Source organism: Onychostruthus taczanowskii, unplaced genomic scaffold, assembly GCF_017590055.1.
Source record: "Onychostruthus taczanowskii isolate IOZ18803 unplaced genomic scaffold, ASM1759005v1 scaffold52, whole genome shotgun sequence".
Taxonomy (NCBI): Eukaryota; Metazoa; Chordata; class Aves; order Passeriformes; family Passeridae; genus Onychostruthus; species Onychostruthus taczanowskii.
This window is the reverse complement of record NW_024502791.1, coordinates 1,409,336-1,672,794: the sequence shown is the minus strand read 5'-3', so window position 1 is coordinate 1,672,794 and position 263,459 is coordinate 1,409,336. Positions and strand designations below refer to the sequence as shown.

At 37.9% G+C, this 263,459-nt stretch overlaps 3 protein-coding genes across 4 annotated transcripts; 2 read left to right on the top strand and 1 right to left on the bottom strand.

The window, feature by feature from the left end:
• Positions 1-10,597: 10,597 nt before the first annotated feature.
• Positions 10,598-30,341, top strand: SNAPC3 (small nuclear RNA activating complex polypeptide 3). The gene is made up of 9 exons (XM_041416561.1): positions 10,598-10,817; positions 16,990-17,067; positions 18,284-18,368; positions 20,315-20,419; positions 20,920-21,069; positions 24,511-24,593; positions 25,822-25,986; positions 27,009-27,116; positions 28,938-30,341. Exons 1-9 carry the CDS (start codon positions 10,612-10,614, stop codon positions 29,083-29,085), a joined length of 1,128 nt encoding a protein of 375 aa, XP_041272495.1. The 5' UTR covers positions 10,598-10,611; the 3' UTR covers positions 29,086-30,341.
• Positions 30,342-35,382: 5,041 nt separating this feature from the next.
• PSIP1 (PC4 and SFRS1 interacting protein 1) lies at positions 35,383-69,629 on the bottom strand. 2 transcript variants are annotated; one of them, XM_041416554.1, is made up of 17 exons: positions 69,327-69,629; positions 68,646-68,832; positions 67,622-67,698; positions 63,990-64,128; positions 58,208-58,324; positions 54,607-54,714; positions 53,731-53,793; positions 52,744-52,843; positions 50,983-51,058; positions 49,894-50,119; positions 49,162-49,280; positions 46,914-46,969; positions 45,703-45,773; positions 42,031-42,132; positions 41,127-41,346; positions 38,191-38,302; positions 35,383-36,150 (listed from the first exon to the last, which is right to left on the bottom strand). In XM_041416554.1, the coding sequence occupies exons 2-17, from the start codon at positions 68,715-68,717 to the stop codon at positions 36,087-36,089; spliced, it is 1,722 nt and encodes a 573-aa protein (XP_041272488.1). In that variant the 5' UTR covers positions 68,718-68,832; positions 69,327-69,629; the 3' UTR covers positions 35,383-36,086. The 2 variants fall into 2 exon arrangements, with proteins under 2 accessions (XP_041272488.1, XP_041272489.1); XM_041416555.1 differs by having other exon boundaries at positions 69,301-69,330.
• Positions 69,630-72,348: 2,719 nt separating this feature from the next.
• CCDC171 (coiled-coil domain containing 171) lies at positions 72,349-217,621 on the top strand. Its single transcript, XM_041416474.1, is given in 26 exon segments — positions 72,349-72,495; positions 75,437-75,609; positions 79,502-79,634; positions 81,113-81,287; positions 83,819-83,916; positions 88,872-89,018; positions 100,293-100,385; positions 101,693-101,853; positions 108,705-108,843; positions 117,128-117,230; positions 123,129-123,232; positions 126,027-126,116; positions 127,940-128,140; positions 130,049-130,216; positions 132,137-132,325; positions 142,171-142,675; positions 143,446-143,562; positions 148,506-148,732; positions 149,426-149,605; positions 151,254-151,430; positions 167,872-168,017; positions 170,648-170,702; positions 182,707-182,838; positions 202,796-202,918; positions 202,920-202,947; positions 217,491-217,621. Coding segments are annotated over 25 exon segments (3,669 nt in total). The 5' UTR covers positions 72,349-72,495; positions 75,437-75,562.
• Positions 217,622-263,459: the final 45,838 nt, after the last annotated feature.

The window sequence follows — 263,459 nt, the reverse complement described above, 5'->3', positions numbered from 1 at the left end:
CATGTGAAAAACTGCCATGCAGTTCCTATTTTAGAAAGTCTAAATCTAGAACACATTTACAATTGGTGAATAATCACTAATAATTATCATCACTGGCATTCAATAGATTTGTTTAGAGGAATAGCTTCCAGTTTCTGATTGCAATGTACCTCCCTGAATTATGCCTGCACAATGAAAAATGTGTGTGATTATTGCCAGTCATGCCACCAACAGCTGGACTTTATTTAGTAGATTGAAAATTATTTTGCTGGCAAAGGAGTGGGAAGCCTGTGTTGAAGAAGGTTACCGTGTATTCAGAAGATATCAAGGTTTGCTTTTGCACTGTTCTAGAGAGGAAAATTAATTTGCTTGGCAGCATGAACAGTCTATCTGCCTCACACAGCTGATATTTTTAATAATGAAGTGGGATGTAGCTTGCATGTCGTACCATAAGGAGAAGTGAGACAATCTTTCTAGTAACTTGAACCACAGCAAGATATGAAGAGGATTATTGGCATGAAGGATTTAACACAGAATTCTAGAGAAAGTCACTGATGAAACAAAACACATTGCAAGCAGGACAAAATCACAGAATGCTTCAAAACTCACTTTTATGCTTGTGGTTTAACCCCAGCTGGCAACTGAGCACCACATAGCCTCTTGCTTATTCCCCCACCAGAGGATTGGGAGGAGAATCAGAATGGTAAATGCTGGAAAACTCATGGGTTGTGACAAAAACAGTTTAATAGGTAAAGCAAAAGCTGCACATGCAAATAAAGCAAAACAAGAAATTAATCACCATTTCCCATGTTCAGTTATCCTCAGGAAAGCAGGGCTCTGTTGTGCATATTGGTTACCTGGGATAACACCACCTCTGCAAATGTCCTCGCACTTCCTCATTCTACCCCTCTGTTTATATATTGAGCATGATAGCAGCTGGGGTCAGCTGTCCTGGCTGTGTCCTCCCAATTTCCCAGGCATTCCCAGTCTTCTCACTAGCCAAGGAGTATGAAAAGGGGAAAAAGCCTTGGCTGTCAGTATTAACAAAAACATCTCAACACTGTTTCTGGCACAAATCCAAAACATGGCTCCATACTAGCCACTGTGAAGAAAATTAACTCTTCTCCTGCCCAAATCAGCACATTCTTTCACCTCACTCAGTGAGGCTTTTTTTTAAAAACCAACCAACCAAAACAAAACAACAACAACAACAACAACAACAGAACAATCAGCATGGAAAAACACGTTTTCAGTTAGATGCAATGACATCAAAACTTACAGGAATGTAGAACCATTTGGAATCACCATCCATAGCTGAGATTTTTCTGCCTGTGATTGTCTGTATACTAAAATATTGAAAAGACTCACTTACAGGGCAGTTGTTAATAATCAGGATCAGAACTAATAAACTCTCAGCAGAACATGCTATGATGAGGATTTGTATTCTCCTTGCCCCATCACTCTTTGCAGCAGCCACCTTCAACCAAAAGGTTTTCACAAAAACATCACAATTTTAGGAATTACTTTTTGTTCCAAAGGAAGAGCCAGTATACTGTAGAATGTTATTTGGCTATTGCTAGCATTACAATCTATGTTAGCCCTGACTTTTCAGAAGACAAGTGATTTTTTCCCAAGGCTGCTATTTTGTACACTGTTTATTAGTGAGATAGAAAGCTGTTTTCTTGTGGACAGCACTGCTTATTGGTAACTTGTCTCTATTTAAGAGTTCTGGATGCTATATAGAATGGAACACTCTATCACATCTATTCAGCTACTAGAGACAAATCAGATTTGCTGGTTTGGATATAAGGATTAATTATACCTTAATATACCTTAATAGATGTAAGGGACCAAGACCATGAGTAGTGCAGCACAAGAAACAGCTTAAGAGGTTTGAAACACCTTTCTCTGGATGTCCCTTCAGGACACAAGGCAATATATCTTTGTACAGGCAAAATGGCTTGCCTTTTTGTTGATAGAGCTAGGAAGCCTCTCACTGACTTAACTGGAGAGCCTGGCAGCTTCAGTGGAGTTTACTAAGCAAAACTATAACTATACACAAAAGATGCTCTTACCTGAACCTACTTCAAGCAGAATTCTTCCTGTCAGCTTTGTTATCTAAACAATGGTATGTTACTTTAACTCTCCCCATCAGAATGCCTCAATGGTTGAAGCACAAGAAAAAAACCACAGTATTGATCCACTATAAAACAACTTCACCATAAGAACACATAAGGCACAAAGCAAGAAACAAAAGTGGTCCCCTGCAAAGCAAACTGAAAAATTTACACACAATTTATGCAGATGCACATACTTGTGACAAAAACACCGTACAGAATGTACTCTGTTCACTGAGTCTTGGCAGGGGGAGAACAAATGTACATGCACAGACTCTGGCACTCATCCTGGCAAAACTGAATATTCATTACTACTATTCTCAAGAAACAGCAACAGCCAATTTTCAACAAGGAGGTATCATCATTTGATGTAATAGAAAGCCCTTTAAATTGCACAAAAATTGTTGCTAGGCATAATCTATGGAGATGGTATAATGGAGAAGATGGGGACAAGACCCTCAGGTGCCATCAAGAACAATCATCATCACACTTGAATAGGGCTGGAATATGGAGGAACTCTTCAGTAGGACATGACTGCTGGCACTGTGGGCAGAGCACTGTGTCACAGCCGTCTCCTCAATAAACGTGCACTGTAGTCCTGTCCTCTTTTCTCTATTTGTTCTGTGTACAGGACAAAATGGGGTCCTTGTGCATGACTAAGGCTCTTGGGGGAGAAAAAGGTAATTATGAAAAAAAAAAAAAGAAAAAGAAATAATAGTTTGTTCTCTAATCAGATGAAGAAAATATTTTAAAGACCATCAGAAAGTTCTATACTTAGATTTGAAAGTCAGAAAAACAGTAACTATAATATAGTCTATAGACTACATCCATCTCTTTGAATGGACACCTTAACCATAAAAGAATAACAAAATTTATGGTGTTAAAATGCTTTTGTACTAGACAGAATATATCTGTTAGCTCACCCTCTTCTTACTTAAAAAGGCCACAAACATTCCAAACACTCATTTGGAGTTTTTTCAAGTCAGTTCCTATTCAGAACCATTTCTTTCGTTTTCTTCCATTATTTTTTTTAATCACGCCAAAGTGTACAGATTAATATCTGGTGACTGTAGCAGAAAATAACTATAGAAATTAGTCTGATGGCACATTGAAATACTTTTCTGAATTCAAAGACAGAAGGATATTATCTACTAAATTTCTAGGCTACAAAAATTTCAAGGCAAGTTGGTTGAAATTAGCTCATTTATTTAGGTTTCATGACTAAACTATAACAGTTCAAAACAGGGTGTTTTTTTAGATAGATAAAGTCTTCTGTATTTCCAAGACAATGACATTTACTCTGATATCAAATGCATCTTGATTATCTTTGAAAGATAAACTTTTTTTTCCCAGCAAATACTGAGTACTTCTGTAATCAGCCTTCCAAACCTATAAAAGAGAAATTACACACTCCAGCCAGGAACTATAGATTTGTGTGAGAAGGTTCCCTCCATAGTTTTCAAAGGAAAGTTCAGAACTGGAGGAGACAGTTACACATTGTGCAAATGAAAGATTTACAAATTAAAGATTGTTACTGAGCCTTCAGCCAAAGGGAGAAGGTGGATCAGGTAAGACACATTGCAGAAGCTCAGCTATAGTCCTGCTTGACAACCCATAAAATCTTTGCATGCTTTGACTAGGAAATACCTCAACTCGAAGGGAAAAAGTGCCTGGAAGAAGTTTATAGTTCCCTAGGTCTTGTACAAGCACACTGATAGTTGACACTGGAAAAAGACTAAGTAATTTTGTTGTAGTGCAACCTATCCCTGCAAATCTGCACCTTTTAAGTACTTTTTCACCTTCTTAAGCAAACTGGTATGTAAAACTACTGGTAAACATTTTCTCAGTCTTTCGTTAGATATGTTACTTAGGTAGAATCACAAAAGATTCATACGCCATAAACCTGCAGTTTGGCCTCAGAAAGTGAATTCATGTTGACTGTCATTGAGATTCAGATCAAATTTTCTGGAAAGAATACCTAAACTTTTGATGATGGAAAGATTTTGGGAGAAATTTCCTGGAAGAAAAATATATATGATATATTGTATATATATATGTATATGTATATGTATGTGTATATGTATTAGTGTGAATCTTGAAAGGAGGTCCCACCAAGGGAGATCAATTACATAATATATCCTACATCTTACAAATTTTAAATTTAATTATCCCTATTGGAGCACTTCATTGCTTATTCTAATAGTCTACTCACATTCAGCTGCCAGAATGATGTGTTTCAGCAACATCTAAAAACTAAACCCCTGTTTGATCTGGTTTCGATTATATGCACCCCTATCATCATCTTTCTCTTAAGCTTTTCTTTCTCAACTTTCATCTGTTTTAATGGCAGGCAAGAACAAGCATTAGAGATAGATGAAAACCCTTGAGAGAAATCATTCTGACTACTCAGCATTCATGAGATGAAAGCATCCTGTACTCATTTGATTCTCAATTAAGTCATGTGACAGCAATATTCAGAAAATTGAAAATTCAGAAAATTCATTCCAAAAATGACAGAAAAAAATCAGAAATTATCAATCACGTACATTACCTTCCTTTTTTGTTTTCATTTGGTTTGAGTTTTTTTAGTTGTTTCTGTTCACCTTGTGTGAGAGGAAAATAACATACTATATACTCTGGCAAAACAACGTGCTACCCTTGGGAAGTGCTCTCACTTTCGAGAAGAGACGCAAAAATCATCAGAACCAAAAGTGAACTGAACCAAAAGTGAGTTAAACATCTGTCTTTGGACAGAATTATATTTTAGTTACACAGCTTTCAAACTGCCTGCAGGTTTCCACGTTTAAACAAAGATCCATGTAGAGCCATTATGATGTGTTACCATGCATTAATATTTTATTGTATTTATTGTAAAAGTAATGTAAGATATGTTTTGTCCCAACTGTAGCTACATTTTAGGAATCCAACATTCTTGTTCAGGTGTAATAGTAAAAGATGTTATTGGCTGACTTTGCGAGTCTTTGATGCAAAGATTGTTACACCCCTAGACTGCTCCTCATTGTCATCGGAATTTTGGATGCAGTGACAGGACAGATGTTTCTAGGCCTTCCCTTTTTTTCCCACTTCTGGTGAAAACAACTATCCTGATGCAATCCTGTGTGAGATTATTCAACAAACATTACAGCTTAGCATAGGCCAAGTTAAAAAATCCTTTTTTAAAAGGTTCAGAAGGGTTTGGGCACTGCTTTCAGCTGGGTTTGATCAGTTCTTTGGGTACTGCTGTCCAGGACAAAGGCCAGAAGTAGAGTGCATGACAAAGAAAAAACTGAATTCTTTCAGTTTTTAACCGCTGGAAGTTAAAAAGCCACAAAACTATCGTTTAAGCATTCTCATGTCACTATATGTGAGAAGAAGCTATGTCTGTTAGAGGAAGTGTTATTCAATACTGCCATGGAATGTGATTAGCTTCACAAAAATTTATGCACTTCTAAAAGAAAGGAATGAATGGTGCTTCTTGTGTTAGGAGACTAGCCTGGAACTCAGGGGTTTAGTCTTTACTTTATACTCACTGGACCATTTAGGATCGGCTTTTTAAAGTTGTTATATATCCACATCATTTACTGACTGTAGCTGTAATTGTGAACATGGAAGCTCTGAAAATTAGTCTTTCAAGCTCACAGGATTCCACAGTACTACAAAATACAGAACACACATTGGTTACAATTTTTCTTGATTCCTCTTGCAAGTACAGTACTTTTATTAGTTTGTTTTCCAGTTATCTTTTGTACTATCTTCACTTCTCTAACTCAGTGTACTTTCAATACTCTTTGGATTTCAGCACTTACTACAGAGTTCAGCCTAATACCTGCAGTTTACACTCCTTGAGTTTTTCATACATCCTTCATTGCTTTATTATTGAATTATTAAAGTCTTTCCAGCAGTGAAAAGTAAATACTTCTTGGAAACCTTGAAATGCCCATGGGCCTTATGCCTAGTATATAAAGGGCAGATTAATTCCAAGCTATAAAAATAAACAGCTCTCTTTGTTCTTAAGAGGATTTGGATTGAGTGGAGTGGCTTTATAAGTATATGATTGCTTAGTATTGAAGTTTGGAAACAAAACAGAAAACGTATTATCCATTCATGTTTAAAAATAACCAGCTTTGGTATTTTCAACTTAGTCATTCCTTGAGCTTCTTATTAAGTCTTCCTGCTTGAGATCTGTATACTTTACAAGTTTACCTTTTTTTTTAATGAATACAGAAGAACTTCAAAATCAAACCCACTACGATGAAAAGGAAGAGAGGCAGTGAGGGAAATTCATATATCTAACTGAAAAGCCCATGGGATTATGAATACTTACAGCACAGCAGCCTCTAGCTCCTTCCAAACCTCACTACCCTCTGTGACACTGCTGTGTTTGGCAGTGACCACCCTTGTGGTGGGGAATTCTGTGGTGTAGTTTTCACATGATCTTACAAAAAAACCCTGCCCATGATTTCCACAGTGTTTGGTTTTCTAAGGAAGGTTTTTGAAAGAAGCATTTTATTTCCTTTCTATGGAACACTAAAAATCCCTGACAGATTTCTGGAAGAGTAGGGTTTAATCCTGCAACTCTTTGGCTGAAATTCCTCCCACCTGTTTATGTCAACACTGCACTTGGATCAGTACAGTCCTGTCACTTCCACCCTAGATGTGGCTACATCAGATAAGTGATGGGGTGTTTTCAGATTTCAGGTAATGTTGCAAGTGCACGAAGGGAAAAGGTATGTTCATTAAATAAACAGAGCATAGGCAATAACAACAAACACATGACAAGGCAGGCATGGCCTTGGAAATTGGAATGATATTCCTCATGGCACAACTCATAGGTTTCAGGGAGGATTCAACAGGAAGTGAGGGTAATAGCCCTTAATCAAGAGCTTCTTCCAGAGCTGAGGAGTGTCATGAAGCACAAAGGTGATGGATGAAGAAAGCAGAGGGTGTAACTGAAGAAGGAAACAGAGACTGTCTATACTTACTGGAAAAATGGAGCTTAGCAAAACTTTCCTAATGAAGAATAATAACTACAATTAAGAGGCAGAAGTTAATGAGAGCTAATAAAAGAATTCAGCATTGAAATGCAGTGCAAATCTCAATATAACTGGGGGATCTATAAGGACTTTAAGCTATGTTGTAATTGCTAAGCAAAGCAAAATATGCTCTTGCTGAGCTTTCTTATATTCTTAAGTCCCCCTATATCACTTTGCTTTGTGAAACTAGCAGGCAAATCTCATAACCTTCTCTCAGCATTCTGCCCATTCCACACAGCATGCAAAAACCCAGTCTCATGAACTTTCATGAACTTTCATGAACTTTTTAAGGTTTATCTTCACCCCTGGCTTCAACACCATCTGATAATTCACCTCTTCCCAGCATTATTTTTCTAGTTAGAGAAGTAAGAGGAATAGCTGAGATAGCTGGAGCTGTTCATAGTTGTTCTCTATGGAGAAGAGAAATCTTCAGAGAGACTTCACTATGGCCTTCCAGTACCTCAGGGGGACTTACGAAAAGGAAAAAGTGTTTTTATAAAGGCAGGTGGTGACAAGACAAGAGGCAATAGTTTTAAATTGAAAGAAGGCAAGTTTAGATTAGGTGTTATGATGAATTCTTTACTGTGAGGGCTAAGCACTGGAGCAAGATGACCAGAAAAGTTGTGGAATTCCCATCCCCGGTACTGTCCAAGACCAGGCTGGATGGGGTCTTTGAGCAACCTGTTCCACTAGAAGGTATCCCTGTTCACAGCAATGAGTGTTGCAACTAGATGATCTTTAAGGTCCCTTTGAACTCAAACCATACTTTGATTCTCTGATTCCATTAATATTTTGTCTCGAAGCAAGTGCAAAGGCTGTCATTCAATGGGTATGTGCATCAGGTATATCAGGTTAGGGCAATCCAGATTTATTTCTGTTGTCTTCCTTAACAGGTTGTGCTCATGTCAGCTTTGTCACACTACTTCAGTGGGGAATTGTTATATGGATGGCACATATATATCCTTTTTAAGTGTTGGTATGAGCAGTGTTGGGTAAAAGGTTATGTATTTCCTTAGCCTTTTTCATTGTACCAAGATGTTATATTTGCCCAATTATCCCATAATTTAAAAAAAAAAAAAAAAGCAAAATTAAATGTAGCAGCAATTTTAATTCAGTAGCTTAAAATACATAAAATTGAATACACTTGAAATGTTGACAATATAATTTGGTTATGATAAGGGATAATTTGGTTCTAATAATAGCGCATAAGCAAAAATAACTACTCAGGGTAGCACAGGGTACGGAGTGCAGGGCTTGACCCCTGTCCCCTCACATACAAGCTTGCCAAGCCAAAATTCCCCTTTTTATACTGTACATCATCACCATCTCCTCCCATTTTCGATTCATCACACTTGTATCTCCACCCTCATTATCACCTTTACCACGCATGCTCCACCATTCTTTTAGGTGGTTGTACTGTTCTTTGGGGTCGTCTCTGATGAAGGCCTCTCCTCTTCCTCAATGTCTTTTGATTCACCTTTTGGATTACACATGCGCACCAAGCTGGTATAATGTAAGCCAAAGCTAATATCATATAAGCCAATATTATGTTCTAGCATCAAAGCAATAAATCTCATATAATTAATATTTTCCTAGATGTCCAACCAAATTTTCCTCTTCTTCCAACTAAATTTAGCAATAGTTATCTCTTGCTTCTTCCTGTTCTGAACATCTGCAGGAGAAGGGGGGGGAGCCCCTCCTCTCCCTTTCTTTCTTGGCATTACACCTTTAACTGTTTTATTATTTCTAGATATTAATTACTGTATCAATATTGATTACTGTTTCAATTCTATCAGCACGAATCACACCTATTTATTACAAAGACATTAAGTTTTCACTTTGGGAGGAGAATAAGCAAATTAAAGGAGCTTGTAGCCAGGTGAGGATCGGTCTTTTTCCCCAGATAACAAGTGGCAGAATGAGAGGACAGTCTTAAGCTGTGCCAGTGTTTTGTTTTGGCCATTGTGGTCACCTGTCCCAACTGCCAGCTCCAGGCTGTGCCATCTCTGGGTGTTGGGGTTAACCCCCGTGACCTTGGGAGTTGCGAAGTACGGCAGACAGACATCACACACATTCCCAGTTTTGGTCATCTAAAATATGTACATGTCAGCATAGACACCTATTCAGGTGTGGTTTATGCCTCTGCCTGCGCTGGGGAAAAGGCTGTGCATACCAAACAGCACCTGGTGCAGGCCTTTTCAGTGTTGGGGATGCCTAGGGAGATTAAGACAGACAATGGTCCAGCAGATGCCTCCAAGGAGTTCCTAGAGTTTGTCCAGCAGTGGGGAGTGGAGCATAAGACAGGCATTCCCCACTCCCACACAGGTCAAGCTGTGATTGAGCGTGCCCACCAGATGCTCAAACAAGTCCTGGCCAGGCAAGGCAGTTCTGCAGTGTGGATGACACCACAACAAAAGCTCTGCAAAGCCCTGTTTACGATTAATTTTTTGAATTGTTCATTTGAAAACATGAATTCTCCAGTAGTGCAGCATTTCCAGAATAACAATCGGTTTAAGTTATCACAGCATCCACCAGTTCTCACTAAGGACACAGAAACCAAGGGTCCTTATGAGCTTGTCACCCGGGGGCATGGCTACGCCACAGGCCCTCGATGGATACCCCAAAAGTGGGTAAAACCTTTTGTTCCCAAGAATCCAGCTCCAGCAGACGGAGAGAAGCAAGCAGCTGTCACCTCGAAGAGAAGACGCCGCCAGAAAGAGGAGGAATTTTCCTAAAAGCATCAGCTGCATTCCAGCAGACCCCTGAACTTGAAACACAGATAGCCCAATGCTTTTCCTTTAATTTTTTTTTAACAGAAAAGGGGGAGGTGTTGTGGTGCACCAGTTTAGTTGCTCCCTTGCACTGGGTGATTGGGAATTTGCACAGAATAGTTTTGTATTGCACTGTATAGCTTATGTTACATTATGTGGTTTGTTACCCCTTTTCCCCACCACTTGGTCTTTCCCTCACCTATCCTGGTACCACGTGGTGGTCTCTCCCCTGGGTTATCCCTCCCCCAGCCACTCCTCGCTGGTGTCCCATTAGCTGCGGACCTCTCCCTCTGTCCCCATCCGGGGGGTACAAAAGCTCCCTGCTGCCAGGGAACGCCCTCTTCTGCCATGGGTTTGTCCGCCTTGTTTGTGTCCTGGAAAAAAAGACAACGTTTCCCACGTGGAGGAGGGCACTTATCAATCTTTTACCTTCGTCTATGAAATATCGTGTGGGCAAGGGTCTATAGCTAGCCGGAGTGGACTCCAGCAGCCCAGGAAACACGTTTCTTCAGTTTTGTTTGAGCTTTTTTGCTTGGTTAGTTTTGGTTTTTTTTTGTTTCGGGAATTGCTTTCTCCCTAGCGAACGCTGCCCAGTGCTCCCCGCCGGGAAGCAGAGGCGCCTCAGTCGCTTTCCCGGTCACGCGCCGCTCCGCTCCCGGCTGCGCCCCGTGACGCGTCTGGCGGGCCGGACGGGGGCGGGCCCGCGCGGCCATGGCGGCGGTCGTGCCGGACTACGAGTCGGCCGAGCTGTACACCCGCTCGTTCCGCGTGGGCGGCCTGGGCCTCGGCTGGCGGCGGCTGCTGGAGCCGCCCGACCTCTCGCTGGCGGCGGAGGCGGAGGAGGAGGCGGACGCGGAGGCGGCGGCGGCGCTGGGCTGCGCGCTGGGCACGGCGGCCGAGCTGCGCGCCGTCTGCAGGTGGGGAAGGCCGGCTGTCTGCAGGCCGGGATTTGCGGCTCCGGTGCGAGGGGGATGCCGGTGGCGTCGCTCGGCGCTGGGGCGGGGAGGTGGCTGGTGCTGTCACCGCTGTCACCGCGGCGGTTCCTGGGCAGAGGCGGAAGGTGTTCGGGCAAAACCGCTTCAGAGCAGCCTCTTCCGGGCCTGTGGCACGCGTTTGTTTATATTTCCTGGGTAAATACAACGTAATAGTCTGTCAGGGGGGTGGAATGGACCTAAAAGTCATACAGCCCTATGCCATGTCCAGGGACACATCCCACTAGACCAGATAGCTTAGAGCTCCATCCAGCCTGGCATTGAGCACTGCCAGACTTCCAGCATCCGCAAGTTCTCTGGACAACCTCTTCCAGTGCCTCATCACCCTCACAGTGAAGAATTTCTTCCTAATACCAATCTAAATTTGCCCCTTTCTCATTTGTACTGAATACTCCTCCTGTGGTACAGTTCCTTATGAAGAGTTGGTCACCAAAATCTCTGCAGCCAAAAATGCCTTGAAGGTAAACAGTTTTTGTGGAGGGTAGTGCTCCAGTTGTGGAAACCTTGTTACATCTGTGAATTTGAACAAACAGTTTGGCGCTTAAAGTTACATGGGTAAACATTTAGCAACATGGTGCTGGTTAGGTACTTAGAGGTACCTGAACATCTCGATGGTTTTAGGAGACAGCACTTGTACAGTGAAACTTCTTCATGTACCTTGTATGAAGAAATAAGCCAGGCATGTGTTTGTATTAACAAAGAATCATAAAATCACAGAATGCATTGGAAGGGACTTTAAATATCATCTTGTTCCAATCCCTCTGCCATGGGCAGGAACACCTTTCACTAGAGCAGGTTGCTCAAAGCCCCATCCTGCCTGGCCTTGAACACTGCCAGGGATGGGCATCCACAGCTTCTCTGGGCAACCTGTTCCAGTGCCTCAACACCCTCACAGCAGAGAACTTCTTCCTAATACTAATCTAAGCCTACACTCTTTTAATTTGAATCCCTTAAAAACATCATTTAGAATAGTTCAGGTGGCTGACTGCGTACAGTCCCTGTTGAGTATCTCTTGGTCCTTAGCCTCCACTGACTTGTTTTTCTCAGGGCTGGTGCTGAAGTCAGGGGTATGTAAATGCTTTGTGGGTGTTGAAGCAGCAGCAAATCTAACATGCTATGGCTGGAAGGCTTTCAGGTCACGTGGATAGTGAGAATTGTGCTTCACCTGTAGAAAAGGCCTGATTTCAGGCAGTAATTCCTGTAGAAAGCATCACAGTTATTAATTTACCTGTAGTCTGTCAGTAAGGAAGACATGCCAGAGTTCTGATCCTATCTGTATAGCTTTGTGCTTCACCTGTCACAGTTCTGGTGACCAGCATAAATTTTTACCGTTACTATACTTAGTAAAAATAGAGAATGATGTTGGTTTTAAAAAAAAAAAAAGTATTTTGGTGTGGCAGAAACTGTGACAATTACTCTGTAATCTCTTCCAGTCTAGATGGTCCCTGATTACTCCTGTGCAGTGCCTTATTCTCTGTGGCAACACTATTGCCTGAATCTGTTTGTTGCAGTTTTCATTTGAATTCCAAGGAGTTTTTCCTGTGATTTCTTTAATTTTTCCCAAATGCCTTCTGCTTTTTTCTTCTGTTCTGCTTTTTTCAGTTTACACCCACTACATTTCACTTGCTGTCTGCATTTGCAGGTGTTACAGAGCAATGCTGTCTGCTTGGGGCTGAGTGTACTGAGAGCAGTGGTCGTTTGGGAAAAAGGGCTGATGATCTATGAATGGGAGAGAACTGATAAGCTGGCAGCCTTTTGGCTTTGCAGGAGAATGAAGCTGAACCTGCACAGCCTGGTGTGACCTTTCCCCCGTTCAGACTAGAAATCCCAATCCATAATCTCCATGTGCTTTTGCTTTTAAATTAAATAGCCCTAGTTTCTTGAGTCTCTCATTAACACTTGCCAACGTCAAATCGCTACCTCACTTTCACTCACCTGCTCTGAGCTGCTCATACTCCTGTCTTGAGGAGGGATGAGAACACTGGGCTACACCAAGATCTGTTCTTATGATATCCTGGGATCACATTTATGACTGGTGTAAATATAATTTTGTAAGTGATGAAATGAGCACATAATGGATATAAACACAGATTTTTCTGACTCTACTTCTAAGGAAACTTCTGACAAATTAAGTAGGTTTTCTTTGGGTGGAAAAGAGATAGGAAGATGTGGATGCTCCTACATCTATTTTTAAAATGGTGTTGGATTAAAATAATCTTTCATGGATTCAGGATGAAGTTTTTCAGTATCCATCATTAAATCTTTTTTAGAGTGACATCATGTACATTTAAGTACTCCTGACAATGTACAGTCTTCTGCTGAGGAGAAATGGTATTATGTTTAAGTGCTATTTAACTCCTTGAGCACCCCAGTGCAATGTGGTTATTGTAGGAGTTTTTTTGGTTGGTTGGTGGTGGTTTTTTTGTTGTTGTTTTTGGGTTTTTTTGTTTGGTTGGTTGGGAATTTTTGTTGGTTTGGTTTTTGGCTTGTTGGGGTGTTTTTTTTTTTTTGTTTTTTAAAATTTTTTGTTTTGATTTGTTGGAGTTTTTTTTTTTAATTTGTTCATTTTTTGTTGTTTTGCTGTTTTGTTTATTATTATTATTATTATTATTATTATTATTATTATTATTATTATTATTATTATTATTATTATTATTTTATTCTATTTTCTTCCTATAATGCATTCGTGCAAACAGAATGCAGGAAAAAAATTGTGTCTTCCCTCACTTGCATTTGACTCAGTAAGAATGCCTTACATATTGCTCAAGTGGTGTGCTGATAATCATTATAGAGATTGCTCATGTTTTCATCATGATCTTAAACAGGTGTAAAATTGTGTCTTTATCTGGAAGATTCCATCAGTTATTCTCTTAAATAACCAAGGTGTCAATAGAGTAAAATTCTAGGTTTTGTTCAAATTCCTCAGGGGTCTATGAGCAAAGAAGTTTACCTTGTTATTCATGATTGGTGCTTGAGTGACTGAATGTTGGAGATGCTGAGTTTGTGTTACTCTGTTTTGTCATCTGTGGGATGTGTTGCATGTATAGGGCAGGCTAAGCCTCAAATCACTGTGGGTTTTAGGTAGGTCAGGAGAGGTGAGGCTTGCAGGTACCTCATTCAACTTCAGCCCTAATTCACCCTCTTGTTTTATTAGAAGGGGTAGTTGTAAATATCTCTTGGGATGTGTTATAAAGCTGCTTTAAGCTAGCATTAACATCTTAACGTATTAGTATTTAGTGTCTTGTGGCATTAGTGTCTCAAAGGTGATGAAAGTACTACCTTTAAAATATGTGCAATATAAAGAGTAATATGAACACTGTAACTGCTTATTATAAAGTATCAGGCCAAATACTAAAATATCTTTGAATTTCTAAAAGAGAAAACTCGTTCTGCGCTAGAATATCTGGAAAAAGTGAAGTCACAGACTTTGAAGACTTCATTGGTAGTCTGCTTCCAAGTCTACATTTCTAGAGAGTTCTCTTTGGCCTTTTTATTTCTGATCACCTAAAAATATCTTTGTAGGGGACATAAATTTATATAATACTTGGCATTTGTCTTTTTTCAAGAGATACTTTCAACTGTTGTTCCTCATTACTGTCCTGCACTTTGCCTTGGTTTCCATTAAACAGCATGGGCAGTGTTTTCCTCTCTGTGTAACTCCATGCACTGAATGAATTTGTCATGCATGCAGGGAATAGTCTCTGTGGGGACACAGTAGGATCCCAAGCTTGTGGCAGTCAGGAGTGAGGTGTCCTGGTATTGCACACACTTCCATGTCTTAGGTATCTGACACTGACTTAGCCTTAATTTCTGAAGGGATCAGCATATAATTCCTGTTTGTAAAGCCTGGCTCCCTCAGGACAATGGACCAAGTATTGCCTACGTGGTTCCACTGGCAGCAGTGGAGTTATGCAGGGGCAGCTCCAGCATGGCCTGTGTGTAAGGCCACACAGCAAAACCTTTCCAGACTTCAGTGCGTGTGATACGGTGACATACGTAATTAACTATTAGACAGATTCTTAATACTGAAAAAGGTGCTCTGCTTTTCCTTTAGAAATTGAGGGTTTCTGACTTTTCAGGAGTGAGAAGTGGCAGTGCCAGTGCTTGTAAGGTTCCACGGAACTTGTTAGGGGTTCAATGTCAGTATCCCTTTACACTAGGTACCTTGCAGTCTTCACAAGGAAAAAGAGGAAGCAGTTTTAATGTCAGTTATTTTACATGGTGTCTCTTTGTAGCAGCTTTTCCAATGATATTAGTTTTTTTCCCTGAAACAGGCAATTAGTGGTCATGGTGTGAATAGCACAGCCAGAGATCCCACCTGTTAGTAAGTTCTGACATATTATTGGCCGGTTCTAACACAGAAGGGAAATGGGAAACCTTTGATGCAAGTGAAACTTCACAATGGTAGGTAATAAATTTAGATTAAGATGAGATTAAATTTAGGTTTAATTAGATTTAAATTTAGATTAGTAGGTAATAAATAGATTTTCAGATCCTGCATATAATTCCTGTGATGTTTAAAGAACTGAATACAAAGTAATTTCCTCAAAATGGTATATTTATATGAATATTATACATATTCAAGTGACTTGGGCTCTTTGGTGTATAGGATCACTGATCCATGTGCTGGGAGACTTTGGATAAATAATTTGGTCATGTTGTCAGTTTTACAGAAAGGGTCAGTTGTGAGTTGATTTGTCTGTCAGGGGATATCCTTTACTTGATTATGTGGGTTGCTCATAACACAACACTGTGCTGCCTGGAGAACAGCCCCATCTAAAAGGTTGAACTGTGTTCTCCAAAATCCTGTTCTCCATCTTTCTGTTAGTTAGATTACTATTTGTCAGCTGTGTTTCAGTCTACATTTGACACAGGATTAACTTGGTTGTCTCTGCCTCCACTTCCTTCAAGTGGGAATGTAAAGATAAGGTCCATTCTGTTTCCAGAAGGTTGTGGCTCATTATTGCAAAGTTCCTTTTAAAATTGTACTTCTGAAAGAATCCCATTTTCTCCATAACTTTAAAAAGAAAATATTTTCTGTTTGAGATGAAAACTGTGAGACAGAAAATTTAAAACTTTGTATGTTGCTGAATGTTAAGTAGCTAAACAGTAATAAATTTATATAACTGTCAATACTGAATGACTTTATTGGCTCATGAGAACAAAACCATCTGTCCACAATCAAAATTTTGTCTCTGACTTTTGCTTATTGTCAGCTGATTTCTGATTTCTATTTCTCAATTACTTTGTATTCCTATGCAGTTCCACTCCAAAAGGGTTATTTGTTACTCCAAAAGGGTAATTTGTAGTGATATTATTGCTGACATGGGGAATATTATAGGATTATAATGAAAAAGAATATAATGAAGCCATAAATATTTTTGAGGATAAATGGTACGGTCTGAAAGGTTTTCCTGGATTTCACCAGTGGTAGTTTTGTCCCATAAAGAGATGGGTTTGCACAAGAGTTTGCTGGGATTCAAACTGCATATGGACTTAGGCACTCGAGTAATCCCTGCCTTTATATAGTCTGTAAAAGTGGAGAGACAAAAGCAATCAAGTCTGATTCAAAGCAGTTCTCTGTTCTAAATATTTTTTTTCCGCAGACTATTTTTAAGCTGGATAAAATTCTATTGTGATGAATGCAAAATGCTTCTAGGAAGGACTGCAGAGGAGGGGATGTGCGTATAATGATTCCTCTGAATCTGGTGTGCTGCAGTGCACAACCTGAAATGGGAACTCATAAATGGGACCAGGTAGTGAAACCACCTCCAGGTTCCTGCCTGTCATACACAGACTGTGAGAAATCACTGCGGTGTCCAAAGAGGATAGCTCTAGACTTAGATATCAGGTAGAAATTGTTTACTGTTTAGAGTGGTGAGACACTGGAACAGGTTGCCCAGAGAATTTGTGGATGCTCCATTCGTGGAAGTGTTCAAGACCAGGTTGGATGTGCCCTTGAGCAACCTGGTCCAGTGGAAGCTGTCCCTGCCAATGCTGCTGCGGGGAATGGAACAAGATAATCTTTTAAGGTCCCTTCCGACCCAAACTGTTCTATGATTCTGTGATTCTATCTGTTATTTTTTTATTATTTTAGCATTGATATGTTAATGTGTTCTGAAAAAGAAGAGGACCCAGATGTTATTCCTGAAGATAGCAGTCTGCTCACTCTTCGGTATGCTGTTACAGTGCTCTCACAGTACCCTTATTTGGGGTGGGGTGGAAAACTACCATGGAAATATGGCTGGCTGCTTGTTCCTTTCACAGACAATGCTTTCTGAAGCACCATACAAAAATACCATAAGGGCAGAAACACCAGCTTATGATGGCATCATTGATATGAGTCATCTGAATGTTGCTTAGGAACTTTTTTATTAAGATATACAGAATATGCCTTCTTCCTTACTGGAAAAAGATTTCTGGACCTAAGTGTTTCTGAAGTAGTGCCTAAGTTTGGAGTGTGGAGGGGCCTTCTGATAATCATGTGTGTGAGGTTCCTGCAGAGAAACCTATCTCATACCTCTGGTAACTGTCAGTCACGCACTAACAGCCAGACTGTAAGTACTGATGCTGTGTCCAGTGCTTTGTTGAGTTTGGTCTTGTTCAAGGAATTTATTGAATTTATTGATTCAAGGCTGGTAACATTTCAGAGGATAACCAAAATATATATGGTTTCTATCAGCTGGCAAACTTGGCCAGTTCAGGCCTTTGCTGTACTTTACATAGCACTAATGTAAATAAATGTGTTTAGAAATGTGATCAGTAGTAAGCCTGATTGTTACTGAAAACTCTTGTGGAGGTCTGGAGGATAAGTAAACTTGTCCTGGATGTTAAGGATTGGGTGTTCATGCAGTGGTTAAATACATGTATTTTAGTCGGTATTCTACTTATGATAGTCTTTCTTCTACAACTGATAATGAAGGTTTGTTTTTTTGGTTTTCTAAAGTGTCTGTGCTGTGGGGCTGAGAAAGAATATTTCTGGGTTGTTTCTTTCCTTGTGTTTTGCTTGAACTTGAATTCTTTTCTTTTTGAAGCAGAAGGAATTGTTGAAACAGTTTCTTTAAATGTCACGAAGTGTTTTGTCCTAGGACAACCTCTTCAAACATTTTGCTGGTTTTTTTTGTGAGTGTAAAGTTGCTCACAAACAACCTGTCATTTACACATGAGGGGGAAAAATCCCACAAGCTGAAATCCATAAGCTGGCCTGTGCACTCTCAGGTTTTATGAGAGTCAGGAGATGAGTATTTTAAGTTAGTCTGTCCCCCTAAGACAGGAATCCTGCTCTTTGAAAGCTGCTCTGTAGTAGCTTGTGTCATTTAAAAATATGAAATTCTTGAAATTTTATGTGGAAATTGTTGAATTAACTTTTGTCTTGTGTTCCTGCTCCTCAGAATTAGGAAGAAGGCCTTAGAGAGGAGAGAAGAAACAATTATTGTGGATCGGGCTTGCAGACAAGAAACCCTTACCTATGAGATGGTAAATTTCTTCTCATCTTATAGGCTCTCAAGACAGCCAAAATCCGACTTCTGGTTGCTTTTTTATTCACCACTATGAAATGCACGCTGTAAATGTTTGCAGATACAAGTTTGCCCGGTAATGATTAAAAATGAAGTAATTTTATAGAAAGATAGGACAGGAAGTCTGCTCTTTACTGACTGTTAGTGCTGGATGTAGTTAAGGAGGAGCTTCATCTCGTTACCACTATATGACTGATATTTTAAAGTGCTGTGAACTTACAGCTAGGCACAGAGCTAGACAAAATGTGTAATGGTTTTGCTCATGGAGTCCAGTGTTAGAAACTAAACTTCAGTGTGTGAATGATTGTGAGCTAGTTTCAGTAGGGCTGAGAGAAGAAAACAGTAGAAGCACAGTGGTGGTAAATTCCTAATTCTGAGCTTTGTAAACCAAGTTTTTCAGCCATTCTAAACTGCCAGGAACCAAGAGGATAGTCATCAGCCCTTGAAAAGCCTTATTGGAATTTTTTAACTGTGCTTAATAAGTTTGTTTTTTTTAATTATTTTTTTCTTGACCATTGAAACCCTAAACAGCAAAACCTCATTTCATAAATGTTCATAGAACCATTAAGGTTAAAAGACCTTTAGGATCGTTGAGCCCAGCCATTACCTTAACACTGCCAGATCCACTACTAAACTGTGTCCCTAAGCACCACGTATACATTCTTTGAACTCTTTCAGGGGCACTGAGGTGCTGAAGTCCATGGCTTTAGCAAGCCATGAACTGCTGTTTAAATTAGGGACAGAAGTGTAGCAAGGAAAGAACCTCATGTGACCATTGGACTTGTTCTTCCCCTTGAGGTTTCTTGGTCTGTTGTGAGTTATCATGTTTCAGCTGTTCAGAGATCCGGGCACATTATGTAAACAATATGATGCAACTACTCTGCTGGGCTCTTAGTCTGGGGAATATCTGAGAAAATATTAGCAACAGAAACCTTCATAAAGTGTTTCAATGGATACTGCTCTATGCATTGAAAGAATGATCACATGGTCATTTTTTGCGTTCTTTAAGCAAGCTGTGTCAGAGCTGTGGTTCTGTAGTTGGGACCACGATGCTTTTGTACAGGAGGAGAGCAGTAAGAAACATGAGTTTGGAATGTGTCACATGAAGAAGGCAGATGCGAGGCAGAGAACCCAAGTATCTCTGAGTCTCACAGGAGTACAAGTTCCTGTTACTAAATCTGAGGAATACTCCATGGTGGTGGGAGGTGTTTGTGCAGGAACACATTCTAGATTTGTTGGAAAAGGAGGAAAGAGCCACAGAAAAGTACCTTCCCTCATTTTCACAGCTGGGCTGTGTCTCAAACACAAAACAGGATGCAAATGTAGGGATCATTTACTTCTTTTCTAAAACACGGTACTGTGGCAAGGGCAGTGCTGGGTTTTGGGTTTTGACTTCAGAGAAATTGTGGCCTCCAGCTGTGTCTAGCTTCCCTAATAAGAGGAAGTGTTGCGCTGACTGTAATTTTCATATATTTTGTTCTGCGTATATTTTCTAGATTAGTGTTTCCAAAATTAAGGGTTGCAACCCCCCTTTACTTATGGAAGCATTCAAAGAGTGTTTCAAAGCATTAAGTGGTGAAAGTTGGTAGCAGGTGGGTTCCATGGGGGCAGAATGACAGCAGCCTCTAATTACTTTATGTGGGGCCTCTCAGTGGCTGAGGAGCAGCCATCTGTCTTGCAACAAAGCTGAGAAATGAAGGAACGTGCTTGCAGTTGGTAATTGGAGCAGTTTCTCACCTTTCCACCTTGGAGGAAGTAGGCTGTTTTCAATTCAGAAGGCTACATGGTCAAAAACAAATCAGCATTTCTCAGACTCTTGCCCAGTGTTTATTATTTGTGTGTGTGTGTATATATATATATGGGTGCCAGTATAATGTATATATGTGTGTGTGTATGTTTTTCCAGGAGTCACATGCAATTGGAAAGAGGCCAGATGATCCAACAGATCTAATTGAGGAGGGAGAACTACTTTTAACTCTGAACATCTTTTATCCTGTTATATTTCAGAAGGTTGGTATGAAATTCTCTGGGTTGTATTCTGATTCTTTCCTATTCAGGTAATATCTTGCCCTCCCAAGCAGTTAAAATCAGTGAGTCTACTGATGACATGTGCTAAACTCTTCAACTGTGATAATTTCTTAAGGCTTTTTCAGAATCTGGCTTTCATTCTGTTAGTGGTTTACATAACAAAACTTTTACAATAATTGCGCAGTAGTTGATTTACTTTACAGAAAGCTCAAAACCTGAAAATAAATACATGAAAACTAAAGTACTTTTTCTTGATTTGGGATAAGCGAGCACAGACTTTCCATCTTTTCTACACTTTCTGATGGAGAATGTAACATTTGAGTTCCTGAATAAAACTGTTAAATATCAGTCTTAGGAGAGGCTGTGGCAAGATGCTGTTTAGAGAAGTGGTGTGCCAGATGACCTTAGCTGTCAAATGAGCAGCAGTGCTGATGCTGATAAGTTATAATTTATCTGGAGTTTGTATTCTGTGTTCTTTGTAGCATAAAGATCACAAACCCTACCAAACAGTCCTTGTACTGGGCAGCCAGAAGCTCACTGAGCTGAGAGACTCGATTTCCTGCGTCAGTGACCTCCAGATAGGTGGTGAGTTCAGCAGTCAGCCAGATCAAGCACCAGAGCACATCAGCAAGGTAAAGCTTTCTGTGTGGAACCCTCTACACATATAGGAGTCTTGAAAACATAGAAAGGGAGACAGAGTTTTGTTTTGTTATTTTTTCTTCAGCACTAAATTCAGCTGCATTCGTTCTGCCTGTTGGTTGCACTGCAAGTAAATACTTCATAGTGGCATTACCAAGGTGATCTGATTTGTTCAATATCAAGAAAAACATCATCATTGCTACTGCTAGGAAATAGAAACAGAAGCAGTGAGTTTTGCATAGATATATTCCTGTGAACTAATTTTATTTTGAGCTGTACTCTGAAACATCAGAGCATAATCCCACTAATAATAGTAAGCTAGACCATCCCACTGTGCTTTGTTGTTTGCAACTGGATGCTAATCAAATGTAGGGACGAGGATTATTCTTCTCTCCCAAAGTTACTATGTATTCTCTGGATATGAGCAAAACAAGTCATCTAGTTGAAAGTACTGAAATGGAATAATTTTGGTTATACATTGTATGACAATAATAATATATCATAGAATGTTTGACATTGAAAGGGATTGTGGAGGTCGTCTGGTCTGCTCCCTCTGTTCAAACAATGCCACCTGCAGCCGGTTGTCCATGACCATGTCCCAGCGTTTTTTGCGTATCTCCAGGGGTGGAGGTTGCAAAGCCTCTTTGGACAACCTCTGTCAGTGTTCAGCCACCTGTGTCAGTAAAGTGTTTCTTGAGGTTTTGCGGTAGCTGCATGTGTTTCAGTTCGTGCTTATCCTGTCACTTGGGACTGCTAAAATGAGCCTGGCTCCATCCTCTTTGCACCTTCCTTAGAGGTATTGTGTATGTTAATGAGATTCCCCTACCTGAGCTTTCTCTTTGGGATTCTAACTCACAGCTCTCTCAGCCACTGCTTTTAGGAGAGATGATGCAGTCCCTTCATCTTCACAGCCCCTATGGGACTATTTCTCTGGTACATCCATGTCTCTCTTGTACTGAGCAGCCAAGACCTAAGAGAGGCCTTAAGGTATGGCCTCAGCAGTGCTGAGGAGAATTGAAGGATTGCCTCCCTTGACCTGCTGGTGGTATTTTATATAATGCAGCACAGGATCCCATCTGCTCCGTTGGCTGTCTTTGCTGCAAGAACACAATTGGCTTATGTTCAATTTGGGATCTACAGGATCCCTGAGTCCTTTTTGCCTAGCTGCTCTCCAGCTGAGTGGCCCTCAGCATACAGTAAAGTATCAGCTTGTTTATCCCCAGGGGCAAGACCTGCACTCCTCCTTGCTCAACCACAACAAGTTCTTGTTGGCCCATTTCTCTGGGCCAGATCCCTTTGGCTGACAACAGGATCAACTGGTGTATCAGCCACTCCTTCCAGTTTTGTGCCAGCAGCACAGAGGGTAACGGTGACAGAAGTGAATCAAAGAGACTGAATGTAAAACACATTCCTACTACTGTGTCTTCATGCAGGTCATCTGAGAAATCCTGTCTTTGGAAAAGCGGTGTCTGCTTTTTCTGTGTTTTGGCAACCTAGAGTTAATAGCTCAAAGAGACCTCTGGGCACAAATGAGCATCTCCAGACTGGTCTGATGATGGAGAGTGCCTGATTGTCTATGGTTTTCCCATTTAGAATAAGTAGGAATAATCTTTATTGAATCCTTGAAGGGTGGCTGAGGGAGAAGAAGATTATCATTCTCTACAACTATCTGAAAGGAGGGTGAGGAGGGTGTAGCCAGGTAAGGGTCATTTCTCCTGGGTAACAAGACAGGATGAGAGGAAATGGCTTCAAATTGTACCAGAGAAGGTTTAGATTGGATATTAGGAAACACTTCTTCACTGCAAGCGTGGTCAGACATTGGAACAGGCTACTCAGAGAAGTGGTGGAATATCAGCCACGAAAGTGTTCAGAAATATGTGGATGTGGCACTTGGGACATAGTTTAGTGGTGAACATGGCAGTGCTAGGTTAATGGTTGGACTTGATGATATCAGAGGTTTTTTACAGCCTTGATGATTCTATGCTTCTATTCCAACCACTTCCTGAGACCTCAGCATGCATGGTGGCTGCTTTGGAAGACAAATGCTTTCACCATGAATGGCCCCTTCCTCTTTTCCTCCAGCTCTTATTGCTGAGTGTAGCATCATGTGACATGGAATGTTGTTTGGGTCACCTGTCCCAGCTACATTCCTTCCCATCCTCACCCAGCCCTAGCCCACTGGTTTTGGGGAGACTTAGAGAGACAGCCTTGAAGCTGTGCAAGCACTGCTCAGCAGTAGCCAGAACACTAGTGTATTATCAGCTCCCCTTTGCCAAAAATGCAGAGCACACACAGAGGCTGCTATGAGGAAAGTTAACTCCATACCACATTAACCCTCTGTGCATTTGGTCAGAACACAAAGTACTTCTTACTGAAATGACAGAGAATTATTGAAATCTTGTCCCGTGCACATATGTGTTTGCACATGCATGCATGCACAACTACACATGAGAGCACTTCCTGATCACGTTTGTACAAACAAATCAGACAGGCAATTCTGGAAGTTCCAATCACCTCACTTCTAGGGTCTCACAAGAAAATCTATCATCCTTCAAAATTCTTCCTTAATTGCAAGGTTTGTCACATGTAGACAGTCCATTTGTAACATTCTCTTCCATCAATGATAGTTTATGGCACTCATACCAGCAGTGGAAGAGTCACCAGATGCCAAATCCGCTCCAGAAGCTGAGCTGAATGTTAACTTGCTGTCACTGTGTTCTGTAAACCATATTTCCAAGTGCCACATTCACCCAGCTTTTCAACGTTCCCAGGGATGGTGATTTCCCCACTTCCCTGAGCAGCTTATTCCAATACCTGTCACCTGCTGATGGGAAATAGGGAATAAATCACCTTTTATTTTTTGCTTTACTTTTGTGTGCAAGCTTTGCTTTTTCTCTTTTATCTGCTTTTATCTGAACCCATGAGCTTGCTTGTCTTTGTATCCCCAGTCCTGTGAAGAAAGAGGAGTGAGAGAGCAGGTGGATAGGTATTTGGGTAGCCACCCAAAGCAAACACACTGCATCTTGCTAATTTTTTTAAATATTATTATTTTATTAAATTCAGTGCCTTGCAATTGCTGAGTTTGTGCAACGATGCCTATGTTCTTGTTCTGTGTTTTTGTAGAAGTTCATAACTTCTCTGATAGGGATGGAAACAAGAGAAGAGCATTAAAGTAACCTGTAATGGCTTGAGAACAATCTCAGCAGAGTAACTGCATAGCTGGCAGTCATATGAGCCTAGTTTGTCACACCAGCATCTACAATCAGAGCAGAACTTTTCTTAGACACCTGTAGAGTGAGCTCTCAATATAATTTAGGTATCTAAGATGCTTGGATTTTTGACATGTTCTTGTTTAAGGTGTTTATTCTCTCATACTCAACATACATCAGTGTTTATTCTCAACACTGATGGAGACTTCTCTCTCTGTCTCTCAGGATCTCTACAAATCTGCCTTCTTCTATTTTGAAGGCATCTTTTATGATGACAAAAGATACCTAGAGTGCAGAGATCTGAGCAGGTACGATATGATGTTGACTAAAGAAAACCTTGAGGAATATAAAATTTGTTTCATTTTGTTTATGACTTGTGGTGTAACAGGTACTGGAATGTCTGGAGTATTAAGCTGGAATGAACTTTTCCTGTTGTTTTTCCATGATGAATTGGTTTTTACAGAGAAGTTTAAATTTACTTGCTCTACTTATTCCTTCCATTCGCTTTCATTTTGAAAAGACTATGAATCCATTTTTTAACTTGCAAATGCTGTTTGCTCTGTTGAGATGGGATTTCTGTGTAAAGTGACAGGTGGCATTTTGTACTGGGTTTTTAAGTACCTTCCCTACTTGTGATGGCAGTGAGAAGACTTGCTTGTGAGGTAGAAGATGTGTCAGAAAGACAACAAGCTCAACTGTGTAGCAGTGGTTGTCCTGCTCAGTCTTGAAAATATGCTGAATGCCTTAATTGTAAAGTCAACATGAGGCCTATGTGACTGATCAGAAAAGAAATTTGGTATTTTAAAGAAGCATGGTCTTGCCGATACACTAGTGAGATTTAGGAGATCAAAATGTTTAAAATGGTTGGTATGGAAGAGCTGACTGTTGTTCTCCCAGACTTTGTATATGACTTTAGGGAAATGAATATTTTACTTCTTGTCTTTCTGTCTGTGAACAACAAGAGCTTCACAGAAGGCCTTGTCATAGCATACACAGCTTGTAGGGTTAGATGCCTTGTGTGTAGGAGTGTGCTGAAAAGCCAAAAAGGAATTTTCAGTAGCCAGTGCCCTTTCAGTGCTAAATTTTGGAAATGTAACTGCACTTGTCAGCTTTGTGTTTTTCCTTGACAAGAACAAAATATGAAAAAAAGCACTTTTTAATACTTTAAAATGAAGTCATTGACCAAGGAGACAAAATAACCTGCTAGTAACTTGAATTATTGGACTACTTAAGAAGTATTGTGCTGTGAACAATCTGACCTAGATGGGTGCCATCAGGAGCATACTAAAACTCCTCAGGGAGCTGCCTGGTGAGGACTGAAAGGCAGATGTTCCACAAGAGCAGTGAACAGTTCTGTGGGGTTGTAGTATTGCTGTGAAATCACCTTAAATTACTACCAAATGCTGTGATTTCCACTGTTTTGATTTCCATCACTTAACCATGTCTCAGTGAAGAATTTTGCATGTCCCCAAGGCATCTTTTTCTCTGTATTCACAGTTCATAGCTTTGCTTTGCTAATGGCCTTTCTGTTTTCAGAACAATTATAGAGTGGTCAGAATCTCATGACAGAGGCTATGAAAATCTTCAGTCTGTTAAGATGGAGGACTATGTATTTAATGATTTATCCCTCAAGATTGGCTTTCCATACCTTTACTGTCACCAAGGGAACTGTGAACACATCATTATAATCACAGATATAAGGTAAGTAACTATTCTTTGGGAGTCCTTGGGCAAATGAAAGTAAGCCTTCTCTGGACAAACTTCAGACATTAGATGCTGAATGTTTGTTAGAGTAACTTATTTCCTTTAAGATTATTCTGCTGCCTTCTGCAGAGCTTAAATTTTTCTTCCATATACAGGGAGTATCTCTGAAAGAAGGAGAGTAATCTTCCTTGCTTTTCTCTTTTTAATTTGAGTACAAAGACTGCTTTGCAATTAGTGTGCTATGACTGCTGTGTAAAAGGATTGGCAACCACAGTGTCAAGATCTTTCTATGTGGAGCCAGTGTGTGGCAGATTTACATACTGATTCTGGAGCACCAGGGAGCAGAATGTTGTAGGCTGTGGCTGGACTCAACTGAACAATTAGTTTGAACTTGAAGCTAAGGGGCAAGAACTGAAAAGATAATAGAGGAATGGAAATAGTAGGCTGAGACGGATAGGCCAGGAAGAGAAGTGATGTGATAGTGACTGTGAGGTGGCAGCCTCGTAAGCAGTAGAGCCATTGTGTAGACTTTGCTGAGTGCATAACTAGAGAGAGCACTCCTGTGCTTCTCTGTAGTGGATGACAGGTCATTTTCTGTTCCCAGGAGCCTGATGTATCAAAGTATTGATAATACATGATGCCTTCCAAAAGGAGCATAACCCAGAGAAAAGCACAGATGTTGCACATAAATGATCTGAAGAGTCACCTGACAATAGATTGTTGGTCTGTATAGGAGATAAAAGCTTTAAAAAGACCACAAAAAGGAGATGGTCTGAAGACTTTTATGCACAAACTGCACAAACTGAATTTACTTGTGACCATAAAATCCACAGATGATGCAACTAGCGCTCTATCTCCAGATCTTCATCTGTGTTAAGAAATGTTAAGCAGAAGTCTAGTCAGAGTTTACATGGGAATTTAAATCGTACCCTATCTTCAGTGTCCATACTTGTGTTCAGATAAATTTCAGTATGGCAACATCTTTACTGTATGTGTTGTATTTATTTATTTCCCTCAAGGCTTATTCATCATGATGACTGTCTGGATAGGAATCTGTATCCCTTGCTGGTTAAGAAACATTGGCTATGTACCAGAAAATGTTTCGTGTGCAAGATGTATACAGCAAGGTATGCTACATTCTTGATGCTATTTTTGTTTTAGTTCTTTCAAGGTGCTGCTGCTAACTTTAAAAAAACAGTAAAAATCAAAGTTCTGTATGTGTTTTGTAATAATAATAATCATCATCACTCTTCAAACAGTTGATCTCTCTCTAACCAGGAAAAGGCTTCCTGCAAGTCATGTTCATTTGGAATTGATTTAGGAGTTTCAAAAGAACTGAATGAGTAAGAGATTAATTATTTGACTCATGCCCCTTTCCATAGCTAGAACTTGGCTATCTTGTCAATTACTTTTGAAAATTCTGCTTTTGGGAGAAAATGCTGTGTTTTCCTCCTTTGCAAGATATGTGTTTCAAATTAATTAACCAAAAATCATACAGTGCTTTTGTTTAATCTAGCATCTATGCAGGTATAGATCCGTCCAGCTCTAATATAATAAAATCTGGAGATTTTTAAATTTAACTTGCCCTGCAGGAAGGTCCTAACCTCTACCTGAAGACTGTGTGCTCTGTGTGCAGCTGTTCGTGAATGAACTCTTTGTGATTTTCTACCTTTAAAAGAGCAGAATATGAATTTGGTGCTCTTTATACACTTTAGTGATGTTAATTTAGATCTGAGACAGACTTGCAATAAATAGTAGAAATTTCTCTAAAGACTAGGCTAGGCTCCCTGATTTTATAGATCTGAATGATTTATTTGCAAAAACACTGGTTGCCTTTTTTTTTTCCCTCAGGACAATTTATGCTCTCAGCCTCTGTTTGACACAGCAACTGTGTCTTCATTGTCTTGCTTGTTTGGCCTTAGACTTCTATGGAATCAGGCAAACAGCCAATTCCCCTTGAGATGGGAGTCCATCCTTTTGTTCCTAGCAGAGCCCTGAGGATGCCTTCACAATATAATCTGTGAGGCATTTGGCCATAAGGGGAGGTGGAGCCCAAGGGTCAATATGGGGGAAAGATGGGATGGGGAGGGCATTACCAGAGGTGATGTAAATGCATTAAATTAAAACCAGGATTAAGCACTAAGCTTAAGTGGGGACATGCTAAACCAGAGACGGCAGAGCTGCTTTGGCTGGCTGTCCAGTGTGTTCTAATCTGTGCAGATAGCATCTGTAATCACCAGAGGCCTTCAGCTGTCGTGGCCTCTTGAGTGCTGTCATAAATTAATTACTCAGTGACATGGCAGGCCGTCCTTGTACATGTTAACTTGTGTTCATGTTAACTTCAGTGCTTGCTGGAGTGTGCTGCAATCTTCACCTTGTCTTGTCTGCATCATTTGGGTCCTGCTTTTAGACTCCTAAATGGTTTTGATTACTCAGAGGAGCTTGGGTCAGTACACGTCTGCTCCATTTCACAGTTTCTTGCATTAAGGGAAAAAAAGATTATATCTTTATCTTTTATGATTTAGATGGGCAAAGGGTGGACAGAAGATTCCTGGTTGTTTTTTTTTCTTTGTGGTTTTTTTTTTTGGGTTTTTTTGGGTTGTTGTTTTTTTTGGGGGGTTTTTTTTTTTTTTTGGTTTGGTTTGGTTTGTGTTTTTTTGTTCTGTTTTGTTTTTTTTTTTAATGCACTGTACCAGCAACACAGGTTTGAGGAGTTTCTCAGGAGGTGCTGCTGGAGCTCCTGGGGTTGACACAGAATGGGCGTGGAGCTTGGAAATAAGCTGTATGCATGGGATGGGAGATACGCAATATAGGCAGAACCTTTTGTGTATAAAATTATTATATATAAGATGTTTGTTGCTGCCATCCCAGTCCTGAGTAAAATGCTGAGATGTTTGCTACAAGTGTGTTGCACTTCTAAGAAAACACTTGTGTTTTGTAACCTGCAGGTGGGTAACCAACAGAGACAGTCTGGCACCAGAGGATCCTTGTTTCTTCTGTGACGTTTGTTTTCGGATGCTCCATTATGATGCAGAAGGCAATAAACTGGGGGAGTTTCTTGCATATCCTTATGTTGATCCTGGGATTTTCAACTGAAACTGACATGTGCCAGGATTAATTCAGTGAATTACATTGTTGAATCTGTTGCTCTGGCTGTTAAAACCACTGGACAGCTTGAGGTTTGAGCGTACTGCTGGGTTTCAGGTTAGGCATGTAATCCTCTCCCATGAGCTGGAAGGAGCCCTTTGCACTTGAAGATTATCTGGTGTGTTTTCTGAGTAAGTAAGTATGATTTTACAGATAAGTTGGCGTGCAAAAATGTAATACACTTTTACAACATTCCAGTAGTTTGGATGCTATGGAGTGTAAAATATGGATGTTTAAGAATACCTGGCAAAATAAACCATGATTTTGAGAAGCTCTGTGCATCCAAGGCTGTGTAAACCTCTGTGGATAAGAACATGGTCTGTGTTATGAGTAGTAATTCGTGGGAATAAAAGGTGTATCAAAATATATACGTATAAAATAAACCACTGGTGTACAAGGCGGGATGGCGAAACCACGGCAGATGGACGGGGAGGCACCACCACATTTGCATTCGAAGGAAACTCCGGCTGCACAGGAGATGGGCATTCGCAAGAACCTACGCCCAGCTGCGCCCAGGTGATGATGGCCCAGACACGATGCCTATCTGAGATGACCAGGGCCATCAACCTTCCATCTGAATGCCAGCTTCCGGGAACTGGAGAAGCGTATTATTCTATTCCCAGATGGAGGCTTTGTGCAGCCGAACCCGAGGCAGAGAAAGAAACCAACTTGAATATGAAGAACTCAGAAAGAAACAAAGACATCCTGCTGCGGGCGAAATAAACTGTATAAGAACTGCTGCCTCGAAGCAGCCGGGGTGGACGGGGCGGATTTGGTGCTAGCGAGGCCGTATCCCACATTCTCCCGCATCACCTTCTGGGGGTGGTACGCTGTCCGATTTGGTTGGTGGCTGTCGAGACTGTATTACGGTTGTGAAATAAATTTTTATTTTTTATTTTTATTAAAATTGGCTATTTTTCATTTATAACAGTCTGTATATATCTTACCTTGAAAACTGGCAGTTGCCATATTTGAACAAGGATGGATGGCACTGAATTTGTAGGGAGGAGAACACTTTCTGAAAGAGAAGCTCAGAATGCTGGTTAAACTCTTGGGTCTTTCCTACAAATGAAAGCTTGCATCTGAAGGCTTTTGCTGTCCCTGGTTTCTGACTCTGAGGACTGATTCTGTAGAGAGGAAACTACATTTCACCATTAATGAATTGTAGCCTGCCTCATAAATAAATTTGCCAACTGTTTACAGTGTATGCAGTGTTCATTGTGCACCTTTTTATTTTGATTGTAATGTAATGGATTTTTAAAATTAAAATGTGGCAGATTTGTAGTTCCTGTAAGTCTCTTGTTAAACTGAAACTTTGTCAAGACAGGATATCCTTTTTTTTGAAGTCTTCTGGAATTAAGAGTATGTTAGTGGTCGTCTTTGTTTTAGGAAAGTTAGTGCTAACTGCTTTTTTTTTGAAAACCAGCCAGTTCTGGCTGGTGGAAGACGGCCTGCTCTGACAATCCACATACAGAAAAGTGACAAACTGAATCCTGCTGGAGTCCTGTAACTGCCGATTTTGCCAGTGCTGATTTGATTGTCTTAGATGTCTTGAAACAAAGGTATCTGAAGCACTTGCAGGACTCCATTCATCAGTCCCATATCTAGTGGTGTATTAAGTAATTTGAATATAAATCCATGGGGTTTTTTAGGAAAAAGTAAAAAAGAAAGTGAGTTTTTTTTTTCCTCTCTTGTAAACCAGCCAGCTGTTAGCCTGTGTATTGCAATGAACCAATCACTTGTAAAAGCAGGTGGTGATAGTTCTCTTATCCTTCCGGAACCTGCAGAAAATAAGAGTGTCCTGCCCATTGCAACTGTGACAAGTCCAGCTGCTGGGGCTGGGCTGCTTCGTGGTGCTGCAGCAGCTGCTTTAAAGATCCTCTACTATACAGCTCTGATTGCAACTTCAGAATTTGCCTCACAAGTTGCTACTCCTCATGTTTCCTCTATCTCCTCTTTCAGCTGTCTCCCACAAATATACCAGCTTCCCAGTCCTCTTCAGTATTGGATAAGGGATCATATAGAGAACTAGCTTGAGTTCTAAAGCAGCAATCAGGTTTTTTTTTGTGGGGGCATTTTTTTTTCTTTAGCCAGAGAGAAGGGAGTGGCAAAATGTGAGTTTACTTTTTCATTAAATTAATTTGCCTCAAATATGCTGTCTTTTACACAACCCATTTATCTTCTTAATTAAAAGTTAAGATCAAATATATTTCAAAATTGGTGTCCCTGCAGATTAAGAAATTTTAGTGGGTCAGTCCCATACTTCCAGTAAGGCAGAGAGAAACTAGCCACAGTCTGTGTGTGGGAGTTGAGAGCTTTCAGTGCTTAACTACAAAACAGAGAAGAATCGTATTAGAAGCTTGCTGTTTGTATGACGTGGTCCTCTTTCGTATTCAGTGATGCATCTTTAATGACAAATGGAACAAAGTAGGTTACACTAAGTCATAGGTTCTAAAGATCCCAGAAGTTGTCACAGAACAACTTGGTCTGGTCTAGATTTGATAAGTCTTTATGACTGAGTCCTCTGAGTGAAATCCAGCATTCCATACAATGCCCATTTGTAGCTAAATCTCTATGACACCAGCTGGATATTTTTTTTTAGCAACTTATTAAATGCTGTGAGTGTTTTGATGATGAAAACTTCCAAGCAGGTTTATTACTTCATGACAAAAAATGAGAAAAAGTTACTTTTAGTAATCTCTTGTCTGTGTGTTGCTAGTTGAATCTCAAAAACATTAACCTGAATCTGTGGTTGGCTTTTGGATTTGATTTTTTTTTAATTAAACACTCAGTGATTAAACAGTATGATCCTTTACAAATTATTTCAAACTTCCCAAATGTCTTGCAGATTCTCTCCCTAATGAAAGTTTATGCCTTGCTGACAAGGTGATACAGAACACTGTTTCTTGTATTGAGGAAGAGGAGAGGTCCCTCTTATTTTTTGGTAATACGAAGTTCCGAAGCAAAACATAATTCATATAAACAGTGCTATAGCATTTCTCAGTGCTATCCAGGCACTCGTAATGTTACCGCAAAAGTCCCCTATGTACTTGAATGATGAACAACTCTACAGGGCTGCACAATATTTTAAGCTGTAGTAAACCCATTCTTGAAGTGGGGATGCTATTGTTGAAGTTAACTCTGCTTAAATTTTGTGCACAGCTGTGGTTTTTTTTTTCTTAAGAAAGAATCAGCCTTATTCCTCGTAAGACTTTAAGTGACTGCCCAGTCAGTCTCAGCTCTTATGTTTGTATCTTTCAAGAGACACAGTTTAGGGCCATTCAGGCATCTTGGAAGGTGAGATGACCCATTCTACAATTATGTCAGGTTATTTAGGTTATTTCTGGTTTGCAAATGGTCAGTACATTTAGGCAGCAAAAACCCAAGCGGCTGTATGGACAGAGTGATTGCATCACACAATCAGGACCTTCATCTCTGCGCCCAATGTCAGCTAACTCTGAAGCAGTGGCAAGGTGCTCCATTATCTCTGAAACAGTTGCGACAGATTAGTTACCTTATCAATACTTGTGTGAAAACTAGGTGGATTTGGCAATTCAGCATCCTTGTCAAATATACAGTACCTTTTTTTTTTTGGTATAAGGTTTGATAAAAAGGGATGGTAGAAAATGAGAAATGTTTTATGTGAGGATTTCCAGTAACATCTTTACAGAAATACTTTCAAAGGTAAAACTGGGTTGAGTTTATTGAGGTTTGAATAAAGTACATCTTATGACTAGCTGGAATGTGGAAATCCACGAAGTCCAGCATATAGTGGCTAACCTCTATTTGTAAGCTAAATGGGAATGCTGCTTATCTGATAGTCAAGCTGTACAGCCATGTCAGTCATTCCCCTTAATATCAGTCTGTTGTGAAGTGCTAGATTGCCAGAAGTCACAGTCTATGGAGGCCAGTCATTGCGGCTGTTTGCCAAAGACAGTTTCATATTGGAGCTGCCATGGTCATTGAACTTGCAGGTTTAACTTCAGGTATTGTCTTCAAGATCTGAAACACAGGAGCGAGCAACCTCACAATGTCAGAAGCCAACCTGGCAAAGCAGGAGGCCAGGTTAGCCGAGTAGGGATATTCTTTTCAAGTCCAGGCAGACCAAGAAGGTGTGTGCTTGGTGAAGCAAGGACAGGGGACATGCATGTGAGCATGAGATGGTGCTCCCTGCTGTAGGAAGAACATTCATGTGATCAAAGCTCAGCTGGGGTTGAAGCTTTCCAGAACTGTGGGCACAATAAAAAGAGGGTGGGTTTTTTAATATATCAATAGCAAAAGGCAGTGCAGAAAAGACATTGGCCCTCACCTACAGGATGAGGATGGTCACCTCACCATCAGGGACACAGACAAGTCAGAGATGATACTGCTTTCTTTGCCTTTCTCTTCAACATGGGTTATGGGGCATGAGGGTCTCAGTGTCCTGAGCTGGAGGACCAGGACTCTGAGAATGATCAGCTCCTAGTGGACCCTGAACTTGTGCAGGATCTGGTGGATCCCTTGTAAGTGTTTGGGGCTTGATGGGATTCGTCCAAGAGTACTCAAAAGAGCTGTCTGATGTCACTGCAAGGTCTCAATGATTTTTTTATGATTTTGGGAATTTGGAGAGGTCCCAGTCAATTGAAATCTGGCTAAAATTGTTCCAGTTTTCAAGAATGGCAAGAAGGATGACCCTGAAAACTACAGACCTGTCAGTCTCATTTCAGTGACTGGTAAAATTGTGGAGGAGATTATTCTTTGAGTTCCTGAAAACACCTGAAGGACATTGTAGGTTTCAGTCAGAACCAGCACACCTTCATGACTGGAAAGTCCTGCTTATGAAACCTTATTTCCTTTTATGACAAAGTAACACACGTAGGTAGTCAAGGGGAGCCAGAACATGTAATCTTTTAGCATTTCAGTAGCTTTCAATACTTTCACAGTATCTTCCTCAATAAAAAAAGTCCTGTGCACAAGACAATAAATGCCTTGTGAGCAACTGGCTCATGGGTTGGGCACAGGGGATTTCGGCAGCAGACTGGTCACTGTTGGGGTTCTAAAGGGCTCCATCTTTGGCCCTGTGCTCTTCATCGCCTGTTAACAATCTGGATGCAGGAGTTGAAGAGATACTGTGTAAGTTTGCCAGTGGTATTAAACTGGGAGAAGCTGTTGACTCCCTCAAGGGCAGGGAGATCCTGCAGAGAGACCTTCATAAAGTGGGAAGGCTGGGCAGTCAACAAACACGAAGTTCATCAAGGGAAAGTGCCAGATTCTGAGATGCACCAGGGATGGGGCAACCCTGCATGTATGGACAGACTGGGAATGAGATGCTGGAAAGCAGGGCCATGGAAAGGTACCTGGGAGTCCTGGTTGATGGCAAGTTGAACAGGAGTCAGCAGCACCCTGTCAGCCAGGAGGGCCAGCCCTGTCCTGGGGGGCACCAGGCACAGCATTGCCAGGCAGGGGAGGGGATTGTCCTGCTCTGCTCTGAGCTGGGGCAGCCTCACCTCGAGTGCTGGGGGCTGGTTTGGAGTGTCACAATATGAGACATGAAACTGTTAAAGAGTGTCCAAAGGAGGGCAGTGAGGATGGTGAAGGGCCTTGAGGGGAGGTTGTATGAGGAATGGCAGAGGTCACTTGGTCTGTTCAGCCTGGAGGAGACAGAAACAAGACTTCATCACAATCTACAACTTACGAGGGGAAGAGGAGGGGGGCAGGCACAGATCTCTGTGATCAGTGACAGGACCTGAGGGAATGGCCTAAAGCTGTGTCAGGGGTGGTTTAGGTTGGATATTCAAACAGCCAGAGGGTGTTTGGGTACTGAAACAGCTCCTCAGGGAAGTGGTCACAGCACCAGTATAACAAAGTTCAAGAAGTGTCTGGGCAATGCTGTCAGGCACATGGTGTGTCCTGTGCAGGGCCAGGAGTTGGGACTTTGATAATCCCCTTCACCTCAGCATGTTCTATGTGTATTCTAAGGATTTTCAAACTCTAATTTCTAACCTGGCTGTCCTCTGTCAAATACTACAAACAAGTTGTTATAGTATTGGGCAAAGTTTGTGTTTCAAGAAACACACTTCAGAGAGGTTTGTACCTGTTCTATTCCCTTTCATGCCTCCAGGAGTTAAAACACTTTACCAGTGTTTGTTAGCATTCTAGTTAGAGGTGCCCAGGTTAATGCCAAAACAGTTGGCAGTTAAAATCAAAATAGTACTAAAACCAGACTCATGTTTGTCCTATGAATGGTTCTATACAAGGATGTCTTAATCAGTTTGAAATTCTTTAATTCCATAAATCGTTCAAGACAGTGTTTTCCAACCATTCTGCATCAACTGGTTCTGTGGGAACACCACATTTTTCAGTATACTTACTATAACAAAAGCAAACCATAAAAGTCACATTGCAGTAAATTGGCACAATGCATTTTGCAAGAACAGAACTAAACTTATTTAAAAAAAACCAAACAATGAAGTATACTCATACATTAACATTGTAACAGCTATAAAAATGCCGCTTTCAACTCCTACAAAACACAGTGAAAAGACATCCCCAACAAGAGTTGAAAAACTGCACAGAGGTAAGTATCATAGGAAGAGAGGTTTTATACAAATGAAGCAACTGGAGAGTTAGAAGTATTTACACTTTTTCCTTCTATTAACTAGACAAACACACAGTAGTAAGTTAAAAATATACTACAACTCTAAGTCCGGTAACATGTAAGCATTTTCTAAGTGGGATTTTCACCTTCTGAAATGTGTTACCTGTTAATACTGGATATAACTATTGGCAAAAGTGTTTAAATACTTTAAAACCAAGATTAAAGGGACTTTTATTCCACAAAATTTAACTTCAAAATACTATGCTTATAAAATTATTTAGAATTTCAGCAGTCTATAGATTTCAAATGCAAAACTTAACAATCCTCTTTAATTTGTAATTAAAAAAACCCAAACAACAAAACTTCAGTGATGTCATTTGTTTTCAAAGGCAGAATCATCTGCTGGCTTTTCAAGCTCTCTCTCTTCACCACACGTCCTAGAAACAAAATAAAGCAACGTTATTGATCACATACATACAAAGGCAGCAAGCAAGACTTATTCCAGGTGATTGCACAGTCTAGAGCAAGCGATGCTGATGAACACTCAGCAGTACATGAAGCCTGGAGAATTGAGGCTGTTAGCAATGCCAGCTGTTATGTTACCCAAACAACGCCCTCAGATCTGAAGCTAAGCTGGCAATGAGTGGCATCACTATTGATGTATGTGATGGGCTGTGAAGGGCAGTCGTGCAGAGCTCCATTTGTATCTGTACTCTGTGTCAGTTTAGGTGGAAAAGTGCTCTAGCTTAACATGCCTTATCTCCTGCCACTGAAATCCACTGTATCCTCGAACACTGAGGTAACCTCATGGGGCAGTATGTACTTGTACAAAAAACACCCTGAAAAATGTCCTTAAGTGCCAATCAGATCAGAAATTTTGTTACAAAACTTTTTTCAAAATTTCTGAATTACATCTTCAGAAAGGCACAGACTTTCTTCCCTCTAGCAGAGGGAGGAATGTTCAGAACAAAATACAGTTCTGTGATTTAAGAGGTTTACCAGCTCTTTGCTTAGAGTGAGCCACACAAAGGTGTTTTGGACATTATTTATTTTGTTTACTCATTTCTCACTTATAAGAAACCAAATATTGCAAATAAAAACGTAGAAAAAATACTGATTGAAAGGAAGTTTGTATGCTGTAGAGTATGGAGCCTGACCTCAAACATGTGGATGCATTTCTCAACACGCAGTGTATTTGCAAGCAGTTTCTTTAAAAATCTGGTTTGTTGCTGTTAGCTACCAGTAAGTCCACAGACCCCGTGTCCAAGTAGCCATACAGTACTTTTTTGGAAAGTGGGTTTCTTTATCAAAGATCACTGGAGTGTGGGTTCAAATCCACAGCAAACGCCACACACACACTTAATAGAAAAGTTTATTTAATTTGTTTAAGCAGGGGGCTAGAATATAACCTGTATGAGAACCTACACTTGTAACTCCACTATGTTCCTGTAGCATACTGCTTGTTCAGACCAAGTGAGTATTCAGCATAACTGGTTGAAAACTCCCAAATCCAGTTCAGTACTTCTGAGGCTGCCTCACAGTAAATACCAGATAAATTTTCATCTTAAATGTTTTTTTGTGTTGTTTTGTTGTGTTTAAGTTTACCTTACTGTAAATAACAGTCAATATTCCACTCTTTTGCGTAATTTTAACTTGGCAGATAGCCAAAAGAATGCGAGGTAGCTGCAGCTTCTCCTGATGTGCATGAAGATAGTGACGAAAGGAGCTTGCTCAATACATACTGCTGAACAAAAAGAATCTTGAGAGCAAGGTACAGAGTGTCTGGAGAAAGCAAAGGGTACTTCAAATTTGTTACTAAATTCTACTAAGTGTTTCTCTTTCTGTAAGAGATTCATTGCTTGTTGTTTATGTTTACAAAATGTATTTTTTGCTGCAACCAAGGTTTAAATACTTAATGCCAGACAAATTCAAGCATTCTTACTGTTTTGTGTTTAAAATGGTAAGTGCATCCACCTCTATAACACATTCAGACTTCTGGAATTTCACAGGTTTAAGTCCTAGCCTGCAGTTTACCTGCATGAGTGATGTTTATAGCCAAACTGTAGAAAATGATTTAAAGTAGCTGTCTATTGATGACAATACATTAGTTCACAAAAAAATTAATAAATCTCATTAGTTTCTATAAGACGTGGTTCAGACTTCCTTTGATTCCAACTTAATAGCCTAAAACACAGAAAAAAGCTTTTACTTTGCCCAGGTCCACCACATGCTGATTCTCTGCAATAGCAGGACATCCTGTAGTGTTTTTTAAGTCTCCACCACAGCAGCAAGTGAAAATATTCATTCAAAACTTAAACACAAGATTTGCACACTGTTACTCTCTAAAGCTGAGAGTAAACTCTGTGAAGAAAACAGTACCTCAATATGGTTAAGCAACTTCAATCTACTGCTGTCCTATTTTACATGACTAAGCTAGAGCAGAACAGATCCTCAGATCAATGAGGTTATTAACTCACTTTTTCTTACTGCCAACTTCATGCCTATCTTTCCTTTCTTCAGCACTTTCTCCATTGTGTTGTGACTGGCTGGTGTCCTGCGCTTCAGACCCTCCATTCAGAATCTTTGAACCTTTAAAATGAAAGAGCAGAAAAGTGGTACTTGCAGGGAAAAAAATGTATTATAAGAACCCCCAATAATTTCTTTACTTTAATCAAATAAAACATTACAAATATTTCCCCCTCACCCTGATACCCAAGCAGCTGAAACAATACAAAAGACACTAACTGATATGGTTTCAGCTTCTGAACATCCCATGCAATGTGCCTCATCCCATGGGAATTTAACAGCTTGTATTTTTAATGCAATTTCAATTTCTTCCTGTGCTTGCTAGGCTACAGATCACAGGCCTACTGCTTGTTTGTATTCTGAGCAGTGGAAGAATACAATTCAGTAGAAAATTCATTTTACCACTCTAACCAGGTCAGTTAATTTTGGGGATTCTTGTTTCTTTAACTGGTGAAGTTATTAGTTCCATCACATCTCATTTACTCTTGACTCCAACAAATTACACATAATCAAAATACAAGTTATATACATAGAAGTGTTTAATGATAGCATGAATTTTTCAAGCAGGAAAGTAGCACTAGCTGGAAGGTGTATTTAGTGAAGTCAATGCAAAAATATTTAACATCTTTTAGAATTTCTGTGATGACTACATGTTTTGCTGTGGTATTATGAGCCAGTGAGTTTTGAATGAGTTGAGGAACATCATTCTCTGAAGTGATGAATTTTACTTAATTGCAGACTTACAAAAGAACTCCTCTATTAAACTACTGAGCTACAGGAAGAAAAAAAGACAAGGTGTTATTTATCTGAATTTTTACTGTTTATCTGTTTATACTTGCTCAGAGTCAGTTCTGAACTCAAAAGCCACAGGAGAAATTGGATAAAACAGTAAATGCAAATTTTGAAAAGTAAAATTCCCTTGTTACAAAGCATATAATCTGATGCTGTACATGAAGTACCACCAATTACAGCATCATTCTGTATTGATTATCATTGTGAAGATAGTCAGGGTACAGCAGTTAAGTTTTTAAAAGGGCACAACAACACATGTAAGGATCAGATTTTCTTTTCACAGCAAATAAAGAAAAAACTACTTCCATAAAATACCCATCTACTCTGACAGAACTTCTTCCCATTCTCCATGTGACTGGGCAACAACGTGGCATTTCACTGTGTTCTGCTGAAGTTATGTTAACCTTATCTGGAGTGGCTTCACTAGCCAGACTATGCCCAGGAAGCCTCTCAGTGTAGTTTCTTTGTTAAAGGATTAGTTGTGCTATCACTGGTTTGGGGAAAGATCTGTATGGAACCTCTACTTCATCACATATTCTCTCACCAGAAAATGGTTGGACTTTAATCATCCTTGCTTTCTTAGAAACTGCAAGTATTGTGATATTACTACTATAGTTGTGTTGAATCCTTGGCACCTCAATTACAGCAATTTGTTTAGTCTTGATCTGGGTGGTGTAACTTTTAAATTATTTTCTGGAAAAAAACACCAGTTCTGCTCCCAGAACCAATTTCAAAGTAAATGTAGTTTCTGTGAGGTGCTTGTGGAGATCAAGGATCTAAATAACTTGAATAGCTGAGTAGAACTCCTGCATTGCAACACAGCTTTCCAGTGTGTCTGTCTCATTTTGTTCCTCTATTTAAAAATGTATATATTTTAGTTAAATGTATATATTTTAGTTGATTTAAAGTTACTATTGAGCATGCTTACTATGGAAAGCTTTTAATATTCTGCTGTACAAGTGCCCATGATTGATGTGGAACTGTACTGTTAAGAGCATAAATACATGCCATAAATGATTATTTCTTTACTGTTAGGCTGAACTACTGAAGTTGTACCAGGGAAGTAACACAGAAGTGGTTAAAAGATGCAGCTACACATGGTAGAGCATGTATGACATAGAAAGAGGCTAAGAAAGGAAAGTAAGCAGTTTCGAGTTCTCATTCAGTGGCAGAAGCTTAGGTACCCAAAAACTACTGGAGGAATTGAACATTGTGCTGGTTTTGGCTGGGGTAGAGTTAATTTTCTTCATGGTGGTGAATATGGGGCTGTGTTCTAGATTTGTGCTGAATGCAAAGTTGATAATACAGAGATGTTTTTTTACTTCTGAGCAGGGCTTACACACAGTAAGGCCTTTTTATGTTCCCACATTGGGGAAGAAGCTGCGGGGACATGGGAGGTGACACAGCCAAGACAGGTGACCCAAGCTCACCAAAGGGACGTTGCAGACCATGTGGCATCATGCGCAGTATGTGAAGTAGGGGGGAAGGAAGGGGGAATATACTTGAGTAATGACATTTGTTTTCCTATTATGTGTGGGGGCCCTGCCCTCCTGGGGATGGCTAAACACCTGCCTGCCCATGGGAAGCACTGAATTAATTCCTTGGTTTGCTTTTATGTGGCCAGCTCTTGCTTTCCCCAGTTAACTGCTTATCTCCACCCGTAAGTTTTCTTCCTTTTACGATTCTGAGTCTCTCCCTGATCCTACTGGTGGAGGAGTGAGCAAGTGAGGGGCTTGGCTGCTGGCTTGGGCTGAAGTGCAATGGTTGTATGCCATTCTACCTCACATTTAATGTTTTGGGGTTTTTTTAAAATTCTGTAACATTATCAAGTCACATAACTTACAGAAGTAAAATTTGCAAGACCTAATTTTTGCAAAAGCCATTTCCTTTAGCCAATTGAGATAAAATGGTCATGGTAAATGTTACGTTGAATTTGAAAGTTCATTGTAGCAGTACTGTCCTTGAAGACTTCAGATATGAAAAGGTTTTCATAGACTGGTTAAATTCCTGCATCAAGGATATTTCGAAGCTGGCTCAGAAATTAATGGAGACTAAGTCTTTTATGTGACAAGAAAGTAAAGACACAATGACTTACCTGTTTGGTCTTTTTCCTTTTCAGTTTTTTTGTTTGCTCCTTTCTTCCCCTGTTCTTTGGTTTTATTAGCTTCTTCATGCTGCTTTTGCTCAGCAAGTGATTTATTCAGTACTTGGGAAAGAACAGAATCTCCTTCCCCAACCAGAAACATGGTCTTGAACTTGTTATACAGCATTGTAGATTTCTCCATGATAACTTGGCTAATTTTAAATTTCCGTATCTGAAATCAAAGTAATAAAACAGGTTCCACTTAGGTCCTTAAATATATGTGTAATTTCATTACACACTAGCTTAAATTCATTTAACGTACAATGAGATCATAGACTTTTACACCTGAAGTGCCACAGAACTGCCAGGTTGAAAGGGCCCTCAAAAGATTTCCTGGTCCTACCCTCCATGGGAAAGGGACCACATTATCAAGCACCCTTGATCCCATCACAATTTGAAAACCTCTAGTGATGGAACTCCACCACATCCCTGAGGAGGCTGTTACAGTAAAACAATTGTTCTTACTGTAAAAAAAAAAAAAAAACAAACAAAAACCAAAAACAAAATAGTTTTTTAGTATCAAAATAAAACCTTTCCCAGTGCAAATTGCCCTGCATCTGTTGAAGACAAAAGCCTCGACCCCCTCTTTGCAGCAGCTCTTTAAACTGCTGGAATAGTGTGATGACTTTTCCAGGAAGGAAGGAAGGAACTCAACCCTTTAGTCTTTGGTTATAGGGCAGGTTCTCCAGCCCCCCGATCATCTTGATGGCCCTCCTCATCTGGGCCCTTTGCAGTCTGTCTGCATCATTATTGATCTGCAGGGATTCACACTGGACAGAGTACTCCAATAGTAAATAAAGCTGGTATTGATTTAAGAAAACATACACTCTATGTTAACTAACATTGAAAATCTCACCTTTTTGAGCGTTAAGATCATCTCTGTATGTTTCTGAGCTTGTTGCATTGTGATTTGAAGGGATGCAAGCTCATCAAGAGCCTCAATACACCTGTTTACATCCTGTATATAAACAAAAAATTAGTCTGAAGACTTACATGTTAGTAATCTTTAATTAGCCATACTAATCTAACTTCTGTACTCAATGACATCTTCCCATAATTATTTCTCTCTTAATTTGACTATGGACTTAATTTTAGAACAATTTATATAGTCAAACTTGCCAACAAAAATCTAACACCAGTTGTCTCTTAGCTACTCTCATAAAAGGCAGATTATGTTTAATTAAGTTGTAACATTTAACAAGGATTTTATGCTTTCAACATACATAAAAAGCAAGCTTTATGCTGTTTTCATGATTCTAGAGCTTCTATGCTCAAAGCTGTTCACCATAGTCAGGCTTTACCATGCACAGTTTTTCACAAGTGATTAACCACTGACAAGGCAGGAAAACATTGAAGTTAATACAAAGAACTGTCGTTATACACTCCCTGCCACTCAGTATGCTTTGCCCTCTTTTTAAGTAAGTTTTCACAGATACACCACCATCCAAGTCTGAGGGGCTCAGCCATGCCCTGCAGTGGTTCCTTCACTGGAGCAGGCTGGAACTGATTAAGTCCAGCACAAGGCATTCCCCCACTACCTCACTACCAGGACCTTGCTTCCAACACCCAGCACAGCTCTGTGTTTCACTGGCTGGAACAGCTTGCTGCTCCTCACACCATACTTCTTCACTCAACGCTTATTTTCTTATCTTTGTATTTTCTCCAGATTGAACACTAACAGCTCTCTTGGCCTCCTCTTTTTCAAGCCGCTAATCCATCTTTGTGGCCCTTTACTGAGCACCCTACAGTAGGTCCATGTCTCTATTGTTCTAGGGAGCCTAAAATACAGTCCAGTGTCTCATCAGTGCCAAGCAGAGCACAACCACCACACTCCTTCCACGTTCTGGCATCTCTCTCTAATACAGCCCACTTTAGCCACAGAACTGTATTGGCGGCTCATGTTAAGCTTAGTGTCCACCAATACCCCCAGGTCATTTTCTGACAAGCTGCTGTTCAGCCACCCAGTGCCCAGCCCATGCTGGAGGCATGGGGTTATTGCTCCACAGGTGCACTACTGGAATTGAAGTTCATGAAGTTCCTGTTGGCCCATTTCTCCAGCCTGTTCAAGTCTCTCTGAATGGCAACATTCCCATCAAACCTTTGATTTCAGTTTTGTATCATTTGCAAACTTGCTATAGGTGTGGCTTGTATCATCCGAGTCTTTAATGACATGTTTTAATAGTACTGACTACTAATGACTAGCCTCTAGCTGGACTCTGCCACTGATTAGTATTTTGTGCCCTGCTGTTCAGCCAGTTTTCAGTCCATCTTTTCATCTGCCTTTTTAGTTCAGACCTCTTAAGTTTATCTTTGAAGCTGTCCTGAGGGACAGTGTCAAAAGCCTTTTTAATCTTAACAGAAACAATATCCACTCTTTCATCCACCAAGCTGGTCATCTAACAAAAGGACATCATTTTAGTCAAGCATAATTTCATCTTCATTGTGCTAACAACTCTCAGAGCTCTTACTGTACTTCATATCACTGGAAACAATTCCTAGGAGGATTTGTCCCATCACATTTCAAGAGACTGGTCTGAGACGGACTGGTCTGTAGTAACCTAGATGAGTGTGACATTTGCCATCTTCCTGTCCTCAGGAACCAGCCCCTCATCACCACGACTTTTCAAAAACAAAATGGAGTGGACGGACAATGACATCATCCAGCTCCTCCAGCACTCTTATGCTTATTCTGTACTGGGTCTCTGTCCAAATGCTCTCTAATTTAATCTTTGTCCTCTGAGCATCAAAGTTGTCTTGTTTTAATCTTCCCATGGCCTCAGAGACCTAGGATTCCTGAACAGAATTGTACAAGCAAACTGAAGTCAAGAAGACACCGGACCTTAGTCGTTTTCAGTACTTGTTACCTCCTATTTCACTAGAGTGCCTATCTCTGTATTCCATTCAGCAGTAGGCCCACATTTTCCTTGCCTTTAAGATGAATCAGCCTTGAGAAGGAGATAATCCCTAAAAGTGAGCCAGATCTCCTTGTCCTGTCTTCCCTCTAGCATGGTCTCTCAAGAGATTCTTCCAAGCAGATCCCTGTAGATGTGAAAGTCTGCTCTCCTGAGTCCAGGGCTGTGATCCTTTTCTCATCCTGCTCCCTTCTCCCTGAACTTCACTATCACAGTCACTGCAGCCAAGGTTGCCCCTGACCTTCATATGCCTGACCAGATCTTTGCTGGAGGATCAGGTTTTGCCATATCAACTCCATCACCTGTGTTAGGCAATTACCAAACTCCAGAAGCTTCCTGCATTGCTGTGTTATCTGCATGTCCCTTCAGCAAATACCAGGATGTTTTAAGCTTCCAGATAGAATCAAAGGTGTCTCCCCATTGTCTTAAGATTACTTAATTCTCTACTTCTCTTTAATAGGTGATCTTCAGAAGATATTCTCAGTTTGTCACTCATTTTGGTTTGCCCAGTAATCCTGACCCGTAAGCTCCCAGTTGGACAATCAGCTGTCCCAGTGCAAAGCTCCACACATTTCAACTGATCTCTCACATAAAGTTATTTTTCATCTTGTCTTCCCAGCACCTGTATTTCCTAAAGAGCCTCTAAACATATAAGGCAAGGCTCACCTCACTTCTATCAGAATCTCTGATACCAATGAAACCACAGCCCTGTAACTGCAGAGAGATGTCCAGTTCCCCACAGCTGCTCCTCATATGCTATGTATTAGTGTACAGCTATCCCTAAGAGAAACACAGTTGTGGTGACATTCGAGAAAGGTTATGAGAGTTTTCCTTATTATGCTGGGCTACCAGCAATTCCTGATTCAATGTGCTGATGCTTGTGGTCATGCTACTTCAGTCCTGTTCTGCAAAGAAATTCTGTTGATTACAAAGTCAGTTTACATCATCCTGCTGACATCTGTTTACACCTGATTGCCATTCTGCTCCACCATTTCCTCCTCTGCTACCATTCCCAGTTTGATACTCTTTAACCAGGCTGGCCAGCCCATTGGCAGCTCTGCTTTTGGGTGGATCCTGCCACATCTTAGCACACCTATCCACTCCTTTGTGAGATCTCTCTTCAATAAAGGGATCACCACCTGGGTGCCCAACCTGAAAACCTGTAGCAGCAAACAAATAGTCATAAGGCCAGAAAGCCTCAAACATCTGTCAGTAACATTTCAAACCCAAACCGCTTACAAGCAGCAGATTTCTCTTGACAGTAAGTGCAGTCAGTGGACTGGAGCCCTAATCACTTGCATCCTGCTACTGCATCCAATGTCCTGGTGTTTCCACACAGCTCATCAAGCTCACCTGGCACCAGATGTCCTATCTGACCTAATTCTATCTCAATGCTTCTGGTAAATAATTTATTATGTAGCATTTTCACACAAAACAGATTTCATGTACTGACACTTATCTTTTACTGCCCACAGTAACCACATTTAAGCACTAGTTATCTTTCATATGGAAAAAATGCCTTTCATTTTCAGAGTATTAATTAAAAACAAGAACACATGCCAAATATTTCCTACTGGAATTTGAAACATGAATCAGTTTTAAAAAAATATACTTACAAGATTATCAATTTTCAGGGAATTCTTTATTTCTGCATGTATCCTTTGAAGCCTAGAATCCACCGAAGTTTCTGAAGATTAAAAATAATACTCATGAACATTTGTTAATCACATCAGGTTTGCTTTTGCAGAAATAATTCCACAAGAATGAACCTCATACAGAAGAAAACAGGCAGACATCCTACATGCAGGTGCACACATAAATACAATCAGAAAAAAAGTACACAGCTTTTTAAAACTGAACATGATTGGTAACCCACACAATTTTTTCCTTAGGAGTTAGTTACAACTGAAAAGAATTTTCTATTCCAAAACACAGCTGTCACTCTCTAATTGTAGGCCAGTTTAACAAGAAGTTTTAATAAATTTTAAGAGTTACAACTGGAAGACCTTCCATGACAGACACCTGGATATTGATGGTTTGTTATTGATGGTCACAATTCAAGTTACAGTCCAAATCCATCCAAATAAAATGTTTTCAGTACACATGCTTCACAAGTGTGAAAGATGAATGGACATGGCATTCCCTAATTCACATGCTGAATGCCTGCTTGGATTTGGTAAATATTCTGAACAATAAAGGAAGCAAACAGTTTTCTTTAAGTCAAACCCATCTTGGATGGGTTTAGATAGTTTTTATTTGCCCTCTTGCAGCAACATTAGGTTGAGTGGAGTCCATGACACTGGATCTGTACGATACTACAAATTACAGATTATAGACAGTGGTTTGGGTTGCCCTCAAAGATGGGAGTACTGAAAAAGGAATTACTGATCCCTGTGAAGGTCAGTCAGCAGGGAAGACCATAGTAATCTGAATCTAAGCCTCCTACTTAGTGAGAGGTAGTATCTAAATAGTTTCAAGAGGTCCCTCAGAGTATTGTGTTACGAGAAGATATAAAGGAAAAAATTATGGAAATAACTGAGGTGATTTATATCAAAGAATAAAAGATTTTTTCTCATGTTCACAAACAGAAGAGACTGGGGTTTAAAAGGTCAAATGACAGTGAAGTCAGAATAGCAAAGACCTGTTCTACTGCACTGCACTGCAGGAAGAACATGTAAGAATAAAAATGAATTGTTTCACAGACCTGAAAGAAGAATCATGGATCAAACATCTCAGACTGAGACCACACAGCCACCCTCAGCAGTACAATATCTTATCCACGAAGAAATTCCGTTCAAAAAGTACTTGTTAGATTCTCTGAACTAACCTCTCTTCTTCTCAATCTTCTTAACTTCTGCTTTCTTGCCTTCTTCTTTATTCTGCCTATCAAAAATGTTGAAATGTTTTTTACAATGTCATGAAGCTTGCTTCCCGCCCCGCCCCCTCCCCCCCCCCCCCCCAGTTTTTGGATAAAATACAATATTTTGACATATTATCTCTACTAAAACATCAGCATGCAAAAAGCACAAAGCACCAAACCCTGGTCTTCAAGGATGAAAAATTTAACCAAAATTAATTAGCTAAGATACTGCTGATAAGTCCTCCATACTCAGAGCTGTATTTTCCTAGAAGCTGCAAATTAAAGGATTTTAATAAACAAATAATCTCCAAACTGTGTTTTGGTTTTTGTTGCATAGTAGCATAACACATTAGCTGGTAAAATGGCCTTATACGGAACTAACTTAGGGAGAAAGAAAATATTTTAACTATCATGACAAAAGGAGTAGAATTATTTATCATTACCACAGGGAATTTATGGAAAGATCAATTAACCATAATCAGTTCCTATATGACTATTTTCTCAAATAATCAATTGTAACAGTATACATATCTTACAATTGGCCATAAATGTACCAGTAATAATTTAAAAGTTCTTGAAGGAAGTAGTAATACAGAAAAAAAAAATATTACAAATGCAGTGAAGCCTCCTTGATCTTTCCCCAGCTGTATCACTGAAAATAAAGCTGAGACTCAAAAAAATAACAAAAAAAACCCTCCATTCCAGTTATAGGATGAAGACAGGCAGAAATCTTTGAAACAAGCTTTTGAGGTCTTTATGCAGAGAAGATCATGAACTTCTGTTTAACTTTTGGCTGACTGAGGGATTTAAAAACCTACTTTCAGATTTTTTGTATTTCAGCATATCATAACTAAACGTCCTGTGACTATTTTCTTCCTGTCATGCTAATATGCACACATAAAACATGTAGGTGTGCATGTCTTCCATGTTTCTTTCATAAAGAACACAAAACTTACCTACTTCAACTGGCAGCACAATTACAAAGTACAGATAAACTTTGTATATGTACAGAATGGTGTGCAAAGCACCTTAACTAAATAAATATTAATGAAGTAGCACCAGAAAATGCAAACTACACTGATGAACAAAACAATCAAAACACATATCAGCCTATACTAATTTTACTTTTTATCAATATTAAGTTTTGTGGTATTAGTCATCAACTGTAATTAATTATGCATTCACTACTTCTTTATCTCACTGAAACAAAACTATCTACCCTCCAATGCACAAAATATGACAGCTATGTAAAAGCAGAAATTTGATTGTTATAACTACAATATTTATGTTAGGTCTGCAGAGGAATGAGAGGAAGAAGAGGGAAAATAGCTGGAGCATGAGAAAAGAAATACTCAATCAAACTACATTTTTATTAGTGAATGTGAAAAAGATAGGGATTTTTTTGTTACAGGTAAAGGGGACCTTAATTTTCTTCCTTTCCTCCAAATTTTTACCTTGTTCTTTCCCTTTCTTCTGCCCTCCCACCTATGGTGAGGATGACAACATTAAGCTCTTGTAGTGCAGCTTCTTCACTCATTTGCAGAACAGTGAATGAATCAGATTTCTTCCTATTGCCCTACTCTCCAAGTTCCTGCTGGTATCTTCTCTCTATTCTTAAGTTTGATTTGAGTAATCTTCTAAAAGCAGTTTGTTCTTGGTATCAGTCAACTCGCTTTGCAATACTAGAGTAATTACTTTTTCCTTGTTCTGTTTGACAGCATGTGCTCCAACTGTCAGACAGAGAAGGAAATGCTTTCCTGATACCCTATGCATTCCATACCTCATCAAAAATCTATAGCCATGGATTAACAGGACCTACTAGGTTCTACCAATTTAATCTAAAAATTTTAAGAAAAATATAAGGCTGTCCTGAACAGTTTTTCACACAACCCATTTCACATGGATATTCATAAGTTAGTTCTAAAGAGAACACAGCAGCTGTCCTCTGCTAGGGATTCTACATCAGTGAAAGACTGACATCACTTAATTTCTATGTTCCATTCTTCCTATTCTCCCATAACAGCACATTTTGGTTCAAGGAGCTTTTCACCCGCCCCTCAAAAAGAAGTTAAGATTGAAAAACCAAAAAGGGCAGGGGGAGATAATAGTAGAACAAAGTGCAAAACAGTTTGGAAGTTTTTCAGAAGTTTCACCTCCTGTTAGGTTCAAAATGTTCCTAACAACTTGCATGCATCACATGTTAAAATAGACTCACGATTCAGATTCTGGCTGTTCCTCTTGCTTACGCTTTCTTTCTGTTACTTCTCTCTCATGCTGGCTTCTTACAGTGTTTCTTCTATGAGCTGCCGGAAAGCTTCTTCCCCCTTTTTTCTTCTGTTTTCATATGGCATTTTATGATTGGAAAGAAATGTAACATTATTAAATTATTGTTTCTGTAAGCAGATGAAACTAAATATCTTTGAAATAACTCTGCTCCGTGGAGCAACCTGACAAACAGAGCTTTCCCTGAAGCTAAACACAATTTCACTAGTCCTTTCTCCTTTTTTTCTTTTCAAAACTAAGCACCAGAGAGCAATGCTAAGGGCAATACTGGCCACCAGAAAAATGAAAGCATTACAACTTGTTGGCTAGAGACAGGTTTGTACTTCTTAAAAATGTGATTTCAAGCCACGTGTTCTCCAGATGCACCCAAGGAAAACAACATTTATCTTCCAGGAGAACAGATAAAAAAAAAAAAAACCTCCATAAGCCTCTTGACATTTAAATTCTTTGTTAAAAATACATCTTAGAAAATATGCTTTTCTTAGAAAATATGCAAAGTTCCTGAAAGAATTATTTGAGAAAAATACAGTTCGGAAACGTCTATATATCTACACCAGCTATGCCAGACTCCTACTGTCATTAAGATTTAGCATTAACTTGAAGAAAGATCTCCAGTGATATTACATTCCTCGATAAAAAATTTATCAGGAAAGCAAAATTATACCTTGTCCCCTTCTTGTTCTTCTCCTTCATCTTCAGAATCGGAAGCTGATGCTGAACCCACTTTTGCAACATTCTTCCTTTTTGGTTCAGCTTCTTTCTTTCCTTCCTTTTTATCAAATTCCTTCTTTGTTTTCTCCTCTTCCTTCTGACTTTCCTCATCTTTTTTCCCTTGCTTTTTGGGCTTTTCTTCTGCTCCTTTTTTCTTTGTCTTCTCCTCCTCATTAACACTAAAACAAAAAGAGTATTTAGGCATCACATCTATTATCTATAGTGACTTCAAAGAACAACATTCTAACTCAGGAAGCTGGGTCTTTTTAACCACAGAATAGTAAAATGATGAACTTAATTCACTTAACGACTCTTCAAAAATACTCTTTCTCTAAAAATGAAAACCCACTACCTGTAGGGGGGAAAAAAAAACCCCAGGAAATTAACATCAGTACGGAGGGCCTAATGAAGGTAACATTAATAGAAGTGTATAGATCCTAACCCAAGAAGTTATTTCTCAGTGGACTCCCCACACACAGATGGGTCTGTAGGACCCAAAGTGCATACACTGTAAACTAGGTTTATAAAGTATACTTGTTTAAGTTGTTACTATTCCAAAACTGTGTATCTGCCAATTTATAGAAAACTAAACCTATGTTCAACTTTTCCTTGAGTTACTAGAAGCACTAGACTTGACATAAGAACTGAAGAGAGCAAAACCAAAATTCAGGTAACTAACAGTGTTGCAATGTCATCAGAAGAGATTTCTGAAACAAAAATGTACAAAAAGAAAAACACTGTTTTATTTTTGTACGATGTTTTTTTTTTTTCTTAATAAACATCTTTCCTGTTCACTCAGCATACAATCATATAAGGAATTTTGTACAGATTGGACAAGTTAGGAAGATTAAGATCTTCTCTCTTGTGTTTCAGAAATGTCCTTCCTTGAATGACTCTGTATTATAAGAACATCTACACAAACTGTAACTTATACTGAACACTAATGGGGCAAAAACACTGTCAGGAGTAATAATTTACAAGTCTTAACATAAGGAGCAACACAGTTGACAATGAAGAAGCTTTATATTAAGAAAAAACTCACCAGTCACCCTCTGAAAGACATGATGGTTTCACCAACTTGGGTCTCCCTCTTGGTTTTGGAACTTTTACTTCAGAAGCTAGTAGTTATACAGAAATAATAGGTTAATCCACAGCCCCCATCTGTTCCTTGTGTATGTCTCAAGATACTTACTCAACAGACATAAGCCATGCTTAAATCAAAATATACACCCTAACTTTGTTACTGTACAGAATTCAAGTTAATTAAGTACCAAACTTAATAAAGATCTCTTTGTAAGTTAAAGCGTTGGCATTTTTTTTAGCTGTCTGGTGAATTAAAAAAACTTTGATGGTTTATAGCCACAGGCTCTGGCTACTAATTCTTGCACTTTTTGCAATCTATGGAGGTGCAAATGTGAAACATTTGTTTCACATGCTGTATAACTAAGATGAATCTTAAATTAGATAATGAGAAACCTGACATTAGAGACTGAAAAGCAGTCACTTATGTCTACATTTATAGTTTGTTGTCCATTAGTTTTACCCATATCTTGGGGCTTCCATCACTTTTCCAGCTAACAAATCACTGTCAAGAAGTTCTACCACCACACTACAGTGCAGATCAAATCTCTACACTTCCTCAGATTCACCATATTGATAAGAGTAAGATAAACAGCCTGCCTTCTTGGCACTTATGTACCACAAATGCTTGTCCTGCACCACAGTGACTGTGTTGTCAGGCAACCTAATATTCAGTGCTTAAACTCTTGTTTGTCTTAGCACAGAGCACTTTAAGCATCCTACCAACAATAGAAAATGCTGCATAGCGTATTTTCCAAAAAGGCTTTTCATACAGGAGGCAAAAGCATATCTTATGGCTGCTTTCCTGCTCTTACTGACAGTAGTTAGTCAAAACCAGCAAAAAATTGTAAAGAAAAAACCACAAATACTAAAAATGCGTATTTAGTAATAGTACGCATTAGTAATGTAATGAAATAGCAGAGGGGGATGAATTAATACTTAATTTCCTCACAGCTTCCATGGCAAAAGTACTTAAAGTCTATTTAAATGTGGTTCCACTGTTTTTATATTGTCAGTAGATACAGAGGACTATAAATTATTTGTTTCCCTGATTAGGTGCTAATATGATGTACTTAACTGCTGCAAGAACTGTCTTCCAAAGCAGTTACCAGTGATCAAGAATATCTGCAAGGTTATCATTAAAGTGACAACAGATCATTGCTAATTTGAAACAAAACATTCCCAAAAAATCAGTTATATTTTCTTTTTATTTGCCTATAAATCACTGTATACTACCTTAAACATCTTTTTGAACAAATCTCTTCAGCTCTTATTTCGTTCTTCTTGTCCTCTGAACTCCACCTACAGGCTCCTTGTCCCCCCAGCTCTCATCTTTGTGTTTTATGGACCTTCTAACTCTATTATAGTATTTTACAGACTTTAATGAATACAAACCTTTATGCAGGAAACCTGCCAGAAAGCTCCTATCATATATCTACACTTAAGCAGTATTCTGCAAAGAAGACTGACCTATTCTAAAAGGTAATACTTACAAACCAGTCCTTAATTTAGAAGACTAAACATTAACACTAACACAATTTAAATCCATTCATGTCCTGAACTCATCTATTTGAGATGTTTTCTCACTACAATCTATTAGTGAAATCTGCCTTAAGCATTCAAAAATACTCTGTAGTACTTGAGAGGAAGTAGGTAACTCCCTGACTAGTTCTACTAAAATATCTCTCTGATGAAAAAAATTAAATCATTCTTCTGAAGTTACCTGCTGGTCTTCCTCTTTTGGGGCTTACTTTTGGAGACACTGGCCCAGTAGTTGCTGCTGCCCCTGCTGCTGCTTCCTCAGCTTCAGCTTGTTTTTCAGACTAATTTAAAGAATGAATTTCACCAGTGAAAAAACACATGGCACGAATATCTCAATTCCTTTCTCAAACAAACACCTTTAAACTTCTGGAAATATGTTATTATGTGATTGCTTGTATACTCGAAGAAGTATCTGAACTTAGTGACAGGTTATACTTAAGTATTACTAATTTTGCCCTCTCCAATCCCAAATAGAGAAAACAGTCAAGAGCTTAGCATCCAGGATAAAGGATGACTAGAGTACAGATACAGCATGAGAATATACCAAGGTCACAAGTACTTCATACTCATCCTCCATCGCTGCTGTCAGCTGTAACTTTGGAAGGTAAGTTTCAAATGCAACATTAAGATCTGCCCTACTTAATTCCAGTTTTCAGTTGGGTTAGTGCCCTGATCTGGCTGGCTGTGTGACCACAAGAACATTAAGGCTAGTGTATGCTGACCAAGCAGCTGGAACTGTCTTTTCCAAAGTAACTCTGTATTCTCCCAGGTTGTAGAGACCACAAAAATCAGAATTTGTGAAAAAGGTATTTGTATTTCAGGTGTTAGTTCTATGTGATGAAGACGTTAAAAGAAATTTGTCAGAGCTTCAATGTAGGCTATTTTATTAGCAGTTTAGCAACAGCTTGTGTCTTATTTCTTCTTATTTGTAATGAACTGTGCAGGAAAGATAGGTACTCCATATTCCACATCAAGTTAAAAAATAATAAATATTTGTAAAACACTCTGGGAAAACTTTCATTCCTGCAAATCTTTCAGACACCTGAAAAGGGGGAGTAGAGTGTCAAACACTTAAATTTACGCATAATCTGTCATTAAAGGAAATAGTATCCAGTATTATCACATCAAAAAAATTCCAGTAAAGTGAAGTAATTAAACATATTGTTACCTTTCTTTTTCTCCCTCTTCTAGCAACTTTAGGAATAGAAGCATCATTTGTTTTCACCACATCCTGTGAAGATTAATGTTCTTAAGAATCTTAATAAAACTAAGATATATTTAATTTATTCTACTTTTTTACACAATTGAAGCCCCTGGCACACAATTTAGACAAATATCTCATAATGTACATGAAGAAACTGCATTCTTTTAAATTATTAAAATATAAAATTATTAGACATTAGGAAGAAATTCTTTACTGTGAGGGTGGTGAGGCATTGGAACAAGTTGCCTGCAGAGGCTGTGTCTGGCCTATCCCTGGCAGTGTTCAAGGCACAGCTGGATGGGGCTTTGAGAAACCCAGTCTAGGAAAAGGTATACCTGTCAATGAGAAGGGGGTTGGAACTAGGTAATTTTAAAGGTCTGTTCCAGCCCAAACCATACTATGATTCTGTGATTATTTGACACCTAGGACTTATTCCTGAGAAACAAAAAATAACTTAAGTACTAAATAATACTCTGTTCTAAATACAGATGCTATGTAGTGATGTTTTAGTCTGTCTGGACTCTTTACCTAGTCTTTAAAAGAGGTACATTTGCAGTATAGTAAGTGGTAAGTGACAAAATACACAGTCTTCCAACTATTTTAATTGAACTTAAAGACAAATCAGACTAGAAGTTTCCTCTCTGATGAAAACTTCAATTTCTGGGATCTTCAATGAGAGGTAAATGTATCTGAACACACAGAAAGTTTTACATAATTAAACAGCTACTGAAACTGCCACAGTAGTAATAACTTTAGTTTCTTAATACTCAGTAATAGATCTATAGCAATAAACATAATATTATAATGTTCTCTGTGACACAGAAAAAAGCTCTCTCATACTTCTTTACTGGCTTTGTCAGAAGGTAGATCATCTTCCTTTGAAGTATCCATCTCCTTTTCTTCTGCTTCAGCTTCTGTAGGCAAGTTATTATCTCCTTTAGGGGATAACTGCAAAGCAAGTCAACAGAGGATAAAAAATGCATTACAAAGTATTTTATAGTGAAAAGAGAACATGCTAATTGCCATCAAGCTGCTTTTCCCTTAAAGCAGTTTAAATCTGTAGGTACACTCATTTCTTTGAGTGCCCATTGAAAGTCTAATTGTACTGGACTACTTCCACTTATAAGGAAGGGTCAAGGGAGTGGGGCTTGTTCAGCCTCAAAAAGAGATGACTGAGAAGGGACCTCATCAACGCGCAGAAGTGTCTAGAGAGAGGGTGCCAAGAGGATGGATCCAGGCTCTGCTTGGCAGTGCCAACCAACAGCATAAAAGGTGATGGGCACAAATTGATGCACAGAAGTTCCACTTCAACATGAGTATGACCAAGCACCAAAAGATTGCTCAGAGAGGTTGTAGAGACTTCCTCCCTGGAGATATTCAAGAACAATCTGGACACAATCCTGTCCAATGTCCTTTGGGATGATTGCTTGAGCAGAAAGGTGAGCTAGATGAGGTTCCTTCCAGCCTGACCCATTCTGTGATTCTGTGAGAATAACCCTTCAGTCAGTTAAGGATACGTGTTGTGGCTGTGCTTCCTCACAGATTCCTGTGCACCTGTTCACTGACAGAGCATGGGAAACTGAAAAGTCCTTGGTTTAGGGTAAACGCTACTTGACAAAAGCTGAAACATCAGTGTGTTATCAACATTTTTCTCATACTAAATCCTAAACCAAGCACTGCACCAGCTACTAAGAAGAAAATAAACCCTATCATAGCTGCAACCAGGCCAAATTGTAAACAAACAACAAGTAAATTGTTTTATAATTTAATGTGAGACTGTAATTTATGCACTTTTTCTTGTTTTGTTGTGTTTTTTTTTTTAAACCTTTAAAATACCAGTTTTGGTTTTGGGAAAGCATTTAGAACTTGAAAAATCAAGTGTTTGTAATTATTTACTTGAAAATAATGAACATTTCCTTGCAGCCTATATATCTGCATGTCTTTTAGATTATCAGTTCTCTCAATTTGAATACTATTGGATTGTCCCACTTTCAAGAACCTTTTTAAAATAACATTTTAAGCAGCTAGCTTTTTAAATTTCAACACTAAACAAAGCAACTGTTATACAGTATTTCTAATTACATAAAGACATGTAACATGACTGAGTCTTTTACTGAGTACAATTTTAAGACAGAACTATTGGTTAAATAAAACCAAAGGAAGCCATAGTACAAGGACTAATTAATAGAATGTTATAGCTACATTACTATACATTGTGTATAAAAAAAAAAAAAAGGAAATTTGCTCTGTATTTTGCATTAAGATGAATAATTAGGCAGATCTATACAAAAGGACTCAGTAAGGATCTTCCATTCCACTTTTATGTTTAAATGGTTCTGTCTTCCTGTTTCTCTTATACTGTGCCAGCATTGAACAGCCTAGATGCACTTTTGATGATAAACATGAAGCTTAAGTCATTGGCATCTCCACTAGCACATGCTGCTTGAGGCATAAATTCAGAGTGAAGCAAACTGATTAATCAATCAGCCCAGTATAAAAGTTTCCCCCTCACAGTAGCAAATACTAAGAACAAATGCTTTTATAGGCAGCATGCATAGGCAAGCGCAGCACTGGTTTGCTAACATTGTCAGGAAATTCTGTGTTTCAATGCACTACTAAGGTATAGCAAATAGAACCCAAATCACCCTCACATTCCACATTTGCAATGATTAAAATAAGGAACCCTAGGCAGTAAGAAGTCAGGCACAATAATCCATCAATAATTCTGCAGGCTCCAACTCACCAAAACCATTCTCAACATCATCTATCAGTACTACTACTACCAGTAGACTAATTTTTTTTTTTTCCTCTCCATCCAAAGAACTTTTTTACTCTTGAATAACCAAGCTATTAGAGCTACTGGACACTAATCCTATTTGCCATGTATCTGACACATTGCAAATTCTGGAGTTGCAACTGTAAATCACTACTGAAGAGCAGCCAGCAACACCTACATAAAAACTACATTAAATCTTGGCAAATAATCAAAATGGAAACAAAGGTCAAGAATAAAGGCAAGTTTATTCAAAATAGTCTCAAGGGCACTGCTCATCATGTTGAGTAGTAATTTCCAGAAATGAGTTACAAATAAATGAGATACTGTAAATGTCAATCCCACCTGCATGACAATTTTTGTCATTTTAGAATTCTATTCTTAAAACCACGGGAAAGAATTGACAACACACAGTATCTCTCCCATGCTATATGAGAAATATCCCCTTATGAACAAAACTTTCAAAAATGGAGAAAAGTTCAAAGCAGTGTACTACCACATCATTTAATGTACAGTAAGCTAGGAAGCTTTACCTCTTACAGTATAAACTATGTACTGCACCAGTAAATTGAAACAAAGATGTTTCAAGACTGAAATGAATTTAATTTTGGAAGGTTACTAAGGTATGCACACATTTACATAAAAAAGAAGATAAACTCCATGTAAACTACTGCATACTGATTTCTGGCTCAAGAGCTGAATTGATACAGCTATGAGATTCTCTATATCCTAAGTAGTTCATTAAGGGTATGGTCTAATTAAACCTGATTCTTACAAACCTTTTCTGGCAAACACACTGAAATACCCTTTCACCCATGACAGACCCTAATGCTCTGTTCTACTTTTCAATACAAATGATCACAACTGAAAGTGAGTCATACCCGTATATAATATGAAAGTCTTCAAAAACAGAAGGGGAAAAGTTAACCTAATTCTTGATCATTGATGGAGAAGGAAGACTTGCACACCAGATGATGAACAACAAGTCTCAGAAGTTTATTGAATAGGCACACACATTTATAGCAGTGTTAATAAGGCTAATGCATATTGCAAAAGTTGAGCTCATCATTGGTTAGTCATTTATCAGTCAACTACGTCTACGTTTACATTCTTGTGTTCACTTTGTTATGGTTTCTGCTATCGTTCCTTCATTCTTGCTAACTAACGAGCTTCTCCCACAACCTCAAGTTTCGGCAAGGGCACAGTGACCTTGCCGCTTTTATCCTCGTCTCCTTCTTGCTTCCAGCATGATCTTTGTTAGCTAGCTAACTATCTACAAAATCCTCTACATTTCCCCTGTTTGTATCTCGGGCAGATTAATCTGGCTGTGGCCCTTATCCAGGAGCCAGCTTGTTACAAAGCTCTCAACAGATCATAATTATAATTTCCAACTTCTCCTGCCTAGGAAATACCATATGAATTTAGTTTGTATTATGATGTAGAAATACAGGCTGGGAAAGAAATTAATTTTCAAAAAACATATAGAGCACTGTAAAAGGAAAACAGAAGGACAAAAGTATTACTGTAAGTATATCTGAAGAGAAGCAAACACAGGCAAGTTACAACATTGAACAGCTGTTTTTTTAAATTATTTAAGTAAAGACTTGGCAATATAGTTTTGACTTGGAACTATTCCAGGCAGAACAAAGCAGAAATTCAGTCACTTACTTTTGGGACAGAACACTTTTTTCTTTTGGCTCCTGCTTTTTCTTCACTGCCCTCAGCAGCCTCCTGACTGCTTTCTTCAACACTTTCATTGATAGGAGTGTTAATAGCTGGATGGGGCTTCAATTAAAAAAAAACATCAAAAATGAGATGTTCTCCCACATACATTACTTAAGAAAGCATCACGTCAAGGAACCCCTTACAAAATGGACAAGAATATTAAACACATAATATTTCATTGATTTGCACTGTTTTCAATTTAATCCGCAACTCATTTATTATACTTTCAAACACCAATGCTGTAACAACTCATTTTCACATTACTATACTGCAGTGTAAGTATTTTCTTATGCATAATATAACATATCTTAGAGATAAAAAGTTTTAAAAAATGGTTTTGGTCAAATATAACTTTTGATGCTACTATTAAGATTTTTCAATATGCCACAAATCCTTAGTGACTGAACTACTCGTTCCTGAAAATGTAAGCAGAAAAAGGATTACAGTAAGATAATTAATGAATTAACACTTAAAACCATAGTTACAGAGGAGATAATGCCTAAATTACACTTTTTTCTTCCATTACATTGTGTATGGCTTTCTCCTTCTTACATTCTAACTACTTCAAATAAAGCTGGCAGAGCTCCCATGACTTTTTTGCCCCGCACTGGGGAAGCGGTTTTGGGTTTAAGCCCAACGTACAGTCTCCTTTCTGCCCTCCAACTCCCTTAACAGCAGTTACAAGCAACATCTGCTAAGTATCAATACTGCTCTTAGAACATTCCAATTCTAGCAAGAAACAGAAAATACAGTCGTCACAAGGCCTTATTAAAATAAAAAATGCAGTGGAGAACTGCCAGCAAGCAACCCATTTTGCCACTGCTTGGGTCCATCAGTTTGAATAGTGGAATTTACAAAGTAGAAGCAGATTGCAGCTTCTCGAGCCTAAGGTGCCGACAGTGCAAACCACGACAGCCAGGTGGCAGAACACCCTGCAGCTGAAGATGTGGTGCGGCAACGGGCCATGACCATCCATGACAATGACAGTGCCACTGCCAGGGACGAGGTGTACCCCAGGAACGTGATGAACCTCGATGCACATGCGTCCTCTGCACATGTGTTTTGTTTAAGGCAAAATTCCCTCTCCTTCGCTCTCAGAACCAGTCTTAAAGGTGCAAAACTTATTTCTGGGCTAAACAGATGAATGGGGATACAATTCAGCATCATAAAGTCACCCCACGACAATGTGCCATTGTCATGGCTGGCCCCCCCCCCACTGCAGTGAAACTGCTGAGCCAGTGCCACAAAGCAGCGCTCAGCCAAGACAGAAATGAGTGGGCAGCAGGTCCCAACAGGGCTCTACCCACCAACAGAGGGAAGAAGGATCTTCTCAGGATGCCACAGATTCCTAGTGGTGACTACCTTTCTCAGTTTTTGTAATTCTTCGCTTTTCCCTACTTATCTATTTTCTTCCTTGCTCACTTCTTTGACAGCGAATAAAACTGAGTTACTGTTTTGATCACCATCATTTGATCTCTTTTGTCACTTAATCTCGCTCCCAGTGTATTTGTATTTCCCCACTTCCATGTTGGGATGCTGGGTGGCTTAGAGCTCCCAACCATACTGGGACATATACACAGCAAAAAGACAAAAAAAGAGGAAAAAAATTCCAAGTGAATGCCTCTATACTAAGAGCTGACAAGTCTGCCCCTTTAATATGATCTTGTATTCAGATTAAAAGCTCAACTTTGCCTAAAGCTTCATGTGATCACCCACTTCCCTCTGACCATACCTCCTGCATGCCCAAACACAAAATTTCCTACTCATCCTAAATTTTTAAGCTCTGACTCCTGAACTGTCTTCTCTGCTAACCGTGTTTTTTAACTGTGAAACTTAGCTCTAAGCATCTTTAAAATCAAAAAGTTGTATGCAGATAAAAAGATAGAGATCAAGGAATATCCTAAGATACAGTCACAGCCAAGAATACAGCTAAAGAAATGTGTCCATTCACCTATGTGCTGAATAGTGCAACATATTAGCAGGACATAATACATTATTCCACTTAAAGATATTGTTGGGGAAATGGTGTATTTACTCATCAGCACCTACGTTTAATTTACTGTCAGTTTTTACAAGCAACTACTTGCCTTCCATTTCAAGATACCTCACTGACTACGCTCATCCTTCATGCTTGTTGGCAGGTGCCAGTGACAGAGGTGGGACCAAGTCCATTACTGCCTTGAGCTGATCACAATTGGCTGGCAAAGGATGAACTGACCCACTTCAACATCCCACCTCTCGTGGGAACAGATGGTGCCTTCACCCAAACAGCAATGGAGAAAGGGGAGAGGGGATAGAAGGACGGTCATGCACAGAAAAAGATGTCTGCACAGTGCATATGGGGTTCTGAGGCAAAAGAGATGCCAAGAGTCAAGGAGAGACACTGAAAGAAGAGACACATAAGCCACTGCCCAAGCCAAGCTCCAGCCCAGAGGAGTTGCCTCATGCTGAGTACATTTAGTGAAAGTAGTTCATGCCATTGCGGACTGAGCTGTGAATGGCAGGAGCTGGAGGCAAGAGATCTTGAACTTTGCTTACAAAGGGCACAGTAGCCAGCAAAGTGAGTGGAAACTCCGAGACATCAGGAACCAAGGGCTCAACTGTTGGAAGACCCAACAGTTTCCAAGCTTAGCCTGTGAGGGTATAAATGTCCAGGGCTTCCTTTGTCCAGGGTCCCTCCCAGGAAGCACCCAGCTGAAGCTGTAATTGTGTGGTTGCTTAATGATTAAATTATTTTACAGACCCAACTGTCTGAGACTGCTAAATGAAACTCGGGGCCCAGCCACAAAGGAAACCATGTCTGCCTGTGTGAGTGTGGTGTGTGCAGGGAGCCAGCAGGGCATCTAATGGGCTCACTGGAGCTGTCTGCTGCAAAGGATGTCAGCCCCAGCTCAGGTGGTGGTGTGACTGTCATAGTGGCTCCTGGATGGTAAGACATGGAAGCTCCCTTAACACCAAGAACTGATAGAGAGGAGACAGAAGGTACAAGTTGGGATAGGGCTGCAGGCCACGGAGGAGCACCTGCTGAGTAAGAAACAAGGAACAGCATAAACAAAGTAACCAATTCACACATGACTGTTTCCTATACCACCACTGTCTTACCCAAGGGATACACTGAAATGTCCAGAGAGGACACTGGGGACCAACAAAGCTAGAGCAGAGGTGGCTGGAGGGAAGCATGTTTCTCCCACTCTTTTTTTTTTTTTTGGTCTTTGTTACCAGAGCAAGTAACAAAAAGTGTATGCCAACTGACTAAATTGCACCAAATTGAATGTTTTGTTGCCTATACCATACCCTTTTTTGGCAAAGATGGTAGAACCTCAGAAGCTGATTTCAGGCACTCTGCTACCCTTAATACAAATTCCAGCTTCCCCATAAACTCCCCAGTAGTCCCAGGTTCAGATGAGATAGAGGTAATTATTTTCTTCATAGCTGGTACAGTGCTGTGTTTTGGATTTAGTATGAGAATTACATTCAAAACTCAGATTTTTTAGTTGTTGCTAAATAGTGTTTACTCTTAACCAAGGAAAACACTACTTAGTAAAAATTAAAACATGGTTATCAACAAGATTCTCATACAAAATGCAAAACATAGCACTGCACCAGCAACTAAGAAGAAAAGTAACTGGAATCCAAGGGAAATCGGGACATTACATACTTAAACATCCATTCTTCCTTGACTAAAAACTAACCATAAGTCCTACTCCTCAAAAAACCCTTAGCTGTTAAATAAAGCCTTTTGCAGATATACTCTATAAGCACCAACAGGGTCCACCCACAAGTAAAAACAAAAGCTGGCTTAAGGGCTTGATTTGCTTCAAGTAAAACTTGCTTTTAATAATGCCTAGAACAGAGCAGAAGGACAAGACTATCAAAAGGAATCCTTTTTACAGTTGAACAACAAATTCAGAAGCAAATTTGCATGAATCTATTGCTTAACTTTATTCTTTCTGTAATTCAAACTGATCTAACCTTCCTGGTCAAGCAGGGAAACCTACAGCTGGCTGATCAGGACCATGTCCACATGACTTCTAGGTATCTCCCACAACAGAGACTCCACAACCTCACTGAGCAACCTGTAGTAGTGCTTCGTGACCCCCACAGGAAAAAAAGCTCCCCTATTTTCAGAGGGAACTTCCTGTGTTTCAGTTTGTGCTCTTTGCCTCTGGTCCTGTCATTGGAAATCCCTAAAAAGGGTCTGACTCTTGGTACCCTTCCTTCACATATTTGTATAAATTGAGGAGATTCCACCTAAGTTCACCAGGGCTGAGCAGTCCCAGCTGTCTGAGCCTCTCCTCAGGATTTAAATATGACCTGTGGGAAAAAGCCTTTTTCTTTCTTTTCAGTAAAGAAATAGGGAAAAAACTGCAAAGAATAACTCCATGGCTCTAGACAGAACCTGACCAAGACAGCGTGAAAAGTGCTGCCATTGAAGTTGAAGAACCTGAATGGAACTCAAAACATAAAAGGACTATCTTGCAGAAAAGCTGTTACACTAAGAAAACAGTCTGCACCTTTCTCTTAGCAACATGTTTTGTGTCTTTTCTCAATTAGAGATGCATCTACGAATGTCTCAGATGGTACTGAAAGCACTGCTTAACCGAAGTGACTGATTTCTGCAGTGAAACAAAATATTAGACAAAAATTTTACTGTTGATTATTTATACTCAGATTAATGTAGTTAGAATAACTGGTAGAGCTCACAACAGCCTCAGGTATCCACAGAACATCTCTTTCCAAGTGCCACAATAAGGACAGTGAAAAGGTTTATCAATTTGTATCTTACAGTAGCAGAAAGAATATGTCTCTTATTACTACAGTCCTCCCCACTGTGATGTGGGATTCCAACTCTCCATATCCCAAAGAAGAAAGTGAACAGCTGGAATACATGACATTCTGACAATACTTCAGAAACTCCTTAAATCTTTATCCATGTTCTCCCTCAAACTAGAAACACAGTAACATGGGTATCTTATGAAGCTGGAATTAATTGGTGCTGAAATGGCAACCTGGCATGTTGTGCAAAAACAGCAAATAAAAACAGAAGATGGCAATTCTTTTTATTATTATTGCAGCATTGCCTAGAAGACCCAATGGAGCTAAGGTCACTATATATTCAGTGTACATAGCAAAAAAACTAAAAGCTTACAGAATGTCCAGAGCAAGCAAAGACAAAATGAGCATGAGAATTTGTCTTCATATTAAATTTGGGTCCCTTTATGGGTAGCACTGCATAGCCCTGGTTTAAGTTTGGAAGTCTTACAAATGGGCAAGAAACAAAGAACTACTGATGGACAGAAACTGAATTAAGTCATGTGACAAGTGCTAAAAGGCAAACATCACATTGCTTCCAACTGCTGGAATGAAAATACTGCACACTAGGAGCACAAGTACTGCAATCTTACAAGGATGCTTGTGGACATAAGTATTTGGTTTTAGAACACACAGGGCAGAGTGACTGAGACTCCAAAACACCCACCACTTTTCAAGCAGTCACACAATTTCAAAGGTATTTCAGGAATATATATATATAGTTGTATGTATATATCTCCAGTTAAACAACCCCCATCTCTTCTTATGTTATCAATAATACATACCAAAACCAAAAAGTATTTAGAATATATTAAATTTTGTCTAGCCTGCAGCTAAACAGCACCAATAAGTCATTACTCTGTCTCCTCCCCCACTCAAAGCAACAAAGATTTGTATAGTCTGTATAACTTACCTGCTGATGAGAGAATTTCACTTTGGGATTATTGTCAATTTCCCACAACCCTTCATTAAAACCCTTTCTTTTGTTTGGTTTGCCATATTTATCTTTATTTTCTGAATAAGGGAATATGTCCTTTGGCCCCAAAAATGCCCTTAAAGAAAGAAAAAACAAAATTTACATTTTAACTGGTTAGTCTTTTCAAAGAAGTAAGAACCAAGTGTTATTAAAGTCATTAGTACTTTAACAACTATTCTACTAGAGTCCTTAGTTTTCTAAACTTTGGGCACAACACCCCAAGGTCTCTATTACTACCACCACAAAGAGAGACTTCCTTCCTTACTGAGGGAACGGAATACTGAGAACCAATATTATGGTTTATGCTGAAGAGCATCAAAGACTATTTCATTTCTGCGCTACCTTCATGGTCTTTTGAACTTAGGATTTCACTGTACCCATCTACCTACTGCTAACAGAAAAATGTACTCTTTGGTAGTACATTGTCAGTTTCAATCCATGCCTAGACATTGTGTTATTGCACTTATATTACATCCAACTATTTGAAAGCTTCCTGAAGCACCAGCTCATGGTAAATTTAAACAGATACTTCTAAGCTCCATGCCACTAATTCCTTCATTGTCCTTAAAAAAAAAAAAGCAGCTACTTCAGATTACATCCCAATAAAAGGAGAAGAAAAAAAAAGAAGAAATATAGAATGTCATTGAAAGCGTAAGGATTTTCTACTCCAGCTGTAAACACTCATCTATGTGCACAAAGTATTAAGTAAGCCATTGTCAGCTTAGACTGCAAATCGCCCACCTCTTGGCAAGAGATAGTTAGAGAGGATTCAGCCAGTGTGGAAAACATGCACCTGCCAAGCTTATTTACCCAGTCCAAAAAGATGGGGAGGCAGACAGAGCAACTGGGTGAGACAAAAATAGGAAAAAACTTGACTCTCTTCTTCCCTATTCTCTAAAAGTAAGCATTTTTCCAGTCTCTACGCCTTTGTCCACATTGTCAGGCATTGAAAAACACCTGAGAACAGCTACTGTGAAAAGATTATGAAGTTAATTAGGCTGCTGCAGTTTAGTCCTCATGTACCAATTAAGAAAAAGGAACAACAAAAATTGAATGAAAAGAGATTACCCTAACACAATAAGTCCAGAAACTAGAGTTCAGTGTGACATGTTTGTCTGTGACCAAACAAAATTTGTACTGATATGATCTACTGTCACAGCATATCCACATAAAGTGTTTATTAAAATAGTATTAATTTTATTACTCTCCCTAGATAGAAACACATTCAGTTGGGTTTTTTTACAAAACTTAAAACAAAAAAAAATGCAAAGCACAGGTTAAGACTTAATCACAGTAATTTCATAAACTTAATTAATATTATTTCTACAAGTCAAGTAAGAATTAATTCCAAACCAGTCTTGCTTTCCTTTTCCTCCATGGTTCCTTTTTCCCGCTGTAACCATCCACACAGCCTGAAATCCTGTCATCCTTTATACAGGACTTTTTAGCATGATAAGCTGATTATGTGAGTTTTCAGAGCTGCCACTACTTGCAGTATGATAGACTATACATACACAGCCTACTAAAATGCTGAAGACAGAGATCTAACTTTGCACAATGTGTAAGTCTTAACTGTGAGGAGCACAGCACAGAACAAGTTTACCAAATTTACTTTAATTTCCATGAAAAAAGTACAAAAAATTGTTAACTCTACATAATTCCTGATGGATCACTGAAGTCACTATAGCTAAAAACCTAAACAAAATTACATGCCATGGAACATCAGTTTCCTTTGTCACCTAATCAGTTCCTTCCTATTTAAATTCACAGGTATGTGCCGTAAGGAGTGAGACCAAGAACTTTCAAAGTTTCACCTATTATTACTCTACAGATCTTAAGATAAGCAACATGCTTAACAAACACCAGGAGACAGCTGGGTCATGGAACACCATACATTACAATGTGTGTGAAACAGAAGCAAAACGTTTCTCTCGTATTCTATGGATTTCTGAAATGTAGTAACCTGGAACCTAGAACCTAAAAAAACCAGATTGCAGCAAAACTTTATTTAGTAACTACACCAGAGTGGGGAACAAACATTTCAAATTACTCACACAAAGGAAGAAAGCCCCCAATTACCAAACCTTTTAAAACCAAACACCTCTTAAGAGCCCTAAGCTAAATCTGAAGTTGGACATAAAACTTCTCAAAACTTGCACAGGTGTTTTTAAACCTTTAAATGAGGAGTTAATTCCATCTTCCTTACATTCAACCTGCACTCCCAAACTCATTTACAACTGCACAAAGCCCCACTGCAATCCAGAATGACACACACTTCGCCAACAACAGAACCAAAGTTGCAGTTGCCAAAGAAAAAATTTGGTTGTGTAAAAAATTTAAGAAAAAAAAAGATAACCTAACACATTTTAAATGATAATTAAGACAACGCACAAGACAAACCTTGCAACCTTGAATTGAATTCCAGGAACTCTTCTTTACTCACAAAATTACACACAGAGAAAAACTCCAATCAAGCTAAAAAATTTTATCATTGAAAGATTTATTGAAAGATGAGATTAGCTAAAAAAAAATACATGATCCAAGCATATAGGTATCTTTTTCATCACAGAAATATCACTGTTTAAGAAAAGTAATAGTAAGTAATGCCAACAGCAGGGGATGCTTACTTTCTAAATCAACAGGACAGTGTATCATCTTTGCAAGATACTTACTTGCTAAAGATGGATACAAAGTACCAGATTAAAGCAATTTAAATCCATTTAATAAGATGAAAAAAAGCAAGATCCTTCCACAGAAAGAGAGAAATGGACAACTTTTGCACACAACTTCAATCTGCCATTTTTAAAAGAAAACAGAAGAATTAAAAGCACACCAATACAGGTTTAAATTGCTTGGGTGTTTTTTAGCAACTCAAAAAATGGAGCACTGAATCTGATGGTGCCTTAAATCTACAGAAACCCAACCAGTCATGCTAAAAAGCAACACTGTAATTTTCAAAAACAGATAACTACATAAACCTCAGAATATTTTCTATTAAATTCAGCAGTAGAAGACATACAGTCTCGCAAAGCAAATACTGTATTACTGCAAAACACTGCTCAAAGTACCTAAAGGTAAGTATTTTGTAGGTTGACAGATAGGTATGAAGCTAACTGTACTTCCTCATCTCTCTCCAGATCTCATAAACATAAGACCAGCCACAACCCAAAACCTCATCAGAAAAAAAAAAAACAACTCCAGTACGTGATAATCTGTCCATCTCTCAAATTTTGCCTATTTCACTTTCTTTGAGAAAATAGTTTGAGAATTTTGATGATATACAGGACTGTAATTAAACTCATTACAGATAAAAATAAAAACCAATCAGCCACATCACTGTGGGTACAATTTTTTTCCTTCTGATGAGCAAAGCATACATGTTATGGTCTACCATTCACTTGAAGAGCTTAAGTAAATGTTACAGAATCATGTCTTGACAAAACAGATACATTTAGGAAGACATGCTAATAAATACAATAGATTGAAATACACTACATTCAGAGAAGGTAAATTTTTGTCACAGCATTTTAAAATGGAAAAAATACAACCCTGAAATATAAAGGACTTACGTCTCATGGGTGCCAAAAAAGAAAATAGGCATTTTATTCATAGGCGGTTTTACTGCTCCATCAGGAACTTCATCCACCTAGGAAAAACACAGCCTATTATAATTCAAATCAAGTAACAGTCAAGAACAGTTTAGGGGGAAATATGTAAAAATTAAGCATTAAAATGGGAATAAACAAAAGCTACAGAAAAGTAAAGCATGAACTTAGATTTCTTTAACAGCATGTAAAAAAAATATAGCCAAATCAAAACCAGTATTAGCAACAATAGAAAATTACATTACTTTCATTTTATAGAGATACTTTTCACATGACCATTTCTCTTAAAAGAAGAGATCACAATATGTTACAGGTAAAAGGCACAATTCAATTTCATCCACATACTGCCCATCCTTAAGGAAAAGCAAGAGGAAGACTTCCTACCCTTATGCTGACCTGATAACTCGTGGTTATCAGTCCAAATGTGAAGTAGTACCAAAAGGGTAATAAACTTTAAAAGAACTCCAATTCCTTAGTCAGCATAAATACCTTTTTACCTCCATTCCCACATCCAACAAATGACCTACAGCAGTCCCAGAACTTGGCATGCCTTTACCACTGGAGCATGGAGAACACAAAAAAGGACTGGACAAGGTACCACATACACTTAGCCTATTTAACAGAAAAAGGCACAGTAGACATAGCCCACTTAGGAGAAATCTTGCTGTAAATTCGTGTTTTTCTTTTGCCAAGAGCAGTTATTTGGGGACACCATTATTGAACAGCTCCAGGGGCCTGCACATGCTCCATCGTCAGGCTACCATACAGCAGTCTTCATTCTACAAAGCCGCGTTACACAAACTAGGACAACTAATGACTACTTGAGAGGGCTACATTTTACGGTACGGATCTACAATGTGACTGCAAAGCCGCTTCTACCCCTGGGAGCCCAGCCGTGTCCTCCCCTCACAGGAGGCGAAGCTCATTGTGCTGCTGAGCACAGGTGCGTGAGCGCACCCCGCAGAGAACGAGGCAGGGGGAGCCTTACCCTGGCCGGCCAATGGGGGTAACCTTTCATCTTGGCGAAGATCAAGTCTCCGGGTTTGAAATCTCGACTCATGTTTTCTCACCGACGTGACGCCCTGTTGCCGCCAAGAGAGCCGGGCTCAGAGAAGGAAAGGCTCTGTGACTCCAGCAACCACCGAGACACTGCCAGCCACGCAAGGTGCCACTCGCTGCCGGGATAAACACACCGGGGCGAGAGAGAGCAGAGAAAGGCAACACAAGAAAGCACGTCAGTGAGGGCGGGCGGGCCCCGGCCGGGGAGCGCTGCGCCGTGCCCGCCCTTCACCCCTGCAAAGAGACCCCCTGGGCACTCCGCAACGTCAGCGCCCGCCCGCGGGCAGGGCCAGGCCGCCCCGGCCAGGACGGACACCCGCCACCTTGTCCCGACCTCCCCCGTCCCCGACCGGCCGCTCGCCCCGTCACGCACGCGGGCACGACGGCGCGAGAGCGCTACAGGGGGGCAGGAGGGGGGAGGGAGGGGGCGCGCGGAAAAGATACTCCGCCCGCCCTCCTCTCCTCCATCCCTCCCTTTTTCTCTCTCTCTCCCCCTCTTCCCCCTGACCCCTTTTCTCCCTCTCACACGAGCGCTCTCGCTCTCTCTCTCCTCTCTCTCCCCAGCCCGCCCCCCGCTTCACCACCGGCGGTGCAGCTCGCCGCTACCAACCGCGCTGGCGTCCGGCCTGCCGCCCGCCGCGGGAAACACAGCAGCGCCGCCTCCTCCCGCCAGCGGGCCGGTACCACCCGGCACGCCGCACTGGGGCGGCGGGGGAGCCCAGGAGCGACGGCGAGGACTCGGCGAGCGCCCCGCCGTAAGACAGACGGCTCGGCTCCCGCCTCCACGCCTGGAGGAATGCGGACAGCCACGAGAGGAAAGAGCCCGCCGGACCTGAGGCAGGGAAGGAGAAAGGAATGGGAAAAGCCTGCTTCCCTCCTTCTCCCCACAGTCAGAAAAGTGGTTTGTTCCTCCTCCGGTGGGGGCGGAGCGGCCGCGACGAAGCTGGAGGGAGCGGAGGTGGACGAGGAGGAAGAAAAGAGGAGGAGGAGGAGGAGGAGGAGGAGGAGGGGGGGGAGGGGGAGGGGGAGGAGCTGCCGCGGCGGCGCGGCTGTGGGACCGCCCTCGGCCGCGGTGGCGGCGCGAGCCGAGCCGAGGATCGCCACGCACACGAGGGAATGGGCCCTGCTCAGCCACCGGCAGGCTGGCGTGGTTAACGAGCGCCAGTCTCCTTCCCAGAGCGGGCGAGTGCGACTGTCCCCGCGGGGCTCTTTGTGTGTCTCATGCCCCACGAGCTCTGTTAGGAGCCGTTCCCTTGCCGGGCTTTTCATCCCTTCTTGCTGCCGGACCCAAAGCTGCCCGTGTTACCCGAGTACTCCGCAGCCGCTTGCTTGATGTCTTGACTTACCCCAGCATACAACAAATCACGGTTGTTTTATTTTCTTAAGTCTGCAACGGAGTCCTTACTTGCTACTTAGTCGCCATTAACTCCTGGGTTTGGTGGAGATTTTTTTTGTTTTGTTTTGGTGGGGTTTATTTTTTTTTTGTTTATTTGTTTGTTTTGATTGGTTTTGTTTTCTAGCTAGGATTCAGACTATGTTACTCCCCTTGTCCTCTCCATATCTATTCTCTCCTGGTTTGCTTACCAGTCCACATTAAGCTTCCTCCTCACCTAGCGTTTCAAGCCACTATGCCCTCCTCTCATTTATCTCCTTAGTGAGCACATCAGCCACGGCCAGCCTCTCCACAAATACCTTTCTTCAAAGTGAAAATCTCAAAACCAGATATAAACCCACGACCTTCTTTCTTACAGCCTGCTTGTCCTGTTGTGTCTAATTCTAGTTCTGCATCAAAAATTAGCTTGCCTGTCAACTCTCTCTGGGTTTAGTCCTACGTGATGGCCCCACACAGCACCACCTACAAGTCATAGTATGGCACAAAAAATTACTCCTTACACTGTTTCACAGGCGCAGACCTAGCCATTTTGTGCTTAAGTTTTCATCTTTGGTGTGTGGCCTGATGCGCAAGTTTCACAGGTCAATTTTCTACCAGCTCCCCTCTGTGCTACTTGAACATAAAGGTAAGTCCTTGACAGAAGAATTACCTTACCCCTTTCAGTTTTGATACTGAAACTCAAGTCAGGCCCAAAACACCCACTGCAGCTACCACAGAGCAAGCTGTGATTTGTTCTAGGATCTCTCTTCCTAAAATGCAAAATGTTGTTTTATAAACTTTAACTGTAAAATTTCACACCAACTGTGTTAAGCAAGGAAAAAGTGCATTTTTCTGATGGCTTCAACAAGTCAGAACTGTTTGATTTTCTTGGAGGTGGCAAAGCTCATATCCCTGACATCAACTTTCTCATAAAAAATAGAAAATCGTCAATATATTAAGACAGACAAAAACCTTTATTCCTACATAAAAAAGAATGACCACTTGGGGCAAAAGTCCCCATTCCTGGTAGTATTTACCAGACATATAGACGCAGCACTTAGGGACATGGTTTAGTGGTGGCTGTGGCAGTGCTGGGCTAATGGTAGGACTTGAAAATCTTAGATGTCTTTTCCAACCGAAATAATTCTATATATGGTTCTACATAAGATATGTATTTTTCAGTATGGGAGGAAAGAAAGGTGTTTGTTTAACTACATGCATGCAGCAAGAGTATTTTGTCTAAAATAACTTTTGTGAATCAATGTAAAAAACTGTGTGAGGGACATTTTGGGCAGATAAGCTAATATTACTGCTGGTTCAGAATTTTCCAAGTTTTTATACTGCCAAAACCTATCACATCATTCAAATATGATGCTAAGTCTCTGCTCCCTTTCATATTCTCACATAATGTAATTTTTTTTATTAGGTGAGGCCATTTTTCATATTAAGTTTTGACTACTCATCAGACAACAGCAGAGAGGACATCCTCTTCACTCTGTATTTTTGATTAAAAAATCTCAACCATGCTGTTATTAAAAGAACTGCAACATAATGAAATCTATTTTTGTGAACCTGGGCAAAGAACCTATTTCATTTGCCACTAGACATTTAGAATAATTACATAATGGAGAAGTAGAAAAACCAGAAGTCAAGTTAGAGACTAGAAATTAAGTTTTGAGTCTTTATATCAACAGAGGGTGAAAATACTACAGAGCTTTTTTTCTTTTTATTAAAACTTCAATTTGTACCTTGAAGGGTGTACTACTGACATGTTACTGCTATTGCCCACTTTTCTAGGATGTGGTGGGGTGGATTTTTTTCACTCACTCGCTTATGCTCCTGTTGCTTGACATCATATATGTTTACATCTGGGTCTTGAAATTCTCAGTTGAGATGTTTCAAACTTTTCCCTTTGTGCAGTGAGGCGACCAGAAGGGAATGATAACCTTGTCTCTCTCCTCCACCCTGCTGTGATTTTTGTCCCAGGATCTCTCAAAACCATTTACCTGTTTGTTTCTCGTGATAATACGGGAGAAGAATGTGCTGCCCCGAACCTGAGGCCATGCACATCTCAACCTGACTCTCACGTCAGCCCCTCATTTTCACTTCCTACTCGCCCGTTATATTTTCGGAGCCCAGAGCGCCCGGCACGCGTCCGGGACAGGCCGCGCCGGGCTGCGCGCGCCGCCAGCCCGCCCGCGCGTGACGTTCCGCTGCGGCCGGAAGTTGCCGTTGGCGGGACGCGCCGCGCCGGCCGCGTCCCTGCTGGCGGGACCTGGAAACGGCGCAGCGTTTCCCGGCGCTTCCCGGCGGCCGCATTCGCGCTTGCCCCGGCTGCCCGGAGCGGCCTCGGGGTGCTGCTGCTGGAGCTCTGTTCTGACCTTGTTTCCTCAGCCCTTCCTGCCAGGTAAAGCGCCAAAGCCGCCGTTACGGCGTGCGCTCAGCCAGGGCCGCTCCGGGGCCAGCGGTGCGAAGGGATGCTTCTACTCTGGTTTTTAGCTAACTTAAAATTTTTCAGCCTGCGTTAGTGAAAAGCTAGTGGTTCGTTCAGCTGAAACTGGTGAGCTTTTAGAGTTGCAGCGCAGATAGGGTAGTTCCGCCTGGCTTTGTGTGTTTCAGATAAGTACATGTTGGTTCTATTCAGTTTGCTGGAGGGGACCTTAGAGATTCTCCAGTTCCATTCCTTTGCCGTGGGAAGGGGACATGTCCCACTAAACCAGGTTGCTCAGAGCCCCGTCCATCCTGGTCTTGGAACACTTCCAGGGATGAGCGTCCACGGCTTCTCTGAGCAACCTGTTCCAGTGCCTCCACACCCTCACAATAAAAAATTTCTTCCCCACATCCAGCCTAAATCAATGGCCTTCATAAAGCTAGTTAAGCATATTCAGAAGTTCGTGAGGCGAATATGACACAAGTTTTGTGGTAACGTCCATGAAATGTATTTCCTCGTCAAGCAAAAACTTCGTAACTATTTTGTTTGATCGTGGGGCTCTGAGGAGCCACTCCATGCTACTTGAATTTTTTTTGTTTTCCCTGATTGAAATAGCATGCTTTTGGAGTGTATCCATTTGTGTGCTAGTAAACAATGGATGTGTGTCTTAGCAGAGAAATGTTATATATTCAATATCATTAGCACTCCCAGAAAACAGTCATTAGATGTTCCCTGTTTCACTCCCCCACAAAGTAATAAAAAGACTTAAAAATAATTTCAGAAGGTTCCAAAACTTCAAGGTGGTATGGATCTGTCAGAGGAGATTTTGCTTGTGTTTTGAGACAGATTTTTTTCTGCTGCATCTATTTAGTTGCACTATTTTATTTTCGCTTTCTACTGTTCAGATTTTGGTATAAAGCCAAATATATATTTTGGCAATAAATATTAAGGAAAGGGTGGTATAAAAAACTAGTTTGTTAGTGTTCAGAGCTATGTCTGAATGTGAAAATTTGGCACAGTTGATAGAAGTTTAGTTTCCTATACCAGGATACTTCATTTTCTTTTTTATTGAAGTGATTCATCTTCGTTGAGTACAGTACTACAAGTGCTTTGTGAAGATTTTCTTATCTCTTGTAAAGTTAAAGTTTTCAGTGTGCAAGTCACCAATAATTTAATGGAACTTAACATGTGTCTAGAAATTACACTGCAGGCGAGTCTTTGAAGACGAGGTTTTCAACTATTTTCTTCTTTGAGATGGAAAGAAAGCTATGCTGTTTTCTCTACAAGTGTGAGTGACTGTTGCATGGCAGTTACTGTGTTTTGAGTCTTACGAACAGATCCACCAAAGTGAATTCTGATGGGTATGTGTTAAAAATCACAAAGGATACATGTAGCTATTCTATATGAATATACTGCTTTTCTGTAAAAACAAAACAAACAAAGAAAAAAATTCAAACCAAAAACTTAGAGTTGTTAGAAGGAAGTTTATTTTTGCTGTGTTTTCTGTTAAAATTATAGATTGAAGCAGAAATGCATTTTTTTCTTCTCCATATTTCTAGTGCAGCAACTGGAATGAATAAAATCAGTTTATATTAATGTATTACACCAACTGCTGCCATTGGACACCACAATATAAAATATAAAGTATTGGAGAGCATTGAAAGGAGAGCCTTCAAGGCTGGTTAAAACATTATGAGGGATGGCTGAGGTCACTTGTTCTGTTCAGCCTACAGGATGTTGAGGGGAGATCTCATCGCAGTTACAACTTCCTCACGAGGGGAAGGGAAGGGACAGGCACTGCTCCTTAATCTCTGGTGACCAGTGACAGGACGGAGGGAATGGCCTGAAACTGAGTCAGGGTGGGTTTAGGTTCGGTATTCAGAGAAGGTACTTCACCCTTAGGTGAAGGTGGTTAGACCCTGGAACAGACTCCCAGGGAAGTGGTCACAGCGCCAGCGTGACAGAGTTCAAGAAGCATTGGGACAATGCTGTCAGGCACATGGTGTGACTTTTGGGGTGTCCTGTGCAGGGCCAGGAGTTGGGACTTGGTAGTTCTAATGGATGCCTTTCAACTCAGCTTATTCTATGATTCTGTGGACATGTGACTGCAAACCAGGGATGGTAAAAATGGAATCCAGGCAAGTTGCCTGGTTTGGACTTTAATATGGATGTCCATCTGCTGTCATGTTCAAAACCAAACCTTTTTGGCTCATTAATATTGACTGTTGAATACAGTTTATATTTCATGCTACCTTGCTTTAATTAATGAAAAGAGGTCTTGAATGAGTTTTTTGTGCAACTTGACGTAAACAATGGATTTTTTAAGATGTACATTTTAAATATGTTGTCTATATTGATTTCTTTTTTATTGTGACAGACACTAAATTAATGATTTTTTTCTGAAGATGAGTGGAGTTACAGTTCAATTTAGAATTCCTTCTTATTGCTGATTTATCTAATACAATAAAAATATGTTCAAATAGAAAATTCCAGGTTTGTAAAACACTTGGAAGACTTGCTGTGTTAAAGCCTGTTGTCAGACAGCAAACTAGTACGTCGAATCATGGTATACGCATTTATCTTCAAAAAATTATTTTGAAGAGAAATGGAGTTTCTTATTGAATATGATAATATATGATAATATTCTTGTGAGGTAGAGGATCAGTGTGTAGGAACAAAATTTCTTACTGATATTCTGAAAACCTTGATCGGGGATATTCTGCTATGTGGTTATATATGTATATATTGGTCTACAGTCAAGGATTAGAAGTACAATTCTCACAGATGTCTAAAACTAAAATTATAATTGGTAGTTGTTCACATGACATAGTAACACTGTTTTCTAGCTGCTTGTGAGTATTAACAAATGATTCTTTCATTATGTTGGCAAATAAATTAAAGCCTGTCTCTGTTACAGATTGTAATGTTTTTATGATATGGAAGAATTATCTTGGAAGCTTGTCAGGTAAAGGTATATACAATCAACGATTCATTCTCCAGAGTTTATAGTTTATGCAGCCTGAAAAGCTGTCTATTGGCCGTCATGAGTTCATCCTCTTCAGTCAACTACTCTGTCACAGAAGCTAAAAGGTGAGCTTAATTTCTGTATTTTTTAGTCTAGTAATATAGTTCCGGTTTTTGTGGTTTATTTGCTAGATCCCTGAAATTATGTAATTCAGACTGAAAAAGAACCAGCTACGGTGATATATGCAAGCTATGCCATGCCAATACAGTTATTAGATCTTAGAATTATGGAATGGCCAAGATTGGAACCATCCTCAAAGATCCTTGAATTCCAGCCCTCTGCTCTGTACAGGGACACCTTTCACTAGATGAGATTGCACAGAGCCCCATTCACCTTGGCCTTGAGCCAGCTGCCAGGAATGTAGTGTCCATAGCTTCTCTGGGCAACCGGTTCCAATGCCTCAACACTCACAGTAAAGGGTTTTTCTAATATCTAATCTAAACCTTCTCTCCTTCTGTTTAAAGCCATTCTTTATTTTTTGTCACTACATGCTGTTGTAAGAGTCTTGTAGACTCCCTTCCACTGCTGGAAGGCCACAGTTGGGTCACCCTGAAGCTTTTCTTCTCCAGGGTAAACAAACCCAATTTCCTCAGCCTTTCACCAGTTCACCTCAGGAAAGGTGCTCTGTCCCTCTCATCAACTTCTTGGGCCTCCTCTGGACATGCCTCAGGAGGTCCATGTCCTTCCTGTGCTGGATGCATCACAGCAGAGCAGAGCAGAGGGGCAGAATCCCCTCCCTGGCCCTGCTGCCCATGCTGCTTTGGATGCAGCCCAGGACACATTTGACTTCCTGGGCTGTGAGTGCCCATGGCTGGGTCATGTCCAGCGTCTCACCCACCAGCACCCCCAAGTCCTGCTCCCAAGAGCTGCTGTGATCTGTTCATCCCCAGCCTGTGTTGGTGCTGGGGCTTTCCCCACCCAGGTGCAGCACCTTGCACTCAATCTTGGTAAGCCACCTGAGATTCCCATGGGCCCACTTGAGCTTGTCCAGGTCCCCCTGGATGGCATCTCATCCTTCAAGTGTGTCAGCTGCATCACTCAGCTTGGTGTCATCTGCAGACTTGTTCAGAGAGCAGTCAATTCCTGTGTCGTTAATGAAGACACTGAATAACAATGGTCCCAATATGGATCCTGAGGAACACCACTTGTCATTGATGTTCTTTTGGGACTCTGAGCCATTAATCACTACCCTCTGGATGCTACTGTCCAACTGTTCTCATATCCGCCAGCAGCAGGTCCACTCATCAAATCCATTTCTCCAATTTAGAGAGAAGGATGTTATGGAGGACTGTGTCAAAAGGCTTCGTAGAAGCCGAGATAAATGCCATCTGTAGACCTTCCTTTGTCCACGGATGTAGTCATGTTACTGGATGATAAATTGTCTACACCTCGTGAGCTAACACAGTGGTTGTTCTCCTACAACCATTGGCATGTGGAAGTGAACAATGCCCATTGTGTAAGAAGAAGTGGGAGTTCAGCCCCAGTGCCCTGCCAGCTTGACTATGTCAGCTGTAGCATTCCCTGACCACTATGGACTACCAGAGAGACCCCCAGGACAGAAGAATACATGCTTAAAGGAGGGGGAAAATACTTGAATGATAATGGATAAATTATTATCATGTGTATTTTTATTCTGGGACAATCAATGAATATGTATGTAAAATGCAGTGTATAATCAGAAGCTTTCCTATAATCAGCATGCAAGAGTGTAGGAGGAGCTACCACCTTGTGCATCTGGCCAAATAAAGAGTGCTTGCTTCTTAATGTTACATTGCTTTTAAGGAGTTTGTTATTTTATTGAATTTTTGGCAGCAATCACTCCATCATTGCAGGTGTGCATACTGACCATCTGATGTGCAAGAATTCTCACATGGGCATAGGAGACATATGACAGAGGTAGTTTTTGTCTCCATTTGGGAACAATGTTGTGGACTTCCAGAAGGGTTTTCTACAATAGCTGTGGGGGTAGAGGTTGGTTATAAGTGTATTAGACAGAAGGAGAAAATGAATTCCCCAGTGGCTCCAACCTGGGGGTCCAAGGTTAGATTTTTGGGGACGCCAAGGCTGACTAGCTCTCTGAGACGCATTTTCATAAACCAAGTTTTGTTCCTGCCTAAAGAGGGAGAATTCAAAGAAGGTTGAACTGGGAGGAAATTACCTTACCACTTACGTCTTCAATTGGGTATTTTTGTTGGGCATGCTAATTTGCTAAACATAAAAGTTGTATATGTGTTATGCTACATGTTCATCTTCCACCTGTTTTAAACCTGGTGAATTGTGCACCTAAGGATCCTTAGAAAGGTAACCCCTTTTTATCATCTGACTGTGTCTGGCTCATGATTTTGGGATGAGTGAAAAGGTATCACTCTCACTGTTCGGATTCTTCTTACATCCTTCCTGATTTACCACCATATTTTCTTAATTGCATTAGCTAAGAGTTGCTTAAAATAATTATATGGGGTTTTACTTACCTGGTTACTGATTGTTTGCCCTTTGAGATGTGTTAGTTCCTCTGGGTATGTAAATACTGAAAGCTAATAATGTGCCAGTGGTTTTCTTGCAGTACATGTGCATTTTAATGATCCTTATCTCCTACATATATTAAAAATATAAAATGTGTTAAGTATGGCACCCTGTGGACCAAGTACTGATGACATACAATTATTCTGATCACACAGATGAAGTCCATCTTGTTTTTAAATGAAGATTTGACAGAATTTATTAAATTATAAAATGTTTATAGGCTGCAGCTAAAAACCTGAAATTTCATCATTTGTTGTTATTAGTATCATTAAAGGCTACATTTAATCTAGAACATTGTTCCACTTGTTGATGACATTTGTGTTAGTCAGCTTATGGGAGAAGATATATATCATCAGGTAAAGGTTTTAGTTGTGAAAAATGTTAATGGTGCCTGTGCATAGATCTAGGAGTAAAGTGATAATTTTTTTTATTTAGAAAAACCCAGTAATACTGGAATTTATTAAACTGTCTGTAATTAATACTTAAGACTTCCTGTAGACCAAGGTAAGCTATTTTAGTATTTTCAGCTCTGTATGAAATGATGCCAACTTTGTTTAGTTTAATCATGTTTCTTTTTACAGTTTAATTCATATTTAGGGGCCCTGATGGCTTTCACTTTTGTGTGGAGCAACTGATTAATAGAGCCATTGTTACATAGCTTTAATAATTTGAAAAATGACGTATATCAAATAATGTGAAGACTGAGTTTCAGCTCCTGAAATACTTTGAGTTGTCCACTTCGAAGTTATAATAATTGATTGCTAGATTATTAAGCTGGTAAATTAAATATGTATTTTTATACTAATTTTTCACTCTCTACATAAAAGCTTGTTTTGATTATTTTGCTATTGCCTGTGATGCTCAGAGGTATATCCTGTTACCTGCCAAGTAGATTTTCTTTTGGTTGAAAAAGTAGTGGAAATAACATAACAGATTATTTTAAAGGGCTACACCTTTAGTTTGTATTTTTTTTTGTGAATAATTGTTTATCTGTATCTTAGATATATTTTTAAAAACAAAATATGGAAGAGAGATTTTTTCCACATTTATACATTTGTTTTATGACAGTTATGTTTTTGAGACAGTAATCCATGTTAAAAAATGAGCCTTACTGAAGAGACAGACAGAAACTTGCTAGTCATTTTAATATATATTATCGAAATGATGTTTTTAACCATCCTGGAAGTTTATTGGATCAATTATAAAAACAATGAAAAACATGCTTAAATCGACTTAGGGAAATTAAAAGTGCATATCTAATATAAGTTCCTGCTTCTACGTCTCTCACAGTTTGCATAATAAGCAACAGTAGGCATGGCTTTTACTTAAGTGAATGTATAGAGCTTTGGACCGACAATCTGATAATTGAAATAAGGGAACATTAAAACTTACAAGAAATGCTTAGGTTTTCTTTAAAACAATACTCTTTTGCAGATTACATAATGAGGAATTTGAGTTACTACAGAAGAGCAGTAAATCGGAGTTGGATGCTGTTTTGGGTCTGAAATGGAAACTTCTTCAAGCTAAAGAAGAAAATTTGGACTTAACTATTCAACACAATCAAGAAGTAAGGACTTCTTTTTCATTTGCCTTATTTTACTCCTGGAATAAATGTAATCTTTCTTTCATTGAAGAAATGTTTGCAAATGATGGATCAAAAGCACAGTCCGTAACTGGAAAATATGAGGAAAGGTGTCACTGTACAGACCTCTCATACCTGTTCATAGATACTGTTAGCACTTCTGTTGTCACTGTTAATAGTTAAAGGTGTGGTAGGTGACTCAACACCAAAAGGCAGAAGAATCTTGTGCACCCCAAGCTCAATGTAAGAGATTGTTTGTTTGTTTGTTTGTTTTAATCCAGATAGTTCCATAGATCCATTTTTTGCAATGACTACAGTTGATAAACCAATGGGAAAATAACAATGTAACTGAAGTGCAAGAACAAGTCAGTGTGGGAGAAGCAGGCATCTCTTAATTTGGATACCTACCCAGATAATAAATGTACGTGGAACAACAAACTTGTTTTATTGGCTGTATTTAACCAAAACCAGATGAATGAGCACCCACATCAGCTTCTCATGGGAGATTGCTTAGAGCAGAATTGCTACCTATAGAAGTAATAATACTTCTTCAGCAGTTTAGTTTAAACCAGATTATCAACTGCCGGATTGGCATTAGCAAATGTGGGAAGTGTGCCTAGCAGCAATATACTGAAATTGATTATATCTCAGCACCCATCTTTTCCTGTATTTTTTAGTGGGGGAACTGATATTTGGACTAAATATATTAAGTATATTCTTAATGCTACTTCATTTCAATACTAGTTTGCTGCAACAACATCAAGGAAATCCTTTGTAATGTGGGTGATTTCCCATGTATGAAGTTCTCATTAACAAGAATATTACTACTTTGTAGTTGTTCTGAAGGAATGTGTATTTTACTTTCCATCTTCTTGTGTAGAAATATCTTGAACTTGGTTTTCTGAATCTAGTTTTTGGCAGCAAAGATTGTTTCTCAACCTGTATAATATCCCTTTTGGAAGTGTTTTCTATTCTTAGTTTGCTGTGTGTTAACATTAAAGGCATCTGACTACTGAGCTCTATTGGACTGAATTTTATGCTTGTATGTATATTTGTGAGTTACTAGATATCTGATATCTAGCATCCCAATATAACTGTTCTGAATGTTACCAGAAAGTTGTCTGGAATAAAATGTTTCTCTTATGGCATTTTTTTCCTCTGAGGTACAGGAAGATACCAGTAATATATGGCAAATTTTTTAAGGTAGTATATTTTTGAAAAATTGAGGGATATGTTTAAGGTACATGAAATTCATCTAGGAAAACGATCAGTTCACAAAAACCAGTGAATTATCAAAATGTGCATAAACATGCAGTTGCAAGATTGTATTTCAAATTCGACTGGAATAAGATGGCAGTTGCGATTCCAAGTACTTTTAAAAGTATTCTGTAGGTGTATTTCTCTAACATGTTGAACTTCTTCAAGGGAACATTGTTAGCAGTTTTGTGAAATTTATTTTCTAGGTGTCCAACTATGAAAAACAGATAATCAAATTAAGGTCAGAATTTGAGAGAGGAGAGGCCATTCGACAAGGTCTGGAGTATGAATTGGCAGTTGCCAGAAAAGATGCCCATCTGAAAATGTGTACTGCAGAAGAAGAATTAAGCGATGCAAAAAACAAACTTGTGGAACTGCAAGGTAGGTTTCAAAGAAGTAAAGATAGAATAAAAGCTAATTTCTGTTTCATGTCATTAAGGTAAGTTGGAAGCAGAGACTTAATTACATTTTCTATTTTATTGCTGTTTTTCTTGAATCTGTCTTATCTTCCCATCTCTTACCCATCTGCTTTTGAAAACTCGTAAGAGTTCACAAAATTCTTACTGTCTCATGTGGATTAGAACTAACTGGCTAACCCTTCCAACCCTTCTTTCCTCTTTCCCATCACCTTCTGTTATTTCTTCCTTCAGTGCTGCCTGTGTGTGGAACTGTAATCATGGTGGCCATCTTCACATCCAGGTTATCCCTGTGTCCAGTAGTTCTTCCTGTTCCATTTCAGAAGGAAAAAAAAAAAAAAAAAGGAAGAAAAAAGAACAGAAAAAATTAACTCCTGCTTATTTGTTTGCACCATTTCCAGCAGCTTTTTTTCTGGAAGTTCACATCATACGGGTATTTCCTTTCATATTTTCAAATGTTTCAAGCTTTTTATTGTTCATGTCTGGTTTATTTTCTTCTCATTGTTTTTGTTTCTTTTTTTTATAGTAATGTGTGTTGTGACAATAGTATATGGAAGAGAAGGTTTTTACCTAGGCTTTTTATTTCCTGCTACTTTTGTATTCAGAAACTCAGATTTCCTTTATACTCCTCAAAGATAGGGATTTCTCGTTGTTATAGGGAAATGAGGTGCATTTTTAGTTACCTAAACTACTATATTTAATCTAGTACAGGAGATGCATCTGTGAGTTTGATGAGCTGTTGATATTCAGTGAAGAGTTTGAAGTAGTCCTTGAAAATTTTAACCTTCCAATAACTGAAACAGAGTCTGGATCTTGCAAGTACTTAAAGTAACAAGTAATTTTAAGGTGTTTGGAAAGCTGAACTTTCACTCCTTTGGAGAACACATGAATCATCAAAAATCTTAGGGATTGCAAACACATAAAAAATAATTAATTTTACAGATTGTAATCTGGAAGAAGGCATTTTTTCCCACTTTGGAAATTTATCTGTGATTACAAATGGAAGATTTGAATTGGTAGTTTCTCATCTAGAGCACAGTCATGTTTCTTTCCATGTGTGCTGGTTTCCTTGCCAGTATAAGAGTCATGCCATGCAGGTACTGAGAGGCAGGACTCAAGAGGGACTGATGCTGATGGAACCACAGCACAGTGAACCTAGTCTGCTGGGCTGCCTGTCACTTTCCTGAATGGATTGGGCTGTGAGGCTGTGGTGAGGGGACTGGAGAACAAAAAGGGGATAGGAGAGGCTTTACAGAAGCAGGGGATGTCTTCTTAAATGCACCTGTGTGTTAGTTTCTTTCAATACCATAGTCAATAATTTGCAGTCTGTCAATTTGCAACAAACTCCATTGGCTAAAATTTCTCAAATTTTTTAAGTCTGTGACAAGTGCCAAAGAAACCATATTAAAATTTTGCTGTTTAATTTTTTAGCAATTATTAATTTTCTGCTTATTTTGCTGTGCCAGTTGGAGCCTTTCTCACTTCACATGGTGCTTTGGTATGACCCCAGCATATCTCCTCAGACAGAATGCTTCATTAGTGCCTTCAGTGTTTGCTCCAGATTTTTTTCTGCTATTCTTTTTCAGGGTTGATTTTCTGCCATCTGGCAGTCCTTTCCTGTCATTGTGTCCACTGATTCTCTGTGCCATCTTAATGTTCTCTCTTCATTTAATTATTTTCTGACTAGGAAGAAATATCAGAAAACTGGGATGGATTTGAAATAAAATCCTGTTGCAAAGTGGTGATGACTTAAGTGCCAATGCAGCTAGTTGTATTCAGTAAAATGAAAAGCTGTTGTAAAATATTTTCTGCAGTAAAGGTTAGGAAGGTTATGCTTACAGGTTATGAAGGTTTCTGTGGCATTTAAGCTTTCACAGAACTGTGTATACAATGTTGCCCATCTCAGGTCATTTATGGGCCCAAGATTTAAAAATCTTGAGGAGCAGTTAATCCAACCTGCCTTAGGTTTATCTACAGTCTCTTTCATGGAACAGGTGCCTATCTTAACTGTCATTTAAGCTCAAATTTATTTGATACAGACTAATACCTTTATCAAAAATGAAATATTATTTCAGATTATTTGCCAGATTATTTGAAAGTAATCTGGCAAAATGTAGAAATCTGAAATTAAGTTCTCCATTCTATAAAGATGTAATTTCACAGAATCACAGAATATGCTGATTCAGAAGGGACCTACAAAGAATTATCTCAGGTTTTTATCCATTTCCAAGAGAAAAAAAAAGTGTTTTAATTTTTAAAATCTCTCAAATATTCCTATGTTCTTGTGGGAAAGATGTGATAGGAACACAAAATTTGCTGGTTTCTTCTTAGTGAAGTTGGTGCTCTCCAGTGCTGGAGAGTTAATGTTGCAATGTTCCACAGGGTATCAAAATACACAGAAGAACTGATGATCATTATGTGTTTGGGGTTTTTTTCTGGATATGTTTTGCCATTATGCTTCTACCTTTTTTCTTTCTCTTTTTCTGTAAAAAATAGTACTCAATGAAAACCTTCAGCAGAAAGTGACAGAGACTGAGAAAACATTTCATAATGCTCAACAGAAGTGGGAAGAAGAACAGCAAAGACTTGCTAAGGTGAAGGATGATAATCAGCAGAATTTATAACAATGAATATATATTCCTTCTTAAAGAAAGAAACGAAGTAGAAACTATTTTACTGGAATGGTGTATTAATAGTTGGAAAGTTACATGAGATAATGGCTGGCACTTTTTTGGTGTGAAGTGTGTAGTGGATTGAGGTCTTTCTGATGTAGGAAAAAATCCTCCAAGTAGCTAAACGCTGCAGAGTATTTCTGAAGAACATATCCTTATTAAGTTACACTTGGCATGTCACAGTCTTTCTTGCTTTGATGAAATGTGTTATGGCTGATTTTGATGGTAAATGCCTAAACCAAGTTAACAGTGCACAGTCTGTTTGCACTGTCGTGTGATACTGAGTCAGTAAAATCAGGGCACCTAATACTCACTGATTCAATTTCCCTGTTAGGTCCCCCAGTATGACATCAAATAGCCTGTGAATTTGAAAACAGTTTGTATAATACGGAGACCACATACTTTCAGGGTATTTCAAGCTGTGCATTGTATTGTTACTCACTTCATACCGCATAAGAAAAGTAAGCATTGCTGGAAATTCTGCTGTTTGGTTAGATAAAAATCACCTAATACTAAGAGATGGCATTATAATCTGTTCTAGAGTGTGGGGCTTTTGTTATTTAGTAATTAATTTCATCGTATTTCCTGATTTATACTGATATTTGTATATCCTTTGGGTGTTAAATGTGTAAAAAGTAATAAAAGTACAAACTTGTTTTTACGCCTTTTTTAGACAGTCAAGCTATTCTAAACTGAAATATGTTTAGAAGAAATCATGTACTGTTAGGGTGGAAGTGCTGAGTGAACATACCTAGAACATACCTAACTTTTGCCTGCTCCACAGGGACACATGGAATTACACCACTGTACTTCAATTATACTTTTGTCTTTTTAAATGACAAGTTGCATATGTTGTATCTTACCTATGTAAGAATACTATTTGATGAAAAAACAGAATGTGTTCAGCTGTAGTTATTCTTCATAAAAAGAAGTGTATGCAGTGGCTCTGTTAAGGCTGATAGACATTTGAATTGCATGATGTATGCAGAGAACAGATTGCTGCTAAAAGATTAACTTTTTAATATATTTCCTTCCTTTGTAGTGCCTTCTAAGATGTGACAGACTTGTCTCAGTTGGGATGGGCATTGGTCAAGCAGTAGAAAATTTTCTGGTTACTTTCTTCCAAGCTGGTCAGCTCCAAGCCTGGGACAGTATCAGTCTTCCCAAATGACACTAAATTTACTTGGCAGCTTGATAGCCAAATTCTGACAGCAAACCTACCTGTTGTACTATCTTATGGTGCTGTTGCTCGAATTCTATATGCCACCTGTAGAAGCAGCTCGCAAAAAAAACCGGGGCAGAGACACTCCCTGAATTACATGTATTTCAGAAGTACTGTGTACTGACTCTTCAGCTGTTTGAAGGCAAGATCTGGAAGGAGTCGTGCAGTATTGACACCTGTAGTAGAAATCTGGTTGTGTGTGGATGAATAATGTTTCTGTGCATGGACTGCAAAAGGGGTTGCATTGTGCTGTTTATCTTAATGATGAAGAGACCTGATGATGGAAAAGGATCCCATTGATTTGATTTTCTCTGAATGAAGGATAAAAAGGAAATTCCCTCATCCCCTCAATAATTGTGTTGATATGTTGAACACTATTGTGAGAGACTAATTGGGAGAACTGTAAGGGTATAGTTAAAAAAAAAAAAAACAAACAAGAGAAAGAGAAGGTTTCAGAGGAGAATATGTGAATTCATAGACAGGTGATACCCTAAGGTTCTTCTCAAACCAAAAAAAACAGAAACATGAGTCAGTTTTCATTGAAAGTCAATGCTTGAAAAACTAAGATTAGGTTTAGGCTATTAGGAAACTTACTCTTAGACACAGTTTTCTTGTTAAGTTGCCAGGTAAAGCAGGCTAAGAGTGGTACTGTGGCTTTGTGTTCTGGCTAACAGTAGACTCACTTAAGTTGAGGAGGGTTTGGAATGGACTTTTCATCTCTTGTATATAGAGTTTAGAAGTGTTTATTCAGTGCATTTAATACTGTATGAAAATAATGATATTTTAAGTAGTATACTATACTCTTAGAAATGATGTTTTTCCTCAGATTAAAAGGAACCATGGGTTGGTTACTCAGGTCAGTGTATTCTCTGTCAGTGTATGTTGGTTTGGAAGTAGACGGTGATTTGTAGAATCAGGGGTTTGGTTGGAAGGGTGTACTAAAGCTATATAATTGTCCTCTCCTAAAGTAGGTGATTCATTATTAGATGTCAACTATCAGTGTGCTTTGAATAGCAAAATTTTTGAATTTAGTTCACTTGCAAATAGTTCCATTTTTCTGCTTTGTTTTTGTAGTGTTCTCTTGCCCATGACCCTAGTTATGGTTACATATAGTTGTAAAATTCTGGGAAATAAAAAATACATACATAAATGTTAAATCTGGACTTGACTATCTTAGTTGTTGTTTGAAAGCTTAACTGATTTAACTTGGCAGATAAATATCAGATGGGTTTAGGTTTGTAAACTAGAGCTTCAAATGTGTCTGAGTCTTTAGTGTTTGTATTTACAGTTCTGTTTTAATTATTTTGTGTTATGAGATGAAAGCTACATAAAGTGGTCTTAATATGTACGTAGAAGCAAGATTCTAAGCATGGATGGCAAATCCTTGTTCTAAACCTGCACTTTGTGAACTATAAGTCTGAAATTAGCTATAAAAATGCTGAGGCAGGCATAGAAATTAAGTCAGTTTAATCTATTAAAATGTGTCTCTATGATATGGAGTTAAAGTAATCCTCTCTGTTTTCTAACAGAGAAAGTTTTGTGTTCTGCTGTATTGAGTGTGCTTAGCATTGTGTTTGGTACATAGTAAAAGATGTTGGAGTTCAATAGTAAGTGCAATAGCATCATCTTGTGGTGAGTCGGAATATAGTATTCCTTCACAGAAACACTCATTTTTTCCTTGGACTGTTTGTGAAATTGTGTTGTTTATGCAGACTCTAAACCAACAAACCAGCCATGTTTTTGGTAAGCAAATATGTATAGTGAGCATTTGTATGACGTGCAGATACACACATATATATGAAGGTGTTTCTTTTTTAGCATGGTGAAGTATGTTTCTTTATGAAACTTCCAAGTGCAGGTAGCTGCTGGAACAGTCTGACACAGTTATAATATGTCTGAAAAGTTCAGAGATTTCAAGATTCTGAAGTCATGTTGACTTGTTTAACAAGATTGATGTATTATTCATGTCAGTTTCTTGAAGTCTTGATGTAGTATTTTTCCAGGAAGCTATGTATTACTTATTTCATATGCACTTTTCACAGCTCACTTCTCTTAATATGTTGAAGATAAATCTGAACAGAAATATTTTTATATCTTTCTAATATAGAGAAGATGAGAGTAGTTGTAAATTTGAGTAAAAGTAATCTTTTTTGCATGCTGATGAGAAGAAACCTCTCCATTGTCTTGATATTACAGGCAAACTTAGAAGATTACCTTAAATTTAATCCATACCCGGGTAGACTGTTTTTGAAATATTTTGATTTACTGAGGTTCCTGTTTTTTAATTCACTTGTTTCACAGGCATACTCCTTTTTATCTTTTCAGAGAATGCCAAAAAATCATGCCTAATGCCTCCACATGAAAAAAGAGAAAATTAATTAATTTTTTCAGTTACTAGTTGATGATAATGGAGTGGCACTAGGCGTTAATAAGGGAGTCATGAATGCCTTAGTGTTGTGTTTAAGAGGCCAAAACGTTCTACCTTCAGTCATTATAAAACTTCTAAAATTTTTTGTAAACTTTGGAAAAGACTCATATTTCTTTGATCTTCTTGTATAGACATGGTTCTGTCAAATTTCAATCTTCCAAAGAATCATTCTTTATGAATAATTAATTTTCTTTTCCATCTTCTCCCTGCTCTGCAGATGCCTTATGATTAGTAATTTTCAGGAACAAGATTATGTGATGTTAGAGTAATAGCAGAATTTGTAGACCAACTGGTTTATTTTCACAAAATGTCTCTAGCCATGATAAACGATAGGAATAAATGAACAGGAGGACTTAAGGTAATCTTTCTGTGTTTTGTGCGGAAAGTAATTGGCTTTCAAAAGGTCTTCCAGCTAAGTCACTGGATTTGTAACTTGTTTCTGATGCTAGTTATGGAAAAGCTTACTTCTGTCCACTAGACCAAAGCTATTCTTCTTTAAGGCTTCTGGAATCCCCAGCTTAAATATGTGCTAGGCGACTGGGGGCTCATTATTTGGCTACTTTCTTCCGTGTCTGGTGTGGCATGAATGAGGATTTTGTAGTAGGGACTCCACAGAGCTGCTGAGTCCAATGGTGTTAGTAATTGCACCAACCTGTATCTTGGTTCAACTTCCAAAAGCAGAAATTGTGGGAGGGAATAGCTTAGTTATTTTATCTTTCCAATAAATTCATAGTTCATGTAACTAATTTTATAATTCTGTTTCTAAGAAAAGTCCTCAGAATAGTAGAAATTAAGAATATTTATTCTGTGGGAGTAACTTTCAACAAATGTCTGATTATTTGATTTGAATTTCTAACAGTTAGAATAATAGCAAAGCAAAACATCTGTCATTTCATCAAATGCATGTAACTGTTTCCCTCTCCACCATTGCCACTGAGCTGCGAGAGAGAACAGATTGGAGGAGCAGCCTTGTACTTCTTTAGAGAAAAATTTCCTGTGGAGAATTGGCTCTGATTTTAGTATTACTGCAGAAGGTCATGTTTGTAGTGAGTTGTGTGCTAACATATGTTGTCTGGTGGTGAATGAAGAACGTCTGTTGTTGGGTAAATGCTTGGCGTGTGCCAATGCGTTGGATTTTATTAATCTGTTCTGATGCAGTTTTTCCTGTTTTGATCCTTTTACTTTATCTTAGCAAAAGTAACTCTTAATGCCTTATTTCTTTTCTAGGAGCAGAATAATGAACTGCTAAATATACGCAAGAAATTGAGAGATGTGGAGGTGGAACACAGTGGCTGTAATGAGGCGCTGAGATGCCAGGCCAATGAACTTAAATGCAGCACTGAACGAGAAAAGAGACTTTTAAAGGAACTTGAAGTAAGGCTTTTTGACTGTTGCTATTAATCTCAACAAGCACTGATACAGAGCAATTTCATTTTTGAGGGATGGAACCTTCTAGTTAGGCTGGAATTCTGTGTACTTGATGAACAAAATATTGAACATCTGTTTTGCAGAAATGGCTGAACAGGTGAATGCCACTTTTATTGTGAGCTTGGCTTGAGACGTGTGTTTAAACAGCAGATAGGAAAAGGTTTATATAAGTGTGAAAAGAAGACTAACTGTCCTTCAGGAAATCTAAAGTCTTAATTTTTCTATCTTCTTATGAATTTTGGTTTAATAGATTTCTGGTGGAAAATCTGCTGGAGCTGCAAAAATTGCCAGATGATGTGCTAGGTGAGGGAGTAGAATACTGAAAGATCACGGTGGCCTTACAGCAACCTCCTCCTAGAGTTGGCTGCTAGAGTTAGTTACTGCAGGTTTAGTTTTTCTCTCTGTTGAGTGACACCCATGGTTGAGAAGTCTCTAGTTTTGAGAATAATGTCTTGTAAATAAGCTCTTTACACTAACCAGCTAGTTTCCTCCTAAGTTTCAATATTTTATTTGTCAACTGATAGATTTTGTAGTAGATCTATTATATGTGCGTACAATCTGGACCAAGACTTTCTTGGTAGAACACTTGTCATTGCAGAAAATCATATTGAGTAAACAATTCTTGATGAATGTTTTCTACCAAAGGCATCTTTAAATATTTTCTGCAATGAATTTAAATTCATATTCACTTCTTAAATATTGAAACCTTAAAGGAACAAGTGACAACGTTTTCAGCTGTGGTTTTTTTTCTGTTGTTCTTCTCTTAAAGGTAAAATAAATGTTTTAAGTGTTGATTTTTAGGTAGGTGGAGTCCTGCATTAAAAATTAAGCACAAAACAAAATTCCTACAGGGAAGATCAAAGCTCATCAACTAAGAACACTGACTTATTGACCAACAAGGTAGACCTTTGTGCCTTCAAAGAATTCAACAGGAAATCTATTGTCGTGTATTTTGAGCTGCACTTATTGGCCTAAGTGGAATTGCCTTCAGCTGGAATGTATTGCATACTGTGAAGTTCCAATAGCCCTTTTAAAGAGCACCGAGTTTTGCTTCCCTGTACTTGGGTAAGGACTCTTCTTATGACCTCATGGCTTTCTGTATACTAACAGAGAAGTCATGAGCTTAAAGGAGGAGGAAAAAGGCAGCAAATAATTTATCTTTTTAAATACTTTGATTGAATGTACCCACCAGCTGTAAATTTGAAAAGAAAGGATGCAGTTCCTTGAAAATGTACAATTGCTATACTCTAATGATGGTCTTATTAGGGAAATGTTACCTACTAACCATAATCAGAAATTTTTTTTTTTTTTTGCTTCTAAATTTTTGTTAAACTATTTTAATTTTCTGAATATCTTAATAATGTAAGAAGATATATTCAGTCTGCAGAAAAATGAGTCTTGTGTTACTTATTGATAAGGATAGCTATTTAAGCAGTGATTAAGGAAACGTATGTGATAAAACCTCTTGCATTTAAAAGTTCAAGAAAATTAGCACAAAAAAACCAAACTAGGTTAGACTTCAATACATATCCTGTTGGCAGCTTGCATCTCACTTTACCATCTTAGAAGTAAATTGCATATGTGTAATTATCTGAAATGGCCTACAGTAACCTTGTAGATGGTGATTATACCACTTCCCTGGGCAGCGTCCTCCTATGCTTTGCAACCCTTGCCTTGAGGAATTTTTTCCTCATATCCAATCTAAACTTCCACTGGTACAAGCTGAGGCCGTTTCTTCTCATTGTGTCACTTGTTACCTGTGAAAAGAGACTGACTCCCACCTGGCTACAGCCTTCTTTCAGGCAGTTGTAGAGAGTGTTAAGGTCACCCCTGAGCCTCCTTTTCTTCAGGCTAAACACTCCCAGCTCTCTCAATCACTCCTCACAGGACTTGTGCTCCAGACCCTTCACCAGTTTTGTTGCCTTGCTTTGCACATGCTCCAGCACCTCAATGTCCTTCCTGAACTGAGAGCCCCAGAACTGAACACAGGATTGGAAGTGTGGCCTCACCAGTGCCGGATTCAGGCGAGTGATCCCTGCCCTGCTCCTGCTGGCCACACTGTTGCTGATACAGGCCAGGATGACACTGGCCTTCTCGGCCACCTGGGCACTGCTGGCTCATGTTCAGCTGCTGTCAGTCACTTTCCTGACGTCCATCAGCAGCAAGTTTCTCCAGGAGTATGCTGTGGAAAATGGTGTCAAAGCCTTTATTAAAGACTAGATGTATAACATCTAAAACTTCCTTCATCCACTAAGTGCATGATGATATCAGTCGCCAAGCTGAATTTCCATTCCGATATAGAAGTCTTAAAGTAGTGCACCCCAGACAGAATGGTCTACATTTTTTCATGAAGTAGATCTGTATTTTTTTAGTCTCTCTTCATAGAATTTTTAGCTTATAGATTGAAGTTGGTAGATATAGGATATGTATCTTCAATTTCTATGCTAAGTACCTCATTTCGATGATCATTTGGTTAGTAAATGTGTACTTAAGTTCTTGATGATGAGCAGAAACTTCTTAAGGTGATTGTGTGAGGAGTAGTGTACTTAAACTCCAATCTTAACATATTTTATTATATACTACTTCTTGAAAAACTGTGGACATTAATGTTTTCTGGAGTTCACAAATCTGTTCTTTTGCTACCCTCTGCTGGACGTAAGGGAGAAATCCATGGGAAAATGCTTGCATTTTGGTAATGGAAGGAAATGTTACATTTAATTTTTTTTTCTTTTAGTACAATGACACTTGCAGGAAGAATTATATCCAACAGACTGTTATAAAGAAAGGAATTTGCAAAAAGCCTGCCTGCCTCTCTTTTATTTTTTTTTTTTTTTCTTTAAGTATTAATCTGGTTTTATCTTTCAGTGGTTACTCTGATCATGGTCAAAAAGAGGATATTCCTAGCTTTCAGAGTGAGAAATTAATAGAAAGAATAATGGCAAGTTTCTGTGGACTTTTCAGTTGAAAGATAGCTGTTGCTGCACTGTCTAACCTACTAGCTTTCCAGTTTGCAGTGATACAATATGCTGTATCAATTTGGAGTGCTGCTGAAGTAGAAAACACACTGTGCCAGAAAAATTGAGATTGAGAACCTCAGATGTCATTCTGCCTCTTTAGCTTGAGAATTCAGTAACCATTTAAATTACTGGCATATTGCAATTGAACTCATCAAGATAATACTATTTATGATAATCAATTTTCCAGAACCAGTGTCTTTTGTTTTAACCTTTAGCTCAATTGCTAATGAGGATTCCTGGGAAATACTTGAAAAACACAATACAAGAAAACTTATCATATAAAAATAATGGGTGGGAAACTATAAAAAAGATGGGTGGGAAACTAGTTTTTCAATGACAATGTGGAGTTTACCACAAGAAACAAAATTATTAGTTTTCACATTTCAACTCTTTGCCTCGTTCCTATAAATGTAATGATTTTCTGTTATTTTTTAATGTGTTTGAGGCTGCCAACCCTTAGTAAGCTGAAGCTCAAAGTCTCTCAAATTTTTTAAGTCTTTCTTATGAGGCTTGAGAAATGTTCCATAGCTTGGTCTATTTAATTTCTGAGGCTGAGTGTATTGTCATATTTCTGAGATTTCTAGTTTCCATTTAAAGACTATTCCCTTAGCTTTCACATTGCCTTTTCTACTTCCGTTGACTCCACTATGTACATTGACATGCGGTGCTAAACATGTATGCTTGTATTAGCTTGGTAATGCTACTGTGATGCAAAGAGGACTGGGGAATGGTTAATATCTGTATTTGTTTGAAGTATATGTGTGTGCAATACTTGGAGGCTGTGGGCTTATTTTTCACTCTCTCTGTGTTAGTGAGACATGAAATTTAGATTGCATCTGAAAACAGCTTACTCCTACTTGATCTTCTGCTTTCTAGAGTCTCCACAACTGGCATCCAGGAATTCTAGATGCTGTGACTGTCATATATTAGTTAGTACATGCTTAGTAGGTAGTATACCTATGTATATATAAGTGTATATATCCAAAGTGGTTAAGTGGATATATATGTATCCACTATATAAGTAAGCGGATATATATGTATATATCCAAAGTGGTGTACTTTCTCTAGACAAAAATATATAGTACCATATGCTTAGAGGAATCTAAGCATTGCAGGTTTTGTAATGGGAACTCTCTGATGGCTCCAAAATTATATTTCTTGAGTGAAAAGCTCACTGACATAATGATTTCTGCAAGGCATTTGTCAGTGTTCCATACATCCTTGTCCCATACAACGTCCTTGTCTCTAAAATGGCGAGACATGGATTTGATGACTGCAGCACTTGGTACATAAGGAATTGGCTGGATAACCCTCAAAGGGTTATGGTCGATGGCTTGATGCTCTCCAAGTGGAGACCAGTCGTCAACCAGGGATTGATATTGGGACCAGTGCTTTTTAACATCTTTGTCAGTGACGTGGACAGTGGGATCAGTGGGATCACAGCAAGTTTGCTGACAACATCGAGCTGTGTGGGGCAGTTGACACACTGTAAAGCAGGGATGCCATTCAGGGGGATCTTGACAGGCTTGAGAGGTGTGTCTGTGCAAACCTTTTGAAGTTCAGTAAGGCCAAGTACAGGGTACTGCACCTCCACAGGGAAATCCCAAGTACATATACAGACTGAGCAGAGAATAGAGTGAGAACTCTGTGGGGAAAGACCTGGGGAATACTGATGGGGATGAGAGGCTTGTCAGGACCCAGCAATGTGCACTCACAGCTCAGAGACCCATCTGCATTTCTGGGCTGCATCCAAAGCAGCGTGGCCAGCATTGTGAAGGAGGGGATTCCGCCCCTCTGCTCTGCTCTGCTGAGACTGCACCTGGAGTGCTGCATGCAGCACTAGGTTCTCAACATAAGAAGCACATGCACCTGTTGGAGTGAGTCCATAGGAGGGAGAGCCACAAAGATGATCAGGAGACTGGAGCACCTGTCTTGTAAAGACCTGCTGAGAGAGTTGGGACTGTTCAGCCTGGAGGAGAGAAGGCTCTGGGGACACCTTATACCACCCTCCCTGTACCAAAAGGAGCCTACAAAAAAGCTGGAGAAAGACTTTTTACAAGGTAGTGATAGAGCAAGGAGGAATGTCTTTAAACTGAGACTAGGTTTAGATTAGATATTATGAAGAATTTCCCTACTATGAGGGTGGTGAGGCACTGGAACTAGTTGCCCATAGACGTACATGCTCCATCCCTGGCAGGTTTCTAGGCCAGGTTGGATGGGGCTTGAGTGAGATGGCTTGGTGGAAGGTGATCTTTAGTGTTCTTTTGCACACAAACTATTTTATGATTCTATGCTAATGGACTTCATCTCAGAGAGAAGCTTCTTCTTCATCATCTCCTGTGTCATGATATTAATGGAGTCCAGTTTGAAGCCTGGTTAGTCTTATCTTACTTTCAAATCAAACTTGTTTCAATAGTATTTTATGTAGCCCTCATGAGGAGTTAGCAAGGAGTGGCCTGAGTCTTTTGTCTATGTGCTTGTATAGAGTAACAGTGTCAGTTCATGTAAAGGTCTCTGGTTAATCTGCTGGGCATTGGGAGTGCACTTCAGATGGCTTCTCCAGCTGCAACTCAGTAGCAGATTGGAATGGACTTGGACTTTATGCAAAGACAGCCAGATTGTATCAGTTTAACAGTCCTAGTTGTTTTTACCCTTCCTTTAACCTGAAGTCAAGTATCTGGCTTATCTTGCACCTCCCATGCCCGTGTAATTGTTTATCCAGTGTCATGCAAGTCAAGCATGCCTATTCTGTCACACATATTTCTCTGGACTTTAAGTACAGGAAATATGTACTTTATCAGTGAAGGTTATCCACACTGTCAGGCTGAAAGAACATTTACTTCAGTAGTTAAGAATTGTTAGTATTTAAGCAACTTCTTAAGTTACTAAAGGTTGTTTATTTTCTGGACAGGAGATGGCTCCACCTTACCATGGTCAAGCGGTATCAGCGCTTCTGACGCTAGGTGGAAGTGGTCAGCACATCTCCCATAGAAGTGTTTAGACCCTGTGGTTTGAGCTTTGAGCTCTAGGGACATGCTTTTAAGTAGGAAAAAGATCTGAGTCTGAATATGGAAACACACAAACAGAATGATTGAATGGTGATCCAAATATGAGGTACATGTGTGTCCTCTTCATTTAAAAATGTCTTGGATGACCATTTCACATAGTGGTTGGACCTAAGCCTTCCATAAGTGTGAGTATCCTGATAAATGAAACATCTTGCAGAAGGGTTTAAATAGAAGTAGAAAAGAGAAAAATTACTTCCATTACTGTATCAAAGCTTAGTAAGTGTTGCAAATGTATCTTTGACTTTTCCCCCCACTACTGTTTGCTTATCTGGTGAGGGGTATTTTTTATAAAGGTGAATGTTTAACAGTAAATATAGTGTTGAACAATGCGTCACATAGGGTACTAAATTAAGGCTTTCAGTTTGGAATACAGCAGTACTCACAAATATTGCAGCACTTCAAGGAAGTTTGAGGGGCAAAAAAGTGGAAGACACACGAGACAGTTTGGAAAATGGTGTTACAAACTGGAACCTTAAAGAAAATGTCTCCACATTAGCATTGATATGCAACGTGACACTGAAAAAAGGTACTGAACCATAAGAGATAAAACATAAAGCATGCTCGCCCACAAGTTTGAATGCTGGCATTGAATTTTTCTTAGTCACTTTTACTTACTGTTTCTCAAAAGTCAAAATTCTGTCTGTGCTATCATGGAAACTGATCCCAGCTATCTTTGTTCTTTGTGATAGATGAGTACTGTGATGATTGACTCTCACAATTAACAGACAAGTATCATGTATATAGGTTAAGAAAAGTTTTATAGATTTATAGGTGTGTTTTACCCCCTTGCATTGTTATCAAGGGACAGCTGGGGTTGGGACATTTGTGAGGGTCTCCTTGTCACTATGGCAATAGCTGACCTCCAGTCAGGATTTGAGGAAGTAAACTCCACCACTGGACAGTGAAGGAGTTGATGGACAGAATTTTGGGAGGGGCTAAAGGGTTAAAAGGGGAAACCTCCATTGTGTGGGCATGCACATGGTGGAAAAAATCCTTTGCTTCCAGCTCCGTAATATTTTCTCTATTCAGTCTTCTGTTGTATTTTTGATAAGGTTTAGTAAACCTTTCTAAATTTATGAAAAGTGTTTATTTCTTATTTCAAAGCGAATATTTCTCATATTCTTTAAATAAAGGCTGAAATAAATCAGCTTGAATGTCTAAGGAAACTTCAGAAATTCCATGAGTTTGTGCCTGGTATCTTAAGATGTCTGGTCTGCCTTCGTATATCTTGTTAGGTGCACATGAAAGTAACAAGTGACTGAATCTTTTTGAATAACCAATATTTTCTTTGTTGGATGAATAAACACTTTGTAATCAGTGGAGAACTCACTTTTTGGTCCAGCATTGGGTTGGACTTGGACCTGACAAGAAGCTTTCCATGTTAAACCAGTATGTATTCCCATGTGACTCTCCCAGATACAAGCCTATGATCTGGATATCTGCGGCCTGCAGACTTACTCTAGATGGTTTTCACACAGCTTCTTTTTTGTAAGGCATTGTGTAAAATTTTCACATACGTGATTTAGTAAGGATACTAATTCTCACCTTTAATTTGATTCAAAGAGGTTTGGCTGTCTAATGGGTTTCTGATGCCAGTGACTTTCTGTTTGTCAGACAATAAAACAAAACTCCTTCCTATTTCTGTTTTTGGAACTTTTCCATGGTTTTACAGGTTGGACTCACCCCTGACTTTTTTCTTCTGCTCACAGAATGTGTAATAGATTGTTCTCACTGGTGTAGTATGCAGCTTCTCACTGTGAAGGGAAGTGCATATAGGTATCAGCAGAGCCTGTTTGAGTCTTTATCAGCAAAAAATTTTCTATATGGCATTTTGTTGTAACTGTTGTTCTTCCCAAGTCTTCAGACTCAGCTTTGAATACAGGTGCAAGTTCTGTGGGCTGGTCTGCAGTTTGATAGACTGAAATACTGGCTGGTTTGGTGTCTTTCATGAAGTTTGGGGTTTTTTTCTGACTAATTTCTCAATTATTTGCCAGCTTCTGACTTGGTTTAAATTTGCTAGAGCTATGGTGAACTATAAGCTTTAGCAAGGTAGTCGTAGAGGAGAGGAAAAAGATTATTCAGTGCTCCACAGTCAGCATCTACATGACTTCCTCAATTCACATCTGTAGTTTTTCTACAGGCTCTTTTAAGCATCCAGTCTTCTGGGTATAGTGTATAGACTGGTAAAATAAGATTAAGGTTTGCCTGAGTAACCTTCTGAGACTTTTGGAAGGAACACAGTTTAGTCTTCATCTTTGGCTTCTAATAATACAAAAAATTAGTGGTAGTTCTGTGAGATCTCTGACAGTGTTGTATCTTAAATAAAAAGATTTGTTTCATTACCTGGCTCTTGGTTTTTTGGAGTTACTATGAGCTAATATAAGCAAGATTGTAAAAAATCAAAATTGTAATTTCTGAGGCAAAACTTTAAAGAATCAAACTCTAGAAGAGAGGAACTTCAAATGCAAGAATAGGGCATTGCTGTGTTTGACTTCAGGAAGAAACACCAGTTTTGAAAAAGTCACTTCTTTTCATGCCTTTATATAGGGATATGAAGTGTAAGATGATATGTGTCAAAGTTTGATTTCTAGTTTCTAATGCAGTTTTTCTTTGTATACTGTCTTGAATCTATTTGAATGCTTTACTTTGTATACCTGTCAGGTACATCTGGCTCTACTTTGGTTATGAAGACCATAATTCTTTCCAGTAGGCTAGACACACTGTCCTGTTTGTGAAAAGGAGCTGTTTCTCTTATTATAGAGCTCATCAGAGATGTCTGTGGCTGAAATGCCAATTTTTGCCAGTGCTTTTTTTTTCAATAGCCATGCTAATTCTACAAGTTAACTCTTCAGTGACTTGTGGCAATGCAACATCTACAAATGTTACTGTTTAAATGGAGTTGCTCCTACTTCAGACATCAAAAGAGTGATATATTGGCACTTCTTACAGATGTCTGCCTGCTCCTCCCTTCTTCACTTACTGTCCCAGCATTATCTTAGGACTGCAGCTTCTATACTTCTGGGAGTTTGTGTTTCCTTTGGACCACGTGGCTTGTCCTTGCATTTAGTGTCCATCGTGTTAGCTCAAGAAGACAGAATTTTCTTTGAAGAACTATACCTGCATATTCTGTTTGGGAGAATCTGTTGCTTCAGTTTTTAATTCTTGCAGATGACATCATTCAAGCTATTATTTATTTTTTCAGTCTCATTTTTCATCTTGAGACTGAAAAAACCTAACAGTTTTAGGGGCTTCCGTTTGAGAGGATAACTTAACCATTTTGATGGTGTTTTGCATATCTGGTTTCAGCTGGAGTGAGGCTGTGATGAAAACATAGTTAGGTGCTCAGGAAATAAAATAAGACTAAGAAGTCAAATTCAGTATAGAGCTTGTGAATTAGTATGTTGTACCTGAAAATTTTACTCTCAGAATCGCTGTTTTTATTTCAGCGTTTGCTGTGAGAATAGACACCAGACAAAGACAGTGTTTTTGCTCTTCAGGGTATGCAGCGAAATATCGTCTATGAAGTTTTCATTTCTTAATTTAATTTTTTTTTTACAGTTATATCTTCCACTCTGAATGTTGTAATAGATACCTTCCTCACTGTTTCCTTTGTCTTCTGTCAAATTTAAAGTAGAATTATTTTTAGACAGACTTCTAAAATGTTTTAAAAAAGAAGTGAAATCCACATCACTTGTATTTATTATTGACTTTTAATAGGCTGAAGCAGGACGTAGTTTGCTAATTCTGTATGAAGGGCAAAGGGGATTAGGAGCTGATGTTTGGAAGGAATAATACCTAGAGCATATAAAGGGTCTGAATCAAGCTATTTGTCACAGTTACAGAATGGATAAGGTGGAAAGGGACCACGGCGGGTCATCTGGTCCAACCTCCATGCTCAAGCAGGGTCATCGTAGAGCACATGGCACAGGTTTGTGTCCAGATGGTTCTTGAATGTCTTCAGTGAGGGAGACTCCACAATATCTCTGTTCAATCTGTTCCAGTGCTTGGACATTGCGCAGGTTGAATTTCAGAGAGTTCTTCTCTGCCCGTCTCTCCACCCTCGGAAGGGCAGCACAGCCCTCTGGGGTATCGGCCGCTGCTCCTGGCTCTGTGTCATCAGGGAACTCTCTGAGGAGGCACCTGCCCCTTCATCCAAGGCACTGATGGAGAAGTTAAACAATACCAGGCCCACTCTTGAATCTGGGTGTCGCCACTTGTGGCAGGCCTCCAACCAGACCCTGTGCCACTCATAACAATCCTCTGGGATCTGCCATTCAGACAGTTCTCAGTTCACCTCTCTGTCCCTTCATCCAGGCCACACTTCCTAGTTTGTCCACAGGATGTTGTTGGAGACAGTGTTGAAAGCCTTGCTGAAGTCCAGGTAAACAGTACCCATTGCTTTTACCTCATCCATCCAGGTAGTTGTCCCATCACAGAAGGCAATCACATTGTCTAAGCATGATTTCCCTTTGCTGAATCCATGCTGACTTCTCTGATCACTTGTTCTCCATGTTGATAGGGATGGTATCCAGAAGGAGGCATTCAATCACTTTCCCAGGGATTGAGGTGAGGCCTGCCTGGCCAGTAGTTCCCTGTGTTCTTCTTACCCTTTTTGAAGACATTCTTAATTATGAGGATAATCTTAGCAGTATGAAAATATCGTAGCAGTGTTTGTGATTTTTTTAAAATTACATATGTTAAGCAGATAAATTTTTGAAGAATCTTCTCTGTGCATCATGTCTCTTTTATGAAATTGTAGTTGTTCTCTTGATACCTCAATGTATTTCAGAACATACAGAGTATAGTTATGTTGCCTCAAGTGGGCAAATAGTGGGGCAAGAGGAGGAACATTTAACTTGGTTTATTTGCTTTCTGACCCTAGCTGATTATAAAAAATGCAGCAATAACATAATACTACATCAATTTACTTAACAAAATAGAAAATATTAATTTAAGAATCCATATATGTAAAAAATGTTGTTATATGTGTTTCTTGGTATGAGTTGTCACAGTTCCAAAGTAGTTCAGCTATATCAGGTTAGTGTATGGAGGCACAATATGTTTAATGAGTTGAACACACCTGGTGTCATATTATCTTCTCTCTGAACTTAAATATCCTCAAAATGTACTTGTAGGCAGCTGCAATGAGAACAAAGAAACTGGAAGAAAACATTGAAGCAGAAAGAGCAGCACATTTAGCATCCAATGTTACTTCAGAGATCATCCAGGTAAACTTTTTGTTAAATATTTCATAGAAGTTTACAGCAAAACAGTTGAGGAGGTTGTGAAGGTACGGTGCTCCACAAATATGGAGACTACTTGCTCCAGTGAAAAACCTAAATAGATTTATTACAATAAGTGTCAAAATCATAAAATATATATATAAGGACAGAATAGACGAGTATCTGCTTTTCAGGGAACTTTAAAGTTTTTAGAATAAATAATAATATGTCATATTTGTAAGTTTGAGAATTCCCACTACTATTTAAACAGTTAGGGAAAAGAAAATGTTTCACAATAGTTAAGCACTATACCACCATTTAAATATCCTGCCCCGTGTCTTCTGAATGTCTACTTAGAGCAAGTTTGGAGACACAGTGCCTACATCCAACTTGTCTAGGAGTGAGAGCATAATGCATCCTGAAACTGCAGTTTCAAACACAATTTCTCAGAGTACATTTCAACTCCAAAATTATGATACTCTCAGTTGCCAGTAAAGATTGTTTATATGAATAAATCTAGTATATATACTTGAACATTAATTTTTTGTATCTGTATCACACAGAGTTGGACTCAGTAAAATGATTATGTTTTATTAAAAAAAATTTGAAAAAATCTAAATTGTGATTTCTTAGTAATATCATATTAGTTAACAAACTTATTGGACTTCCCAAAAACTAAGCAAGAAAGAAGGGAATTTGGTATCTTTTTTTCCCTATTTTCTGAGTGACAAAAATTGCCATTCTTCAGTCTGCTATTTTCTTATTTTCATGATCTTCTGTACGTGCGGGCACTTAAATTTTAAAAGTGATAATTTAACTAGAAAAGATTTAGTTTGCTTAATTTCTTCTCTATTTCTGCAACATAAAAAGGAGCTGAGAGGATAACGCTCCTTAAACTTAGAGGCTTGGGTTTTATGATGAATAACTGATAATGTCTTTTTCCTTGTTTATGTACTTGAACAAGCTAGAAGTGTGCTTTGTTCTTAGAAAAAGTATAGCCTTTATTGTTGATCCTTCATGACTCTATTTAAAAACTAGAATTTCCCCAGAAAGCTTCAGTATTAATAAGAACTGAAAATGTTCAGACACCTCCAAATGAGAACAGAAGGCACTTTTCGTCGTCATATCTATTTGTCTCTGGTTTGAACTTTATGTATTCTTACATTTTTACACGTGTTCAATTTTTTTTACATGTGTATATGCTTTTATACTGAAATAATAGAGTATACTCTACTGTAAAGCAGAACAGACCATAGAAGATCATGTAAGTGTTTCCTAACTTGCTTTAATTGCTTTCTTATCACTTGGTGTAGTTAAGAATTCAAGAACTTGAAGAAGCTGTGCGTGTGGAGAAGGACAGACGAGAAGAAGCTCTTTCAGATTTAGAAATTATCAAGAAAGAATTCAAAGGCTTAGAATATGCATATGAGAGAGAAAAACAAAATGCCCAGGAGAACTTGGAAAAACTCAGTGTGTAAGTTTCCCTCTAAATTCATTGTAAAATGGCAGTAGACAGCTGAATTACCTCTTACAGCTTATATTTATATATTTTTCAGTCAGTATAAAACAACTAAATCTGATGCAATTTCCCAAACCAACCTGAAGTTTAGAACTTGGTGTTCCGTTAATAACATTAATAACAGATCCATATCAGTAACCACATGGGTGGGTAAAGAAAGTAACTGATCTGTTACTGATTATTTGCTAAAACAAAAATGTTGGAAATGATAGTTATAGCAGGGTCCTGTCTCCTGTGTATTTGGTAGGAAAACACACATGGCAGGGTTAGAACAGATTTTTTTCTTCTGTATATACTTACATTATTATGAATTTTTTTTTTTCACTTCAGTGAGCTAGATCAATCTTTAAAACTCCTGTTGAGAAGTTGTGTGTCATTGATTAATCTTCATTTTCAGCTTTTGAATGATTGTGGAAAGTGTTGACTAGCTAATGAAAACAGAAGAAGGGATAAAGTATATGAGAGCAGATGAAATTACCTGGGATTCCTTTCCTGCTCAGCACAGTCTACTGTGTCTGTGGTAACAGGTGTTTTTTGGAAGAAAGGCTTTGCTCTGTTTCCTGGGCAGATACAGGATACACTGTATTGATTCTTCTTCTGTAGCTGAATGAAATTTTTATTGGGGTGAGAAAATATGAGGAAGAAGAATGATGCTGGAAGACCAAAAACTGAGGAGTACATGAAATAAAGGATAGTAGTTTGTGAAATTTAAGGAAACAGGGGCTTTAGAAGACATGAAGTGGGTGGCACACGGGGTTGTGGGCAGAGAGAGGTAGTAGAATGGGTTGAAAAAGACAGTTTGCATCTCTTGGTCTAGGATTATGAGGGTTTGTACATAAAAGTATTTGTGGTGACTTGCTCATACAAGCAATAGAGGGAAAAAAAGAAACTGGTTTCCCTACAAAAAAAGGAATTTTCTGGCCCAAGCGTTCCTATATTCATGCTTACAGAGATGTTTTTAGTAATAGAGTTGAAACTTGGGCTGTATTATACACATCTTAGAGCTCTTCATTAAACAAAGGTCTAAAGAGGCCTGATGTGCATTTAGGTAAATCAGAGTCACATTAAAAAGTAGAAACTTTTTCTCAAAGAAAAAGATATAACTTTTCTGATAAAAATTTGTGAAAAATATTATGATAGTGATCTAAAATTATTATTCAGGAAGACTGCAGTCTTCACAGCAGTGAAATTGAGTAAGTATATTTCAAGATGCTCCACAGTTCTAAAATAACATCGGTTAATTAAACTGTAATCTCATCCTACCTGGCTGTTTTTGCTGTGAGCATGGGTTCTCTGTCAGTAAATACATGACACTAAACTGATACTAAGTACTTTGTCTTTCCGTCAAATGGAGAAGGCCTGGACCATTGATTTGACATTTTATTCCATTTATATTGTTTTGTTTTAAAAAAGCTCCTTTGTTTGCAAACCAGCCTTTTTTTTGAGAAATGGTTGTTTGATCAATAGTGTCGCATTACACAGGCTACTTTGTACTGTCTGAGCTTTTCTTGTATATAACTTTTTATTCTTACAGAGCATATAGTTCTTTTTTTTTCAGTCTTGGTTTGGTTTTCTTGGTTTTTTAATTTGGTGTAGTGGGTTTTTTATTTTTGCTCTGGTAGGTTCCCAGAAGTGGTCTAGAAGATATAGAAAAATTAATGTTATGAAAGTTTTCTTGAAGTAGTGTTCAAACACTTCCAGTGTTTGTTCTTGAACCATTTCTTCACTTGTTCCAAGATCTAATATTCCAAAGTTTGTCTTTATATTGACGTTAGACCTGAAGAATTAATCATCTTAGTGAAATGTGGGGTTTTTTAGTTGGGTTTTTTGAATAATGCTTGTTAAGCCATTGTAGTTTTCAATCTAGAAAAAACTATCCTGTCTTGTCAACATGACTGCCATAATATGGCTTCCTGAAATCAGTCAGGGAGCTGTTAGTATGGATTGTACTCGGAACCAATAGATGTTAATAAAATATTAGCTAATTAGGAGCATTTTTAATGTAACTAAAACATCTGTTTAGGTATTTTCGAAATCATTAGAATTTTACAAGCTTTACCACAAGATCTGTTTTTAAATTTTTAGATTAGTAAATTTGATTAAAAACATGAACTTCTGTAAGTATAGCTTTCCAGTTAAGTCTCTGAGAGTATCTTAAAGATATTTTTCTGAATTAGATTATTTAGACCAACATGACAATAATGGTTAGACATTGAATTGTATTGTGCATTCAGTAATGTTTTGTTCCTTGTAAGAATCTTTTATATAGATATATGAAGATATTTCTTTGAGCATTGAAGGAGTTTCTGTCTAGGATATTTTTGATCCACAAAAGTTACATCTTTGAAAAATGTTATCATCAAAAAAGAAAAATAAGAGTTTTTTAAGAGACTATATTTCTTTGTTTGGAATTACTGCAGGAAATACCTGAATAAGTATATTTTTTGTACTTAAGACTATGAAATACAGTTTTTACAGATATAGTACGATTTGCCTTAATAATTTCAATAGTAGCGCTTACAGAGAAGTAAATACTTGAGTTACTAAAATGCAAGGTGAACCTTAAAAATCCTTCCCTTTTTGCTCTGAATTGGACAATTATGTTCAGCGTTTCTTTTTCAGGAAGGAAGTTTGCCCTATCCTAGGGGTTTTTTTGGGATCAAACTGAATTTATGCCTGAGGCATCTGTTCTGTGTGTTAATTGAATATGAGAATAAATTTTGTCTAATATCCAAACAGTACTTTTCACTGTTTGTAATCATGTGTTCATTCAGGCATTTGAAAGCAAATTGTGTTCTGTTATTTCAGAGAATGCAAACCTTTCCATGAAAATTAAGACAGTTAAAACATAGGTAAAATAGTTGGTGGTTTTGTTAAGCAATGTTGAAGAAACACAAACAGCCTGTCCTCACAATTTTCTTAGTCCAGGCACCAAAATTTCCAGACCTCTATTAAGATAAGTAGCTCAGGTCAAGCTTTTTCTGGGGTGGACATCAATCTACTCAGTTCCCTTGAGGTAATTATATGGGTGGGCAGGTACTGCCTCATCTGTTTCCTGTCCCCTTTTTATTTTTTGAAGCATACAAGTGTCAGTAACATTGGCGAAAATCAGTGATTGCTTTCACTGGACACCTTCTGAGAGAATACAACAGCCTTTGATCTACTTGCCTTTGAAGGGTCTGGTCTTTGGACTTCAGACAATGTCAGGAGCTTGGCTTTTTTTTTAAGACATACTTTGGCATCCAAACATATTTTGTCTTTTTCTGGAGGACTTGCGTGAGTTTGTCCTTAAGCCTTGGCCAAATGAAAGTCTTAGAGACTTTCATTTGTTGTGCTAGAACACTTGTATGTCTCTTTAGCTGGACTTGATGTAGGTAAATAACGCAAAAGCTGGAAGCTGTATAACACTGTAAGAATTCGTTTTCTCAGAAAAAAAATTTAGTTATAATAACTGAAACCAAGCAAGTGGGCTTTTCTGGGTGGCGTTATTTTTTATTTTCTTAGAAAAAATATAGTTGTAATAACCAAAACCAAGCTAACAGGCTTTTCTGGGTTGCATAATTTATTAATTAGCTCTGAACCCAGTAGCACTATGTAAATTGGAAGCAACATGGGATTTGGGTCTCTGTGTGAATTTACTTTTCTTGAAGAGTGAGAACATGACATAGAATAATTTGGAACTTCTTTTGCTGTATTTCCAAAAGCTGTGAGAGTAGAAGCTGCTTTGGGGGACTGATACAGGTAGGTCTTGAAGAATAAGAGGTAAACATCTGCAGCTACAGCAAAAAATCAGCCAGGCTGATGCAGAAACACATAGGTATTTGGTGGACTGCTGAAGTAGTCCTTCAACTAAAAAGATACATTAATCTTTTAACAAATAAATTAAAGTCAGAAAGTGACAATATTGATTCAAAAGCTTCAAAAATGCAAGAACTTTGAGCCCTGTGCACTGCTTTCACTTCTAGGGAGACAGGAGTGCTAGGAGAAAAAGAGATGATGTTTCTACTGGATGTTTCTAGTGCTGAGAGCTACATCAAAGGATAGTTCAGGTTGAAAAGAATTGCAGGAGATCTGTAGTCCAACCTGCTGCTCAAGCTAATATAAGCTATGAGATCAGGCTCTTAATCCAGTTAGGTCCTGAAAACTTGGAGAATGGAGATGGCACAATCTCTTTGAGAATCTGTTTCATACAGTTGCAAAACATTTCTTCTTGTCTGAACCTCTTTGGATTCAGTACTTGTCTTGTAGACAAACGCTGCTGTGATGTGATCATCATCATGTGTTTCCTTGATAACCTTCTTTTAGATACTGGGAGGCCTGTTGTACACTCTGGAGTTATCTCTTCTCCAGCTTGAACATACATTTCCTCAGTTCTTATGCGTATTTCTGCTGCTAACCATCGTGGTGACCAATCCCTTAGCCCACCCCAACTTTTTTCCTATGTTGTGAGGGGTGCATATAGTAAAAAGTGATTATTATCCTAGATGTGTTGTAATGACTGCCAAATACAAGATGATTAATCATTTCCCTTGATCTGTGCTGCTATTAATACAGCCCAGGATGCTGTTAGCTATCTCTGCTCATTTGCTGTGCTGCTGATTTGTGGCTGTGTGTCATGGTTACCATGTTCTTGTTAGCATAGCTTCTATCCAGCCAGTTACGAGCTACATCACTTTAGGGTGGTCTTCTTTCCTAAATCCTGGTCTTTGCACATGTCATCGTTGAATGTCAGAAGGTTCATTCTGTCTTGTTCTTTCTCCATGACTAGAGAATGGCAGCTCTTCTGTTGAGTATATCAATTGTATTGTGTCATGATGTCATGATCTGCCCACACCCAGTTCACTGTTCACTGCAGGTATTGTGAGACTGCACTCTTGGCTTACTCCAGGTGATGGTTGAAGCTGTTAAACAGATCTTAGACAGACCTTTACAGTATTACAGCCATTCCAGCTACTACCATCTGGGCTTTACTGTCAAACTACTTTTATCAATGTTACAATTCATATATGTAGACTTAAGTAACAGCTATAAAAATACTGTGTGAAAAAGTGCTAAAATCCTTGCTAAAATAATATTATAGGTGATAAATATTTTATGTGCTTGCCCTCCTTTTGTCCACAGCACTGATCATTTTATCATGGAGTATAACAGGGTTGGTCAGGTATGATTAAGCTCCCTCAGTGTTCCCAATCACCTTTGTCTCTTTCATGAGCCCAGAAAATTGTTCTAGAAGGAATTGCTTTGTAACCTTCCAGGGCTAAAATGAAGCTCAGTGGTTTACAGTTCCTTGGCTTCTCCTTTTTACTTTTGCCAAATACAAGCATGACATTTGCTTTTCTTCCTTTGCCAGGGACGTCCCCCAATTTTTGTGACCTTTCATGATGATAATGAGCAATGTCACTTTGAGATTAGCCAGCTTTATCAGAACCTTTGAATGTAGGTGAGCTGACCTCTTCAGTTCTATGGGTTGAGTTCTCACATGTTATCTCAGACACAATCCTCACCTATTGCTAGCAATTGTTCTCCTTTTAGTATCCTTTTACTGACAATAGAGGCTTGGGAGTAGACCTTGTCAGGAAAGATGGAGGACAAAAAGGTAGGAGGTATGCTGACTTTCTCTCTCTGGTAAAATAGCTGCTTTGTGTAGAAGTCTGTTCACATTTTCTTTCCTACCATAACAGTGGTAAAATCCCTTCTCATCTTTTGTGAATGTTAATTGTAGGTGCCTTTCCTGAGGCACCTCCTTTCCATCCCTATATACTTACGCAATCCTTCAAAATTTTTCCTTGGCTTCCTGTCCCTGGCTCTGTCTCCTATTTGCTGTTGTTTGGCCTTGTAGTTTTCTCATGGCACATCTTTTTATCCATGCCAGACTTTCTACATATTTGTTTTCTTGAATACCAGGAGGACTGATGTAGTTCAAGAACTGGTTGAAATTTTGAATTGTCTGCTATTGAAATCGTGCAATTCTGAGTAGAATTGTCATGGTTTAAGAATGGTATTCCCCAATTTAGTGTTTTTTACAGCAACACTCCAAACCATGTGCTGCTCGATCGTTCCCCCCTCTTCTTCCTCCTTCTGTGACAGGCTGGAGAGGAGAATTGGACTCACAAAAAGTAAAGAACACGGGCTGAGATAAGGACACTTTGCTGGACATAGCAATGAAATAAGACAATGAACTGTAACAGCAACAATACTAATGACAGAGTGTACAAGGAAAAAAATTGATTGATCTACCTGTGATTGCACGCTGTGGAAACCCCCAGCCATACCCAGTCCCTCTGTCACTCTACCCACAAGGGAGCCTTCCCCTGCCCTCAGAAAATGACATGAGGTGGTATAGAATGACCTCCAGGTCCTAGCCTTGCTCACTCTTGACTACTGCTAAAATTAACCCTGATCTGGCCAGAACCAGGGTAAGAATATAGTCAGGTACGTGGAAACACGAGGAGCAAGCTTTGTACTTGAAATCAGTGCTGATGATGCAAGAGAAGAGAACTGATGTGTTAATTAAAATATTATTACTTCTGTTTATTACATGTAATCTGCAGTCCATATTGAAATGATCAAATCAATTTATGACTGGAAGTCTAACACAAGCCTTGGTAATGGAAAAGAACCGCATCTGAAAAGTTTTTCTTAGAAGGAATATATAAGTTTCTTCACTTAAAAAAAATAAGGCAAGGAGCTTCATAAGTCATACAATGTGCTAGCATGATGTGATACTCAGATTGTCTTTTAAAAATATGTAGAATACTTGACATAAGTACTTTCGATTAAAATATTCTAATGTTGAAACTTTCCAGATTAGAAAAAGAGTGTTTCTCCTCAAACAATCAAATGAAAGAAGTGATTGAGGAAAAGAAGAAGGTAATTATGGACCTCTCTGAAAGACTAGGGAATGCTGAAAAAAGTTGCAGTGAATTACAGAGTGAACTTGCAATGGTAAGACAAAAAGCCTGTAGCACTTGTTCTTTAGTTTTTTAAACCTGCTCTGAACATAATCTTCATTTGCTGTTCTGAGCTGTGGAATAAATCTGACTTTGCATTACTCTGATTTTTTATTTATAGTACTTTGTTTTGTGAAACAAGAGTAAATATAGATAAGATACTGGAGAAACTAATTCCAAAATGCATTTTAAGTGATACACCAAGTATTTAATGTATTTGCAGAAAACAGGTATTTCAAAAGTACGGCTATAAGTCAAGAGTAACCAGCCTTTGCATTCCTAATGAAGAAGACAATTTGTAGATGCGGATTATGATTTTTTGTGAAGAATGTTCTGTCTTCCTATCCAAACTTTTTTCCTTCAGGTTTGATTAGTTACCATTGTAGACTTGCTTATTTCTATTTCACATAATGTTTTTAATGCAAGCATTTGACTGCAAAAACTGTTTGAAAATGTCTTCTTTGAAGCTGACAAACTTTTTAGTTGGTTGGGGTTTTTTTTTGTTTAGTGTGCATTTGTCGTGTTGGATGTATTTTACAGGATTATTTTCTGAAATATTTTTTCTTTTATATGACCAGTTGGTGCCTTCCCACTGTCTCTATGCACCCCAACTTTGAATATCAATTTTGCCATCCTTTTTAATAGCGGAGGGTCAAAACAAAAAGCTTAGGATATCTTCATTAATGACATAGATGAAGGGAGTGTACCCTCAGCGCATTTGCTGATGACGCCGAGCTGAGTGGTTTGGTTGACGTACCTGAAGGACAGAATGCCATCCAGAAAGACCTGGACATGCTAGAGAAGTGGGCCCATGAAAATCTCATGTTATTTACCAAGACCAAGTGGAAGGTGCTGCGTCTGGGTCAGTGCAACCCCTGAGTCAACACAGGCTAGGGGATGAACAGATCAGAGCAGCCCTGCCCAGAAGGGCTTGGAGTTGCAGGTGGGTGAGAGGCTGGATGTGATCCTGCTGAAAGAAAGCAAGCCAAATACGTCCTGGGCTGCATCCAAAGCAGCGCAGTCAGCAGGGCAGGGGAGGGATTCTGCCCCTCTGCTCTGCTCTGCTCGGCTCTGGTGAGACCCCCACCTGCAGGGCTGCATGCGGCTCTGGGGTCCTCAGCACAGGACGAAGATGGACCTGATGGAGACAGTCCAGAGGAGGCCACCAAGTTATCACAGGATGGAGCCTCTCTGCTATGAGACAGCCAGGATAAGAGAAGGTTTTGGGCTAGCCCAATTGTGACCTTCCACTACCTGAATAGAGACTTTCCAGAAGGGCAGTGTAGTAAGAGAACAAGGAGAATGGCTCCAAACTGAAAGGTTTTCATCAGATATTGGGAAAATTTTTTTTATTGTGAGAGTTGTGAGGCACTTAAACATAACAGAAAAGTTACGAAACATAACAAAGAAACTCAGAGAAGTTGTGAATGCCCTATTCTTGGAAGAGTTAAAGGCTGGGTTGTATGGGGCTTTGAGCAACCTGGTCTAGCATTAGGACCAGATGAACTTTAAGGTTCCTTCCAAACCAAGCTATTCTATGTTTCTGTGATCTGAAAACCTTCTCTCTCTTCATTGTATAGTAGCATTTACAGTATTTCTATACTTAGCCAGTTTATTTTTTCTATTGTAAATTTCTGTTCCTGCTTCCTCTTGGACCTATGATGGAGGAGATTACCATGATCTCTTCCCTGCTACTAGTAGGCGTTGTGCTATTCAGTGTATAGGAGCAGCGATCTGCATCCGAGTGTCTTCAGATTTGTTGGTGTCCACTCTTCAGCTGGTGGAGTTATTCCATACATTGTCTTAGGGTTATCCACTTACCAGGTAGATTGGTAATTAATAAATTGAAGAAAAAGAAAACTAAAAAGCTGTTTTTCCTTTGGGAGGACACAGATTCTTCAATGCAAGCATTAAAGTATTAAAAGACATTTGCTGCCTTAGTCAACCTGAAAAAACAATTTTATCAGGCACAAAAAGAATCCAAAAGAAAAATTCCATAGTAAAATGTTTGTTATACCTGACAAGAATTCAGGACAAAATTCTGTTCATGCTTCAGTTTTTTTTGTTAATGACAACAGTATTAAATGGTGTACTCAAAATGAACATTGTGTAACTGAAAGTAAAAGCAAATAGATTGCCCCACTTGAAAGAACTGTCTTATTCACATAGCAGATTGTTTTAATTGCTTTACTGAAATGATTTCAAGCCACAAGACTGTCTTGAACAGGTAATAAAAATACTCATTTTCTGAAGAGTTGTATTAGTGGTCCCCTGTGGGATTCGATTTTTATCATCTTGGATGGCTTTGTATTTTTCCTGAAGACTTTCATATTTGATTGGGAGGCAGGAGTGCCTGTGTGTGGTCTTGTTTATTAGTATAGACAGCTTTTTTGTTGATTTTCTTCCCAAACCCAAAAAGCAGACAGCTATAGCGGAAACAATGTATAAATAACATTCAATATACTGTTATTAGGCTTCCCTTTACTTATGCTAAAATTGTGTGAAATTGTCAGTGCGTTCTCTTCCTTTTATTTCCACGTCCTGCTTTCTTGATCTGTTAATTACTTTCTTATATTTTGTACAATTATTAGACATCCTGAATACATCTTTTCCACTTCAGTCTGGTAATCTTAAATTGGTTTCTCACGGTACTGTTAACATACAAGTTAATGTGTTTGTTTGTAAAATATTTGTGAGATACACAAAGTACATTATTTTGAAACTTTATATGAAAAAGTGCTTTTTTTCCCTTAATGGATCAGTTGAATGTCCAGTAAAGTAGTTATTCTGGTTGTAATTTTAAATACCAGCACGTTGCAGAAGTTTGCCAGAAACTTGCATGGGTCAAATGTGATAGGATCTGTTACTATCAAACAAAATTGCTTATGAATGCTCAGCATGAGAAAGCTCTCAATATTTGCATTATATTTACTTGAGGAAATTGGTCTCAAGCTTGTCATTATCTAGCTAGGGTTTCTAGAAATTTTTAGTTTCAAGAACAGGAATTTAGAATGACCATTGTGATTTAACACTTCATTTAAATTGAAACAGCCCCAGCTGTATTCCTGTCCCATGGAAAGAATAAGAGGTATCTTTAGGAGTTTTAAGTTACTCAGGATATTTACATTTTTAGTACCTAATTGTGGATGATTTTGGCATGGGACAAGTAGGAGATGTTAAACCTTTATTTTATGAGAAATGCAAATTCAAATTTGGGAAATTTGACAGTTCATCAGAATGCATATTAGGAAAGTGAAATAATTAAAATATTGTATTGTATTATAAATTCCTTTGATTTCGAAGGTGTATTTATTTCCACCCCTTTTAACAGATTCTATTAGAACTAGCATAATTTGTATATAAGTTGTGTAATAGATTGCACACAGCTTGTCTTTTCCCCCATGGCATGTAAATCTTTCTCTTACAGCCATGCCTGAAGTCATGCTCTGTTTGCATCTTACCTGTCCATAAACACCTTGTAGGTTCTGATACACTGAATGTCAGAACAGAAATATTTGAGAATCTAGTTCCAGGATATACACATTAAGCATTGTTCTTTAGCAGAAGTTGCCTAGGTATTTATTTAAGAGACCATGAAGCACCCTGAGGATTATAATTCTGTTCTACAACTTCTGTGGAGTAGAAACTGGTACACAGTGGCAAACATGTAAATGTCATCTAGGCAATTTAATGTGGACAGTTTCTTTCAGAAAAAAAAAAAGAAATCCCAGTCCTGATACACACTCTTCATTAATTTTGTGCATTAGCTGTTGTGTTGTTTTACATTGATTGTTTTTTTAACTTGCCTTAACATAGGGGAAGAGTTTTTCTTCCCAGCTGTTACTTCTATTATTGTCCTAATGTAGGAAGACTAGTTACTCTGAAGCATATGCTTAAATGATCTACTGCAAACAAACCAATTTTTTAATTTATTGGGGAATTGCAAAGGTCACTCAAACTGTGATGTCCTGGTGTTGGAAGATAGGTATCTAAAATTGAAAAGTGCAGTTCTCAAAAAATATTCTCTGACTTGGAGAAAAAATAAACCCCAAAACCCAAGGAGATACTTCATAACATTTTCTCCCAGCAAAAGTTGTTACAAATCTCTTTTTATGGGAGGCACAAGAAGGATTTCAATAAAACTTGAGCATTTTAGGTTAATTTGTAAGACAGAGATACTAAATTTCTTGAGAGATTGTATTTAACTTACATGTGACCAGACTTCTAGAGATTTTTGAATATTCCACCTGATATAAGAAAATAAAAGAAGTATTCAATAGTTTGATAACTTGAGCAAAAATAAATAGAAGCTCAAGGAGAGAGTTTGTCAGTGATTGTTTGGTTTTTTTTGTTTTTTATAATACAATTTATGTCTGTTGGCTGAAAAATTTTTGCCATTTTTCTGCTTTACCGAGCATCACTTGAGTAAAGCCTGTGTTTTGTGAACTGTGGAGCAGTCTTTTGTATTTCTGTAAATGCTTTGATTTGCTGCCCCCAAGGTCATGCCTAGTAAACATTCTGAAACTTTTGTAAAGAATTTACATAAGCACATTTCAAGGTGTATCTGAACATGCTGCTCCTTGGTGGCTATGTGGATAGTTCTGTATTTGGCTCTTACTCTGCCATTACCAGTTGGAATTTGTACTACAGACTGAGTGGGTTAATTAGTCCATGTGCAAGAGAGCCTCCCCAGGAACCTCTTGTGACTGTAGACAAAGTAGAGAAAATTCCTCAGGAATTAAGGCAGTTCATTGTACAGCTGGACCCCAACTCCCTGCTTACTACTGCAGTGGTTTTGTTAAGGTAAGGCCTCAAAGTCCTGCCCACATGTTTATTTTCTAAAAGTTATTGAACTTGAGATACAGATGCACATTTGCAGCATCAGATTCTGTGGGCTGTCTTGGAACTGTGTATAGAGTTCACATTTATTTTAGTCAACCGTGGCTTCTGCAAAATGCTGCAAAAACAATGGGACATCATTTCTTTATGGGAACAGGAAAAAAAATCAAATACTGGTAGTTAAGGAAAGTATTTCTACAACCAAGGTAGTAGGAACTTGTCCAGATAAATAAAAATACCTTTCTGGAAGATTAATACAAGTCTGACAGTGAATGGAAGAATTTTATAAGCAGTCGGTTTTTGGAATAGTTCAAGTTATCCTTACAGATAACCATAGAAAGTATTTGGAAAAAAGATTTTCTCCTCATTGGAGTTTACAGTATTTTCAATGAAAAATGCTTCTTTATGCTTCCTGTTAGTACTTGAATTTAGTCAGGAGTCCCCGGCATATCCATAAAGACCTCACCTTGGATTTTCAAGGTTGTTTTCAAGGATCACTGTCTAGGTGAATGGTCCATTCTGATGTACAGAAAGTCAACAAAGTCAGTAGAAGACTTATAAATTTTAATTGAGTTTACAAATATTCTTCCACCTGTTTACTAATGTGATCTGTGAAGCAAACTCTCCTTATATAAAGGCTTTAGCAGTTTTTTTGTCAACTGATTTCCCTTTTGAGATAACCTAGGAAACAATTGGACCTGTACTTTTCCAGTAGTTCTACAGGAATGGCAAAACATGTTGATGGATGGAGTTGTTGAGAAGGATTGTAATCACATCTCCTGGAACGGCTGAATCTGTCAGCTGCAATTGATTGTGTTTGATGCTATACTCATATACTCCATTTTCCTTTTCAAAGTAAAGCATTATGCATACTCCCTGTGTTTGTTCAGACTGAAGAAAACTAAGGAGATAATGGCTACTGCTGTAAACTATCAAGTGTGTGCTTGTGGAGAAGATGGAGGTACACTCTCCTTAGATCTGTGCATTAGAAGTAGAAGAGAAAACAGGAAAGTTATAATTACCTGTAAGGGGAAAACAAAAAACTTCACAATGCAGATTGTGAGATATTGGAACAGGTTGCCTGGAGGGTTTGTTGAAATGTCATCTTTGAGGATACTCAAGACTTGACTGAACAGGTTCAGAGCTGCCTAACCTGACTTCAACCATGCTGTGCTGTGATTGGGGAGTGGGACCAGATGACCTCCACAGGTCCTGTCAGCTTAAATTCAAGAGTTTATGACTGTATACATTCTTATTAGATACCTGTCAGTGAGACATAAGAAATCAGATCAATATTAGATCCTTTTGGACTATGCCTGGATTTTTAGCTGTGTAATTTACAGCAGTTTTTTTTCTTAAATTTCTGATAATGGGGACAGCAATTGAAAATAGAAGTTAGGAAGGAAAGATACTAAATACTTTGCGTTCAAGTGTAGAGAGACTGGCTAGTCTAAGTAATTTGCTTTTGATCTGTATTTTGATCTATATTGCTGTTGAAAAAGGGACTAAAATTGACTTTGGACGTATAGATGCAGTTAGCAAATAAAGTATAGAGAAGTGGTGAAGGCTGAGTAGACTAGAACACACTGACTAAACTGTAGTAAATTAACTAAACAAAATGGAAAAATTGGATAAGAAGATTGAAAAAAATTCTCACACTTTACTTTTCCATAGAAAAATGTTTTTCTGGGAAGTTTTAGTCTCACCTTCTCTGTGCTGGAGTATTTTATGTAAAAAGAATATTTATTTTATTGTGATGTTTTCATATTATTATATTTCCTTATTTTTAATTTGTGAGGTCTCTGATATGATGCCAGTACACTAGAGTAAATTACTTTATTGTCCTTTAATTCCATAAAATATTTTACTGGATCTCACCATTTACAAGTTCTATTTATATAGATAATTTTATGGAGAAGGAATTAAACATTGGTTATTTTCCAATATATAGAAGTGGTTTGGAAATTCTTTATGAAGTGTAGTACAAACTCTCACACAAGGAAAAGAGTGTAAATGCTTCAGGGGACCTAACACTGAAATACACATATGAATAATATATTAGCTGATATACAGTACATATAATTAAAATTGAAAGAGTAAAGCAAATTTATAAAATATTTAAACTGAATAGTGAAGAACACTGCAGAGAATTAAATGCATTTCTTGGTGTTTTTTTTTTTTTTTTTTAATCCTGACAGTTATATGCTACCAGTATGTAGCAGTTTTCCTGGGGAGGATGTTTCCCACACATAAGAAATTGCCTAGATTCTTTGACATGCAGTGAAGCATAACTAAAGCTACAGTCTCTAGATGTGATAGAAAACAGTAGAATTTTGCTCAGTAAAAAAGGTTAAGTTTCCATTACCAAGTAAAAATGGAAATTACACAAATATGTGTTACAATTTAGAATTTAGAAATAAATTGAGCAGTTAAAAGTCATGGGAACTTGACCATGAGTCATCTTTGACTGTAATCTTTGCTTTGTCATAATAAAATTGTCAAGTTACTTAAATCTAGTGTCCTCTTGAGTTGGGTTTGGGGGTAGGGGTGGCTGGTGTTCACTCTTTTTTTTTTTTTTTTTTTCCCTGCGTTTAAGTTTTCTAAGTTTCTGTGCTATATTTACTTTTTTTTTGTCAGTCAGCAGTTAAAATCATACATTTCCTTGAGAAGGCAAAATTCCATACACTCAAAAGGACCTTGGTCTTGTCTGGGATTATAGATGCATGACTTTGAAAACTGCAAGTTATGAGATATAAATTGAAGGGATGATTTGGTATAGTCTTTCTATTGTAGTGATTTAAAAAATCTGCTGTAGAACTTTTCTGACCTCGAAAAATTTGGTGTCTTGATTTGAAGAATAGACTGCACTTAGTGAATAGCTTTCTTTAAGAAAATTCAGTGATAGGGGCTAAGAACTCTATAGCTTTATGTTCCATGCCTGAGGATGAGGTTTTGATATTGAAGAAATCCCTATCTAGCATGGAGCATATTAACAATTGAAGCAGGCAGGTTTGCAATGAGAATAGGTGTGGGATTTGACTGAATGCCAAATCATGGATTGCTAGCCTGTCTGCCAGTAGTTGGGTGTCTTTCTGGATGCCCTTGTAGGATGTAACAATAGATTTCACTGCTTGCATAGAATTTAATGTCCATTAAGATACTTCTAAAGCAGAAGAAGATGAAGGACTAAGTTTTTATACAATCGTCTTTTGTTTTGCTTTTGAAATCCTTTATTTTATGTTGTGTGTTACAAGGTTCTTATTTGTTACATCATGTTAGGTCTCTTGGCTCAAGAAAAGATGTAAAAAAAAATACAGCAGAAATTTAAATTTTAAAAGGGAAAAGTATATAATTGTGATGTGTGTTTCTTCTGTTTACTTATTTTAATATGTTTTTTCCCCACCCTCTCTTGTCTTGTCTGTTCCTTCTGTCAAATAAAGGCCAAGAAACACCAGGTCTTTCTAACAGAGATGTATGAAAACAACATGAGAGAGCTGGAGTTACTCTTGGACAGCTTTGCTATGTCAGGCCAGCGGACAGCAGGTTAGTTGAAGGTATAAAATGACAGATGCATCTGTCAGTGTTCCAAAGTCACTACATTGTGGGAATTCTGCAGATGCCTCTTGCATTCCCTCTTCTCAACATGCTTTGATTTGATGACATGATAAGAGCAGTTCTCACAGCAGTCAAATGGCCTTGCTAGCTGAGAAAGGGTGACGGATTGTGGACCTGCTGTTGTCAGCCCAGAGCTTGATTTACAAATGCTGGGGTGTATATGATCGGTCAGAAAAGGGCTCACTTGCTGTGCTCTAAATCCAACTGAGAAAAAAGTCCTTACAGTATACCTGCAAAGGGAACAGATGTTTTGCCTGAACTGAGCCAAATTCTGAGGCAACCTTCAGCAACTTAAAGGTCATATATTCAAAAAGGTTGTGTAGGACACATGATGCAACACAATACTTTTCACAGTTGATTGTGGACACATACTATGTTGCATTCATTTAATCTGATACAATATTTCCCATTTTCAGTAAAATTAATTGTAATTCAGTGATCGTCACTCTGCTGCCTGGATTTATATATAATTATTGTATCAGATTTAACAAATTGCTGCCTGGTTAGAAATTTGAAATAGTGGCTAACATAAACAAGCTGAACTTTAACATCAAGCTAGTGATTTATTTAAAGCTTAAAATGGTACTCTTTTAAAAACCTTCATTTAAAACTTAATTCCTGTTAGAAAAATTGCATACTCTACACAAAGTGAAAATTTACAGTGAAAGTAAACTGAAAGAAAACAAGTAAAATGGAGCTTACAGAGCAAATGGGTTTGTTTTATGTATATCATGATATGTTTTTGCACTTTTTAGCAACAATAGACACAAATGGGTTGCTAAAAATACTTTTAAATGAGGATGCAGGTTTTTGTATCTTCACAAAGAGGTTTTTTTTTTTTAGGGCCTGTTGATACTGAATTTCAATAAAGAAACAACTTTTTGCGATTTCTCTTGTCCTTAAAAGGCGAGCTTGGATTCAGTGATGCCTTGATATCCTTGTATAGGCTATATGCTTCATTGTTTTGGAACTGGTATCAGTTTTATTCTGTAATTATAAATGTGATTACCATGATAATACCTGTAGGTTTACCTGTAGGCTGAAAAACTCTTTAAGACTGTAGGTTTTCCACAGTTTTACAAAGTTGCACATGCTCAAAAGGACTTTAATAACTCTGGGGGGATAATAACTCTGGATACTGCTGCCAAAGTGCAATTTCCAAAGCAGCAATTGTCTTTTGGATGGTAAGCCTTGCTGAGAACAACTTTGACTTGTTTCTATAATATTAGAAATTCAGTAACAGTACCTTTGGTATTAATTTGCTTTGTGTGAGGTAACTTTTAAACTAATTTAAATAGATCTTTTTTTTTCAAGCTTTAGGAACTCTGAAGAGGCTCTTGAGGCATATAGTAGAATTTAGTTTTGCAGTGGATTGACTGAGTCTTTACAGTCAATTACAGTTTTTTAATATTAGAATATACATTGACTAAGACTTTTGTTCTACTTATTTGCTGTGCTTTTAAATTTGAAAGTTAATTTTTAATGCTTTTGCTTTATTATATTATTACTGTGGTATACTTTTATTTTTTTGTATTTAATAGCATTTATTAAAGTCTTAAAAAATCATTGTTATTATATTTGAAATGGGAATACGTATATGCCAATAAAAGTAAAAATCTTAAATATATCTTTGTAGTGTAATTACTAGATGAGGGGCTACATGAGCCACAGCTGATAGGGAAGTCTTGTTCTTGTGGTCAACACTGAACTCAAGGGGTTGAGAGATCTACTTAAAAATTTGTCAGTATTAAAGATCCAACACTAAAGATTCAGCCTCTTAATTCAAGTGCTAATCAGTCTATGATTATTAGGCTATACAGTAAAGAGAAGACAATACTATATTTTTATAGATAGTATTGGTCGTCAGCCCAGTTGATGTGGGCCAATGCCAGGCACCCATGAAAGCTGCTTACTCATGCAGCTGGACAGAGGAGAGGAAATTTAAGGAAGGGTTCATGGTTAGGACCAGGAGCGTTCACTCATCAAATACCATCATAGGCAAAACAGGCTTAACTTACAGATATGAACTTATTACTAAAAAAATCAGAGCAGGATAAGAAAAGTAAAACAAACCCTTAAAAAAACACCTTTCCCTCATCCCTCCCTCTACCTCCTTTGCCAGCTCTATGTCCTATCCAGCTGCAAGGAGACAGGGAATGGGTGTTACAGTCAGTTCATCACCCGTGGCTTCTCCTGCTACTCAGGAGAGGAGTCCTTCTCCTGCTGCACCGCAGGGTCCCTCCCACAGGAGACAGTTCACTGAGAGCTTCTCCAACGTGGCTCCATCTCATCAGCAACAGCTCCCTCCAAACTGCTGCACCGTGGGTCCATTCCACGGGCAACAGTCCTCCCAAAACTGCTGCAGCGTGGGTCACTCTTCCATGGGGTGCAATCCTTCCAAGGACAGGCTACTCAAGCTTGGCAGCAGGAGCCCTCTCTCCACAGGCCTTCCACAGGATCACAACCTCCTCCAAGGTATCTGCCTGCTCTAGTGCGGGGCTCCTCCATGGTCTGCGGGTGGATCTATGCATCCCTGTGGCCCTACATGGGATGCATGGGCACAGCTGCCTCACCATGGGCTGCACCATGGGCTGCAGAGAAATGTGGGCCCTGGTGCCTGGAGCACCTCCTGTCCCTTCTTCTCCACTTGGTGTCTGCAGAGTTGTTCTTCTCACTTGTTCTCACTCCTGCTTCTCTGTAGTGACAATTAAAATTGCGCCACAGCATTTGTTTTGATTTGTTCTTAAACCTGTTATCACAAAATCACCATTTCTAATTGGCCCAGACTTGGCCAGTGGCACATCGCATCTTTGGAGCCACCAGGGATTGGCTCTGCCGGACGTGGTGGAAGCTTCTAGCAGCTCCTCACAGAAGCCACTCCTGGAGCCCCCCTGCTATCAAAACCCAGCCCATGCAAACCCAGTACAGATGAAAACCTAAATGGTTTTAGAAAGATTTTTTTTTCTTTATACATGTCAAAATAACAAGCATAAATCCATGTTTTCTCCTTTTCCAGTGACCTTTATACATTTTCTAGAGCATTGTTATTCTCATTGATTCATTTGCATGAATTCACTTTGTGTCTTTTCAGTTTATCACATTGTGCAGTTATTTATCAATAGGGTATGTTCTTAGGAATGTTTCTCTTCAGGAAAAATTAATTGTGGTTGTAGTAATCTGAAGAAAAAGGTGAAATGAGTGCAAAGTCCTAGGAGTGTTAACTGCTTTGAGTTAGCACCACCTTCTTTTGGTCAAAAATCTAAAACACAGCACCATATGAGCTGTTATGAAGAAAATTATCTCTTTTCCTACCCTTGGCCCAGTACAGCTAGCAGAAAGTCTGAAACAGCAGATTTAAGAGTTTATTCACTTGAATACTTCTGTAAGACTTGTATGGGGCTTGGCATTTTCCCCAAATTCTTCCTTCAAACTCTTGGGCAATACTGGGCATACACTTCAAGTACTGGGTTGGGTTTTTTATCTCATTGGTGACATGGTGCTTCTACCACAAAAGAGTGTATCTGGATTATGTTGCATGTCTCCTGCACAGTTGTATGAAGTCAGACAACATTTGGACAGCATTAAAGCTATAGGTTTGTTTTCAGATAATGCAGGTAGGCTGAATCTGTATTTCTATTGGCAGATTGAGCCTCCTAGAGATAGGGTTACAGCAAAGGCAAGGAATGACAGCATGAAAAGTTTACTGGCAAAATTCTAATTTTGGCAAACATGATATTAATAACATCATTGCAGGTTGGGACTTAAAATATGAAAATACATTATTTAGACTGTTTGACAAAAACTATGGTATGGAAGATAACTCTTGGATCGACTTGATAGGTATTGTTTTAAACTGAACGAGAATTGTATGTTACCACTTTGCTAGAGTTGCAAGTATGAAAAAATGGTGTTTATTTTTTTTGTGCAACAAGATCAATGCAGAATGTTCATACAATGGGTAGTAGTGAGAGGTTGGTCTTGTAAATGAGAAGACTGGACTGGAGCTCTGTGCATAGCTATAGCTGTGGTTATGTGATAAAAATTATTGTAAGGTCACACTTGTCACTTTCTTCAATGTGAAATCTTAACTTCTCAAAAGAGGTCAGATTTTATGAATTCTTCTTAGATTGGTTTTAAGTGTAACACTGTTGTTTGGGGTATCTCTAGGATTCACAGGGTTCTGAATTGTCATTAAGAAACTCTTGCTTTTTCCCTGACTCTACAGACTTTTAGAAACTGTGGTAAGTAGATGGAGTGGCTGATAGGACAGAGGTCTGTCACTGGGATGTGCATGCTGTAGAGCTGATCTTGCTCCTTTTACTCAAAGCAGTCTTGCAAATATATGTTGCTTTGAATAGGTGGGATTTGGCTGTAACACCTAGTCCAGCTTGAACATCCCTTTATACTTTGTGGTATTTTCAAAAGTCGGGAGAGAAGAGGCTAACTAATTGAAAGAATTTTGTAAACAGCAGTTGGCAATATGTTCTGACATGTGCACTTAAGTAAGTTTTCCACTAAGTTCTATTAGTGTGTTATGTGTAGCCTACCGGAGGAATTTAATCATTTTTATACAATGCCTTAGTAGAATTATTAATGACACTAAACATAGAATTTTGTAAAAAATGCCCTGCAAGTATGTAGGTGGCCTCCTCTGATAAGGTTTTATGGAGAGCCAAAGAAAATTCTCAGACTTTAGTACCTGATTTCACTTTATAAGCCACTCTGTGTAAATTGTATAGTGACACTGGTGATCAGCACCTCTATCATTGTTTAATTGTGCTGAGAGTTACTATGATTTAGCCTTCCTGGATTTAAAATCCCACAGATTTTTCACTTTTGCAAAAGAAGGATGCTGTTAGAGTTGGTGAAGATAGTTTTGCTTATAGAACATGTTAAAAATTGTTTCAAAGTTTTATACTATAATTTTCTACAAAGTAAGTAATAAATGCTTCTTAAGAATATAAATAATGCTGAGAGGATTGGTCTGTCAGTAACCTAGTCTTGTGGTGTAACACTAGGAAAAAAGAAAAGTTTGTTCTTGGAAGCTGAATATCAGCTGAAATCTTGTGACCTCTTGATCAATGCAGTGTTGTTTCGCCTTTTTGGCACATTGTTCTATGCACTTTGGAATGGTCTTGTTAATATGTCCCCAGTTATGGCAACAAGATCAGAAGTCTCAATCTAAAAGTTTAATAAATACATTTAGTGTGTCTATAATGGATATATCAGATTTATAATTGTACCATTACATAGGACTCTGCAAATAGATAATTTTCTTTTTTTCATTTCCTTTATAATGACTTTCAAGATAATTTAAAATGTTGTTAAGTCCTCTCCAAGCATAACATAATCATGTGATCTTTGGCTTGATAAGGCTTTAAGTAAATGAAATACTGCATTACTATATGCATGCTTAGTCACAACAGCAAAATAATGTCAGGAAAAGTGTAGCATTCTTAACTTTCAAACATGTTTTTTAAAGTATATATTTATGTGGTTTCAAAGTTGGCTTGTCTGACTGAGTGACACACGTTTGACCACAGTAGAAATAATATGTGAGACTGCATACCAAATGCATTAGCTATAAATTTAATTCAGAATTTACAGTTCTGTATCTTCTATTAAAGCTCTTATACAGATGTCTTTTAGCTATATTTGCTGTGAAAGCATGGCTATACAGCTATATCTCTCATGGCAAACAAGACTGCTCTTCAGTGTTCTGTATTGTCACTGAAGCCCTAACTAATTCTAATACCTCACATCCAGGGTGAGTAATTTTCTCTCTGTGGCTTTAAGGCTTAATTTTTGTTCTGTGTTTTCCTTCAGGCACTTGTGAGGACAAAGATAAACCTCTGAGCTGCTCTGTCGTTGAGACTTTGAGGTGTACCTTGACAGCTTACCAGAACAAGCTGGAAGATAGGTCTAATGAGGTAACACTTGCAATGTTTGGCACTATATGTATCGCATTTGGCCTGCAGCGGAACATACACTTTGCTTGTAAAAAAACAGCAGAAGAGTGGGAATGTTGAGTAGACAGCTTCAAGTATGCCTGAAGAAAAAATCTCTGTTGCTACTATTTCTCTAAGCTTGCCCTACAGTAAAGTTTCACATTTGTGGGGAAAAGGAGAACAGTTTTTTGTCTTTCTAGTTTAATTTGAATTTCTTGTTTAGTCTTTTGGGGTTATTTTAAAAAAACATTTAGGATAACAAGCCGTTCATATATAGAATTTTAGTTAAAAGAAAATGATCTAAGAGGGCAGCTGCATATACTGCAGTGTTCCTAAATACACAATGGTTGAGCCTTAGTAGTCACTGCTATCAGACGTGTAAATGGTCATGCTCCCTTGTACTTCTAAAACTGATATAATTTTCTGAGTAGAGTGTTTTCAGTGGATTCTCTTTAGCAGCTATTTTGCTATAATTTTAATTAAAATAGGACTGTTAGAATACGATCTTTAGGCTATCTAAGAAAATAATGGAAATATTTCAGTTTTGAGAAACTTACCCTTGAAAAAAATCAGATGTTTTCCATGCACTCCTACTATCCTTTTATACCACTGACTTAGAAGTTACAGTTTTGCATTTATTTTCTTGTGTGTTTTGCTAGTCTGACTAAATTACTCCTCTTGGGTGTAAATGTTTTATTAATTTGTGGCTTTAAAGGCTGTAGAAAGAAGTTAACTGCACCATTGAAACTTTTTGTACAAACTTGTGATTGGTTTTTGAATAAAACTGGCAAATACAGAAAGTCAAGGTGTGATGAGATTGTAAAGGTGCCAGCACTCTATTTCATGTTTAGGTTTTGTCTTTTGTTTTGACAAACAAAAGACAAAACCTACTGTCTAGCTAGTCGCTCAACAGGTTAAAAAAATTAAAAAGCAAAAATAAAAAAAAGAAAAGTATATCAGCTTTGCCCCTTCTATTGGGAAAAGAATGATCTCCCACAAGACCTTTGAGTTTGTTCAAGGGGCACAAAAACAAGTGACCATGGTAACAATTATACTTTTTAAACAGCAAGCACTGTTAAGTCTCTCCCAGTGAGATAAGAGAACTGATGTGTATAGTCATTATGAAACTCTTCTGAGACCCAAGTCTGGAAGCTGCAGAGTAACTAGGAACATATTACCCACAGCGAATTGTTATTTGGGAGGAGGAGCATCACGTGATAGGCAGCACAGTTGAAAAGTCGACTCAGCAGGCTTTGGCTTAGTGATGTGCTTTGTTGTGAAACTGTGCCAGAGACAGCAGTGGGGAGACCAAGGGGGTGGCTTCTAAGAAAGCAAAGAGAGTGTTCTGACAGAAAGAAGAATGAACTGTCAAGGAAAATAAATCGCAAGCAGAGCAGGACCAACAGATGACCTGCCACAAGACTTCCCAGTAGGACTGTGTGTGACTGACCCTGAAGTTGTCATATGGAGCCAGAGATCACTGAGCACCTTCGTGGTGCACAGAAAGGGCAGTGCTCTGTCCTTCTTGATTACCCCTGCCCCCACAGAGAATGCTGCTTTTGGCTTTTTATGTGTGAGATATGTTTAATAATAAAACATTTTAATAATACAATAATGGACAAGGGGACTATGAAGGGCACTGTGCAATAAAACTAGGATGTTTTGATACACAATAAGGAAGGGTTTTAGTAAGCAACACAACAGTAAGCAAATTTTAGTGGTTTTCTTTATAAAAAAATTTTCAACAAGATCCCACATATTGATGAATTTATTAATGTATGTGTACACCTATATGTATATGTGAAATCTGCTGGTAGACTTGTCATGTGTCATCTTTAACTTATTGTGTTAAACATTTGATTAAAAGATCTAGTTAGTTTGTGTAGTCACACAAACTAACAAACTAGAAAGGTGTAGAAGTGTTTTGTAGATAACTGGCTTCTGACTTTACATATAGTGCATACACCAGAATATGTTTGGATAGAGGGAAAAAACTAGTAAACCAATAAAAAGACTGGAAATATTCCAGTAGCATTCTTTAATTTACTGTAGTTATTTCTAAGGGTTCTGCCAAGTTTCCTGACATCGAAATATAAAAATAAACAAATGTAATTCATAAATTTTGTAAATTAGGTATTCTGTTTCTTAGTTGCTCCTTAAATGTCAGGCATTAGCAGTATCATCATATAAACAGAGATACAGATTATTTTGGTATGTTGTTTTCGTTTTTGAAAGTGCAAAGTGAAGATAGTACACATGATGATACCTCAGTACATATTAAGCAACCTCTGAGATTGCTTTTGCTTTTAACCCTAAAAGTCACTGTGCCTCTGTGGTACATTACTGCTTTTTACAGTATGTGAGTACTATCCAGTGCTCAGTAAAGAATCAAGCTTGTAGCTGGACAATTTCTGCAAATGGCCACTGACTTAAAAACTTGTTTTCTCAAACCATTCCCCAGATAATTTACTACAATTTCAAGTGCATTTCAGAATCTGTGTTTCTGTCAGGTATTTTGAGAGTTAATAGGATAGGTAAGAATGGACTCAATTTGGGATTCTGCCACTACTCTTTATTTTAAATCATTATAAAGGAGTTATGTAGTGTTTTGTAATGGTATGTTATTTAGATTGTGTGGAGTACAAAAACTCTTCAAGGAATGGAAGTAAATTTTGTTTTTTTTACTTTGATATACAAAATTCTTCCTTTATATTATATTGAATAGATCACTGCAGCCTTTCTGTAAAAGCCTCTTTGACTTTCATATTTTTTGCAGCTTAAGAAAACGAAGGCTTTGTGTAAAAAGATGACAAAAGAACTTGAAGTATCTGAGGAGAAAATGTGTGCTTTAAGACAAGACCTTAAGGTATGGTTTAATGAACTTAGCATAAAATATGAACATTCTGCAAAAGGTATCTTTCTGGATTAAAAGTATCTTTTTTTCTTGTCAGGATAAGTCTTTATATCATTGTAGTCTGTTGAGCAAACTAGTTTACCTCGCAAGTTTGTGTGAAACCATGCTGCTTTATCCTGGTTACCACTATAAAGTACATAATTTCAATGATTGCACTTCTGAAATAATTAAAATACATTGATAAATTTGCAGGGTATTGTTTTATATTGAAATTGTTTTCAGTGATCTTTTTTGTTTAGCCATTTTTCTCAAGAAAAGGTAAAGAGAATTTAAATACCTCTGCATATGAAGGTATATATTTTATTAAAGATGTCAATTCTTTAGTTAATTTTTTTGTGTTTATCAGAAAGGTTAATTGATGTGATGCATCAAGTTGTCTTTAACATCTATAAAGTGTGTGGCCTAAAATTTCTTGGAGTAAAAGTTACTTGAGATAAAAACACTTGAGAGCTCTTTCCTTTAGTTTTGGAACAAAATTTTGTTTTTCTGCTTTTGGCTGACACCACTTTTGTAATGTCCTGTCTGGTTAAATCAATAGCCAAGGGAGTGAGCAAGTCCTGAGGTAGTGTTTTAACTTAATCTCCCAACTAGCACTGTATTGTATTGCTGCCAAAATAGAATGTCTGTAAACACAGCGTTTTTCAGATTCTTTTTCTGAGGATATGCTGCTTTATGTTTTGTGCAGTGCTTTTCTGTAACATTCACTGAATCTTCACATTAATGGATACTTGCACATGATGTGTTGTCACCTATTATTAACTTTTTTTACTAATTTATGTTCAGAAGATTTAGGACTTCTTTTACAACACCTTTTTAAGTCACCTAAAAATTTTGCAACCCTTTCCTAGAGATACTTGTATTCTTCACACATAAACTGAGCTTGCTACACACACAGGGTACTGGTTTTTATGCAGTATGCCAGTTTTCAATCTCTCTAAATTTTTGGTATTAATATTGTATGGATGATCAAGATCTAGATTGAGTCTGAAAGCATTTGTACTAGGAAATTAAAATTACTTTAATATTTTAATGTTTTTATTTAGAATAATAAAATTTGTCATTTTCTGATGAATTTGGTGGAGTCTTTTGTATGATTTTATGGTCTGTGAAACTATGATTTTATGAAAAATAAACAGTGCTTTCAGTTTGACCTTTTGCAAACTTTAGTGGTGCTGGAAATCCAGTGTAACTGCACCATATTTTGGCTCAGAGGGGATTGTGTATTAAGTTCTGTGTTTACCTGGTGAGATTTTGGTGTTGGTTATGTATTTATGACCCTTTCTGATTACTTATTTCCCATGGTCAAGCCCCTAAAGAGAGTCCTCACTTTTTTTATCTTGCATGTAAAGAATACAATGCACAACAGCAGCTATGTTGCTTGCAGACTCAGTGCTAACAGATCAGGGATTCTCTTAAGAAAATAATGTATCTTTTCAATAGGTCTGAGAGTGTTACACTCTGCAAAGGATAAGTTGCATCCCTGTGTTCTGCATCTCATTTGTGGGCATAGAGGGTACTGTGTAGATTACTGCATCATGGAGCCTTTACCTGTCAGAGATGGATTTCCAATGCTGTCTAGTTGCAAGCTGTTGAAGAGGCCTATTGTCAGTTTTGAAATTCTCTTCTTGAAAGATAAAGTCCACCTAGCCTGGAATCTTGTGAATACATGTGGTTATATGACTGTTTTTTCCTCAGGTGATGAACACTTGAATAAGGTAGCATTTTATAGAGTAAAATTTATACCAGCTTTTCTGTTAAATTCCTCTGTTTTACAGGAAGCTCAAGATACCATGGCTGATGCCAATAAAGAGTTGAGCTGTCTGCACACTAAGTGTGCAGACAGAGAGACTTTAATAGAAACTTTAAAAATGGAACTACAGGATGTACAGCAATGCTGGGAGAAAGAGCGAGTACGTGCCACAGAATCTGAAAATGAAATCCAGAAGCTTACCAGGGCTTACCAGAAGGATATGGAGGTATTACTAGAGACAAGATGACTGTCAAAGAGTCTTTATTTAATCTCAGCTTTATACATTTACATACATCAGATGGTTACTCTTAGTTTTAACAGATTTATCCCTAAAATATGATTTTAAGATACGTATTTTGAAATATGTGTTTAATATGTACAGGATTTCATGACATGTTGGTTCTCCTTTCTTCTGTATCAGAACTAATAGCTTAATCATTTGAGTATTTTGAATTTTTGAAAAACAGACTTTATTTAAAATCTATGCCTGACGAACAATTATTTCTTTCTTTCAAATTAAAAGTTAGCAGAAATGTTTTACAATTGAAACATGTAATATTGTCATTATCATATGTTAATTGCTTATTCACATGGAAATGTATAGGTAGCAAATATGAAATTGAGGTAGTTTTGCATGCATGCCACAAAGCCTAGAAATTCTTACCTTTTATCTATTAGCTGATTGTGGTGTGCTGTATGTGGGAATGGGTCTACAATGTCTTATTTCAGAACTATTATCTCTCTCCTTATATGTATTAACAGATGTTAATTTTGTTGCTTTTTCCACCCAATAAAGCAGTTCTGTACTAGTAATGGCAATGATGTACTTGTAGTTGTTGTGCATATTGAGCTCATTACTTCCACAAATTTGGACATGGATGCCAACTGAGTAAAAAGGAAACATTCTTTCCACCTCTTTTACAGTCTGGTATTTAAATAGGGTCCACATGAAGCAGCTGGAATTGTTACACACATCAGATAATGATTAAAGTGGAGGAAACTAGAAGTCTGGCTATATTGTAAAGTCAGCATGTCTACAACCCTGTGGTTGCATTCAACATGTGTGAATTGATTTGGGGTCTTGGAATCCTGTTTCTTGCGCCAAATGGATAATTATCGTCCTAATTTTATCACAGCTCAAACGTCAGATGTAATGATGGTGGCACACTGGATTTTCCTTGGAGAGTTTGTGGATCTGTTAGAAACAAAGTTCAACTAAACTGAACTACAATTCACTTTTAATTACCTAAAATGCCATGCAATAATTGTGAGAAAATATACCTAAGTGTAATGGAAAAGGCTCAGAAAAATCCAACTTTCCAAACTTCGCCGTCCATATTTTCTTAATGTAAAACCTCCACCAAGACCCCTGAAAATAATGGGAACCTTTGCAATAGTTTACAGACTTTGTCCTTGCGACTTTTCAGCTACAACTTGCTATTGTTGTCTTAATCAAAGTTGCTAAGTTGCGTATATGTACTGAAAGCATTAAGGATGGAATTTCTATAGCATGCTATTGTTGCTAAAGTTTATTTATAACTTGCATCAATGTATTGTATTACTGACTAAAATCAGTGTAAATGAATGAGGCATGGCTTATGGAATTTAACTCATGAAGCTATAAGCCTATTTTGTCTGGCCATTTAGTCTCATATATAATCCATACAAAAACAATTTAAAAAAGACTTTAGAGTGATAGTTGTATAAATTGTGTGTTGTGCTGCCAAGGCAATCAGAGAATGTTCTGCATGCTCTGCAGCTGTGCAGTTGTAAGTGGGTACAGTTAGAGTATAACTGAAAGTTTTGCCATGAATAAATAAATTGCATATACTAATAGCATGGGATTTTTTATCTGTATCAGATAGTCATTGTGATAACAGCAGGACTGTTCTGTATTTATATAGGCATTTATATATTATGTCTGAATAGACACATTTTGTAAAAACTGTTTTCTTATTCGCTTCAATATGTATGACTGCAAATATTAGCAATTATGGTGTTTTGAAAAAGGTTTGTGTATGAGCTGTGTGGGCTTTTTTTCACTTGCATGTAGTTCATATTACTGCCCATGTGATGCACATATTTCAATTCTAACACTGTTCAGATACATCATGTAATTCTCCTTTTGTTTCAGGAGAAACTAACCTTCCTTCATAGCTTATACCAGCATTTGATAGCAGGCTGTGTGCTTATAAAACAACCAGAAGGCATCCTAGATAGATTCTCTTGGCCTGAGCTTTGTGTAGTCTTGCAGGAGAATGTTGATGCCCTGATCTCAGACCTCAACAGGGCTAATGAGAAGGTAAGTGTCCTTAGGCACCAGCTACCTCTATTAAATTCAGTGACATTTGTCCACATCGCAGTATCATTAAAAAGGACTGACATTCATCTTATTTCAAAAAGAATTTGGACGTTAATAATTCAATACCATTAATTATGGCTTGTCTACAACTCAGTTTGATGCCATTGCTGTGGGCATGTAAATGTGACTGAAGTCTGTGTGAAGTCTCTAAGCTCCATTTTCAGTGCAGGACATGCTAATAGTACTAGCCAATATTAGCCACAGGGACCTAATTAAAAGAAAATAAATTAATCTTACTGATGAAGCAATTCAAAGAACTTAGTCATTTACACTAATAAAGCAAGTCTTTATTTTGCCATAAAACTGAAACAAAATGCCCTTACTCAAGGAGTATCGTCTTTAAATTATATGTTTATTATTCAGAGTTTATTATTTCATTTGAAAGAATGACAGTGTATTTTTTTTCATTTAATTGTAACTCATGGATTATAGAATTCAATAATATTCAGTAACACAAATAGAAAATACCTATTTTTATAAAATATTTCAATATTTGCTATAAGGAGGAGCTGTACTTCTCAGGATGCAAGTAAGCTTATGTGGCCTTTCTCTCCAGAAATCCCTGGATTTTTAGGAAAGAAAAGATGTCCTTTTAAATAAATTAAACTGACTTCACAGACTAACATATGACAGTCTTTAGAATTTCAGTTTGTTTTCTGGCTCTGTTGATCAGGTCAGTCTTAAGACTAGTACAGCAACTCCAGAACTTGTCTGTGCAGACATTTTTTGAGACATAGTGAGGGAAAATCTTCTTTTGACATTTTTCATCTTCAGGAGTGACCACTCTTCTGGTCTGAGTAAGATGCAGGGCTGGTTATAGTGAATTGTTTTAATCATCATTTAATAAGTACCCCAGCAGTCAGTTGGACCTATCCCCTTACCAAAGGGGTAGGATAAAATCTGGATTGTAAATATTTGATATAATTTGGTATTTTACTTTTGAAGTAAATGAGGAGAGGGAGTAGAAGAGAAGGGAGTGAACATTACTGGCAGTGTTTGGGGATGTTGTGTCATATTGTTTCTTGATTTTTAATTTAGTATGGTTATTGATATTGACTGTGAGGTCTCTAGGGCTTTTTTCGTATACTTATGGAATATACTTTTTCATATACTTATGGAATATATTTTTCTTATACTTATGCTTTTCAGGGATTTTGAACAGTATGTCACTTGTGTTGTACCCGCTTTCTTGGGAACCAAACTTTCCTCTTGCATTCCTGTGTGACGCATTTGAAAAGTAGCTTGCTGATACTCTCTAGTAATTAATTGTAGGTGTGTGTATTTAAAGATTATTGTTACCTGGATTCATTCCTCCATTTAGTTTGTGCAGGAGCTCCTAAGTTATCCGCAGAGTGAATCCATTTGTACTTGTTGAAAACAACTTGTGTGTGCTAAAATGTCCTGAAATTCTTTTAATGCTTAATAGTATCTGGAATGTTTTGGTTTTCCACTAAAACAAAAATTAAATTAAGGACTATTTTTTTTTTTTTTTTTTGCATATTATATGCAATTCTTGCAAACTTCTAAGAGACTGGTACTTTACTAATAGAAGATTTAATGCTCTTGTATACAAAAAGCCAAAACATAGGAGAAGTGTACAGTTCAGGTTTTCAACAAAGAAAGCAACAAACTTCTTCAATATGGTACAACAATGGCAAAACTTAATTCAATTTTTTGTTAATTTTGTTGCACAACTCAAGTAAATAATCTGTCATGAAAGGCTTTTACTTAATTTTAATGAATATTGAAGAAATTACAGTTTAGAGTTTATGCCGGGGTCATCTGTGGTTAAGCTGATATGTACAATAAAGTAAACAGGTGCTTAGAGAAGTAATTTCTTTTTAAATGCTTGTTACACAGATCTCTCACCTGGAATATGTTTGTAAAAACAAGTCCGATATTATGAAGGAGTTTCAGCAGAGCCAGGAAGATGCTTTTAACAAATTGGCTGAACAAATGAAAGCGCAGGCAAGCTGTTGGCAGAGTGAAAAAAAGTATCTGGAACAGCAGTACTCAGGTCTCCTTGGGGAAGCTCATGCAAGGGCACAGGTATGGTGCTATGAACTTCTGATTTTTTTTTTCTTGTAAATATTTAATGGATTATTTCTATAGTGTGAACCCCTAACCAGTTTAGGGTTGTTTAAAATTAAAAAAAACCCCTGCAAACTCCATGTTAGTATTGATTTCATTTATAATAAGAAATAAATGTCTTTGTTAAAACATTCTAGGAGTGAATTGCCTAATTTGGCTTACAGTTGCTACTGTTTTGGGCGTTTTTTAACATTCTCAGAATGTTAAGGCTGTAAGATTGAATTTCCTTGATTTAAGAATTATATAGGGCAGCAGTGTTTTTTTTCAGCATCATGCTTTGCAAAGACTGTGTAGAGATACAGTAAAATGGTCTCATCTGGGGATAAATTTAGATATATACATTCTGACTCTAAAAACCAATTAGCAGTGGTAGATTTCAACAGTATTAGAAGATGCTGTTACACAGATGATAAGTGAGCAGTGGGTCAAAAGTGTAAAACTGTTGGTACTGATTGTTAGACAAGTTATTTGCAATTTAAAATGCTCACTATTATTCTACAACCACCATTCACTGTCTTTTCAATCACGTTCATTTACATGTGTTTCAATTAAAAGAGTTGTGCAATTGAGGAAATAAGGTATGCCTTGTTACTTGTGACTGCCACCTGTGACTTAATTTATCTGAAGAATGCTATCTTTGACTCAGATTTTAGTCTTGGATATCATTGTGTGCTGAAAAATACATTTATGAAATATTCTATTTACAGAATTTATGGTGAATTCTTAGGATTTAGTTATAATTTTTTAGATTTTTTTGCTTGATATTTACATTTCACATTGGATATTGACAAGGCTAGAAACAACACTATAAGTGGAATAAGTGGCATCCAGATTTATATTTAATTTCCCCAGCATCGTGTAGTTTCAGCTTATGGCTTTCGTTTGCCAACAAAAAGAATGGTGGAATAACAAAGCTTAATTTTAATTTTAAAAATTACATTTCCTTCTTAAAGAAGAAGTGGAGTTACACAATTCAGATTTCTTCCTCCTATGGATGCTGTGTCATGTCTTTAAAAACTCTAGTGTTTTGTGAAAAATAGGTGCTCTGCAATACTGCACCATTCTTTGGAACGGTGCTAAACCTCCCAGTCTCTGCAGCTGGATTGTATAGATAGCATGTAAAGCATGTACTGAAAATGTGTCTCTTTTTTGTGGAGTGCACATTAGGCACGTGTTTTGGAAAAAACTTCATCTGTCAGCTTGCTGTACAGGACTACTGAATAGCTAAAAGGGGAACATTTTCCCTTAGAAAACATCTGGACATGTTTTCTAACACAGGTTATATAATGTTGGAGTGCAAGCTGGTAGTTTTGTAATCAAGGTAGTGCAATATCTGTATACACTTATATGATTCAACAATCTCTTTTCCACCTTGTGTTCCAGTTTGTCTTCCTTGCCATTCAGTGTCAAACTCTCAAGAAGACAATCTAATTTCTTCTGGATTTCTAATTTGTGACTGACTTTCAATTTGCAAATACCAAATAAAGCCTTTCCTTTCCTGGCACCCATAGGGTCCATAAATGTCTAGTGTTAGGGCTGTGCTAGTCCTGACTGCCCGTTTTTTCCTTAACTGTATTTTACCTATTGCATTTTGAGCCAGTTAGCCATATTTGTCTGCAAGGTCAGTGCTTTGTTTGATCAGAGGTGTACAGACAGACTAATATCATAGCCTTCTTTCCAAAGGAAACAAGGGAAACTGTGCCACAAGTTACAGAATGTCTTCAAAGGATGCTTAAAATTTACTGACTGCCAGCGATTACATAAAGATGCAGAATGCAATATTTAAACTTAATTATTTTAGCAAGCTTTATTCATTAAATTTTATAGGAAAACATATAATCAGTACAAGTGGAATATAATTTGCCAGTATTTCATTGTACAGCTGGGGGTCTCCTCACTCTAGGACACTTATTCTACCACTACAAGGAAACTGTAGCAATTTGTTACATTTTCCATCCAAAGATCTGAGTGTTAATTGCAAGCACTTTAGTGAAATAACCCCTTGTAGGGTTTAATTCCATTCTGAAAAGGGAAGATGAGTGATTTTTGCTGTCCTGCACCAACCTAATGGTACATCATAGTATGCTTCCTTTTATTTGTAGCTTTGTCTTCAACCAGTGTTCCATGACTACTTCTAGGTATTTTCTCCTCAGAGGTCCTGTGTTGAGACTTCTTTAGTTTTTCAAATTGTTGACATGTCTGTGAAAGCAAACCATAGAGTGTCAATTCACACTCTCAGGAGTTAACAGATAGCTCACATTGCTTATACTGCTGTGCAATTAATCTTGAAAATTATTGTTTTATTTTATTAGAATTGCAGTAGAGAGTTAGAACCTTTTAGAATGGTCTCCTTATAATTAAAACACTGCAGAATCTGGAGGTTTTAGTGGCAGTGGCACCTGCTACTGCTTCTATCCCCAGCCAGTACTGTTCAGGGTCCCTGGTTCCACAATAGGATCTATGAATGTTAATAGGTACTACTTCACAGCTGGTGCTGTAGGTCAAATGGATGGTGTAATCAGAAAGCAGTTTTACTGTTTTTCTATAGGAAAGAAAATCCTGGAGTATCCTTATCAGAGATCAGCAATAAGCAAGGCACTCTGTAGATACCACTCTTTGACAGTGGTCTCCATGTTTGGAGAGAGTCAATGGAGCTTAAAATGCATATCCTTTTTCTTTGCCTTTTGTTGCAGGAGTCTAGTCCTCTTGATTTGATAGTGTGCCATTTTGAAAATGTTACTATGCCTGTTCCTTAGCCTCACACAAATTATTTATTATTTATAGTCCCCTAGGAAATGTCCTCTGAATTTTAACTACTCGTTGTTGTCTGTTTATTATATAGACATTTTTTAATCTGTCCCCATTTTTTGTGGCAGCTGCTTAAAATAGAAGGGTTTTGTTCTGATATAAAAAAAACATATTGTAAGAGAAAAATACTGTAACTACTTCAAAATGTCAATTTCAACAGAAAAATCAAAGGTTTGCTAAACAGGAAAAAGCAAAAGTCCCCTGGGGAGAAAAAAAAGTGTTGTTTTTTCTTTTTCCTTGGTTGGAGGCTTTTTACAGCAAGCCAGGTGAATTAGATAAAGATTGGGATATATTTCAATTACATGAAAAATCACCATAATCAGTGCAAAGGGAGGAAGAGAAATGCATGTAACTGTACTGGTCCTGACCTACCAGGTGTCTTTCTTTGGTAAGCATCTTTGGTAGGCATGTCTTTGGCAAGTCCCCTGTGTACTTAAAACACAGCGAAGGGAGGACAGGACAGTTGATGTTGTTTATAGGTATAGCTGTATATAGTATATGTGTGCGTGTGTGTATATATATATATATATATACACACACACACATATATATACACATGTGTATATATATATATATATATACACACACACACATATATACATGTGTATATATATATATATTTTTTTTTAATAAAACAGGAATCACTGACTTACAGAATCATGGAATGGGTCAGGGTGGAAGGGTCATGTGGTGCACCCCCTCCTGCTCATGGCAGTTGTGCTATAGCACAGTGCACAGAATTTGTCCAGATTGTTCCTAAATATCCCCGGTAAGGGAGACTCTACAACCTCTTTAGGCAGTCAGTCACTGCACAGAAAAGAAGTTCCTCCTCTTGTTCAGGTGGAACTTCCTGTGTGTCAGTTTTTGCCCGTTGCCTCTTGTCCTGTTTCTTGGCATCACTCAGCAGAGCCTGGATCCATGCAGTGACACCCTTTCTTTAAATACTTGTAGACACTGATGAGAATTACAGAATTGTTAGGTTTGGAAGGGAGCTGTGGAGATGATCTAGTCCAACCCACCTGCCAAGGCAAAGGCACCTAGGGCAGGTTACATCAGAATGCATCCAGGAGGTTTTTGAGTGTCTCCAGAGAGAGAGACTCCATGATCTCCCTGGGTAGCCTGTTCCAGTGTTCTACCACCCTCAGTCTAAGGAAGTTTTTCCTCATGTTGAGGTAGAACTTCTTGTGCCTTAGTTTTTGGTCATTGCTCCTCATCCAACATAAGTGCTCGATCACTCCACTGAGAGGAGTCTCGCACAATCCTCCTGACTCCATCTTTGAGATATTTCTGTGTATTGATGAGATCCCTTCTCAGTCTTCTCCAGACCAAACAATCACAGCTTCCAGAGTCTCTCCTCCTGAGAGGGAAACTCCAGACCCCTGATGATCCTTGTGGCCCTCCACTGGACCCTCTCCAGTAGCTCCATGTCTCCCTTGTGCTGAGGAGCCCAGAACTGGACACAGCACTCCAGGTGTGGCCTCACCTGGGCTGAGCAGAGGGGGAGGATCACCTCCCTCGACCTGCTGGCCACACTCTTGCCAATGCACCCAAGGATGACATTGGCCCTCCTGGCCACTGGGACACTGATGGCTCATGGACAGCTTGTGATCCACCAGGAGCCCCAGGTCCTTTTCCACAGAGCTGCTCTGCAGGAGGTCAGCCCCAGCCTGTGCTGGCACTTGGGGCTGTTCCTCCCCACCTGCAGGACCTGGCACCTGCCCTTGTTGAGCCTCACCAGGTTTCTCTCTGCCCAACCCTCCAGCTGATCAAGGTCCCACTGAATGGCAGCAGAGCTTTCAGGTGGATCAGCCACTGCCCCCAGTTTGGTGTCACCAGCAAACTTGGGTGCATTTGATCCCTTCCTCCAGGTCACTGATAAACAAATTCAGTGAGACTGGACCCTTGGGGAACACCACTGACTGCAGGCCTCCAGCTGGGTTCTGGTCCACTGATCAGGTTTTTTGGGGGGACGGGGAGCAGGGAAGGGAACTATGAGGACTACATTCTGCATATCCTCTTTTTGTTGTCTCTTCTTGGAGGAGATTTTGGGGGCTATGTCATAGACTGGTTTCCACCACTGATGTGAAGTATCTTTAAAAAAAAAACTTTGCAGCATTTGCAGCCTATTGCAGCAGACATTGTTTTAGTGTCTGGTTGGTTCCAGCTCTCACATCAACCTGAGCTTTGAAAATCATTATTCCATGTGGATTTTGTACTCCCCTATTAGGACAGTGTCTGTACAAACCCACTAAGCTATGCAATTGTCAGTTCTTGATTCATCCCAAGATCCATTCATCTAACCCACATTTCCCGAGCTTACCTGCAAGGATTTTGGGGGAGACAATATATATGAGGTTGCCTCTCAGTCATTTCTTCTTGAGGCTGAACAGGCCCAGCTCCCTCATTCTATTGTAAGAAAGATGCTCCAGTCCCTTTGTCAGCCTGTGTTGGATCTGCACCAGGAACTCCTTGTATCTCTTGTAATGAGGAGCCCAGAACTGGAGAAAGCACTCCAGATGTAGCCTCACTAAGGCTGAGTAGAGGGGCAGGATCATCCCCCTTGTTGTCCTTGACATGTTTGGCCACATTTAATTCCAGATGCACCCTGACCTTCCTTGTCTCATTTCTGCTTTCTCTGACAACCTCTCTATCTTCATTCTAAGTGGCCTGACCCTTTTTCCATCTCCTGTGTATTTCCTGCCTGGGTAATGACAGTTCTTCATTTGATCATGGAAGTCTGTTACCCTCTTTGCCTGACTTCTTGTGCATCAGGATGTGTTGTTCTTGAGCCTAGAGGAACTTATCCCTGAACATCAACCAACTGTCATGCACCTCTCTTCCCTTAAGTGGCTCTTCTGTGGGATTCTTCCAAGAAGATCCCCAAAGAGACTAAAGTTAGCTCTCCTGAAGTCCTGGTTCTGCAGCAGATGCCAGGGTAGTTGAAGGCCCCCACAAGAACTAGTGTCTGTAACTCTAAGCTTTCTGCTGCGTGTAGAAGATGTTATCCACCTTCTCCTGCTGCTCAGGTGGCCTGTAGCAAACACCCACAAGTGTTGCCCTTACTGATCTGCCTTTTTATACTGATCCATAAGCTCTTGACTCCCTCACCATCCACCCCAAGGTAGAGATCTATACCTTCCAGGTGTGCCTCAAGAGAGGGTAACTCCACTACCTTGCCTTCTTGGTCTGCCTCTCCTTAATAGTATTTCCTTTATTACAGCATTCCAGTCATGTGAGCTCTCCCACCATATCTCTAAATGCGAAGATCAGAGTCCTTTGACAGCACACAGATCTCTAGTTCCTCCTGTTTCTTCTCCATTTTGTGTGCATTGGTGTACAGGAACTCCACGGAGGTATTTGATTGTGTCAACATATCCCGGTTGGGAGTGCACAGTCTGTCTTCTGGTTACATCTTTGGATGCTTGTACCCTCAGTAGACATCCCCTCTTAAGCATCCTTTTGTGCTTGGGTGATCACTGTTGTTCTCCCCTTTCCACACCTTTTCTCTGTTGAGCTTGGCCTTGTCCCTGTCCCCCATTAAATCCAGTTTAAAGCTCTTTCAGTGAACCCTGCTAAGATCCTTTTCCTTCTTTGAGATAGGAGGATGTCATTTGTTGTCAGCAGACTCAGTGTCATATAAAGTGACCCAACTGATCAAAACTCCACAAATTCTGATGGTAACACCACCCTTGAAGCCATGTGTTCCTCTGGGATTTTTCTGGGTTTTGCCCCATCATTCCCTGCAACTGGAAGGACAGAAGAGAACACAGCTTGTGCTCCAGATCTCTCGACCAGTTATCCCAAGGCCTTGAGGTCCCTCTTGATCATTCACAGCCTTTTTATTGGGACTTTGTTGCTGCCTGGTAAACAGGTAATGGGGTAGTCAGTTGACTGTACCACTGGGCAGTTTCTTGGTGATGTATCTTATCTGGGCTGCATGAAGGCAACACACTTCTGTATCAGTTAATTCTGCTTGGCATATTGGCTCTCCATTTCTCTAAAAAGGGAGTCACTACTGCCTTCTTTTTTTTCTTAATTGAGGAGGTCAAGATGTAGTGGGTAGGCTGCCCTGTTTTAAACAATCAGTCTGGCCTAGATGGACTTCCATCCACATTCTCATTTCCCTGATTCTGAGATTTCAGGGCCCCATACCTGTTGTATAAGGGCACCTGGGAAGGTGAAGTAGCTTGGGAGGAGATTCCCCTGCCTCCCCCCCCCGCCAAGGAGAAATCTGTTTTCATTCACCTCTGTCTCTAAGGTCCCATGCTGCCTGGTGGTGAGAGGGTGGGGGATCCATTGCTTCTTGTGAAGTGGAGAGTGGGTGCATTTGTCTGAGGTGTGGTATAATGTAGTTGCACCTTTCAGTCTCTTCCTCAGACTCCCTAATTCTTCTTAGTCTTTCCACTTTGTCTCTCACCTCCAGCATTAGGTTTTGTAAGTCATCCACCTGATCACAACTCACACAGCTGTTTTCTGTGCTGCCCCGAGAGCAGTGCCGGGCTCCATAATTCCCTGCAACCTGAGACCCAGACTCTTGCATGGTTTCATGGGCAGTCCATCTGGGTTACCCCATCCTTTCTGGTGTGCACAGAGAAAGTAACTTTTGTCCAAACAAACACCACACCTCAGCTCAATCACTGAGAGTGAAAATCACCATCTAAGTGCTTGAGTTGGCAGTGTCTCAGTGCCCTTCCTGCTTTCCCTGTGAGTGCAAACAGAGTCATGGTGCCCTGGCTCATGTTTCATTCCTTGTTTGCCCTCTCTGTTCATGTGTTCCTGCTTGCCTGCCCTCCCTGGGGGCAGCTTTAGTGCTTGTGGGGGTGGGCCCTCTCTCTTCTCTTGCCATCTGTGCTCAGCTCTCCCAAAGAAAAATATTTTGAAGTCTCTGTGTCATTGTATTTCTAGTTTTCTGTTCCGTTTCCATGCCAGAATAAAGGCTAAGGTTGTAGTAAGAAGTAGGATAAAATAGTTTTTTTGAGTAGCACCTGATTTTTTGTTAAGGTTTCTTGGAATTGATGCAGCTCTGCAACTCAGTGAGGAGCCCCTCAAAGCTCAAACACCAAAGGAAACCAGCTTGCCAATGTTTAGGAAGAAAAGTCCATGTCTCTTTCAAGAACTGTGCTTTTAAGCTTTAAAGAAAACTCTAGAAACAGTGTCTGGTATAGCAATAGAAATTACTAACCAGTAAAAAGAAAAAAATGTCTATTTTCTTGCAAAACTTACATTTCTGAAGTCAGAGGTTGTCTTATTTACTTTCGCATATCACGAAAAACATTAAAAAAGCACTTTAATTAGCAAGAGCACTGAATGTTGGTATTGCTGCCAACAGCCCTGTAGGGATTACAGTTTGTTTACTTAGATATTGGCCTTTCACCTGTGATGGCCAGAAACCATAGGTTGTTTTCTAAATTTGGCTCACCTTTTCAATTCCTTCTAGTTATGCTATCTGTAAAAATCAAACACTGTAAATAATGTAGCAGCACGGAAAGTATTGTCCATGTTCATACTTTATTTCAGCATAGTAAAGTGACATATGTGGCCTGTAAATTGCATTTTGAAATTAAATCTTTTAGTGGCCTACTCTATTTTTGTATCACTTGAAGTATTTTAATAGCATTACAAATGCTTTCCCTTCAAAAAAAAAAATAAAATATTTATTTGGTCAAAGACATTTTGAACTGACTAGGGTACATCTCTGTAGAAGCATGGAATCTTCTATTTTCATTCTAGGGATAGCTGTGTATTTTTTTTCCCTTATTGTGCTTGAAGAATGGAGGAGGTAAAAGAAACTAGGGTGCCTTACTTACCACTAGTTTGGGACCTGTACCAAATAGAATGCAGGAGAATATGGCTGGATAATACTATTTTGCTTCTTTTTAGAATGTCACTGTGTGTTCAATAAAATTGCCTGTAGCTCTAAATATTTGAAATTTAGCAAAATCCTCAGTTTTCATCATCATATGGACTGGTACTTGCATCCATGTTTGCCTTTTTGTGACCATGTATTGTAGCTGAAGCATTAGCATTTAACTTGAGCTTGTACATTCTTTGTTAACAGTGCCTAAAATTTATTATCTCCCTATACCAGTGGAACCTGTTTAAATGTAGTCACTGTTTCAATCAAAGGAGGCTCTTGTGCATCAAGAACCCAGTTTAAGTCTCTGAGGTCACTTAGAGTTCTCAGCGTAGTGTTTTGATTCCAGTACTGCAGTCTGCATCCTCTAATTGTAGTCCTGACATTTCCTGACTTGTTACCATCTTCATTTCTCTATACCAGCTTGCTATTTTAAATCTCCCTCCTTCCCTATTTCAGGGCATTTAGAAGAAAAAAAAATGTTCTGCAACTTAAAAAAAAACTATTATGCCACTAGGCAAAATAAAAATATCTGTATTACACTGTTCTTTTGAAAACTCCGTTCTGTATGAGACCTAATTAATCTGTGAATATATAAGTAGGGGGCTGATTACAAAGTAATTAAGAGATCACCTTTACTTCCCCTTTTCCAGCTGCTGCCAATCTGTCTACGTTTTTGTTCCAGAGCCTTTCTTATTTTATTCCTCTCCCTTATTCTAACTTTATTTCTTCTTTGTAGAGCAATGGTTCTTCTGAAATTGGAGCATGTAATTGGTTACTAAGCAATTATTGTTAAGTCAACTGATAAAACTGCATTGTGGACAACCAGGTGGAGGCTATTGGAGTACTAAGGGTTATCATCAGGAACCAGAAATCCATTTGTAACTGAGGATTGTGCAAACTTTACTTTGTTACTTCGTTTGTATCTCATTGTTTAATTGTTTATTAGGAGAGATAGTTTTATCATCATTACTAATAATATTTGTTGCTTTAGTGTATTACTTGAATATGAAGAAAAAAAGAAAGTATTTTCTTTTATCTTTTGCCTACGTAAAAATTATTTTGTTAAGTTAAAAACTTTTTGTTAATATTTCTTCTGGTTTTGTTTGGTTATTGTTTTTTTTTTTTCCTCTTATCCCAGGAATACCAGGAAGCAGCAGAGAAAAATAAGGAAAAAATTTATGACCTTGAAAAAAGTCAAGAGAAATTGGCTCTTGAAAACATTTCTTTGAAAAAGATGTTAACACAGTTTCAGAAGGAGCATTCCTCCCTCCTGACAGCCTGTGCACTATTGGCAGGTGCCCTGTATCCTCTGTATGGCCGATTGTGTGCTATGTCTTCCCAAAGAGACCTTCTCCGGGATCAGGTGAACATTTATGAATTAGTGAACCAGAAGATTAAGACCCTAGTTCATGCTCTCTCTGATGATAAGGAAAACAATCAAGATGAAGCAAAACTAAAGAAAAGAAAGTCCCAGGGCCTGATTTATGTATTCCGAAGAGCTGTGATTGCAGTTTTGGCAGCCAACAGACTTCAGGTTTTAGCACAGTCTTCTAGTTCCCTCTTCACCTGGACAAATGGTTTAAAAGAAGGCATTGGAATTCCCGTTTGTGTAGGAGAATCCAAAGGCAAGCGTAATCTGTTAAGTAAGCTGATTTTTTTCTTCTTTGATAAATGTTGTGTCAAAAGACATGGCTAGTGAATAACATATAGTAATATCATTTATAATGGAGTGTAAATACAAATTTAATGACATTTTAACAAATGTAATTTTTGATTTTGTAAATTTTAGATAACTTGATAAATGTAATTTCCCCTAAAAGGAAATGCTTAGTCTGTTTAGCAATGCAAGTTAAGTTGCAACTACACACATGAGCTCCCATTGTTTGATATTCTCAATATTTGCATTGTAGATTTCAGAACTACATGCTACAGCATCTGCTGTATGTGATAAATTTCTTGAAATTTTCCTACATTATTTGCCACCAACATTATTTTTTGAGAACATGTATTCTCTTCTTCTCTTCTTTTATTAATAACTTATAGTACTTATTTCCTACTGAAAAATGCAAAAAAGTTTCTTACTGATACAAGTAAAATATTAATGTAAGATTTCTGGGTTTCCTTTAGAGGAAATACATAGTCCGTCTAGTCCCTTTCTGTTACCTTTCTGTTACTAAACCAGCTTATGCATCCCCCTACAAGGAAAAATGGTATAAAAAATGCTTTCCAAACCAGAAAATTCATCTATTTTTTTGGTTTAGTGCTAGTGGAAGCATATTTAATACAGTCTAAATTGTCCTGAATATAGTTTGTGGCTTATGTATTTTCAGGTTTAGTCAATTTCTGAAAGAGAAAGTAGTGTACCTCATTTAAGTTTCTAAGTTATATTGGTGGCTACAATTCTATTCCATAGGTTGTGAAGAGGAAGAGCTTGACTGTGTGGAAGCACTCAGCTGGTTTGCTAGTTCCAACCTCCTTGCTGCAATAATCAGTTCTGTCACTGAATTGCAGGATGTTGTTAATAAACCAGGTAATTTTAAAAGTATATTCTTGTAGTTGAAGGGTAAAAAAATAATCAGGGTGGTCACATCATCTCCATTTTTAGGATTTATGTAAACTATTCTGGATCAAATCTCCTGAGAGCTGTATTGATGGAACAGATTGAATTTTCTTTGATTGGTGATGTGATACTTTATCCTTTTGGTATAGAATCATGGGAACAGAAGGCTGAAGAGTGCTTTTAGAAAGCATACATACCATTCTGCCTGTTTGATTGTGAGATATTAAAAATAATCTACACCACTCAAATAGATATTTGGCTAACCGGTTTTTAAAAGCTTAGCCTAAAAAGTAGGCTAAGCTTTTAAATGAAGCAACTCTTACGAGGTTCTTGTAAGAGCCTTGAAGTAACTCTTACAAGGTTCCTAGTTATCTTCTTCATCTGGTCTTATATTCAAGAAGTGTTTTCCTGGAGCTCAACCTAATATTTTTCCATGGAGAAAATCTATGTAATTTTGTTTTTATTTGATTTGTGTACTTCTTAAGTGCAGGCTCTAAAACTGGCACGTCTTTGACTTGGGACATTACAGCTGCTGACTGAAAGGAAATAATCTCCTACTGTGTTTTATGTGATATAAATTTAGTAGTTCCAAATCTGGAAAACAGTGAATTTCATGGATAATATTTTCATGTGTTTTACTTGCTATCTTACAGTTTTGGAGAGAGAAATAAAATGCTCTATACAATACATAGCAGGCCTTGTTTTATGTCTCTGCAGTGTTCCCTCTCTAAGTTTATGTTTAATTAGGTTTGTGTCTAGATTTCCTAATTTTCTCAGTCTCTGCTTGTATAGAATTCTACTATGCCTATGAATAATTGTAGTGTCAGTCTCTGGAAATAGTATCTCGTGATTCCCAGCTGTTAACTATTTTTCTTAAATTTATTTGCAGCGAGAACTGATGTAAGAGTTTGCTTGGTTCTCTGCATTGCTGCCATCCTTAGTTCTTCAGTAACTTGTAGTATTAAAATACCAACACTTCTGTCACAGAATAAAGGCTGTTTAAGGAGGGATAATTTATATGAATAAATGAAGTAGCAGGACATGGATGATTCATTTCCCAGAAGCTTAAATAACAAACGGATCCCAGAAGACGTTGAAACAAGTATTTTGATTCAGTTTCAGAAGCTCTCTTCTTTGGTTATCCTATTTTCAGTAACTTAAATTTACATCCTTAAAAAGCAAAGTTTGAACTGTATTTCAGAGTATTTACAGGGTTTATACTGCAAATATTGTGTAGGAACAGCAAATTGAAGAAGAATTGAGAGAAATGCAGCAGTAGCATGGATCTGCTGAAGCGACTGGTTAGAATACCCTAAACATCATGACATTCTGGCAGTTTGAACAATATGAGAATTCTGCTGGTCCCTATTTACTAGATATCTCTGCACTCAACACAGGCTTGATTTTGAGAATTAGAAAGATCCATGCTGGGAATGTTATGGCCTCAGTCAGTTTGGTGATTCTGTTATATCTTTTATCTATTTAAGTAATTTCCACAGAACCTCAACATCTAACTACTCATGTATTACTTGAAATTCTGTTGCTCATGAGATCAAGTCTCCTAGAAATCTTTCATTCAAAAAATAGTAATAAATAATTCAAAGTTTGATATGAAATTTCCGGAAGTGTTGAAGTAACTAGGCTCTGTAGGAGTATATTTGAAAGCTTCCACACTTAAAAAATTACATTATGTTCTGTAAGTAATGTTTTAAGTAGAACTTAAATCTTCAAACTGACTTCAATTATGTTGAATTTCTTAAAAAATTATAAATAGGCAATCCTTTCATGTCTTTAAATAATGGCAGATTAGGCTATATGTCACAGGAGAGAGTGCTGCAAGAAGGTGCTGTCTGGATCATCAAGATGGAATGATTCAGTGTCTTAGAGATTATGTTTAAAAATGGTTAGGTTGTGGGGAGCCATTTGAGGCACCTTTCTCGATGTTTTAAATAAGTGGTTTTGTTTTGACGTTGGTTCATAGTGTCAGTTCATAACTAACACACTTCATAGTGTTAGTTAGTTTGCGTCTCACTCCAGCATGTCTTGGAATGATCTCTTTGCTTCAGTTTCAATGCAAGTTCATTGCAGTGTTGGAGATTTTTTGTTTGCTTTGGGTTTTTTGTCAAGTTAGATTTTAGGTTTGTTTGAACAAAATCTATACTGTCATAAACCAGAGATGGTAACAGCCAAATTTTACAATACAAATATCACCAACTGTTAAATATATAAAGCTTTAAAAGTTTGACATGAACATTTTAGTCTTGCATAGTACAAAGTTAATCTGCTGACTGGTGTTCAATTTCACCAAAACAGAATAACAATAATTGTTTTTTCGTCTTTCAGCAAAGTAATATTTGACACTTTTCATTTGCTTAATGTAAAGCTTAACTGCTTTGTTATATACATGTATTTGTGTTAATAATTTCTTAGACACATAACAAAGTACATAATTTAATACATAATTTAATTTTTATTGTAATTCTTTCATCCTTTGTGGCAGATACTTAAGATGTATGTACTTAAACAGTCTGTTCTCATTTCAGTTATTATAGATACAGTTCCTTGTGGAATTGATTTATGTTTTTTTTTTCATTTCATCTTTCAAAGCAATTAATAACTTCAAAATATTTTTGCCTATTTAGTCAAAGCTACTTTTCATAAAAATAATGGAGGGCATGACTATTTATTGTTATCCCAGGAAAATGCCTTATGCTGTGTTCAAGCTGCATCAGGGGAAGTATAGGTTGGATATTAGGAAGAAGTTTTTCACAGAAAGTGTGATAAAATATTGGAATGGCCTACCTGGGGAAGTGGTGGAGTCACCATCCCTGGATGTGTTTAAAGAAAGACTGAATGTGGCACTCGTGCCATGGTTTAGTTGAGGTGTTAGAGAATGGGTTGGACTCAATGATCATGAAGGTCTCTTCCAACCTTGTGATTCTGTGATATGTTGAACTGTGATATGTTGTTCTGGAAAGTTACTGGTTAAGGGGAGTGCTTGTTGGGAAATGGAATGATCATTTGAAAGTGCTACAACACATTTGTCTGAATTATTATTTTAAATTTACTTTTGAAGCAGTTAAACATGAGATTCTAGGCATAGGGAAGGGGGCTGCCGTGCTATGTACTGCACATATGGAGAAACAATATGTGCTTGTGACAGGCAAACAACCTCATAACCTGAGACAGCAAGTGGAAATACTGGGAAAAGTGAAGGAACAGTAGCTCATTGAGCTCCTTTATTCTATATATACCAAAAACCATGGCAAAGGACAGTTTTTGAGAAGGTTTTGGCATCATCTTACATGGAAGGCCATAAAAATGTTCTAGTTTAAATTTTAGGTTAACTTAACATTCAACTAGTGAATGCATTCTGACTAGAGAATTGCAATAGCAGTTTTTTCTGGCTATGAAAAGAATATTTTTTTTAATTGCAAAGGATGTTTAGTTAATTGAAGTGCAAAGTAAAAATGCCTCATAAGATCTTTAACTCCAACGTGCTGTCTTAGTCATGAAGAAAAGACAGATCTACTTGTCACTGAGGTTATGGAGAGCATGTACTCAAAAATTATACTCCAGTTAAGCTCTAGATTCATTGGAGTGGCGCTATTTTAAAACTCAGCAGGAAAATTACTTTGAAAATAAAATATTTTATTTTATTTTATATTTTATTTTATTTTATCATGTGCTTTTTTTTATAAATCTCAAGCTCACATGTAAATGATCTTCTTTACAATTAGAATTGTAATAAAAATATATCAATAATCATGTTCTGTTTGCTTTGTACTTCTGGCTTTTTCCTTCACAGTCTATAAACAGAAATTCTTTAAGCCAGGGTTATTTTTTTCTGTTTATACTCTTAAGTAAATATTTTATTTCACTGCAGCAACAGGAGATCTGCTGTACTACTGAATGTAAATAGGCTCTTCCTTGCTTGTCATCTTACACTGATAGTATCATAAGACAAGTAATGACAGATTAAGACCTGCCTAGCAGAGGGAAAACTAAATTACAAGACTTTTATTAAGGCATAAATAAACCTATTAACTGTTATCTGGAATACCAATTAGTGGAAGGAGCACTGACAATTTTATTTATCAACATTAAACGCAATTATTAATTACAGACCTGACGAATCTAGCAGTAAGCAGGACATGTTGGGTGTGCTGGGGCCTTAAGTCCATTATATGAGAAGGATGATTACCAAAATCCTGTGGGGAAATACGTAATTGTAGCTGTAAAATTTTAATTGCCTTGGAATAAGGTAAATTATATTCTCTTGTCTCAGAATATAAATAGTATGGCATTAAGGTACCAAGCCTCACTAATTTTGAACAGCAAATGATTTAGACATCTATAGAGGGGAGAGAGGAAAAATCAGGGAACCCTCCGAAATTTGCATTGTAAATATTACAATAAAGTGTTTTACCATGTGCTATCACTTCTGACATACTTGACCTGACTTCCATTTGCTTGCATCCATCTTGCATGTTTTCTGAATTAGAAAATTAGAATACTAAATAAAGTCTTTAGAAAGTACAGTATTGGGAACATGATAACAAGTGGACAAGTAGTCTGTGACAAACAAATCTTATTCTTTAGAATCTTATTCTACCCTCCCATTTGTAAATTGATAGGAGTAGAATTTTCATTGCTAAATACATAATTTGTCTTAAAGTCTCTGAGATATTCCTTTGAACTCAATCTTCCAGTCCTTAATGGAAAATTTCTATTGAGTATCTTAGAGATGTTGTTTGTTGTGGTTTTTGTCACTGAAAGAAACTGAAACTAATAACCGACTTGACGTTTCTTTTCTGTGTTTTGGTTTGGTTTGGGTTTTGTTGTTGTAGGGTTTTCTTTGTTTCAGTGTTTGGGGGTTTTGTTTGTCTTTGATTTTTTATTTTTTTTTAAAGGTACAAAGCCTTGGCTTTCTGGAAAGTTACTGTTAAGTGCAGCCAGGAATTCATTTTCAAAACTTATGGACAAGCTGAATGTTATAATGGAGACGGTTCCATTAGACCACAGCAAGTACATTACTTATCTGGAGAAAGACTCCTTGGTACAGAGCCTGGCTCATGGACTTAATAAAATAAATACACAGGCCCTGGAAGCTGAAATGTGTGACAGAGTATCCAGTATGGTATGCATAATTATAGTCCTACTTCATGTAAGCAGTAGGTTCATGGCCTAAGTGTTAGGATGAAGCTCTTCTGATAGCACCATTAATTTTGTTTCAGTTTATGAGACTGTTATATTGAAGTCAAGTATGTAGACATCAGATTCCCAACACCCAGAAGCATTAGAGAGTGAATATATTTGTTCTTTTATGTCAAAGAATTTTAAGAAGAGATTTGATGATGTATCCAAGAAAAAGGGTTTTTAAGGTTCTTTCAAAGTTGTATTTGCTTTGTAAGAACTAACTGGCTTCAACTAAATGTTACAGAGTTTGTTGGGTTATTTTTTGGTTGGTTTTTTTTTGGTGTTGTTTTTTTTGTTTTGTTTTGTTTTGTTTTTCTGTTTTCTCGTACTCAGTGTTCTATCTTTCAGTAAAGATAGCCTTCTTCCCTGTAATCAGAGGGAAAGGAGAAACCTTCTGAAATAATTAGTCTTTCATTGTGGGCCTTACATTAAAATAGTACTTCCTTGCAAACAGAATTTTCAGTTACTCTCAAGAATATGAAGGTGAAACAAGTTCACTTTTTTGCGCTCGTGCGTCTTAGAGATGGTGGACAAAATGACAGCTTTGTCTAATTTGCTTGGGTATTACATGTGGCTCTTTTATTGATAAAATAGTTCATGTTAAATTACATAATTTTTTTCTGATTATTAACAGAAAAACATAGAATCATTGCACAAGCAAGTACTTGAATTTACACAAAGACTTCACACAGCAGAAGTGGAACGCCGCTCACTGCGCCTACAAGTTGCGGAATTCAAATCAAATTTCAGTGAGATAAAAAAAGAAGCAGACAAAGCACAGAGGCTTCAAGAGCAATTAAATATGCTTAAGCAAGTAAGTATATTTGATTTAGAGGTGACTGCTTATAAGACATGTTTTTGTGTGTTCTTTTGAAAAATAAGTATAAAATCATTCTAATATTCAAAGAATTTTCCACAAGATTTGCATTGTAAGTGTCACTAAACTAGAAGTCAGATGTGTTTAGAAAAGCTTCCCTTCCCTGAGAGTTTCTTTTTGATTTGTAGAATGAGGTGCTTTTGTAAATTATATGTTTGGTCTTCAGCAACCAGGTTTTCTTCTGTATGTTGAAAATGTGGATGTGATTTATATACCCAAAGAGCATTTATAGATCTCACTAACAGCAGATTAAAGTCAGCTGCCATGAGGGTATTGAAAACGTATGTTCCATGAGAACTTGTGTGGATATTGCTGAATATTATGACAGACATTTTACTGTATCTTTGATGCTGGGTTATGCCCTGAGCTAGTCAATGCAAATTTTAGTGTGGCTGTTCCTCTGAAGGACTAAGTTTATGGAAGGGGTAAAAAAGGCCCTCTTCTGCATTCCTGCTAGCATATATGCACCAAATTCCTCTGACTCCTAGCTGCCATTGATGGATTTACTTAAACACTATGCATTCACTAGCCTGTAAATAGCATTGTCTGACAGCAACAAGAAGACACAACAATCCTTAAGCACTTGAAACCACAGTATTGTGACTAATGGACATGGTGATTGAGGGGTGATGCCATTTGGTGGGTTCTCAGTTAGACCCCTGTCATATGTACAAAATTGTGCCTTCAGCCCTTGGAGGGGAAGAAACTTGTCTTGCTTTAGCATGCTGGAGGTTCACTAAGCACCTTTCCTACTATGCTTATTTCTTGTAGGTTGCATTCAGAATTGAACATATGTTTGAACTATTTGAGATAGTGAATGGTTAAGAATTGTTATACATGCTCAACAGGTGCACTGTACAAGTAAAACAGCTGTGGCCCACAAAAAGCTGTGCTTTCTGTAGCTGTGACCTGATACTGAAGCGTAATTGGTAGACTTGTCAGTGTATCCCAATCAAGACACTTCCAAGCAGAGAGTATGTAACAGATAGTGTCAAGTCCATTCTTTTTCCTATTCCTAGCTGGTAAAATATTGGGTTTTTTTACCCAAACAGACAAAATTATATCTGCTTATCTTCAGTTTTGCTCATACTGGGTTTTATTGCTTACAGTTACGGGAAAATTGTAAGAAATTATCACAGTTTACATTACCATTCAAGTGTTGACAATGATTTTCCTTGAAGAATTATTTTGTCCTTCTGGAACACTTTTGCAAAGGGAGAAAGAGTTGAGGAAGACAAGTTTACAAGGATTAATACGATATGCACTAAAATGTGGGACATTGATCTGCATATTTCCTTCTAAATATTGGTTCTTAGCAATCTAGGGTGTTAATTTGAATAGAATAGCAAATGCTTACTGTTTACAGTAGCCTGAATGCTGTTTTGAAAAAATACAGTGAATAAAGTTGTCTGGCCATTTTATTGCTTGGTGGTCTGTCTTTGAGTTTAAAAAACTAACTAAATAATAAACTTTAGCATGCTTTTGTTTTAGAATTTAATATGTTCTCAAGTGGAACTTGGGAAGTCAAGTATATAAACAGGTAAGTACAGTTACATAATCAAACACAATTTATTTCTTTTATCAGAAATTAATCACCCATGAGAGGTTTGAAAGTATATGCGAGGAATTAAATAATGCATTTCATCGGGAGCATCAGACACAATTGCTTTTGAATGAACAAGCACAACAGCTACAGGAGTTAAATAATAAACTAGAATTGCAATCCAGTGAAGAGTCCCAAGTCTTAAGTGAATCTGTAAAGGTAGGATGATTATTGCTCTTAATTAGGCACCTGAAATTTATTTTTTGGTGAATAAGCCAAATGTCATAGTTCTTGTGCAAATAAAATGTAAATGCACACACAATACATAGCCCATTGAAATTTTAAGGTACTCAGAAACACTTTCAAGATTCTTCAAGGTATAACATCTCTTTTCTGCTCTTGAAACTGGGTGGTGTAGATTAATACATGTGAAGGGTCTGAAATTTATAGGGGACTTAAGTGACAGATCTAGCTATCACAAGGTGTTCGCAATTTATAGAAAAAATAAATTAAAAAGTACAGGAATACTTTGATTTTTGATAGAGGTCACAATAATATTTTAAAACCTGGATTGTCTGTTTTCTGAATAGAGTCTTAGGATGGAGACTACATTTGTCAGTTTGGAATATGCAAAGTGACGATAGAGAGATGTCCTTTTTTCATCAGAATTTAGACTTTTCTGTAGACATAATGAGTAATGAGGGAAAAGATGATGTTAACAGAATCTCTGATGATAAACAGAGAAACAGAGAGAGTATTAGAGGTTTGAAACCAGGTGGATATCTAACATGGGAAGAGAGAAAACTTTGTGATGGCAAGCCAGTAATAGGTGGTGACCTGAGCTCGGCAGCTTTTATTTATTTTCTGTTTAAAGCAAGCTTTGCTGCTTGTGTCTGCTCTTCAGCCCTGCTACTGTCTTTCCATCTCCCAGTGTTCTTCTGTGAATTGACTACTGAGAAAAAGGACTGCTTCACCAGTATTTTGAGAAATAGAAGCACTTATAATTCTGAGAGGAGTGTCAAGCAGGAGGAGAACCAAAATTATTCCAGCTGCAAAAGTAGTAGAAATTACATAAATATTGAAAATATTACAATGAAAGTACATGTCAAGGAGAATGAGTTGCAGCAAAGTAGAGATTTCAAGTGGAGAATGCTGAATGAAGTTGTAAAATTTATTAAGGAGGGTTTTCACTAGTGATATTATTTACTGAAAATGCCTTACTTCACTGAGGGTAGAAGACAGTGACATTTCCAATTTACCTGTTGGTTTTTGTTTTTTTTTTCTTCCCTTACAATTCCCCTAGTCTTGGTGTTTCATTTAAATGAAAGACTAAACTAGCTAGTGTTTTCAGTCAGGTTGCTTGTTAATATTATTACTATTTTCTTTGTGATATAACTGCAGTGTATATGTAAGATGTTAGTCTTGTGTTTGATTTCTTTAAGAAATACTTGATTCGAGATTTTTAAATGGCTATTAGGAATATAAAGAAGGGAAGGACTAGAAGACAAATCCTATTTGAAATCTTCATTTCTGTCTGCATTTTGTACATTAATACATGTTTTTTCACGTTTTACTTTGTCTAAAACACACCTTTTCATTTGTTCAGAGGCTGTGAAGAGAAGGGTCAATTGTAGGCGATCAAAATACAGGAGGAACTTTCAAACAAATTTCTTACATGGATTATTGGATACTGAATTACATTTCACAGCTTTTAGTTTTTATTAATTGAAGGCTATATGCAACTTTTTTTGAGACTGTCATGATCCTAAAATGGATCATAATTCTGCAGTTCTTTAACAGTTGCTTGCTACTGGAACAACTTCATTTAGTGTAAAATGCTTGGTTATTGCTGAAATCTTTCAAGATACAATGCAATATAACAATATAGGTGACAAGATGGAGGCAAAGAACATTGACAAAATAAACCTTAGGGCTAAAGTTTACTACTGACAGGTACACTGATTTGGTTTATTGCTTTGTAAGTCTCAATCCTTCCCATTGAGGAGTTTTAAACCAAATTTAAGTTGTAGGCTTGCTGCTGTGTACTGTCCCTCAACTTAGAAGATTAATTGATATCTCTTAATTTCTTCATAATATTTACTACAAAAGGTAGCACAAAATTGCATTTTGATTGTAACAGCGTGCATCTATAACTGTATCAAAAAAGGAGACAACAGTTGTGGTAACATGTCAAAACATGTTAGTGTTCTTGTGGTCCTTGTTTTTTTTTAGTCATGCAGATACAATTTTATAATGTATGCATCCTAAAGCATAATTTCACCTTCACTTTTTATCATTGTTTCTACAATTCCAAACCTGTGTTGTATAAGTACTTTCAAAATTCAAGTGGAAGTCTAATAAAATATTTTGAAACCAAGGAGTAAAAGTGGTTCTTAAATTTTGAGCCCTGTATCTTTTGGTTTTTAAAATTTAAGAAAAAGTCTCTTTTCTTTCCATAGTTAACCACCATCCAACCTTGTTCATTGCTTTATTCACAGCAGGAAGAAATGGTCTCTACCCTGACATCTTAATTGACAGACCCTTTTCTTTAGCTTAATTGGATTTTGTGACTTAAAATGTTTGGGGTTTTTGTGGGGCTTTTTGTAGCTCTTGTTTTGCACTACAGTGAAACAATCTCATCTTTGCAATAATCAACCTTGCCCTTGTAAAACAGTGTTCTTATAAATGTGTAGGGTTTCAAGTACTTAAATAGTACAGAAAAAAAAAAAAAAAGAAGAGCATTTTTACTGTTGCACTGTAAAAAACAAAGTAGAAAAAAATATGCCTCCATCTTCATCTTAAGATACAAAATAATATTACCTGTATAGACTTAAGTATATATTAAAATTTGGTGAGTGTGGTAGCATACAAGTAATGTCAGGTAGAGTAGACAGGAGTGAAAAAAAATAGACATTCTTTGAATTCTTTATTCATAATTTTTAAACAGGTAAGAAGAAGAAAATTAAAATATTAGATACTTTCACTTTTGATAGCTTATTTTTAAATTTATTCACAGTTCAACAGCAATCAGTAAGGAGATATTTTGGTATTCACATACTTTCATGAAGTAGGCTTATTAAAGGAGTAATACTTAATTTCTTAGCTTTATCAGTTCAGATTTTAATCCTGTATATTTGTATCTTCTTAGTGGCATATACCATAGAGACATCCAAAGTACATTCAAGGTCAGCTGGAATAAGCAACTCTTTAACACCACTTCTTTTGATTAGATGAGGTGAATCATTTGCTCTGGTTCCTTATTCTTTGAAGAGAAACTTTTTACACAAATGCTAAACAGGTATCAATAACAGACATATTTTTAATTCCTGATACCAGCTGGTCTTAATCAAGTAAAGTATTTGTTTCCTATTGATATGCACAGTCTATATATTTACTTCTTTTTAAGTATGTTAGTGCCTGTATATTTTTCAGGTTCTATTTATGGAACAAGTTCTATAATTTGTTAATTATTAGCTCCAGTGCAATAGATGTTAAATCATATAGCTTGATACTGATATGCCTCAACATAAACGTTAATACTTGTTTTAAAAGAAGGTACCGTAAATTTTGGGTTTGTTTAATCTTCTGAGTTTAGTGAAGCTATTATTAATTTATGACAGAATAAAATAATGAAGAAAAAAATCTCATACAAATGTCTTGATAACACTTACAAAAAGGGTTTTCTGTTGGGAAGATTTGAAGTGTTTCTTTTCAATACCTGTGTCATTCAAATCATACATATATATTCTCTGGTCAGTGTATCCTTCACTAAATAGATATATCTGAATTTATTAAATTCAGATGAAGATTAGGATTTCTCTGTTTGTTAGAAGTGGATGTTTCCCTCAGCAGGCTCTCAGTTCTTGGGTGAATTGGAGGTGAAGGTGATACACAATTTTCTGCTTTTAATTGCTTTTCTTCTTTATATATTTATAGCCATATATTTTCTCTGAAAGACCATTTCAAATATTTACACAATTTCTTTTACTAATACCACTACACATACTTTGTGAGTGAGTTTTACAGTTATTTCTGAAAATGCTGCCATATTCTAACTTGGAGAAAGTTTAAAATGCTTCACTTACAGGAGGAAGACCAAGTGATTTTCATGCTTCTCAGAAAGATTACAGTAACAGTAAGAACAGAAATAGGATTTGAGATTTTTTTCCTCTGACATCTGGCAAAAGATTGCTAGAATTTGGATGCACTGAGGGATACTGTTGTTTCTAAAAACTTATTTATCTCTTTGTCAAGGGACTGCATTTCTGTGTATTGCCTGATTAAATATAAGGCTGTTCCTTAAAGAAAGCAGTATAGCTGATTACTGCTAGCATCTAACTTAACAGAGAATTTATATTAGTGAAATTTAGCATTTAAAGAGAAGTAAGTTCCCTCCTAAATAGGTTAGAGACTAAAATTCATAATTCATTAATTAAATGGGGGGGTGTTGTTTTTTTTTTTTTTTAGTTTCCATACTGTCTATGTTCTGAACACTTAAATAACTTATAAAGTAGGTAAGAATGGATTAGTATTGTCATCCACTCTTTTCTTAGTCGAAAGAGGTAATGTGTCTTCTTAGTACAATAAATAGCAGGTTAAAAAGATTTGTCAGGTACTTCAATTTGTGTTAACACTATTTGTAAAATTAGTGGAACTGTGTGTTCTGCTCTGCTACATAACTTCCACTACTGCCAACTTTTTAGTCTTCAAAGATTTATCTTAACTAGAAACTAGAAACTAGTCATAGAGCTAGTCCTTTGTGCTTTTTTAGTTTATAGTTTTTTGTTATGCATTGCATGTGGAATTTAGGTTTATGGGAAGGGATAGTCTTTATTCTAGCAGCGGCTGTCTTTGCGTAATAGGAAGACTGATAGATAGCACACAATTGTGGGTTAGACCTGAGAGCTCTTTTTTGCAAAAGGAAATAGATCACAGCCTAGATAAAGTTTGCACTCTATTATTATTAGTAAGTCTGTATTTCAGATCTCTGAACTTCAACTTCACTTCAAATTTCATGCTTCTGTGGTTTGTCCAGGGAGTTAGATTCATTGAATCGTAGGAAATACTCGGTTGCAAAAGATTTGCAATAGCCGTTAACATCCAGCTCCTGGCCCTGTGCAGGGCCATCCCTGAGTCACACCATGTGCCTGAGAGCATTGTCTGCATGCCTCTTGAACTCTGTCAGCCTGGTGCTGGGACCACTTCCCTGGGGAGCTCTTCAGTGCCCAACAACCCTCTGAGTGAAGAACTTGCTCTTAGATAGGTTTTTAAATGTATTTCCTTTGTTCTGTACCTAGAACATTCATCAGTATTAGCATTAGTCTGGAGGGACTGAAGTCAGTACATGGCTTTTAGATTTGTTTTTTTGCTGTAGTCATCAATGGAGCAGCCAAGTAACTATCAACAAAGTTGTTGAAGGTCTGCATTAACTTTTCTGAGTCAAGCTTTCTGGAAAACATGTAAGTAATGACCAGAATGCGAGGAAGAATAAAGTTAAAATTTGTGATTTTGAATTCATTGTATGTTTGCATGAGCATGAAGGTCAATGCAACAATGCAAAATATTGTAGTATAAGTCACACAACCATAATTTAATTGGTAGCTCTTATTTTTAAAGACTATCATCATTACTGTCGTGTTTCTGTTTAATTTTTCTGCATTTCTTCTTTTGTCCAGTTTTACAAGTTGAATGTCAATAATAGTTAATTTTTGAGCAATGTCAAGGTTTCATGTTGGAATTTGAACATGTATTTACACCAGCTGAACATTTTGTTTTTCCTAAATTATGCCACTATACAGTATTTTATTCGTTGAGATTAAGAATACTATTCATGTATATTATTTACTGTCTTTATATAGCAAGAAAATTATAAAATTGTATCCAATGCTACTTTGCATTGGAAGAAGAATGAAAGTAACTGGCAATTTATTGCATTTATGTTCAGTCTAATCAGATGTAAACATTATTTATCTGATAAATAAGATAAAGCATTCCTAAGTAATAAAAATTAATATTTTATTTCTAACTTGCTGAAGAGTTTAAGATAACTCTGAGAAAATGCTCTTACCATTAAATCAATTTGTATGTAACTTAGACGCTGAGATAGAACACACATCACTTTAGTTAATCTTTGAAAGCTAATTACAACCACAAGTTAAATTCCAGGTAAGAATAGGTTTACCCTTCTGCAGAAAATTATGGAATAAGTTTGTTCATGCTAGTCTGATTCAATAGCCCCATTCAACAGTCACTTTATGAGCTATCCACTCACATGAGACCTTGGGATTGTTGGTCCAATGTATGACTGGCACGGAGTGAAATCCAGAGTGCTTTGGTGTTAATAGTATAGTAGCGTTGCCTATTTCAGAGAATACTCTTGATCCTGAGTCTGTTTACTGCACTGTAGTATTAAAAAAAAAGAGGAATCTGACATTCTGTCAAAGTTTAGATAAAGAGAAAAGATAACTTAAACAAAGTAATTGCATGAACCAGCACATTTTTGGTCTTTTAAAAGTAGTTTCCAATATTTTCTGGATATTCCATTTGTAGGAACTATTTGCCTCCCCCTTGGGGAAAGGAGAGAATAAATGGAACAATATCAGGATCTAAAAGCTTAATGGTTTTATTTCTACATTGTAATTATACTAATAAATACCTCTGTCCATGACCCTGGAATTTATAGTGCAGTGAGAAAGATTTATTGACAAGTAATTTGGAAGAAAAATGGAATTATTGTGTAATTACAGCATGTGGTTATTAAGCATATGTACTTACATACCACTTATTCCTGTTATTTCAAGACCTTCAGCTATCTTTCAGTTTTCACTCAAAAATACTGAAAGGCTTCTTGGTAAATCCAGTGCCTGGGAGATCTTTGTTACATTATTGGATCAACTACAAAGTAACTGTGTTACCTTGAGATGTGCAGAGGGGATCAATAGAGATCTATTAAAACAGCATGAGATTTTTTTAAAGAAGGTGTTCTATTTTGCCTGGTAGTGTAGATATCAATGTATAGGACTTTCTACTATACACATTCTGTATCTTCTTGATGTAGAAGTTCTTTATGGATAGATTTGCTCTTTGCTGCTGTTTATCTAGGATATTCAGGGCCTCATCATTTTTCACATGAGTCATGTTTTCCCATGTTCTCCCTTTCTATTTGTGTGCAACTAATTCTGCAAATATCTTTATATCTTCTTGTCAAATCATAAGTAAAATCTTTCAAATAGCTATTGAAATATAATTAAACTGTTGGAATATAATTAAGTATGTATCTAACTGGCATAAGACTAAAACAAGAGATGCATTCCTTTGCACCTGTAGTCCCTTGGCAGCATGCTATGACAGCAGCTGGGCCTATCCTTCATATAATTTGATATTTTAATTTAATTTGATACTCCATTAGGTATTCAGTGATTTTCAAGGGGAAGGTTTTTCAAAATTTATACCAATTTCAGCTTCCAAAATCTGTACCTATGCTGTCCTCTATTACAGCATGGAAGCTCTTCAAAATTATAGCAAGGCAACAGACTCAAAACAGAAATTATATTTTATGCTGCCTAATTTTTTGTGTTGTCTTTTACAATATGTATTTATGAAAAATCCAGTGAGGTTCTTGTTGCTAGATCATTTTACTTCTCAGTAAAAAGACTTTAAAATGTTTCCAATTCTTTCTAGTTAAAGTAAAACCACCTTAAGTGTTGTTGTATTTTGGGGGTTTTGTTTGTTAGTATTTTGTTTTGTTTTGTCTGTGAAGTTTTCAATAAGAAATTGAGTGATTTTAGAATTATGGCATTAAGATTTTCAATTCTAAGTAGCAGTCCCAACATTTCTTTTATAAATACTACTTCGTTGTTTACAGGAAAATTTCTGTTACAAGTGTGAGAAGGAAGAAATAAGTGTTCTTAGAAAAAATTAATAATAATTTACTAAAATAACTGTTTGTGTGGTACCACCTAGTGATACCACATATTTGTTACTATTATTTACATAGATGAGTGAAGTAGGTAACCTTCCAAGTTTTGTACCATCGTGGTACCATTTTGTCTCGTAGTTAAGAAATATACCAAAAGAGAAAAATATAAATAATAATTCAGTTTTCATTGAATTCACTGTCACTGTTTAACTTCCCTGTTTCAGGATCTGTATTTGCCATGCTCAGGGAAATATATACCTTGTTTATTAAGCTTTGTGTTCTCCTTTGGCACTTGGTATGTCTCAAAGCATATCCAGAAGGGAGTGAGACATCTAATCAATATGTCTTTATAGCACTTTAATCTCCTTAGTGAATATTGGGATGTAATATATCTTTGATGCTTTTTAGAATGATTTAAAAGTTGCCTTTTATGTAAGTTAAATTTTGTTTTACTGTATCTGTTTTTTTTCTGCTAAGGTAACTACTCTCCAGTTTTTAATGAGTAGAAGGGTAGGGGTTACCTACATTGAAGAATAGACCTTTTAATATAAAATTACATACTTATAAATTCTTTCTTATTTTATTGAGGTTTAAAAAGTAAAAGGGATGTGTGTTTTCTCCCTGCAGGTACATCATGCAAGATGTGCCTGGCCTGATATTCAAATAAAACATTAATGCACTTAATAATTTTGGGGCTCTGTAGAAACACACATACCTTGGATGTATGATTTGATCTGAACTCATCTGAAGGGGAATGCAATATTTGAATGTAAACCATATAAAGTGATAAATCTTGTGTAGCCCATATTAATGTTAGTGCCATGCTAAAAAAGATTTGTCTAATTAATTAATTAAAGAAAATCAAAACCTTTATGAAGCGAGATCAAACCTTTGCGTGGCATTAATTGACATTCTTGGCATTGCCCCTAACTCTTCAATGTGATGGCTCACATTAATGCACTCGTGTCTGGTGAAATTGTGCAGCAGCCTCTTCCAAGAAAGGGCTGCAGCGTAACTTGCAGCAGTAAAAAACTTAGCTGGGGCCACCAGTATATTGAAGTTATGGACAGTATATTTTTTGCACTCAGAACTAAACCGTAAATTCTATTTAGAAATTTCCTTGAAACTGTTCTGAAGACTCCTAGTATTACCATTTTTTTTAACCAGCGTCTGAAGAGAAGACAGAGACAGGGTACCTTAATATTTGTTTCTCAAACTTAGTTCTGAAGCAGATTGCTGTGTCATTTAGCCTGACTCAGATGACTTTTTGTCTGTGTCATGATGCCCCTAACTTCAGATTGTATTCCTTTTAAAATAAACAATGGAAATTAAATTGTGGTTATTTACTTCGTAAATAAATTGTTGTCATTGTTAATGTTTTATTGCTGTTATTTCTTCTTCTTCCTGAATTTTTTTAACTGACTGTTACCATTCAGAAATATTCTAAGCAAATTTCTGATACAAAGCAAATGGAAGAGTATTTCTCAAGGACTTAAAATAGTCTCTTCCAGGGCTTAGAAATGTCACTGCTAATGCAAGATCATTGAGACCAGTAGGACATGATCAGAGACAGGTGGTTTGAGGCTGTGACAGATGAGAGAGGCTACAAATGAAATGCAAGAAATTGGTGCAATATGTTGTGTCCTCATAGATACGCAACTAAATATTTTTATGTATGTACATGTAATGGATTATCACTTCTAAAGTGAAGATGAAATCTAAGTGCTGGTTGTGTTTTTGTCTTGCATAATGTGTGCTAATGTGCACAAGTAGATAATGTATAGCAAAATTAACATTAATTATTAAATTAAAATTAAGTATTGCAGAGAGCAGTGCTACAGAGCAGCATCAGAGTTTGCTTGTAATATTAGTGCCTCATTTACAGGTACATGGCAGTTATGAAAAGTCATCTTTTTCAATGTAATCCAGGTGTAAACCATCGTTTTGAAACCTTGGGACTGTACCAACTACAAGGCTGAGAGTCTGCCAGGGTAAAAAGTGTAACAGTGAAAAACCCCATTATTCTTTTTGGTGGTACTTAAGTATCTGGCACTGCCAAAGCACAGCAAATCTGCTACATATGCAGGGCTGAGTCTTTTCTAGTCTGTGACTGCAAAGGGCTAGATGTTGTGGTGGGAGAGAAATCTACATTTCTAAGGAGAAAAAAGAAACATCAGTCCTGAGGTAGCGTGTCAGAAATTGAATAAGGAGTGAATGATCATGTACTCGTGCCACCATGCATGTGATTCCAAAAATTAATTCTCACTTAACTTCAAGGATTATTGTTAAAACTCATAGTGATAAAGCCTGAGTTTTTTATAAAATTGTATTTTTTCTATTAAGTGGTATAATCCCTCTCTGCAGCTTTCCAGTAGTACTAACATAACTCACTTAGCTTAGAAGATGATTAAAATTTCTAAATTATAATGTGCATAGATTTTATCATGTACTTTATGATTTTCCAAAACACAGTTTAATAGTAGGTCTCAATTATTCTCTGCTAGGATTAGTGTATGTCTGAAAGGCCCAGAGCATCTTCTTATTCAAAAGGGTCTCCGTCAACAGTCTCCACAATTACAGAGGATCTAGGCTATGTGTTGGAAGTTTATGTTTTGTAATTACTTCACTTTAAAAGTTTTATTTAGTTTTACTTTGAAGCTGAATGAGCATATGATGTGTCCTCTGAAAGAGATTTTATTGTGTGAAATTATTCAGGAAAAGCTACTCTTTTTAAATTACTAAACTCTTTTAATTCACACTAACTTTAAAACATACACAACTCAATGACTTCAGAAAGCATTTTCGGTCATACTTTGCTAAATATCTTGGACTAATGCAGTTGAAAAATAGATTGCTTTCTTGTTGATCAGAATAGATTTTCTATTGAGAAATATTTGCACTATAGCAAAGAGATATTAAACGTAGCTGTAAGTCTTTGAGGCACTGTAATCCAGCCTGAATCACTACAGATGAGATTTAGTTTAGGTTTGAGGTACCTAAACTTGCTTGGATGTCTGAGGGCTATGTTTCTGTCAATAAAAGAACTGTCATCTACACATACATAGGTGACGAATGTCATTTGCTTTCATGACATGAGTGCCTCAAATTTCAAGTGAATTTTGTAAGAAAAATCTCTTGCAAAATGTGAATGTGTGCATTTTCCCTTCCCCATCTATTGAACCATTCTCAAATAAATTTCATTTAAATGTTTCTTAATACTTGTGTCCTACATCTTGTACAGTAGCCATATATCACATCTGTTTTAGAACTACATGTACTGTCATTTAACTCATAATCATCTTCAGATCTTTGCTTGACATTTTTGGTACTGATTTGGATAAACCATAGTTTGTACTCCAATATTATGAAGGTTTTTCAAATAAAACAATCACAAACAATTGTATCTGACTTTGTGTTAGAAATGTGAAAATATGCCTGCAAGCATCTCGTCAATCACCAGTATTTTGTTGATTATTTATTAAAATGGTTGTGCTGGTTGGTATTTGTTTTGCTTAGTAGACCAACTCATGCTCTGTGACCTCATTACACAAAGCTCTAACAAAGACAAGAAGAGCATTTTGCATCTTGTTAGCTACACTGAGATCCGTAAACTATTTTTAACTGTTTCCATGCTATATCATGTACTTCAGAGACAATTCATGAGCTAAGTTCTTTCTCTCAATACCAGCATATGAAAAGATTGTTGTTGTCAGGATGAAGGTCTGGTACCAAAGAGGTTGAAAAAAATCACTGTTTTTTTTCTGCATTGCAGGTACATCTCATTTAAATGTCCTTTTGAGCACTCATATTTTTTTTCCTAGTGAAATTTAAAGGGCATAGGAAACATTTGTATTCAGAGGGATGTCATGGGTGGTCAGCCTCAGTTCTGCTTTGCAAGAGCTGATCAGCCACATGGAAATCATTTCAAATTGTTTTAAGACACCACTGCAGACACTGTAAAACACACAGTGGATCCAGATATAGTATCTTGATAGTTTCTATTTGAGAAGTGTAAATCCATCTTATTTCTTGACATAAGTCTCAATGTACTTCTTAGATGTGTTTGATTTGTTTAGAGTATTGATGAGAAATCTCTGTTATGAATTTTTTTTTTGTCACAGAACCTTTTTTCCCTTAGAGTTTTAATCCACTCTTTTGATAGAAGAAGCATAATTTCTATTTCTTCTTGATAAATAAAGATTCTTTTCAAAAAACATCCCATGGAATTTCAGCTGTATAATTTGAGCTGATGTATTTGGTTTGTATTGCAGTGGTGCACACTAAAAATATGGTAAACATTAAATATTAATGTAGCTTGTTGTACCTGTTTTGAAACTGCTCTAGGTTACATGTAGACTTCTGGGGGGCACTCAGAGATCATTATATTTGCCAACAATGATAATGGGAAGTGTATTTAAACTGGTGAAGGAATGGATACTGGCTAAATTTTCTGTACTTCTTTTCATTGTGAAATTTTATTAGTTGTGGGTGTGGGACAGCTTTCAGAATGTATTTTTAAAAAGTAATATTTTAGATCTAAATACAGAATATACATATAAAACTTTGTCTGAAACAGAAAATCTTCAATTTCACAAATTAGTTCCTTATACACATGCTACAGTGTATTTGCATATTTTGTACTGCTGTACTGCTGTGTTGTGTCTGTGCAATTTAAATCTAATTTAGTAAGCAGTTTGATCTAGCTTTAGTTGATCTTGGAAAATACAGTCTCAGTATAAATGTGTCACACATGCTTTGCATGAATTTAAACTGTATGACTGTCATTGTTCATCAGAAGTGATTGTCCATCTATTATTTTTTTAATAGACTCCTTTTTATGTGTAAAGAATGACAATATTAAACTTTGATTTCTTTTTGTAATGGGCTTTGAATAAAAAGTTTCCTGACTGCAAAACCTAAACTTGTTAAAGGAAGTTTGTGAAAGGACCAAACCAACAGACAGCCAATGAGATTTTTCTTCAGTGCTATCAGTTGCTTCCTCTTCTCTCTAACAAATGTTTTTTCATGCTTAATTTGTGAGGGGAAAAAAGGTCAAAAATCTAAATGCCTCCAAAGGAAACTCCTTCTAAAGATTCTGATGAAAACTCTACTGATCTATGAGATTTTGGCAGACTGGAGAGGAAGGAGCGCAGTGATGTCTGAATTAGCACACGAGTGCCTAAAAACCTGAGAAAGACATATAACTGGCATGCTGCAGAATGTTAATAAATTGGAGTTTAGCTTCTAAGTTGGTTCAGAATCACTTGTACTTGAAAGTGAAAGCTCAGCATCTTCACAGAACTATGTGCAAACATACTAGGTTTTTAAAACCTTCATTCTTCTTATCACAGTTAGCCTCAACTTTCTAACAGTTGTAATTGTCCACAGGAAACATTTCAAGATAAATGCATTATCAAGTTTTGAAATTTTCTTATTTTTGTAAATACTAAGACCTGGGGGGCAAAATAAGGGCTATATTGTGGATTAAGTGAAATATCTCAAGGCTGTGCTTTTCTGATAACTGAACCTGAAGTGACCTTTCTCAGACACAATTACAGAGCTGTATGTTTTTCCTTTAATTTCATCAGGGGTTTAATTAGTATACAAATAAAACTTCCCTTATCTTCCTTTCTACCTAATTGGCTTGTCTTTGCTTCTATATGAAGAATGTGAAAATGGGCTGTAATTAGGATGACCGTGTTAACCTTTTTTTCTCAAATGTACTGTTGCCTAAAGGCCTCAAAGCCTAAAACCAGTGCTTTGGATTATTGCTTTGCAATCACTATGGCTCTCCCATAGGTTTTCTCATGAGCAGAAGGGCTTTGGGTGCTGCAGGTTCCCACTGCTTAACGGGATCTTCATTCTTCTCCCCACTAAATGTTTATTGATTATCTCACTGCTCCACACTCAGCCTCCAACAACTTAATATCAGGTGACAGTCAGGAGAGTTCTCCGAGTAATTAGAGTGGAGCATTGAGGGAACAATTAGGAGCAGAGTTATTAAACTTGATTTATCCTATTCTCTCCTGAACACTTTCTTGGATATCAGAACATCACACTTTCACAATCTACCCTAGCTGAGAAATTAGTGGCTAACCTGCTGCTTATCATTGTTGCCTTGCTGCCTTGAGGCACACCCTCTTGGTTTCAGTCACTCAGCTGGAAATATTAGAGTCCATAAAGTTTATCAAGGGTTTTAATTAGATCAATCTGAAGAAGCAAAAAAAGAGGCTTACCAGCCATTATTTTATAATACACCATACTGTATTTGAACATTTCCAAGGCTTGACTTTAACTCACAGTAGCAAGAAGCTTCAAGTAATTGCTGAAACTGCTTTTGAAGTGCTAAAATCAGTTTCCATTTTGCTTAGATATTGAAATGTTACTAGATAAAGTCTGAATCATTTAGAGATTTCTGTAAATAATGGGGTTCTCTTTGAATATAATAGAGCAGCTCTTAAGTGAGATACTATATTGCTTCATCACCAGCTAGCATGGATTGCTGACCATGCCCCTTAAAAAAGTTAGGCCCTGCTATGGCCTCATTAATAGGCATTTCTTGCAGTGAGTAACCTAGGTTAGTTAGCAACTCACAGAAGATTTTGACTAGTGGGTCTTTTCACTGTTCATGGTCAGTAACGAAAGATTTATGTGGGAGCTGACAACTCTTCAACCCCTGCAGATGGACAGCTATAATAAAAAGAAAATAAATATGCATAATGTTCCTATTATCCTATTTTTTCTCTACTCTACTATGACTGCTAGGATCTTAGGGCCAAGATCCATTCAACAGCATTTGCATCCAAAATTTATTGCATCAAAATACTAGCAGAAATTGCTTAAAACCAGATTTTTCAATCAGGTGGGAAACTGGGTTGGACCAAACATTGGTAACAGAGACCTTGTTTTGTGTTCAAATATAGTCCATTTGTCAAAGGTGAGAATATGGGTAGGGGGTTACTTGACTTAGTTTTCAGAACTCTTTCCTCACTGTTGAGAGCAAACAGTAAACACAATAATTGGAAGAAGATAATGCTCTTTGTTTTTGAACCAGAGATGGATCCTTTCATCCATGCTAGTCCACATTTCAGTTCTTGGAAATAAAATTTCTGAAAATCTGATAATTCACAAAGTCATCTCTTTAGACAGGGATTTGATAGTTACCAGTGGCTTAAGGGTAGAATTTTTGAAAGCAAGACTTCAAGGTTTTGAATATCCTTGTGCACTGAATGAATGTTATCTGTGTGTTTATCTTTCCTTAGAGGAAATACATTAGTTTTTTATTGAAAATAAGGACGTAAGAGTCAAAATAGAATTATTCAACCTGCAGTCATTTGAATAAGAATAATATAAACATTTCTGGGTTTAAAGTTTCTTAAATAAACTTCAATTTTTTTCTTACAGTTGTGATTAATTTCAGCTTAAATATTGTAAATTCCTGAACAAGACTTCAAGTAATGGTGCTGTACCTTCAAAATATACCACTATGGAAGTAACTGGTTGCCTTTTCTCTTTAGGAATGGAAGAAGAAGAATTATGCCAGTCCACAGATAACAGTTTTACAGGACTAGGCAGTCCTTTGCTGTAGATTTGTATTTTGTAGAAAATTTCTCTATCATAATGCTTTTTGAAGCGCCTCTGATCCTTAAAGAGGTCTGAAACTTCTTCAGATTAGTTGAGTTTTCAGCACTCTCCAAATTTTTATCAGCATTTTATATGTACTGTTCTTCATACTCATCCACAGCATAGCACATCTCCATGTACCACAGTCCAGGACAAGTACTGAGTACAAATTATGCAGAGCATTCGTAGAATTCAAGCAGAAAATATACCCATAAATTTTGAAAAAAAGGTGTAAATTTGAAAAAAAAAGCTCAGTCTTGCAACTGTGCAGCCTTTTCTTCTGTATTTTAGAATCTACCAGGAAATATGCTGTGTGTAAAAGAATGTTTATAACCACCGATTATAATTTCTTTCTAAAAAGGCAATTAACAGCTGTAAGTAAAATGTAACATGTAACAAATTATGAAATCAAATTATTAATACTCTGGTCTATAAATGTATTGATTTATCCCAGTAGCAAGGAGTAGCATCCAACCAGGTTCTGTATTAATTAGTCCTATGTGCTATTTTTCACCTATTGGATTAATCTGAATTGATTAAAGCATGTTTTGTTAACTCTAAGCCAGAGAGAAATGCTTAAAAAATATACATACTATTTTGCATATTGGGAAACTAATGGTGTAATAGTGAAAGCACTATAAAATAAATTGTACTTGATGCACTAACAGAGAATATGAGATTATCTATTCTACTGAAATTTCTGAACAGTGCAGAATATTTAAATAAATGCTTCTGTGTTTATTCCCTTTCATTGTGAATTCCTTTCTTTAATGTTTATTTTAAATTAAGTTTGTGACTATTCTGTGTTCTTTAAAGAGATTATTTCCTTTGTGTTTAGATCCGGTATTTGTAAATACAGTACTTGTAGCATAGTGTATGTCCCTGCTTGATCAAAAAATAATTTTATGTTATAAATATATTTGTACACAGTCAATATACTAAAAACTGGGGGTTTCTGAGTTGCTAATATTTTGGTAGAGAATTTATAAAACCTTAGTATGCAATGGTCCAAATCTACTACACAGTCAGTCTGTTTTCCACTTTGTTTAATAGCCTATGGCATAAACTGAAGTTAATTATTTGGGCTGACAAGTAACTCTGTTTTCTGTCTGCTTGCAGAGTCTCTCTGAGGCAGCGATGGAGCTGAGAAGAAGAGATCGATTTCTGCGTCAGCAAAATAGACTTCTTACCCAGCTGGAGCAGGACAAGCGTCGGCTGAGCGAGAGCATCCGTGATGCAGAGAGTGCCCTCTGCACGGCAGCGAAGTGAGCACTGGGACCTTGGGGAGATCACTTAAAACGGACAAAAGATCAATTCTTACTTTCATGCACAGGGTTTTAGCCTTAGCTAATGTAATGCCAGAAAACAAAAGTACATCTGTCTGTCTTTGAAATTCAGTGATAGACTTCCAAAAAGAAAACTGTTAGTTCAAGATACTTCATGTTACATTTTCTGTAGTTATCCCATAATAGTGCTAGAAATTCTTGGTCCAAAATACATAAGCATTTTGTCTGCCAATTACCTTACTGATTTGACAACATCTCTTTGGTATATCCCTCACATTCTGTTTGTTTAAGGAATGATTGTTTGTTCTAAAGGGGCTGAAACCCATTTTGGACCTAGGCTTATCTGTGGAATAGTATAGATATTTCTTGTGATTTCACAGAATTTTGGATTTAGATGTAAACCCCATGCCTTTTTATACTATAACTTGAAGAGTGGAAGGAAATGTTCAGGGACCATTTTTGAAAGTATTGGTAGTCAAAAGCTGTTCCATTGTCTTGAATGAGATTATTAATAACCTCTTAGAGTTATATAGTCAGATAAAATTATAAATCCTTTCAGACTTTGTTATCTGTTACTGTTACAGTAGTATGCACTTTGAATACTGTTGGTCCATGGCCAAGATTTTTAAAAAGTTCAATTTAGAATTAAAATTTCTCTTTATATGTGGGGTAGATTTGACCTCTGAAGAACAATAGCTTAGAAGCTTTAAGGGGCTTATGCACCAGCAAAATAATGTAATTAATATAGTTATCAGTGACATGTTTAACAAGCTAATTAAAATGACAAATATTATTTAGTATAAGTGTATCAAAGCAGATTATGACCCAAAGAAGGATTTGTTATTAAAAGCCTTCTCCTTTTCACCCTGCCCCAATCCATTTTATGCACTCCAGTAAGAATCATTCCCTATAGCCATTCTTATATTCAGAAAAGGTTTTTTTAAGGTGAAAACTTCCAAACCAGTCATTGTTCTACCATAACAACATTATGTTATGTTCTAACATCAGCTGTTCTACTTGCTCTTTAGAGCAAGCGCAAGTGTCTTTTTCTTCCTTTGGAACACGTAAGCAAAGTAGTTAAATAGACTTTGGTCTTATCCAGAAACTCCTATTTTTATATCAATTCCATTACCTCAGTGATTGTAGGCAATGGGTGGGTGTCTTTCAGTTTCTTTCCTAAACTTTTGTACTGCTGTAAAAGACAGCAAGATATCTAGCTTGTTCTGAGAATGGCTGTCTTGGTTTTCTTTTAGTGGTAGCTAGCAGTTCTTTCCACTTTCCTCACGAGTAAGAAGCAATATTAATAAAAGTGTCTGAAACAGTGAACCTGACAAAAATACAGTCGTCTTTGGTAATTTCTCTGTGTTGTGGTCTAACCCTGGCCAGCAACCAAGTACCCTGTCAATCTAGTCCAAAGAAAGGTGGGATCCTGAGAATAGAAAAGTCTATGTGGCTTTATTAGGAATGTAAAAACCAATTCTACTCTTCTGGCCACCTTCCTCTATTTTCTGTTAAGATAGTATGAATCAAGAAATGAGAAAGCAGTCATCACTCCATGGGGAAGAATGCCATGATTTTGACTGAGGAAAAAGAGGCTGAGGGAAGACCTTATTGCTCTCCATAGCTACGTGAAAGGAGGTTGTAGTGACCTGGGGCTTGGGCTGTTCTCCCAAGTAACAAGTGATAGGACAAGAGGAAATGGCCTCAGGTAGTGCCAAGAGAGGTTTATATTGGATATTAGGAAAATATTCTCTCCTGAAAATGTTGTCAGGCATTGGAACAGGCTACCCAGGGGAGTTGTAGAGTCTGGAGGTATTTAAAAGATGTGGCCCTTTGAGACATGGTTTAGTGGAGGACTGGGCAGTGCTGGGGTTATGGTTGGACTCAGTGATCTTAAGAGTCTTTTCCAAGCTAAATCATACTGATTCTATGGATTCTGTATTGTAAAAGCTCAAACAAAACATACACATAGTTGGCAAAATAAGACAGTCGCAGAATATTGAGGTGTATTAGCTTTTCTGGCATGGATTCTTTTTGACTTCCTATGGTCATGCTCTCTTTTCTCCTTAGTCATATGGTATTATGCAACTTCAATTCTATTTCTGTCAGTCATGAGTTGAGGCCAAGGTTTTTCATGACAGCATAGCTGACGAGAGCTGTCTTTCTTACTGAAGCCTCTACAAAAGGGCATTAGAGAATTGTTTCACTCTCCAAACCTCCCTATTGTAAGAGTAGGATATTTGGCTGGACTTTTGGAAATGTAAGAGAATATATTCTCTTCCTGATAGAAGACTCCTTTCAACATGCCTTTTACATCTAAAACTCTCCAGTAAAATGATAGTTGTTCCTGAATATGTCCGTAATAACAGCTAGTTTGATACTTCACAACAGAAGCAAATTTCAAATGGAAATATTCCAAACAGTGGTACATGAACTATTTTTTAACGTTTGCAATGGGGATATACAAAGGAGAGACAAAAACCTAATACTTTGAGTTATCAACAATTTTGAAAAGACACGATAGTTAAAAAGTAGCGGAAAATTAATTGCTAATGCAGGTGAGTTTCAGTTCTATGATCTACTTCTTTTTCTTTTTAATCTTGTAATAGAGACAGAGAATTGATCATTAGTCATATGAAAGCTGTGGAAGACACTCTTCATAAGGTAAGAATTTAAAATGATTCCTCTGATTTGTATTTCTAAACATATCAAAGTTTTACCACTGCTTTTGCTTAGGGAAGGAAAGGAGTAGAAGTTGTAAGGTGGCTTCCTTTTCTTAGAGTGTATTTCTACTTTCAACCTCTTTTGTCCTAAAAAACTGCTCATTTTTAGTGAAATAAAATACAATTTTGTAGTACACAAACTTCTTATTTCTTACTACAAAACTTACTACCAAATCCACCTTTCCTCCCCTAATCACTGAGAGCACTATTTCTGGTGAAGACAACTGAACATCCAAACAGCTGACAATTTCTATGGAGCTAAGTCTGTGCCGTGTAAGCCAGAGGTCACTTGGTGATGTCACATGCATGGTGACCATAAAACATATGGCTTTGTGCATGCTACTTTAGTCTTTGATACGTAGTAAAAGATAAGGAAAAGACAGTAAGATGTAACCTGTAGTCAGAAACTTTAATGATATTTTTAGAGCATTTTTAAAATTGATTAATAATCTTAAGTATTCTCTTTGACTAGCACAGTTTTGCCCTGGTATAGCATTATTTGAAAGTCTAACAAAGCTTATATATTAATTATTTAGGCAAAAGGACTGTTTTTAACTGTAGCTCTAGTTGTTGATTGTTTTATAACTGTTTTTAGTCTAGAGCAACACAAAGCAAAATAAGTGTTTTTATTACCTTGGGGTGTTAATTTCCCTTATCACATCTTGAATTCACAGCAGCATGGGAATCTATTCTTCATTTTTGTTTCTGTGTTCACCAAAACTAATTTAATTTTCAGATCCTTTTTTCAAGTCTTTCTTTCCCTTAATATTCAAGAAAGTAACAGAACCTAAAACTGTGTGTTTTAGCTGCAGCAAACTGTGCTGGTAGAGGCTCTTGCTTTGTGCCCCCACCTTTTCCCTGCTGACGTCTTTTAACCTTAAAAACTCATATAGTGCAGAAAGTATTGTGTTTTGCAGTAAGAGATACATGTCCTTGGCATTCAGAATTTATTGTCCTGGATTACAAGGTAGCATTTTGGTTTTGAAAGCAATGCCATTATGTGCACAAAGATTGAAGTGTTTGGGGAAAGGCTGTAGAGAAGGCCATATGCTTAGTACAGATTAACCTGATGCAGTGAATTGATTGAGAAACAGCCATCTTTCTTCTGAAAATTGTAGTTACCATATTGCTTCTTAATTCTTGATATACATAGTTGCTAGGCCCATGTAGCACATTAGTGAGTAGCAAAATAATGTATCTTTTCTGGTTTGTCAACCTAAAGAATGATGAAAACATAAGAATTAGAAATGTCAGGATGCTCCTTCCAGCAGGAACTAAAAAAAATTGATTGTAAATCATTCAAAAATTGCCATACTATTTCTCCTAGAAGAACAAAGGGAAATTATTGATTTTGTTTGGGAAGTATCTAAAATGTAAACCCTATATCATAATGGTAACTAATTACCTAGCATTAGTGAACATGGCTTGTGCGTAAACTATAAAGTTTACACTGTTGTTCTTAAACGGTTTCTCACACAGTAAAAAATCAGAACAAGAAGAAATGGATTACTTACTAGTAAAGGAACCATAAGCCTTTCTTTCTCCACTAGAAATTCTGGGATTTACTTTTGTTTTAAGAAAGAAATCAAAAGAAAATGGGTAAAGTTCAGAATCAAGTGAAGTTGGACAAGTACTACTATTAACTGCAGCTTTACTTACAGGAGTTTGAAATTGAAGGTTTTGATATTTCTGTGTTGAGGTATTCATGAGCAAATATCCACAAAATTCCACTGTATCACTTCAGGATCTGTATTATTAATTCATAATGCTAAATTTTTACCTATAGATCTCAGAGGGATTTTACAGACATCCTTAGTAATCTTAGTTAGATGCAGGATAAGACAGTATACTCTGATCCATTAAAGTAGCCTCATTCCTCTCCATATTCTATCCCTACAAGAATTCCAGAAGTCAGCAATGTAGATACTAGATCATCTGCCTTTGGGTTTATGGGGGTGTAACATTCTGCAAACAAAAGTAAGAGAAATCAGAGCCAAGGGAATCGATCTCTGTGCGTGCTTCTAATATGCCATGAGAGCAGGGATAATTTACACCACCTTCTGCCCTGCACTGTGACTGGATGGAACATCTAGTATCATACATTTGGCTTTGCCAAAAAGTGCTTGGGCATGCTTGTGTCCAGAATGATTATTTCCAGACCACTGTGGAGCGACCTTTTTAATCTTCATGAATATTTGTGAAGCATACCTGTTGAAGAACTTTCGCACTGGATATGCTAAGAGAGAAAATATTTTTAGCAATTAGTTTCATGTCCTTCATAAATTACAAGGTGTTCTTTAGAAGGTTATTTTTTGTCTTACCCTGGGTCTTGTCACATTAACTATCTTTATCCTACTCCTGGAGCTGAATTATTTCCACAAAAGTTCCTGATGAAATAAGAGATCTTTCTTTATCTTATACCATCTATATATTATGGACAAATACCTAAATGCAAAGTGAATGTTTAAACAAATTTAAAAAATCAAAGCAGAATATTACCAAGGACAAACAGAGACCTCAAGAGGATTATGATTTGGTTCAGTTTTATTCTCAAAATACTGAAGATGACCAAAAGATAATAGCAAAATGACAATAGAAATGAATAAAATTTTACTGAAAGAGTGGTGAAAGGAAATTCCATCTACTTGAAGCTCAAACATAAAAAGTTTTCTTAAAATGTCTTCTAATAAAAAGAAAAATCATTTAAGAACATGTCTTATTTTAAAATCCATGGGCAGTCCTTTTTTTTTATCTATGAAAAATAAGTTATTTCTTGAAACACTTTCCCCTCAAAAAGTCGAGGTTAATTTTGTTATAAAATAAACTCTTGTTATGCTTGCTGATAAACTGTATTCCATTATTGATTTCTTCTTTATTTCTTAATATTCTGGTTGTATAAACAGTGGAAGAGATATTAAATATATTCATTTTATTACTAGATTCTTTAACGTGTATTTAGTCATCTATTAGTTATGGTAATAATGCCAAGGTTGTGGGTTCAATCCCTGTATGGGCCAGTCATTTAAGAATGGACTTAATGATCTTCATGGGTCCCTTCCAGCTCAGAATATTCTGTGATTCTGTGATCCTGTAATCTCATCAGATGAAGAAATAATTTTACACTATCTCTGCTAAAATCTTCAGCATTCCCCTTGTATTTCTTCTCATTTTGAGTGCTTTTTTTGGGTTAGCCTTGGCCAGCAGTCAGATGCCCACCCAGATGCTCTCTCAGTCCTCCTCAAGAAGACAGGAGGACAAAACAGGATGAGAAAGCTCATGTGCTGAGGTCTAGATAAGAGATATTGCATGGTAGTTATCATCACAGGTAAAACAGCTGACTCGGGGAAACTATTTTAATTTATTTTTTGAAGTAGATTTAGACAGATAGAAACAATTTAAAAATTAGCATTACCCTGCCTTTTAATCTCAGCTTCACTTGTGACTGCTCTTCTCATGCTGCTAGGCACAGGGGTTTGCAGTCAGTCCACACCAACTCCTCTCTGCTGCTCCTACCACCTCATGCTGTTTCCCTGCACCACTGTGGACTCTCCATGTGGGCAGCCATCTGCTTCAGCGTAGACTCTCCATGGACTTTAATTCCTTCGGGAACTATCCAGGAAGGATTTCCTGGACCTGCTCTGGAATGGGATCCTTCATGGAATATGGTGTGGATATACCCCAGCATAGTCCTCTCTCTGTGAGGAGAGGAAATGAGGAAATACCTATTCCAGTGCCTTAAGCATTTCTGCCTCACTTCTTTTCTGACTTAGATATTCAGTATTTTTGTTCCCTCTTTCTCTCCCTGGGTTTTTCTCATTCTTAAATTCATTTTCACAGAGGGGCTGCCAGCAGGGCTGTGGGGCTTAGCTGTGACCTGTGGTGGGTCTGGAACCAGAGGTGTCTGGAACCAACTTTGTCCTGCACTCATCTGTCCTCACAGAGGCTGCACCTGGTACACTGCTATAGCTGCCTCCTTTTTAGCCTGCCTAAATCCCTGTTCTCTCCATTTAGCCTGTGCTATACACGACCCTGAGAAGTCATTCTAGCAAGCCAGCCTTCAAAGTGACAGATAACTGTTTCTCCTTGTACTCTTAACTATCAAAATCTTGACAAGCTTAGTCTATCATAGTTTTTAGCCTGTCCTGGCTGCTTAGGATTTGGCTGTTTTAGCAGATTAATAAAATACAATGTGCTCACTATTTTTCCCAATACCAGTTAGCAACCTAGTTATTCTGACACTTTGGGACTTGCCAAGGATCAAAGCAGCTATCCAGTGTGCTCCTTTCCTTCTGGCACTTGGTCAGAAGAATTATTCTTTGTCCACTTCTGTAGTGCACTTCATTTCTGCTGATTGAAAGGTTCATATGCTAGCTAGCAGAACAACTGCCATGCAGACCTGTCAGCAGTCATGCCTTGAAATCCATCCACTGTTGTGTTTCATTGCTGTGCTGCCACCCTTCTTGTGTCCTCTGAAATGCCCCTAAACTCTTTAAAAGGTCTGGGTCCCATGACTCTATCGGTTGAAAAAAAAAAAAGAACACTGTATCATCCATCCCATAATATATTTTTAAAAAATACAAAGAAACAACTATCTTTCTTTATCTAATTTAATGGTTTGGGTTTTTATAATACCGCACCTATAATACAGTTTTATAATACAGTTGGAGATGGGGTGGGACCATTGAATACTTGAGAATTAGTAATGTTGTAGCACTAGATTGTTATTTCTGATGTGGTCCATAGTAATCAAATGCATTTCCTTATGATGACAGTTTTATGGCCTGCAAGGAATTAATTTACAATAGGTTAAAGTCCATATACAAGTGACTACATCGGAAAAAAACACACAATTGTAAGTGGCAATAATTGTTAGTTGCAGCAATGAGACCACAAACTGATCAGGTCCTGGAAGAAGAGAACAGTTATGAGACTTAAGTTAGCTGTCTCTGTCAGACTCCAGTAGATATGACCTAACACATTCAGGTATACGGATCAGCCACATTTCTCTCAGTTAACTGGGATCTGTAGTCCATTATATTATTTAGTTATCTTAATAATGATTTAAAAGCCCTCATTTTAGAGACCTCAACTGAATTTTTTTTTTTTTCCTAACCTAATGTAACTCTCAAGGTGGTTTTTCTGTGTGTTAGACACATTAATATTAAGTGTGAAGCCTGCTTTATGTGTGTGCTCAAAGTCTGTCCATCACTGTGGTCCTGGGTTGTTCTCAACTGGCCCTATCACAAGCCTATTGAAACACTGAGTAACTGTACATGCAAAAAAATCACAAGAAAACCCAATTAGATTGTTAAAATTCTAAATAACTTCTGTAAGAAGTTTGCAGTAGGAAACCAGCTATTACTTCTCTATAGTAAGAAAAAAATGGAATAAAAATATTACTTTTTCTCCTCCTCCATCTCAAATGAGTGCTTCTTAATTTCAGTATTTGATGAATGACTTTTGTTTCCCCTCCTAGCAATCTGACTTTCTTGATCCGTGTTCCTAAAGATCAGTTGTGCAGGACATACAGGTGTTAGCACAGCTGGCTTGCTGATGACAACTCTGTCCATATAGCTGTCTAGTGTGTCATCACTCATATTGTTCAGTGTCATTCTGACCTAGCCAAGCTAAAAATGGTACTCCAGCTCAAGAGGGATTTAAAAACCTTCAAAAAGTAAAGATAAGACATTGCCGAATGTCATACCCATGTGCTTAACTGTTTTCAGTTTGGATGTATCTAAGTAACTAATTTCAGGATGTATTTGTCTTTATCTTTTGGTTTTCTTTGCTGATTTTAGGGTGTTTTTTTTTATTTTATTTTGGGGGGTTTTTTTGTTTGTTTGTTTGTTTTTGGTTGATTGAGGTGGGGTTTTTGGAATTTTTTTTTTTGAAGGCTGAATGCTTGTATATAGTTTGCCTTCAGTAAGGAGAAATCCTTGTTTGGAGAATTGCAGAATTATTGAATACATTAACTGTTATTTTCTCCCGACATAGGTTCATTTTCAGCCCAAGGTCACTGAAATCTTTTCATAGGGGATGTATTATAGTGTACATCTTGCGGCTATAGAGAAGCTTAGGTGCCATGGTCAACATTTGGTAAAAACCAACTTTGGATCAAATTAATATCTTATTCAACAGACCATGTAGTGTGTGTATGTAGTAATATGAGAAAGCTTGAATTAATCTTATAGGTAAGTCTGAGATGGTAGTCTGCTCTGAAAATTAATTTCCATAATCTTGACTAGTCCTGAAGGGGGGGAAAAAAAAAAGTAAAAAAAAAAAACCCAGCCAAGCACACCCAAAACATCAGTTTTAAGAGATACACCTCCTTTACACAAACAATGTTACTTACTAATTAATGCTCTCTTAGAAAGCACCTGTGAAATGGCTTGTTTTGTAATTAAATACAAATTTGTACAGCAGAAATCAGAAAGGATAGTCACTGAATCAGTATGCTAATACAGAGATTTTCAGTAGTTATTCTATTGAGGTAAATATTCAGTAAAACTAATTGTGATAATGTATGGCCACCTACACTAAGGTATGTCAAAATGCTATTTAAACCTCCACTATCATCACAAGTCAGACCCTTGGATTTGAGGACGTATTTCTTTCATGAATGAATGTGATCTGATGGCTTTTAATGATGACTCAAACCTAACTGTGATGGCCAGGTAACAAGTATCCATTAAAGTGTTTCCCTTTCTGTCCTATAAGACACTTTTATCTGAGGAAATCACATTGTGATTTGGTGTAGTTTGGTTTTTATCCTTCTCATGAAAAAATAGAAAGGTTTGATGGGGTGTTTTTGCAGTTGAATTGACAAATTTGGTTCCAAATACCATTCCCCACCTCACTGTCTCTCTAATTGTATCTATAATTTTCCAGTTTTTAGGTGCTTGATTTAAAGGTACCCAGTCTTGGGTATCTTTAAAGATACACAGTCTTGTCACAGACTTGTCACAGGCAGTGTCCTGACTTTCGGAGTGGTCCTTGGTTGCTGAACCATCCTGATGGAAAATATTGTATCTGAAATTATATAGGCTCTCATTCAGTAAGATTCATACACTTTTTGTAGTAATTTCCTTACTTTCAGAGCAGACTCAGACTGGTATTAAGAGCAACCAATATTAACAGATTCACTCTATGATCTGACAGGGTGCTGTGGGAGGTACTTCTTTGGATATTACTTGTGCCAAATCCTGCAGCAAATAATTTGGGGTCTGTATTCCCTTAAATGGGTAACACTTAGATTGATCACTGTTTTCTAGACAGCCCAAAGTATATGAATGTATCATGAGGAAAATAATCTGTATCAGCAACTTACTTGAAGAACTACTGTTACCAAGACTGTTCAATATTATTGTTGGTGGAACTTCTTTCCTGTATATTCATTTGTATATTTAATATAGAGTAACAAAACTTTAGCAATTCATGCTAAATATGAAAAAATAGGAAGTTTAATTAAACCTTCATGAAGGTTTAATTCTGTCCAACAATGTATAAAATATTATTCTTAGTTCTATTCTTAGATCATTTGTATAACACTATAACAAAGACTTGCCCATTCAAAGCAGTTACTATGTAACTTATTTCTGTTAAAATGCTTTCCATGGGAAAGGACTGTGTTCGGTAAGTGTGCATGTTTTAAACCTGTGTAATATGGCCCCCACTCTACATGCTGCCCTGGAGGTACAGACACTGCACAGCTAAATCAGCCAGATACTTGCAAGACTGTGGTTAAGACTAAGATTTGCATTCAAACTGCTTTCTTCTACTTAAAAAAGTTCTAAACTCATTTTCGTCTGTTGTATGTCACATGCAGAACACATAGCAGTGTGGTAGAAATCATTTTGCTTGTACTCTTTTAGAATGATTTCTGTATTTGCAGTTCCTGTTATATCAGCAATATGGTGATCTCAGACAAAGAGATTAAATCACTCTTTTCCATTCACTTATCCCCAAATCACTGTAGATCTTGTTCTACTATTTAAAGTGCAGATGATATGCTATTTAAAAAGTAGTAGGAAATTAAAGAAAAAATAAGCCCAAAAGTAAGTATTTTTTTTAATGTAGCATTGGTGAACTTTGAACTGATAAAATATTCTCATATATAGCTTACATTGTGAAGTTTATATCCATAAATAATTTTATTTTATTTCCACCATAAGAAAGCATTGAATTAGGAACAAAATAAAAACTAAAATCTCAGGCTTGTTGTACCAGTCAGATAGCAACTGGAAAAAAACATTAGGATGGGCTGAGCACATTCTAATACCATTTACAACTTCCTAGCATTTAGTACCATGTCTCTATTGGCATAACTGGATACCACATCAAACTGCATAGAAAAACCAAAGTAAGCACCAGAGTGGACTGTAGACTAAACTACTATTATCTTGAGCAACAGAAAATTTTGAAGTTTGTTTTTGGACATGTAGAATTAGCCCATCAAATTCTACACCTTGGTTCAGTCAATAACGTAACTTCAGTTTATTATTCAGTTTCAGCTTTGATCTGAATTAATGAGTACATTATTGATTTTAAATTGAGTGGCTATAGTGTTGTCTTCTTTGTTGCTCTCCTAATTAATTAAAAAGTTAAACACTGTCATAAGTCACTCTTCTCCTTTATTTTAAAATACTATGAGTATTGTGGTAGAGTGTGGATTTGTGATTTTGCCTGTTTTCATATAGAATTTATATATGTCTAAACTGAAAAATGTAATCATATTTAGAAGCATGCTGTCATGATACTTAACTATACTCTGGATAAAATCACTCTTGAAACTTTTCACAATCTCAGCTAAAATTATGTTTACCAAAATCAGAAATGGCCAAAACCTTCACTAACAATGGATAAATATAAATCTATATAATTTTAGAATATAGGCAAATGCAACTGGTTTTAGACATTTTTAATCATTGCAATAAGCCCAATTAGCTGATTGGGTGTTTTAGATATTAACATAAAGCTCTCTAGCCTCAGGAGACCTCTCAGACAAAATGGCCTTGCTTTAGATTTCATGTGTAAGAAAAAAAAGGCATTAAATACAAAAAAGCTCTGAAAATTGCATTTTAAAGCTTAGCTGCTTAGGATGGTTCTTTTGCTTGTTGAGCTTCCAAAAATACCCTCTTTCAAAAAAGAAATTAAATTACCCATTTTATCTTTGCCTCATGGTTCTGTAATGTAAGTTTGTATGTGAGTACTGTTTTTACTTCATTAGAGAATGAGGAAATAAATACAGTTTCCCAACTCCTGTTGTTTTGTTTCTGGATCTCAAAAAGCCAACAGACAGAAGTTATTAAATTAGTTCTTTACTAAGATTTCATAGAGATCTGGTCTTTCTAACATGAGTCCATGCAGGCATGACCATTACAGCTTTCCAGCCCTTGAATAGGTAGGCAGCTTGGAATGTTTTCACTTCTAGTGAAACAATATAGTGATATTTGTACAGCATACACCCAGTCTTTTGTTCTTACAATTTTACCTGAACCCTCATGAGTATTTTTCAAAAAGAAAAGTCTATATTAATTTTCAGTTTCTCAGTATGCATACTGATAATGAGATGTACTCTCTACAATCTAAGTATTTACAAACACAAAAAAGTATTTTGTTTGTTTTGTTTTTAGTTGTGAATCCTCCTATCAAAAATCATACTCTTTAAGAAGCTAATACATACTTTTCTGATGCAGTGGTATTAATGGCATTTGTATACCACAATGCAGCCATTTTAAAAATGGGGTTTATATTTTATTGTTCAGTGAGTGTCAGACCCCAATACTGAGATACAGAGGTTGAAACTAATAGGGTTAAAAGGACTTCTACTGTCTGTATTGTGTATATATTATACCTACATTGCTTATACATTGTTTTTTTCCCCCTAGTATTAGCAATCTGCTTTTGTACTTTGACATAGAGATTTCCCTTGTGAATTTTGTCACAGAAAAAAGAGAATCATCAATATCGCAGTTAAACTTGACTTTCAAAGCTAATAGTATCTCATTTGGGGGCTGAAATTTAATAAATTTTCTTTGATTCTGTTTGAGTTTTTAAACATCAAACAATGAATTGGCCAGGGTGCAGTAAAATATTTAGATCTATTGACTACGGTTCAGAAGGGTAGAAGGCAAAACACTGGTGGTTTGATGTTGATAAATTCTTAGTACCTTAATCCACATTAATGTTTTCTTTTATCTGTGTGCATACTGGCAGCAAAGACACTGAAAAGTTGCTGTGCATATAAGCTATAAAAATGTAAATCAAGTGTGTGCGTGTGTGTGTGCGTGCATGCATGTGTGTGTATTTAAAGCAATGTATTTTGTTATATTCAGCAAGGTTAACATCTGACCAGAATTACACATGCTGACAGAACACTCTAGAGAGTATGTTTGTTCCACAGGACTGTGTATCCTGAACCTAGTGCACTATGTGTGCAAAAAATGTGTAGAGGACCTTTCCTGTTATAAAAATTGCATCATAGTGCATATGTTTGGCAGCCACAGGTATTGACAGGAATTCTTTAGGTCAACTTGGGAAATGTAGGGCTCCCTATTCCCACAGAACAGAGGAACGAATAAAATAAAATCTCTTATTTGTGTCAGTAGATTTGCACATGCTTCTTTCAATCAGAGCAGATTTCAAAGGCCCTGCTATTATTTGAAATCTGTTCACTCATAATCAACATTTTACAAGAATCTAATTTCGTAAGTGGTTACAGAAAAGTAATCTGGGATTTAAAATGAATAGATTTACGTTTTAATTCATGCTCAGTGCATTCTTGTGGGCAAGGCAGCCTCTAAAAATCCCTGAAATTTATTAAAATAGTACTTATTAAATGGTATATCTATTGATTTATATGTATTTAGAATATACCCAGTATATGTTTTAGCATATATGCAGTGTTTTAGTATTAGACTGTGTATTAGGTCATTAGAACAGTAAATTTTTTTCGCAGTACTCACTATTGCTACTGAACAGATGCAGCGTATGGCAAATGAATGGATTTAATCTATCCGTTTGTACTAACATATATTTGTACGTCTGTCTATCCATCTGTATTAGAATATAATCTGACTACTGGGGTCTCCTGGAGGCAGACATTGAAAACGTTGTATTAAATAGAATGAAGAATGGGTGTGTGGCACCCGGTGGCGTGGGCACGCGAGTGCTGTGGCGGCGGCAGGTGCGCGGCCTGTCGCCGCTGCCCGCGGCACGCGCGGCACGTTGCCGCGGCCCCGCGCGCTCCGGCCCNNNCTCGGGCTGAGCGCGAGCGGCTGCCCGCCGCCGCCGCCCGGGGCCGGCCGGGGCCTGCCCGCCCCGCGGAAAGCGCGGCGGGGCCCTTCGTAACACCCCGGGCCGTGTGTCCTGCACCGAGCCCGCAAAAAGCAAGCATTTCTGTCTTCTCCCGTTCTTCCCCCCTTTATTAATTGGAAAGCTACAGGTTAGTTCGTTTTGGGTTATTTGTGGATTATTCATTTTATTCTGATTTTTGACTGAGTTGTTTCCAAATTATCCTTAATCTGGAGGACTGAGAGCAGACAGAACTCACATGCCAGCTACTCACTGATGTGATCACATGAACTTTTTAATTTCACAGTTCATGTTTGCTTCAGTTAGAAGTACAATTACTGTTTATTTTCTTACGAGGTTTTTGCAGGCGACAGATCTGTAAAAGGTATACACCAGCTGGGCTACAGAGCCCTTAGTGTCTTTTCGTCTCATTTCAGACCAGGGAAAGATGCTTTTTCTTCTTAACATTCTCTCCCAGCACTCTGAATTAGAGATTTATTTGCAACGAAAAATCAATTAGTCCTAAATTTATTCATGGATTTCAGGTCCAGCGATCAATGCAAGTCCACTCAGTGGGCTCAAGGGGACCCAGTTCATCCCAGTTAATGTGTCTGAAGGGGAATTACCATTGATGCTGGTTTTTTTCCCTTTAGGTCAGAGATCAGGCCTTGCTGCTGTGTACTGCAGCAGCCACGAATGACTTCACCCTGGAGCTACCCAAACTGCATCTGGAGACCTTTTCAGAGGAAGGGCTGAAGGGCAGGCCAGAGGCTGCAGCATTTCAGGTTAGAGTCTAAAATAATCCTGTTTCTTGTTTTCATTTTTTGCAACTGAGAACAAGAAACTAGACTGCTCTGAATGTGTGGAGAAGAAAATGCTTCAAAACTATGTAGTCAACAGTTGAAAGAGAAATAATTTTCATATATACTGTTGGATGTGGTATTTCAGAGATGATGTGAACTTTTAATTTTGCAGGTACAATGTTAAATAACTGACAAGGATATCACCATGGAAAACCACAAATTCTATATTTGAAAATGAATGTCACTCTATCCCACCCCCCCTTTCCTCTGCCTAATTTAAGCAAGACAAGTAGAAATTAAAAATGGGGAGGGGGGGAAAGACAAGATTTTTATGCTGCTACTTGGTCAGTATCAAGTTTTTTCTTATTTCAGTTTTAGAATTAACAGTGATTTTTAGCACTTTAGCAATTTAGAAGAAAATGCTATTTGTAATACTTTCGTATAGGAGCTGTTTTGTTTATGTAGGTTTAAATATTTATGTGTTTCAAAATACTAATTTTATTAGGAGGAAACTGGGGAAAAGAAGAGAAATTAACTAAAAATGCACACTTCTTTGGCTGTGAAAATGGATTCTGTGCAATGCCTCCTTATTGTTTCTAAGTTTGTTATGTTTTCTTCTATACAAACTATACCTTAGTCTTTATAGCTGTGCAGAATACATTATTGTAAAAAGCAGAATATTTCATTTTCCCAGTGAGTGAGCAAAAGGCAGAGTGAATACGTATTTCTTTCATTGTGCTCTTCTATCTGAATCAGAGTAAAGGTAGTCAAGTAAAGTCCAAGGATATTAGGAAATGAAAATATTGCAAAATGTGTATACTTTTCTGTAGCAACCTTTTAAAATTTATTGTAGATTTTCAGTTCTTGACGCAGTATATAATTGCAGGAACAGCGTCACAACACCAAACATTCAAGAAAGGTGGATGCTGAACTGGAAATTTCTCACTGTTGCCCTTTTGCACGCATTTCTTTCAATATGAAAAATATTTAAATTATGTGTGTATTATAATGTTTCCATAATAAAGTAGTAATATGTAACACTGTGAGATTCCTGTGCACCTTAGAAAGCACAGCTGTACATCTCTGGCAGAGGGTAGGTTGCAAATGCTTCCCCATACAGTGATGATCACTTTTAAAGCTGCACAAAAAGCTCCACAGGTGCATCTTTATTCTAAGAAGCTGTCATAGAAATCACCAGCTTTTAAATGCCACTCTTCTAATTTAGAAGCCTGTTTGGTGGTACCTGCTTCTATTTTTTTGTCTCATCCCAACTTCCACACTTTTTTGACCTTCCAATGATTGTAGAAGCATTTCCAAGATAGTCTATTCTGTCATTATTTCTAAGAACAGAAACAGAAGTATAAAAAGTTGCATTTCACATTTGAACAGAGTACTTACTCATGCTATAGCTAGCTCATAGTAATGTATGTGCTGCACTGGTAGTGCAGTGATGTAAACGTACTTTTTGTTTACCTGACAGCTTCAGTTACACTTGGTTACTCTGTGCATACACAAACAGCTCCAATCGTTCAGTTTGTATCGCTGTGAGGTTTCTTTCCTCCTTCCCTTTATCCTTTTCCCTTTCACTTCTCTTCCTTCCTCTTCTCTCCCTATCTCTAGTTACATAGTGCTTTTTTGATAACTTTCTAAGCACACTGTAAAGATTTTCTTATGAATTTTTCCTTTTGTAGCTGGTAGTAAGCTACTTGATGTTAATTCCATGCAAAACTACATTAAGAGCAATCCTGTCATTTTGAATTGAAGTAAACTGTGAGAAACCACTTTATGGACACTTCTCTTTAAAATCTGTGGAATTGTTTGCCTGCATGTTCTCTAGAACTGCTATAGTTAGTCTGTGATAGGTACAGCTCAGTTAAAGGTCTTATTATCTACAAGTGTTAGACATCAGGATTTTTTTCCCCAAATTTAAATTTATTGGTATTTGATGGTATATTTTTAAAAATTGCATGAAAAATTAAGATTTTAAATTAGGCAGTGTGATAGGGATGAAGCACTGGCTATCAGAACTGTTGAGTACTGACAGAAGATGACATTGTACTATTTTTTTCATTCATCCAGTTTGTAGTAGGTGGCTGAGATCAGTAATTAATTACATATCCATTGGTCTGAGTGTATCACTTCTTCATCGTATGGAAGTGGCATGCATCTTTTAAAGAATTGTACCCTCTAGTTTCGACCTCAAGGTAATGAAATGAAATTTTTTGAGACACCATTCTGTATATCTTCTCCAAAGTCTGCACTTTATGAAATGGCTCCTAAATTGCAAAGTTACGTAGTACGTTGAAATGTTAAGTTATTCAACAAGCATATCCTTGCACAAAGCATCTTCTAAAGCCCCATGCAAGTAGTGAAAGTATGACTTAATTTGTAGGTATTTGTTAAATTCCTGAGGACTGCAGGAGAATTACTATAGTAGTTCAAAAATGTCACTTCAGTTGGATAAAAAATGAAAAAGGTGTAATATCTCTAAGATTAAAATATGATTGCTATAGCTTTGAAAAAGTCTCACCTGGTTTTAATTGCTGTGAAGAATGTTATGTCACAAAATTGTGCTATTCGTTATTTAAGTTTGAAAGTGGAAAATTATAGTATTGTTTTGAAGCACCTGGAACACAATGAACACAGCATTTAAGGTGTGCTGTTCTGACCATGCCCTGACGTTCATACTGGAGACAAAAAGTGGAACCATATGTGAAGCCTCCTATTAATACAGGATATAGGGTTCAACAGGCAACTAAAATGACATGGTATTGACAAATTAACCAGTAGAGGTTATCAGCTCTTTATAAAATACCAAGTTCAATTGTATTACATCTTTAGAATGAGGATAAAGTTACTTAATAATCTTAAGACTCTCTTCTTTTTTGGCTCACAGAAGAAGTGGGCATTCAGAAAACTAATTCTGAATTGTCTCAAGTACTTTTACATCAAATATGTAATTGATCCTAATGCCAAACATTTTTACCTAAAAACAAATCATAAAGCCCCCAAATAAATCCAGTGAGATTTAAATGTTCATGTATAAATAATTAAGCATTGGTACATTATCAATTTAGGTTTCTTCTGTTTGGAGAGACAGACAGAGGAGAGTTGAAACTGGTATGAAAGAAACTTCTTGAAGCAATTTTAGGTACTTCAGACACATATGTTAATATTATGTTTTAAAAGAATTATAGTTGGTTTGCGCTAAAATGACTTCTAAATATTTATCAGCATGATCCAACCTATCTGAAGACATGACTTCAGATATTAGTTGAACACAGAAAAGAAACCAGAAAAGGATCTGGGAGTGCTGGTTAACAGTGGCTTCACATGAGCCAGCTGTGCCCAGGATGCCACTGGCCAAGAAGGCCAGTGGCATCCTGGCGTAGATCAGCAATAGCATGGCCAGCAGGAGCAGGGCAGGGATTGTCCCCCTGTATTCAGCACTGGTGGAGGCCACACCTCAAGTGCTGTGTCCAGTTCTGGGCCCCTCCCTCACTCACTATGGGACAGACATTGAGGGGCTGGAGTATGTCCAGAGAAGGGCAACAGAGCTGGGGAAGGGTCTGGAGCACAAGTCCTGTGAGGAGCGGCTGGAGGAGCTGGTGTTGTTTAGCTCGGAGAAAAGGAGGCTCAGGGGACACCTGTCCTGGTTTAAAGGACAGGTGTCTGCCAAGGAAGGTGGGAACCTCCCTTGGAATGGAAAATGTAACCCCCTTCCCTCCAAATTATTACAACTTTGAAATGCTGGGACTTTCAGGCAAAGATACAGGAAAAGGCATAACAGTTCTTGATGACAATATATATGTATATATATAACAAGACAAACAAACAAACAAGAGCTCCGGCATGAACACCAGCCAGAGCCTGAACCCGCTCCCAGCCCTCTCTGGGCCGCAGGAGCCTTCCCTGTTGGTGCAGTTCCGGTTGCAGCCAGCAGGGGCGCTGCTGGCTCCCGGCAGGCAGGGCAGTGCGGTGACACCCGCAGCTGCAGGGGGCGCTGTGGCGCGAGTCTGGCCGCTTCCCTCATGTGGGCAATGGCGGGCAGGCCGGCAGAAAGGGGCTTCCTTTACAAACCCCCAGCGGCAGCCAAGCCCAGTGCCCCTCTGGATGGCAAAATGGACTGCAGCAGGACCCTCGCAGCAGCCGGCTGGAACAGTACCGGGGGTGTGGCTAACAAAGGGTAGCAAAGACTCCAGAGCCGTGGCAGGAGCTGCAGGAGTCCTGGTGAACACGGGGTGTCAGGCTCAAATGCAGCAAAAAACCCGAAGCAGCGGCAGAAAACAGCAGAGCTGGGCAGCAGCAGACGGGTCGCTGTAGGCAGCTGCCACAAGCCGCCAGGAGAGTCTCCCTCCAGGAAAGGATGGGATCCCCATCCCAGTGAGGCTGGGTGTTGGAAAGGTCCCAGTTCAACAGCTGCCCTTGAGAGCAGATGCTCACCCATGATAAGGAGATGTAGTGAAAGACAAAAGGTCTGCAGTGGCAGCGAATCCTCTGGCCTAACAGCCTGCCACCAAAACCACACCTGTATGTTCAGATCCTGGGAGGGAGAGAGCGGGACTGAGGCATGGGCCCAGCCCCTCATCCCCAGCCAAAATCTTGTGGTATCTCTGCACTTCCCAAGAGAAAGCCCCTCAGTCAAGAGACAGCAGCAAACTGCACCCTTCCTTTTCCTCCTCCTCCCAGCCACATTCTTTATCTCTTAACTATTCTCATTAACATCTCTTAGGCAACAAATGGGAGAAAATTTCGTTAGAGAAATAAAAAACCAAAAAGATCCTAACCTCCAACACCTCATTGCTCTCCACAGCTACCTGAAAGGAGGTTGTAGTCAGGTTGTAGTCAGTCTCTTCTCCCAGGCAACTAGCAACAGGACAAGAGGACATAGGCTCCAACTATGCCTGTGGAGTTTCATGTCGGACATCAGAAAGGTAGTAAGGCAATATGGTGGAGTCACTATCCTTGGAGGTGTTCAAGGAACAGCTGGATGTGGTTTGTTGGTGTGGTGGTGTTCGGTCAAGGGTTGATGATCTTGGAGATCTTTTCCGGCAATAACAGTTCTGTGATTCTCTCCTCCAGGTGGGTTTGAGATAGAAAAGACTTTGTCTTGCCTGTCTCTGCCTACCTCTGTTTTTGTCTCTGCCATATGCTCTCGTGCTCTGCTGCCTGTCCATGTGTGCTGTCTGCACACTCCCCATTGCACGCGTGCCCTCCTGGCTGTGCGCTTGCTGCTGTGTGCACACTGACCGTGTGCACCCACCCTCTGGTGCATTTGCTCTCCCCCTCCCTGTGTGCCTGCTCTCTCTGCACTACAGATTCTTGAGCTTTACTTCAGTCAGTCTCTGCTGTCTTTCTTACTCTGAATCAATCTTTCTGTCCCTCCTGTCCCTCTGCCTCTCCCTTCCACCTGCCCCATCTTGCTTCCTCTGTCTTCAGCATGTATCCATCTGTTCATGCAGGTTTAGGAAGTTCACATGGAATTCATATGTATTTTGCTGTTTGTACTCAGGTGTTTTGAGGTGTTTTAGGTAATTTAAAATGAAAAGTGCAGTAGTAAAATGAAGGCTTATAGTTTAAAAGTAATATAGTCAAGTACTGACATATCTTCAGTGTTAGCATATAAGCATTATAAATTTACGAAGGAGGTTCTTGCCATTTATGCATTCATGCATGATTTAGTCAAGCATTATCTAATTGTGCTGTAGGTCCACTTTTTCTAATTAATTGGACAAACATAAATGTAGTTTTAGGAGCTTCCTAATTTGTATTTATTTTCACTTGTTTATTAATTTTAGATTTATGCTTGATAGATTAGATGGTGAAAGATATGCATAATTCTGCTGATAATTTTCCTCAAAATAATAAACACTTTCTCATTTCTGTGTTCACTTGTCAATAAAAAAGTTCTTACCAAATTGAGGAAGCAAGTGATTTCAAAGGTAACATTATAATTCTGTCATCAGGTCTTATCCTGTGCATAGGGCTTGTCTTTCAAACATAAATCAGTTCTGGTAAGAGGACTTAATGAGATGAATCAATCGTAGAGCAGCTGCTTAGAAACAGTATTACTAGTATTTTAAATCTTGTACTTCTGTTTTAAAGTTTTTTTTTTTCTTTTATTAACATGGCCATTTAAAAAAAAATTCTCTTAATACTTCAGAAAGAAGAAATGGTGTCTAGAGTTTTAAAGATGCATCATACACACTCTTGTCATGTTTTATTTTTACTTACATTTATTACTTTTATTTTTACACTGTTTCACCAGGGAAGGAACTATCAATTGAATTATAGAGGCCAGAATGCTGCCTCCTCTGGTATCAGATTGCTGTTTCTTGTCAGGTAAAACTGGGTCTTTATTGTCTGGGAGTTAAGCAGCTGCTATCAACAGCAGCTGGGCTGCCCTTCCACTTCCAAAAGAGCTACTTTCTTCTTCTGCTCTCCAGAAGGACTACTTTCATACCTAGTGTCAAAATATAGTGCTTCTGGACTGACCACAAGCCTGTCTAAAACATACTGTGTAAGGAGAAAGGTGATTCTTTATTACTCTACTGCTACTTTACACTTGCATTTTGAGTAGAAATACTCATAAATAAGTAAATGTTTCAAAAGCATTAGAGTGGGGTGACACCTCTTGCAAACCTGACCTTTTGCAAATTCAGTCTATCAAATATAAAGTTGGTGTAGGACTGAAAACTCTCTTTGTGCCTGTTACACTACTAACTCTTATCAGTAAGAGCGCTATCAGTTTTGTAAAAATTTTGCAGCTAAGGTGATGATGATCTTGAATGCCAAAGTTAGTATATAAGCATTTAACCTTTCAGTAACCTTTCTCAATGGAAGTTTTACTTTTTTTGGCCTTATGAAGCAATCATGTCTTTGTCCACTTAGACTTTTTAATATATTTATATCTGTTACATGTGGGTGATGTCTAAGGAATTATCTGTGCTAATATGCAAGAAAGCTCTTCAAGAACTGTATAAAATAGAATCTTAATTAACTAAGTTTATTTATTTAGTTTTGCTTCTGCTTGTAATCCTGGGATTTTTTTTTTCACCTGGTTACCAAGGTGTTGCATGTTGTAGCAGGAGGCATCTTTCCTGTTTGCTACCTTCTCACTTTCTTGCCTACTCACTACCCTTTCATGAGAAAAATTACTCTAGAGTCATGGTGATCTCACTCAGTCTATAAAAGCAGACTCCTAATAGCTGTAACTAAAAAATAAAGCATCATTTAATTACAGACTATACCAAATATAGTTCGCACAGCACCTTGTTAGGCAGATATTTTTACTTCAGAAATGCTGTCTTTCAGAACTGCATGGGTTTATCTGTGCACACCATCTTCAGAAAAAAAAGTAGTTTTCACAGACAGCAACAGTGTAAATTTTTGACTATTTTTTAGAGAGTGTCTACTGTGTACCATTGCAATGCAGACATGGTGAAAACCATGGATGATTGGAATTGTCTGGAGTCTTACATTTTTTGTACTGGGTCTTTTAATTTCAAAAACTAAAAAAATGCTGAGCAAGTGAGCCTAAGCAATAGAACTTAAAAGACAATAGACTATATTACACAAATGTTTAAGTTGCAGAAACAGAATCAGATTATCTTCTAGTCTTATATTAAAAATAAAAACCTTCTTGCTGAAATGCTGAGACTTTTGTTTAGTCTTTTTTTTTTTACTTAACTGCTTAGAAGTCCATTATTATAAAACGTATGTCTCCTTGTTATTCTTATCAATTGCTTACAGAGTAAGAAATAATTATTAAATATTGCACTATATTTAAAATTAATTATTTAAAAATTAAAAAAAAATAATTATTAAATATTGCACTAACAAGAATTTTGTAATGGAATCATGGGAGACATTTCTGCCCAGATACTGCATTTTGGTACACCTTGTAGTTAAAAACCTGGAAGAGGAAGGGTTATCTACAACTTGAGTGAGTTTATTATGGCGTAGTGATTTGCTGATTGATTTCATTTGCTGTCAGTTAAGGCTCTCTTAATGTCAAGCTTTCTTTGCATAATGCCTTGAAATAAAGATTGATGAAGACTTTTCAGATTGATGCTGCTTATATAAACTGACCCTGATTTGCCCTTCTGCATGACAGTATAAGTGACAGCATTTACACAAAAATATAGCAATGAATATGCAACTTAAAGATTAAGAAAAATACACTAAACCTTTCTGAATATAAAACTAGGCATAAAAAACAGGCTGTTCTCTTATTTCCACACCTGTGATGTATTGAAGTATACTGGGGTAGCATCCCAAATGCTATACAACTGAGGTAAAATTTAAAGAGGATAAGTTTTGAAAGGATTAAAAGCTAAACTGTTTTGTTTTACCAGATTCTAACAATTGGTCACTAATTAATTTTGGTGGGAGTTTTTGTTGAGAATTTTGGTGGTGTTTTGTTGTTAGTGAGGGTTTTTTTAATTTTTTTTTTTTTTTGGTAGAAAGGGTTGTATAAATTTTGGCTTATAAATCCACATATGTTATTACTTGCAAATTTTATTTTTTACATTGTTATTTTGCAGGAATCATAGCAAGTTATTTTGAAGCTGTTGTCTTGATTTTTCATTTACTGAATTGATTGCTTATCTAGTGACATATGTTGGTATTATCCTAGGATCACAAATTCCAACATTATATTGGACTGTGAAAAGCACAAATTCTTGGGATTCATAATGTCTATGCTATAGGTGTCCCAGGACTAATATGCTTTAAGTAGGGCACTCAGTACTTGTCCATTGCAGTACCCAATTTCATTATATGATTTTAGAACTCTCCCTTCATTATGGTCTCTTCTCTCATTTTTGAACTCTCCCTGTTAAATGCAAAAAGGTGGTAAGAAATTAGAGGGCGAGGAGAGAATGGAGGCAGCTGGAGAGTGCTCTAATTAATGGAAATAAGATGAATGTGGAACTGTTGTGTAAACCTGAGTAATAAGGACACGCACACTGCATGTTGGTAAGTTTACATGCAAAGGATTGGATCTTCTGTGCCTTTTAAGAAGGTAATATCCATGGAATGACAAAAATTTGTTTATCCTTCTGGAACTTTGATAGAACTTGAGATTCCTCTAGATTGCTTCAACATCAGCGTCTTTTTTGGTAAAAGAGCAGTTCTAAACTAAAAGATCAGGAGGGAAGAGTAATCCCTTCCACCTGTGTGGGCAAACTTATGATGTACATTTAATGCCTGAAGACTGTATGTTAGTTCTGATTTCTCTCTGTTAAGTGGAAGATTGTTTATTCTTTTCCACTACCAGCACCCGTTGATGCATCCCCCTCTTTCTCTTCATCTTAATTGACAGATACTAAAGGGAGAGATCTGCCATTGCCACAGTGTATAGCACTAGACTTTCCTTCCATCCAGTTTTCCAATCTCAGATATTTTTGGGTTTTGGTTAATATCATGCGAGCGAAAAATTAGAAATTGAAGTTTACATGCTCAAGTTTTTACTCATGCTTGCAAAGACCACAGGACTTTTGAGCAGATTCCCCTACATGTCAAAATATGATGTTTGCCTGGACCTTGGAAAAGGTCACTGTCCTAGATGCTCAATTTTTTCTGTCTTATTCCACATAAGACTTGCCGCAAATTTTACTCCTTTGGGAAAAAGATGGTGGGATTGAAAATATTTTATGCCTAGAGGGCACACAGAATAGCAGTAAACTGGTTGTCCCTGCTTAAAAACAGATTAGGCTGGGAAAAGGACAAAAAAAAAAAAAAAAAAAAAAAAAAAAAAGAGTATAAGAAACAGTGCTAAAATGTCTCCAGAAGTTTTCCCAGCCTTCACCATTTTAACTGACAGATGTTCTGAAAATAGTAGAAATCATCTGTAGTTTCTAGAGTTTGTAGGCTATAGAAGTGATTTCTCTGCTGCTAACATTCATAGGCACAATTACTCATAAATTATCTAACTGCAATTAGTGGTCCAACTCTGAAAAATGGATAAAGGAAATAGTGACGAATTAACATCAGAAGTAGTTTGAGAAATGCTACTCTCTTGGGTCTTTTTAAGTTAGGATGGCCTAAATTAATTTAGGCCTTTCAGTTAGGATCTGTGGATAAGAACTATCTGCTTTTGTTGATCCACCATTAAGGTCACCACTCAAGTACATGACACTACATTCCTGCAGTCATTACCAAATTCAGTAGAAAGATTATAAAGGGTCTTCTCAATCTCATTGCAACACCCCCCATGATATGGGATATTTTACTTCTGATTCTATTAGTGAAGAATACTTTATGCTTTCTAGGCAAACTTATTTCAGCTTTGCCTATCCTCCTTAGTTTTCTCCTTTCATAGTTGCTATAAGCATCCAGTGTTATAACAGAATTCAGAAAGTCACTTTATCTCTTATGCTTCTAAGGAATTGGATCTAGTTGTTGACTGCGGGCAAGACCAGGGAAAAGGCCTTCCTTGCCAGGCTCCCAACCTAATGATCCAAATCACATTCTGCAATCTTATGATCATAAGTTCCCACTTACTGAAAAGACACTTGGTCTATTTGCTGAAGACAAAGCAGAAAGTAATTTCTTCCAAAATATTACCTAGAAGGCTCATGTGGTAGCAACATATTGTTGGTCTGAGTGAGGACAACAAGAGCTCTGCCATCAGAAAAGCTGGTGTCTTCTCTTTTGTTAAGGAAACTTCCCATTCTGGCCATTCATGAGACTCCCTGGCAGTGACATTCCCAGTGTCAGAAACTTTCACTGTTAGGAGTGAAGCCCCTTCGCAGTGGATGGCTCCAGTGAGCTGACGGGTGCCCTGCTTGACTCCTCACACAGCCCACCCTCACATGTGTCAGACCAGTTTCCTTACAGGTCCCAGGTTTCCCATAGCAGTGAATCAGATGTCTCAGTCCATAAAGCCATTTATTCACAGTGCAGTAACAGAAACAGCTCGAGCTGGTGCCTGTGAGCAAACCCAGCAAAGGAACCCCAGATCTTTTACACCCTCAGTCTCCCCACATGCAAGTCTTCCTCTTCCTCCTGAGTCTTTAGCTTCTGTCCCCACTCTCTGTGTCCATCCACCTAGATGGTGTCAGCAGTCTTCATCTCCTTTGTTATCCAAAAGGTAGGCAATTCCCAGCTCCTGATGTGTCTGTCAGCATCCATTCACCTAGCTGCTGTCATCCATATTCATACTTCTTGTTATCCTGAAGTTTGGCAGTTCACAGGCTCCCACCCAGAGCTACAACTCAGTCTGTAGCTTGCCTGTCCAGCTACCTGGACCAGATGTATCACCCAGCTCTTTCAACCTGTTGTTCCAAGTGAAAAGTTCCTACTTAGCTTCTTGACCTCTTGCACAGAAGAGGCCAGACTTCAGTATAGTGGAGTCTCACTCATCCACCAATTTTTAGCTTGTGTTGGTTGGGATTTATACCTTTCTGAGCTGAGCTGAGCTAATCTCTCATATGACAAATGCCAAAAAGACAGACAAACACAATCACTTTTTCCCAACAAGAGTTTTCTTCAGCTGTAAATCCATTGTTGTAGAACTAAATATTCAGAGATGATAGGGATCATTTTACTTGATCTTCCTCAGATTATGGTGGTTAAAAGCAAACTTTGTGAAAAAATATTTTATTTATATAATACTAACCTTTAAGGATAGCAAATTGTCAAGCTCAGTGATGATGCACTGCTGTCAGACATTTGCTTTGGAAAGAGGGATGCTAATGTTTGTGCCCATCATGAGATTTGGTATTAGGTATACTGTGTTTAAATTTCTTCCTCATCTTTTGGAGCAAAAGCTGTTGTCACTGAAATTTGTAATAAAACATTTTCATAAATTAAGACTTGAAAGCAAGTCTGATTGAAAATCCAGACATTTGCATGTTGTTGGGGTTTTTTTAAATGTTGTTTAAGAATGTATGAAGCAAATTAGTTATTTCATTAACATCTGAGTTTAGCAGAACGAAGGGAGGACACCTGTCCATCCTATATGTGGCAATTAACATTAAGGGTTGACAGTAAGATTAAGGGTGTGTCAGTGAATTTGAGGAATGCAGTTCAACTTTTCTTGATAATTATATTCTCTAGAGAAATGGACTACTGCTTTTTCGTGTACTGTCATCATGAATTTGTGTAATTAATTGGAAGACAAAGTGAAAAAAATAATTTATGATCCAACCAACCTGGTATACTTCAGAACTTCCTTGCAAAACTACAAAATATTGCTTTATATAGGATTAAAAATTTACGTTGAATTAAAATGCAGTGCTACCATGAGCATTCTTCAGAAAAACAGAAGAAATTAAGCAGGTGTTTCACAAAACTTGGCACAGTTTTCTAGCCCCTAGGCTCTTTAGACTTGGGCATTCACCTAAAATCTGGTACAAGGATTAGGACTCAGTAGTGAGTATTAGTGTTTGAGCTACACAATCACAGTTGTCATATTGACTAAACCTGCCAGGGGAGGCCTTCCTTTGTCTCTCCTAGTGAACGGCAACTAGATCATATACTACGCTCAGCTTTTGCGTGGAAAGTAAAAAGTGGACACATTTCCCCCTTCTATCCATATGTAAAATATTTAATTCAGTTTGAAAATGTTTTAATACAAAATTAAAAAGCTGCTTCTTTTGGCCAGAAGGGAATAATCTATACCACTTCATAGCTCTAGCCGAAATATTTAAGGAAATATTTCTATAAGGATATATTTCCATACTGAGCTCAGATTTTTTTCTCTTGGAGTCAGCAACAGGCTTTTTCTACAACAGTTAAACTAAGTCAGTATTTTTTTCACAAACATATTTCTTTTGTAAAAGTAATTGAAATTGGTCTTAGTTGAGACAGCACTATTTAAAACCAATGAAAAATAATATTCTAATTTCCAGTAAACTAATATGTTGGCAAATAGTTGAATTGGTTACTTATGTTGGACAGTTTGTGGACAGCATTTCAAAGAGCAGAAGAGTTTTTCAGATCTCTCATTTACCTCACATTTACATTCCATATGAAGTTGGTTTAGATTTTTCTACTTCATAATCTGATAGAATCATAAGCTTAACATCTGCTTCTCTCCCCTCCTTGAAATGTTCTCCTACATATTCACCTACAGTAAATCAATAGATTTTAGGCAACTAAGACTTAGTGTTTAGGTAACATTTATTTATACAAATTGTTTTGTTTATATAAGATATCCATGTGTAAGATACAAGGAATAATATGTCATTTTAAGGAATGAGAAAATGAGAAGGACTATGCTTTTTAAAATTTATTTCAGTAACATATATTTGGTTGTGGGAAACAGAATTCTATACTTCAGTATTTGTATGTTTTTTTCTGGTTCCAAGACGTCACTTCAATAGGCCAAAGGCAATACCACCAAGATTCAGACTACTTGTAGTTCACATGACATTTCACCTGAATTTTGATGAGAAGTTTTGCTCTCTTCTTTCTCCTCAAGACTGAATGTGTGATGGTATACCATTAAGTTTCGTAGTAAGACTGCATCCTGACTTTTCTGTAGTGACTGTAGTTGGTTTTTGGTTCTTCTTATTAGTGGTAATGCATTATGCTTGCATTAGATATATTTTCATGCTCACTTAAATGTAGGCTTTATAGTAGTGTCAGTGACCACCCTTCTCTCTCTCTTTCATCCCTGTCTAGAATATACAGTGCAAAAGAAGCTGATATACACTGAAAAGAAGATAGGATACCAGCATGAAACTTCTTTCAGTTTCCATTTCTTTCCCACTAAAACCACGTACTTGAAAAATTCTAACCTTTCCTCACAAACTTAAATATTCTTTTTGAATCAAGACTGTAAGAGGATGGGAAGACTGGTAGCATTTTCCCCATTTGTAGCTTAAACTACAAAGTTTTGGGGGCAAGAATTGTTTCTCCTTTATGTTTTGCATGCAACTGTGCTTGACTTTGTGCAATAGATAGCGAGAATGGTCTTTGCATGTAAACATTATTGGCATATAAAAAGCGGTATTTCCTTAATTTTGTTAAGTGACAATTTTCTTGCATAGTCCAGACTTATTTTTAAATAGTCAAGGCTGCAGGTAGCTAGCTCCTTTGCTATAAAATTCTCAGGATGCTTTCTGCCTGGTCATACCAACTAAACACATTTGTCTTAATTTATCAGTTTCTAAAAGATTGAGGTAATTTCTGAAAGTCTTACACTTTGTAATAATTTTCATGGCAATTGTTGTTATGCCCATCCACTTGTGGTTCCAGTAGAAGCATTTTCTCTTCCGTCGCTGTCAATTTCAATGCTCCCTTTTCAATTTTCTTGTAGGAAGTCATGTCATTACCTCTTGCAGAGAATCTAGCCTTTTATTTAGAGCTTCATTCCCTTGGGCTATCTGCTGAGACCTACAGGGTAAAGTAATTGTTATTGAAACGAAGGGGATGGAGTTAAGCCCCGTGTGTGGCACTGAGTCAGCTTTTGTTGGGGGAAAAAAAAGTTGTAACAAAACTGACCTGCTTTTTGGCACATGTAAATTGTGCATGCCACGCTTGAATGGAACTGAACAAAAAGTTTAGTGTTGAAATGAGATACAAGGAGAATAGATCATTAAAGAAGTGCCAAAGAGCTGCAAAAGTGCAATTTTGCTGAATGCAGTTTCCCTTGAGGTTTTTTCCCCCATGCTAGAGAAGCTGCTGTATTTATATCGTTCACTGATGCCACTAGACGTTTTGGACTATGGGTCAAGGCAGCCATGATGGGTTTTCAAATATGCAAATGTATGGGGAAAAATTCTTTGCAATAATTTCTTCTCAAAATATAGCCCTTTTAAAGATATAACAATTATCCTGAAATCTTGTTTCTGAAAACAAAAAGTAATTGATATATGTTTTGTTTTCTGGACGCATTTTAATGAGTCATACTTATGTTAGTTCAAGGCAGTAATGACAGGCATACAGAACACTGCTCCATGGAGTTTTGCTTTCACACCAGTTGTTCTTGCCTGAATTCCATTTCAGCCAAACTCTGTACCAGGAATGAACTTCTCAGTCTTTTTAGATTCTCGTGTAAGCAGTTTGTTAATTTAGTTAACCACTGTTAATCTTTCATTCTTCTGAAGTTCATTCATTATTCCTTCTCTTGTTCTTTTTTATCTTTTTTGTATACATAGTCCTGAGGTAATTTGCTACGTGCTAACAATGTGTTTAGTTGAAGAATTCCTGAAGGAAGAACCAAGCAGTCAAACATGAATTCCAACTTTTCTGTACATCTCTGGTTTTTAAAGTATGTTGTATAAAGTAGATGGTCTTGTTTTTCTGACTGCTCCATCTGATGTTACAAAGTCAATACTTATTTTGTCAGGTTGTTAGTCTTTTTGGTATCTTTTAATAAGCATCATTTCAACATAATAAACCTTCCTTTAGGTTTATTTCTTCTGAACATGAGATGCATTCTATGATAACAGCATGCCAAGTAAGTCCTGATATAATGTAATAGCATTTATATGAAAGTAAAGAAACTGATTTTTAATAATTTGGTATTTTATTTGTAACTTTAGAATAGTGTAAAACTTTATATACAAATTTTCATTCACTACAGTTTGTAACTCATAATCCAAATAATTTTTTTAACTCTGTTCTCAATGGCCAAACACTAAGCACAAGGGAGACAACATGTATAGTGTTTTAAGAGGGAATTTAAAAGGCCTGTTTTATAATGTATGGTAAATACATTAACACTTTGATGAGAGGTCTTCTGCTAATTTGCATATACTATCTGTGTATTTCTTGTATGTTTCTACTATAACTTCAATGAGAAGAGCTAAAGTTTGAATAAACTTTGAATTTCAGAAATTAATTTTTTTAAAAGATTGGCTTTTTTTTTGTGTTTCTAATTTTTTGAAGATTGTTATGTAATTTGTCCATATTAGTTATTTTTTACTTTAAATAAAGTGAAATTTTTTCACTTTATTTTTCATTTTATTTTTCATTTATTTTTCACTTTAAATAAAGTACTGCTGTAGATTGAAGTCTTTCAGTCTTGTAGATTTACAGGCAGCAATACATGCAAAAGCAGCTTTATGACATCTATAGCACTATCCACCTGAAAATTACTAGTTATAGAACTAGACAATGACTGGTTATTCAAAAGTGCATGCATGGAATGTTACAAAAAAATGGATTTACATGTGCCCTGGAGAACTGTCCTAAGCTTAAGTGTTCTCAGTCCTTTTAAAGATAAATATGGAGAAAGAAAGCATAGCTTAAATGTTGCTCTTTTGCTCTGATGTTCACTGGTTTGTAGTTTATAAGCAGCATCAACTTAGTTAATTTTATTTTTCTCTCGATTTTGGTTTCTCATCTTCACCGACCTGTAGCCAAAACTTTTTATGCATACCCTCATATTACAAATGAGACATCTCTGAAGAGGTCATAAAGGCCTTCTTCCACTCAAAATCTTCAGAGGTCTTTTTTCTAATTGAGTAAAGATCAAAAGTTTAAAATACTTAGTTCCCTTATGATGTGAGTAACACCTGATTTTTTTTTTTTAAATTTGATTTTGCACTCAAAGATGGTTAAAGTCTTAGGGACTCCTAAGACTCTTCCTCCTAGGGATTTTCTGAATAGGGATACTGTTTTACAGATACGTTCAGTAGCTGTAAAAAAAGGTATTGTCAGAAGTATTTAGGCTTAAAATCATCTGTCCATTGAAAGTTATACTTGAAAAGAGAATTTGGGCACTCTTGCTCATTTTCTTCTTAGTCCAACAACTTCAGCCTAAAAACATCCTTTTTCCATGCCAACTGTAAGAATATATTTTTATCTTGTGAATTGTAACCAGTTATCTGGGAATTCATGCATCTGAAGTTTTCATTAAGCTGCTTGTGTCTTGTCTTAGTGCTGTAGCATGGGTCTCCTCTCATATGCACTTTCAGATTAAAAGCACTCCTACCATTTGCTTCTGCCATATCAGTAGCATGTGATGTAGGATGTTGATATCATAAATAATATTGACATCCTCTATACATTAAAGCATTGAGTGGAGTGAAAAGAAAGGAAATAGATTGCTGTAAAAAAAATTCAGCGTCTTATTATTTCTTCTTTTTGTTTTTTATTATTGTGAAGCAATTGCATGCAATTTTACTCATAAAATTGACAATCCTAGGTAAATTTCAACCACTGGATTTGTGTTCAATCTCTAGGATGACTTTGTAATAATCACTGAATTAGGCTGAGATTGGAAGGGACCTCTGATGGTCCTCTGGTCCAAGCCCCTTGCACAAGCAGGGAGGAGCACCTAGAGTCAGTAATGTTTAAATTCAGTATTCAACTCCACTGTTTCTGTGGCCTCCTTAATTAAATCTTCTCCCCACTAACTTTCCTACAATACTCATCTGTCTAAAAATGTTTTCGATTTTCGAAATGAGTTGCAATAATACTGGTTCTTATAAGTCTGGGGATCACTATGTCTTGCCTTTCTGACCAGAAGTCATTTTCTGATGTGTGTTCTTGAAACATTTTGTGTGTAACTGAAGACAATTTTGTATGGTGTTATGGTCTGTTCTCAGTTTTAATGTCACAGTATTACCAGCATATCCAAAACGAGAAGTGTTTGCTTAGATGCAGACCATGCAGATGTGTATAAATGCCAAATTTTACGTTATAAAAATTAATCAGGAGTGCTACTGAAACGTGTTATTGTTATGTATACTTAAAAACTATATATACATCTTACTGCTATGTTTACTTAAAAACAAGAGAAAGCACTTGTTAGCAAGAGTGGAAGAAATTTCTGCAGAGCCAGATTTGCATTCTGGCAAATTCTGTCATCTTCCTTTCTTGATCAACAGAACAGTTTCCAGAGTGGCAGATATATTTATATCTGTAAAGTTCAAATAGGGTTCTCATTTGAAGTTCTGAACTCCTATACAGGTACATTCAATTATTAGGTGACAGATATTATAACTTCCATGTGGCCAGGTTCTATGCCCATTCCTTGTGTATCAGGCTTTCCAGTAAGTGTAACTTTTCTATTGTTGAAGACAGATCTGTAAATCTGTGACTGACATAAGTTTCTTAAAATCATTTGTGCCTTCCAGTGGCACATCTGAAAACCAATATATTTGCCCTTCTCCAGATGGCATTTAGAATACTCTTCATGCTCATGCCACCCCTGGGAGACCCAAAAATAGTGTTTGTCCTAAGCTGTTCCTGAGCATGAAAGGCCCTCTTTGCTAGGGAGTTGGAATATACTGGAAGGAATGTGTACATATGGGTGCATAAATGCCACCTTACAGATTCATAAGGAACCATTAGTAACTGCAAAACTACTTTCTTCTGGACTAAAAAGAAATGTAAGTTATTAAAAAAAATTGCTGTGTGTGAAAATAAGTTTGTGAAAACATTTTTTCCTAGATTTAAAATTTTCAAATTCTTTAAATGACGGAACAAATTACATACCTGTGTAGATCAGCAAGGAATTAAAAAATGCTGTTTCAGATAACTGCATGGTCTTAGAGTACCTGTGGAGATGTAGGATGAAGCTGTATAGGTTAGTGGCTTCATGAGCTTTGTAGTAGCAGAGGTCAAAGTACGAAGTTAAGGAAATGTCTCTATATTCTAGTTCAGTGAAACCTTTAAATATCATGTGTGAAGGGAACATATGAAATTCTTTCTATGAGATTTGAGACACAGCTTGTTATGCAGTGGTATAATCCTTGTTTATGGGTCACATGCCCAAGTAATTGTCCTATTTCAATAAGTCTGATTTTTACTATGTGGGCTGTTGCCATTTGAAGATTCTCAGGCAGTATTATGTGGAGTGAGATATATCCCCATTTCTCCTTGGTATTGTTTCTGAATAGATGCAGCATTTTAGTTGTGAAATTAAAAAAAAAAAAAAAAAAAAAAAAGGCAAAAAAAAAAAATTAAAAGCAGGATTAGAGCTTTAGAGCTGACAGTTGCAGGCTTACAGAGCTATGTGAATACACTATCAGGGTTAGAACCATACTACTTAACACATTTTGGGTATTTTTTCTGATAAGAAAAGAGATGTTGATGTTGACTTGCCATGGCAGTTCTCTACACTTCACAATAAAATAACCTGACTGATTTCAGTGGTTACCTTTATTCTGAAAAGCAGCAGTGTGTTTGAGAACAAAGAAAGGAAAACAGTTAAAACCTTAGTGAATGTCTGTTTGTGTTACTATAGTTTATAAGGTCTGTACTACAGACATATTCAGAAGGCCAATTTTATTTTATCTGTTATATGTTCTTACAGTTGCAACTTGCTATGGCTCAAAAGGGAAAACTGTAACTTACAAAATGTGATTAACCAGTTGTAAAGACCAATAATCTCAAAAGTGTTAGACTATTTAGAATATATAAAATTACCAATAATGTCAAATCATTTGTTCTCTCTTGTACTGCTAACTTTATTATCAGTCTGATCGATATCACACGACTGGGACATTCTTACACTATGTATATGAAAGCAATTATATTTTCCCAGCTATACTGTAATCAGATTATTTGCTTCCAGAGATCTGTAGCTTTACTGTGTTTCTTCTGTTTCTGACAAATTAATTTTCTTAACATGAAGTGGGAGGACTCATTTTGAAAGTATGAAAAATCACCTAAAATAATGTAGTGATTCTTTATAAACATAAATTGAACGTTCACTGAGTTTTGTAGTTAAATAAAATAAAAAATAGTATCAACTGTTCAATGCAGTACTGCATTTTTGAAAATAGCTCACTTTGTAATTGGGATGCACAGTCATTTGCTTTTCCTCAAAGCTATCAATATTTCAGATTATTGAAGAAGTACAAAATATTACTTTAGACCTTTGGTTAAGTCCTACTTGCAACCTTAGTGCCTGGTTTACGACTTCTGTTTGATTTTTCCAATTAATAAAAATTAGATCTTCTGTAATGATGTATACTACTTGGCATTTAAGTATAGCTTGTCTGGCACTAAAGATTTGCTTTACTTTTTAAAGGCTGTGATTCAGAGTTTCATGGACGTTTACCAACTTGCAGTTTCCAGAGTTGAAATATTGGTGAGAGAAACAGAATCTTTTCAGCTTGACATTGCAGCCCTAAAGACCAGGCTCTATGCAGCTAAGTCTTCATAAAAGTGACCTTTCAAATGGTAAGTCTGCTTTTCAAGTAATTTTTGTCTTTTCAATGTGGCTTCTTACCCAGCATCTCCCTTCATGCTATATAGTTTCGGTAGGGAAATACAGTAATATTTATCTATAAACATAATAGGGCAATAAAACCAGTGTTAATAGAAACTTTTTCTGAAAAGGAATGGTAAAAGTTAACAAGGTTTAATTTTTATTACTGTACCTTCTACAAGGACCTGTTCATACGCTGGAAAAGTATACATTGTGAATTTTACCAGTACTGCAATACTTGAACTTTGGACCTAAAGAATTTTACATCTAAAGATGTTTTATATTATACCAGAATGTTATTATCTTCATGTAATCAAACTGTTTCTTAGGAGATCTGAATTATTTTTAGACAATTGTGGTTATGAATAATACTTCTCAGTAAGCATGCAAAGATAATTTCAGGAATAATTTCTGATCTAAAAATATTGTTGCACACAAAAGTGCTTGGATTTGCTTAAGGCTAATAAGGTGGGTCTTCAGATTTGAGATCTCTCTCTAGGGGAATTACTAAATGCAGATTTATTTTTGTCACAGAGGCCGGAGGCCAGACATATAAACTGTCATAAATATGTAGCCAAGTATCTCTAGAATGAGACTGTGTAGTATGTGAAACTTACATACACTCAGCGTATTTCTTCCCCATCTCTTCTTAGTTTTCCACAGAGGATAAAGGAGAAGGCTTTGGAGTTCATTTTATTGGTGGTGGTGCTGGTTGTTGCTGTTCTTCTTCTTCTTCCCTTCCTACTGTCTTTTCTTTTAGTCTTGTGTAGTAAATAGCCATAAAGAAAATGAGCATTGTTTGTCTTTCTTTTTGAAACAGATCTGTAAGACAGTTGTCACAATGCAAATGACATAAACACAATAGTAAACATATATTCAAAGGCTGTGACTATGGCTTTGGCTTTGGTTATTTATATTCATTTCTTATCCTACTTCTAACAGCACAATGGGAAGTTGGTGCAAATATAAACTATATTAATCAATGCTGAATTTGAATTTTAACATCTTGAGGTGACAATTGTTGAATGAAAACTTTGTTTATTTCTGATTACACAACCTTTCTAAGAAATGAAATTAGTTCACTGAAATTGCTTTTCTCCTCTTCCAACCAGACTCTTTTGATGTCTTCTGCTATGTTTATATATGTCTCCTGCTGAGCATGTGCCCAATGTAACTGGACTTCTCCTTAGCCTGTTATGGTTGTTTTTCTTGTTCAATTCAAGATGACCACCTCTTTTACTAAAGATTGGCAAGTCTGCCAAACTTGCAGCAAGGTTTGCTTTCATTTGCATTGACAGAGCTTCTAGCAAAGATTATGCTAGTCCTGTCTGTGAAGGGTATGCAGTGGCCTGATACATTACAGTGAAAAACCAACATTTGTAAATGCAATGTTTTTTAAGTAGTTTGTGTCTGCATGCAGTGTCAATGTAAAGATGATACTATTTGCATTGTGGAGTGATCTCTTAGCCCTCTGGGGAGAACAGTAGTTCTTCCTTTAGATAAAGTTTAATTTGAATCTAAGCCTAATCATTAATATGAAACGTTTTAAAATTTTAATGTAAAAGTGAAAACATTCAGAATGAGAATCTCAAGTTGCCATGAAAAAGTGATTATGGTATATTTTGTAGTATCTGGGTTTTCTGTAAATTTGTCCCTAATATTTGTAAAAGTTGCATTAAGCATGAATTTTAATAACTTCAGGCATCACAGCTTTGCAGTGTGACTTAGATTTTAAACGTTCTAGTTGATAATGTTTTGGTTTGATTTTGAGGAAAAGTTCTGCACTGAATTGCTTTTTCTAGTAAAAAGAGTAGAACAGATTTTTTTTTTCTTTTTTAATTGAAAGGGAGCAATGACTTCTTGAACACATATTTGGTTTCAAAATTAGACTAGCTTTGTTAGTTTTAATTCACTGTCTTCAACCATATATCCATTGCAGACAAAATTTTACATGGAGGCAGCAAATGCAGCACTTGGACCGTATTGGTTGCAGGCTTTCATATGACATATGTTTGGGCTTCCTGAAGAGTAACTACTGCTCAGCACTGAAATACATTTTTAAAGTCTTCCAGTTGTGTATCATATGTGGACTCTTACCTTATCAAATTGGGGGTTGTCTCACATGTTGTGGTTGTTTCTTGATGTCTTTTATGCTAGTTGCTTAAGGATCTTGCCCTGCCTTGCATTGCATGCAAGTTTGGTCCATTCATAAGTATTGATATTTTCCATGTTTATTGCTTTCCTAATTGACCTGTTTCTACTGAAATTTCATAACTATGTCACCTTTATTTCTGTTTACACCACTTCTCTCTTCTGCTGCTTAGGGTTTTGCTAATAATTTTAAAAAGAAAACTGGTGCCATGAGGCAAAATTGTTCATTCTAACTCCTCATCTTTTATCTTAGACTCTGAAGTGACATCTCCATCCTCCACTCCATTTCTCGTCCAAGCACTTTCCTTCTAGTCAATAGAGTTTAGATTCTGAGATTGCTATATGTGGTCATGCTAATGCTAACAGAGAGGAACAAGAAGGGATATGATTATGATGGACAGAGGTGAGATGAACACTGGAAACACTGCTTATAGAGAAGAGAATTATGTAGGGAGAAGTGAAGTCAATGGCAGAATATCTCTGTAGTCTTCATTAGTGCCCTGCTATCTATCTGTCGTACTTGTCTCTGATGATTCTTACTCTGTGGAAAGAAAGGCCCTGTGCATTTTTAAATTTTGCAACTCTTTAAAATTCAGTATGGCTGAAAAACAGCTTAGATTTTCTACCTGTCTTCCTTTCTTCTTTCCATCTTTCTGCTCACCCTCCCTTCCTCCTCCCCCCCTTCCCCCCACCCTTTTTCTATTGTTCTCTATTCCTGTATCTCTTTTCCACCCCTCCTTCCTTCCCACCAACAGCCCAGGGCAACAGGACATGGGGGTTTGCTCAGTTTGTCACCCAGGATCTTCCACTGTTGAGGGAGAGGAGTCCTTCCCCTGCTGCACCATGGGGTCCCTCCCACAGGGGAAAGTTCTCCATTAACTTCTCCAACGTGGCTCCAATCTCAGCAGCCCTATCAAAGCTGCTGCAATGTGAATCCCTCCCACAGGCACACAGTCCTCCCAAAACTGCTGTGGTGTGCACCCTCCATGGGTGAAGTCCTCCAAGGACAGGCTTCTCCAGCCTGGAAGCAGGGCCCTCTCTCTCCACTGGTCTCTCACTGGATCACAGCCTCCAGACATCCACCCGCTCCAGCGTGGGCACCTCCCCCATGAGCTGTGGGTGGATCTCTGTATCCCCAGGGATCACCTTGGGCTGCAGGGGCACAGCTGCTTCACCGTGGTCTCACCACGGCCTGCAGAGGAATCTCGGCTCTGGTGCCTGGAGCACCTCCTGCCCTCCTTCTGCACTGACCTTGGTGTCGCCATGTTGTTTCCCGCACATGTTCTCATCCTCTCCTCTTCTCTTGCTAGTTAAAAAAACCTGCACCCACTTGTTTTAATTTTCTTCTTAAATGTGTTATCACAGAGGTGTTACCAGCCTCTCTCATTGGCCCAGGTTTGGCCAGCAGCATGTCCATCTTCAGAGCAATCAGGGATTGGCTCTTCTGGACACGGTGGAAGCTTCAGCAACTTCTCACAGGAGCCATCTTTGTGGCCCGCCCTCTACCAAAAATCAGGCTGTGGAAAGCCAACACAGTTTCCTTGGCTTTTTCACTCCCTCACATAATCTTATGCACATTTGAATTTGTTTTATGAGATTTGGAGATATTGGGTTTTAAATTGCCTTACAGAAAGTAATTAGACTTACTATTTTTGTTACTCTCTGAGTTGATGTGTTTTCCTGGATATAGTCTTGGGCAGAATTCAGTAAATATGGACCTCAATAATCATAACGTTGCTCAGTACTTACCAGTGTTTAGTTGCTGTGGAACATGTGAATGGTCCTGAAGTGATAGTGAGTAAAGAAAAATATGACAGACCCACAAGAAAAATTTATTGACTATTGAGATGGTCATAAACATGAAAGTGTGGAAATATCAGAAAAGTGAAAATAGAAAACTGTTCATAAGATTTACTAAGTCTCTGTAAGACTGAATCCACCAGTAGTATCTTCCTGAAATTCTGTTTTAATTGAAATATTTGCATTTCTTTCCTGACTTTAAGTAATTGGGCATCACTTTATGAGAAATTACTCTCACTTTCAAAGGTTTATGAAACCTTAAAAAAATACAGCAAAGGACTGAATAAGGAAAAAGCACAGCACACCAGGACTTGGTGACCGCCTGCCATGAACTCGTCCATAAAAATGGCTGCTTGCCTTTTATACCCCTGGGGGTTGCATTAGGCAATGCTGACCCCTCCTAAAGTCTGTCAGTCTTCACCATCCATTGGTGGAGACTTTTTTGTAACTTCATTGGAAGTCAGGTGTTGTCATGCCATGCCCTCCTTTCCCCATTCCCAACTGCCCCATACAAAGGCATGCCCCAGATACATGCCTTCTCTCCACATGTTCTGCACAGCCCAGGCTGTCCGGTGGTAGCAATACAGAGGGGGTGAAAGGGCACTATCGGGAGAACAGAGGACATCTAAACAATGAACCACAATAACATAACTATACATCAATAAAGCTTCTCTTAACATACACACAATATTCATCTCTTAATTGCAAGAGGCAATCATCCCATTACTCACCTATAACAACTTGCCAGCCTTACTGCATAGCCAAGGAATGCACATATCCTAATGCAAACGATCACTTGGTCACCTAGTATTGCTTACGCAAGTAACAGTTGTAACCAAACAGTATAAATTATATAGTTTAAAGTAATACTAATGCTACTACTACTAATAACAACAACAACCTATATTATAAATTATAATCTGCAATTTAGGGTAATGTTGTAAAAAGCAGTTGCAGTAATCCAACAACGTTTGCTATTTTGTAAAGAATGCTTCCTTTCCTATGCAAAAATTTTTTGATACTCAATATTCTAGGTATGTGAACTTTAAACTTGTCAGACTGTTATATTTGAAAATTATAGTAATTTGATTAAAATGCTGCCTATAAGGCAAAAGGTTCAGTTAATAGAATCCATATGTAATTAAAGTGCAGAACCAAATGTAATCAGACCCCAATGACTGGTGCCTTCATATTGATAGTTTTACAGTGGCCTCTGGGGTTGAAAGTTTATGTTACAGTTACCAGTGTAGCTGTGCTCCAGAAAAAAACAAGACCGTGTAGCTGTTGAAGCAGGTATGATGATGTCCCAGACTGATAATCATACAACAAAAGTAGCTGATTGTCTGAATTTTGGGGCTGTCTTCCACTTGGCAGGTGGAAGAAGCACAAGCCTGCTGTAGTGTACTAGTCAGAGTATTCTGTAGCAGCGCTGCTATGTAAACATTCCTAAATGAGGGAAGTATGCCCAATGAGAGCAAGTAACAGTGTATTTTTTTAATAATATAGTTGCTTGATTTATGTGAATTCATGTTTGAATCATCTGAAAGTTATAGACACAACACTGTGTACCAAGCCACAAAAGAAGTTTAAAAAAATTTCCTGAACTTTAAAAAAAAAAAAAAAATATTTTCTCTGGACAGTTTTAAGAGTTGACATCCTGTGTTAGAGTTCTCTAATCATCACCAGCACAATTTACAATCAGAACACACAGAGAGTCAGTTCAGACCAGCTCATCTGTTGACTTTGGCAGAAGCCCTTAATCTCACTGTGTGTAGCTGCCACTTGAGAGCTGGGGACTCGGCAGAGAGCCAAAGCAGGGTGGGATGCAGGGTTGGTCAAGGCATGAACACATAGGCCTGCTTCATTTCAACAGCCATACACTGCTTTCTTTTATACTCTTTTCATTTTACAGCCTTTTTTTAAAAAAAAATGAAATTAAATGAGGACCTCTCATGAGCGCTCCAGGCATAAGAAATTGTAATGTCTGGCTTCCAGAAACTGTCCCGTCAAAATGTGCTTCTGATTAGGTGGCTTAATTACAGCTGTGAAAACAATGTTGATTTAGGCCTCAAGATTCCAGTGCATGTCAGCCGTTATTAGCTAGCCTTGGACTGAAGCCACCATTTTAAAACTCTGTACCACTAAAGTCACACTCTGCCTGACAACTTTTTATTTAGGCAGAAATGTTGCCAGAAGCAACACATTTTATGCAAAATATTTTTCATTGCGCAAATTTCAAATGTGACACAGTTGATGGACATAAAATAGGTAGTTATGGATGGACCTCACCAAGTCCAAAACCTAACTTCTGCAAAAATACCCCTACCCCAACACATCCCCCTCCCCCAATTCAAATAGTTTTTTTCTAAAGTTTGACTGACATAATGCTTAATTTTAATTCCTTTAATTCAGTTTTATTCCAAATCCAGCATGTTGGTTTAACCACCCAATTTTATTGCATCTAAATTTTCCTGACAGTTTCATTTGCTGTTGGGAAATAAAATTGCCATTTTTGCAACATGGGAAATAATGGCTAGTTTCAAAACCAATATGTTTGAAACTTCCTTTGCCTGAAGCAGGTTAAGGCACACACTCAATTTACTTTAGGGGAAAAAAGCTCATTAAATAGTTTTTAATATTTTAATATAATTTAAATAACTGCTTTCACAGTGGGAAGGCTTATTAGGCTCATGTATTTACACCTGCAGAGAGGTAAATGTTTGGATAATTAGGTGGTTTCCAATAATTCAGTTTTTCAGTTGAGGGTTAATACTGTAAACACTGTAGATGGACAGAAAGACTGCTGCATTTAAACATTACATTTCCACTTTTAGCATTTTACTTTTAAGTGCTTAAGAAAGAGGCTTAAGTGGAGTTGGTTTGGGTTTTATTAATTTTTTTTTTTTGTTTTAATTAGTTTTACTTTGTGTTTTTTTCTTTGTTTGGTCTGTTCTTCAGCTCTCCTTAATGGCATGAATTGGCTAAGGAATGTGAGAGAGTGTGTGTGGGTGTTAACTCTCAGCAGAGGTCGGTACTTTGGAAAAGTAAGATCTACATTCTCACTTCACTGTTGCTATGAAATTCCAAATGTCCGTGCTGTGTGGTTTAATGGAAACCATGAAGTTCCTAAAAGACCACAGGTTTGTTCCGCTGTTAAGCACAAAACAAATCTTTCAAGTCATTGGCTAAGTCACAAAAAAGGAGGGTCATGTTTTCAGGAAGGTAATCGCCTTTCCTTTTTTTTCCTTCATGGTTTGCATTTCTGTGGCATTAGAAATGTGTTCCTAGTGAGGCACTGGAACTACCAGCTCACAAGCAAGAATCCTCAGTTCCCAGGATTGAAAACAAGACACTTGGAAGTTAAAGCTGTATTCATCTCTTACCTTAAATACAGGCCAGTGCAACAATAGTACCTTCAGGAGCAACTAATTGGAAATTAATTTCAAGAAACAAATTATTTGGATAAGGAAGCAAGTCTAAAGTGTAGGTTCAAGTTTGTTCTGTAAAAAATCATCATGCATACATGCTCTGCCTGCAGCAGATTAGTGGAGAGCAAGGCAGTGTATGCCTACACTTTATTTTGTTCAGTTTTCAAAGGAGGAATACTGGAATGAGCTAGTCTATTTTCTTTGCAAATACTAGGTGGGGTTTCCTGTAAAAGAATGTTTCAGAAATATCCCAGTTGCTGTGGAGGGCAGCTGTAAGTCAGGAGACAATCATGTGATGGCTTTTTCCTTATTGGACCCCTTTGCACTAGTCTTATGAAAAGCGTTTCATTGGTAATATGCAATGAGTTTTATTAATCACATACATTTGCTTCCTGTTGGCTACACACTGCTATTTCTTTTGCCTTCTTCCCACACCTATCAAAGGAGCATTTCCAGTACATCAAATTAAAAGAAACATTCATATATTATTACATATATGGTTAATGCTGCAGTAGAAATGAAAGTATTTGGAGTGCTAGACAGGCTGTTATTCTGAGAACTGGGTATTATAGACCAGGACATTTAACCCTGGGAAAAAGTTTTTACAAAAGAACAGAGCCAAGGACACCATTTTACTGTCTTTATAGAAGAAAAGGAATATTCTCTACAAAGGCAGACAAATTCACTTCTTTCCAGACTCAAGGACTTTTACTCAGGCCAGAAGGTGCTTCCTCCTCCCTTTTGAAGAAGTTATTTCAAGAAAGAGAGCCGGGAAGCTTCTATTATTCCCTGCTAAACTGTGGGTTAAACATAAAGGGAATGTCTGTTTGTTCTGAGACTCTGAATTTGCTGAGAAATTTTTGGAAGGGATTAAAGCATAGCTGTGCCTGAATGAGTCTAGCATAGATGCTTAAATGGTGAGTGAATCCATGCAATCCACTCTGTCATCTTTCTGATATTTTCTTGACATTTTAAATTTAAATCCTACAAGTTACACTGTTGTGAATAATTATTTTCTTGTTTTCACACCTGTTTGGTTTTATGTTTCTAGCTAAGTATTTAAAGCACTGTTTATAAGGAGAAAATTCAGTGCTGATCTTCAGATACTAACTTTGATAAAGAGTGCAAGAAGTGTAGATGCGCCCTGTGGATTGCACTTCACTTGATCAGGATGATAGATAATAGAAAGACAATTTTTGTTGTCTTTTTGCTGTTCTTGTTTACTTTATACTGCTAGCTCACTGCCTAGATCACAGGGGAAAAAAAGGATTAAAGTATGACCTAGGGCAGTGTTGCCAGGAGCCTGTCTCTTTCTCAGCTAGCCTCAGAAATATGTGTGTGTGCAGCATGTGCTTGTAACGTAGCATGGCTAATATGACATGCACCCATTAAGAAAAATAATAATTAAATTTAAAAAACACATATATGTACTCATGTGCGTGCGCACACACACACACACAGACACACACAGACACACACTAAGTTTTGTAAAGGAAAATCTCATGTTAAGAGATTTATGTTTCCCTCTGGATGGCAGAGAGGCAGTCATAGTCCCACCAGATCACTTGGTGCCAGCTAGAAGTCAGCCTTCCCTCCACAGGAGACAACTGTCTCTGGTGCTCTGTCTCCTCTTAGTTTCTGCTTTTCCTGCAGTCTGTACTGGGGGTAAGGTCATGGGAGCACAAGGAGCACAAGTATTGTCTCTATTGTCCCCAGCAGATTTTACTGTCAGAACTAAACTCATTAGTCCACACAGGGGAGGGCGGGTCCTCTTTAGGCCAAAGGAAGATAGTGAGCGGGGTAGCTGCAAACCACAGCAGTCAACTTTATTTTGCACCTTCCTAGAATTTATGAAATTGTTTTCCTGTTGGCTTATTAATACTCTTTTCTCATGCCTTCTCCTGTAATTGTGCATGTTTCCATCCTTTTCAACTGTGAAAAAAACCTTCGCATTCCTCTCTGTGACATGTTTGCAGCAGAGTAACATATTTGTTGAAAAAAAATATATTTGCCTAATTCCATTTGCTTGCATTTTGTACTTAAAGCATAAAAGTTAATATGACAAATGAAGAAAATCCAAACCTTTCAAATATATTAGAGAGTACGACTTGCAGAGATAGAGAGGAAATTCAGTTAGTGCTCAAAGCATAATATTATTCTTAACACTTAATTTTATTCCTGTAGTGTTGGCATGATTTAAGGGAATACAGGCACTAAGTTACATCTTTATCTTTCTTTCTGTTGAGTCTTACATATTTAAGACACACTGTTTAATATTTACCCATCAGGGGTTTGCATATTATTTATTTATTTATTTATTTATTTATTGTTGTTTCTAAGTTACATATAAAAATTTTAATTGAATTCTGTGAAATGCACATTTTGCAGAGAAGGCACAGTTTTTATAGCTGATCATAGTGAGGACCTGTTTTCTCCAGAGACGGACCTCCGTAAAGCAGTTTGACCTGTTGAATAAACTAATGGAACAAATTTTTAAAATTGGAAATGGGCACTCCATAGGGTAAACAGCTTTACTGTCAGCGAAAAGGATGTTGTTATTATGATAATGATCTTGATTATTCAAATAACGTTTGTTTTCTTCAGTTTATTTAACACTTCAGTTAAAGAAAGGAATTTAGAAAGAAATGTGCTTCTTAAGTGGTAATTTCACTTCCATATTTTATAAGAATTTGGGGGTTGTTTTGACTTGTTTTAGAAATGCAACCATTTGAAAGACAGGAGCCTCTTTTGCTCAAGCAATCAATTCATCCCCTTTTTTTTTTTTTCTACCTTGTGGTGGAAAGTGAGGGCACCTTTAAAATGAACAGTGAATAATAAAATTTACTAAAAATATGGTCACACGTAGTGTGGTTAATCACCAGCAGAGTTTCCCTGATAAGTGTGATGATAGTCGGAAAGCAGTGACATTATGAAGATACCATGATTCCATTTCATCCTTTTCAGATGGTGTAATTCCTTGAATTCCTACAAGAATTCCTATTTTCAGAGAAACCTATAGAGATCTTAAAGTCACACTGATTTAATACACCACACTTTGGATCTGGGTCTCAACTGAAGTTTGCCCATAAACTCATAGTTAACTCAATAAACGTTGCCACAAAGCTGACATTGCAATACTTGCCTCTCTTAAATTTGTATATTCAGTAGTACTTTGAAAGACTTTTATCCTGTCTAGGTGATGAAGATGATTTGACACATACAATTTCTGAAGGCCAGAACCACAATAATGAAGTAATTCACTAATTTTTCAGCTTTAGTTAGTATTGACAGTCCCCTTTGATCACAGAAGGATCATCTTGTATGGTGCTTATATGCTTGTGGTCAGGGGCCTGTTAGTCTTTCAAAGCCTGTGTGACATCGAGTTTCCTTTCACAATGTCTATTAAATCTGTTGCATTCTTTTGGGAGTCTGAGCATTAAACATTGTAACTTAACTAGGGCTTTGCAAAGTTTTCTGACACTTCAAGTCATACAGTTTAGTTTTAATTTGTATATGTGAAAACATCCTGTTACTTTACGTATTTTGAATTTAATTTTATAACTTACTGAAGTTTTCTGTGCTTTAGATATTAAATGTTTTTGAAGACTGTAATCTCAATGGGAACTCTGAGTAAAGGAATTGAAGGTATAATTCTGGATTATACAAGGCACACCAAATTACTGAAACATCCCTGTTTTGGGGGTTTTGTTGGGTTGTTTTAGAAAACCTAATTTTTTAAACTTATATTACACCTTTCTAGTTTTACAAACCAAAAGGCTGAAAAACACTTTCTCAAATCTTCCTCTATGTTCTTCATTACTCTTCTGATAAAAGTTTTACAAATCTGATGAAAGTTTGGAGTGTTGTATGTGTTAGTGATTTCTGAGTTTTGGGCGGTTTTTATTTGTTTGTTTGTAGCATGTGGTGGTGCTGTCTGTTTTTGTTTGTTTGGGGTTTTTTTGTTGCTTTTAACTTTGATTTCAGAACACACATTTGGCTTAAATATATAGGAAAGGATGAAATTCCATTAGCATTTTTTAATGTTTATTCATCTAAAATATGATTGATATGCAGAAAAATTAGTTCTGTTTGCCTAGTGGACTCACTTGAACTGCATGTTGAGCGTCACAGAAGGAGATGATCTAATACCTGAGCTAAGAACAATTCTTGGAGGGTTTGCTCAGGAATCTAGTAAGTATAAAAAGTACTGTTCAAGTAATTATTAGATTTTTAAAATGTAATTTCAGTCTGAAATGTAATTGTATATGTAGATTTGGCCAAAACCAACAGAGATAGTAAACCTGGCTCACCCACACTCAAGTTGTTTATAACTGATTCCTGCCCAGTTAATGTAATTTGGATCTTGAATTTACAGAAGACCTACATACTACCCATCAACTGGAACAGAGCCTAAAATATTTTTCCTAGGCTATTCAGATATCATAAGCAATATTGCTGGAAAGCCTACTGTTTTCCCTGATCATTACTGTTACAAAACTGCCCTTTAGAACTCTGTTACAGACACACTGCTTCAGCTATTGCCTGTAATCTGTGAGAGAAGGAATTATTCCCTCCTGAAGTTACCTCAGCTAAATTTTACTGGGCATCAATGAACATGAAAGTACTTGCCTTGAATAAGCAAACAAAACCTAGAAAACTATACAAAATCTACAGGGAGCCAAATGTATCTATTCCTGGTGAATCTGTCTGTAATCTAATTTATGGTGGAGTGGGATGGAGCCCTTATTAGGATTTTGGATAGGAAGTAGAAGTAGTGGGCTATCCAGAAAATCTACATGCATTGGCCAATGCTAAAGGATGGAACCCTTTATTCTCCTAATACTTTGATGATTTTAATAATAAATCTCCATTTTGAGAAAATTACATTGGCAGTTACACTAGTTCACTTTGAAACATGTGGTATAAGTCAGTCATTCTTTGCACCATCACTAGAGGATCTTTTTGAAGAGACTACTCAGTTTAATACAGTTGTTTAGATTAACTGAGATTCAGATTAGCATGTAGGCTAATGCAACTGTGCAGGTGTTCTGATTCAAAATGCAAGTGTTTGTATTTTACATATGAGATCTGCTTTTCAGTCAATCAGTGTGCTTTTCAAATAGGTGCAGATAGGTTGCATAAACCATGTCTGTATCCAGTTTATAGTCCTAGTTCCATTGTCTCCGAAGAGTGAACATTGATCTGCTCCTTGGTAGTGGATGGTGAAGGCTGTCAAATTTTGACATCAGCATGTCTCTTGTCATTTCAGGATTACAAACAACATCAGATTATAATCTCAATACCTAGTGAATCACAATAATGTTTGTTGACTTACAAGATGTACAGTAATATTATTCACTATGAGGCCATGCATGTCCCTTACACTTCATTTTAATTCTCAGTAATGTAATTTTCCTACATGGAATCTGATTGAGGTGTTCACTATATTTTCTTCATTGCTGCAAAACTATCCACTTCTGCATTAGCAGCCTCTTCCAGAGGTATGTGAGTTCCAATTCATTATGATTTGCTGCTTTTCACCACCTTTCATAAAGACAGGTTGGTTCTATGTTCTTCCCATAAATTCCTGTTATGAGAGGAGTCTGCTTTACATCTTTCTTAATCAATGTATTTCCTTTCTTGTTTTCCTTACTTCATGCTTAGGACTTATCTTGACCTTCTACTTTCTACAGTCTTGATGTCTGCTTCTCTTTGTGAAAATAAAATTTCTTGAGTGGAAAAAACTGCCCTTTCAAAGATTTTTAAAGAGAGCTGCAAGGTTCTGTATATCCTGTAGATATGCTTGGAAAGAAAATAGAATACATAACCTAAGTGAGTTTGCTGTAGTTTAGCAATCCAGAATCTTAAAGGGCTATGTGGATAGTCTTTTGAGCCCTGTCTTGCTGGAATTGTGGTAGTTCAAACCCATAAGGGCAGTAGAAGCTATTTGCTATAGTGGCATTCATAATTTCACTGTCCAGACACCAGTGCTTAATCCAGACTCTTCAGCACAGAGCACTTGAGTGTCATCAGTACTTACTACATACATATTGCCTTTTTAAGGGACTTTTCTGACCTACTCCGTATATTTATATAGAAATATACTTGAGAGAACTAGTGAGCAAATTGAAGTATTCTCAAGGCATCTGTCAGCAAAGTAACAATGAGTTGAGTGTTTGATGTTACTTTTCTACAAGCTATCAAGTGAATTCTAAAATGTTGATTTCCATATTTTAATAGATAATTTGTTTTATTAGCTATATAGATCCATATTTCTAAAAATACTCCTAAAATATTGTGTATTTGGCAGAAATGCATAGGAAAAATTAATCTTCTGCATACCTAAAGATTTTTTTAATGCAAGAAAACTGAGTCATAAAGATACTTTCATTGTTTGTAGACCTGCCTCCTCTATGTAGTTAATTGCTACTAATGTAAATAAGTTACTTTTTCCCCTCTTTCCCCTTGAAACAAAATTGCTGTTATAGTATATTTTTGTTAAGTATAAAGTGATTGAAGTATTTTACTGAATCAGTGTAATTTCCTTTTTTGCCAAAATTGCTGTGATTATTAGCTCTAGGATAGTTTTTGGTAAGAGTTAAATGAATGCACTGATGGCAAAGGTCCACTATCCTTGTTCCATTTAGTAGCAGAATGCCTAAATTGTAGTTGTGCCGCTTCGTCGCAAACAGACAAAAAGGAAGGTAGCATTTTGCTGTGCGTGAGCAGTTAGAGGGCAAGCAGACACCGTGCACCTTGACCACCTATTATGAAGCTTTTTGCTGCAATGTCAAGTGAAAGCGAGTTAATTGGGTGAAGCTGTAGAGCATGTTAGGGGCATGGTAAAGGGTTGCTGTCTGACAGCTGAATGTCAGCAGAAGCTAGTGAAGTGTGGCTGAGAGACAGAGACCTGTCACAAAGTTCATGTGGACTGTAGCACAGTTAGGAGATGAAACATGGTTCTGTCTCACTTTCTCCCTCATTGCATTCAAGCACCTTAAGATTTCACACTGTATGTGTCAACCCTTGTTCTCTAAGCTGTTTTCTCCTAACACTTCTGCATTCAAATGATTGGACAGAAGATGCTAATGTTTGGCAAAATGAATGTAAATATACTTCTTTCATTTTTCTGCTAGAGCAGCAGTATACGTGCAACTCAGTTGAAACTTTGAAGGCTTACGTCAGACAGTCACACTGGATAGGAGCTGGGATGATGGCTGAATACATATCTTCTGAGAATATGAAGTTTGACACTTTAGTGGAATAGGGACTGTTTTCCCAGAAGAAAAGGCTAAGTAGGGGGGAACTACTTTGTGAGCTGTGGTGCCTTACCCATGGCATTGGGAGTCTTTTAGTCTGTGATTGTAGTCCTCTCCTCCCCTTCTTGCTAGAAAGAAATGGAGTGCTGAGAGGGAACCATGAATGACAATGTAAGGCAATGAGAAGCTGGGGGAAAAGTCACATAGTAGGAAAGTCTTCTTTGGAAGCAAAGAGGCATCAGTTAAAGGCAGGGATGACCTTACACACTGCAGTGAAACACAGAGTGGTGTCATAATAGAAGTGTAGTGTACCTTTCAGTGTTGTTTATAGCATGCAGCACAAAGTAAAGCATTTGGGTTGGCCACCCTGATTCAAAACAAATAAGCAGAAGTTGCTTCCACTCATGAGAAAGTGAAAAGACAGTGGTAGGTATCATGGGCAAAATGTACTAAGAACTTAAGTTCTGAAGTAGTAAAAGCTCTAAAAGTATTAAGTACTCAAGAATTTGGAAACTTGGATTGAAATCAAACCAGACCAATAATATCACCCTGAAAAAAAGAGCACAGCTTTGTTTGTCTAATATTTTGGTATTAACAGCATCGTGCAGAGAATTTGACCTAAAATTGGGAAACTTTCCTGTTCCCAATGAAGCATCTGGAACAAAGGCTTACAGTATAGCCTGTGTGTGGAATTTGGCCAAAACTTTTAGAAAGCATCAAAATTAGCAATGCTGAACCAAGTTATTTGTCTTTAAGCCAACAAAACATTGAAGATAAAGTGTTCAACTGGCATGATAATACATCCAATCCTGTGTGTTCTTCAAACACACCAGGTTCAAATGTGTTTGAATGAAACAGGATTTTCTTTTAAAAAAAGCAATACTATATACAATGAAATCTTTCTCTTAATTGCTTTTAATTGAGCCTCCAGAGTGTGATTTCACTGAATGAATTAAATGGAAGAACATCAGGAAAGTAAGAAAAAATTGTAATTTCCCTATATTACAGACTCATACTTGTTTAAAAACTCCTGAAAATGGAAGAGGGAATTCTTGATAATGAAAAGAGCTATTAGTATTGTTGGCTAGCAGCATCCAAAGTGTGTTGTGTGTCTGCCTTTCTGACTTAGTATGGAATGAGTTGGCAGCCCACTGAATTATTTTCTGATAGTGAATTGTCTGCACAATCCAGGCAGGAGAGCTGACAATTAAAATTTATACCGAATGTTACCATTTTTTTACATTGTGTCAGATCACCAATTTAGTCCTACTGCCTTAGCATACAGAATTGCAAGATCACTGACATGGGAAGAAAACTTTCCAGTTTCGGTCATACAATTCCTGCTTTGCAAAAGTTTGTAACTTACACTGTGTTACACTGACATCCAGCTGCAAGTAATACTTTACATTTTGAATACGCATTTGTAGCATTTGATTATTTAAAATAAGAAAGGAAGAAATGGCTCTTTATTTCATTTACGTTGAGATATAACACTGAATTTGTTATTACACCTACACCATCACACAGGTAGAAAACTGTCATAACTTGTATTCAGTAATAATCTTCATGCCCTTTTATCTCTTATTTGATCTCTTCTGATTCTGAGCAGTTTCAAGGCATTTGTACCTCATTTGAAGCCAGTTGTAATTGCATGCAATAACCCAGAAGCCTTAATGCACAACAATCTTATCACTATTATTATTATACTGATTTTCTAACAATATATTTTTTAATAAGATATTATGTTACATATCAGAAGAAAGCAGTAGAGAAGTTTGGGTTACTGTATTTTGAAACTGAGTATTTGAAAGCAGTTTGAAATGACAAAAATTAGTGGTGGGAAATTGAAAAGCTGTGAAAATTGTCCAGTAAAATTACCTTTGTGTAGATTTTTAAGGCTGAAACTGTTCTGACTAATTTTGCAGCTTCAGTTGTAGATTTTGCTCCTACAATTGAAGATAAACAGTATACTTGTAACAGTTTATTTCCCTATGTAATTATCTGCACCACTGCTGTAACACATGCATAGTCTTCTAATTTCAAGTGTCCAACTGTGCATGTTATTCCACAAATATGGATATACAAAAGCAAAATGGGCATCTTTGATGACAACATGATGCTTTTGTGTAGGCTGACATTGCAATAAAATCATAATATAAGGATATAATAAATGATGGTATCAAAATATTCCATCACAATATCATCATAATAAAGCAACTCACTATAAATGAGTTTTAATTGTGGTAAAACAGCTCATATGTCATGAGACAGCCTTTAAACTAGATCTTAAATTTGACTGTAGGTTAGTCACAGAACAACAATAGAGAAGAACTGTTTTGGAAATCTTTCCATGTCTAATAAAAAGTTGTTTGGGTTAACTAAAGTTTAGAAAGCAATCATTCCATAATATAGAGTAACTTTTCAGATTTTGTCTTCAAGAAAATGTATGTTGTAAAGTTAGGTGATCAAACTTTGAAAAATGTGCACAGGACATGACCAATTACTATATTACATAAATATTTTGAAAGCATGTTTTTGCTCGACATATATGTCCTAGATATCTATTTACCTGGTGAAGTGCAACAGTTCAGATGGAGTCATGTACGGCTTCCAGGGTAAATAAAAGTGCCGAACAGACACCTTATTTCAGACAAATAATTAATCTTTTAAATTTTTAAATACATATTTATATGATGGATTATCACCACAGCTCTGGCATAGTCATTTGAGTTTGTAAATTTAAAACACTTTTGAGAAAGGTGTTTAAATACAATAATGATAAACGTGGTCTGTTGGGGGAAATTATAACTACCTTTAAAATTCCTCTGTAAAAGTACATGTTCAGAAAATGAATATTATATCAGATCTGAGTATTTTTTCTTCTAACCTATAGAATACTATTTTTTATTCATCATGAGGGTATATAAAGATATTGGATCAAAACAGTTCTTAGGACTAAGAGCCAAAAATTGTTTTTTTACATCAATCACATTGCTATTAAATCTGATTTCCCTTCTGTTCAATGATTAGAATTCTGTTCTTTGTGAGAAGTATAGCACAGGTTCTAGATAGCTAAACCAAAGCTTTTTTTTTTCCCCCAGCAGTGGAGCTTTTACTGTAACATAGTCTATTGACTTGCTGCCAATCATTAAGTTTCATAATTTTTTTTTTTTTTTTTTTTTTTGCAACTCTCAAAGTAAATCTGATTTCTTATCTCTTTACTGGGGTTTTGATGCCATATTTAAAAAAAAAAAAACAACCCTCAATACAGCTTGGAAAAGAGTGATACGTGGGTGTAATAATAGCATGAGATTTTTCATTCATTGTGGTATGCTGATTAATTGAGGTGTTGAAAGCAGTACAAACCAATATGCTTGAATTTGTCCTCAATATTTGTTATCCAGAGTGAAACCCATTTGTAGCTTGAAGCTTATTGATTTAATTTTTTTTACACATGGAAATTTTTTTAGAACATCACAAATTGTTTGTGTATTTCAATACTGTTGTAATGGTTTTAATGAATGATTCTTATTTTAGAGAGAATTTTGTGTGTGGTCAGTTGATTATACTGTGCAAAGAAAAGGCTGTTAATTGGTGTACTAGCCTTCACTGAGATCTCATTTGTGCATTGGCTTTTTAGTGGTTCTCATTTGGTAGAGAGTTGAGCCTAGAAAGACTGCAAAACTAGAGTATTACAGATCTTACTTGCTAGTCCTGCTGGTTATCTCATCCTTGTCAGACCTAAAATTTAGAAAAACTCCGGGCACTACCTCATTTTAACTATGTACTTGAAACAGTCATCTAAATTTGCTACTGTATGAGTTCTTAATGAAGGTGTAACATAGCCTGGTAGTTTACAGTCGCTGCAATATAGCTTATGGTGAATTAGGAAATCAAAAGAATTCATATCAAAGGGACCTGTTAAAGTAGATGTTAAGGGCAACAATTGATTTTTCTTCAGCAATGGTAACAGAGGAAAGGGGAATCTTTCACGAATGTGTCTTTATACGTATGACTGAGGCTGGATTTGTTGAAATATGAATACACACACCCTTCAGCCTCTCTCCAGATACAGATGAATTTGTGTGTCTGTAGATATGGGTGTTTGTGTGTTTATATATGCATTTATATTCTTCTTTAAATGCTGAAGAGAGAGTGTTCTAAACCCCAAAGATACTGAAATGGCCATTCAGTGTGTTAATTTTTTTATTCCATAATTATGCTTTGCATGTGATGCTTTCACATATTATTATTTCACCTGATGAATTTTTTGTTATTTTCACACAATGTGGTGCATTGGTAAAGGGCAGAAGAGCTACATGGCATTGAGTTTTCTTTTCTTTGTTTAGGGGAATACAGAATGTCTTTCTTTACCCTTTTTTTAAGAATCGTTAGTATTGATATACTGATATTACCCATAATCTGTCAAAGTACAATGCCTGATGTTTTGGCGCTGGAAGTTCTTTAGTGTTGAATTATCTGTTTGACTAAATGTTGAGACTTACTGAAATATGAATCATGTTCTCATCAATGTACATTCAGTGTGTATTTTCTGGCCATTTTCTTGCAGGCTAACATTTGAAGAGTATTAAGTGTTTGATTTCAATTGATGATAAAATATATTAAATAATAAACCAAATACATTCCATAGTTAGCATGGCATGTGTTTTCTTGTAACAGTGACGGGGAGACTAGAAAAAGTTTGTTTATTTGATTAAAAAGAAATCTGGTAAGTGTAATGAAGAGTGGGTAAAAGTTCTCTATAAGTATTTGTAGCATTTCAAATACAGTAGGTTATTTTTTTCTGACACTTATTTGGGCAGAATATCTGAGAAAATATCCTTTGTTTCTTTCTATTATATGTGACTATTGATTCTCAGGTACCAAAGTAAGTGTTTAAAACAAGAAGCAAACACTTGTAAATACTTCATATACATACCTTTGTGAAAGGAATTTAACAGTAAATGTAAATTGGTTTTGTTTTTGGTTTTGTTTTTGTTTTTTTTATTCTTTATTTATCATTCCAGGAAACAAGAGGTAGTTCAAACATCAGCGTGGCTCCAAGCTAGAAATTCAGCCTGACCAGAGTTCTATCCTAGACTTTTTGGCATTGCAAGCTGAACCTGACATATCCTACAGTGTTATGCAAAACAGAGACAGTTCTCTGTCTTCAATCTGTTTCTTCAGCCTGGATGTCACATCCAATCCCAGAAGAACAACGGAAAATGGATTTTCAGATTCTTAGTATCAATAATCTTCTAGAAGGGAAAAATTATATTAATGTAAAATGATGCAATTAAAGTGTAATTTTTTGCTATCTTTGAATTGTAGCTCAGCATTTGTATTTTTTGACATTAATTTTACAGTTTTATGAAAATGTGCATTTGTATGTTCACATTTCTGCACCTGTCAGTTTTGCATACTGAAGCAGTTATTTCTTTAAACTTTTGTTTATTGCAGTTGTTCATTTTTTATGTAGTATATTTTTAAATGTTAAAGAATGACACATTTTGGGTAATTTTCCTCAGTCTTAAAAAAAAATCAATAAGCCATTTTAGTCTCTATCTATCAAAGTTGTTTCATACTTGTCTATTTTAAAGCAGGACTGCAATACTTTAATAGGATTGAGAGAGCTATTTGAAATGTATGCCAATGATTCCTGTCATTTCATGGCAGCCCGGCCATGGTTCACTGAGCCCCCTCTTTTCTCTTGTCAGCTCAACTGAAGACAAGCATTTAGTTGCAAACTTTAAGCAGGTTGTGCAAAACAGAAATGATGTGACTGCTTCTCTTCCTGCACAATAATGTCACTGCTGGTCAATGTGAGAAGGTCAGGTTGCTCCTTGTAAAGCTACATGATACCACTTGCCTATTTGAACAAGTTAAGTTAACCATTGAATCTGGTCCCTGCAGGCGCTGAAAACTCACCTTTTATCAAGTCTGCATTTCATAAGAAAGAAGAACAATTGTGGAACAGAGGATTTCTGATGATATGTTTATATACTTTATAAGGACAGTTCCCAAACCAGTGTTGCAAGTAATGTATTTAGTTTAAGCTGAAAGACTAAAAAGTAATGGCTGTTTTGACCTTCAAATAGACTCCTTTTTTGTTGTTGTTGGTAGGACCCAAGAGTGACGCCCATCTTTGATGCTGACAGAATTTAAAGCAAGGCCATTGCCCTGTATTTTCTGCCTTGTAGCACACAAAAGTAAAATTGTATGTCAGGCCGAGATGTCGGGGAGCTGACAAGATGCCCCAGTGACATTTCAGCTGGAAAGAGCAAGTGTCTTGCAACCAAGTGGTCAAATATCAAATAATAGGTCAAGCAGGAAGGAGCTGAGTTCTAACCACAAAGAGGTTTCTGGTAACTTACTTGACAAGCTTTTGGGTGCTTTGTGGCTTGACAAAGTGATGTTCTGTTGGGTATCACTAGACAGACTGTTCTTTATCGCCTTCAGAAGATCAGACATTGACATTGATTAAACTCTTTAACCCTTAAAGGTTAAATCCTAGCATTTTCATCATTGTGAATGAAGAACAAAAGAATTTTTTAATATACCATTTGTTTTCATATTAGTCACAGAAGTCCCTAGTGCTATTAACTTCTGATGTGCTGTGTAGTTTTTGACAAAAAAATTGAATGCAAAATCTATATAATAGATTGTTTCTCAGTATGAGCCAGTGATACATTAGAAAAAATAATATTTTGCATTATGGAATTTGTAATTTCTTCTAATATGTCAAATGTACGGCTTGATTTTAAAGCTTCATGACTACTGCTGAAATTCCATTTTGGATGGAAAAGAATATTTGCATAAAGGATGTATCACTTAAAATTAACAAATCTTCCAACTACCCTTGTTTTCAGGTACTCTAGAATCCTAGAATATCCTGAGTTGGAAGAGACCCACAATAATCATCAAGTCCAAATCCTAGCCCTGCACAGGACAATCCCATGAGTAACACCGTGTGCCTGAGAGCACTATTCAAATGCTTCTTGAAGTCTCTTAGGCTGGCGCTGTGATTGCTTCCCAGGGGAACCTGTTCCAGTACCCAGCCACCCTCTGGATGAAAATCCTTTCCTTGATATCCAACCTAAGCCTCTCCTGACTCAACTTCAAGCCTTCATTTCTCTTGGGTCCTGTCGCTGGTCACTACAGAGAAGACATCAGTGCCTGCCCCTACTCTTTCCTCTTGAGGAAGTTGTAACTGCAATAAGGTCTCCCCTCACTCTTCTCCAGGCTGAACAAACCAAGGCACTCCTAACAGGCCTTTTAATTTTCAATGGAAGACCTTTAATCTAAGAGACCTTCAAATGTTCAGGTATTCTCTATTGTGCAATCCATTGCTCGCAGCCTTGTTGTGCATGTATGTGTGTATAACGATACAGAGCCATGAAATGCCCAATAATAAATCCTGAAGAACTCCTTCATGTAAGAGTCAGCTGACAGAGGAAGAACATTCATTTTCTTTATGTATTTAGTCTTGAATGTGAAGAAAGAAGTTTTCATTTTTCTCCAAGTGGGTTTGTTCCACTCTTTCATGACAGTGATTGTTCTTAAAGACACCACACGTACTGTATTCTGCTCTTCCAAATTTAATGTCAAAGATCTATTAATATGAAGAATAAATTATCTCACTGATAGTTTTCCTCTCTACTGTATATAGATGCATTTAAGCACTTTTTAAACTATAGTCTCATGGTACTCTATTGTTTGAGAAAGTAAGTGCCTACTTTTTGCTATGTAGTCTCAAACTGCTGAAGATGTGCAGCCTACTTGTCCCTTTCCCATCATTGCGAGTCTATGTGGTATTGTGCATGTAGAGACAGAAAAAGGATTTCTTTCTGAAATCCTTATCTTACTGAGATTAGGAGTATCTCCTCTAGTTACAGGTCTAGGCAAGGGTTTATGTGATTTCACAGGGACCATAACAATGGCAAACTCAGTGTAGTTACTAGGATGATCTAACAAGCTATCATTTCTCACAAGAACTAGTTTGTAAGTTTTCATTGAAGAAGATCTACCTCATTCACTCTATTTAAATACTAACTGTGAGTTGCGTACCGTTACTCTTAAAGCTATCCACTTGGAAGTGACTTTGAAATATATTTTATTTGTCTGTCAGCAGTCCTATTTGTAATCAAAATCTCCTCTTTGTTATATTGTGAAGAAGCTGAGAGTAGTAAACTGCATTATGTTAAGTGTGATACTCCTGAGTTGCTTTTCCTTGCAGTTGGTAAAGTGAAATCTGAGATAAATTCCAAATAAATAGAAGATTCCCTGTTAGTAGTTTACAAATGTAGTTTGTAGCTTAGCAAAGCATATTTTTACCTATCTTTTGGGGACACAATAAAAGTCATGCTTGTATAGAATGTGGAAAGACAGTACAGTAATAGTAGCTTTCAACAGATCATCCTGTTTTATACCATCTGCTCTGCCTTGCTTTGAAAAGTATAGAGCTTTAGACCTTGATCCTTACTTTCAAAGCTTTTCATTTTTAACCTGGAATTTAAAGAGGACTAGTTCCACTTGTATAATCTTAGCTTCATCTCAGCACTCCTTCACGAGAACAACTAGTTTCCTTAGAAGAAAGACCATATTTGGTGGGGTTAAAATAATCTCCATGGTTTTTGAATGTGGTGCAACAAATGATTGGCTTTCTGGTCATTCTCAAAATTAATATTATTTTATTTACCTACCAAGCAAGACATGTCTGAAAAGAGACTGTATAATGCATTATTTTTCCCTACAGTAGGTTTTATAGCTCTTAGTACATGTTGTGTTTGTGCCTGTGTGCACACATATGTGTATCTTTCTCAGCAAAGATTTTGGTTATTGGACTGACAGTATTGTCACTCTACATACTCTAAGTAATTCCTACTACACTAGTAGTACAGAGGGGGTTTTTTGGCTCCTGTCTCCCACAGCTATTTATGAATTCAGCAGAATTCAATGACTGTCAAGTTGAATAGGCATTTATGGGTGTATCCTCCATTGTAAAAAAATCTTGAATGCCTTTACCAAGTTAAACCAAGGGAGCTGAAGTTTCAACGCTCTGAAGTTCATCTATTTCAGCACCCCTGCTTAGAATAAAGTCAGCTACAACAGGTTGCTGAGCACTGCCTTTTGTCCTGTCACTAGGCGCCACAGAGAATAGTGTGGCTCCATATTCTTTACAGGTGTTTACACAAGTTGGTAAGATCTCCCTGAGCCTTCTCTTTTACAAGATAAAAAAATCACAGCTCTCTCTGCCTCTTCTCTTATGAGAAGAGACTATGCTTCAGTCATTTTATTAGTCATCTTTTTGGTCCTTCACTGGACTCGCTCCTATATTTCCATCTCTCTCATGTGCTAAGGAGGTCTGGAGCCATTACTGCAGATACAGAGTCACCAATGCTGGATATAGGGGAAAGATTGCCTCCCTTGACTTGCTGGCAGCTCTCTTCCTGATGCAGCCCAAAGGGTCTGTTGGCCTGCTTTGCTGCCAGGGCACATTTCTGCCTCATGGTAAGCAGGAAGACCAAGAACCTTCAGGTACTTTTCTACCAAACTGCTCCCCAGACATTTGGTCCCCAGTCAGTCTTGGGTCCCCATCCTGTCCTGTTGCTGGAGGTAGTTCTCCCCAGGCAGAGCAGCCTTTCTTCTCTTTACTTGAATTTGATCAAGTTCCTATCAGCCCTTCTTGGTCTGTCAAAAGTCCCTCTGGAAGGCAGACAAATCCTTTTGATCTGTCAACCAAAGTTGAGTGTCATCTGCAAACTTGCGGATTTTGCACTGGCTCCCATTATCCAGGCCATTAACAGTGTTATGAGTCTGTATTGGTCCCCGTATTGACCTCTGGAGTACACCACTAGTGACTGGCCTCCAGGTGACTTTGTGGCACTGATCACCATCCTTTGAGCTCGCAAGGTCAGGCAGTTTTGCAGCTGACTTACTGTCCATGTATCTAGTCCATAATTCCTTACTCAACAAGTGGGACATTTTATTTTGTAAAGGGTTCTCCAAGTTTCCAAACACTGCTAAAGCCCTGGATTAAGTGAAATGCAATATTTTATATAACGTCTTTGTCAATTAGGTCAGCCTGATCATTTGATCACTTATAAGAGCATCTGATCATTCTGCTGTTATTCTGTACTTGAAAGGTTTTCCAATGCTTTAAATTTAAGATGAATTTGCATGTGCTATAACTAAGCTCCTAAAAATATTTAAACTCTTTTCTGATATACAAAATTGCTTTAGTAGCATTTTTCTCCTGATGTTTTTTGTAGCTCTTTGACTATTCTCCAGTGAGTAAACCCCAAATAGCCCCTGGCAGCTTCAGAGTTTGGATGAAATCTATATGTGAAGAGCACTTCTCTATTGCTGGTGATTGGAACACCAAGCTTACTCAGCATTTCTTTCTCCATTCTGTTGTTGCTTGGCCTTGAAATCCAAACTAACAAAGGAATCTGTTAGGACATTATTTCGTAGCTTTTAATCTTGCCCAGTGTAAAATTACTAGATTTTGTCTAACTTAACTTCACTATGGTCTTTTTAATCTGATCATTTTTGGACAATCGTTTTGCATCACACTCTCCATATGGTCTAAAAATGTTGTCAGTATTTACTCAAAAAGTGTTATAGTGTCTTCTTTCCTCTTTGCTGAGTATTCAACTAAACTAGTGGAACCTACAGTGATTTTTGCATAAATTATTTAATATCTTTACGTACAAAATTGAAACTGGAAAAATTACATTTTCTTATAGGTACTTTGACTCTACTATGACTTCAGTTTTGCAGGTTTAGATGTGACTTTCACTTAGGTCTCTGCAAATTGGCCTTCAATTGGAGATGGAAGGTGACATGCTCTTTATCATGCTAACATGGATCTGATTGCTGACACAGGGAGCATCATGTAGGAATTTTGGGCAATTTATGTAATTTTATGTATTGCAGTTCAGTGATTTACAAACGAGCCATTCAGCTATGCATATGAAACTGAATCTTTGTCTGCTATTTCTGGTGTCCAGTGACTGATGAATAAAATTGAACAAGGACAAAGCAAAATATGAGGAAGTGTCTGAAAATGAAATTGTTTCCAAGGAGTGCTCAGCAGGATGTAGGGAGATCCACTGAATAATTTTTCTTCTGTTCTTTATTTACCACCTCTATTGTTCCATATTTCCTGTCTCTTCATAAGCTAATAGTACTAAAAATTATTACTGATGTCAGATTGCCTTCTCATGGCTCTACTGTGCCCAATTAAAGCTTCATAAGTGGTTGGACTTCATGTTGACTAATTCCATGAAAGTCAGTAATTAAAAAATAGAAAACATTAGATTAAAACATTAGATTTAAAGATTAGATTTAAGCACAAGTATTGTCACCATTATTGTATAAGTATCCTTTCTTTTTCTTGGTAAACAAATTTTTTAATCTTCCACTGCATGATGGTAACTGGGAGATTGTTCAAAAATAAAACAACTCTAATTATATTTAAATAATTACATTTCATTTTGTGTGATATACAGCTAGCGCACATAGCAGTCCCACTAACTGACTTGCAGATATCGGAATAGTTTAGTCCACACTAATGGTGTGATCCTAAAAGTTGTGGAAACAAGGATCATGGATGCTGTACTTGTGAGCAAGTACAGCTGAGAAATGCATGTACTTTCTACACATTACAGGAAAAATGCTCTTAGACCTAAAAATCTGGCACATGTGCATAACAAAATAAGTGGGAGCAACTTTTTATGAATGAGGTGAGAGTTTCAGTAACTTTCAGTATATGCTGTACTGACTTGCCATTAGAACTTCATACATAAAGTCCTTACAATGCATGGATTCTACTGGCATGTATGAGAGGAACCCAAAGCTATGCTCTATCCTGTGACATTCATATATATAGTATTTGAGATTTTTGTTGACTGAAAAGGTTTTGAAAATAATTTGTAACCCTGAGCCCACAAGGTAATTGTCAAAACAAAAGCAAGAGAATTGTGAATATTAAGTCCTTTCCTACCTCAACGCCATGTGAAGGTTAATAAAATTTGTTCCCATAAACAATAGTGTGGGAGAAATCTTAGTTGTGATGTTTGCAGTGGTAGATAAATCCTGGTTTCAGGCTTCATTCTGAATTGGCTTACTGAAACAAATTTATGTCAGACATTTGGGGTGGGAAGCTGTATATATTAAAGCACTGACCTTAACAAGAGTCATGCAGCTAAAATCCTGCACTGTTCTTTTAAAATGTCAGGGGTTAATGTTATTTAAATGCAGTATTTGGTGGTTTAATTGAGTCATGCTTCGTTGTCTTTTACTGTACATTAATGCCAATGAAACACTGATTGTTGACAGAAAGTTCTCTTTAGCAAAGTATACACTGACATATCATACTGCTATAGAAAAAACAGTGTGCAAGACAGAATAGTAATACTCTGCTGGCATAGGAATCCTGTACTGTCTAAATGGTGGCAATATCCATTATACACGGACAGGAAATGTGAACTAGGCTTGCTTTTGTTGTATGTTTTCAGACTGCCTCTTGAGAGAACTGGTGAGACAATTATTGAGTCTTTAGACAAATAAATTAATCTCAAGGGGTTTTTTTGTTGGACATGTCACGCAAGTTAGTAAATGTACATTGAAAAGTACAATCCAACTCCTGAAGAGAGTTTTGTTACAGATGTGTTTCTGACAGCTTTTGTAATCTGGCATTAGGACATACCAATGGCTTTTCATCTTGACTTTGTCTAAGTTTGGAAAAAGTAAGTTCATGTTATTTCTCTGAATACTCCTCAGTGTTAACTCTTCCTGCCAGCTTAAAACTCCCAAGGGGGAATAGATGCTGTCTTGGCAATTGAGATGTGAAAAATAGTGCAAATTGTGGACTCAGAAGCTTTTGAAGAGGAATACAGGAAGGAACAAAGACTAGTGTGTTTACAAGAGCAGTGTACGCTGGGTAGGATATATTTGGTGTTGTGCTTTTGCACGGCGGAATAACAATTCCAGAGTAACTGCTGTCATATGGACAGCTGCTTTACACTTCCTTATTTTGGCTGGAGAAGTCTGCATGCTGTTTGTCTCGTCCTGTAGGAGTTAGTTACACTTTTGGACTCTGAGCTTTCCAGGATTTTTCTCATGACTGCAGGGTGGTTTCTGGAAGTCATTAGAATTCTGTCTTGGAAATGAGTTTGCAAATGCTCATGAGTTATGACTTTCAAAAATTTTTTCTCAAGCCAGTGTTATTTTCCAAACTGATGTCAGCCAGCCTGGTTGAAGCATGCAACTGTAAATGTACCTAGCTTGTGTGAAACTTCTGATGCATTTGGGGAACTTCCTGGTCCTTATAGTGTCTTATTAGGTGGCATTGGTACATCACACTTGGCCTTCTAAGGGAAAAATAAAGTGTTTGAATCTTGTGTGAGTAATAATCACAAAGAGTGATTTTGTGGAAAGTCGTAACAGTCAGCTTTTTAGTAGCAGCATTTAAGCTCATTTAAGGGCCTGCCTTAATGTGTCTAAGCTAAATATATTTTGTTTTCTCCTTATGTGTAAGATACTGTGAAAGTGTCTGGAAGCAGATTAACTGCTTCACATTGGAATGACTGGTGACATTTGCAGATCTGTCTTCCAAGATCTGCACTGAGTCTGTTGTATACTATGAAGAGCTGTATAGTTCAGCAGGCAAACCTATAAACTTCTGACCAGTGGGGACTTCATTCTCTCCGCCAGTGGCTCAAGGGCAAAAAGATCTTTCTAGCTTCCAGAAACTCACAACTATGCTGAGCAGTAAAGAGATGGGAAGCCATAAGGAGACTTGTGGAAATCCTCTGGAGTACAAAGTCTAATAATCCATGCAATACATTTGCGTATGAGTTGGGTCTTGGCTTTTTTAAGATGTTAATGTTATATTTTACTTAAGGTATTTTTTAGCAGTTTCTGGTGTATGTGCACATGTTGTGCGCCTTTGCCCTTAACTACTTATTTTTCCCAGAAGCTCTTGTAGCAGTCAGATAGAACCAGCTGTTGCTTGGTGAACTCTTAAGACTCCATCAAGGCATAATGTGCTAAATTATTATCAAGAAAAAGAGGGAAACTAAAAAATTAACAGCAAAGTGTGATGAATTTTTTATTTGGCATTGTAAATAAACCCATTTTTAAAGGAGTGAGCCAAATAGATCTTAGGTTAACTACAAAGCATAGCTTTGGCCAGAAAGCTCCAAGAAAAAGGTATGTGAAACTGACCAATTAGAAAAATTGTCTTACTATTTTGTTAATGGACACTCTAATTTAGGAAAATAGTCTATAACAGAAGAGAATATCTAGAAGCAGCTTTAATTGTCAAGGATCAGAAAGAAAAACCAGTGGACCTCTGATTAGGTTCAAAGTATATCTGTAGCCTTGTTCAGCCTCTGATTATTTCTAAAGAAGAATCTTCTGTGATTTAATCAATAAATTAGGATTTGGACACACCCTGCAAGACAAAGAGAAAAAAACACTTTATCTTTCATGTCAACTGCTACATATAAAACCAAAACAAACCTACAAACAAAAAACCCCTGCAGCAATGACAGTAATGAAACAAAAAAAGAAACAAACAAAACCTCTCCCAATTTACCCTTTGAGATGGAATCCCTTTGTCCAGGAGTCTGACTGTAAATTCTCATTAAGACTAAACTCTAACAATTTTACTCCAGTACCATAAGAAAATGTTTTCATTCTCAGATAAAATACTATTGATCTGCAACATCTGTTCATTGCTATGTCTACTATATTAATGTCCTGTAGCCTGTGAATGTATCTTAATTTACTGAAAATGCAAATTTCCTCCATTATGAAACACCTTTTCAGCTGTAACAACAACAAAAGTTTTCATTAAGTATTTGTGGAATACTTGTTTGTATTGCAGTTTTGTGTCTGTATTAGTGGCTGATAGGGAATCACTGCATAGGGAATGGTAGGAAATGAATAAATGTTACTACTGAGATATTTGCTAGAATTTCAAACAAACTTCTTAAAACCTAGCAGAAGACAGCCTGACTGGACTGACTCTGGAGTAATAGTAAATTTAAAAGGAAGTGATAAAGAGGACCTTGTATGAATAGCTCAGACTTGTTTTTCTGTAAGCTAAACTTAGACCCTGTTGCTTTTCTACTTTGGTAAAATTTAGTAGTGTCCATTTGCCTACCTAGACTACAAAAGGATGAAGATTCACAAGCCATATAATGCCATTCTTTGCAATGGAAATGTATGTTGCTTCCCATGTAAGAATCAGGTAGTTTTACAGTGGGTTGAGGAGAAACATATCATTCCTATTTCAGCAAAAATGTTTCTGTCTCACGTACACACACAGCTTGACTTCTGAAAGGGTACAGATTAAACAGTTGGGGTTATATGAAAAGTGTCTGAAGTTCTCTTCCTAGCCATAAAGAATTGCACTATAAAGATTTATAATTTGAAAGGGAGGAGTTTCCTCTTTTCTGCTGCTGCACAAAAAGACTTGGTTTCTTTTAATAACTGAAATGGTTTCTACCTCTGTCTGAGTCTACGAGAACCTCTTAGAAAGTTCACAGAGCAGTTACAGTTCACCATGTGAGCTAGTCGAATGCAAACTTATTTCTTTGAGCAAGCAGTAGTAATCTTTTTCATTAAACCAGTTGTCTAATGCATACCCTATTTAGATACTATAATTTTTATATACAACACTGAGGACCTCAGGAAGATATGAAGCTTAGGGACATGATGAAGTGCATAGAGGTACTTATGTTGACTTCAGACTGGAATTTGGACTGTAATCCTAAGAAGAGTCTTGTTACAGAAATTTCTACATGGCTTCCACAGGCTTCTTTTTTATTCTAATTTCGTGTTCTCCATTTCCATATGTCTGCTTTGTTTCTTTTATTGTATATGTATATATATATTTATTTCATAGTCAAGATTCTTCTTTTGTCAGAATGAAGGAGTACTCTGTGAGAATGAATGAAGTAAGAAAGTAGATCCAGGTCATACAACTTTGAGTGATTCTAGAATTTCTCCTATATTACACCAGAGTTTAAACATTCTATCAGAAATACAGCATTAGTCAATTGGGTTGTAAACCTGATAATACAATTTTCTTGTTTTGACCACCAACATAAGTCAATTCTCAGTAATATTTTAATGCATAATCTTTGCTCCAGTTATTCATATTGTGAGGGTTTTGTCTTAAAACAGGTGTTATGTCCCCAAAGATAGCATTATTTTAACCATCATTACATGAACTCAGAGTTCATTACATGAACTTCTTTACTTAGAAGAATCAAATTCTGCCATACACATGACACAGAATCACTGAATCACAGAATATGCTGAGTTTGAAGGGACCCAAAAGGGTCATCAAGTCCAACTCCTGCCCCTGTACAGCACCATCCCCAAGAGTCATACCATGTGCCTCAGAGCAATGTCCAAATGCTTCTTGAGCTCTTTCAGGCTGGTGCTTTGACCACTTCCCTGGAGAACATGTTCTGGTGCCCAGTCCCCCTCTGGATGAAGAACCTTTTCCTGGTGTCTGACCTAAACCTCCCCTCACACATCTTCAGGCCATTCCCTTTACTCCTGAGACTGGTCACCACAGTGAAGAGACTGGTTCCTACCCCTTCTCTTCCCTTCAGGAGGAAATTGAAGACTGCAATGAGGTCTCCCCTCACCTTTCTCTACTCCAGGCTCAACAGACCAAGTCACCTCAGCCACTCCTCGTACAGCTTCCCCTTCACCATCCTGATGCCCTCCTTTGGACACTCTCTAATAGGTTCATGTCTTTGTCATATTGTAACACCCAAAACTGCTCTCAGCTCTCGAGGTGAGGCTGCCCCAGCTCAGAGCAGAGCAGGACAATCCCCTCCCTTGCCCAGCTGGTGATACTGGGCCTGGTGCCACCCAGGACAGGGCTGGCCTTCCTGGCTGGCACTTACTGACTCACATTCAGCTTTTCATTGACTAGGACACCCCGGTGCCTTCCATGGCACTGCTTTCTCTCATTGAACTTCATGTGGTTGGTGATTGCCCAGACCCCTGATTTGTCAAGGCCTCTCTGCAGGGCCTTCCTGCCTTCAAGGGCATCAACTCCTCTCAGTTTTGTATCAACTGGGAACTTGCTTAGTATCTTCAACATTATGAAGATGTTGAAGAGTAAAGGGCCAAGGATGGAACGCCACTAGGGGCAGGTACATTCACTGTAACCCCTTGTGCCTTGAGCCAGCTGCTTGCCCGTTACATGATGTGTGTATCTGGCTGTGTGCTGGACATTTTGTCCAGAACGATCCTGTGAGAGACAGCATCAAAAGCTTTGCTGAAACCTAAAAAGAATACAGCAACTGTCCCTCCTTGATCACCTGGGTGTGTTACCTTGTCATAAAAGGAAATCAGGTTTCATAAGCAGGTATTTCCTCCCTTGAAGCCATGCTGGCTATGACCAAATACTGCATTATGTTTTAGGTGTTTTTAATAGCTCCCAAAATAATGTTCTCCATAACTTTACCAGGCACTGAAGTGAGACTGACAGGCCTGGAGTTTCCAGAGTCTTACTTCTTGCCCTCCCTGAAAATTGGGAAAATGGTCATGTCTTAGGTTGCAATGGAACATGTAGCTGGGGGTGTGTATTCCATTGCCATCTGTTAGAACCAGGTGGGGTAGTTATCTACTGTTAGTAGGTCAGCCATTAAAGCCATGTTGTGCAGTTTTCTTTATCTCTTCCACAACCCATCCTCCTTCTGGGGAGATATCTTCTGTTAATGGGCCATTGATTCTCCCTGCATGACTGATAAAATTACATCATCCCACTGTGAGATGCTCTGCCCAGGGGGAGGAGCCAAACATTCCTACCTGGATATAATCTGAGATTTGGAACACGACAGGCAGCCTTTTCCCACTGGATTCCCAGAGGAGCAGCCTTTTTCCAGTGGATTCCCAGAGGAAAACCAAGCCCATCATTGGACCTTCAGAGGAAAACTACACATTTTCTACAGGACTATCGTTTCAACAAATCTACATCTGTCACTCCAGGAGGACTGCAGCCACCATTTAGTCAGACTGCTACCAACACCCTGACCAAGAGGGTGTCAGGTTGTATTCTAACTCTGTCAGTGCTGTTTTTTTTACTGCATTTTTTATGGTCATTTTCCTAATGAAGAACTGGTATTCTTACTCCCATATCTTTGCCTGAGAGCTCCTTAATTTCAAAATTATAATAATTCAGACAGAGGGGGTGTACATTTTCTATTCCAAGAGAGGCTCCTGCCTGTCTTAAGAGATGCCTGTCTTTTCAAACCAAGACAGCTCACCAGATTCCAGTCAGCTGAGACTGCTCTGGATTTCCAAGACCACTCAAAAATCATTGAGAGGCTTTGCTATCACATCAGCTAGCTCTATAAGGATTCTCAGATGAATCCCATTAGGCCCCACAGATCTGTAGGGATCCAGCTGGAGCAGCAGATCCCACACAAGTTCAGGGTTGACTGGAGCTTATAATTCTCACAGTCCTGGTCCTCCAGCTGAAGACACTGGGACCACATTAGTCTACCATCAGTGTTAAAGGCAGAGACAAAGAATGCACTGAACACCTCCGCCATGTCCCCGTCTGCGAGGTGACAATCCTCATCCTGTAATGGGCAAGTATTATTTTTTTGCTGCATTTTTATGCTATTTTAATATGTATGCTATTTTAATATGTATGAGAAATCTCTTTATTGCTCCCACAATTCTGGACAGCTTCATCTCCAGTTGATCTTTGGCCACATTAATTTTTTTCCCTACAGTGGTGAGCAGCATCTCTTATTGTTCCCATACCACCTGACCTTGCTTCCACTAGGCAAGGTCCCAGTGGAAAAGGCATACACCTTTTTTGGTTTTTTTCCAAGAGAAGATTCCTGCTCAGCCAAGACAGATTTGGCCTTGTCTGCTTGACTTCAGACATTTGGGAATTGCTTGCTCCTGTCATCTTAGAAGGTGATGTTTAAGAAGTGAACAGCACTGATGGACCTGAGCATCTGCAAATACATTTTCCCAGGGGACATTACTCACTAATTCCCTGAGTAGCTTGAAGTTTTCTCACCTGATACCTGAAATGCTGCCTGCACTTTTCTTGCTGTCAACTGAGATTTTAAGCTTGATCTCTTTGTGGTCAAGACAGCCGCCAGTGTCCACTTTGATCCACGAGATCCTCTCTGTTGACAAGCAGGAGACTGAGGAGAGCATCCTTCTGAGTCAACTCCCTTAGGACCTATTCCATAAAGTTGCCATCCAGGTTTTTTAAGGATCTTCTGGCCCAGGTTGTACTTGCTGCATGATGGTCCCAGCTGATTTCTGGCAAGTTGAAGTCCCCCATAAGGACAAGGGCAGTTGACTTGGAAGTGTCCTTCAGTTCCTCAAAGAATAATTTGTCAGCATCATTGTCCTGGCTGGGAAGTCTATAAGCAGAGTCCCACAATAACATCCACATTATTTTTTTGTCTCTTAATTCTTATCCAGAGGCTCTCAACTGTGCCATTGCCAGCTCTGAGCTCCACACATTTTATCCTTTTCATTACATATAATACCATCTCCCAGCCTCTTCTGCCCCTGTTCCATCTGAACAGCCTGTAACTGTCCATCAGGCCACTCTAGTCACAGGACTCATCCCACCAGGCTTCACTTATGCCAATTACGTCAAATCTCTGGGACAGGGACAGGCTTCCATCTCATCTTCTTTGTTCCTCATGGGGTATGCCTTAGTGTAGAAACATTTCAGGTGTGATACACTGTAGTCAATGAAGCTGATTGAAGGATTCCATTGGTGCTTGTTTCCTCAAGTTTTGTCATACCATCCCATTGCTCACCATACCAAGCCTGGTTTGGTCCCTTTTCCCCTTCCAAGCTAGTTTAAGGCTCTGTCAACAACTCCTGCTAGCTCCTGTGCTAGAATTCTTCTTCCCCTCTGAGAAAGGTGAATCTCTTCAGGTGTCAATAGACCAGGTGTTGAGTAGAATGTGGTGAAAACCACCAAATTTTTTCTGATTACACCAGCCTGAGAGCCACACGTTGACCTGATGGATCTGCCTATTCCTATTAACAATATTTGTTGTTACCAGAAGGATCGAGGAAATCACAGTTTGTGTTTCTATCCTTCTACCAGTCTTCTCAAAACACTGTCGTCTCTTTGATTGCCCTTGGACTTCTCTTTGTTATATCATCACTGCCCCATTGAACAACTAATAAATTATAGTAATCACAAGGCCTTAATATAGTGGGGAGTCTTCCAATAATACCCCTTGTCCATACCCCTGTGAGCTGGGTCTGGTCTGCATGTCAGGCCCTCCATTCCCCTTAGAAGGGAGTTTCCTATTACAACTACTCTCCTTTTCCTCTTAACAGGAGGTCATGACGTAGGGTACAGATGGTGTTGCATTAAGAGGACACTTGATCCCAGGAGGACCTTTACCCACATCCTCAGTTGTCTGGCCTTCTTCCTTCCAGAGCCTTACACATACTATAGAAGGTACCAGTCCTACTTGTCAGATTCTGAGAAGGAGGAGGAACTTTCCTGCTGGTGCGCACTGTGACCTGCTTCCAGTCTTCATCTTGATGGACCCTGGACTAACAGACCCTGGGCTAATTACTGTGCAGTATTCTGAGTCCATCTGCTTCTCCACTGCAATGGAGTAAGTTAGACGCTCCGAAGAGCCTTGAGACCATAATGCCTCTGAAAGTAATCCTCAGCCCCTTCCTTGTGTGCTCAAATTCTACACAGCCGGTTCACTTCTTCCTGTAGCTCCCTCCTCTAGTGACACAGCTCTTCCACCACAGCACAGCTTCTGTGTTGGCAAAGTAAGTGTTTGTCAGCCCCAGCCTTGCAGAAAGGCATCAGGCACTCCTGGCAGCCTGTGACCTCAAAAGCTCCATCTCCCATCAGCAGGTTTGTCTGTCTGGAGGCCTCTGCCGTGGCTGGTTCAGTGACTCCTGCAGCTACATGTGATTGAGCTTGGTGTGTCAACACCTCAGCTGAGGAATGTTAAACTAGTATGCTAAAAAGATTGGGGCTAAAAGATGCTGTTGCTTACCAGCTCTTCAGTCTGTTTGCTGCCTCTGTTGGCTGCTTCAAGGTGGCGGGAGAGGAGCCTCTGCTGTTTGCCCCGCTTGTGTGAGTTGCCATGCAAAGTGCTGTGCCGTGCCCTTACTGCCGTGCCACACCCCTGTTTGCCCGCCCCTGTTTGCCATGCTCCCTGAAGCAGTTTCAATCTCCTGTGAATGGAACTCCCCCTGTACAGCCTGATCTAACCCTCACTCCCAGAGTTCCTTCAGTCACTGCTGCCTCCCCGATTGACCATATTAATGAAAACGTTTTGAGATGGGAACTTAGAGGATGGCAAAGGTGACAGAAAAATTAAGGTCATTAAAAATTGTTCCATTCACTTGGTACAGATATGAAAAACATTGTATATAACACACAATAATGATGAGACACACCAATACATATATAAATGGCTGTCAGTCTAGTAAAAGATTGGAGGAGAAACTTTCATTTTGAAACCTGAGGTTTGTATCCACAGCAAATGAGAGGATGAGCATATCCTAAGGTTCTATAATTCATTTCCTTTATCTGTAGCTTACAGTACCCAGGAGCATTTGGTTTGTTTAGGCAATGTTCCCATTTTACGAGAATTGCTTCATCTATTCCATGATACCACTACACAAGTTATGTGACCATTCTCATGAATCACAGAAATTACCAAATTAGTAAATTTTGCAGCATATAACTGTAAACAAGCCACTGGCTTACAAGTCACAGAATTGCAGAATGGCTGATGTTGGATAGAACCTCTAAAGTCTAGTTCCATACTCCTGCTCAGAGCAGGGTCAGCTAAAGCTAAATGTTTCCTGCACTGTGTTCGGTTGGTCTTTGAATATCTCCAAGGATCCAGACTTCAGAACCCTCTGTACAATCTGTGTCACTTTCACAATGAAAAAGTGTTTCCTGATTTTCCAAGGGAACCTTGAACCTCCAGTGTTTCAGTTTGTGCCCATTGCCTTTGGTCCTGTCACTGGGCATCACAGAGGGGAATCTGGCTCCTTCGTCTTCATTCTGTCCTGTTGGTATACATGTGCACAAGGTCTCCCCTGGGCTGGCTTTTCTTCAGGCTGAACAAGCCCAGCTTTCTCAGCCTCTCCTCATATGAAAGTTAGTATAGTATACACTATATAGTTAGTATAGTACGTAGTATCTTTGTTGCCCTACACAAGTTGTTCCAGTATATCTTCATCTCTTTTGTACTGGGGAGCCCAGATTTGGCCACGATATGGCTACATGTGGACTCACTAGTGCTGAACAGAGTGGAAGATTCACCTTCTTCCACCTGCTTGCCACTCTTTGCCCAAAGCAGCCCATGATACTGTTGACTTTTTGTGCTGTGAGAATGCATTGCTGCCTCATGGTCAGCTTGCTGTTGGTTGGAACTCCAAACTTGTTTCTGAAATACTGATCTCCACCTGGGTAGCTAGCATATACTTGTGCCTGGGGTTATTCCTCCTCAGTTATGGGATTTCAAATTTCTCCTTGTTGTACTTCTGGATTGCTCTGATTGTCAGCAAAATGCCCTGGTGTATCGGTCACACTGCCCAGTTCTGTATCATCTGCGAACCTGCTGAGGATGTGCTTTATCCCATCCTCAAGACCATTAGTGGAGATGTTGAAGAGCACCAGGCCTGATTATTCAGCCACTTATTAATTCATTTAACCTGTGCTTTGTTGGCTTGTCTGTGATGATGTTACAGGAGTCAGTGTCAGACATGCTGCCAAAGTCAATGTAAAAACCATCCACTGCTCTTCCTTCATCCACCAAGCTAGTTGTCACATTCTAGAAGGCCTGGAAACAGTTTCCAGGAGCAGTTGTTCATTGCTTTCCTAGAGCCTGAGGTGATGCTAAAGGACCTGTTCTCAATTTTTTTTTTTTTTTAAATTTTACATTTTATTTTTCCCCCCTGTTGTTAGAGTGGTATTTCTCTGTTTCAGTCCTTGGGCACCTCTTGTTTGATTTGTCATCATGACCATTCAAAGACAACTGAAAGTGGCCTCACAGTGACATCACAGCTCCTGCAGCTCTTTTGAGCTTGTATATAAGCTGCTTATTTGCTCTCTAGCCCAGCCCATCTTCACTAAGTCAGTCTTCCTTGCTCCAATTATCCCTGTTCTCAATGGCCTAGGATTCCTAATGGCAGATTTTATTGGCAAGGACTGAGACAAAGAAGGCATCAAGTATGTCATCCTTCTCTATGTCAGTTGTCACCAGTTTTCCTGCTCCATTCGGCACTGGGCTCACATTTTCCTTTTGCTTTTCTTATACTTGTAGAATACTTCCCTGTTGTCTTTCACATTCCTTGCCAGATTCAGCTCCAGATGAGTTTTGGCTTTTCCAAATGCATCCCTGCACAACTGGACAGCAAAACCATATTCTTCCTTGGTCACTTGACTCTGCTCCTACCTGTTGCCCACTTTTGTTCTACGTTTGAGATCAGTTGCATGTAAAAAATAGAAATGAGAAGCCAGTGAAAGTGGCTGTAGCTATTGATTTTGTTGATTAATAGAGCAGGAGAAAAATATGAAGCCATATCAACTGGTATTGTGCGCTGCATGCAACCAAAGATCAGTAGAAATATGTCTGCTTTTTAGTAGGCTATGACTGACAGATGTAGCCTGTCTGTAAACATTTTCATTTTCATGGGCTTAATTGTCTCTTCAGGTTAAAATGTTAGACTAGGTCCTAAAATAAACATCTTAATTATATTTGTGTCAGGGAAAATTACCATGTTTCCCTCATCTATATTTTAGGTTTTGTAGATATATACGGAGTTATATCTACAACTGAAGTTTATTCCTATTTTTTTTTCCATGTCGAATGAGAAAATCCGAGAATATAAAGGAAATTGTATAAAATAACTATTTTGTAGTCCTGGTTAATAGAACCTCTGCAGTTTTAAAGAAGAATATTTCAGAAACAAGTGGTGAATAAAAACGGGTAATATAACATATGGATGAAAGTGGATTTTATAGAAACTGCTGATGTTCAGAAAATGAAAGAGCTGGTAATAGCAATTAATGATTGTGAAGTCTGCTGCTCTATTCTGTGAGATGTTAAAACCATATCTGAAAAGGGAAGAAGATTAAAATACATATTGATTGGCTGATGGGCAAAAGGTAAGGTTTAAAAGCAAAGAATTGACCAATATGTGTGGTATTAATTAAACTCCTCTCATCATTGTGAATAAACAAGGTTTGATAACCCATATCTGTAAATTCCTGAATTGATTCCAGATTGAGTGTACTTCAAAGGTATATGCCATGTAAACCAGAAATCACCTTCAGAAGGATCTTTTCCCACAGCTCAGGAGAACTGTAAGACATGGTCTTTTCTGCTGCATGGTTTTCATTCTGAGTTTTCCTGCTGATTTTGTAGGAAGTACATAGTGGGTGGATGATAAGTGGGTTGATAAGACAGGCCCCAAAGTGCACATGTTTGCCACAAATACCTATGTCTTCCATGAGGACAGATACACAGAAAAGGTAAATATGTGGTCAATTTGATCAGCTGTTGATAACCAGATATGACCAGTTATAAAATATTTGGACTAAACCTGCAAAGGACACCAGAAGGGACTGTAATGTTGGTGCTTTGAAGGTAGACTAAGAAACAAGCATTAAGGTGGGATGCCTGCTGTGAAAATCCTGACCCCATTGAAGTGAATAGGAACTATGGCCTTTTATTCACCAAGACCCTTACACTGAAGCTGGATTACTTGCCTTCTGGGATGCACAATGCTTTAAGGAATATTACTCAGGCAATATGTGCTTTTCAGTGTTTCTCCTGCTTTGGGTGGAGATTTTTTGCTAGGAGAACTAATAACAATACTAAGCACTTATTTTCTCTGAGACTGAAAACATTTTGTAAAATGCCTTTAACTCATTTTAAGACTTCACCATGGCCTAAAAGTCTTTTAAAGTCTAAACTAAAACACTCCCTACTGTGAGATAAATAGAGCCAAATATTCTGACACCTTATCTTATGTGGGTTCCATTTCCCTTATCTGTGGTTTTCTTAGATTTTGCTGTCTCATATTTTGGAAGTTGAAATAAAATTTAAAAAGTAGAAGAATGAAGTCTGGGTTAGAGGGGTTCAGTGAAGAGGAAAAAGTGTCTGCCTCATGACTACTTGGTGTCTCCAGTTTGTTATATATAGCAAAGGTTATATATACTTTTCCCCATTTTCCTTTCTATGTCTTTTCAAAAATATGTTTTATTGACATTAAAGACTATTCCATCATGGAGTGTTGCACAAACAGGAAAGCTCTGTAGCACAAATAGCAAACAAATACAGTAGGAGAAAGTGTGTCACAACTGAAAGCACAGTATTTCTACAGTTTAGTCAAGTCCTTAAGAAAAAAGGTTTAATTTAAACACAAGCTGAGTAAGTAAGGTTGACTCAGCTCTGTGCACTAGCTAATTAGGGTAGAGTTTTGTGTGTTTATTTATTTATTTATTTATTTATTTATTTATTTTAATTTAAGCAAAGTTTGGGTTTCCCAGAATGCCAGAAACCCAGCCTAGCCATCTCCACAGCCCAGGTCTGGAGAGAGCTGCAGGGCTGCAGCCTCTCACTGCTGCCTGTGTTGATGCAGCAACTGCTTCACCTAGAGAGCTGTCCCTGATCACTGAGTGGTCTCTGCAAGCATTGACTGAAAGTTGTGATAGCTCTTTGCCAAAGCCATCCCCTCTTAAACCAGTCACTTTTTCAGTCAAGCCTTGAAGCATTTCTGCATTTGGGGATCCTTGCAAGTAGGAGGCTGTGGCTGTCTTAGCTGGCCACTCATCTTCTCTGAAGTGCTGGCTGTCCCACAGTGTCATATTGCTCTAGCATTTGTGAGGCCCAAATGGACTGAAACCATTGTGAACTGCTTGTTGCTTTGTGCATTTCCATCACATATTCGAACAGTAGTGCTGTGTTATTTACAATCTTTCTCACCTGCTCCCTTTCTGTCATATCTGATGTCGTGAGTGTTTTCTGTTTTATTCTGCAGTTGCATCATCTGGTCAACACTGGCCAGTACAAGGTTTTAAGTGCCCTGGTTACTCCCTGTTGCATATAAACTGTTCTGGATTCCCTGCTGTTTGTTTTTGCAAAACATTCAGTGCAGTTTCTGGCAAAGCCAATTATCTCAATAGCAAAGTTGCAGTGGTAGCATAACTATGAAGATTTCTCTCTATTTCTTTTGCCCAAGTTGCTGTAAAAAACTGAGGAAGTTGATTATCACACTGTTTCCAGAACTCAGCAATGCTCTGTATTATGCCAATATGTATGAGGGAGGGGAGCTTGATGCTGACAGTGCTCAGGCATGTATTTCCAAAGGCATCAATTAGCAAATTAGCAATCGTATCTCATCAGAAAATTGAACAGATTTTCTGTATTTTTGCTATCATAACGACATGACTACCTAGTGCTTTTAATCTAGAGAGCCTAGTAGTGCATTAGAGCCAGTGGAATATCATAATCTGTCATTTGCAGAAGTAAGTTGAGGGACAGAGTGGTTAAGTGACTGTGTGTTCAACAGTAAATTTTAACATAGGCTTATGGAATCCATGTTCTCAGCCTCCTTTCAAGACTCCAGATTTCACTAAGTTTTTTGTATTGCTAATTCATTTTCTTTCCACCCATTTAAAAAATGCATCAAATTCAGTCATAATCTATGGTCAATAACTATAACAACCAAGAAAACCTACTGGCAACTAAGAAAAATTCCTGTTTTCTTCATAGCTAGTTTCAATCAAAATTGAACTGTAGCTGGTTTAAAGACATCTCTGGGAGAAAAATTAAAGATTAAACCTAGTCCCGGCAATGTTTTTATGACCTTTTTCTTGAGTGTTTCAGAGAACTGGATTCTTCACACAGCCATCTTATAATTTGTTAGACATGGTAATTCTCCATTCCTTTTTTTAAAATGTAGTTGTGTGAAGGAGAGAATTAGGATTATTCCTGTTATGTCTTTCCTAGTGCTTCAATTTGGTTATTTAGTTTCTCGTGAGGACCATTAGGAGGTATGAGTGGAAAACCCATGTGTAATATGACTTTTACAATAAACTGCCTGAAAATGATGAGTGAATAAATATTTTTGAATGGAGCAAAGTGCATTTGCTTGCCCTTTAAATCCACTTTAAAAATTGGCTCCAGTTCTCATCTTTGTTTGGTTTTCTTATTCTGTCATGCTAAGGAGTGGCCTGTGCTTCTAGTATCTGTCAAGCTGCCCCTTGTACACACTGCAGCTTGTCCCACTGGAGATGTTCGGGCATATTGTATTTAAAAGCCTGATGTTCACCAGGCTAATGCAAGGAATAATTAGGAGCAATTATGATGAAATCTATCAAATTAAGAAAACCTAAGAGGAGTTGCTCTTTAAAAAAAGAAAGTATTCACAACTGATTTATTTCTTTACATTTAGGGCATCACACAATCCAGAGGAAGAGACCTTGGGCTAAATTGTCCTTTTATGATGAGGTAACACACCCAGGTGATCAAGGAGGGACAGTTGATGTATTCTTTTTAGGCTTCAGCAAAGCCTAAAAAGCAGCTTTTGATGCTGTCTCTCACAGGATGCTTCTAGACAAAATGTCCAGCACACAGCCAGATACACACATCATGTAACGGGCAAGCAGCTGGCTCAAGGCACAAGGGGTTGCAGTGAGTGGGTGACATCAGACTGGGGACTTGCCACTAGTGGGGTTCCACAGGGCTCCATCCTCAGCCCTGTGCTCTTCAACATCTTCATAAATGACTTGAATGCAAGACTGGAAGGGATACTAAGCAAGTTCCCAAATGATACAAAACTGAGAGGAGTTGATGCCCTTGAAGGCAGGGAAGTTCTGCAGAGAGGCCTTGACAAATCAGGGGTCTGGGCAATCACCAACCGTATGAAGTTCAATGAGAGAAAGCAGTGCCGTGGAAGGCACCGGGGGGTCCTGGTCAATGAAAAGATGCCACACATCTCTTGGTTGTTTGTCTGAACATGTGACTCAAGGATACAGGTGTATTTTCACCTTTCAGTTCCAGACTCTCAGTTGAGCCTGTGCCCATCTTTCTTGGAAGGAGCTTTTTCCTACCTGTTAGGCCCACACAGGAACCAGTCCTACTAGTGGTCAGACCTAGACGGCATTCAAAGTTTGGTTTTTTTTGCAACAAAATGCCAGGACTGGCAGGCCATGGATAGTGCAGGCTGAAGACATACTGAAGGGAAACTAGGCACTAATGAGACACAAATATTTTCCTTTAATGCAAGAATGAGGTGGTGCTGTGGAAGACAGTGTTTTACTGCAACGGGAAAGCACTAGCAATCAGTTTCTAAAACTGTGTTGAGCCAACTCAGCATGTCTCTTTGACCCGTGACAGTTGGATTTCTGTAGCACTAGAACACAGCCCAGGTATCTGTCTGCATACACAAGGTATTGACACTCACAGTGCCTGGCAGGATTCTGCTAACAGGATATTTTACACCCATTCCTCTTAAAACAGAAAACAAAGCAGAAGTTTTCAACTGTACGACTCTGTTTCTCTTTTATTCATTCTGATCATGTACATCTAGGCCTCGGTTGCTGTAAAGCCTCTTGTGCCTTTCAACTATCATGCAAGAAATAGCCTATTTAGCTGACCTATTCCTGTGTGTTACTTCGTCTGCGTTTTTCCGAAATATTCTGATTTAATATCTGTTTTTACATGGGCAGGAGAAGGAGAACCCTAAGTGCTGTGAAGTCAATCAGATTATCAACTGAAAGAGGAGGTAAAGATTGCAAAATTGTTAATCTGAATTTAAAAAATGTATAAATATATGAAACTGTATTGTCTTCCTACATGTTACTTCTTCCTTAGCAGTGCTTTCCTGAAGAGTCACACTTCTAGAAAAATAGAGCATTTTCAGATGCCCCAAATTACACCAGGAAGGCAAAGAATTGACCAAAATATTGAACTTTTCCCAGGGAAGTGGGACGTAGTATGCCCAGCAGGCAGCAGAGCTGTTCCCAGTCTTCCCAGAAAGAGGGATCACTTTGTCATGACAGGGCTGCTTGGAGCACTGTCAATCCAGACAACTTAGAGAAGCAGATTCCCCAAATGCTGTATGTTCAATCATAGTTTGGAGTGGAAATCTGCTGTAGCTTTAGAGTTATTGTGGAAGTACGTGTCATGGCAATTCAGTGTGTCTATGACACTAAATTTTAAACAAACTGAAGACTGAAGCTGTCTCTATTAGTAACTCTGCAGAATCTAGCTGATAATACTGGTGCCAAGGTTTTTACTATGCTTCAGGAGCTCAGAGCTTTTTGTCAGAATGTTGCAAACCCACAGATCAGTTAATTAGCAACTAAAAGCTGAAAAAACTCTTTAAACTGCAAATACATCATGGCTCAGATCTTAAAAAAATGTTTCAAATAAAAGCACAGATATTAATTCCTGTGAACTGCATGTGACTTGGAATGTAGACTGAAGGGGGAACATGTCCCACATACCAGGAGCATGCCACAGTGTGCTCTGATGACCTAGTGTGAAAACGTGCAGTTGTCACTATAAATTCACATACTGATGTGTATAAGAGAATCAGCTCAGAGCAGTAAACCAAGCCAGTTTGGAGACTTCCTCTGGGAAGGAGCTGCAGTGAACACACTGCCAGATTGGCAGGCTGTGATGTGCTGCCCAGGCAGGCAGAAGGATGGTTTGGTCTGGGGAAGGAGCCGGCGGCTGGGGGTCCCATGCTGGGCTCTGCCTGAGGTTCCGCTGAAGCGCAGCATGGCGAGTCTTGTGGTCCTGTGTAAACAGATGTCCATGGGATAATTCACAAAAATGTAATTACGCACAATAGTGCAAATGTTTAATTAATCAGGTCTCATGTCCTTATTATCCCCTCACTGGCTTTCACTAATAATGACCCAGAGGAAAATTCTATGCCTTCTGTGAATTATATTTTATTTACAAGGGTTTCATTTCTTAGATGATTTTTCTCTTTCGCTCCTGGTTAGCACTACCAACAGGAAAATATAATTCTGATGTCCTTTACAAGTAAAACTTGTGACTGGCCTAAAATGCAAAATTAGGGAAGGCTTTGTGCTAGCTCACATGGTTTCTTCAGCTGAATAAATTAGAATAACTTAGCACTTAATACATCTCTTGCCTCACATTCAAAGGATGCATAAATATTCGGCAGTAATCCTATGACTAAAGTTGAGAGGAAAAGAAAAGAGGTCTTGAAGGAGAAGCTTTTCTGTTTGAGCAGAGCAATTCCTTCCAAGCTGGTTTTTAATCTTTATGAAACGTTAAATCGCAGAAGGGTGTATGGAGCCAAGAATGGAACTCCAGCCTCCTTCCCTGAAGATGCCCCTGCCACTCCCAAAAGTCAGCCACTGGAAAGAAAGTGTTAAGAAATATATTGTTTGCATTAGGGGACTGAATTTTCCACTGGGTAATCATCAGTGAAACCTAGTCAAGGGCAAATGAGGATGGCAGGCCTGATTAATTAATATGCTGCGGTGCTAAGAGCAAGATTTATGCTATTAGTTTTACAAGAGTCATTGATATTAATACTGCTAGTAAAAATTTTGTAATTCTGTTTACTATTTCCCTTTTTCACTGCAAATATGGTATTAAAACTACAAATGACCTAATGTAACATTGTAGCTTTGCTCTCTAAATATTACTCCTGCTCTACAGAAGAGCTCTTGCAGAAGCTGCTATTAGATGAACAGTTGCATTATTTCCATTGTCATCTGCAATTTTGGAGGCTTTTAACCCTGATAAAAAAAAATTACTTTTAGTTTAAATCAACTTTTCAAAGATCTCTATATAAGATATATATTCTTACTAATATAAATATGAGTGCATTCCCACTTGGAAAGAATTTTATATGGAGTTTTATGAAAAATAGAAAAAAAAAAATAGTTGTATATGCAAATAGGTATTCAAGCCTGAAAAAGATAAGTGTCATTACAAAGCATGGAGTAGAACAAAATAATGTTTTGGGGATAACAAGGGCTACTGCGAAGACACTCATTCCTCTAAACAAAAAAAAGGCTTATGTGAAACTGTTAAGTATTTTAATCACTTTCAGGCTGATACACAGCACATTCAGAAGTATCTGTTTCATAATGTGTTAGTAGTGAAGGAGCTGAATGCCCTTGCACTGTAAACACTGTTTCAGAAATATGTTTATAAGCAGTTCTGCTTTTCTTCATTAACATGCCACAGGAAATACAGCAGAAAAATCTGAAGTGTGGGATTGTTTCTTGGAAGGAATTGGGGATTGTCTGTTGGATTGGGGTGGAAGTAGGGGATTGTCTGTTGCAAATAAGCTTTCATGAGAATCAACCAACCAGGTCAGTGTCAGTTCTATTTTTCTGATAGTACACTTATGTGTTTACTTTTCCCTTTACAGTAACATGGAACATTTTGTTGGAATTATGCCTCTTCCTCTGGGGTTATTTTTTTTTTTTCTTTCTTGACAAGAAACTCTCAGTAGTCACGTATAGCTCAGTGAAGCCTTAGACTTTGCAGTAACTTTCCCAGGTCTCAGTACTGAGGCAAGCTTGCCAGACTTTGTGGGGGTGTCTTTTTTGTCTGCCGGGAGCTTTGGTTTAGTTAATTGAGCTATAAGGCTTCTTTCAATGATCAGGTGACTAATTTGTTTGTTTATCTCTATACAGTCACAGTATAACTTTAATTTTATACTTTATGGTACAAAAGTACCTCCATGGTACCTCTTGTCATCAGAGGCCCAAAACTGTGCACATGATTTGCAGTGCAGCCTCACCAGCCCCCAGTACAGGGACAGTCTGTGCCCTGGCCCGCTGGCCACCCTGTTGGTGACAAAAGCCAGGATGCCATTGGCCGTCTTGGCCCCAGTACCAAGCCACTGTACTGTGTATTTCAAAATACTGAGCAGGCTAAGATAGTGACCTCAGAGAAGTGTCTCCCTCCTTGATTTAAAATGAAAAAGTTTATGAGGATCTCAGAAAAAATAGAATCTTCAAGCAAGCTCAGCAGCTGTAAGGATATGCCTGATGGTGGAGCATCACACAGCGGCTCTGAAGTTATTGGTACCCCATATCCTCACTGTCCCCTGTAGCTTTCTGACTCCACAGGATCCTGCAGGGCTCTGTGTGTGATGCCACTGGCAGGATAACCTGTGGTCTTCCCAAACTCTCTCCTAGGGTCATACCTTCGTTTGTTATGTGAGCCACATGTGCTCGCTTGTCAACACCTATGGGTACAGGATGCCTGGTGCTAAACCAAAAAATCACTCTGGGAGAGAAACTAGCCTGAGACCCAGCTTGGCAATGATGCTAGCACACCAGAACTGTCTTACAGTGATGACAGCTGTTTTTTGTGGCAGAAGAAACAAAGTGCATCAAAGCATCTGGTGAGTGCAGGCCCCTCCTAATGATAGTGCACCTCTGATGATTGATTACCTGCAATGTGTGCAGGAGGAATTTCATCTCCCTTGGACCTTGATTTGTCTGTCTGGGACTACTAGGTCACTAATGAAGCTTTGCCTTTGTCATTTCCACTTGTGAAACACAAAAGAAGTTTGAACAAAGTGGTGACCTTGCCTGCCTGTAAATTAATGCAATCATTTTCATGCAGCAGGACATAATTTTCCAGTTTGTATGAGTATGGCATTCCTGCCTGAAGTCTTGCATCTGTCAGTTCACCATTGACAGCACATCAGTGGATAGAAGCGTGATTGCTGAGTTCAGGTATTTGGAAGACCTTGGTGCATTGTAATTCTTGCTGTGATGGGCTTAATTCCTTGAAAAGGTTTTGTAGGAATTAAGCTTCTCACTTCTGCAGAGCAGTTCATTCAGATGTATCACCATCAAGCACTGGGGAATTCCAGACAACTGAGATCACTCACAGGTGTGGATTTATTACAAGTGATAGGGTGTCTCTTCATCTACTCTGTTTATGGTAGGCACCAAATATGCTACAAACTAAGAGCCTTGCTAACAAGCTGCTGAGTAATGTTAAACTAGCTGACACTCCTTTGACATGAAAATTGTTTTTTGGTTTTATATGGCACATAAATATGGACTGAAGGGTCACACCTGCAGTATTACATCTGTGTCAGTTGCAGCCCAGACTTGCTGTTCAGCTCTCGAGGAATCAGTCCTGGTGTGTTGAGAGTTTTGCATGACATTGTGATGAAATAATTTAACTTCTCTGTATCTTGGTTTTCTTCATTTTCTGAGGAAAAAAAAGTAAAAAAAGTAAAAAATACTTACATAGCTTTCGTACAATTATACAACTCCATGACTCCAAAAATTTGATTGCAACTTCTCTGTTTTCAAAAGAGCTCTTTTCAAAGAGTCTTGCATGTACAAGTTTGGAATATTTTTTGATTATTTTCTGAGTGGCTGAAGAATGTTAAATATATTTGCATCTTAGAACAGATGAATAAATTTGGTCAGGTGAGCAATGCTGTTAGGTAAAACTTTCAAGAATGTTTCAGACTAAACTGTCCTGTTCAAGAACATTTTCTTGGGAAGTTTAGAATAGTATCTTACTTCTTGTCTGTTTTGTTAGTTTTCTTTCCTTTTTTAAAGCTTTTTTTTTTCTTTAATATTCTGCAGCTACCATCCCACTGCCCTAGCACCTAGCAGGTGACACATGTCACGCCTAATGATCTAGGAATTTGAAAATATTATTATTATTGTTCTTGTTTCTTAAATGTCAGGCATAGAGTTGAAAATGTGTTTTTTGCTAAGATATAAAAATTATTAGAGAAATATAAACTGTCAATGATGAATGTGAGTTAAAAGGTGGGAAAACCAGAAAAATTTTGAGGGAAACAAAAGTTTGCAGAGGTGTTCATGGAAAAATCTGACAAACAAAATAAGTCTGCAATAATCCATTGTTAGTTGGTCCAGTTACTATTTATAGTGCAGAAAACATGACAATCCAATATTTACCTTTGTTGCAGACTTGATAAAAGCCCCTCCTTCTCTCATGTACTGCTAAACACTTCTCAGTTCCAGTGATAATTAAAGATGATGTTACAGAACACCTTTGAAAATCAGATTGTTTAATCACCTATTGAACAAAATGGCTTAAAACTGTTCTGAGGCACTTGCAGTGACTTTTTTCTCCACCATGTCTCATAACCATTCCTAGAGACTAAAGCAAATACTGGGCAAGAGCAAAAAGCAGTATCAGGCAGCTGTTTTGGACATTTGTACCACAGAAAATAATGGACAATAAGCTTAGGTCCTAAATTAAAGGATGATAATTCGGTTAGCAATCAATATGGGTTAAGAGGAAAGGTCTAAGAACATAATTGGTATGTTTAAAATATTTAAAAATGCTGTTTGATAAAAACAGGTCGTTAATCCAATAAACTAAGAAATCTCTGATGCATTTTAATTTGTACTAACATATCATTCATTTTAAAGCCCAGAATGGCACCACAGCATTATGGCACCACACCATTATTGCATTCAAATAGATAATGGACAAGGGACAGGTCTCAAGAAGATGGTTATGAACATCTCCTTTTCTCGGGCCACAGATGTTTGACCCAGCCTTGTGCTGTTTAACTTTCCCCTGAGCATGTTAGATAGATGTTCATTCCCCAAGAATGGGTGGTGGGGGGAACAGATAGCAGTATTGGTTATTTAGTATAGCTAGGATCCAAGAAAGCAATAGACATCTCCATGGCTCTTTCGTTAAAGGTAATCTTATAATCAAGCGGCTCTGTAATGAAAAAGAAACCCATGGTGGCTTGTGGTCCTCATGAACAAAGACTGTTGTACTGTGTTCAATGCCTGTAAGGCTGGCACTGGGCCTGCTGGAATATTGCCCACTGCTGGTCTCATGGTTCAAGCTGTGATATGTAGAGAGTTCCAGGAGAGGCCCCAGATTATGATGGAACCTGAGCGTGATCTGGAGTGTGGAGTGACGTGAAGGACAGTTTTCTCTATTCACCAAACTCCTAACAAGACTAAGAAATGGGAAATTGAAGTTAGACAAATTCTGGCTAAAATGAGGACATTTCTTCAAAGTAATAGTTGCTGAAACAACATAGGCCATGATTCACACTGGGGAAAATTATTTTGGTCAAGATTTCTTTTTTTTACTTTTCTTTTCTGAATGTCTGCTTCAGTTCAAGAGCATGCATTGTGCAGAATCAGGCATTTCCTAAGGGACGTTTGTTGTCTTTTGTTATGATGTGTCCATTCTGACATTAAACCCTATTGATCTAATCATAGGGGCTAAAGTCAATATTTAGGTATATCAATAACACATCTGACTTCAAAATTCTTCGTTTGATTTCATTAACCTTAACTTCTGGATGTTACTCTACTTCTCATTGATTACTTGTAAATATAGAAGGATGAGGCTGCATTAGTGATTTTGATTGCTGAATTATTATCTGTACTTTATCACAGGGAAGTAGAATTTAATGTGTCCAGATTTTTGTATATAATGCTATTGTATATTTTCAATTTCGTAAAACAAGAACATGACACTGATAGAGAATATTTCCCTTTTTTAGGCATGTAAAGTTGGTACCTGCTTAAGTACTATATTTCTCAAGAATGGATGTAACAAGCCTCTTGCCAAAAACATGTGAAAATCTTCCTTTCAGCTGCAGAATAACTCCCCATAGGCTGAGAGCAAAAGGTCCACTTCCCCTGGTCATCATGCTGTCTGTCATATCACTAGTGATGTTTCATTGCCAAAGAGCTGGAATACCGACTAAAAAACCCCCAGGGCTTTCCTTCCCAGGATGGATTATGAATTATATGATATAATATAAAAACTGAAATATACTGTCAGTTGATTTAGATGCTAGAAGACAATGGATGATACTGTCATCAGCATAAAGCACTCAGGTTAGGAAGAAGCACCACAGGATTTTCCTTTCAATCAGTCAAGGTGGCCAGTTAGGGTTTGCTTGATCTTTGAATTTATCTTCAAGCAATTTAGGTCTTGGGGTAAATCGGAAGCATTTGAAGGCAGCTGTGCTCCATTAAGTCCAGATTCAGGAAAATTTTACAATTTGCATAGCTAGAGGTAGTTGTCGCCTGTCACAGAATCACAGAATACTAGATTGGATCAGGTTGTAAGGAACCACTGCGGGTCGTCTGGCTCAACTTCCCTGCTCAGACAGAGTCATCTCAGAGCACATTACACAGGATTGGGTCCAGACAATTCTGGAATATATCCATTGAGGTAGACTCCTCAACTTCTCTGGGCAATATATGCCAGTGCATGGTCACCAGGTTCTTCCTCATGTACAGGTGGAGCTTCCTCTGCGCAGTTTCTGCCTGCTGCCGCTTGTCCTATTGTTTGATACCACCAAAAAGAGACTGAACCCTCTCTTCCGATATTTGTAGACATTGGTGATGTCCCCTCTCCTCGCCTCTCCTCTCCTCTCCTCTCCTCTCCTCTCCTTTCCTGACTGCTGGCTGCTAAGCTGACTGCCTACAGAAGAGATGCTCCTGTCCCCCCATCGTCTTTGTCACCCTCTGCTGGACCAGCTCCAGCAGCTCTGTGTCTCCCTTGTCCTGAGGAGCCCAGAACTGGACATAGCACTCCAGATGTGCCTCACCAGGACTAAGTAGAGGGTCAGGATCACCTCCCCCAACCTGCTGGCACTGCTCTTCCCAATGCACCCCGGACACCATTGGCCTTCTTGGCCACCAGGACACACTGCTGGCTCATGGAGAGCTTGCTGTCCACCAGGAACCACAGGTCCTTCTCCTCAGAGCTGCTTTCCAGCAGGTCAGCCCCCGCCTGTGCTGCTGCCTGGGATTCTTCCTCCCCAAGCGCAGGAGCCTGCATTTGCCTTTGTTGAATTTCAGAGAGTTCTTCTCTGCCCGTCTCTCCACCCTCGGAAGGGCAGCACAGCCCTCTGGGGTATCGGCCGCTGCTCCCGGCTCTGTCTCATCAGGGAACTCGCTGAGGAGGCATCTGCCCCTTCATCCAAGGCACTGATGGAGAAGTTAAACAATACCAGGCCCACTCTTGAATCTGGGTGTCGCCACTTGTGGCAGGCCTCCAACAAGAGCCCTTGCCAACACTCTGGGATTGGTTGTCTTAAAATTTGAAGATGACCAGTAAAAATTATTTCTTCACATAACTGTTGAAGACCAAGAAGGTAAAACAACAGAGCAATTAAACCTAAGCACTGTTTGGCAGTGTTTAGAAGTGGATATGAGAAAAGGCTTCCTACACAGTTGAACACAGCCTGAGTCACTTAAGGAGGAAACAGGCAGCTAATGCTTTTTTTGAATTGGAGCTTTGCCATAGCCCTCTGTTGAACTGGAGGATGTGCTAAGTGAGGTTTTCCACAAATATTGCAAGCAGGTAAATGGGAGCAGTTTTAGCACAGTTGTTTGCTAAAGGTAGGAAATAGGTTGTTAAAGGAATTGAATGGGATGTCGGCCTTTGATGCTGCTGTTCTTCATATGAGAACTCAATCAGAATAAATTTCTTCTTTCAGGGAAGGGAAGCCTTTTATGCTGAGGAGAAATGGGCAGTAGCACCAAGTGACGAGATCATGGACACAACCACACTCCTCCAATGTAGTAAGACTGTCTGAAGCTTTACAGAGAACTCATGAGTAGTCAAGTAGAAAAAAAAGCCGCAACCACCACAACCAAAAGCAAGCAAAAAGATAAACAAAAATCTGGAAAAGAAATCAATATCTATTAAAAAATAAAATGAGTAGCAGCAGAAACAACAGTGGGGAAAATTCAATTAAAATAAGAGGAGAAATGAGCCAATGACCTTTTATATGAACTCCAGCATTCAAGTTTTTTATAAACATCATCTAACTCATGCAAATATGTTGTGCCAAAAGCATTTGAGACAAAGAAAAAAAAATAAATATCATATGGAGATTCAATTGGTCACCATGCCAGAACTAAACTTTGAAACAAGCTATGGTTCTAAACATGGAAATGGAGAATGATGGGAAGAGAGAAAAAGAATAAAAGGTCTTCTATTTTCTTTACAGAAGAGAGAAGGCTCACTGCTCCAGACAGCTTCTGGGAGAGTTTGCTGTTCCAGGACTCTTTTCTACCACAATATTGTCGTGGCATTGCTAGGTTCCTGCTCTTTGTCATATTTCCATTGCAGTCTTGGACCTGACAGCAGCAAAGAATTTTTCTGAAATGGATTCATCTGGTTAGCATTGCACCCACCCACTCACTGCAAAAAGTCCCAAAGTATCATCAGTAACAGATAATTTTCTGAAAAACATGAACTCCTTGACTCTCTCAGGAGCCATGACAAAAACCCACTGCTTTAGCAATGATTTAGTCAATGGAACTCTGTTTTTTTCATGACCATTTTTCCTTTTTATTCTCCACAGTCTGAAAACACAAAAACATTCCAATGCTCTCTTATCTGAAAAAGAGTGGAAGTCTACTCTTTCTCACAGTTTTGTAAACCGATGTCACAATTAGGCATCCCTCTTCTTTCCTCAGAACCAGGTAACTAAATGTAGCCCACCACTTCTGTTTAGGACCAACTGTTAGAAACTTTGTGTATGACAGAAAGGTGGATATGCCTTTCCTCATGTTACAATAGGATTTTGACTGATCTGCTCAATGCCATGCTTGTAGCTTTTGAATTAGACCATTGCAATCACAAGTATTTCTGGTGGCACTGATAGTTATGCTTCAATATTAGTGGACTTTATGAGAGAGTGGCAATCTATGCAAGGTTGCTGATCACATTATGGATATAATAGGAAACCTAACTCCACACATAGTGTGATAAATGTAATGGGTAACTCTCACCCAGTTATGTGTTCAGGGATGGAGAAACTGAAATACAGGAAACTGTATTTCCTGTTTCTAGGCCAGAGAACTTGAGCTAATAAAATAAAAAAAGAAAACCTCACTTCATGGTTCAATGGAATTCCTAAGTCAGGTAGTCATGATCACTGAAGACTGTAGGTTACACTCACACACACACACATATATATATATATATATATATACATGTTAGGGGAAATTTGTTCTATATTTTTCTGCTGAATATGAGTCTGTGAGAGAGAAAACTCTCCCATTGTAATGAATATATGTGTGCAGGCTAGCATCAGCTGAGTAAAGACAAAAGAGGTGTGTGGAGGGAAGCAAGTGGGACTGAAAGAGAGAACTGAGGAAGAAGCATCTGGGGATCTTCAAACAACCCAATAATTTCAAGGGATATAACTTCACAGCGTGTATTAAAATTAAATCAAGTGAATGAGTTGACTGTTGAAGAGGGAAGCTTTAATGTTCATAAAATACAATGAACTCATTTAAATTGTCGGGGGATATGTAAGCTGACTGACTTCAAACCAAACAACCGTTTGTCTCCTTGTTTGGCAATTATTAAGTTTTAGTATTATTAATGTTTGCTAAATCTTAGGGTGGGCAAAGCCAACATCTGCCTCCATAGCTGTGTTCATTGAAGTTGGTTTAGGAAGAGAAAGTTACTGGACTCTATTATTATGTTCTAATAATCTGCTAAATTCTTAGTAACAAAAGTGTGTTTAGGCATAAAATTAGCAACTCTCAATTATGGGAGAGATCCAAGAAAGCAGCTAGATTCTTGAAGTTCTCACTCATTTTCCCTAGGTCAAATTTTGAACTTTCTCTATTCAAAGGGTACTTTTCTACTGTGAATTCAAGTTAATCTAAAACATACTGAAAACCAGGTTGCATTACATCAAATTTGGGTCAGGTGCTTGCTAAAGGTATGTATTGCTCAGCTTTGCAGAAAAGGACTTGGTTATCCTGAGGGACATCAAAATGAACATGAAAAAGAAATGTCTTTACTACAAAAGAAGCTGATGATATTCTGGGCCGTGCTGGATGGACTGCTGCCAGGAGGTCAAGGGAGGTCATCCTTTCCCTCTCCTCGGTGCTGATGAGGCCACACCTGGAGCACTGTGGCCACTTCTGGACTCCCTAGTACAAGAGAGTCATGGGCATACTGGAGAGAGTCCAGGAAAGGGCCACAAAGGTGATGAAGGGAGTGGAGCATCTCTAGTGTAAGGAAAGGCTGAAAGAGCTGGCACTCAACCTGAAGGAGAGCAGGCTTAGAAGGATCTTATCCTTAAAGATAAGATGCAGACAGACATCATTCAGTGGTATCCAGAGGCAGGACCAGAGGCAGTAGGTGTGACCTGAAACACAGGAGGTTCTGTCTGAACATCAGGAAACAATATTTCACTATGAGTGTGACTGATCCCTGATAGAGGTGGTCTGAAGAAGTAATGGAGTCTCCATCCTTGGGATATTCAAAAGCTGTCTGGGTATGGTCCTGGATAACTGGCTCTGGGTGGCAGCAGGGGAGATTGCACCTTTAGACAGCCCCTTCCAACCTCATTCAGTCTGTAATTCTGATACATGTGAGAGATTCCTGAAAGGCTATTTATTCCTTGCACTATAGAAAATCTAGTTCATCTGCCTCCAAATAATTTAGTATCTTCATAAGAAGGATCCGTTGCACTGGGACTAATATTCTATTTTTTTTTTGAGGACTTCTGGACACAATGTATTTTATTTTGCATTCTACAATGTGATTTTATTCTTAGACAGTTTATGGAGTGTTAATAAATGCTTACTAGAGGTGAAGAAAAAAGTATAAGCCTTGCAGTAACAAGTGATATTAAAACTTACAAGCATGCCAAGATGAGATGTAATGCAGATTTTTTAGTAGTGGTTAGCAGCCTATTGACTGCCTGGATTTTAAAATGATTGATTATTTATTACAACTTCTATTAATAATTTCTTTTTGCTAACCATTTAATAACTTTCAATTTTCTGTGTTTAAACTGAAATTTGATATAAAATCATAACTCCAACCAAAATAAAGAAACCAAGGTAAATGCAGAATATTAGAGTCTGGCTAATGTATGAAAAGACTGAATTGTAATTATTTTTTGTTTGGGTCTCAAGTCTTGCTATACCAAGATATGTAGGCCTGATTAATTTTGACTTACACAAACATTTATTTGGTATACAAGCACATTTCAGTTTTTGAATTTATAAAATATAAATTGTCCCAAGAAATTTTAAAAGAACTCATAAGAGAATTAAGGAATGCTCCTCAGCAATAAAAACTTGGTTAAGAATCTAGGGTCTGATCCTGTGATATTTCTTTATGTTAGGCAAAAAAATTAAAAAGCTTTGCTATTTAATCAAATGTGTTTGATTATTGTTCCAAGAGGAGTTGTTTATAAGCACACTAAGACCACAAACTGATGCAGGGCCTGATTTAATGGGAACCTGCTGTACAGTCCATTTGTTAACTCTATAAAAACATTTGTTAAGAAGGACATCTAGTGGGTCATCTTGTTCAGCAGCCACAGTGTAGTTATTTGTGTTGAATTCCTACTGGGTTGAAGGTAGAAGGGTTGAAGGACAAAAGGCACAGAGGTGAGGCTGAACTACTTGCCCAGCATACCTCTTTTCTCTCTCCAGGCTCTGCTGTTGTGAGCACAAAGGCTTGCCTGCAAACATGCTCTCCATCCTGAAGCTCTTCTCCATTCAGAGTGTTCAGATGATGTTGATTCCATCTCAGAAATAGAGACATCGGCTCAGTAATACTTTGCTTTCCATTTGATGCTATTTAGGGAGCAATAGTACAAAGTGAAAAATCTTGAACTCATTCTCCTTCCCCATTAAAATAAACAGAATTATAGAAATATCTTCAGTTGGCCAGACTAAAGCCTGGATGAATCTTTGGTCTTTCTGTCATGTCAAGAGTTGTCCTCCTGGGTGGGAGTTTGACTGTGTGAGGTTGTCATCCTGTGTCCTGGCTGCTCTGCTCTATTCTGGGATGTAGGAAAGGTTTATTCTGCCCTAAGTGTCTCCCACTGGTTCCCCCTTAGGGCTTGATTTTCAGGCCATATAGGAGACCTTTTCCATGTGGATGAAGTGCACCATGGACTGTTTGAATGATGTCTGTGGGAAGAGTTCTCTCCTTTGCAGCTCCTGTTGCTCATAGTGGTGGTTTCATGTCTTTCTCTGCCAACAGGTTGCTGGAATCCTCACCAGGCTTTGTAGGCATGTGGAACATTTCTTTCCTACTTAGCACTCATGTGGAAGATGAGAGTGCAGTTCACAGCCAGTGCACTATTTGAGCCTGCTGCTCTTCTGCCTCTGCAGGCTCAAATAAGTACCCCTATATAGTTTTTCATTTGACAGTAAATTCTGCAGTATATAATAAGCATGTTGCTCAGCAGTCATAGCTCAGCTCATAGAAACCCCTCATTGGTTCACAGTGTCCTGATGTGGCTTCCATGAACATAAACCCAAGCTTTGCCCTGCTTTTTCACAACACTGTGATGAAATTAAAAGAGTCTTTTTCAATGGCTGGTATAAAGCATCCTTCTAGCACAAGGAAAGCCCTGTATACCAAATCAGAAGGTCTGATTGAGTTGGCTAATTTTTCTAATAGCAGCAAAAGCAGCAACTGTAGAATTGATAGGCAGAAATCCCCCCACAACCACAACTATTTTTTCATGGTTTAATTTGGGATGAGGACTAAGCCCCAGCAAGGCACCTACTCAGTTTCCTCCCGCTGGTGGGATGGGAGCAAGAATTGGAAGAGTAAAAGTGAGTAAACCCTTGGGTTGAGATACAGACAGTTTAATAAATAAAACAAAAGCCACAGACATAAGCAAAGCAAAACAAGGAATTTGTTCACCATTTCCTATGGTCAGTAGGTGTTCAGCCACCTCAGGAAAGCAGGCCTCTAGCTTGATTAACAGTGACTTGGGAAGACAAAATCTGTCCCTCTAAACATTCCCTGGTTCCTTCTCCTGTCCCTGGGTCTATGTGCTGAACATGATGCCATATGATACAGAATATTGCTTTGGTCAGTCGGAGTCAGCTGTCCCAGCTGTGTCCCCTCCCAAGTCCTTGTGCACCCCCAGCATACTCACTTTTGGGGCTGTGTGAGCAGAAGAAAAACCCTTGAATCTCTGTAGGTGCTGCTCAGCAGTAACAAAAACATCCCTCTGTTATCAACACGGCTTCCAGCACAAATCCACAACACAGTCCCAATACCAGCCACTGTGAGAAAAAATTAACTCCATCCTAGCCAAACCCAGCACACCATTTTAGTTTGAGATTCTGGACTTAGAAAAATGTCTGGATTCTCTCACTTGCCTTTTCACTGTCATTTCCAGACACTTAAGACTCCGAGTCCATTGTTTTTCCAAGTCAAGAGGGAAGACTAATGTTGCTTTCATTAACAGTGCTTGCAACATCATGCTTGCTGAAGAGAATATCCATGTAACAGATGCATTAATGCGTGACACTTTTAATCCAATACTAGTCTTTGACCAGAAGGGAGTTATGGAACAATTTTCCCATGATGTACTTATCCCTCTGTAAACCTCAATTTGCAAAAAAATCTTGAAGTGTGGAATGCTCTTAGTGGACTTTATTTGAGCTAAACTTTGCAGGATTGGTCCTCTAGCTTATGGGAGAATACAGCCTGCAGGGTCAGAAAGAGACACAATTAAGTAACTTGATGAAAAATGGTGGTGAAGAGAGGTGGCTTCCTGAAAAGAGTGACTCTGACAGTTTAACAGGAAAACAAAACCCCACTGCTTCCCTGCTCTCACTAGGTTATGGTTCAGCTGCTTTGGCCTTAACACCAGTCTACATGGAGCTCCCTGTCAGTTGCCATGTCACATCTCATTCACTTCTGCATTGTGTAATTGCTGTCATGAAGAGAACAGGCAACTCGGAGAATTTCCTTTGCTGTTACCTGATATACCATTATTCACCTCTTATCATTTTAGCAAAGTAGTTGCACTACTGTCAAAGGTAATGGAGAGCATGCCGCTAAGAAAATTGGCTGTAATTTATTTATCAATTGTTTCTGCATACCACAAAAAGAGACCATCTACTTTACGGCTGGGTCTAAGGTATCTGAGAGCCCTTGAAGTTCATGGTTTTCCGGTATTCTAAGTTCTACTTATGGCTTTTCCTGTATATGACACACAACACCACCTCTGTGGTCTTCAAGGCTGATTTCTTCTTTGCTTTCTTTAGTCACAAATCATTCTGAGGCATCCCTTAAGTGCATTTGTATTGTTAAGTGCACCGGCCTGATTTGGTGTTAATTCAATTTGAGTGCCCTTAATATCTTGCGGGAGTGAGGCAATGCATGAGAGCTGTACCTTGTAAAAACAGGTTCCAGGTCTGCCTGAGAGCAAAGCACCTTTCCCACAGCAATTTACCAAAGTTGCTGATAAAATTTTCATAAGGAAACCTTTTTAGTCTGACCCTATTGTGTTGTTCTCCCATTAAGAGTTGGGGAACTGAGACTATATTCTGGTGACAGTGTATCACTATCTCCATTATTTTAGTGTATAGACAGCCTACTGATGGGTCACAGCCTGCATCCTGTCCTCTTACAGTGTGGAAATGGCTTTCAGAGCTGGAGCCCAGAGGCCCAAGTATGCCAGCTGCTGCATTCAGATGTCAATACAACTGAAGTGAACTCTAGATAAACCATTCACCCCTAACCTTCAAATGATGGGAGATGGGACATTGCAGTGCATTTAGGGCCAAGCAAAAACAAGAAAAAGGAGAAAAAGGAATAGTTAGCCCTAAGGAATGTGTGGAAGAAACAATATCACATTTTCATTGAAGAAATTACTAACAATCAAGATGTTAAGCCAGTTTTAAAGATGAAAAGCCAGTTTTAAGGTAATTGTGGAAAGCAAAGGCAGTATTCCCACAGGAGGACTAATTCTGCTCTCAAATAAGTTATTGTAAATCCTAAAAAACTCCAACATTAACTGAAAAAGTTCATCTTATAAAGGTGAGCTCCTGTCTGTTACCAAGAAAAGTGTCCATCTGCCAGGCAGATTGCCTCTACACTACTTTCCCCCAACATACTCTGGAGAGCAGGGAGCTGTAGCAAGGGAGTCTGAATGAAGAGTCCAGCTGCTGCATATGTGATATTCCAGAACCTGTATGTTCTCTCATGCTGTATGAACACATTTTTTCAGCTGTTATAGAAGCATAACCAAAGTTATGATGCCTAGTATTTTGAAGGAAAACTGAGAAGAACAAGAAAATCATGAAACAAAGAAGAAAAAGAGAAAAATGAAAGAGAGATGGGGTCAGAGAAATGGTAGAATGAGAGGGGGAAGAAAGAAGAAGGAATGAGGAAGAAGAAGAAAGAAAGATAATAATAAAGTCATGAAAGTTGAAGAAAGGAAAATATAAAAAATGAAAAGAAGAAGGGAAAAGAAAGAAAATGAGAAAGAAAGGAAGAAAATGATGAAGGAAATGAGGAGGGATGGAAGGAAGGAGGGAAGGAAGTAATAAAATTACCTCTGAGTTTTACACTGAATTTAACAGAGACTGAATGAAAGTTTGGGAGTTTAGCCAGTGTGGCATGGCTGTTCAGCACAAGTACTAAATGATGAGGCTAGATGGCTTGATTATAAGGAGAATCTTCTGTAACCTAGGACACAATGATTAATCCGTTTCACTCTAAATTGCCTTTGGGAATCTTGTCCTCCTTACCAGCATGACTTACTCTCACTTGCTGGTGGGCAAAAACTTTGATCCTGTGTCCCATGGAAGTAAATGGGAGCATTGCCTTTGACAACAGTGAGTGCTGGATCACACTCCAGGTGAAAAACAATAGCTTTGCTTCTAGTTGGACCAAATGGATGAATAAATCAGAGCCTTCTGTTTGTGGAATCAGGACCCATGTGTGTTTCTTGCAGAGGAATTTTACACTCCAAGTATTTCTGACCAAGGCAATCTGATTAATTATTGGATAATGCTTG

What these genes read in the sequence shown, in the direction of transcription:
- PSIP1 (XM_041416554.1), bottom strand. Translation starts at nt 68,717, where the DNA reads ATGAGTCGAGATTTCAAACCCGGAGACTTGATCTTCGCCAAGATGAAA. An exon ending in CAAAAGAGGAAGACCAGCAG is followed by an intron (nt 51,059 to 52,743) that starts GTAACTTCAGAA and finishes TATAACTACTAG; the next exon opens with CTTCTGAAGTAAAAGTTCCA. An exon ending in AAGAACAAGAAGGGGACAAG is followed by an intron (nt 49,281 to 49,893) that starts GTATAATTTTGC and finishes ATATGAAAACAG; the next exon opens with AAGAAAAAAGGGGGAAGAAG.
- SNAPC3 (XM_041416561.1), top strand. Translation starts at nt 10,612, where the DNA reads ATGGCGGCGGTCGTGCCGGACTACGAGTCGGCCGAGCTGTACACCCGC. An exon ending in ATCCTGTTATATTTCAGAAG is followed by an intron (nt 20,420 to 20,919) that starts GTTGGTATGAAA and finishes TGTTCTTTGTAG; the next exon opens with CATAAAGATCACAAACCCTA. An exon ending in CACCAGAGCACATCAGCAAG is followed by an intron (nt 21,070 to 24,510) that starts GTAAAGCTTTCT and finishes TCTGTCTCTCAG; the next exon opens with GATCTCTACAAATCTGCCTT.